Source organism: Neoarius graeffei, chromosome 20 (assembly GCF_027579695.1).
Source record: "Neoarius graeffei isolate fNeoGra1 chromosome 20, fNeoGra1.pri, whole genome shotgun sequence".
In the NCBI taxonomy this organism is placed as follows: domain Eukaryota; kingdom Metazoa; phylum Chordata; class Actinopteri; order Siluriformes; family Ariidae; genus Neoarius; species Neoarius graeffei.
Window position 1 is genome coordinate 62,671,204 of NC_083588.1, and position 288,358 is coordinate 62,959,561.

Below are 288,358 nucleotides of genomic sequence, written 5' to 3' on the forward strand. Positions count from 1 at the left end.
TGCACAATGCGGGAGCGGGCGGGAGAGGTGATAAGCTGCAGTCCCGCTAACTAAAAACGTGTTTAAAATAAAATTTATAAATTATTAATTTATGTCTATCATATATAATTTGTGCTGGATATTTTATTTGGCATTAATAAAAACATTTTAAGATGCCTAAATCTGAACGTGAGCTGTAGATATTTATGCTCAAATCCACTCAAAGTAGGGGGCGGGGCACCATCACGCTGTGTCTTTAAATTATATTAATTTCTTATAGGCCTACTTGTATTTCCTAGAATGTAAATGTGAGGAGTGACATATAAGCTATGTGCAATGTACAATATTCTTAATATCCACTGTAGATTTTGGTAGGTGTGTTGAGTATATCTGTAAAGCCTCAGCTGCGCATGCCGCCTGGCAACGTGCACCCTCGCTACGTGTGCTAGGTGAAGGATCAGTCAGTGGAGAGCTCAGCTAAGCTCAGCATGTTTAATTCCCCAAGCCAATGACAAGAACTTTCGTGAGAAATTTTGCGAACGTCTGCATCATGTGGGATTTGCGGGCGGGAGCGGGACAAAATATGGCAGGCGCGGGCGGGAGTGGGACTGAAAATCATAATTCTTTGCGGGAGCGAGCAGGAGCAGGACTGCAGCGGGAGCGGGTGGGAGCGGGACTGAAAATTCTGAAAATTCACAGACCTCTAGTATCTAACATTCCTGATCCCCCCCCCCCCCCCCCGAAACAAAGGAGACACACTTTAAAATTATGAAGGACATTTATCTTTCTTAAAGAATGACTTAGACTACGTTTTAACATTGATGCTCATTTTGTGCAAATGATATTGAAACTACAGACTATATTTTTCTCATGTGGTGTAATACTTATATACATTTTGGCTTGGCATTAACAATAAATAAATACATAGTCTCATAATTTCCAGATTCTATTTCGAGAGACAATATAACATTTGGTATGATATTGCAAAACAAAAACGATGAACTCTCTAGTAATGTAATTCTATGTCTGGCTAAGTTTTTTATACACAAGAATAGGATCCTAAAATCATCCCCCAAATGTATTTCTTTCATGAATGAATTTAAATTGTACTTAAAATCCTTAAAATTTGTAAAAGGAGCAAAAGCAGAAAGATTGTATGATATTTTAAAACATTTCCCCACTGAATTAGATAACTGAGATAAAACTGTTTCCCCTTGTATGTACAGTATGTGCTTTTTTTTAATTATTCGTTTTCTTGCTTGTTTACTTGCCCCCCCCATCAATGGACATCTTTAACTACAGCATTTCCTACATAATTTATTTTCAATTTTGTATTATAAGTTGTTTTTGTGGGGTGGCACGGTGGTGTCGTGGTTAGCGCTGTTGCCTCACAGCAAGAAGGTCCGGATTCGAGCCCCGTGGCCGGCGAGGGCCTTTCTGTGTGGAGTTTGCATGTTCTCCCCGTGTCCGCGTGGGTTTCCTCCGGGTGCTCCGGTTTCCCCCACAGTCCAAAGACATGCAGGTTAGGTTAACTGGTGACTCTAAATTGACCGTAGGTGTGAATGTGAGTGTGAATGGTTGTCTGTGTCTATGTGTCAGCCCTGTGATGACCTGGCGACTTGTCCAGGGTGTACCCCGCCTTTCGCCCGTAGTCAGCTGGGATAGGCTCCAGCTCGCCTGCGACCCTGTAGAACAGGATAAAGCGGCTACAGATAACGAGATGAGAAGTTGTTTTTGCCAGATTTTTATCATTGTTCCCTTTGATAATTTCTCTGTTCTTCCTTGTATTTAACAGGATGATAACATGATGATGTTGCCATATTGGTTTTGTACATTTGTACTTTTTCAATAAAGTGTTATTTAAAAAAGAGTTGATATGGTTGTGTTAAAATACACAGGCACTTGTAACTATGGCACCCTATGTACAACCCCGATTCCAAAAAAGTTGGGACAAAGTACAAATTGTAAATAAAAACGGAATGCAATGATGTGGAAGTTTCAAAATTCCATATTTTATTCAGAATAGAACATAGATGACATATCAAATGTTTAAACTGAGAAAATGTATCATTTAAAGAGAAAAATTAGGTGATTTTAAATTTCATGACAACAACACATCTCAAAAAAGTTGGGACAAGGCCATGTTTACCACTGTGAGACATCCCCTTTTCTCTTTACAACAGTCTGTAAACGTCTGGGGACTGAGGAGACAAGTTGCTCAAGTTTAGGGATAGGAATGTTAACCCATTCTTGTCTAATGTAGGATTCTAGTTGCTCAACTGTCTTAGGTCTTTTTTGTTGTATCTTCCGTTTTATGATGCGCCAAATGTTTTCTATGGGTGAAAGATCTGGACTGCAGGCTGGCCAGTTCAGTACCCGGACCCTTCTTCTACGCAGCCATGATGCTGTAATTGATGCAGTATGTGGTTTGGCATTGTCATGTTGGAAAATGCAAGGTCTTCCCTGAAAGAGACGTCGTCTGGATGGGAGCATATGTTGCTCTAGAACCTGGATATACCTTTCAGCTTTGATGGTGTCTTTCCAGATGTGTAAGCTGCCCATGCCACACACACTAATGCAACCCCATGCTATCAGAGATGCAGGCTTCTGAATTGAGCGCTGATAACAACTTGGGTCGTCCTTCTCCTCTTTAGTCCGAATGACACGGCGTCCCCGATTTCCATAAAGAACTTCAAATTTTGATTCGTCTGACCACAGAACAGTTTTCCACTTTGCCACAGTCCATTTTAAATGAGCCTTGGCCCAGAGAAGACGTCTGCGCTTCTGGATCACGTTTAGGTACGGCTTCTTCTTTGAACTATAAAGTTTTAGCTGGCAATGGCGGATGGCACTGTGAATTGTGTTCACAGATAATGTTCTCTGGAAATATTCCTGAGCCCATTTTGTGATTTCCAATACAGAAGCATGCCTGTATGTGATGCAGTGCCATCTAAGGGCCCGAAGATCACGGGCACCCGGTATGGTTTTCCGAACTTGACCCTTATGCACAGAGATTCTTCCAGATTCTCTGAATCTTTTGATGATATTATGCACTGTAGATGATGATATGTTCAAACTCTTTGCAATTTTACACTGTTGAACTCCTTTCTGATATTGCTCCACTATTTGTTGGTGCAGAATTAGGGGGATTGGTGATCCTCTTCCCATCTTTACTTCTGAGAGCCGCTGCCACTCCAAGACGCTCTTTTTATACCCAGTCATGTTAATGACCTATTGCCAATTGACCTAATGAGTTGCAATTTGGTCCTCCAGCTGTTCCTTTTTTGTACCTTTAACTTTTCCAGCCCCGCGTGGGTTTCCTCCGGGTGCTCTGGTTTCCCCCACAGTCCAAAGACATGCAGGTTAGGTTAACTGGTGACTCTAAATTGACCGTAGGTGTGAATGTGAGTGTGAATGGTTGTCTGTGTCTATGTGTCGGCCCTGTGATGACCTGGCGACTTGTCCAGGGTGTACCCCGCCTTTCGCCCATAGTCAGCTGGGATAGGCTCCAGCTTGCCTGCGACCCTGTAGAAGGATAAAGCGGCTAGAGATAATGAGATGAGATGAGATGAACTTTTCCAGCCTCTTATTGCCCCGTCCCAACTTTTTTGAGATGTGTTGCTGTCATGAAATTTCAAAATGTCTCACTTTCGACATTTGATATGTTGTCTATGTTCTATTGTGAATACAATATCAGTTTTTGAGATTTGTAAATTATTGCATTATGTTTTTATTTACAATTTGTACTTTGTCCCAACTTTTTTGGAATCGGGGTTGTAGCATTCAAGTGTATGGCTGCTTACTGTGTTATCATGTTGTTTAGGATAGCAGTAAAGTATATTTTCTTATAAGCTTTATCCTTAAAGCTGACCAAAGTGTCCAAGTAAACATTTTATTCAAGACTTATTCAAAAACTGACTATTCAATAAAGTTAGACTATTCAAATACAGTACTGTGCAAAAATCTTATGCACATGTAAAGAAATGTTGTCGACCAAAAATGGCTTAAAAAATAATGAAATGAAATGTTTCAACATTAAAAAAATACGATAAACAGTAATCAGTAAGCCATAATAAATGAAACAAAGTCAATATTTGGTGTGAGACGACCCTTTGCTTTAGTCTCAGGTCCAGTGAGTGCAGTTTTATGCGGAAATGAGCTGTAGGTTTTACTGAGCATCTTGCAGAACCAGCCACAGTTCTTCTGGACACTTTGTCACACTCGCTTCTTCATTTTACACCAAAACCCAGCAGCCTTCATTATGTTTTCTTTTTTAATCTGAAAAGTGCTCTCTTATGGAATATGCTGCTCAGAGACAAACTTTTTTTTGTGTGTGTAACATTTAATTTTGTGCTGGAACGTTTGGAATTCTAAAATGTTTTTGTAATGTTTTAACTTGATAATGTAGGTCATAAAATAGGAATCTGTAACAAAGTTTGTAGAAGACTTTTGCACAGTAGTGTATAGATTGTTGTACCGGGGTCTATGAAACAGAGTAAAGGACAAAAGGTTGAGTAATAAAGTGTTATTTGATTTATACTTTTTGGCAAATTAATTTCCAAGTTATCAAAGTCATCAAAACGTAAGGGGCTCTTTGTAATGTAGGGTCCATTTCTGTCTCGCACAGTATAACGTCTGAATAACTGGTGATATTTGTGTGCGCATGTTCTTCACTATAATTGCTAATCTTTTAATGTAAAGTGGGCGGAGCTAATCTTCATCCACTCCAATCACATGAACAGAACAGTCACTTCAAGTCTGATAGACCTAGCGAGTGAAAGCTAACTAGCGAGTGATTATAGCGAGTATATTAGGTCACACACCACACTTGGACATCTCATAAGGGTCAGTGAGTTCATCTGGCATTCATGTGACTTTTATCACATATTTTATTTAAACTTTTCTGATTGTTTAATACAGTACTCAAGTTTGGTATCTTAGAAACATTTTTAACATGGCACACCATGTTTCCTGGGAGTGTAAATGAATCCCAGAATGTCATCAGTGAAGTGTTTTGGACCGGATGGACGTCTTGGGTCTGGAGGGGGTGGAAGAGGTCAGCGTTGGCACTCGGTACAGTGCAGGTTGTGTTCCTCCAGGCTGTGGATGCGCAAGCCATCATGGGATAGCATCCAACCTGGGCAAGCGCTCTCTTTCTCTCTGCTGCTCTCTCTCCTTCTCTCTCTCCATCTCCTGCTCCTCCATCTGCTTGAACACGTCTTCGTCTGGCCGCTGGCGCTGTTCACAAGTGGCGTGCGGGTGCGTTTGCCAGGTTCCGTCTCTGTAGGTACAGAAACAGACAGTCCATTCGTCCACCTCCACTCGCTCTCCAGCCGGAATGATGCGGTTCCCTGCGAAGCAGTTTGGACCTTCCAGGAAGAGACATGAACATGCTGTTAAAAGAAAAGGAGGACAAAATACACTGCTCCTCAGCAGACATCTGGAGGATTCAAAGAGAACATGTTTACCATCATATCTCATCTCATTATCTCTAGCAGCTTTATCCTGTTCTACAGGGTCGCAGGCAAGCTGGAGCCTATCCCAGCTGACTACGGGCGAAAGGCGGGGTACACCCTGGACAAGTCACCAGGTCATCACAGGGCTGACACATAGACACAGACAACCATTCACACTACATGTTTACCAGTTTATTGAATTGAAGATGATGCATATGAAGAGTTCAGGGGCAAAAGCAGACAACTCCATTTTTCCTGTTTTCTGTAAATATTTTTTTAAAATGAGTTTCCTGATAGAACTGACCATTTCATATCAGTGCAACCGGAATTGAAATGCAATAAGTAATTCATTGACATGATCTGTAAAGGCAAACTTTATGAAAAAAGAAATGAATAAAAAGAGGTTTTTGATCACTTTTGACAGCAAAAATAGACAATTTGACAATTTCTTTCTAAAAACAGACAAACTGGAATTTACTACAAGTTTCTTTTTATGCCTAACCTGCGATACAGTCACCTGTTTATTGATATCAGCATGGACGTTTTCCATGTTTTAATGAGATATTTGGTGAAATAAACACCAACTGAGCAAGCAAACAGAAAAGTTAACAAATCATGAGTTAAGAATTGTTACAGGTGATTTTTGAAATCAGATGAATTAGGATTTAGGGTTAGGATTAGGTGATCTTGTGGAATGTTTAAAGGTAGACTGCCTTTCAGATTTTTCAAGTGTAGGTCATAAAAAGAATTTTCCCTGACCCCCAATTATTTTTGTTTAGTGGACTGAAAGCTACTGAATTCGAATCACAGACTTCCAATTTTATTAATTTTTTAAAAATAGAACAATTAATGAATTCAGGGCCATGTGGCCCTAAATTCTCTGCTATTTTTTCCTGCTTCACCATGACCCAATTCAAGATACTACATCATGCATCACGTGGTGGGCTTTCCTTGTTCACGCAAGGCATTGTGGGATACAAATTTGAAACAGGAGAGAAAAATGGAGGATGTGAGTGTGTGAATGAAACAGTAAGGACTGACTACAATAACAGAAAGCGAGAAGAAAAGACATTATGTTATATACGAAGGAAAGGAAATTTATTAGCAGGACCAAACTAATAAATGTCGGCGGCCAGCGAGCACCTCGGTGTGATCAGCTGTTAGTTTAGCGACAGAATGATGGAACTGTCAGTGCACGCTCAAAGGTAAACCTGTAGATGGCAGTAATGCAACACTGTGGATGCCAGCTGCCGTAAAACCCAAAAGAAGAAGAAGAAGGTAAACCTGCACATGCGCACACGGACTTCCTCTGTCTGCTTGACTGCGCCAAGCGAGTGATTTCATGCACATTATTTGTTTTAATCCCCTCAAATTAAATAACTTCCCAGCCACAGGATGGCCTGATATTTTGTGAGATATTACAGAAATAAACATATATCACAATCACCAAATTTCAGATGGAACTAAATTTCACCGATTTTATGAAATTGAAAGGCCGTCTAGCTTTAATTTCTTTTCCGTGCTGTAGTGGTAAAGTGGTGGACTTCAAAGCAGAAGGTCCTGAATTTGATTCCTAGCAAGGACAGTAAAAAAAAAGGGGGGGGGACAAATAAAATTAGACTGACAAGTGGCGGCGGCACGGTGGTGTAGTGGTTAGTGCTGTCGCCTCACAGCAAGAAGGTCCGGGTTCGAGCCCCATGGCCGGTGAGGGCCTTTCTGTGCAGAGTTTGCATGTTCTCCCCGTGTCCGCGTGGGTTTCCTCCAGGTGCTCCGGTTTCCCCCACAGTCCAAAGACATGCAGGTTAGGTTAACTGGTGACTCTAAATTGACCGTAGGTGTGAATGTGAGTGTGAATGGTTGTCTGTGTCTATGTGTCAGCCCTGTGATGACCTGGCGACTTGTCCAGAGTGTACCCCGCCTTTCGCCCGTAGTCAGCTGGGATAGGCTCCAGCTTGCCTGCGACCCTGTAGAACAGGATAAAGTGGCTAGAGATAATGAGATGAGATGAGGTATATAAGTGTAATTCTGGGTTAAGAGGTATTAGAAGATATAAAGGGGGTGGGGTGAGTGAGAAATGAGGAGGGAAAGGTGAATAGAGAGTGGTTGTTGAAGTGTTCTCATTTGTTTATGAACCCCATAAAAAATCCAAAATCCCTTTTAAGAATGTCGACCTAATTCAGTTCGGTAAGTCTAGAATCACCTAATTCAAAAAATGACCTGCAACACAGTTATGATAGATGACGTCACTAGCTTTGGAGCGCTGATTTGCTGAAATCGAGGTGTTGGCATCTGCGAAAAATGGGACGTGTTGAATGTTGAATTCTGAAAAAAAAACCCACAAATATGGATATGGTGGGATTTTACAAAGATGTCTGGTTTTGTGAAAAAAATACCCCCTGCTGAACAGAAAGATGGCACCACCATGGATCTGCTGATGGGCTTGGTTCCATTGGTGCTTCATCAACTTTTGCACTCAAACTCTTCGTTTACAAATACATCCAACAGTTAGTGTTTATAAAGTGTAGAAAGGCTGCACTTCTCACCTGCTCTGTCATCGAAGGCTACGACTTTTTAATGGACGCTTTCAGTACAATCGAGACATGCAAAGTGAAAGCACTGACACTGGAGACTCCTTCCATAAATTTTCCATGAATAAACGTCTTCTTAGAGAAAATTTCACCACATCTGTGATGTTTGAATCCCTTTATGTGGAGCGTCCACTGTACTATATTACGGCTGTGAAGTATGGACCCTTACATCATAGACCAAGAGTAGGGTGCAGGTGGTGGAGATGAGAATTCTCAGAATGATCAAGGGTGTAACCAAACTGGACAAAATCAGGAATTTAAAAAATGAGACAAGAACTGGGTGTGGAGAGTGTTCTCACATTTGTGGAGTGGTCTGGTGGTTTGGTCATATGATGAGAATGGAGGACCGATGAATACCAAAGAAATGGTTCACCTGGAAACCTGCAACTAAAAGACCTGTAGGACGGCCAAGAAAGCGGTGGATCCAAAATATTAGAGTCGCTCAAAGTAAGGTTGATATCTTTGGACTCTGTAATGGAAACTGAATTATTTAAAGATTGGGATAAATGGAAAAAGCTGATCTGCTGAGAGGTGAGATGTCCACTCGACAAATCTGTATGTAAGTTGTTACTATGGAAATTATAACGTAATAGAATGAGTGTGTTAATATAAACCTGCAGGACTGTCAGAGCTGCTGTTAAAGAAAACAAATCAACAACTTCTGACCAATCAGAGTCCAGGATTCTGCATCACGCTGTGGTATAAATGTGAAGAGCCTGGAGCAAAGGCGAGCAATTCTGACTTTATTGATCAGAGTTCACTGTAAAAAAAAAAACACACACACACACACACACACACACACACACACACACACACACACACACACACATACTCAATCTGTTCCTCTCGTGCCTTCTGTTGTGATCAGCGCTGCCCCCTCAGCCCTCCGCTCTCCCAGCAGGCCGTGCTCCAGTTTCTATTTCCGGAGAGGAAGGCTGCTAGTGAGCGGTTCATTGAATGGCAGCGTTGCATCACCGTTTTTCCACTGTGACTCTCAGCATGTAAACAACAATCACAGCGTCAAACGCATGAATGAAAGTCACAGAGGAAGAGACAAATTCACAGGCTCACAGAGAGTCAGACAGACTGACAGGGAGAAAGACAGTATGATAGAGAGACAGACTGATAAACAGGAAGACAGAGAAATGAAAAGAAAGACAGAAGGGAAGAGAGCCAAACAGACAGACTGAGAGAGGGAGAGAGAGAGAGAGAGAGAGATACAGACAGACAGACAGGGACAGACTGAGAGAGACAGAGACAGATTGGGAGAGCGAGAGACAGGGACAAACAGAGAGAGATAGAGAGAGAGGGACAGACTAAGAAAGAGAGAGAGAGAGGGACAGACTGAGAGAGAGAGAGAGAGAGAGAGAGATGTCTGATCTCAAATGACTCACTTTAGTGCAGCTTCTACAGGAGGATGATTTGTGTGTGTGTGTGTGTGTTTCTCACCGCTCCTACACACAGGGCAGCAGTGTTTGGGTTCGTACGTAGGGTTTACACAGTGCAGAGCCGGACAGTCCGAGATGCTGCAGTACACTTCACCACTGGGCTCACAGCGACACTTCTCACACCGAGATAACTACACACACACACACACACACACACACACACACACACACACACACACACACACACACTAGGATAATCTGAACACTTGAAATGTCCCCACACTGTCCCACTTTAACCATAACATTAACCAGACTCATGTAGCTATCAGTCCAGAAGATACTTTAGTTTTTTGTTTTTAAATCTCTTATAGAACATCAAAAATAAACACATTTATAAAAAAAAATACAATGAAGGAAATAAAGTTCTTAAAAGAAGTTAAAGAGTCAGAGAAAGTTAGAGAAGGTTCTAGAGAAGACTGAGCACTATTTTTAATGTTGGTGTATAGGCTAGTTGTTGTTGTTGTTGTTGCATGCCGCTCTCACCCGGAACTCCTGGAACAGCCGGTATGTTTTGCCTCTGTACACACACACCTTGCTGATGGCCTCACACACCGGACAGCACGACTTGTACTTGATGCGCGTGCAGCGCGGGTGGATGCGCGGGCACTTGGGTCGCACGCACACCGGTCCGTCCACGGTGCAGGTGCACGGGCACGCGGAGCGCCCCGGGTAATAGAGCTCCCCGATGTTATACACGAAGCCGTGATCGTCGATGCACCATTTTCCCCGGTAATCTCCGAACTCGTACTCCAGGTCGGATTTGGAGGAGGAAGAGGAGGAGGAGGAGGAGGAGGAGGAGAACTCGGAGGCGGTGCAGCGGAGAAACGCGCTCAAGAGCGCGAGCGACAGACCGAGCGCGAGAGAGCGCATGGTTTCAGCACTCACACTCACTGACCGGGCGCTTTACAGAACTCAGGGGCGCGAGGTGTGTGTGTGTGTGTGTGTGTGCTCCATGTGACCACATGCGCAGGACCACATAGGAAACTGTCAGCTTTGTTCTGCTCTCATTTGATATTGCAATATTTACACTAAAAATATCTATCTATCTATCTATCTATCTATCTATCTATCTATCTATCTATCTATCTATCTATCTATCTATCTATCTATCTACAACCCCGATTCCAAAAAAGTTGGGACAAAGTACAAATTGTAAATAAAAACGGAATGCAATAATTTACAAATCTCAAAAACTGATATTGGTGGCACGGTGGTGTAGTGGTTAGCGCTGTCACCTCACAGCAAGAAGGTCCTGGGTTCGAGCCCCGGGGCCGGCGAGGGCCTTTCTGTGTGGAGTTTGCATGTTCTCCCCGTGTCCGTGTGGGTTTCCTCCGGGTGCTCCGGTTTCCCCCACAGTCCAAAGACATGCAGGTTAGGTTAACTGGTGACTCTAAATTGAGCGTAGGTGTGAATGTGAGTGTGAATGGTTGTCTGTGTCTATGTGTCGGCCCTGTGATGACCTGGCGACTTGTCCAGGGTGAACCCCGCCTTTCGCCCGTAGTCAGCTGGGATAGGCTCCAGCTTGCCTGCGACCCTGTAGAAGGATAAAGCGGCTAGAGATAATGAGATGAGATGAGAAAAACTGATATTGTATTCACAATAGAACATAGACAACATATCGAATGTTGAAAGTGAGACATTTTGAAATTTCATGCCAAATATTGGCTCATTTGAAATTTCATGACAGCAACAGATCTCAAAAAAGTTGGGACAGGGGCAATAAGAGGCTGGAAAAGTTAAAGGTACAAAAAAGGAACAGCTGGAGGACCAAATTGCAACTCATTGGGTCAATTGGCAATAGGTCATTAACATGACTGGGTATAAAAAGAGCATCTTGGAGTGGCAGCAGCACTCAGAAGTAAAGATGGGAAGAGGATCACCAATCCCCCTAATTCTGCACTGACAAATAGTGGAGCAATATCAGAAAGGAGTTCGACAGTGTAGAATTGCAAAGAGTTTGAACACATCATCATCTACAGTGCATAATATCATCAAAAGATTCAGAGAATCTGGAAGAATCTCTGTGCATAAGGGACAAGGCTGGAAAACTATACTGGGTGCCCATGATCTTCGGGACCTTAGACGGCACTGCATCACATACAGGCATGCTTCTGTATTGGAAATCACAAAATGGGCTCAGGAATATTTCCAGAGAACATTATCTGTGAACACAATTCACCGTGCCATCCGCCGTTGCCAGCTAAAACTCTATAGTTCAAAGAAGAAGCCGTATCTAAACATGATCCAGAAGCGCAGACGTCTTCTCTGAGCCAAGGCTCATTTAAAATGGACTGTGGCAAAGTGGAAAACTGTTCTGTGGTCAGACGAATCAAAATTTGAAGTTCTTTATGGAAATCAGGGACGCCGTGTTATTCGGACTAAAGAGGAGAAGGACGACCCAAGTTGTTATCAGCGCTCAGTTCAGAAGCCTGCATCTCTGATGGTATGGGGTTGCATTAGTGCGTGTGGCATGGGCAGCTTACACATCTGGAAAGACACCATCAATGCTGAAAGGTATATCCAGGTTCTAGAGCAAGATATGCTCCCATCCAGACAACGTCTCTTTCAGGGAAGACCTTGCATTTTCCAACATGACAATGCCAAACCACACACTGCATCAATTACAGCATCAGGGCTGCGTAGAAGAAGGGTCCGGGTACTGAACTGGCCAACCGGCAGTCCAGATCTTTCACCCATAGAAAACATTTGGCGCATCATAAAACGGAAGATACGACAAAAAAGACCTAAGACAGCTGAGCAACTAGAATCCTACATTAGACAAGAATGGGTTAACATTCCTATCCCTAAACTTGAGCAACTTGTCTCCTCAGTCCCCAGACGTTTACAGACTGTTGTAAAGAGAAAAGGGGATGTCTCACAGTGGTAAACATGGCTTTGTCCCAACTTTTTTGAGATGTGTTGTTGTCATGAAATTTAAAATCACCTAATATTTCTCTTTAAATGATACATTTTCTCAGTTTAAACATTTGATATGTCATCTATGTTCTATTCTGAATAAAATATGGAATTTTGAAACTTCCACATTATTGCATTCCGTTTTTATTTACAATTTGCACTTTGTCACAACTTTTTTGGAATCAGGGTTCTATCTATCTATCTATCTATCTATCTATCTATCTATCTATCTATCTATCTATCTATCTATCTATCTATCTATCTATCTATCTATCTATCTATCTATCTATCTATCTATCTATGTCTTTCTGTCTGTCTGTCTATTGATCTATCCATCATCATTATCATCATCATCATTATTATTATTATTATTATTATTATCCACTTCTATTTTTTCTCATTTTATTTTTAAATACTTTAATTTTTTTTATATTTTACAGTACTTTATATTTCTTCCTGAAATCAAATGACAGAAATCATTGTGCCTGTAAATACACAGAGTGACTCCAGATCTGACTCCCACCTGATGCAGGTTTGTCTGTGGCCCCAGCTCAGGACCCCTGCACGTTTCCTCTCACTCACATATGGAGCTGTAGGATGCTGTGATCTACCTGTCACACAAGGAGTGTCCTCACCTGGAGCTGATGGCGAGCACTGTGAGAATCGGGTTATTTCAGGGTTTAAGTGCCTTCGATACCATCAGCCCTCTCTGCTGGGGAGAAACATGCTTTTATTCCTGCACTACTCTGAGGAGGATAAGCATCATGCTTTCACAAGTTTCCTCAGTCCAACGCTGCACCACAGTGTTTTTGCACACTATTACATTAATAATAACATTATTATTACACTATTACATTAAGTGTTACATTATTATTACATTAACAATGAATAGTCTAATTTTTCATACATGATTTCATTACATTACGTTACAAACAAAATATTTTGACTTAAAGCTGGATCCTAATAAACTGTTCTCCAGTTTGTGACCTAAATGGAGACAGATGATTTAAGTTTGGGAAGTTAGTACGCTCCAGTAAGGACAGAGGAGAAATTGAGACAAAGCCTGTGAGGAGGATTGTGTCTATAATTCCACCTGCTGGCCAGGTTGTGATATAACACACTGGTCTGATGAAGAGGCTCAGCAGGACATCATCACATTCCTCACTCACTCAAGTAATGCAGGTGTAAAGTGTCTTTTATCACCTTAAGCCAATCTATCTATCTATCTATCTATCTATCTATCTATCTATCTATCTATCTATCTATCTATCTATCTATCTATCTATCTATCTATCTATCTATCTATCTACACCACCTGGCCAAGAAAAAGTTGCACACTAATATTTTAATGGACCACCTTAGCTTTGATTATGGTGTGCATTCACTATGGCATTGTTTCTACACCCTTCTGCAGCGTCACAACATTTATTTCTATTCAGTGTTGCATTAATTTTCCACAGAGATCTTGCATTGTCAACAGGGGGGTCAAACCTCTCCATAAAATCTTCTCCAGCATCCAAAAGACTTTCAATAAGGTTAAGATCAGGACTCTGTGGTGGTTAACTCATGTGTAAAATGAGTCCTCCTGCTTCCTGAATCACTCTTTCACAATCTGAGCTCGATGAATCCTGGCAGTTTCATCCTGGAATATGTCTGTGATATCAGGGAAGAAAAAATCTATTGATGTAGTGATAACCTGGTCATTCAGTACATTCAGGTCATCAGCTGACTTCATTTTATCGCTCCATAACGTTGCTGAGTCTTGACCTGACCAACTGAATCAATCCCAGATCATAACACTGCCTCCGGAGGCTTGTACAGTGGACACTACGCTTCCCTTCTTACTCTGACACGCCCATCACTCAGGAATAGGGTCAATCTGGACTCATCAGATCACATGACCTTTCTCAATCGCTCCAGAATCCAATCTTTATGCTTCCTAGCAAATTGAAGTCTTTTCTTCTGATTAGTCTCACTAACAAGTGCTTTTCTTATGGACACACAGCTGTTTAGTCCCAATCCTGTGAGTTCTCATTGCATTGTGAGTGTGGAAATGATCTTACTTTCAATATTAAACATAGCCATGAGATCTACTGTCTATTTTTATGATTCAGCTTCACAGAGTGTTTCAGTGATCTCTGATCATAGTCAGTCAGGAGTTTTTTCTGATCACATTTCTTTTGTGAAATTGATGGTTCATTACTGTCCTTCCAGGTTTTAATAATGCATTGGACTTAACCCAATTCCAGTCAATTCAGTAATCTCCTTTAGTTGTTTTCTTTGCTTGACACAGGCCAATAATGTGACCTTCTGAAACAGCAACATCTTGTTCTTTGAGCACAGGATACGTCTTCTGTCGTGATTGGTTGAAATGAGAAGCTACTCACTGCTCCAGTTGGAGTTAAAAAAAAATTGTTGCAGTTGAATCATTAATCACTGCGGTAATTATCCAATCAAAGGCTCTTAAGCTCCCAAGTATTTACTTATTTAAATCCAAACAATGACTTTATTTTGGCCAGGCAGTGTGTCTATCTGTCTGTCTGTGTTAATTTTGATATGAAATTTAAATTAAAAATATTGTTCAATGGCCTTCAGTATCCAGGAATTTCACTGTGTATTGATATAATCTTTTGCACATGTAAAAGCACTTAAGATACTGATTTCCATAAATCATGGGGAAGTCATGGTTAAAGAAGCAGCTTTGGGACCAAAAGATCACCGGTTCGATTCCCTGGACCAGCAGGAATGGCTGAAGTGCCCTTGATCAAGGCACCGAACCCCCAACTGCTCCCCAGGCTGCTTTGGATACGTTGAACATCGCTCTGGATAAGATTGTCTGCTAAATACTTGGAATGTAATATAAAGTCAAGTAATGGATATAAAAATACATAATTCAGTGCAATATGTATACTGTTCCTAACAACCTGTGTTTTCTCTCCCTCCCTTCCCCCCCAAATCTGTCCCTCTGAGTTACATGTTGGTCCTGGGATCGAGATGCTGACCTCTTCCGCTCCTCGGACCTGCTTGATCCATCCTGGTACCCTGTGTCTGGTTGGAGTCTCATTGCATTGCTCCTGTGGAGGACAGCCCCACGAGGACAGTTGAAAGTCACACCTGGAGGACGCTCTGGACTCTTAGAGTAATGCTTTTATGGCTGAGGACTACAGTTGACTTGCTAACTTTAGGACTGCAGTTGTCATGAACAGTTTTGCACTCAAGTTTCCAACAATGAAGAGTTTATAACATCAACGAAACTGACTTCATGTTAAAACTGTTAATGTTATAGTCATGCTGTCTGTTGTTGCCCAAATGAGGATGGGTTCCCTTTTGAGTCTGGTTCCTCTCGAGGTTTCTTCCTCATGTCGTCTGAGGGAGTTTTTCCTTGCCACCGTCGCCACAGGCTTGCTCATTGGGGATAGATTAGGGATAAAATTAGCTCATGTTTTAAGTCGTTCAAATTCTGTAAAGCTGCTTTGCAACAATGTTTATTGTTAAAAGCGCTATACAAATAAACTTGACTTGACTTGACATAAGCAGTTAAAAAAATATAGAGAGAGGGACAGCAGTAAAGGAGAGCTTCAGCTGGAAGTAACTAGACTGAGGACCTGCAAGAGTTAGAGGCAAGACACAGGCAGAGCAAATTAGGAAAGGAATATTAACACTTAAACATCCTTCATCGTCTCTTATCTACACACTGTTTCTATTTGTTTAACTGTAGTTATTAATAATTTGCTTATGGATGAATGAGTGAATACAGACAGAGAGTCAGTGAAGAAAGGCTTCAAACGGAGGTAGTTTGGGATGGTGATCAGTCTAGCAGCATAAATACCTGTTAACACTTCACTCCGAGAAGTCATGAGATCTTGTACACATCCTGTATTACAGAGTCTCTACATTTTTCTGTAGCCAGAGATATTTTACCTTTCAAAAATAATCTCCACTAACTTCCTCATACATCACTGTAAAAAAAATACCCTGTTAAAAAACAGGAATGACCTGGCAGCAGAGTTTCCAGGAGATTCCTGTTATTTAACGGTGCTCTAGTTTAACACTAAGTTCATGTAAAATAACAACATGAACTCACTGTAAACTAACAGGAATCACCCGTTATGATTTTCAGTATCTTCCTGTTATTAAACGGTGTAAAAACAATAATACTGTTAAACAACAGGAATGACCTGCAGCAGAGTTTCAAGGAGATTCCTGTTTTTTTAACAGTGCTTTGTTTAAATACGAAGCATGACAATAATAGTACAAAACAGTATTATGTAAACACAAAATAATTTTATTTCATATATTAAGATATAAATTCATACATGTCATTAAAATCACAATTACTCAAGTCATTTTCAACAACTACCAATTCATGGAGGCTCTTCCATTGAGGAAAGGGAGGATCATCCTCCTTTACATTTCAAATAAAATTATAATTAGAAAATTATAATTTTCATATTTCATCGATTCAGTAATAAAAAAAAAAACACCTCATGTTATATTGATTCCTTACATACAAAACGAATTATTGAAAGCCTAACTGTGATTACAGAAACTATAAAGCAGTGGAAACCAAAATAAATATTACATCAGACCAACACTCTTCCCTTACATATTTGTTATTTGTTTACACTCCTACAGTAAAATCAACTTTTGCAGTGTATTTTCAACTTAAAATTTTACACTTACACTCTGAAATTAACAATTACACTCTGAAATTAACAATTTTTTCTTCTATTGGTCAGGACAATTCAGCCTGTTGGATAGTTGATGGGTCAATTCAGCCTGTAGAAAAGAGAAACAAGCAGGGATCGGGAGAGAATTACAGCCTGATTAACAGGAAAATGGTGCCAAAATTATCCATGTGTTGTGTGCCACACATTATCAATTACCAATGATTTACTGTACATTCACACCAGAGGGTACAAATTTTACAAAGCACACAGAAGTAATCTTCTTTCCATTTAACGTGGATGGAAAGTTCATGCACCTATGCACCTAAGTAATACAGGCTAAAAAGCACATTCGCTGATAATGCTATGTTAGTCAAAACTGATTACTTGTAACTGTAGTAACTGTACTTCTGAAGACGTTTCACTTACCATTTTCACACCAGGGCGTAGCGGTAATCCATCACCTTCCTCAGCAAGGATGAAACCTTGGAGGGGGAGTTTCTCCTCCTCTTCCCACTGGCCTTCGTCCCCCTTTCGGGATAGATGCGATGTGAATGTGGATACTACAGTAAAAGTACTATCACAACCCATAAAAGGGCATACAATACTGCGTCCCTCTTTGATGTGACCCCTAAGATGAGCATAAAATGCACTGAGGGAGTCACATTTATCAGTGCACAAATCAATATGGCATGACAGATCCACTAAACCCAATCTGTTATCAAAGCCACACTCTTTATGGTGTCTGTAGACATGCGTCTTGAGACCAGAGTGTCTTTTGAAATTGAGTTGACAGTCTGGAGCACAGCATGGAAGCTGTATGTTGGGTATGTTGGCATGGATTTTTGTATGGTTGACATAACGAATGGCTGTGGTGGACTGATGCCCACATATTTTACAAGAAAACATGCTGTACCATGCAGCAAGCTCGTATGAGCTCAAGGAAGCATCGAAGTCAAGTGTCCTGACCTACGAAGTGAACTGCTCTAAATAACACCACTGCTCTGAATAACACCACCAAATAACACAAATTGAATCGATTTCATACATACACATCAACATTCACAGAACTGATTTTAAAAGATTACCGTATAACAAATATTAGAAATGAGCGGCTAGAGATAATGAGATGAGATAAATCAAAACCTTCACTAGCTAGTCAGTACGGGGCAGCCCGTGCTTGCTAGCAAGTAGCCTACTTCACTAACAAGAAAAAGTTAGCTAGCAGCTACAGGTTCTGGGCAATGCGACCTTTCGCCGGAACCAGGCTTAACTGTGAATTAATTGTGAGTACGAAATGATAGCTTCAAACTTTGAGAGACTGAAAAACAGACAGAAAATTCACCTTCTCACTCCAATTGACACACTCCAACTGCAGGCAGGTTTCCAGGAGGCGGGAACAAAGATCTTGGTAGGGTTACTCTCTTTGGCGGTAAACTCTGTTCCACTCCACCTCTCCCCGACTCGCCCAAGCGTGGATTAACAGGAAGAACGTGTATTTCGAAAAAACATTATGGGCGTGGTAATTAACAGCGCTGGACCGTCATTTAACCCATTCATCTCACCGATAACACGAAATCCCAGTTTATTCAAAATAACCCGTGGTTAATGTTGGAATCTTGGTGTAAATCTACAGAAACTTTTTACAGTGATGCATGAATATTATTCAAATGCAGTTGACTTTCTTTCTTTCTTTCTTTCTTTCTTTCTTTCTTTCTTTCTTTCTTTCTTTCCGATAATAACCTTGATAATCATGGCCTGTGTGTGATTCCCTCCACTATAACCAAATAACTAAAATTATTCTATTCCCATTCACTGGATATGAGTAATCGTGCGCTCTGATTGGCTACTCTACTACTAGGCTATCAGCTCATGTACCGTGAGTAGAGAAAAACAAAATGGTGGTGCGCATCAAGTCAGATATATCACTTTATCAAGTAACAAGAAGACAGAGTCATCTATATCCCCTGCCCTATATACTGACTATATACCAAGTTTCAAGATATAATTTGTCACATTTTTCAAGTTCTGCTGCAGGAAACCAGCCCTATCTCTATACACTGACCTCAGCAGCCCATGGCATAAACCCACCGGACCTTTGGTCCAGGTGAGCTAAAAATTAAAATGTCTCACATTTCTTAGTATCAAAAGGCACATATACATTACTTAATCAACACATATACCAACTTTCAAAACCATACCACTCATAGTTTTCAAGTTCTGCTCTGGAAACAAAACCTACCCTGAAGACTAACCTGAGAGATTAAGTCTGAAATTGTTTCCATGGAAACATGAAAAATTAAAATTTCTCAAATTTCTTAGTATGAAACGTCACATCTACATCACCTTGTGAACATGTATACCAAGTTTCAAATCCGTATCATGAATAGTTTTGGATATATGCTCCGGAAATGAGCATTGCTCTTAGAAACTAAGTCAAAATATATTTTTTATGAAAAAAATTGAAAAATACTTTTTTCAAAAATCCAAAATAGCAAAAGGCACCAGTTCACATGTTGCTTGATACGTATACAAAGTTTCATGAAGATATCTTCAGTAGTTTTAAAGATATGGCCTGGAAATGAAAACGTGACCGGATGGATAGCCGGATGGACGGAACCCGGTTCTATATCCCCTGCCAAACTTCATTTGGGCTGGGGATAAAAAGAAACAGAAATCGCTAACAGAATATAGTCCCCAGGCAGCATGGTGGTGTAGTGATTAGCACTGTCGCCTCATAGCAAGAAGGTTCTGGGTTTGAGCCTAGCAGCCAATGGTACCTTTCATGTTCTCCCCGTGTCTGTGTAGGTTTCCTCCGGGTGCTCCGGTTTCCCCCACAGTCCAAAGACATGCAGGTTAGGTTAACTGGTGGCTCTAAATTGACCGTAGGTGTGAACGTGAGTGTGAATGGTTGTTTGTCTCTATGTGTCCGCACTGTGATGATCTGGCGACTTGTCCACGGTGAACCCTGCCTTTCACCCATACATACATGTCAACCTTTGGTCAATCAAACCTGTATAACCAACCTCCAAAATCCGTATTTCCCTTATAAAATCCTTATAAGATGCAAATTAAAGGAACAGTCCACCGTACTTCCATAATGAAATATGCTCTTATCTGAATTGAGACGAGTTGCTCCGTACCTCTCCGAGCTTTGCGCGACCTCCCAGTCAGTCAGACGCAGTCAGACACGCTGTCACTCCTGTTAGCAATGTAGCTAGGCTCAGCATGGCCAATGGTATTTTTTGGGGCTGTAGTTAGATGCGACCAAACTCTTCCGCGTTTTTCCTGTTTACATAGGTTTATATGACCAGTGACATGAAACAAGTTCAGTTACACAAATTGAAACGTAGCGATTTCCTATGCTATGGAAAGTCCGCACTATAATGACAGGCGTACTAACACCTTCTGCGCGCTTCAGCAGCGCATTGATATCTGAGCTCCGTATCAATGCGCTGCCGAAGCGCGCAGAAGGTGTTAGTACGCCTGTCATTATAATGTGGACTTTCCATAGCATAGAAAATCGCTACGTTTCAATTTGTGTAACTGAACTTGTTTCATATCACTGGTCATATAAACCTATGTAAACAGGAAAAACGCGGAAGAGTTTGGTCGCATCTAACTACAGCCCCAAAAAATACCATTGGCCATGCTGAGCCTAGCTACATTGCTAACAGGAGTGACAGCGCGTCTGACTGCGTCTGACTGACTGGGAGGTTGCGCAAAGCTCGGAGAGGTACGGAGCAGCTCGTCTCAATTCAGATAAGAGCATATTTCATTATGGAAGTACGGTGAACTGTTCCTTTAAAATAATTTACCTAAAATTTGAATGATAATTAACAATGATATATCCAAGTTATTTTTTATTCAATATTAATAACAATAAACCTTCAGAATGAATACAAAGCTCCAATGTTTGACAAAAACACAAAGTGTCACTCTAATGTTCTGAATTGTACTCCTTGACAGCTTTTTTAGCAGTCTGCACCAATACCTCACTAGGCTGCATGTCACAGCAAGTGTCTGTGTTGATCTTGCCGGAGTGCCCATTCAGAATCTTTTCAGTCGCTAGTGAAAGTCGCTCAGGTGGAAATACGCTTTTCAAACAAAATGTTACTTCCCGGTTGGCGGGATTCTTGCAATGCGGTGTGCGCATGATCAAAAGTGGAACGAAGTCTCGCTACCACAAGATAACGCGCGATTTCATAAGACTCTTTACTGGCTGTTTGTGCTTTCTGTGGTGTACAGTACGTTTGTAAATGTTATGCGCTCTTTTATCATCGTGGGAATTGATTATAGCTTTAAATAAATATTGAAGTTTTTTTTAAAGAATCCGTATAACTTTATTTGTACGCCCATATACTATGTTTATTGAATCAAATCCGTATAAAATACGGACATTCCGTATAGGTTGACATGTATGCCCATAGTCAGCTGGTATAGGCTCTGGCTTGCCTGTGACCCTGTACAGGATAAACGGTTATGGATAATGGATGGATGGAATATAGTCCCCACCAGTATTTCCTGTTCCACACTCCAGCCCAGTTGGTGGCGGTAATGCACCTTTAAGTTGGTTTGCGAACTGCCTAAAAACCCTAAAGAAGAAGAAAAACAAAATGGCAGAGCGTGTTTCTGAAACAATCGAGACTGAAATGAAAACTCTACTTGAAAACAAAACCCCAACAAATACAAAAAAGCAACAAAATATGGAATAAAAGTATTTAATGGTGAGAATGTATCTTTTTTATTTTTCAAGAATTGTTATTATGATTATCGCATTTTTCACGAATTGCTTCTGCCATTTCGCCGGTTTGTTTACATTCTAAGCAGAAATGATTTTGTCGGACATTTTGTATAAAGTTTTTATTTATCAAATTTGCAAAAAATAAAAATAAAGATGCTCTGTTTCTCAAAATCCAGTGAACGTGCATAGAATAAAACAGTTATTCCACTCAATCTCGGTGCTACGCACCTTGTCGGCTATCAGCTCGTGTACGACTCGATTTTGTGGAATAACTGTTAAATACCCCAGATACCAGGTTGAGAACCTGCTAACGTTTAACATTACTGTTAACCATAAGTTCATAAAATGTACAAATACTATCAATATTCATTCATTCATTCATTCATTATCTCTAGCCGCTTTATCCTTCTACAGGGTCGCAGGCAAGCTGGAGCCTATCCCAGCTGACTACGGGCGAAAGGCGGGGTACACCCTGGACAAGTCGCCAGGTCATCACAGGGCTGACACATAGACACAGACAACCATTCACACCCACATTCACACCTACGGTCAATTTAGAGTCACCAGTTAACCTAACCTGCATGTCTTTGGACTGTGGGGGAAACCGGAGCACCCGGAGGAAACCCACGCGGACACGGGGAGAACATGCAAACTCCGCACAGAAAGGCCCTCGCCGGCCCCGGGGCTCGAACCCAGGACCTTCTTGCTGTGAGGCGACAGCGCTAACCACTACACCACCGTGCCGCCGGAGCGTTAATGTAATTGCTTACAAACTACCAGTCATAGAAGAATGTCTACATGTAGGGAGTGTAAGCGAAAGATGAAGAGGGTTAACATTTCTGGCAAGAAACCCAGAGGAAAAACCATTAACCCTATTTTTCTTTAGTCAAACAGGAGCAGGATTTTGTACTGAGTCCAGTTTCAGTGTAGGATAAAGGGTAATCAATATGAACAGACTGGGCAGAGGAGGCTTAGGTGATGTTTCTATGCGTCCAGAAGAGGGCGCTAGATATTATTAAATCCATTCACAATCATTATAATACCACTAATCCCAGGAACAATGAGGGATTAATATTTTGTTACTTAACAAGGTGTAAACAAGGCAAATATACAAGATCACAACACATTAAGAATAAAAACTCCTTCAGGAAGGCAAGTATAGATTTCTTTGGTGCTTGGCACACACAAACATTACTTTAACTCGTAGTAGTGTTTGAGTAGACGAGGGTTTGATGCATCTTTACTGCACATTAAGGAAATTAGAGATCATAATAAGTTACTTGCCTGTGATGACCTGACGACTTGTCCAGGGTGTACCCCGCCTTTCGCCCGTAGTCAGCTGGGATAGGCTCCAGCTTGCCTGCGACCCTGTAGAACAGGATAAAGCGGCTACAGATAATGAGATGAGATGAGATTTATGCAATTCAATACAGTTGCTCTTTAAGTGAGCACTAAATCTAGATAGAATGTTTATAATTTTCAGCACATCAGTAAATAGATCAGGATAGTGTTTGGATCTACCAAAGATAAAGAAAAAGAAAGAAAGAAAGAAAGAAAGAAAGAAAATGTACATAGATACAACTTCTATTGTAAGCTTTTCATTCATTCATTCATTCATTCATTCATTCATTCATTCATGTATCTTCAGGAAAGACTTTATCTTGATCACGTTCATGATGGATCTTAGAAACACTGGGCATGAGGCGGGAATACAATCTGGACATTCAGACACTTGTTCACTTCATTATTTCAATTATTCACTGAGTTATTTACCTTTAACTCTTGCAGTTGAAGTCAGTTGTGTTGATCTTGTGAGTATGTCACAACTATAATTAGTATCAATACAGAGATGATGATAGGAAATTGTGTGTGCTGATTGGTCGAGAGATTCAAACTATTTCTCGATAATCACCTTGAGCGACTTGGCAAAATGGCGGCCGATCGCGTCATCACCGTACGTGAGGAAGAATTACAAATGATGAAAGAAAAATGCTGTTCCTAAAAGCACTATAGATGCAACGAAGTTTGGTCTAAAACTATTCAAAGGTAAGGTGGAGTTGTGATTTATTTTATCGATTACAAAACAGCATTTTATGGGAGTCGGTGTAGATAAGTGACACAAGTCTGCGCTGCAAAATTAGTACATTTACATGAAGCTTTTGAAGTTTTAAGTAAATTTTTTTTAAATACGATTCTTAATTTTTTTTAAATAATCACCTGTGTATTTATAGTAAAAGAATTATCCACCTCAGGCTCAGGTGAATATCGGTGAATAATAATCTCGATTTTGTCTCGATCATTATTCACTGATATTCACTTCACCTTCAGCGAATGATTGTTAATTGTTCATGCTGGTGTGCGTGGTCTATCCATATTTTTTGCTTATTTTTTTAGTTGTGATGAGAAACGGGATACTAATGTTGTAGTCAAGACGACCTAAACGGAGACCAAGTCATGACCAAGACCAGAGTGTAGCGAGACTGAGACAAGACCAAGACTTTGAGGGGTTGAAAACAAGTCAAGACCCAGACAAAGGCAGGGCAAGACTGAGTCAAGACCAAGACAAAGTCAGGGTGAGTCTGAGTCAAGACCCAGACAAAGGCAGGGTGAGACAGAGTGAAAATGAAGACAAAGGCAGGGTGAGTCCGAGTCAAGACCAAGACAAAGGCAGGGTGAGATGGAGTCAAGACTAAGACAAAGGCAGAGCGAGACCGAGTCAAGACCAAGACAAAGGCAGGGTGAGACGGAGTCCAGACCAAGACAAAGGCAGGGTGAGACCGAGTCAAGATGAAGACAAAGGCAGGGCGAGACCAAATCAAGATGAAGACAAAGGCAGGGAGAGTCCGAGTCAAGACCAAGACAAAGGCAGAGCAAGACCGAGTCAAGACCAAGACAAAGGCAGGGCAAGACAGAGTCAAGACCATGACAAAGGCAGGGCAAGTCCGAGTCAAGATGAAGACAAAGGCAGGGCGAGTCTGAGTCAAAACCAAGACAAAGTCAGGGTGAGTCTGAGTCAAGACCCAGACAAAGGCAGGATGACAAAGTGAAAATGAAGACAAAGGCAGGGTGAGATGGAGTCAAGACCAAGACAAAGGCAGGGCGAGACCAAGTCAAGACCAAGACAAAGGCAGGGTGAGACAGAGTCAAGATGAAGACAAAGACAGGGTGAGACCGAGTCAAGACCCAGACAAAGGCAGGGCGAGACAGAGTCAAGATGAAGACAAAGGCAGGGTGAGTCCGAGTCAAGACCAAGACAAAGGCAGGGCGAGACTGAGTCAAGACCAAGACAAAGGCAGGGTGAGTCCGAGTCAAGACCAAGACAAAGCCAGGGTGAGACCGAGTCAAGACCAAGAGAAAGGCAGGGCAAGACTGAGTCAAGACCAAGACAAAGGCAGGGTGAAACGGAGTCAAGACCAAGACAAAGGCAAGGCGAGACCGTGTCAAGACCAAGACAAAGGCAGGGTGAGTCCAAGTCAAGACCAATACAAAGCCAGGGTGAGACCGAGTCAAGACCAAGACAAAGGCAGGGTGAGTCCGAGTCAAGACCCAGACAAAGGCAGGGTGAGACCAAGTCAAGACCAAGACAAAGGCAGGGCGAGACCATGTCAAGACCAATACAAAGGCAGGGTGAGTCCAAGTCAAGACCAAGACAAAGCCAGGGTAAGACCGAGTCAAGACCAAGAGAAAGGCAGGGTGAGACCGAGTCAAGACCAGGACACAGGCAGGTTGAGTCCGAGTCAAGACCCAGACAAAGGCAGGGCAAGACCAAGTCAAGATGAAGACAAAGGCAGGGTGAGTCCGAGTCAAGACCAAGACAAAGGCAGGGTGAGACAGAGTCAAGACCAAGAAAAAGGCAGGGTGAGACAGAGTCAAGACCAAGAAAAAGGCAGAGCGAGACCGAGTCAAAACCAAGACAAAGGCAGGGCGAGTCCGAGTCAAGACCACAACCAAGGCAGGGCGAGACCAAGTCAAGACCAAGGCAGGGTGACACCGAGTCAAGACCAAGGCCGGGTAAGACCGAATCAAGACCAAGGCAGGGTGAGACTGAGTCAAGACCAGGACCAGACCAGTGTATGTGAAGGAGGTGTGGGAGGGGTGACAGCCGTTAACAGGAACAAAAGTGTAAAATCAGCGATGAGTCACGTTATTGGTCGCATTTGAAGCAGGAAGTTTTACATCCAATCACAGTAACGATGTTAAGAACAAATCAGACAATGCACAAGCAATTTAGTGAAATCCCCACAATTGTGGTCTTGACTGGTCTTGAAATAAAATTCCAAGTTCTCTATGTCCAAGACCGAGACGAGACCAAGTAAAAATGCGGTCGATTCTGAGACGAGACTGAGACCTTCAAAAAGTGATCTTGAGAGCCGTTTCAAGTTCTACAACACTACCATATAGCTACTTCCTTCCACACTTTATTTTTCTTCATAATGTCTCTATACATATTTAATAACAGAGTGTATATAACAGAAGATGAATTCACCACAATAAGTTGTTCTTCCATTTTTGTCCATCAGACAGTGAATGGGAACTGACTGCAGGTGAGAAATAAAGTTGTGAGGGTGGAGCTGAAGGAATGCTGGACCACACATTGGTGTCATAGGATTGGTCCAGTGTATCGTCTGAGATAAATGTCACTTTGTTGCTGTCAGTGAAATCACAGCTTCACTGTAAAACCCGATAAGGTCACTGAGCTCAAAAATTTTATTGAAACCGATTACGTAAAAATTTTTGAGGTAAGTAACTTAAATTTTTTAAGGTAAGATTTCTTAAAAATTACAATTAAGTGTAACTATAGTGTAATTTTTAAGAAATCTTACCTTAAAAAATTTAAGTTACTTACCTCAAAAATTTTTACGTAATCGGTTTCAATAAAATTTTTGAGCTCAGTGACCTTATCGGGCTTTACAGTGTTGGTGTCAGATGGGCACGTGAAAACAGCCGTCTTTGGGTTTTTGGGGTGCGATTGAAAGGGAGATTTGCAAATTAGGCCCAAGTATCTCATTTGTGGAAAAGGGCTACATGGTGGTGGTACACATGGCGGCTGTCACAGTCTCTCTCTCTCTCTCTCTCTCTCTCTCTCCAGCAGTGAGCGTGAGACAGAGGCTGTGATTAGAATGCAAGAGAGCGAGTCATTGCTGCAAATTGAAAATATATTGATTCTCTTTTAGTGATGTTCTTTCATGGCCAAGCAGTCAGGGCTGAGGACAGGCCAGAGACACACAAACATACAGAGAGCCAGGCTGGTGGAAAACAGATGAGAACCCTCAAGACTGATGGAGAAGGTGGAGGAGGAGCATCCATCTCCTTTCTTACATCACATACACAAATCTATGGATCTGTTCATATCATATGGTTAATAATTCCATCCTTTACAGGTGAGAAGTTACGAGACCAATGCCAAACTCTGTGCTGAGGAAGAAAGCGATTCAGCTTGAAAATGGCGCCATGAGTAGGCTCCAGCGTCAGAAATACATCAGCGAGTCTGTCTGAGACATGAAGAGACAACTCCACAAAGCTGATTAAGGAGATGACACCAAGTTAAACTCTGCGTTATTTGTTAGCTACATTCACAGGAGGAAAATTAGAGAAACTTCAGACAGTAAACATGTCTTCACTAATTGATTACATCAGCCAAAATTGTTATAGACATTTAATTTTGGAATTATTATTATTATTATTTTTATTTAAAGGTAGACTGCCTTTCAGATTTTTCAAGTGTAGGTCATAAAAAGAATTTTCCCGACACCCAATTATTTTTGTTTAGTGGACCGAAAGTTACTAAATTCAAATCACAGACTTCCAATTTTATTAGGTTTTTTAAAATAGAACAATTAATGACTTTAGCGCCACGTGGCCCTAAATTCTCTGCTACTTTTTCCTGCTTCACCATGACTCAATTCAAGATACAACATCATGCATCACGTGGTGGGCTTTCCCTGTTTACACAAGGCATTGTGGGGTACAAATTTGAAACAGGAGAGAAAAATGGAGGACGTGAGTGTGCGAATGAAACGTGAAAGACTGACTCCAGTAAAGGAAAGCGAGAAGAAAAGACGTTATGTTATATATGAAGGAAAGGAAACGCAGGACCAAACTAATAAATATCGGCAGTCAGCGAGCACCTCGGTGTGATCAGCTGTTCGTTTAGCGACAGAAAGATGGAACTGTCAGTGCACGCTCAAAGGGAAACCTGTAGATGGCAGTAATGCAACACTGTGGATGCCAGCTGCCGTAAAACCCAAAAGAAGAAGAAGAAGGTAAACCTGCGCATGCACACACAGACTTCCTCTGTCTTCTTGACTGCGCGAAGCAAACGATTTCATTTCAGGCACATTATTTGCTTTACTCCCCTCAAATTAAATAACTTCCCAGCCACAGAATGGCCTGATATTTTGTGAGATATTACAGAAATAAACAGATATCACAATCACCACATTTCAGAGGGAACTAAATTTCACCGATTTTATGAAATCGAAAGGCTGTCTCGCTTTAACAATGAAAACTAGTGATACCATAAACTGACATTTTGACGTCACTGACATCATCATCAAAGCTTGAACTGACTCTTAATCACTTGCTCAAACATTGTTTATTTTGCTCTGATAATGATGTCAGTGACATCGAAATGTCAATTTATGGTATCACTAGTTTTTATTAATAAATGTATAACAAAAGTTGTTTTAATCAAGATTTTTTAAAGTAAAATAATTAGGAATGGCACCCTTGTTGTTAGCAAGGTTTTGTGCAGCACTAATCCGGTTAGCAGTGCTAACAGGATCTATACTGTGATGTAATCTGTTACTGGGGTATTGGTGACAAAGATCACACTGACGGCTCTCAAACTAAACTTCGCTAAGACTTTATGCCCACTCATTAAATCTCAGTAAATCCGTTTTGTGTTGATTTACAGTGGATTTCATGCTCTCTCTCTCTCTCTCTCTCTCTCTCTCTCTCACACACACACACACACACACACACACACACACACACACACACACACACACACACACACACACAGCATGGCCAACGCTAACAGTGCTGTTTGCTCACTGTTCATCACACTGATTGTCACACAGCTAATGGAGGCCAGATTAGCATGCAGGAATGAGTGAGTGAGCAAACACAAGCTCCAATGGTGGACAGGAACCTGCCAGTATCGTCTACAGCATGTGTTCGACTAAAACAGAACTCTGAATTGCATTCCAGCTCCAAATTGGGTGAAAAAAAAACATGGACGCCTCAATACTCATCCTTAGCTAGCAACAAGTTAGCTAGCTATCACCGGTGATATGAGTAATCTTCATGATATGTTGACCTCAAAACCTTCTCTTTTATAGATGTGTTAGAGATCTCATCTCATTATCTCTAGACGCTTTATCCTGTTCTACAGGGTCGCAGGCAAGCTGGAGCCTATCCCAGCTGACTACGGGCAAAAGGCGGGGTACACCCTAGACAAGTCGCCAGGTCATCACAGGGCGACACAGAGACAAACAACCATTCACATTCACACCTACGGTCAATTTAGAGTCACCAGTTAACCGAACCTGCATGCCTTTGGACTGTGGGGGAAACCGGAGCACCCAGAGCAAACCCACGCGGACACGGGGAGAACATGCAAACTCCACACAGAAAGGCCCTCGCAGGCCACGGGGCTCGAACCCGAACCTTCTTGCTGTGAGGCGACAGCGCTAACCACTAGACCACCGTGCCGCCCGTGTTAGAGATCTAACCATCTAAAATATCTACCTATATCTCTGAGATCGAAAACAAATAGTAATATTTATATATTGATGCTTTATTTACTGCTTACAGTCTGAAGCCATGACAGAAACCTTCCTGAAAATTCTGAGTAGGAATTCCAATTTGAGGTTCTTTGTTTCCTCCCAGTTAAAGGTTGGAAATTCCGAGTTACAATCTGTAGTTAAACACTACACACCTTCATTAGTCATCACACACTCAATGTCACCTGTCAGTCAAATCATTTGTGTTAGCAGTTTCCTGGAAATGACCTCAGATCACTTCGTTTTAGTGGAGATGTTCAACATTTGGTGGTCAAAGCCAAAATAATGCAAAGAAACAGCAGGGAAAAAACTACTTCTGCTAGCATAAAGTGGTCAAATACGAGCATGAAATTGTAGTTAGAAGACCAAATAGTGATATAGCTGTTGCTAATTGTTGTTGGTTAAAATTAGCATCTTCACCTTGACAATAAAGAAACTAAGGTAGATTTTGTGAGTTGCCTGGAAAACATTTCCATGAAAAATATCTTTATTTAACAAAAGGAAGTGACAGTGTTGCGTTATGAGATGTAGTTGTACTTTTGCAGTAGTAAGTGAAGTTTGTTAGCCCTTTAGATGCCATGCACATTTTCTGAAGCAATGTTTACACTGATTTGATGAAATGTGAACGTGTGTAAGTGTGTAAATGGAACAGAGAAATATCTCGCAGTGTTGAATTAATACCTGGCGGAAACCCAGTGAACCTCTATCACTTTACGTCCATTTCATTAAATTAGCCAGCTATTGCCCAGAGATACTTGTTCCAACAAGATCTGGCTTATGAAAGCTTAGATTTTGTGGAACAGCTAATGGTTTATTCATGGCTAGCTAGCTAACATTATTTATCCAGCAAGAATGGAGTAGCTGCATGCAGTGATCTACGGGGTCCAAGCATCTTCAGAAATATCTCTTACAGTGATCAGTTCTTGTTATGTTCTACAAAACAAAACAAAAAAGAGAGACCAGAGATGAACATATTTATGAAGTTTTGTGACGTGAAGTGCTGGCTGAAAGCCGAGTAGCAGAGTGCGGCCATGTTTTTGATATAGTTGTTATTCCATTCCATTCCATTCCATTCCATTCCAATTACATCACATGCCATTTAGCAGACACACTTTTCCAGAGTGATGTACAACAAGTGCAAAAGTCAGGTACATGAAGTGCTGAACTTCTAAACAAGAAAGTTCTAGTGCCAAGTGAACAAATAACAGAATAACACTGAGTGTAATATTCTGTTGAAGGACCAACACTCAGCAAACAGCCAAGGAAACAAACCAACCATACAAACCAATGTGCAACTAAACAGAGAAAAATAAAACTCCAAAAGCTAACCCCAGACTAGACAGTACACAGCCTGGGTTGGTCTCGACTGATACACAGTTACATAGTGGGCAGAGAAGCAGGGGAGAGGTGCAGCCTGAAGAGGTGGGGTTTCAGTCTCTTAACTTATTAACATGAGTAAATCACCAATCCATTTACAGATTAGCACAATGATGCAGTACACCAAAATTCAGAATGGTCAGACTTGCAGTTCCTGAGAAATGGCTATTTAATAATTATTCCACGAAATTGAGTCGTACATGAGCTATAATCCATGTACGACGAGCTTGAGTGGAATAACTGTTTTATTCTATCCACATTCACTGGATTTTGACAAACAGAGCATTTTTTTTTTGCAAATTCAAAAAATAAAAACTTTATAGAAAACATCTGACAAAATTATTTCCAATTTGGCGGACTTCTTAAAAACCTAGTGTTGTTTTTTGTAGAAAGTGCCGTCTCGCTGTCATGCCGAGGTATAGAATAAGAAGAAACCTTTATTTGTCACATGCACACTTCAAGCACAGTGAAATTCATCCTCTGCATTTAACCCACCTGAAGCAGTGAACACACGCACACACACCCAGAGCAGTGGGCAGCCACACTAGAGCGCCCGGGGAGCAGTCAGGGGTTCAGTACCTTGCTCAAGGGCACTTCAGCCCAAGGCCGCCTAACTGCATGTCTTTGGGGGAAACCGGAGCACCTGGAAGAAACCCACGCAGAAAGGCCCCTGCTGGGTTCGAACCCAGGACCTTCTTGCTCCTTACACCACCATGCCACCCAAGAATAGAACAGAATAGCTGTAGACGTTTATTTAATTATTTCTTGGACATTTCAGTTCTGTAATTTTCAAACTTCTTTGAAGTTTTCAACTGATCTAAAAAAATTCAACAAATTTTAATGCTTAAAGATGAAGAATGTAAACAAACCGGCGAAATGACAGAAGCAATTTGTGAAAAATGCGATAATAATAATCTCATCTCATCTCATTATCTCAAGCCGCTTTATCCTTCTACAGGGTCGCAGGCAAGCCGGAGCCCATCCCAGCTGACCACGGGCGAAAGGCGGGGTACACCCTGGACAAGTCGCCAGGTCATCACAGGGCTGACACATAGACACAGACAACCATTCACACTCACATTCACACCTACGGTCAATTTAGAGTCACCAGTTAACCTAACCTGCATGTCTTTGGACTGTGGGGGAAACCGGAGCACCCGGAGGAAACCCATGCGGACACGGGGAGAACATGCAAACTCCACACAGAAAGGCCCTCGCCGGCCCTGGGGCTCGAACCCAGGACCTTCTTGCTGTGAGGCGACAGCGCTAACCACTACACCACCGTGCCGCCCGATAATAATAATAATAATAATAATTCTTGAAAAATAAAAAAAGGTACGTTCTTACCATCAAATACTTCCATTCCATATTTTGTTGCTCATCTCATCTCATTATCTCTAGCCGCTTTATCCTTCTACAGGGTCGCAAGCAAGCTGGAGCCTATCCCAGCTGACTACGGGCGAAAGGCGGGGTACACCCTGGACAAGTCGCCAGGTAATCACAGGGCTGACACATAGACACAGACAACCATTCACACTCACATTCACACCTACGGTCAGTTTAGAGTCACCAGTTAACCTAACCTGCATGTCTTTGGACTGTGGGGGAAACCGGAGCACCCGGAGGAAACCCACGCGGACACGGGGAGAACATGGAAACTCCACACAGAAAGGCCCTCGCCGGCCCCGGGGCTCGAACCCAGGACCTTCTTGCTGTGAGGCGACAGCGCTAACCACTACACCACCGTGCCACCTATTTTGTTGCTTTTTAAAATTTTTTTTTGGGTTTTGTTTTCGAGTCGAGTTTTTATTTCGTCCTCGGTTGGTTCAGCAACACACTCCACCATTTTGTTCTTCTCTCCTCACAGTATATGAGCTGATATCCTAGTAGTAGAGTAGCCAATCAGAGCGCGTGGTTGCTCATCCAGTGAAGTGCACAGCAAAATCTCCAGTGTTGAATTAACACCCAGGGTGTTGATTTAACGTCCTACTGTGTTTATATGTGTCCAATTGGACACAAATTAACTCTGAAAGTGTTAATTCAACACTGGGGGATTTGCTGTGTGGATAGAATAACTGAAGTTAGCCCCACCTCTTATTAATGACCCAAAATGTATTAATGGTGCAAACTTTCCAGATGTGTCTGAGAAAGAGTGACTACAATGTCTGAGTCACAAATCCCGGAGAAACTCCGGCAACATTTCTATTCATTTGCATTGCATTACGTTCCACTGCATTGCTCTGCCTACTTCTGAGAAACTCATGCGGTCTGAATAAGGCTTAGTTATGTTCACTCGAACCCTTCACCTGTTTGCGCGAAAACATAAAACACTGAATGCTGCCTTGAGTGAAAAATATAATCCTGTGGCTCATTGTGTAATGTTTACTGATTTACGAGCTTTTTATTTTAATTATGATGATCTAATGCTGATAATTACTGTAATGCACGCGCTAAGTGTACGAGCATGCAGGAGTGGCGCGCGCCAATGGGAACGGAGGGCCGGTCTCCGGTGTGCTCCCGCCTCCTCTGCGCTCCGGTTCCTCTTCTTCTTCTTGCTTTCCGCAACACGTCGCGTTTTGTTTTTCATCTCTCTCTCTCTCTCTCTCTCACTCTCTCTCTCCACCCCCTCCTCCTTCTCCTCCCCTTTTCTTTTAATCGGTACATGGCGCAGAGGAGGCGCGCGAGCCGGTCGCCTCGTGTCCGTCCATCACCGGTTGTCGGGGATTTGGATGTAACCGCGCGTGAGGGGAAAAATCGGCGGTAAGACCGGCAGCCTACTGGGCGGGCAGGCGCGCGCCACCGAGCCTCCGATCTGTCAATCCAGCCATCCATCTATCCATCCGATCCATCTTTCCACCCACCGTATCTCTCTCTCTCTCTCTCTCTCTCTCTCTCTCTCTCTCTCTCCGTCCATGTCGCGCGATGCCGCACGCGGATGCCGTTCCCGTTTCCGGAGGACATTTTCGCAGCGCTAGGAGCCACCTATGGAAACTGGGGATCAAAATTTTAGGAAGAAAAGAAAGAGGCTATCAGCCGGGTCTTCTTTTTATTTTATTTTATTTCCCTTTTCATCTGTCTGTCTATTGATTGATTGATTGATTGATTCTGATTGGTCGGTTTCTTCCCTCGTGCTTTTGCTCCCTTCTCTCATTTGTCACCCACACATCTGCACCTCACATCCATTTAGTCCTCTTCTGGATTCATTTCAAACCAGCCACCAGTTTCTCCTGCCATCCCTTTCTTCATGCTTTTTTCCTCCTCATTCAAGCAGGGTGCTTAGTTATAGCTTATTAAAGGGGCAATCTGTGTGTGTGTGTGTGTGTGTGTGTGTGTGTGTGTGAGTGAGAGAGCGTGTTAAACAATTTTGCTGCTCTTTAGCTCCACACTTGTTGTGATACATTGCATATATACATAGCTATAGAAACAGTGAGGGCAGAGCATCCCTCCGTTACTCTCGCATCCCTCCTCCACCCCCATTCCATCCTTGCATTCCACCGGAGTGCTGTATTTAACACCTTTAACACATCACGGAGAACGAGACGAGCTGCAAAAGGATTTCATTTAACACACGTATTAGTCAGTGCGCTTGTCACATGCAGGTCTCAGATCATCATCGCGCCCTTAAAGGCCCTGTAAGCAATTTTGATTATAGGTTAGGACATGTATAGTGTTTGATTAAAGGTACAGGCTGCTTCTTTAGCTGGTCTTGTCGTATTAAAGGAGCAGGAGAAAAGAAGCACAGCACCAGCCGAAGAGGCTTTTCCAAATTTCTTCCTTGATCAGTAATCGTACAAACGCAACCATAAGGTTCCCGGCGCGCCCGCCTACTTCCCCCTCCTTCCGCTCCAACCTGTCCCGTTTTTTCCATTCGGTCCGCTCCCCTCCGTTCTCCAATATTTATTTCCTGTACGTGAAGAGGAAAGGGGGTCCCCCCGTCGTGCAATGCAGCAGCATGGGCACGTTTGACCGCGGCGTGCAGATGCTGCTGAGCACGGTGGGCGCGTTCGCCGCGTTCAGCCTCATGACCATCGCCGTGGGCACAGACTACTGGCTGTACTCACGCGGCGTCTGCAAGATCAAGACAACCAACGAGAATGAGACCAGCAAGAAGAACGAAGAGGTCATGACCCACTCAGGCCTGTGGAGGACGTGCTGCTTGGAGGGTAAGGAGCCTGACATGTCTCTTTTTTGGTCTCTTTCATGTCTGGTGGTTCTGTATTGCAGGGTTATCCATCACATTTCAGGGCTTTTTACAGTCAAACACACCAGATTCAACTCATCAGTTCACTTTCATGGTGACCAACTGACCAGAGATCTCCATTTTGGGCCAACATGCTGTGAACTAACTGAACTGGACATATCTGTCCATTTTTTGTCCATTTATATCCAAGTTTAATGCCTTTACACATGACCACATGCATTTTCTACCCCCACCAAAGATGGAGTTTGAAATAGCAGCTGGCGAGAGAAACACCATACCTGGAAATTCCACCATGTTTCTCACTATTTACTCTATCAGCAAACATCAGAAACCAAACTCCAGCCAAGTTCTCAGAGTTGTTCCCATCTTACAAACTTTAATACAGATCAAAACTGGATTTGTGTCTCCAGGCCAGAACAAACCAATGACATAACACCACCTTGGGGGTGTGCTGTGATAGGAAAATAATCAACAGAGGTTTAGTATGATGAAGCAGAGCTATTGGTACCACCCTGAAGTTGATTATTTGTCTATAACAGCATGTCCTGATGTGTGTTTTTCTTTTTATACCACAGCAGTTTGCCAGTGATTATCATTATTTACTAATTAAACAACAAGACGTCCTAAGATTTATCCCTTTATACTGTAGTTTCATCAGTGCTGTGGGTTGTGCATAAAACAGGTTGCTTCCTGTTCTCACTCACTTTATAGCAGCTATAAACAGTCATTCCTTAACCAGCCTCGCGTTTCTTCTCTTTCTTGAGAAATGCCATGTTACTGAGAGAAACGGCAAAGTGTATAAAGATGGATCTCCAAGATCCGATTGGTTGGAGCTCCAACTAATACACTGGGACAGAAATAAAAAGGTGTGTGAGTGATATGTGTTCCTGGTTGGTGGTAAAGTGTTTGACCCATCATCAGAAGATCACAATCACAGTCCTAATCTGCTCGCTCACCTGCCAGTCGAAGAGATGCGAGCCAATGGTGGTCTTCCATGAGCTCATCTGTGACGTCTGCAAACTGTGAGTTGGAAATACACAGTGGAAATACACATCCATTTTAATTATAGAAACACCCGCTCATCAATTGGCAGCAGCGTAATAAACAAAACCATGCAGATACAAATCAAGAGCTTCAGTTAATGTTCACATCAAACATCAGAATGAGGGAAAAGTGTGAGCTCTGTGACTAACGGTGGCATGGATGTTGGTGCCACATCATGCTCCACTTCTGTCAGCCAAGAACACGAATCTGAGACAATCACAGGCACAAATTCACTGAAACTGGACAGCTGAAGACTTAAAAAAAAAACACCAGGTGATTTTTTTTCCCTAATCTTCAGCTGTCTAATTAAGGATGAGTCTGTGCCGAGTGTTTTAATGTTTAATGTTTTGTGCATACTGAGGTGGTTTTCTGCTCAGCACGGATGTAAAAAGTGATTATATGAGTTACTATATCCTTCCTGGCAGCTCAAACCAACCTGGCCAACTGTCCCTCACACAATGTTTTTTTGTTTTTTGCACCATTCTGTTGCTGTGTGAACTCTAAAGACTGTTGTGTGTGAAAATTCCAGGAGATCAGCAGTTTGTGAAATAGTGAAACCAGTCCATCTGATATCAACATCACAGAGATGACACTTTTTCCCCATTCTGACGTTTGACGTGAACGTTACCAGTGAATTATATCTACATGATTTTATGCGCTGCGCTGCTGCCACATGATTGGCTGATTAGATAACTGCATGAAACTGCAGGTGTCCAGTTGTTTCTATTAAAGTGGATGGTGAGTGTATATTATAAACACTGTTAATTACACAGGAACTCTGGAAACAAAAACATTTTGTGATCAGTAAAAACTTAAGAATTTAAAGGTTCTGACTGCAAAGTTGAATTCTGGGTAAATTGTTCTATTGCTGTTGGAGTTTTGAGATGTTTCTCTTCTGCACACACCATGTGTCTTGTGTGTAAATGTTTGGCTGAGATAAAAAGCATTCCGCATTTTACGATTCCAGAGATCGCCGAAGCAAGCAAGCAACAATATAAAAAAAACGTGACCACCGTGGGGCGTGTCTGAGCTACTTTTAACCAAAACCAGTCGGTGTGGGCGAACATGGCGGACTCGACTCTCCCTCCAGCAGAAAAGAAAAGGAAAGCCTGCCTAGTGAGTGCAACTGCAAGATAGAGCAAGGTTAGAGGGATGACGTGTTATTTTTCTAGACAGATAACTGAATCGTTCTAGCTAGCACTTAGCTATCTTAGCCTTAGAATGCATGGGCTCGAGTCCACGGTAGCGATATGGTATGGAGTTCTACACCTAATGTTTTGATCTTACAGAGAAAGAAATGAGAACACAAAAGCAGGAACAGAGAAAAGATATATTCGTCGTCTTTTGTTTCACGGATCTATTCGCGAACGTCAACCACAAATTACACAAATCCCTGCGACTCAAAACTCTCAGAGGTCGATGCAGAGTCACGATGTTTTCTTGGTGGCATTGCCAGCTTGGTGTGATGCAGTTCCATAGTTATTCTAATTAGTTAAAGCTCCTCCCTCACGTTCGGCTGTTTCCTGTTTCCTTACGGCCGCACTGTTTACCTCAAGAGGGAGGAAACGATCCCAAAACGGAGGAAATCATCAAAACGATCACATCTCGTCCATATGATAATTGTTCATGCGAGACAGAGGAAAATGCCATGCTCAATAAAAAAATAACAAATTTTAGATGACTTTGCAGTCAGCACATTTAAGTAAAATGTGAAAATGTGTGTGCCTTTGAAGGTCCATATGTACCTTCAAACTGATTACTCTCACATACAAGGTCATCATAGTTAGGATTAAAGCAGAGCATTTAGGAAAAGAGTTGTGCGCTTGGAGCATCACGATCACCAAACAGTCCTGAACTGCTCTCATCCATGACCAGAGCTGACAAACCCAAGCAATCGCACATGTTACTTCCTGTCAGGCTTTACAAGCCTTTAGCGTTGAATGAACTCTTATTTTGTCTGATTTTGTTCAGACTGAAATGATATAAGATCTTCAACATACACATGGAGACTCTGTGGTTCTAAAAAGGTCTAGAAAGTTCTAAAAAGTTCTTTAGACTAATAATAACTATTTTTTGGTTTCCTAAAGCAGGAGTTGAAGGTCATCTCCAGCACCATCACGTGATCTTAAAATGCAGTACAGTCAGGGACCTGCTGGATCAACATCCCAGACCCCACTTTGAGAACCATGGGTCCTACAGAACCTTCAGATTTATAGACCTTCAGCTTCCTGAGATAAAGACCTCTATATTGACTTAAATAACCAAAAATGGAGTTAGCATGATGTGGAGGAATCTTTGAGGTGGAAAATGATTCTTCAGTTTATTGCAACAAAATGGTAAAGAATCAGGAACTGAAAGTTTCTTGAAGGAACTGAATCACTGAATGCACTTTTGGACCAGAGGAACTTTTTCTTTTTCTAGTTCTTCGAACTGTTGGAGGAAGTTCTGCCTTTTTTGTGTGTCCTGGGCCTGTTGTAAGAAAATATCATAAATACAATAATAAAAAAGAAAAAACAAGTAAGCAGTCATGGGGTTCGAACCAGCATCTCAGAGCAACAAGCAACTTTTTCTTTTTTACCTCCAACTGTGTTGGAGGAGGTTATGAGTTCACCTTGTTTGTCTGTTCCCAACATAACTCAAAAAGTAGTGAACGGATTTTGATGAAATTTGGTGGAAAGGTGAGCCATGAGCCAAGGAACAATTGATCTGATTTTGATGCAAATCCGGATGTGTATGTGGATCCAGGATTTGTTTGTTCCAAACATAACTCAAAAAATAGTGAACGGATTTGGATGAAATTTGGTGGACAACTTTAGTATTCTCCTCAGTTCAAGTGATTTGATTTTGATGTTGATAATGCAGTATGTGGCTTGGCGGAGGTATGAACTCTACCCAGTGTCTTTCTAGTTCTTATTATTTTCATGATGTTTTCAGACAACAGGCCCTGTAGCCAGGCTAATGTGTAATGCTAACATTTGTGTGTACAAACACAAGTTTGACATTTAAATATGCTCCGCAGTTTTGTCTTTGATCATCCCCGGGTTATATCAGGAAATGACAAATCTGTGAACAGGTGAAACAAGCTTAAAAACATCAGCAATCAGCGCCAGTTAACACCGAAGCTTGTTGAACTGTAAGACCGGCAACCGACATTTTTAAAAATCCGTCTAAAACTTAAGCCGTGTAAACAACAGCTCTTCACATTATCATAAAAAAACCCACAGACTCAGACAAATGGACTGGCAATGAAGTCCAGGCTTTATTGAGTGGATATTCGATGGAGGAAATACAGCGTCATTTTGACGAAATATATGATCTTTGCTAGCATTTCTTGCTAGCATCACGCTAGCAAGCCGACTTACATCACTTCACGAACAGAAAAAAAGCCCTTGAAGGTATGAACTGGAAATAATTATTTGTTTTTTAACTTTAAAAAGTTATTAACCGGGCTGCCTTTACATTTTAAGTTCAGTGAAACTCATATAGTAAGTTAGCACAATGAGGTGGTCAATTAGCATTATGCTAACTTACTATATGAGTTTTAGCGAACTCAAAATTGCTTCAATATTGTTTTCCACAGTTAAATATTTGAATACAGTGCAAAAAGTGTCTTAGTGAGAACAAATATCTTGAATATAGTCCAATTTATCGAATATTTAAATAATATTGGCTGGCTTTTTTTGTGGTATATCAGATATATTCCATTCAGATAGCATGATACTGAATGAGTCAAAGATGAGTAGCTGAATGGAATATATCTGATATACCACGAAAAAAAGCCAACCAATATTATTATTATTATTATTATTATTATTATTATTATACATACACATTCTTTTCAGGTGTTCAACGCGTCTTTTTCTTTCAAAATTCTCCCAAAATCTTCCGTATTTAACGAAGCAAACCTGGCGGCCATGTTTGTTTATAAATTGTCCCAGTCGCTCGCTAGCGTGGAAGTTTTACGTCGCCGACGTGTGACGTAATGTTATCTTGACAACCATGCAATATCGTAAACCATATTCAACACTCATTCTCTACTGGCGCCCCCTGGGAACTTCTGTATGCCGACGATTTGGTGATTGTTGCTGAGACACTTGAGGAGCTTTCAGGCAAGTTTCTGTTGTAGAAAAACGGCCTGGAGTTAAGAGGGTTGAGGGTTAATATGGCGAAAACGAAGGTCATGATATCTGGCCCAGACCTTAATTCTCTAAGGGACTCTGGTAAACATCCTTGTGGTGTTTGCAGAAAAGGTGTTGGCTGCAACTCCATCTTCTGCAATGAATGCCAACATTGGGTACATAAGAAGTGTACGAGAACCCGTGGCAGGCTCTCTGCAGATCCCTCCTTCAGATGTGACCGTTGTCTTGGCTTGGCTTGCCCTATTGTCGACAAGCAATTTGACCAGGTGGCTCTTGGTCCACATGAGCTGGAGACAGTTGACTTGTTTTGTTACCTGGGAGATCATCTTTGTGCTGGTGGTGGATGCGAGATTGCATCAATAACTAGAACAAGGTCGGCATGGAAGAAATTTAAAGAGTTGATACCCCTCCTTTCGTCCAGGGCGCTTTCGTGTGACACTCGTGATCAGGTGTACAGTACGTACGTGAGAAGTGCTATGCTGTATACAAGTGAATGCTGGCCAATTAAGAAAGAAGACATGAAACGCCTTGAGCGTAACGAAAGATCAATGCTCAGATGGATGTGCCACATTAACCCGTCGGCCAACATCAGCACAGAAGCCCTTCGCCAGAGTTTAGGTCTTACTGACCTTGATACTGTACTCAGATTAAGGCGTTTGAGATGGTTTGGCCATGTCAAACGCAGTCCACATGCCATCAACACCATCCGGTGCTATCAGGTTGTGGGCACGAGAAAGAGGGGTTGGCCCAGGAAGACATGGGAGGAGTTAGTGGCTAACGATTTGCGAGCCTGGGGTTTGCAGGTGGAAGACGCACTTGATAGAAAATGTTGGAAGCGTGCGCTGCATAATTTCCATGCACCGTCTGACACACCATAGGTGTCTCACAGACATTAACGGGTGAAGAAGAAGAAGATTCTCCATTGGGTAGAGTGGCGTAATACATGTAGGATAAGCGATATGCTAACAATATTGCATGCTATCAAACCAAATGAATGAAACCCGCTAGAAGGGAATAGAACACGTTTTTATTCCATCGAAAAAGTGTCCTGTATGTATAATAATTCTATTATAAGATTACACTAAACTAAATATAAGATTATTAAATGTTATTAACTTAAATTATTTAAATGGTCTTTTGCCAATAAAACAAGTCAAATTGAAGACAAACTTGAAATTATTAATTTGTGCTAGTAGCACTGGTACAAATTGTTATTCTCACTCAGGATCTTTCTACTTTCTTCCTCTTCTTCTTCTTCTAACATTTTTAGGACGCTATTGCTCCCTCAATTTTCAACCAATCATCACCAAATTTCACATGAAGAATCCCTCTGGGCTGAATTACATTGCTATGACTTTTGGTGCTGATCTGGATCACTGATCCGGAATGAGCCATGAAAAACGGGCTTTTTTTCAATCACTTATAATTCTGTTAATTTTCATGATTTTTTTCAATCATTTTTTAAATTTTGTTCATGGCGGCAGGGCACAACTTTTCCTCACTAAGTGTCATTCTCTATCTCTTACTGTCTATAGGGTATGGTGACCAGACGTCCCGGTTTGTAACAGCTAGCACAAATCACTGTGAATTTAGTCACACTCTGTATCTAGTTAGAGATTCCTAGATTTAATAATCTGACATTTAGCTTATGCTAATAATAATAATAATAATAATAATACAATTTAGGCAGCAATTCAATGTTCAATCAAACCGAGAAGAAAGACAGTTATTACCCACTGTCACAGCTAAAATGTTGAAAAAATGTGCTAAAGTAGCAGGATTGAATTCCCTCTGAGAGAAACGGGAGCAGAAATGACTTCATGGTAAATAACCCCAGAAATTACGGGAAGCGGATGGATGTTGATGCATGTTTTACTCATCAGTGGCTTTGTGGATACAGTATGAAAGGCAAAACTTTGAAGACCAAAGCCCATCAACTAATATATACAAAGCTAAAATAGTGAACGATCGAACAGATCCCCTTTGTCGTGTATGTAAACAATCAGATGACACAATCGATCATATTATAGCATGCTGTGCTGGGCCAGCCCAGAACAAATACAAATACGTTATGATTGTATAGGCCAGTACTTACACCGGAAGGTGTGCAAACATTATAACGTAAACGTCTCGGACTATTGGAACAAACACCAACCTGCTGACATCATGACTAATAACAATGTTACATTACTCTGGGATTTCCAATCCACACCAACAGAACAGGTCAGATAGTGTAATTAAAGACCATCATGCTAGGACATGCCCAATTATCGATGTAGCTGTAGCGACTGATGGTAATATTTGTTAAAGAATGTGAAAATGTTGGAAAGTATAAAGATCTTGAAGTAGAAATTGCAAGGATGTGGAATCGTAGGACAACAACGGTCCCAGTTATTGTTGGGGTAATTGGGATGATCAGGAAAGGTTTGGAAAAGAATAACTACTTATTAACTGAGCGTGAGGTCTTTATGGGAAAATATCATACTTTCAAGACCTCAGTCTGATATTTTCCCGTAAAGACCAAGCCAGTAAGGTTAATAAGGAGTTTATTATATGACTTGTTTATTTCTAAGATTAAAATAGACAGTCATTATAATGAGGCGTGACGCTGCTTTCAATCATGTCATATTTGTAATGTAGTTGAGTCATGCATGCAAAATAAACGGCTAGCGGTTTCAAAACTGAATTTCTGTTAGCAGTTAGCAGTTTCTGAATGCTCTTTGTTGCTCATTTCTTGAATAACTTGGTGACTTGTTTGTCTTTTGTGTTTTAGCTGTTTTTGATTCCCAATTAATCTTTTGTTGTCATTTTGTTTGTTTTTTGCAACATTGAAAGCCGGCGCCTTGGGAAGAAAGTCTGTAATTGCCCACGGGCATTACAGGAAAATTCTGCCCGCCAAGGAACCAATCAGAGTGCACGATTTTACCAGAAGGCGCTTGTGCCATATAATAATATTAAGAAAATTCCTGTAAACAACGTCATCCAGATAATATAGGAGATTGTACTAATTAGCAGCATGCATAGACTAAGGAAAATCCTCACCATAGTATTGTGATACTTTTCGTAAAATAACTTCAGTCTTTCTGCTCTTGGACTCCGGTGGAGATATGGTGATGGACTTTTATATTGAACCTGATAAGAAAAAAAAATACACCAGTTTGGATTATACTCATAACACACATCTGCTCAGTGGCTCAGTGTATTTTTTTTACACTCAAAGTCATCCGTGGCTACAAAAAAGTTTGAGTTTTTTTAATCAGCTTTCTTGCTATAAATAAAAATTCTGAATTATTTTATGTCCCTGAAGCTGTATACTGACATCACTGTTGATGTTGTCGTTGACTTTGGCCACATCTGTGAGCTTGTCCTTAACATCTGCTCAAGTTTTGCTGTCCGTCTGTCAGACGCAACCTTCAAGGACAAAATGTTCATGTGGACATGACGTCTGGTTGAGTGGCGTGGCAACAGGAAGTGTTTCATTCTTAAAGTTGATGAAAGACATCGGAATTTAGTTCGAGCATCAGGATTCGGGATTCGCCGAGTTGTCAAATGATGGATTGATATTTCCTGACACGGTGTGTGTGTGTGTAAGTGTGTGCCTTTAACCCAGATTGGACATTGGAGTCTGTTTTTTTACCTTTCGTCTATTCGCTTTGACACTTGAAAAAGTCAATGTCATGATCCATATTGTCTGTGCTGTAGTTGTCTTAAAGTATCACAGTGTTTGTTTGTTTGTTTTGTTGTATCGTCTCCCTCCCCCCTCCGTAATCGGATGCTCCTGCACCACATCAGTCATGTGCGAGTTCCTCAGACCTCCCTGAAGCGAGCGGGTTGTAAATCAGCGAGCTCGGTTCAGACGGTGAGCCGCTGGAGGTGGAGCAGATTTACAGCGAGTGTGTTAGTGTAATCTTCCACTGGAGCTCTTTGAACCGATCGGAAAGGGGAAAGAGCACGGTGAAATTACCAGCGCTTCAGATATTTACATCAGATCGGCTCCTGCATCAACGTGTGTGTGTGTGTGTGTGTGTGTGTGTTTTTGATGTTTTTGATGAAAAGACCACCCAATAACCTATGTTCTACATTAAAATACATTCATTTGATTAGCATCAGTGTGTATACAGTATGTGTGTGTGTGATAAATCTCTTGACAGATACACACTGTATGGTAGCTAATACCTTAACGAGACATGATGAATGTTCATTAAACTATCATTACTACAGTTCATTATAATCTGAAGATTATTATAATACTATCTTTTAGAATGAAGTCACACGTCCACCTGAAGCACAGGATTTCACTCCTCAGACGGCACACGCAATCACAAGACACGCCTTGTCATTTTAATATGAATGATTGCTGGCTTGCAGCTCAGAAACTGTTGAAAGTGCAGATTCTACTCTCTCAATCAAGCTGACGTTTCTCTTCGTAAGCAGGAGAGGATGTTCATGCTGAAAGACAAACACATCCCGTACGTTCTGCAATATATATATATATATATATATCACATCAAAACAACTGGAAGAAAAATGCAGGCTCAAGGCGTTGGCTTCCCGAATGGTCTCAAAGTCTCAAGGATAGCAAGAAGAAAGGGGGCGGGGCTATGTCTGAAGGAAAATATCATGAAAATAATTCTCGATTATAAAGTGAGATTTTACCAAAGTGATGAAACTCTTTCAAACTTTGCACTTATAATGTCGAGTCTTTCAATAGAGCCTGTGTGTCATTTGTTTTTCTCTCACAGATCCAGATGCGGGCGGCACGGTGGTGTAGTGGTTAGCGCTGTCGCCTCACAGCAAGAAGGTCCGGGTTCGAGCCCCGTGGCCGGCGAGGGCCTTTCTGTGCAGAGTTTGCATGTTCTCCCCGTGTCCGCGTGGGTTTCCTCCGGGTGCTCCGGTTTCCCCCACAGTCCAAAGACATGCAGGTTAGGTTAACTGGTGACTCTAAATTGAGCGTAGGTGTGAATGTGAGTGTGAATGGTTGTCTGTGTCTATATGTCAGCCCTGTGATGACCTGGCGACTTGTCCAGGGTGTACCCCGCCTTTCGCCCGTAGTCAGCTGGGATAGGCTCCAGCTTGCCTGCGACCCTGAAGAAGGATAAAGCGGCTACAGATAATGAGATGAGATGAGATCCAGATGCCTTCTCTAAGACGAATTTTCATGACTACGATTTCAGCCGTTGCATTTTCTTGAACTCATCAGGGAATATTAAAATCCAGATTTCTCTCCACCTGTTTTAGCTGTCTCAAAAATTTAAACCAATTTACTTTCCAAGATATTCTATTTTTCTTTGAGTCGGAGGAATGTGCTGATGTTTCTTGTTTAAATTTCGTAAAATCTCATCAAAGTAGTATTTTAAGCTTAGAACTGAAAGACGTTCTTTTCTATGTCTTTTGTAAAAAACTCATCTCATCTCATTATCTCTAGCGGCTTTATCCTGTTCTACAGGGTCGCAGGCAAGCTGGAGCCTATCCCAGCTGACTACGGGCAAAAGGCGGGGTACACCCTGGACAAGTCGCCAGGTCATCACAGGGCTGACACATAGACACAGACAACCATTCACACTCACATTCACACCTACGCTCAATTTAGAGTCACCAGTTAACCTAACCTGCATGTCTTTGGACTGTGGGGGAAACCGGAGCACCCGGAGGAAACCCACGCGGACACGGGGAGAACATGCAAACTCCACACAGAAAGGCCCTCGCCGGCCACGGGGCTCGAACCCTGAACTTCTTGCTGTGAGGCGACAGCGCTGACCACTACACCACCGTGCCACCCTTGTAAAAAACTGATAAATAATTTTAAAAAACCCTCCAGAAATACTTTTACTGAATATCTCCATTGTCATATTTTCTACTTCATAATGCACCACACTTTTTCAATAGGAAGCAGGCCGGCCAGTCTAGGACCTGCACTCTTTTATTATGAAGCCACGCTGTTGTAACACATACAGAATGTGTTTTGGCATTATCTTACTGGAATAAGCAGGACATCCCTGAAAAAGACATCGTCTGGATGGCAGCATATGTTGCTCCAAAACCTGTATGTACCTTTGAACATTAATGGAGCCTTCACAGACACACCCCCATACCATAACAGATGCTGGGCTTTGATTTGGATGGTCCTTTTCCTTTTTAGCCCAGAGGACACGACATCCATAATTTCCAAAAACAATTTGAAATACGGACTCGTCAGACCACAGCACACTTTTCCACTTTGTGTCAATCCATCTCAGATGAGGTCATGTCCTCAGAATTCACCAGTGTTTCTGGATGTTGTTGATATACGGCTTTTGCTTTTCAGATTAACCGTGTTTACCGACAATGGTTTTCCGAAGTGTTCCCGAGCCCAGGTAGTATTGTCCTTTATACAATCATGTCAGTTTTTAACACAGTGCCATTTTAGGGGTTGAAGGTCATGGGCGTCCATTGTTGGTTTTTGGCCTTGTACCTCACATGCAGAGATTTCTCCGGATTCTCGAAAACTTTTGATTGTCGATGGTGAAATCCCTAATTTTCTTACTGTTGTACATTCATAAACATTGTTTTTAAACTGTTCGACTATTTGCCCATGCAGTTTTTCATAAAGTGGTGAGCCTCGCCCCATCCTTGCTTGTAAACGCCTGAATCTTTCTAATGACCAGTTAACCCGTTTACCTGCAAAATGTTCCAAACAGGTGTGTTGTTGTTGTTGTTTGTTTAATCTCTTACAAGAGTTTATAATTTGGTGGCCATGAGCCATCCGATGGTATCGGGGTCAAGTTCAATAAGGCCATCTAGTCCATGAGGAGGCCAGAGGTGGGGGCAATCTTCGATTATGTGCTGCAATGTCTGTTGAAGGCCACAGTCACATATGTCGTCATCACGTGCGCCGAAAGATTTTAGGAATGCTCGGGTCTTGCAGCATCCAGTACGCACTCTGCTTAGTTGCACCCAGGCGTTGCGGTCCAACTGGTGGCCGCTGGGTTTGTCTGATGGAATTCTAATGAATGTGTGAAGTCTAGTGTCACGGGCACTCCATTCTTTCTCCCATCTGCTTTCCACCCATGTTGTCGACAAGGGCGGATGTTCTTTTTGGAGTTTGGCAGCTCTAGTGGCAAAGTGATCTCTTTTAATACGCTGAGGTGCTGTTAAGAGAGGGGATCAGGCTTCCAACCTCTTTAGCCTTTTCAGCCAGTTTCAGCACCTGGTAGTCACGTCGGAGAGAGGGAGGTGGAATGCCAGAGATCACCGGCAGCATAACTGTAGGTGTGGGCTTTAGGGCTCCTGAGACCACTCGCATCGCATCGTTAAGTACTGTATCGATTGCTTTGGTGTGTGAACTATGCGACCATGTGGGAGAAGCATATTTGGCTGTAGAGTACACCAGCGCAAGGGTTGACATGCGCAGGGTGGTGAACTTGGCTCCCCAGTTGGCCCCAGCAAGCTTTCTGATGATGTTTACTCTCTTGGAGGCCTTTTCAGCCGCGTTCTTTAGATGTTGGCCGTAGGTCAAGCTTCGGTCAAGGGATACACCCAGGTAGGTCGGCACAGGGTCAAACCTGATTCTCTTGCCATGTAGGTTTATCTTCAGCTCCTGCTTGGCAAGTCTATTGGCCAGGTGGTATATTGTGCATACCGTCTTGGTCTCACTGAGTTTCAGGTGCCATAGATCAAGGTATTTGCAGAGTTGGTTCAGGTCAGATTCCAGAGTGGTCTGTATCTCCTCATAGGTTTTTGACGAGTAGCCGATAGCGCTATCATCTGCATAGAGGTACTTGCTTGATCTAGTCGGGGGATAATCCGCTGTATAGATCTTGAAAAGTATAGGGGCAAGAACAGACCCTTGCGGTAGACCGTTGCGATTCGTCCGTTTCCTGCTGCATTCCCCACTCGAGGTCACGACATAGAAGGTATGGTTTTGAAGCAAGATCATGATGAATCTTACAAGCTTCACGTCGGGGATGAGTTGGAGCAGCTTCAGGTACAGACCGCGGTGCCAGACGGTGTCATAAGCAGCTGTAAGATCAATGTACAAGGCACCAAACTTCTCCTTACGTTGGAATGCTGCCTCGATGTCGTGGGTCAGGCGGACAATTTGATCGGTGGTAGATCTTCCTCTCCGAAAGCCAGCTTGCTCATAGGGCAAGTGGGTCTCAACAATGTCATTAATACGGGCGAGGATAATCCGTTCCATTAGCTTGTATGCTATACAGAGAAGGGAGATCGGTCGGTAGCTGCGGGGGTCATCAGCGGGCTTCTTTGGTTTCAAGATGGCAACCACCTTGGCCCGTCGCCAGACAGCAGGGATAGTTAGGGTCTCCAGGCAGTTACTGAGGAAAACACAGAGCCATTTGAGTGCACGGATACCCAGATGGGAAAGGAACTCAGCATGAATAAGATCCACACCAGGGGCTTTTCCTCCTCGTAGGCAGAGTATGGCGTCCATCACCTGCTCCAGTGTTATTGGTCCCGAGAGATCGCTTGTAGCTGGGAGGTTGTTGGTGAGCTCCTTAATACCGGCATTCACTTTGTAGGTGTGGGCTTTGGTTTCCTCGTTGTTAGACTTCCATTTGCTGTTTTCAACCAGCACTGATGCGATGGAATTCGCGGTAACCAGACATGGCTTTGGCTTGCTGCTACGACCAGTGAGGTGGTTTATCAAGGTCCAAGCTTGGCGGCTGGAGTGGGTAAAGTCGATGGAATTTACGGTTTCTTCCCATCTGGTGTGTCTTTTTTCACCAAGGATCTCCATTAGCTTCTCACTTTTTGATGGCTTCTCTTCCAGGCTGGCTGTGTTGTAGTTGTTTAGCGCTGTCTCACACTCCGCGTCCCAGCAGGGTATATAGTTCTTCCGGTGTCCCCTAGGAATTGAGGCTTTGGCAGCCGAAGAGAGCATGCTGGTAAATGCGTTGTAGGTCTCCGAGGTTTTCCCTGTAGGGTCGGGTAGGTCAGCGCTCATGGAGTTGGTGAGGTCTGTGAATTTCGGCCAGTCAGCTTTGCGGAAGTTCCAACGTTTTTTCTCGAGGCTACTGATCTTTAAGCCAGCCTTGGAGGCGATTATTATGCGGCAGTGGCCAGATCGGGGAACTTTTCCAGGACAGTCCGTTCGCAGGAGGATGACAGTCTGCTTGAGACGAAGCACAAGTCTGGATTGGTCCAAGTTTTATGGCGTCCCGAGAAAAACGACTTATTGTCCTTGGCATCGTATAAAAGATGGAGATCATTAAGGTCGGCCCATTGCTCAATAGTTTCACCATTTTGATTGGTATCAGGGTAGCCCCACATAGTGTTCCTGCTATTAAAGTCGCCACACACAATGTTGGTTGTTCCTCCGCGGGGCAGGCATTGGGAAGTTATTGTGCTGGGCGGGGGCTTATAGACGTTAATTATTGACGTGTCGCCTAGCGTAGTTGTGATCCACTCAATCACAACTATGATCAAGCTGGGAACCTCTACGTGGTGATCCTAGAAACGCACTTGTGCGGCTAATTTCAGCAACTCAATCTCTACTAAGAGTCTACTAAGAGTCTACCAAGAGTAAAGAAAAAAAACCCAGGTGTGTTTTGAACTTCCACAACTTTCCCAGTCTTTTGTTGCCCCTGTCCCAACTTTTTTGGAACATGTTGTGGGTACCAAATTCAGAATGAGTGTATATTTACAAAAAAAAAAGTTTATTGGTTTGAACATGTAATATCTTGTACTCAATTGACGATAGGTTGAAAAGGATTTGCAAAATCATTACATTCTGTTTTTATTTATGGTTGTATTTGGACCATAAAACTAGGCGAAATATTCACTCAGCATATACCAATGTATTAATAATTCCATTAAATAATATAAAAAAGCTAAAACATTATTGCTATTAGAAAGTATTTTGCGAAATGTTTTGTGAACTGTGTGCTATCGCAGTCAGTTTCATTTGAACATAATGGTAAACATGAGGTATCTGACCTGAGGCCATTTTTTTGTGACTGTGTGATCTAAACGGGTGTAACATGAGATTATTATACCTCTACACAAAAACAGGAAGCACACACACTTTCATACACACCCAACCTGGCATGATAGATGTGTCATTTCCGGTCTATGGCTCATCTGAGCGACTCGGATGCAGGTGTAGTGACTGCAGCTAATCTGCTTTATTAATCTTCATTATTCTCACAACGGAGATGTGAGGCTAAAGCCGAGAAAGCGGCTCGCTTATGTACCTAATTTCCTTTTCTCCTCTGGACAAGTTCCCTATTTATTCCCTATTTATCCACTGATGCCCCAAGCCAAGCAAATCACTCTCACACACCACACTGTTCACAATTGGACAGATTTTCAGTGCCGTGTGCATCCATATGTTGGCAGGTGCAATACGTAGCTGTGAACTGAGGTGTGAAAATGTTAATTTCTGACTAATTGTGCATTGTTTCCCACCCAGTAGGTTTAAATTCACACACCTTTTGAGTAGCAGGCTAGGATATGTATGCATAATTGCTGTGCACTTCTACTGGAATCACTTCGTTTTCACATTCACTCATATGTGTGTTGTGTGTTGCCTACACACGTGTGTTGTATGTGTTAAGTGTGTGCAAGTGACACTAAAGGAGTGTATAATGTGCAGCTATAACAAATGTAGGTTTATTAGATAAAGAAAGTCAGCATATGGGCGGCACGGTGGTGTAGTGGTTAGCGCTGTCGCCTCACAGCAAGAAGGTTCTGGGTTCGAGCCCTGTGGCCGGCGAGGGCCTTTCTGTGCGGAGTTTGCATGTTCTCCCCGTGTCCACGTGGGTTTCCTCCGGGTGCTCCGGTTTCCCCCACAGTCCAAAGACATGCAGGTTAGGTTAACTGGTGACTCTAAATTGAGCGTAGGTGTGAATGTGAGTGTGAATGGTTGTCTGTGTCTATGTGTCAGCCCTGTGATGACCTGGCGACTTGTCCAGGGTGTACCCCGCCTTTCGCCCGTAGTCAGCTGGGATAGGCTCCAGCTTGCCTGCGACCCTGTAGAACAGGATAAAGCGGCTAGAGATAATGAGATGAGATGAGATGAGATGAGAAGTCAGAATATCAGTCCTCTGCCTTCTAAACAAACCTTTTTAGAAGAGCTGAAAAGCGTATGTGCTTGGATGTGTGTGTGTGTGTTGCAGATGAATAATCATGCCCATATGTTGCTTGGCGATGGAGGATTATGTACATAGACAGATTAGATAAGGATTAGCACATTGGTGTTTCTCCAGCTAATGTCTTGAGTGCACATTGAGCATTACTTGCTATTATAGCACTGTTTCAACAACAGGGGTTACAGCAAATAGAGCTGAACACAATGTAGCCCAACACAGCGAGGCTGAATACATTAGACACAAAACAAGCAACTGTTCAAAAAACAGAACTTCACAGTTCAACACAGCAAAGCAAAACACAGCAATGCCCCCCAAAAAAGGCAAACACAGCAAAGGCAAAGCCTACAAAGTGTGACACTCCCAAGCCAAGTACAGGAAAGCCAAACACAGTGAAGCTCAAAGAATTACAGACTTACACAGCCCAACATGGCAAAGTCAAACACAGTAAAGTCAAACACAGTAAAATGAAACCCAGTAAAACCAAGCATAGTAATACCAAACACAGTAATGTCCATCCATCCATTATCTGTAGCCACTTACCCTGTACAGGGTCGCAGGCAAGCTGGAGCCTATCCCAGCTGACTATGGGCGAGAGGCGGGGTACACCCTGGACAAGTCGCCAGGTCATCGCAGGGCTGACACAGAGACAAACAACCATTCACACTCACATTCACACCTACGGTCAATTTAGAGACACCAATTAACCTAACCAACAGTACATGTCTTTGGACTGTGGGGGAAACCGGAGGAAACCCATGCAGACACGGGGAGAACATGCAAACTCCACACAGAAAGGCCCTCATCGGTCGCTGGGCTCAAACCCAGGACCTTCTTGCTGTGAAGCGACAGTGCTAACCACTACACCACCGTGCTACCACACAGTAAAGTCAAACACAGTAAAGCCAAGCACAGTTAAACCAAACACAGAAAAACCAAACACAATAAAGCCAAACACAGAAAAACCAAACACAGTAAAGTCAAACACAGTGAAGTCAAATACAGTAAAGCCAAACACAGAAAAACCAAACACAGTGAAGTCAAATACAGTAAAGCCAAACACATAAAAACCAAACACAATAAAGCCAAACACAGAAAAACCAAACACAGTACAGCCAAACACAATAAAGTCAAACACAGTGAAGTCAAACACAGAAAAACCAAACACAGTGAAGTCAAATACAGTAAAGCCAAACACATAAAAACCAAACACAATAAAGCCAAACACAGTAAAACCAAACACAGTTCTACCAAACAGAGTAAAGCCAAACACAGTAAAGTCAAACAGAGTAAAGCCAAACACAGAAAAACCAAAGACAGTTAAACCAAGCAGAGTAAAGCCAAACACAGTAAAACCAAACACGGTTAAGTCTAACACAGTAAAACCAAACACAGTTAAACCAAACAAAGCCAAACACAGTAAAGTCATCTCATCTCATTATCTCTAGCCGCTTTATCCTTCTACAGGGTCGCAGGCAAGCTGGAGCCTATCCCAGCTGACTACGGGCGAAAGGCGGGGTACACCCTGGACAAGTCGCCAGGTCATCACAGGGCTGACACATAGACACAGACAACCATTCACACTCACATTCACACCTACGCTCAATTTAGAGTCACCAGTTAACCTAACCTGCATGTCTTTGGACTGTGGGGGAAACCGGAGCACCCGGAGGAAACCCACGCGGACACGGGGAGAACATGCAAACTCCACACAGAAGGGCCCTCGCCGGCCCCGGGGCTCGAACCCAGGACCTTCTTGCTGTGAGGCGACAGCGCTAACCACTACACCACCGTGCCGCCCCACAGTAAAGTCAAATACAGTAAAATCAAACAGAGTAAAGCCAAACACAGAAAAACCAAACACAATAAAGACAAACACAGTAAGGCCCCCATCACACTTATTTGGAATTAGCAGGAATCAAGCAGAACCAGCCGGAATGAAAAATTTTTCAAAATTTGTGCCACATTCGGGTGGGAATTTCAAACTGACCAACATTCTTACAGCTTTGTAAGAATGCCGTTCGAATACTTAGAATGCGTTTCGAACCTGCCTCGAATGATTCTTGCACATTCCAGGTGTATTAGCTTTCGAATGCAGTTCAAATGTAGTTGGAACACAGTAGGAATACCTAGAATGGCGTTAGAATGCAGTAAGAATATTAAGACTGCACTTCAAATGCCATACGAGTGCGGTTCGATTGCTGCCCGAATACCACCTGAAGTCTGGTTGGAAGGTGCCTTGAATGTTGTACGAATTCACCTCAAATGCAGTCAGAATGCTCCCGGAATAGCTGCTGAATATGTTTTGTACATCTAAGAATTCAAAGAGAATGTAGCTCGAATACTTAGAATATACTTCGAATATCCCGGAATATACAAAGAATTTTAATTCCCACGGCATTCCGGCTCATTCGAGGCACATTCGGGACATTCTGGCAGGATTTGAAGTGGCTTGCCATTTCGATTTTTCCCTCGAACGTGATCAGAATGTTTCGAATGCTGCTGGAATGCCGTAAGAATATTTAGAGTACAGTCAGAATGCAGTTAGAATACACTTCGAATGCCGTTCGATATTTCTCCTCTTCAAATGCACCTCGAATGTTTTGAGCATGAGCAAAACATTCGGGCCGGCCACAAGAATGGGCCCAAATGTTTGGAATGCACTCAGAATACAGTCAGAATTTTTAGAATGCACTTCGAATATCCCGGAATATATGAAGAAATTTCATTCCGACGGCATTCTGGCTCATTCCGCCTCTAGTGTGACCACCCTATAAAGCCAAACACAGTGAAGTCAAACATTGTAAAGTCAAACACAGGAAAACCAAACACAGTAAAATCTCATCTCATTATCTCTAGCCGCTTTATCCTGTTCTACAAGGCAAGCTGGAGCCTATCCCAGCTGACTACGGGCGAAAGGCGGGGTACACCCTGGACAAGTCGCCAGGTCATCACAGGGCTGACACAGAGACACAGACAACCATTCACACCTACGGTCAATTTAGAGTCACCAGTTAACCTAACCTGCATGTCTTTGGACTGTGGGGGAAACCGGAGCACCCGGAGGAAACCCACGCGGACACGGGGAGAACATGCAAACTCTGCACAGAAAGGCCCTCGCCGGCCACGGGGCTCGAACCCAGACCTTCTTGCTGTGAGGCGACAGTGCTAACCACTACACCACCGTGCCGCCTCACAGTAAAATCAAAACACATAAAATCAAAACACAGCAAAGTAAAAAAAAAAAAGAACAAAACAAAATACGGTAAAGCCAAACACAGGTCATACAGAAAAAATGCACAGCTCAACAGAAAAAAGCCCGACCCAGCCCGGTCCAGAGTGGCGCAGTTGTCCTTTATCACATTAACCAGCAAATGTAGGACTCATCACATAATCATGTGGTCAGATTTGGGAAGATTTGTAAAGACAGTGCTCTTTGGCACAGGCCCTCATCCAGATTGGATTAGCAGGCTAAATCACCTCTTGACTCAGAACGGAGTTGTTGTAAGCCATAAAGAGGCACGGCGTTAACTCACTTACCCATAATGCACTACAGTACAGTGACCAAGTGAGGAAAAAGCACTCCATATCCACCAATAGCATCTTCATGGCCTTTAGCGCAGACATAATACTCTGTGAGACGATCATAAAGAGCACAAGGAAAATGACTTAGCGATATTGCATCACTCACTCACCGGTGTTGTCACAGTGAGGAGACAGATTTTGTTCATTTGCTGTTAATGCCAGATTATTGTTACTGTTTTATTGGTCTCTGGTCCTTCATGTACACCATCTCGAGCTGTGTAAATATGTGACTTGGTCGTTGATACGAATGAAACAGAGTGCAAAAGCAACGACATCAGCAAAGAAAAAAGAGCACAAATCTTAACGAAATCCAATGCACCATCTGGAAAAAAAGTGTCTGTGAAGGATTTTAGTTATTTTGTAAATATATGTCAATGTAACTAGACTGGCCTGAGTTTCCTAAAAACATCATAGCACAAAGATCATCATTAAATGGTAGAGCGAGCAGCACAATCAATGCTCTCTTTCCTAGTTAAGCTGCTCTTAGTGTTAAGAGGCTTTTGGGAAACCCACCCCTGTTTAATCATTAATTTTCTCCTTATTTGCACAACAGCTACTAGTAATACTAGGACTAGTATTGTCAGAAATTGCTGTAAATAGTGTAACTGTTAAAGCGCTTCTGATGAGTGGAAATTTGACTTGCTATCATGAGACGTTTCTCCAACAATTAATTCATTTCCATAGTGATAGTTTACAATCCATTAAGTCAAGTTTATTTGTATAGTGCTTTTAACAACAGACATTGTTGAAAAGCAGCTTTCCAGAAAATTAAAGACTTTAAATATGAGCTAATTTATCCCTAATAAATGTATTTATCCCCAATGAGCAAGCCTGTGGCGACGGCGGTGAGGAAAAACTCCCTCAAATGACACGAGGAAGAAACCTCGAGAGGAACCAGACTCGAAAGGGAACCCATCCTCATCTGGGTGATAACAGATAGCATGATTATAAAAAACTCGCTTCTATAACTGTGTCCTATAGAGTCACAAAATATAACTTTGTAACCAGGAAATTCATTATAGTTTTAACAAGAAGTCTATTTTGATGAAGTTATCAACTGTTTATTGATGGAGACTTGAGTACGAAACTGTTCATGACAACTGCAGTCCGAAAGTTGTCATGATGATTGTAGTCCTCAGCCATCATAACAGAACTGTAAGTGTCCAGAGCCGTCTTCTAAGTGTGACTTTTGTCCATATGGGGCCGTCCTCCACAGGAGCGATGTGGTGAGACTAGCCAAAAGTAGGGCATCAGGATGGATCAGGCAAGTCCGAGGAGCAGAAGAGGTCAGCAACAATGGTGTCTCAGGATCAACATGGAATGAGAGACAGAGAGAGAGAGAGAGAGAGAGAAAACACAGGTTGTTAGGTATGCCCAATGTCACCTAATGAGTAAGAACAGTATCCATTTTGTGCTAAGTAGGCAAAATGGGCCTTGCAGTTATGGTCGGGTTCACTGTGGTCGCAAAAGCCATCAAAAATCAGGTCGAAGCTTTACCATATTCTCTTAAGTATGGAGATTCGCTATAAATGTTGACTAGCATGGGGATACAAATTAGCTGAATGATAATAGCTAGTATACAGAATACAAACCATCGTCATATATATTGGGTGGCACAGTGGTCTAGTGGTTAGCACTGTTGCCTCACAGCAAGAAGGTTCTAGGTTTGAGCGCAGCCAGCGTGTGTGGAGTTTGCATGTTCTCCTGCGTGGGTTTCCTCCAGGTGCTCTGGTTTCCCCCACAGTCCAAAGACATGCGGTTAGGTTAAGGTGGGGTGGTCTTGGGCTGAGATGCCCTTGAGGGAGGCACCTACCCCCCAACTGCTCCCTGGGCACTGTAGCATAGCTGCCCACTGCTCTGGGTATGTGTGTGTGTGCTCATTGCTCACGTGTGTGTTCACTGCTTCAGATGGGTTAAATGCAGAGAGGCATTTCACAAGTGCATGTGTGATGAATAAAGTTATTCTTATTCTTTTTCTTCATATATTTTTCTTTTTCTTCTTTTTCTTTTTCTTCATACACTATATTGCCAAAAGTATTCGCTCACCTGCCTTGACTCACATATGAGCTTAAGTGACATCCCATTCCTAATCCATAGGGTTCAATATGACGTCGGTCCACCCTTTGCAGCTAGAACAGCTTCACCTCTTCTGGGAAGGCTGTCCACAAGGTTTAGGAGTGTGTTTATGGAATTTTTGACCATTCTTCCAGAAGCGCATTTGTGAGGTCACACACTGATGTTGGACGAGAAGACCTGGCTCTCAGTCTCTGCTCTACTTCATCCCAAAGGTGTTCTATCAGGTTGAGGTCAGGACTCTGTGCAGGCCAGTCAAGTTCATCCACACCAGACTCTGTCATCCATGTCTTTATGGACCTTGCTTTGTGCACTGGTGCCCAGTCATGTTGGAAGAGGAAGGGGCCAGCTCCAAACTGTAAAAACAGTCTGCATGCCTAGGTGCTTAATTTTATACACCTGTGGCCATGGAAGTGATTGGAACACCTGATTCCGATAATTTGGATGGGTGAGCAAATACTTTTGGCAATAGAATGTATATTTTTTCTCCGTGCTCTCACGGAAGGCGGTTGCATTTCTCTGCTCTCCTCTCCCTTATTTTCCCTGCTTGTGCTCCTCTGTCTCGTCTCATCTGTCTATACTTTTGAGAGACTCTCTCCGCACTGCTCTCCAAACTAAAAAATCATGGAATTGATAAACTGGTCTCTTAACGAAATTGACACAGTTTTCTCGACGAGAAGCCTGGGTTCGGGGGAACCCACCTGTCCTGCCGGAACGTTCGCGGCTGGCTACACGATGGATGCGTGGGAGCGGGTCGTGTGCCTGGCGATTCTTTCTGTGGAGGACATTGAAGACATCTACCTATTCGGAACCATGATTACAGGACTTTTGCTGATTGGATTAGGCATTGCCCTGGTTTATCGAGGAAATCAGGAAACGGTGACAGCTGTTCAAAGCCCCATAAAGCTGCCCAACATGATTGAAGCGGTGGGCAGAGCTGTCGGCACTCAGACTGTGGCTATTCAGAACTTGAACCGCAACATGGATAACATCATGGAGAAGCTTTCGGCTTTGCAAAGGAAATGGATTGATTTGGAGACCAGAATGGACAATCAGAGTGGTCGTGTAAAAGAATGCGTCTAGTTGCCCCAAGACCAAACAATCCCAATCTTATCTGCTTTCGGCTCACTCAGACAGCACTGGCCTCGGCCAAGGCCGTTGCTGGAACAACATCTCCCCCTGAAGGCCACTGCTGTGAGACACTCTCGCATTCCTTCCCCCATTTCCCACGGTCACCACTTTTACCCCCAGTGTGACAAGCGGGTGCGTGACCAGCGCCTTCATGGCTGCAGGAACGGACGGCTGCTTGCTTGCGCTGGGTTACCTCTTGTTGATTTCTTCACACCAAGCTGCTTACCTATTGCAGATTCAGTCTTCCCAGCCTGGTGCAGGTCTACAATTTTGTTTCTGGTGTCCTTTGACAGCTCTTTGGTCTTGGCCATAGTGGAGTTTGGAGTGTGACTGTTTGAGGTTGTGGACAGGTGTCTTTTATACTGATAACCAGTTCAAACAGGTGCCATTAATACAGGTGGAGGACAGAGAAGCCTCTTAAAGAAGAAGTTACAGGTCTCTGAGAGCCAGAAATCTTGCTTGTTTGTAGGTGACCAAATACTTATTTTACCGAGGAATTTACCAATTAATTCATTAAAAATCCTACAATGTGATTTCCTGGATTCTTTCCCCCCATTCTGTCTCTCGTAGTTGAAGTGTACCTATGATGAAAATTACAGGCCTCTCTCATCTTTTTAAGTGGGAGAACTTGCACAATTGGTGGCTAACTAAATACTTTTTTGCCCCACTATATATGGAAGTGTCATGATGGAGAAAGTAGAGATTATTCTTTAGTAAGTAAAATTATAAACATAGTGGGTGATGTTTGAAATAATCGACTTTCAAACTTCAGACACAAATACAGCTTGGTTGATTGAGTGTGTTTGGGGTAAAGGGCATGTTGTGTACAGACTTTTTTTTCCAAAACTTGTTTTTTGTTATGTAATAATTACTTCATAAATATTTGATCTCGGTTTAACATCATTTTGGGCTCAGTTTCAGGAAGAGCAGATTAAAAAAATTTTTTTTAAAGTATTCATTAAAATTTTTTTTAAATTAATTTATTTTTTAAAATAAACTCACCACCGGGGCGGCACGGTGGTGTAGTGGTTAGCGCTGTCGCCTCACAGCAAGAAGGTCCGGGTTCGAGCACCGTGGCCGGCGAGGGCCTTTCTGTGCAGAGTTTGCATGTTCTCCCCATGTCCGCGTGGGTTTCCTCCGGGTGCTCCGGTTTCCCCCACAGTCCAAAGACATGCAGGTTAGGTTAACTGGTGACTCTAAATTGAGCGTAGGTGTGAATGTGAGTGTGAATGGTTGTCTGTGTCTCTGTGTCAGCCCTGTGATGACCTGGCGACTTGTCCAGGGTGTACCCCGCCTTTTGCCCGTAGTCAGCTGGGATAGGCTCCAGCTTGCCTGCGACCCTGTAGAACAGGATAAAGCGGCTAGAGATAATGAGATGAGATGAAACTCACCACCACATTCATCTTCAGAGAACAACTATATAAACTCACTGGCCACTTTATTAGGAACACCCACCCATCCACCTGTACAACTGTTTGATGCAGTTCTCTAATCAGCCGATCCCTCGACAGCAGCACGGTGCATCAAATCATGCAGATACAAATCAAGAGGTTCAGTTAATGTTCACAATGTTCAAACATCAGAATGGGAAAAATTGTCGTTTCAAAGTCACTGTGGCATGGGTGTTGGTTTGAGCCAGATGGACTGCTGGTTTGAGTATTTCAGAAGCTGCTGATCTCCTGGGGTTTTCACACACGACAGTCTCTCGAGTTTACACAGAATGGTGCAAAAAACAAACATCGAGTGAGTGAGTGACAGTTCTGTGGGTGGAAACAAACACCTTATTGATAAGAGAGGTTAGAAGAAAATGGACAGATTGAGCAGTTTGAGCTGCCAGGAAGGATATAGCAACTCATATAATCACTCTTTACAACTGTGGTGAACAGAAAAGCATCTCAGCATGCAACAGAAAATGGAAGAGCACATTGGGTTCCACTCCTGCAGTCAAGAACAGGAGTCTTGACTCAAGTTCCTGTTAAAGTGGCCGGTGAGTGTATATATGTATACATGCAAGCAAATTATCAGGCTAAATTTGTATTAACTATTAAGGCCATTTTTAAGGGAAGGATGGAGGGAAGAAATGAGACAGAAAGTAAAGGAATAGAAAAAAATATAGTTTTCAAAAAAGAGAAAGAGAAAAAAATGACATGTGCATCAGCAAATGAAAAAATGTGACATCAGACTTTTTTGGATAAGAGGAGAGCATTTTTCTCTCACCTTGACACTCTTGCGAGTGAAGGTGAGAAGTGTCCCGAGAGAGTGATTAATAGCGGATTGGGACAGGACTCGAGTGGAACGGTGTTTGAGTCATGTGCATTTCTGCTTCAGTGCTGGAACTGGGTTGGATTTGATCACCAGTGATCAGAGGAAAGTACAACTCTATTCCTTGTCTCGTCTCTGGTGAAAGCCAGGCGTGTGTGTGTGTGTGTGTGTGTGCACACGAGCATGTTTTTATACTACTGAGGACCAGGCTTGTAGTACTTGAGTACAGGACTCGGACTTGAGTCTGACTCGTGTCCTAATTTTAAGGACTCGTGATTTGACTTGGACTCGAGCACTGATGACTCGGACTTAGACTTGGACTCGTGCATTAACTGCATTCAGACTCGTAAATTGGAGATGAGGACTCAGATTTTTTCTTTATTTTTTTGTAACATGCCATAATAATTTGCATAAGATATTTAAATCTACATTAATTTTTGTACTAATTTCGTGCAAGAGTGTCACACCTACATGTCTTGGCGCGTGCATTAGATAGACTCTCGGGCGCGCTCCAGACAGCTCACGCGCCAAGCGGACTCTCTCTCGCGCATGCCATAAACGACTCGCACCTGCACAGGATTAAGGTGCAATCAGCACTCCTAGATAAAAACTGTGAAAACACACTTACTTTGCGAAGTATTGAGTTGCGTTGCTAACACATTACTGAGCCTTATTTCCTTGTTTGGTTTCCTGATCCCTGATTTCCTGTTTCTTGTCTATGATTCTGCCGAGTCTACGATCGCCTGTTTGTATCTCGCTTGACCTGTTGTCTGTTTCACCGTTTTACGATTTTGCCTGCCATTCTGGATTGTTTACCGTCTTCACTTGTTTTAATAAACACACCTTCTGCACTTCCATCTGTCTCCCAACCATCTCTGACAGAATACTTCACACTCCCTGATAAAGAGAAGCACATTCACCTGTTCATACGGCATGTTCAGGAACAAACTCATGTTAATGGCGCTGAAACAGCCACCATCAAATGATGCAGTTGAAGTGTTGGACTTGACTCGGACTCGACTCGGATCAATAGTGGACTCGACTCGAAAATTTTTTTTAATGACTTGGACTGGACTCAGACTTGAACACTGGGGACTCAAGACTGGACTTGGACTCAGGGTTTAGTGACTCGACTACAACACTTCTGAGGACCAAATGTCCCCACAAGGACAGTAAAATCTGACAATTTTGACCTTGTTGGGACATTCAGATGGTCCCCATAAGGAAATTGCTGTTGTGTTTGTTTTTTTTAATTGAAAAAAAAAAGAGCCAGAAAGTTTCCTTTTCATTACTGAGGTTAAGGTTAGGGCTTGGTTTAGGTATAGGCACAGCATTAATTAACTGCAATAATAATTATGTCAATGGAAGGTCCTTACAACAAGGATAGTGAGACAAACGTGTGTGTGTGTTTTGCGCTTGCTCTCACCTGATCCAGCACATCTGCATGAGGAAATAAAAGACCTGCTCATCATCATCATCATCATCTCTCTCTCAAACACACTTACACACCTTTGCGTCGTTTTCTTTCGCATCTTTTCTTTTACTCTGAATGAAAGCGAGCCTGAATTGGAATCGGTACTTTATTAACACAATCTGTCTGATTTACTTTGAGCACCATTAAGACTGGCTCATTTGCTTGAGCACAGAAAATAAATTGCACTTGTAATTCGTTTCCTGTCTGCCGGCGATCCTGCTAACAATGATGGCTGTTTAAAATAGCAGCGCCGCCAAAGCAGCAGCTCATTTGCATACGCAATCACCGCTTTAGGCCACGAGGAGCAAGGCGGATTGTGCTTTTTTTTTAAATGTTTTTTTTCTTCACAAAAGTGACTGATAGAAAGAGATTTTTTTTCATTTCTTTTTTTTTTTTTTACCCAGCGAGATTAAGGTTACAGTTAGGCCAGGTAGCACATTTTTTGATGTCATGCTTGATTACAACACCTGCCTCCTGAATATATACAGTGGGGCAAAAAAGTATTTAGTCAGTCACCAACTGTGCAAGTTCTCCCACTTAAAAAGATGAGAGAGACCTGTAATTTTCATCATAGGTACACTTCAACTATGAGAAACAAAATGAGGAAAAAAAAATCCAGAAAATCACATTGTCTGATTTTTAAAGAATTTATTTGCAAATTATGGTGGAAAATAAGTATTTGGTCAATAACAAAAGTTCATCTCAATACTTTGTTATATACCCTTTGTTGGCAATGACAGAGGTCAAACGTTTTCTGTAAGTCTTCACAAGTTTTTCACACACTGTTGCTGGTATTTTGGCCCATTCCTCCATGCAGATCTCCTCTAGAGCAGTGATGTTTTGGGGCTGTCGCTGGGCAACACGGACTTTCAACTCCCTCCAAAGATTTTCTATGGGGTTGAGATCTGGAGACTGGCTAGGCCACTCCAGGACCTTGAAATGCTTCTTACGAAGCCACTCCTTCGTTGCCCGGGCAGTGTGTTTGGGATCATTGTCATGCTAAAAGACCCAGCCACGTTTCATCTTCAATGCCCTTGCTGATGGAAGGAGGTTTTCACTCAAAATCTCACGATGCATGGCCCCATTCATTCTTTCCTTTACACGGATCAGTCGTCCTGGTCCCTTTGCAGAAAAACAGCTCCAAAGCATGATGTTTCCACCCCCATGCTTCCAAGTAGGTATGGTGTTCTTTGGATGCAACTCAGCATTCTTTCTCCTCCAAACACGACAAGTTGAGTTTTTACCAAAAAAGTTCTATTTTGGTTTCATCTGACCATATGACATTCTCCCAATCCTCTTCTGGATCATCCAAATGCTCTCTAGCAAACTTCAGACGGGCCTGGACATGTACTGGCTTAAGCAGGGGGACACGTCTGGCACTGCAGGATTTGAGTCCCTGGCGGCGTAGTGTGTTACTGATGGTAGCCTTTGTTACTTTGGTCCCAGCTCTCTGCAGGTCATTCACTAGGTCCCCCCGTGTGGTTCTGGGATTTTGCTCACCATGCTTGTGATCATTTTGACCCCATGGGGTGAGATCTTGCGTGCAGCCCCAGATCGAGGGAGATTATCAGTGGTCTTGTATGTCTTCCATTTTCTAATAATTGCTCCCACAGTTGATTTCTTCACACCAAGCTGCTTACCTATTGCAGATTCAGTCTTCCCAGCCTGGTGCAGGTCTACAATTTTGTTTCTGGTGTCCTTTGACAGCTCTTTGGTCTTGGCCATAGTGGAGTTTGGAGTGTGACTGTTTGAGGTTGTGGACAGGTGTCTTTTATACTGATAACCAGTTCAAACAGGTGCCATTAATACAGGTAACGAGTGGAGGACAGAGGAGCCTCTTAAAGAAGAAGTTACAGGTCTCTGAGAGCCAGAAATCTTGCTTGTTTGTAGGTGACCAAATACTTATTTTACCAAGGAATTTACCAATTAATTCATTAAAAATCCTACAATGTGATTTCCTGGATTCTTTCCCCCCATTCTGTCTCTCATAGTTGAAGTGTACCTATGATGAAAATTACAGGCCTCTCTCATCTTTTTAAGTGGGAGAACTTGCACAATTGGTGGCTGACTAAATACTTTTTTGCCCCACTGTATATCTATATATATACACACACACAGAGTACTGTGCAAAAGTCTTGGCCCCTTATTTTTTTCATACAAACTTTGTAATAGACTTCTATTTTATGACTTTTACATTATCGAGTCAAAACATTACAAAAACACATTTTAGAGTTCCAAACATTCGCTTTTTTCCAGCACATTACAGAAGAAAAATGTTTGCATCTGAGCAGCATATTCCATAAAAGAGCACTTTTCAGATTAAAAAAGAAAACATAATGAAGCCTACTGGGTTTTGGTGCAAAATGAAGACGTGAGTGTGACAGTCAAAGTGTCCAAAAGAACTGTGGCTGGTTCTGTAAGATGCTCAGTAAAACCTACAGATCATTTCCACATAAAACTGCACTCACTGGACCTGAGACTACTATTTTTTTTTAAAGCAAAGGGAATTTAGTTTCAAACCAAATATTGACTTTGTGATATTGATTTATTATGGCTTATTAATTACTGTTTACAGTATTTTTTAACATTTAAACTTTAATTTCATTATTTTTTAAGCCATTTTTGGTTGACAGCATTTCTTTACACGTGCCTAAGACTTTTGCACAGAACTGTATATATTTATTAAATGCATTTTTCCACTTTCTTTCAACCTGGAGAGAATTGTATAAGATGTGCACGTTGAGGAGTCACTGAAGCGTAAATTGGATTTGGGGGCGGGATCAGTGTGCCGGTGTTCATCATAGCTCCAGTCATCTGTCCTCATCAGCATGCGGCGTTTTTCATCTCAGATGCAGACTGTACCAACACTTCTGAATCACACGCTAACCCTAACAACCGCTCTCGAACGCCATCAACACGGACCATCCCCATCCCGTTATTACCTCGACTGAAATAAAACTCACCAGATGACCTTGTTTACCCAGTTCACACCTGGACACAGCTCTAATCACAAAGCCTGTCCTGTTGCACATCTCAGAGCTCATATTGAAATCGCATTACAAGTCATTCAGTAGCCAAGTGTTGGTTTTTACTCTTCTGCACCTTTATACCTGAATGATCTACGCTCACACTCCAGATGATTCTCAGTGTTTGTTCCAAGGATCTAAATCTGTATCCTTATTTCTGTAAAGTTGCTTTGCGACAACATTGTTAAAATCGTGATACACATCGATTCAAACTTGAGAGCGTTTGAGTGATTCGACTCAGGGAGTGTAGGAAATCAATCAATCAATCAATCAATCAATCAATCAATCAATCAATCAAACATGCCATGTGTGTTGACATGAGCTGCTGAAACTAAGCCAAAGAACAGAGCTGTAGAGCTGCAGAAATACCATGCGTTCTGGAGATTTAGACCAAAAATTAAAGGTAGACTGCCTTTCAGATTGGGCGGCACGGTGGTGTAGTGGTTAGCACTGTTGCCTCACAGCAAGAAGGTCCTGGGTTTGAGCCCAGCAGCTGACAAGGGCCTTTCTTTGCGGAGTTTGCATGCTTTCCCCATGTTTGCGTGGGTTTCCTCCAGGTGCTCCGTTTTCCCCCCAAAGGCTTGCAGGTTAGGCTAATTGGTGGCTCTAAATTGACCATAGGTGTGAATATGCTTGGAGAGGAGATGGGCGCCACCAAGCAATCCAAGCCCAGAGAAAAGACATGTGAGATGAGTGGCTATGTCAGCATCTCTCATGCCTCCCTACGACCGCAATACGGTTACGGGAATGAACGGAACAGCCTTTCAGATTTTTCAAGTGTAGGTCATAAAAAGAATTTTCCCCGACACACAATTGTTCAGTGGGCCGAAAGCTACTGAATTTGAATCACAGATTTCTAATTTTATTATTTTTTAAAAAATAGAACAATTAATTAATTAATCTCCACATGTCCCTAAATTCTCCGCTATTTTTTCCTGCTTCACCATGACCCAATTCAAGATACTACATCATGCATCACGTGGTGGGCTTTCCCTGTTCACACAAGGCATTGTGGGATACAAATTTGAAACAGGAGAGAAAAATGGAGGACATGAGTGTGCGAATGAAACGTGAAACGGAAAGCGAGAAGAAAAAATGTTATGTTATATACGAAGGAAAGGAAACGCAGGACCAAACTAATAAATCTCGGCGGTCAGCGAGCACCTCGGTGTGATCAGCTGTTCGTTTAGTGACAGAATGATGGAACTGTCAGTGCACGCTCAAAGGGAAACCTGTAGATGGCAGTAATGCAACACTGTGGATGCCAGCTGCTGTAAAACCCAAAAGTAGAAGAAGGTAAACCTGTCTGCTTGACTGCACGAAGCGAGTGATTTCATGCACATTATTTGCTTTAATCCCCTCAAATTAAATAACTTCCCAGCCACAGAACGGCCTGATATTTTGTGAGATATTACAGAAATAAACATACATCACAATGACCACATCTCAGAGGGAACTAAATTTCACCGATTTTATGAAATTGAAAGGCCGTCTAGCTTTAAACATTTTTTTAAACTACTTTTTAATCGAATTAACAAATTGTTTATTTCACAGACTCCATGTTATCCAGGCTTGGGTGATTATTGCAATTATATCATCAACACAAACCTGGTAAAGATTTCTTTAACTTTTTCCATATCTGTATTTCTGACCTGTGATGGAAGTGAGGATGTTTAAAGTTAAAGTTCATGTTTTTAGCCTTACATATGTTTTTTGCTTTCTGGTTCACATGTGGAAATGAATCAAAAGTATTAATTTACTCAAATTTAAACTATTAGGTATGAAATCACTTTTAAATGCTTTAAAAACGTAACATACAGAGATGTCCACAAGTGCCAGTGACCGGTGGTTTTCTCCGCCTACACAGATGGTCTGCATCAGCTACTCGACCCCAGAAAAAATAAAAACTTGCCTTTCAATGTTCGAGTGATTTGTATCGTCTCCACTCACCAGAATTTGCTGCAAATCCAATTATTTCACCATAAAATTGTCTTCGATTTGGGTCTAGTATGACTAGATGCGGCACCATATTTGTTGATTGATTCTCGCGCTCTGATTGGCTGAGCCAGACCACGTGACCACTCCATAGCATATGTAGTTATGTTACAGAGCCAGGCAGCATACTACAGAAGGGAACTGAGAAAGCACACAAACATCTGGAGAGAAATTTCAGACATATTTTGGAAGTATTTTACAGGGAAATGGTTAATAATTTGTTAGCTGAGAATGCACCAGAAGGAATGTAAATTTAAAAAGAAAAAAATTGGGAGGGCATGCCTCCAGACCCCCCCACAACAATAGCGCGCCTTTGGCTTCGCTGCCGCAATTTCCAGAGCCACCTACTACTTTTTTTTTTGCCAGCTACTTCAGATTTCCTGGAGAACTCTAAGCATAATATTAAAATTAATTTAAGTTTAAAACCAAAAGCATGAGAAGTTGATGGGAAACTATGGGACGTTTCTTGTTGTGTCAGGTTCCGTCGTTTCAGTTCCACGCCATTGTCTTTGGATGTTCGCTGTGGAAAGACATAACACTGAATGATATTAAATCAAATCTGTTTGTTTGATTTCTTTGTCATAATGACAACGTATCAAACCCGAGTCTTTTTAATAAACCTGAATTTACTTGTGTAGCAGCTCATTATGCAAAGGGATTTCGTTGTAACCAAAGCCAATTTGTTAGAAATGAAACGCAAACATTTTTACTGCATATTATTGATTGATTTCTGTGCATAAAATCGAGCTGTAGATGTCTTTACATTGCTGTATGCATGAAACCAAACCACTTGATTTCATTGCCATGCTCCGAAACCACTCCGTAAGACGGCTGCAGAATTAAACCGGCGGTCATTTCTGAAACCCTTCCCCTGTACAGACCACACTTGTCCACTAAGTGCTAAAATTGATGTGAAGCCATTACAGCGAGTGAGAGCAATTATAAAGGATTGATCTCAGTCGGATCGTAATGCCGCACCGTTAACATTAGGCCAATTTTCTGATAGCATTTAAAGGAACTCGTTCTTCTAACTCTCTCCAAGTCCGATGGCTGGTTTTTGCCAGAGATCCCACCATAAATACTGATTAAGGCCACATCCAGTGGCTTTGCTCCTTTCGCCTGCCGTCGGAGGTGGAATCCGCAGCATCTGGGCGCCGTGATAAATCGCTGGTGTCCTTGGCGCAGTTCATTTGCAATCCATTATGGCGCATTAGCTTGGTGTCAAAGAGGAACCCAAACACAATGCATCACTACTGAGCTGAGACAGAACCCGTCCGATTCCTCGACTCACCCCTGCACTGTACACGTGAGCTGGGAGAGTCCTCACGCTAACTCTTTTCTTAGCTCACATGACCGGGGTGCGACAGGAATTTGGCATGTGTGTGTTTTATTAGGAAGTACATACAGTGTGTGTGTATTATATATATTTTTTTTTCTGTGCAAAAGTCTTAGGCACATGTAAAGAAATGCTGTTGACCAAAAATGGCTTAAAAATAAATGAAATGTTTCAGCATTAAAAAATACGATAAACAGTAATCAGTAAGCCATAATAAATAAAACAAAGTCAATATTTGCTGTGAGACGACCCTTTGCTTAAAAAAAAAGTAGTCTCAGGTCGTGAGTGCAGTTTTATGCGGAAATGAGCTGTAGGTTTTACTGAGCATCTTGCAGAACCAGCCACAGTTCTTCTGGACACTTTGAATGTCACACTTGCTTCTTGATTTTGCACCAAAACCCAGCAGCCTTTATTATTTCATCTCATTATCTCTAGCCGCTTTATCCTTCTACAGGGTCGCAGGCAAGCTGGAGCCTATCCCAGCTGTCTACGGGCGAAAGGCGGGGTACACCCTGGACAAGTCGCCAGGTCATCGCAGGGCTGACACATAGACACAGACAACCATTCACACTCACATTCACACCTACGGTCAATTTAGAGTCACCAGTTAACCTAACCTGCATGTCTTTGGACTGTGGGGGAAACCGGAGCACCTGGAGGAAACCCACGATTTCATAAAATCGGTGAAATTTAGTTCCCTCTGAAATGTGGTCATTGTGAGATGTTTATTTCTGTAATATCTCACAAAATATCAGGCCATTCTGTGGCTGGGAAGTTATTTAATTTGAGGGGCAAATAATTTAAAAGCAAATAATTTAAAAATAATTTAATAATTTTAAATTTAAAGCAAATAATGTGCATGAAATGAAATCGTTTGCTTCGCGCAATCAAGCAGGCAGAGGAAGTCTGTGTGCGCATGCGCAGGTTTACCTTCTTTTTTTGGGTTTTACAGCAGCTGGCATCCACAGTGTCGCAATACTGCCATCTACAGGTTTACCTTTGAGTGTGCACTGACAGTTCCATCATTCTGTCGCTAAACGAACAGCTGATCACACTGAGGTGCTCGCTGACCACCGATATTTATTAAAATAATAATAATAATAATAATAATAATAATAATAATAAGTTACATTTATATAGCGCCTTTCAAGAAACCCAAGGACGCTTTACAATAGTAGACAAAGAAAGAAAAATAAATAAATAAATAATATAATAAGAAAAAAAAATAAATAAAAAGTAAAAAGTCCACCAAGTAGGGGTCAGGATGTAATTCCCGTGGTGTAGCAGCCACAGTCCCACCAAAAGGCGCACGAAAACGAGTCCCACATCTCCAGCACCGCCGCCGTGACGCCGTCAACAACATCGCTCAGAACACCACGCCATGGATCCACAAAGCGAGCAGAGAAGCTCCGCCACACAAAGCGCTGGTGTGTCCCAAACCGCCTGCACAGCCGCCGCGACACCACCAAGCAACATCGCTCGGAACATCACGCCAAGCGTTAAAGCGCAGAGCGCTGGACAACCATGATGTAAAATGAGCAACGAGCTCACTGCAGTCCACAGCTTGGATCACAGGCATCACCCACGGCGAACCAAGGCCTGGAGGGAACCGACGCCCAAAACTAGGTCTGGAGCAACACCATCACCGGTGGAGAAAACACTCAAACAAACATCAAACTACACAAACACACAGAAAAAAAAAATAGAAAAAGAAATAAAATAAAGCAAAAAAAGCTTGGTCCTGCGTTTCCTTTCCTTCGTATATAACATAACGTCTTTTCTTCTCGCTTTCTGTTACTGTAGTCAGTCTTTCACGTTTCATTCGCACACTCATATCCTCCATTTTTCTCTCCTGTTTCAAATTTGTATCCCACAATGCCTTGCGCGAACGAGGAAAGCCCACCATGGGTTATAATAACTAATAATAACCCAAGGGTGCTCAATGAGATGAGCACCCTTGTTGTTAGCAAGGTTTTGTGCAGCGCTAATCTGGTTAGCAGTGCTAACAGGATCTATACTGTGATGTAATCTGTTACTGGTGTATTGGTGACAATGATCACACTGACGTCTCTCAAACTAAACTTCGCTAAGACTTTATGCCCACTCGTTAAATCCCACATTTCAGAGGGAACTAAATCTCACCAATTTTATGAACTTGAAAGGCCATCTATTTTTAAGAAGAGTTCCTATATTATTATTTCTCTATGAGAAATTGTGACTATGACTATTTTTGTAAATTTTTTGGCTCAAAAATTAGTTTCTGACATGTGATGTCAGATTTTCACAGTTTTCAGTGTGGTCTCCTGCACAGTACAGTGGGAGAATTATCTGCCCCTTCTGATGTATATACCAGGGTACTATAACTATTATAACCCATATTTAAAGCTGTCCTTGCAGTTTTAAATTTTGAGTGGCATGTCACAAAGTAGTAACCCCTTATCATAGAAAGAGCCATGAAATGAGTTAAAACAATTATTAATCCACTAGCTTGTTGGACAGTTGACAGTTTTGTCATGTAAGGGTGACAGACGGATGTAATTGCAGGAAGAGTTTTATTGAAAGCACGCTAGCAAACAGATCCAAAATGTCACAAGTTGAAAAACAGGCAATGGTGGAGTGAGGCACAGACAGGATATCAGAGGGAATACAATATTCACAGTCCAAAAACACAAACAGGGTCAAAACCAGAAAAGTGACACAAAATACAAGGCTTTTGCAAAGTCTGTGTGTTACTCAGAGTCCTTATATAAATGTCTGCGCTGTGATTGAGCTCTAATCAGGAACAGGTGCATGGGGATTATTCCTAATGATTCTGTGAATGCGTGGACGTGAGAGATGAAGCCAGATGACTGTTTGATGTATCGAGTGTGATATTGGATAGTAACTCTACAGTAGTGCTGTAAAGTGAAAGTGCTGGTTCACTGCTGTCCCCCAGGCACCCAGCAGAGTCACACCATAATAAATGCGGTGGTGGTGTTTCTGGCACATGGCATGCGGCGACAGAGAAAGGAATAAATATATATCGTAATTGCGATGCGTATCTCATTTGTCACAAGACAATGCAGTGATTTATTGAGGTGAAAAACACGGCACAACACAATTCGATGGTTAATTCATGGTGCTGTAATATTATTATTCTATTCAGGGGGATTTTGTTTTGTGCCCTTGCAAATATTTTGCTCATAAACTCATCAGGAGCTCCGCTTTTAGGCATGGACTATATAAATATATATCTATATTACACTGGATATATTTATATAATGTATAAAACGTAAAAACATAGAGAGTAAATCCTGTGTTATAACTATTGCATTAAAAGATATCCGTTAAATGCATTTTAATTCACTGCTTAATACAAAATGGTCCTGACTTCCACTGTTTGAATCTGTATTATTATTATTATTATTATTAAAGAATGATAACATTTTGAAATAAAATCACACAACTGGAGCTTGAACCTGCTGAGCTTTAACAAAATGGTCATGCTCATATCTCAAGTAAATCCACAAAATTACATCTTTTCACGCCAGCATGGTTTTTTCCCCGCTTACTCCCAGTCATCGAGCAGCAACCTTTAATGAAATAAACATCAGAAATACAGTGAAGCGAGACGGAAACTCGAGACGCTTTAGAGAGGGGAAGAAAACACACAGAATGACTGTCCATGACTTCACACATCACAGCTGCAACATGACGTCCTGCAGCTCCACGACTCTACCATAGGAACACCAAGCAGGTCAAAACCATCAGCTTGTAAACTTTTTATTGCTAATGTATCCTGTTAAAAACACAACTAAAGAAATGACATTTAAAAAAAGAAGAAGAAGAAGAAGACAGCATCAATCCACCACCAGAGCGCTGGATACTGAGGTCTCGGTTCTGAAACCTTCTTGGTCAGAAGGTTTTCGTGATTGTCGTTTCTATGGTAACAGCTCATTCTGAACAGACTAAAACGCGTGTTTGTTATATAGCAAAGAAAATCTGTCAGTGTTGTTACATTTTCTGTTTATTAAATATATTTATGGAAGGAGTCTCCAGTGTCAGCACTTTGTAGCAATCAGAGGTAACAATTTCATACACAGGTCTAAAAGTCTAACGTTTTTCATCTTATTTCGACAGGAAAAATTGAGGCTGGTGACTGAATGACAGCTTTATATGTAGAAAGTATGCTGACAAATTGCTGTGATATGAGATAATTTTTACTTCATTATTTTCCATTTGTACATGAGCTTCATTCATGAACTCCGACATCTTCATTCCTGTCACTAATTCCAAGCATAAATGTAAAAGAGCGCATTTTTTTCTTGATTAAACGATAAATCAATCTCTCTTCTGCTGAAGTTTTTCACTGAATATTGTCTTCACAGTGAATTAATATTTTAATTCTAAACATCAACCGCAGACTCGATTTTTGGTTTGTGAATTTTTGCATATTTAATCAGATGATGCTTCATTTGCATAAATTAGTGCAGAAGTACTGAGACTAAAAATATCTGTAAGAAATTCAGCAGTTCACTGGCTTACATGGTGATATCTGTTATTTAAAATATAATAATAAATAATACATTTAGATCGTAAAGAGAGGTGAGGAAGGGATAAATGATACATGTGTCACGGTGATGGTGTGGTTGGGAATCTGTTCCCATATTGAGGTTGGGAATGTCGAGACTTCCGAGTGGAAGCTGCTGGTGGCAGCGTGAGTGTGTTTAGCCAACAGCACCATTTGCTGCGAGAGCAAGCGATAAACATGACCATATGGGTGGTGGTTATCCCTGACCACACACACACAGTATACACACACACACACACACAGTGTACACATACTGTACACACACACATTTTAGACACACAGTACACACTGTACACATACTGTACACACACACTGTACACATACTGTACACATTTTACACAGACTGTACATGTATTGTACACACACACACACTGTACACGTAATGTACACACACTGTACACACACAAACTGTACACGTAATGTACACATACACTGTACACACACTGTCAAGTGTATGTGAGCATCAGGGTTTCCCACACTTGAAAGGGAAGGACTCGGACACGGGATTCCACTCGTCTTGTATTTTATTGGTTTTCAGTGGAACTGACGTTAGAATCAGAAGTAGAATCAGAGGTAGAATCAGAAGTAGAAGCTAGAAGCTTGGAGCTTGAAGCCGAAGTTAGAAGGTGAAAAACCTTTAAACATACAAATAAAATAAATGTATGAATAAATGCCTGTTTTTCTACAACTAAGCCCAAGTTAATTAGGCGACAATATATAAATATTTATGTATAAGGTAAATTAAGTATATTTTAACCATTTTTAAATCATTCAGGTAATATGTTGCTGAACGAAATAAATGAACAGAAAACCAGTTTTAAACTAAGAACCGTTTTAACCATTAGCCCTTTCACAGGCAGTTTAACTGAAGATATTTTACTACACGCCACTGATAAAGAAAGTTTAAATCATTTAACCAAACACAGGTAAGGAACAAACATTTCTCATGCCCATGGATTACTGCGAGCGCAGCGTTTGCATATAAAAAAGTTCAGTGGGTTTACCGGTAGCCTTTTTTGTCCTTTTTCCCTGATGTGCTGTAAAGTTTGTGTTAGTAGCGAATTCTCTTTGCAGCTGCTGCGCTGCTGCTTCGTTACAAACTGAATGTTAATTCTGCCTAGCGTTCTAGAACGACCGCTGCCCTGCTAACTAGCGTTGTGATTGGCTGCCCTGCTAACTAGCGTTGTGATTGGCTGCCTGTTCAGCACAGCGTGCGTGCGCTGGTAGCGCAGCGATTCAGTGTAGCAGGAAGTGGCGGAGGCAGCTGTCAATCATGTGAGCCTGCGTTCAGGCACTCCTTGTGGCAGGTCGCCGTAACACCTCCCACTCGATCTTGGTGTGGCGCGACACGGGAAGATCGCACCCATCAGGCGAGCTGGTCTCTGCTGACTTGTTCCTCCACTGGGAGGAGGACAATGAGGCGTCGCACATCCCGATGCAGTGTGGTACCCTGTGGGTCCCAGGACTTCTCGGTTGGCTTTGGAGTCTTCACTTGAGCACGTCCACCTAGGGGGACTTTCACATGGACATCCCGGACAATGCCTTTGGAGTCTGCATTCACGCTGACCACTCTTGCAAGCTTGAATTGCCCCCTCAGTGCGTTTTGATCGCAGAGCCACACTATGTCTCCGACGGCAACATTTCTTTTTGCAGTGTGCCACTTGCTGTGGATGAACAGGTTCGGACCTGCAAGTTGGCTCCAGGACCTCCAGAAGTGGCTAACTTGTGTTTGCATTTCTTGCAGTCTCTTGAAGGGGTAGGTGGTGTAGTCTACTGTTTTGAAGTCTCCAGTTTGTGTGGCTCGGCCAAGCAACAGTGTGTTTGGGGTTACGTAGTTGATGCGGTCCTCACGGCTCTGAACTCTGGCATCGATTGGCCTTTCGTTGGCAAGGTTAGCAGCTAGCTTAAGCACTTTCAGGAACTCACTGAAGGTAAGGCCTCCTCCACCACCAAGGCTTTGCAGAGCTCTTTCCTTCTTGCAGATGATGCAGTTGTCGACAACTTTTTGGGCCAGAATTCTTCCTCTGATCACCCAGGCTCTCTTTCGCATCCGCAGCAGAGTTCCTGCCACTCCGTCATGTCCCTCACTGTGTGCTTCACGGGCCAGGAGAGTGGAGACCCAGGCTTGGTATGGTAGCAGGGGAACAGCATTATGGTCCTCTTTGAAGGCCTGTATCCGCTCTCCACACATCAGGATCCCAGTTACTTGGTCTTTGTATACGACAAGCCTGTCACTAGTTGTATTTGGGAAGTTCACACCTTCTTGCACTGCCAGACATAGTTTCAGGAACACGTTTTTCCTTTCGCTGACAGTGATGACGCCAGATGAAGGTATTGCCTCCCACTTTGCTTCATCTCCCCTCTTGGCACGCAAGAGCTTCTTAGCCGCCCTACAAATCCATGCAACCGTCCCGACCAGCCGTCTTAGACTGCTGAAGCACCTTTCGTCCAATAGATTTTGGACTGCTGCTACTGTTGGTGGCGGGTTTCTGGACTTGGATTGTGCTTCGTCCTGGACTGCAATTGGGCTTTGTGTCTTCAGCTGACTTCGGGTGAGTACAGCAGTGAATGTTTTCTTCTGCATTTTTGTGACGTTGTCTCTTGCCTGTGCAGCAACATCTTTCACTGACTTTTTTGGCCACTCACTCTCAGGAAGCTGAAGGAACTGCGGACCTGACTGCCACTTGGATTTCTCGATTAGGTCATCAGGACTGGCCCCTCGGGTGATAATATCTGCAATGTTCTCGGCACCTGGAATCCACCACCAATCTCGGATGTCAGTGCTGCTCTGGATCTCACCAACTCTGTTTGCGTAGAAGGTTTGGTATCCATAACTTTCACGCTGTATGGCACCCAAGATGGTCTGGCTGTCGACTAGATGATACCACCTCTTGACCTCGATTCGGCAGTGCTTTTGGAAGTAATTCTTCAGCCATGCTGCAAAGACTGCTCCGCACATTTCTGCTTTCACAGGGTCACCTTTATGGTCAAGGGGGATTTGTTCTCTCACTTGTTCTTTCAACAAGTCCTGGCTGAGGCGCATTTTCTTCCTCTTCTTGGAGAAGTTCACTGCAACCATGACATGTAACTTGTCATTGTCAACGGTGTAGCCGAGGCCCAGGGCTTTGTTATCCTCTTCGGTGAGTTGGTTTGGCAGGATCATGGTGTTTGACTCAATCTTCTCACCTCTCGACTCGCTCCTCCCACTTTGATCCGAGTAGATCCAGGGCTTCATGAAGAACCCTCCTGCTTGAAGGATCTGCTCAATGTTGGATGTGAGGCATTTCAGGTGGTCGAGGTTGTTGTGGGAAGTCAATATGTCATCGACATAGGCATCCTCTTCGAGGACACATCTCTCCTCTTTGAAGTGGTTGAATGAAGGCAGGCTGGCGGTCTCTCGCATGGCAACTTGGGCTATGCAACCAGCAGGCTTGTCTCCAATGACAGCTGCAGTGCGCATGGATCTTGCAAAATGAGTCTTGGAGTTGTGGGCCATTAAGGTGACTTCTTCAAAGAGGTCCGGGTGTGTGCCTCCAATGGTTTTGCCAAGCGGGCCATCCCAGAGCACCAAGTCACCGATGGAACGAACCTTCTGGGGTACCAGCTGCCCTTCTTTGTGGCTGATGAGGAGTTGGATCTCCTTTGGTCTTGCGAGATCTTCCAGGGAGATGTCTGAGAAGATTTTCTGCAGTTTTTTCGCCGGGACATGTCTGTGGACTTCTGCTATTTTGTCAAGTCCATAGCAGATGAGTTGGTGTGCTTTGAGTGTCCCTCTTGGGGTGCTGACTCGTATCTTCAGCAAATAGCGCTTGGTTGCAACAGACACCTTCATCCCTCCAACGCCATGAACCTCCAGCGTAACGTCTTCACTTCTCAGGTTCAACTTGCTTGCAGCTTTGTGCGTTATGTAGTTTGTGTCTGATGCCAGGTCGATGAGGGTCCCGACACTCTGTCCGTCATTAGCAGTGACATTGAGGAGCATTAGGATGACTGGGTACTCGGTGAGGCAGTGTTCATCTAGAAGACCTCTCTCAGCAGCACTGGAGTTGAATGCCCTGGACGCTATGTTGCAGAAGGCATCTCGACACTGTTGTGCCAGCTCTGGTGTGAGTTTGGAGAGGAACTGCTCCTGGGTTTCAGTGAGTCTTCTGCCCTCAGCCCTCACTGGACTGAACTTGGGTGTTCTTTGGGACTGGGGTCTGGTAACTGGACAGAGGAGGAAGTGGTGTTGGTCTTTGCATTCTGGATTCCCGCACAGGTAAGTGGTTTTCTTGCAGCTTTCACCAGTGTGGACTTCGAGGCATCTTTTGCAGGCACCGAGTTGTTGTGCTGCATCCCTCTTCTCCGATGGCTTTAGGTCGGTTCTAAACTTTCTGCAGAAGTACAGTTTTCTTCTGTGCTTTGGGTCACCACAGACGATGCAGCCTGCTGCGTCACTGTTGGATGACACTGCCGGACTGTTGGTTGCTTTTGTTCTGGCTTGCTTCAGGAACTTGGTCTTGTCCTTGGCAGGTTCAACGCCATCTTTCAGCTGGTCAAGTTGCTCATATATGGCTTCCTGTGACTTTAGGTAAGCCAGCAGCTTGTCAAAGCGGTTATGACGGTCCACAGCGTTACTCACGTCAGCAGCATAGGTGAGCCAGTCTTTCTTTAAAGTTTCTGGAAGCTTGCCCTCAATGGATTTGGTCACAATGGGGTTCTTTATGGCCTCGGCATTGTCCAGTTCATTTAAGTCGTAGAGAGCTTTTTCCACTGTTTGGATGAGCTCGATGACTCTTCTTGGCTGGCCGGCTTTGACTGCAGGAGTTGCTTGTAGATCTTCAATGATCTCGAGAGCAATTTTGGCTTGGTTCCCAAACCGGTTATCCAGGACTCTGAAGATTTCGTTTGAGGAGCTGTAGGTCGACAGGTGTAGGTTTCCGGCCACCTTTTCATCGATGCTGTCGAGCAGCTGGAATTTCTTGACCTCTCTAGACCCTGTCGGTTCACCCTGCTTCTGTAGAGCTTCCCACTCCTTCTTCCACCTGTAGTAACTTCGCTGGTTGCCAGCAAACTTTGGAAGGGCTGTGGCTTTCAGCTTTATTGCTGGCACTGGAGTTGTACGGTGGACAGTGGGCTCTTCAGATTCTGTCTTGATTTTTGCAGCTTTGATGAAGGCAGCCTTGCGTGACACCAGCTGGGGAAGTTGCACTTCGAGCTCTGTCATGCGGTGATCAAAGTCTCTTTGCTCTGCAGCGGGAGCCCAGCGGTTCCAGTCACGGTGCGCTTCTTTTGCCTTCAGCACCAACATCTCAAAGTGCTTCAGCATGAACTCATATGCCTCCAGAGTCACGTCGAGCTGGGCAGAGGAGACATTCTTGCAGTCAGCTTCAGCGATGTATAGAGCAAGGGGCAGCTCTTTCTCCCCATACGATTCCCAGAGTGTTTGTTGAATTAGGAGCTTTGCTTCTTTAGTCCTCTGCTTACAGTATGCCTCTATCTTCTCCAGGTCGGCTTTCTTCTCGGCGCCCAGGTCCTCTACAGCGGCTGCTTCTGCCATGTAGGCGGCCTCAATCTCTTCGTTCGCCTCCATGAGTCTCGAGCTTTCTGCTGTAAGCTTGTTGAAGTTTTGCTTTAGCTCCTCCACGGTCATCTCTGAGTGTGTTCTTGCAATGCAGTTAGCAAGACGGGAGAAACGTCTTTTGGCTGTGGTTCGCTCTGTTTTCAGTTCTTCTAATGACTTCGCCATTTCGTTTCTTTTTTCCAGATGACTTCTAGCTTTATCCTCCAGGCCCCCAGGTGAAGTGTCTTCCCTCTCTGTTGGGTTGTGGCACGAGTGGAGTCTTGCTTCTTGGTCACTGGTTTCAGTTTGATGCACTGGTGCAGTGGTGATTCACTGGCAGTTGTCTGGCAGTCGTCAGTTTCCACTGGTGCATCGGTTTTTCACTGTCAAGTGTATGTGAGCATCAGGGTTTCCCACACTTGAAAGGGAAGGACTCGGACACGGGATTCCACTCGTCTTGTATTTTATTGGTTTTCAGTGGAACTGACGTTAGAATCAGAAGTAGAATCAGAGGTAGAATCAGAAGTAGAAGCTAGAAGCTTGGAGCTTGAAGCCGAAGTTAGAAGGTGAAAAACCTTTAAACATACAAATAAAATAAATGTATGAATAAATGCCTGTTTTTCTACAACTAAGCCCAAGTTAATTAGGCGACAATATATAAATATTTATGTATAAGGTAAATTAAGTATATTTTAACCATTTTTAAATCATTCAGGTAATATGTTGCTGAACGAAATAAATGAACAGAAAACCAGTTTTAAACTAAGAACCGTTTTAACCATTAGCCCTTTCACAGGCAGTTTAACTGAAGATATTTTACTACACGCCACTGATAAAGAAAGTTTAAATCATTTAACCAAACACAGGTAAGGAACAAACATTTCTCATGCCCATGGATTACTGCGAGCGCAGCGTTTGCATATAAAAAAGTTCAGTGGGTTTACCGGTAGCCTTTTTTGTCCTTTTTCCCTGATGTGCTGTAAAGTTTGTGTTAGTAGCGAATTCTCTTTGCAGCTGCTGCGCTGCTGCTTCGTTACAAACTGAATGTTAATTCTGCCTAGCGTTCTAGAACGACCGCTGCCCTGCTAACTAGCGTTGTGATTGGCTGCCCTGCTAACTAGCGTTGTGATTGGCTGCCTGTTCAGCACAGCGTGCGTGCGCTGGTAGCGCAGCGATTCAGTGTAGCAGGAAGTGGCGGAGGCAGCTGTCAATCATGTGAGCCTGCGTTCAGGCACTCCTTGTGGCAGGTCGCCGTAACACACACACTGTATACACACTGTACACCTACTGTACACATACACTATACACACACACAGTACAGAGACACTGTGTGCACACATACTGTACACACACTGCATACAAACACACTGTACACACACACACAGTACACACACACACACACACACACACACACACAGACACACAGTACACATACTGTACACATACACTACATACAAACACACTGTATACACACACACACACACACACACACACACACACTGTACCTGACTGTATGGTCTCCAGGACCCTGAAGCTTCACACCCGAAGCTCCTCTTTTCCACAGTAAGAGCTCAATCACAGTATGATCTGGAACATTATTTTTTCATGTGTAAAAGTTTCCTGCAACATATTTTAAAATATATATTTTAGAATAGATGCAAAAGTTTGATATTGGCCCCTTTTTTCTTTTTTTTTAGAAAACACATCTTGACCTATTTTTAAGAATATATTGAAGTATAAATAATATATTTGGTTGTGATAGTGAGTATATTTACTTTAAGTATATGTCAGTATACAGGGCGAAATGTGTACCATCATAACCAAATACACCAGCTGGCAGCGTGCGTGTGTGCATGCGTGCCTGCGTGTTCCTTGGCTTTGGGGCTTTCTGACTTCTGACTAGCCACATACACATGCTGCACTGCTCCTTCAGATGGTACAGCGTCACACTGTGCTCCCTGCACCCCTGCGTGAGCCTAATTAAAGCAATTAATCAGCTGAATTAAGCAGATTTCACTCCCCCCTCCCCCCCAGGAGCCTTCAGAGTGACCACTGCTAGCAGAAATGCTAACTCCAGTCATGCTAATTCAAATCACGATTTGACGTCAGGAGTGTAAATGTGCATTAGGGTATTTTATTTCCTGTCAAAAGTCAAAATTCGTTATATGTGAACGCAGCACTAAAATTGTAAACATATAATGTTTGTGAATCTCGAACTCGTACCATGAATTCTGTTCCTAATATTCTGTGTGAGCTTTTGTCCAAGTGATCAATTTGTATTTTACATCCATCAGATGCACATTCTCGTTTTATATCCAGAGCTTTGACAGCTTGTAGCCACAACCTGTAGAACATTTTTAGCCCCGCCCCTAAAATGTTACAATAAAATCCTTGAACTATAATCAGTGATTCATTAAATTCACGTCAGAGTAAGCTCCATGTGGGATCACTGAAAATACGCAGTGTTCTTTTTTCTTTAATATAAACATCAGATTGATTAACTTTGATATTAACCAACAGCCCTGAAAGCCTCACCCCTTCCCTCAATCTTACATTACTAATCTCTCATCTCCTCCTGATTTTCCCACTTTCTGTCAAAGTAAGTGTAAAATGCAAAACAAAATCTATCAGTATACACAAGCTAACATGAAACAAGTATATATTTAACATCAGTTCACTATTTTTATTATTTAGAGGATTCCATGAAAACAAACCAAAAAAAAAAAACCTCAGTGGAAAAGTGAACCTCTTTCTTGAAGTTTATCCAACAATGTTATCACGGAGGTTTGAAAACTTTTGACTGCCAGTGTACATTTGTTTCCGGAGAGTGATTTAGACTCCTGTACTATATGCAAGAAGGATAATTTCGCAACTTGTACGTGATAGCCATCTTGCCTTTATATCGCTTTCTCTCAAACACGTGCAACAGAGTTGTAATCAGAGCTGTGGTACAGACCCGAGCTCGCTGTGGCGCCGTGGCCGATATTAAACCACAGCACTGCTGGGCTTATCTCACCGCACGCCTGTTTGTACTCTAAAGGGAGCAGCGGCTTGGGGAGGCGCAAGCAACAGGAACACGGAGGAAGGGAAAAGAGAAGAGGGTGAAGAAGATGGTGTGAGAATGAATTAACACTTAAAACAGCAGCAGCCTATTAAGTCTGCAGAAAAGCAGAGAGAGAGAGAGAGAGAAGGATAAAAAAGGAGATGCAGGATGGTAAAGAAACCTTAAAGGAGTTTAGCATGACAGAATCCAGCATATCGAGAACGTGGGATGAAAGTGCAGCGAAACAGAAACGACAGAATACCCAGCCATGTTGGCCCACCATGGCCCTTCTTCTTTCTTCTCCTCCTCTGCTCTATCTCTCTTTCTCTTTCTAGCTGCTGCAGGACAAGAGATGACGTGGACACTCAGTGAATTACTAATCGTTGAAAGCAAGGAAGACTGGGGGAGACAAGTGTGTGGGGGTGAAAGAGAGATGATGAGGAAGAAAGAAAGCGAGAGAAAGAGAGAGAGAGAGAGAGAGAGAGAGAGAGGGAGGTGGTTTGACGCATCTCGACTGCAACCATTGGCTTTTTTTCTACATTAGGGATCAGAAAAAGAGCTGCAGAGAGGCACTACACTGAATACAGGATGCATTCATCCTCCTCCACCCCTCCTTCTCTCCACCTCACTCTCTCTCTCTTTCTTTATGCATCCATCCATAGATCCATCTCCAAGCTCACAAAGACTAACATCTCATTCATGTTCTCTCAAACACAGAGATAGATCCATGTAATGTAGGGCCCTGGGAATAGAGATCCTTGTAACATGGAGCCCTGGGAATAGAGATCTTTGCAACATAAGGCCCAGAAATGGTGGCTCAGTGGTTAATGTTCTGGGTTACTGATCAGAATGTCAGAGGTTCAAGCCCCAACAACCCCAAGCTAAGCTGTCCTGTAACACTCTCAGCTCCAGGGGAGCAGTATAATGGCTCACCCTGTGGTGTGACCCCAAATTCCTAACAAGCTGGGGTATGTGAAGAGAAGAATTGCACTATACTGAATGTATATGTGACAAATAAAGGCTTTTTTTCTTTCTAACAAATACAGAGCCTTGGAACATAGAGCCTTGAAACATAAGGCCCAAGTACTGTATACTTCCATGGGTGTTTCCAAAGTATACTCAATTTTCTGCTGAATGTGTTCATGTCTCTGAATGTATGTATACTATACCTTTATTGAACACCCACCTCACCTACTGGGAGTGGCATAGAGTGTGATCTGTAAGACAGTCCCCTGAAAAAGATAAAAACAAGAACACAAAAGGCATATGCAGCAGTTTGCAACTTGAGAGAAGAAGAGCTTCTTTAATGTTTAATGTTGATGTTGGAAGAAGAAGAAGAGTGATATAAGAGGAAGAAAAATGTTCTAAAATAATTTTAAATGTTCTTCTGAATTATGCACTTTGACTACTGTTACATACTGGATGGCGTATAAACGCTCTGTCACATGTGCAGTCAACATACACAGTAAGCATGGATAGAAAATCTGGACTGTTTTTGGAACACAGGGATGTGGTAAAATAGAGCAAAGGTACCTGGGAATATAGAACCTTGGAACAGAGGGACCTGGGAATATAGAGTCCAGGAATATAGGGGCCTAAAATATAGAGACTTTGAACATAGGTACCTGGGAAAATAGAACCTTGGAACATAGGGTCAATATATAAAGAGAGCTTTTGGAACATAGGGCCCTTGGAAGATAGAGCACTGGAACATAGGGTCTATATATAAAGAGAGATTTTGGAACATAGGAGCCTCAGAAGATAGAGCCTTGGAACATAGGGATGTAGGAATATAGCATATTGGAACATAGGGACCTGGGAATATAGAGCGTTGGAAAATAGGGACCTGGAAATATAGAGTTTTGGAACACAGGAATCTGGGAATATAGAGTGTTGGAACACAGGGACCTGGGAATATAGAGCCTTGGAACATAGGGACCTGGGAATATAGCATATTGGAACATAGGGACCTGGGAATATAGAGCCTTGAAACCTAGGAACTTAGGAATATAGAACATTGGAATAAGGGGATCTGGAAATATAGAGCCTTGGAACATAGGGACCTGGAAATATAGAGCCTTGGAACATAGGGACCTAGAAATATAGAGCCTTGGAACATTGGGATCTGGGAATATAGAGCCTTGGAATATAGGGGCCTGAGAATATGGAGCCTTGGAAAATAAGGACCTAGGAATATACAGCATTGGAACATAAGGACCTAGGAATATAGAGCAGTGGAACATAGGGACCTGGAAATATAGAGCCTTGGAACACAGGGACCTGGGAATATAGAACACTGGAACATAGGGTCTATAGAGAGATTTTGGAACATAGGGCCCTCAGAAGATAGAGCCTTGGAAAATAAGGACCTGGGAATATAGAATGTTAGAACTTGGGGACCTGGGAATATAGAACTTTGGAACATAGGGTCTATATATAAAGAGAGATTTTGGAACATAGGTTTCTGGGAATATAGAGCCTTGGAACATAGGGTCCTGGGAATATAGAGTGTTAAAACATAGGGACCTGGGAATATAGAGTCTTGAAACATAGGCACGTAGGAATATAGAGCCTTGGACCATAGGGACCTGGGAATATAGAGCATTGGAACATAGGGTCTATATATAAAGATACCTTTGGAACATAGGGGCCTCAGAAGATAGAGCTTTGGAACATACAATCCTCTGAATACAGTGTCTTGAAACATACAGTAGGCACTTTAGAACATAAGGCAAAAAGGTCCATGAAAATGAAGAACCCAAGGAACATAGAGGCTTGGAAACATAAAGCCATAGGAATGAGGGGCTTTGGGAAAATTGTAATGTTTGGGACACTGGGCACTGGAAACAATGGGTACCCTGAAACATAAAGCCTGGGAACATACAATGGTTGGAGCATAAGTCACTGGGAATGTAAATACATGGGAATATAGGACCCTTGGGAATACAGAGTTTTGTAACAGTTTTTTTGGCAAAATTTTTGGACTGGAAGATGTGGAAGCTGTTCACACAGTGATATTCACCCAAAATAGTGTTTGCAGCTAAGCCAGTGTTATATACCACACTAAAGTACAGTTACTACTCATGGCCCTTTCTCTGCAGAGGGTTTGGTTAGCCGTAGCTCTGTGAAAACTGTGCTCACGCGTACACACACACGCGCCCATTCCCCTCCCCCCCACACACATACCACAGGACTGTAAGGAGAATACCTTAAGCAAACTCTCTGCATCAATAGTGAGCACACATACATCATTATTCTGCCTTCAGAAGTTCAGCACAATTGCATGAGGTGTGTAAATATTGTTAGAAAATAGACATGAATATCGGGACAGTGTTTCCAGGAATAAACTTGAGTAGGAATTCAAATTGAGGGGGAGATTTCTTTGGTGGAGAGTGAGAGGGAGGCTCCCTGAGTAGGAATTCTGAATTGAGGGGATGTTTTCTTTGGTAGAGAGCAAGAGGGAGGCTCCGTGAGTAGGAATTCCGAATTGAGGAGGCGTTTTCTTTGGTAGAGAGAGAGAGAGAGAGAGAGAGAGAGAGAGAGGTAGGTTCCTTGATTAGGAATTCTGAATTGAGAGGGTTTTTTTCTTTGATGGGGGGGGAGGCTCCTTGATTAGGAATTCTGAATTGAGAAGGTGTTTTCTTTGGTAGAGAGGTAGGTTCCTTGATTAGGAATTCTGAATTGAGAGGGTTTTTTTCTTTGATGGGGGGGGGGGAGGCTCCTTGATTAGGAATTCTGAATTGAGAAGGTGTTTTCTTTGGTAGAGAGGGAGGCTTCCTGAGCAGGAATTCTGAATTGAGAGGGTTTTTTTCTTTGATAGAGAGAGGGAGGCTCCCTGAGTAGGAATTCTGAATTGAGAAGGTGTTTTCTTTGGTAGAGAGAGGGAGGCTCCCTGAGCAGGAATTCCGAATTGAGAGGGTGTTTTTCTTTGATAGAGAATGAGAGGGAGGCTCCTTGAGTAGGAATTCTGAATTGAGAGGGTATTTTCTTTGGTAGAGAGAGAAAGGGATGCTCCCTGAGTAGGGATCTCAAATTGAGGGAGCTTTTCTTTGGTAGAGAAAGGGAGGCTCCCTGAGTAGGAATTCCAAATTGAGGAAGCGTTTTCTTTGGTAGAGAAGGAGAGGGAGGCTCCCTGAGTAGGAATTCTGAATTGAGGGGGCATTTTCTTTGGTAAAGAGAGAGGGGGAGGCTCCTTGAGTAGGAATTCCATATTGAGGGGGTGTTTTCTTTGATAGAGAGGGAGGGTCTCTGAGTAGGAATTCTGAATTGAGGGGACATTTTCTTTGGTAGAGAGAGAAAGGGAGGCTCCCTGAGTAGGAATTCCAAATTGAGCGGGTTTTTTTTTGGTAGAGAGAGAGAGTCCCTGAGTAGGAATTTTGAATTGAGGGGACATTTTCTTTGGTAGAGAGCAAGAGGGAGGCTCCTTGAGTAGGAGTTCTGAATTGAGGGGGCGTTTTCTTTGGTAAAGAGAGATGGAGGCTCCCTGAGTAGGAATTCTGAATTGAGGGGACTTTTCTTTGGTAGAGAGCGAGAGGGAGGCTCCCTGAGCAGGAATTCCATAATTGAGGGGTTCTTCTTTGGTAGAGAGAGAGAGAGAGAGGATTCCTGAGTAGGAATCCCAAATTGAGGGGGCATTTTCTTTGGTAGAAAGAGAGAGGGAGGATCCCTGAGTAGGAATTCCGAATTGAGGAAAAGTTTTCTTTGTTAGAGAGAGGGAGGTTCTCTGAGTAGGAATTCTGAATTGAGGGGGCGTTCTTTGCTTTTTCCTGGTTGGAGGTTGGGAATTACGAGTTACAACCTTCAGCCAAATGCAGTGTTAGATGGGTAAGGGGGTAAATTGGGCATGTCATATGCATAGGAGTGGGAGGGAACTTGATTCGACAGAGCACAAACTGATTCATCAGGGCTCTCATTATTTTAGTGTCATACTAAAATAATGTGGGCGGCACGGTGGTGTAGTGGTTAGCGCTGTCGCCTCACAGCAAGAAGGTCCTGGGTTCGAGCCCCGGGGCCGGCGAGGGCCTTTCTGTGTGGAGTTTGCATGTTCTCCCCGTGTCCGCGTGGGTTTCCTCCGGGTGCTCCGGTTTCCCCCACAGTCCAAAGACATGCAGGTTAGGTTAACTGGTGACTCTAAATTGACCGTAGGTGTGAATGGTTGTCTCTGTCTATGTGTCAGCCCTGTGATGACCTGGCGACTTGTCCAGGGTGTACCCCGCCTTTCGCCCGTAGTCAGCTGGGATAGGCTCCAGCTTGCCTGCGACCCTGTAGAAGGATAAAGCGGCTAGAGATACTGAGATGAGATGAGACTAAAATAATGTCATTTTAGTTTCATGAATTCGATGCATCTTTGTTTGATGTCATTGAAAACATCATGCTCCAAATGATGAGTTTAAGGGCTAAATATGTGACTGATTTCAGCACTGGACCTGGCTGATAGAACCTTGTTGAAGGAATATGAGCTGAAAATGTTGTATCAGGTTTTAATACTAAGTAGCCTCCATTTTCTTTCCCAACCAGACACCAGAGACCACCTTCCTGCCCACTTGTTTTCTATTGGCTCATGAGACAGAGGTTCATGAACTTTCGGGTTAAAATTCGAAGCAAATGTAATGGCCCCTGGAAGTAAGTGCATCTTTAACATACCGTCACGTCCTTTCCCCTTCAGTGAATCAGCTTTTCTATCAGGTTGGTCTGACTGCTGCTTTAACTGAATAAATTAGAAAGGTGTAGTTTTCAGGTGGATCAGAAATAAGCCATAAATATTGGCACCTCTGTATATTGCGCACAGGCACCAGAATTACATACATATAGCTCAGCAACAGTCTATGTGTGTGTGTGTGTGTGTGTATTGAGCACTGTGTGCTAAATTGTAACGCAGCACGAGAAGTGCCAGCACTGTGGACGAAATCAAATTAGCGTCTTCTCGGTGTGTTGGCATGGCTGACCAGTGTGTGTGTTAATGAGTGCTGCCACGCTGCAGAGTGAAGTACAAAGCGTACGCCGCAGTGAACCCACACACACACACACCACCACTGAGGAGTGTGAACACACCCCCTGTGAACCATGTGCTGTCTGAGCAACCTGGGTGAGAGTGTGACTTGTGTGTGTGTGTGTGTGTGTGTGCGTGTGTGTGTGTGCGCGCGTGTGCACGTGCATTTACAGTGGTGCTTGAAAGTTTGTGAACCCTTTAGAATTTTCTATATTTCTGCATAAATATGACCTAAAACGTAATCAGATTTTCACACAAGTCCTAAAAGTAGATAAAGAGAACCCAGTTAAACAAATGAGACAAAAATATTATACTTGGTATATATATTTATTGAGGAAAATGATCCAATATTACGTTTCTGTGAGTGGCAAAAGTATGTGAACCTCTAGGATTAGCAGTTAATTTGAAGGTGAAATTAGAGTCAGGTGTTTTCAATCAGTGGGATGACAATCAGGTGTGAGTGGGCACCCTGTTTTACTTAAAGAACAGGGATCTATCAAAGTCTGATCTTCACAACACATGTTTGTGGAAGTGTATCATGGCATGAACAAAGGAGATTTCTGAGGACCTCAGAAAAAGTGTTGTTGATGCTCATCAGGCTGGAAAAGGTTACAGAACCATCTCTAAAGAGTTTGGACTCCACCAATCCACAGTCAGACAGATTGTGTACAAATGGAGGAAATGGACCATACAAATGGACCATTGTTACCCTCCCCAGGAGTGGTCGACCAACAAAGATCACTCCAAGAGCAAGGCGTGTAATAGTCGGCGAGGTCACAAAGGACCCCATGGTAACTTCTAAGCAACTGAAGGCCTCTCTCACATTGGCTAATGTTAATGTTCATGAGTCCACCATCAGGAGAACACTGAACAACAATGGTGTGCATGGCAGGGTTGCAAGGAGAAAGCCACTGCTCTCCAAAATGAACATTGCTGCTTATCTGCAGTTTGCTAAAGATCATGTGGACAAGCCAGAAGGCTATTGTAAAAATGTTTTGTGAACGGATGAGACCAAAATAGAACTTTTTGGTTTAAATGATAAGCGTTATGTTTGGAGAAAGGAAAGCACTGCATTCCAGCATAAGAACCTTATCCCATCTGTGAAACATGGTGGTGGTAGTATCATGGTTTGGGCCTGTTTTGCTGCATCTGGGCCAGAACAGCTTGCCATCATTGATGGAACAATGAATTCTGAATTATACCAGCGAATTCTAAAGGAAAATGTCAGGACATCTGTCCATGAATTGAATCTCAAGAGAAGATGGGTCATGCAGCAAGACAACGACCCTAAGCACACAAGTCGTTCTATCAAAGAATGGTTAAAGAAGAATAAAGTTAATGTTTTGGAATGGCCAAGTCAAAGTCCTGACCTTAATCCAATCGAAATGTTGTGGAAGGACCTGAAGCGAATAGTTCATATGAGGAAGCCCACTAACATCCCAGAGTTGAAGCTGTTCTGTACGGAGGAACGGGCTAAAATTCTTCCAACCCAATGTGCAGGACTGATCAACAGTTACCGCAAATGTTTAGTTGCAGTTATTGCTGCACAAGAGAGTCACACCAGATACTGAAAGCAAAGGTTCACATACTTTTGCCACTCACAGATATGTAATATTGGATCATTTTCCTCAATAAATAAATGACCAAGTATAATATTTTTGTCTCATCTGTTTAACTAGGTTCTCTTTATCTACTTTTAGGACTTGTGTGAAAATCTGATGTTGTTTTAGGTCATATTTATGCAGAAATATAGAAAATTCTAAAGGGTTCACAAACTTTCAAGCACCACTGTATACAAATGTAATTTTTTTTCTATTTAAGAAGATTTTAAACACTGCTTTCTTTCCCCCAAGTGGTCACAAAACTGTTTATTTTATCCAAAAATTTCATATCTCAGCCTTTGGCGGAATCCATCATTTTGTATGGATGTTCTTTATTTTTATTTCTCCATGTGATGGACATCCTAGCTGTTTACATTTAACCCCAAATATTCATACAATAAAATAAACCTATTTAGGCTAGCTTTAAGCTAGCCAGTTTTATTGAGCAAATTGTAATCATTAAAATATTTTTTTAATGAGTATTACAGCCTCGTGATACTAAATCAAGTCACTAAAATAAAAGATCCTCTCAAGATGAAAATATTTAACCTTATGGCAAGGATGAGAGTTGGGTGTAAACTGTTTTTAGCGAAAACGTACATAAATCTTACGTCTTGTAGCTTCAAGTAAGAAGCATAAATCACAAATCTTGTGATCGAGTGACAGACTTATTCTTGATCGTTCTAATCTTTTCACATGTTTGATGTTTGTGCTTTAAAAGTGATCTCCAGTGCTTACGGACTTGAGAACACTGCAGCTTGCACTGACACAGATACAGACACAGCGAGAACATGGCATATCTTTGACCAGCTGTTTTTAGAACGTCCTCTCGTCCCTGCTGTCCAAAACCCTTATGCCTCTCGTTATTTTATCCCTCGTTCCTTTCACGTCATCTGTTATCCTTTACTCTGATGTTTGCGCCGTAATGTCTCTCTGTCCATCTCTGCATCTCTATACAGCTTTGGCAAGGAGCCATGAAAATTATTTAATTTCTTTCCCCTTGTCTTTCTCTCGTCCTATGTTAAACAGCTGTTTTGTTTATCCTGTGATATTCCATCATCTGCAGTGATACGCTAATTGAGGGCAACCCCCCCCCCCCCCCCCCAAAAAAAAAAAAGAGTTTGTTTGGAAACTAGGGTAGAGATGATTGTTGTCCTCTTCATGTCACTGTTTACAGTAAACACAACAGAAGCTTTTACACCAGGGTTTAATCTCAAACCATTCTGGTTTTCAGTCAACACTCGAGAACGCAGGGGATGTGGAACTAAGAGATGGACTTGCAGGTCACCACTGATGATCAGTAGGGAACTTAATGGGTCCTGAAATGTATTTCAAAATCATGATGATGAATCATTGTAGCACATCTACCACAGTAAAGGTGCTTCAGTTTGTCCGACTTGGTCAGCACGTACCCAACCCAGCCCTATGTTCACACTAGCAAGTGACAACACTATTTTAAAAAAGATACAACCAATAGATCCTCTAATCATCTGAAAGACCATCTGGCTTTAAAGACCATGTTTTCAAGGCTTCTTTCTTCTTTTTCTTTTGGCTGTTCCCATTAGGCGTTGCCACAGCGGATAATGTCCCTCCATCTCCTCCTGCCGTCCGTATCTTATTCTGTCACACCAACCCTCCTCATTCATAAATCTCATCTTTGGTCTTCCTCATTCATTTCCTTCTACCTGGCAACTCCATCTCCAGCATTCTTTTCCCAATATACCCTGGCTCTCTCCTCTGTACGTGTCCAAACCATCGCAGTCTCACCTCTCTCACTTTGTCTCCAAGCCATCCTACATGTCCTGTCCCTCTAATATAGTCATTTCTAATCCTGTCCAATTTTGTCACTCCCAATGAGAATCTCAGAATCTTCAGCTCTGCTACCTCCAGTTCAGGTTCCTGTCTTTTTGTCTCCAAACTGTACACCATCGCTGCTCTGACTGCTGTCTTGTACACGTTCCCTTTCACTCTTGCTGGCAGCCTTCTGTCACAAATCACTCCTGACATCCTCCTCTCCTCCATCCATTCCAACCTGCTTGCACTCGCTTCACTCGCCATTACTTTGTACAGTTGACCCCAGATATTTGAACTCAACCGCGTTTTCAAGACTGTGTTTGGAAGCACTAACAACCAGTGATGGAGAAAATACAAAGAATCCTGTGCTTGCATGAAAGTTGAAGTCTTTTATTTACATTTTCACTCAAGTTAAAGTACCTGCTCTTAACTGTAGTCTCAGAAGTGCTGACTTGTTTTAGCTATATTATTATATTTAATGATCAGTTTCCAGAGAGCTTTCTGACTGCAGACCAAAACAAGAGTGTTCAGAAAAATGGGCAGATATTCGTTTTTATTAAACATGTCAGAAACGGTTTCCTTAAATTAGATGGTAAATTTTTGAACACAGATTTTTTTTCTCTGTACCTCAGGGAGATGCGGAACACATTTGAAAATAAAAGTCATTCTTCTGGTCCAATATTACAAACATAACTCATGTCAATTGTTGCATTATCCCAGGCCATTTTATATGGTATGTACGGCTTAGAGCTAGCATCCTCGGGCAGTTAAAAGGTGCGCTGCAGGGGCTCCCTATTGGTGTAACAGAAGGGGGTTCACATTTTTGTCATCCAGAGATCGTGAGTTTGAATCACGGCGATGCCACAGCCATCTCAAGACAGGAAAATTGGCCGTGCTCTCAGTGAAGGAGGAAGGGAGGGAGGTGTGGCATGCTGCCTCTTTTACAGGGAGTGATGATAGTGATGCTAACCAATCACTGGCTGATGTGCGCAGATAGCGTGTGTAATGCTGCCCCGATGTTGCACGAGCAGCAGTTTGAAAAGATGCCGTCGCCTGGTATCACATGCCTTGGAGGAGGTGATGGCTTTCGCTTTCCCTGGTTGGGTGTTGTGTGATAGAGGAGAAAAATTAGGGGAAAAAGTTGACTGCATAATGCTTGGTTTGCTTCAATTTAAATTTAAAAGTGAATTTATTTGAGATATTTCAGCCAATCCATTTTTCTTCAACTTCAACTTCAGAACTGACTTTTTGGCAGAAATGAATGGAGACAAAGAAGGAGAAATCTTATGCTTTGAAATGTTGTGAAGTAAAAGTATAAAGTCTAAGAAAATGGATACACTTATTAAATTAAAGGTAGACTGACTTTCAGATTTTTCAAGTGTACATCATAAAAATAAGTTTCTCCGACACCCAATTATTTTTGTTTAGTGGACTGAAAGCTACTGAATTCGAATCACAGACTTCCAATTTTATTATTATTATTATTTATTTATTTATTTATTTATTTATTTTTAATAGAACACGTGGCTCTAAATTCTCTGCTATTTTTTCCTGCTTCACCATGACCCAATTCAAGATACTACATCATGCATCACATGGTGGGCTTTCCCTGTTCACGCAAGGCATTGTGGGATACAAATTTGAAGCAGGAGAGAAAAATGGAGGACGTGAGTGTGCGAATGAAATGTGAAAGACCGACTATAGTAACGGAAAGCGAGAAGAAAAGACATCATGTTATATGCGAAGGAAAGGAAATGCAGGACCAAACTAATAAATATGGGCGCTCAGCGAGCACCTCGGTGTGATCAGCTGTTTGTTTAGCGACAGAATGATGAAACTGTCAGTGCATGCTCAAAGGTAAACCTGTAGATGGCAGTAATGCAACACTGTGGATGCCAGCTGCTGTAAAACCCAAAAGAAGAAGAAGAAGGTAAACCTGCGCATGTGCACACGGACTTCCTCTGTCTGCTTGACTGCGTAAAGTGAGTGATTTCATGCACATTATTTGCTTTAATCCCCTCAAATTAAATAACTTCCCAGCCACAGAATGGCCTGATATTTTGTGAGATATTACAGAAATAAACATATATCACAATGACCACATTTCAGACGGAACTAAATTTCACCGATTTTATGAAATCGAAAGGCTGACTAGCTTTAAATTAGAGATATTTGAAAATGTAACGGATTACACGTACGTACTTACTGTCCATCACTGCAGTGAGTTACTGTATATTTTTCCTCAAGACTCCAGAACTTTCTGAAGTCCACAGTTTCTGAACAGGTTTCTCTTCTGCTATGTTAAACCAACATCAATTACACCAACAACACAAACGATACAACATTTCAGTACACTGTGATTGTCAAGGAAACAGTTGAGCATTAAAGCTGTTTATGTTTTTTGATATTGTATGGTTCAATCTGCAAAACAGGAAGTAAAGAATATGGCAGGATGATATGATGATATCTCATCTCATCTCATTATCTCTAGCCGCTTTATCCTTCTACAGGGTCGCAGGCAAGCTGGAGCCTATCCCAGCTGACTACGGGCGAAAGGCGGGGTACACCCTGGACAAGTCGCCAGGTCATCACAGGGCTGACACATAGACACAGACAACCATTCACACTCACATTCACACCTACAGTCAATTTAGAGTCACCAGTTAACCTAACCTGCATGTCTTTGGACTGTGGGGGAAACCGGAGCACCCGGAGGAAACCCACGCGGACACGGGGAGAACATGCAAACTCCACACAGAAAGGCCCTCGCCGGACCCGGGGTTCGAACCCAGGACCTTCTTGCTGTGAGGCGACAGCGCTAACCACTACACCACCGTGCCGCCCCGATATGATGATATGATGACATGATATCAATATCAATACTGGGATATAATAAGATGAGGATGCACTTTTCTATATTGTATCATCATTTCCATCTGAATCCTTTAGTGAAAACACTTTAAGCCGAGTCTATCATCATCATCATCAGCTCCCTTGTCCAACACTGCTGCCAGGTGGGGGTCCATGCCTTTCCTGCCACAACCCTCCAATTTCTGGGCTTGGGAAACAACCATTCACACTTATGGGCAATTTAGAGTAGCCAGTTAGCCTACCTGCATGTCTTTGCACTGTGGGGGAAAGCGGGGCACCCGGAGGAAACCCACGCAGACACGGGGAGAACATACAAATCCACACAGAAAAGCCCCCACTGGCTGCAAACCCAGAACCTTCTGGCTTTGAGGCAACAGTGCTAACCACTACACCACCATGCCACCCTTTAAGCCGAGTCTATAATGAGCCCTTTTGCGTCTTTGTTAGCGAAACTTCAGGAAGGTAATACTGTATATTGTAGGTGCTAGAAGAAGGCAACTGAATTTGCTTGAAATCCTTGAAGATGTTTCACCTCTCATCCGAAAGGCTTCTTCAGTTTTGTCTGACTAGTGGGGAGTTCCAGGTATTTATCCTCTAGTGGACCAAAAGCAACCCTCAGGAGAGTCATTGAGGTGATGTGGGCTGTTGACCCTCTCAGTCACCCTGTAGGTTTTTAGGGTCACTGGTGACTGGGTGTACTGCTAACACCATTGCCAGTTGCCACTGACCCTAACAACCTACAGCATGACTGAGAGGGTCAACGATCCATGTGACCTCAACGACTCCTTAGGGTTGCTTTTGGTCCACTAGAGGATAAATACCTGGAACTCCCCACTAGTCAGACAGAACTGAAGAAGCCTTTCGGATGAGAGGTGAAACATCTTCAAGAATTTCAAGCAAGTCCAGTTGCCTTCTTCTAGCACCTACAGTTTACAATGACCTGGATGACTGAGAACCTTCACAGACAATATTATATATCGTACTATGACATTTTTGCCTATCTCTGATTGGCCAAATTCTATAACAGACTGTGTGCTAATGTGTATTCCCTATAACAGATTATATGATGAAGATCCTCTAATGATAGACTTGCAGTTACGACATTCTGCTTACGTCAAACAATGTTCAAAGAAAGCTTGAAGTAATAAGGTGGGTTTTTTGTCCAGTAACATTTACATTTTTTCCAACAGTTTGGTGTAATCCTATGCTGTGATCGTATTGGTGGATTTTGGATGAGCATCAAAGCACTGCTCACATGTTTTTAAGATCCTCGATCTCAGATCGAATCACCGCCAAAGAATTCGATCGATCCTTTTGGTTTCTGAGATCCTGAAAAGGTTCTTCTATCTGAGCAAATAAAGATGAGTGTGAGTGTTTGTTCTGTTTGAACAGTAAACTTTGCTTCTTGAAGAAGAAGTTCGGCTTGTAAGACTCTCCACGGTCCTCGTTATTTTCACACCCTCGTTATTAATAAACTCACACAGACGATGATGTAATGGTTTGGCTGTTAAACTAGTGGAACCGTAGGCCTTGGTTTGCAATCCAGCTGGTGCTGAGACGCCCTGAACCTCAGCTGGGAAATTGCTCTGTAATCCTCTCATTTTGTGTCTCTGCCTTCTCCGCCTCCTCTCTTTGGCTCTGCCGTGGCGCTCCGTTCTTTCCTTCGTCACGTTCTCGCTCGGCTGAGTTGACCTCGTTCCTCAGAGCTGCCAGAGAGCCTCAGTGAGAGAGATTTAAGAGAGCACAATCTCTGCTACTCCCACTGCAGGAGCTGTGGCTGTGTGTCGAGCCATTTTTGTATTTCCGACGTCGACCTGATGCGCATGTTAGGAAAGCTTGAATAAGGGCAAGAAAGAAGGAACAAGGCAGCACGGATGAAAAAGTAATGATAGAGCAATTGAAGGATGAGCGCGGGGTGCGACCCCTTTTAGCGACAGCATCAAAGCCAACGCCTGGGGAATCTGTGATCTTCACAGAGTCAACAGGGGAAAAGTGTGTATGTGGAAGTGTGTGAGAGAGCCACAGCAGAACCACAAGAGAACACGCAAAGCAAAGCTGCTTTTAAATATGCAACACATCATTTATCCATGACACGCTGACTAGCAAGGGCGGCACGGTGGTGTAGTGGTTAGCGCTGTCGCCTCACAGCAAGAAGGTCCAGGTTCGAGCCCAGTGGCCGGCGAGGGCCTTTCTGTGCGGAGTTTGCATGTTGTCCGTGTGGGTTTCCTCCGGGTGCTCCGGTTTCCCCCACAGTCCAAAGACATGCAGGTTAGGTTAACTGGTGACTCTAAATTGACCGTAGGTGTGAGTGTGAATGGTTGTCTGTGTCTATGTGTCAGCCCTGTGATGACCTGGCGACTTGTCCAGGGTGTACCCCGCCTTTCGCCCGTAGGCTCCAGCTTGCCTGCGACCCTGTAGAACAGGATAAAGCAGCTACAGATAATGAGATGAGACGCTGACTAGCATTATAAACATGAAGAAACAATATGAAATTTTTAAATCCTAAATTATCTTTAAAATGCTGAGGTGAACATGCAACGATATAGTGATAATAACATGTTAGGAGAGGATGACGATTATGATGATGATGTGTACGAAGTAAAACACTCCATGATGTGCTGTTATAGAAAAATAATCAACAATGTTATGATGTGATGAAGCAGTTTTTCTTCTTCTTCTTCTTCTCTTAGTATTATTATTATTATCCTAAAACAGGAAGTGATGTATTCCGCCTTGTTTTGACACGGTTTTGTTTGGTGTCCATAATTCTGTGTAATATAACAAGAAGTGATGCCCTCTAGTGTTCAACACAAGGAAATGTATTTTTTTTCACAAATTAATCGAAACGCCATTGCATCATACGTAGCCATAGGTCAGAAGCTAATGTTGTCCGTCGTAGAAGGTTTCCTGATTATACAAATTCTCTCTTCAGGATATATTTCATGAACTTTCCTACTTTTATCTAACTTCAGTCTAGGTGGTAGTCGATAGGCTAGCTAAATAAAATTACTCAGATTCATAAGGTGTTAAACTACCTAAAATATTTTCTTTTTAATTAAATAATTACACAATTTTCAACAGAGTCAAGCAACTGAATTGAAAGAACTATCCTGTTGCTATTCATTTTTCCAATGCTAAATTCGTTTTGTTTGTTTTTTTCCCGATGCTAACTTCTGGTGAATATGGTCTCTCAGAAATCCGGTGCAAAAGTTCGCGTTTTTTACCGTACTCAAGGCAGATTCTGGACCTAAAAAAAAAACGGAAGGAGTTTCGCAAACACAAAATGTCGAAAATCTAGGCGTTCTTCTTACACCACAGGAACAACACTTACAGAACGACACTTCATACTTTTTATCTGTTTTTAGCTACTTTTAATGGTGTGGAATGTCTTTGTTCAGGAAGTTACTTCCTGTTCTCACTCGCCCTCACCTGCTTCAAGTAATCAAATCCGCAGTCAAGTTAACAATACGTGTTAACGCCATAAAACAAAGGCTTAACGAGCCTTGCTTAGGTCTCGATCACTAACAATTATCAAGAACAGTCATCACTGACTTTCAGAAATCTTTAAAAGGACTTTATTTTATGAGCTAAAAGCAGTTTTACTCGAGTCTTTACTCTGTAAGCACTGTTGTCATGGCTACTCGTAAACGTAAGACACTCTCCGTCTGTCAGAAAATGTAGGTGATAGATGGATATAATCGCTGGAAGAGTTTTATTTAAAAACACGCTGGCAAACGGATCCAAATCAGTGATCAAAAATCAAGTGAGGCTCAGACCGGATATCAAATGCGGAGACAAAGGGAAAAATACAAAATACAAAAGAGAGTCAGAAACCAGAATATCAACACAGTGTTATAAAAAGGCTTGGTAATGTGAGACACCAAGATACAGCATGCAAACTTTGCAAAGTCCGTGTGCAGTGAGAGTCTTTATAAGCGTGCACTGGGATTGCAATCTAATCCAGAACAGGTGCATGGTAATTAGTCCTAATGGTGCGGATGTGACCCCTTGAGGACAAACTTTATATTCTGGAGCATCTAAAGTGCAGTGAGAAAGCAATGAATTTGTCTGAAGAATACAGTATCCCAAAAATGTCAATTTCAACTTTTAAAGAAAAAGAAACAAGCTCAGAGATTTCATCCATTACTACAATTAACATGACGGGCTGAAAAGAAAGAAGATGCAGCAAGCAAATGATGGCAAGTGTGACTTATTTCCTTTACTTCATAAATATATAAGTGAATTAAGCGTAAATACAAATTAATCACAGTTGGTCATGTTTTAAATAAGAGTGAATGTTTGGTGTGATGAGTGGCTCCATTCCAGTATTACGATCTTTTCAGTATAATGAACTATTTGGACGCAACCCCCCCCAAGGAGTTTGTTATAGCAGGGTTGCAGTGTACATAAGGGAAAAAAACCCACAGTTTTGTTCCCAAGAAACTTGAAAGATTACCTTAAGACTTTTCCTGTCATTGAAAATTAATCAACATCTTCTGATCAATCAGAATCAAGCGTGTAACACAGGGGTTCTTAACCTTTTCTGCTTTAAGGCCTACCTATTCGTACTTGTAACAAGTCGGGGCCCATTAAGAAAGGTCTCCAATTATTTTGGCTCACCTATTCTATTAGAATCTAATAATCTATTATAAAGTGTATTAATGAAGAAGAAGAAACCTTTATTTGTCACATGCACACTTCAAGCACAGTGAAATTCATCCTCTGGATTTAACCCATCTGAAGCAGTGAACACACGCACACACTCACCCAGAGCAGTGGGCAGCCACACTAGAGCGCCCGGGGAGCAGTCAGAGGTTCAGTACCTTGCTCAAGGGCACTTCAGCCCAAGGCCACCCCATGTTAACCTAACTGCATGTCTTTGGACTGTGGGGGAAACCGGAGCAAACCCACGCAGACACAGGGTTTCCTCCACACAGAAAGGCCCTCGCCAGCTGCTGGTTCGAACCCAGAACCTTCTTGCTGTGAGGCGACCGTGCTAACCACTACACCACTGTGCCGCCCCCTGGGATGGGATGCAACATCACTTCCTGTTACAGATGGGAGCCCAGGAATTAGATAAATGCAATAAAAACTAACTGTTTTTAATTGTATGTATTGTATTTAAAACTGTATGGATGTGCCAAAAGCCAACATAAAACCATGCATGCAGGTCATTCTCAGTCAAAAGGGATTAATAATCCAAAAATGGAGTCTGGTGCATTAACACAAGAACTTATTGCCATGTTTGTGTACAGCAAACAAGCAAGTTATTAAAACCAAGAAGTACACTCAAAATAAGTGGATATAGAAACCACTCAATGGGATTAGATCCTTACACGCTAACAAAGATTTTTCCTACGAGTTTCCTACGTGCTGATTGCGCTCTAATCAGTATCAGGTGTTTCCCATAACAACTAGGTCCTAAGACTGCGCACAACGCGATCTGTGAGCGAGCACAGCTGCTCGAGCTGCGCCAGACTCAAGCGTGCGAAGATGTGACAGTCAAGTGTTCACCTGCTGTGTGATCACAACTTTTAGCTCATGTGTATATCGCCAAACATTGCCGCCAAAATGCCTCATTTTTATCAATAACCCATTGCAAAGCACCGCAAGCTGTAGTGTGACCGTAGCTTAATATGGCGGACGTGACGTTGGAAGCAACCCAGCAATTATACCCTACTACGAGTAAAAATTAGCTTCAACTTGAAAAAAAAAAATTTGTGGCCCACTAATGGGTCGCAGCCCAGTGGTTGAGAAACACTGGTTTAACATATAAGTACGTGCTTCACACATATACAGTGTTGTATAAACGTCTGGTTGTGGGTAGGTGTGGACCGGGGTGTTGTGCCAATGCTTCATACTTTATCAAGACTATTTAGAGAGATTAATAATGGGTGATTATTAAGATGAATGCAGCAATTACAGCTGTTGTCCCTGCTGCTGCTGCTGATATTAATGCCGGCTTACTGGAAACCGTGGCTTAGTCGTCAGGGACACTCCAGAAATAATGGAAGATGGTGGAAATTAGGCAGAAATAATTTTTTTATGAATATTTGATTCTCTAAGATTAAAGCAGTGCTGACAAACAGCGAGTTTCATCATTCATGAATCATCACCATGGATGGTGAAGTGAAGGGTTTTGGACTTTGCGGTGGCACAGTCATCGATCAATGCCAGAGTTATGCGAGAAAACATAATCAGTTCTGCTTTGTTATTATTATTATTATTATTTTATGGGAAAGGATCACTTTCGATGCAAACCAGTTACAAGAATCCACCTCACATTTCTAGCTTTCACAAAACAGTGGGTGTTAATCGTCTCTAATCAATCTGGTCGAAAAATCAGGAGGAGGATCTGTCAAAAAAATTCCAAAAAAGTTCCATCATTTCATCATTTAAAATGTCGCGTATTAATGACTTCTCTAAGATGTTTCCTCACTAATCTGAGCAGCTTCAGCAGTTCTACTTTTAATACCAGGTGATTATTAAGATGAATACAGCCATCACAGCGATTTGCTCCAGCGATATTTCAATAACAGCCCCATTAACCATGGTGTAGTCAGCAGGCGTGTATATTTTAGGATTAATTAGCTCTCAGAGGCTCGCTCTCTTTCCCGTCTCAGCCCAAAGGGATCGGAGAGTTGACTGAATTCACCGATCTTCCGATATCTTTAGGATGTTAATAAGGGTTAGAGTGGTGGATTCGTTCAACATTATTTATATAGTAGTAATAATAACAAGACCGTCAGTGACGGTGTTGCTCACTCCGGCCCTGTCTAGTCCAGAAGGAATGATCTAAAGTGGGCCAATAAATGTTGCAAGCTATATACACTATATACATGTTAGGGTTTTGCACCTCGTTCGCTGGTGTGATAATCCAGCAAACCCCCACTAGGCCACCAAGGGGATGACTCAAGTGCAGAAGCGTGAGGCGGAAGTAGAAAAGTGTCAAAAAGTTTATTTACAAAATGTACAATCCACGGCAAAAAAACAAAAGTAATCCAAAAGCTCAGAAGATAAAGGGAAAATAAAAAATATCCAAAAGTTCAAAGTCTAAAAATAAGAAAAGAAAAGGCAAAAAATGCAAACGCTCAGAAGATCTCAAAAATGGTGAAAACAAAATTCAAAAAGGTCCAAAAAGAAAGCAAAGTACAAAACCACAAAGACACAGGCAAGGAACATAGAACAGAGGGAACTAGCACTAACAGGCATAGCATAGGAAAAAGACTCCGTGACAAGGGAAAAAACAGAGGGGTATTTATACACACACTAATTAAGGAACAGGGCGGGGCAGGAAACAGGCAATGAAGACAAACACAAAAACACAGTGGTGGCCTCTAGAGGCCAAAACAAACATGACAAGATGGAAATAACAGCGGCCTCTAGAGGCCAAAACAGTCCCAGTCCTAACAGGACCCCCCCCCAGGAGCATCTCCTGACGTTCCCAGGGCGATCCGGATGGGCCGAATGGAAGTCCCGGCATAGTCCTTTATCTAGAATGTCCCGGGCGGGGACCCAACAGCGTTCCTCATGGCCATAGCCCTCCCAATCTACTAGATATTGAAGCCCGCCGCAGACTCGGTGGGAGTCAAGCAGGCGATGCACGGTGAACACAGTCTGACCCTGGAAGATGCGGGGGGGTGGGGGGTTCCTAGGGGCAGGGGCATACATGGACGTCAGTACAGGCCGCAACAGGGAAACATGGAATGTGGGGTTGATCCTCAGAGTCCGGGGCAACTGGAGCCGGTAGGCGACAGGGTTCACCCTGCGCACCACCTTGAAGGGGCCAATGTAGTGAGGAGCAAGCTTGCGGTTCTCCACCCACAGCGGAAGGTCCTTAGTGGACAGCCAAACCCGCTGCCCAGGGCGGAAAGCATGGGCAGGTCTTCTATGGCGGTTGGCCTGAGTCTGGTTGGTTCTGGAGGTCTGGATGAGGGTCTTCCTGACCTTGCTCCAGGTCTTGCGACACCGTCTCACATATTGGTTGACCGAGGGCACCCCCGCGTCCTCCTCCTGGTCCGGGAACAGAGGTGGCTGGAACCCGAATTGGCACTGGAATGGCGACAGCTTGGTGGCCAATGACTGCAGGGTGTTGTGGGCGTACTCTGCCCATGGCAGCCAGGTGCTCCACGATGTCGGGTTATCCATAGCCAGGCCTCGCAGGGTGGTTTCCAGGTCCTGGTTGAACCTCTCCGTCTGGCCATTGGACTGTGGGTGAAACCCAGAGGAGAGGCTGGCAGTGGCTCCGATGACCTTGCAGAACCCGTGCCACACTCGGGAGGAGAACTGGGGCCCTCGGTCTGAGACGATGTCCTGCAGGAGACCAAAGACTCGGAAGACATGAGTGAATAATAGTTTAGCAGTTTCAAGAGCAGAAGGGAGCTTGCACAGTGGTAAAAAGCGGCAGGCCTTGGAGAATCTGTCAACTATGACCAATATGACAGTGTTACCTTGTGACTCAGGGAGACCCGTGATGAAGTTGACTGCCACGTGGGACCAGGGACGCCGGGGAATGGTCAGAGGATGCAGGAGACCCTGGGGCTGCTGTCGCAGGTTCTTGCTAGGCCACCAGAAGCGCCCTCTCAAAAAGTCCAGGGTCCTTCGAGCTCCCGGGTGGGCGGTGAGAGGGGACAAGTGACCCCACTGGAGAACCTTGGCCCGGGCTTGATGTGGGACGTACAAGAGGCCCGGTGGCCCCGTCCCAGGACCGGGGTCCTGGTGTTGGGCTCGTCGGACGGCCTCCTCAATAGCCCAGCGGACAGGAGCCACAATCCGGGATACAGGGATAATAGGCCCGACTTCACTCTCTCTGTTAGTGGCAGAGAACAGCCTGGACAGTGCGTTAGATTTGGTGTTCTTGGAGCCGGGGCGGTACGATAGGGTGAAGTCAAACCGACTGAAAAACAGGGCCCACCTAGCCTGTCGTGGGTTCAGTCTCTTGGCTTGCTGGAGGTACTCCAGGTTCTTGTGGTCTGTCCAAACCAGCAATGGATGTTGTGCTCCCTCCAGCCAGTGCCTCCACTCCTCAAGGGCCAGTTTGACCGCTAGCAGTTCTCAATCCCCCACATCGTACCGGGACTCCGCAGGACTCAGGCGGTGGGAGAAGTATGTGCAGGGGTGCAGCTTTCCTTCCGAACGTTGAGAGAGCACCGCGCCGACACCACTGTCCGAGGTGTCCACCTCCACGATGAATGGTTGGGAGGTGTCCGGGAGGGCCAGAATGGGTGCCGTGCAGAAGCGGTGCTTGAGGTCTTTGAATGCCTTTTCCACCTGAGGAGACTAGACATAAGATCCACCTGTCCCTTTGGTGAGGTCCGACATGGGTGCTGCTACAGAAATAAAGTTCCTGATAAACTTGCGGTAGAAGTTAGCAAATCCTAAGAACTGCTGAACCTCTTTGACGGACTTGGGAGTGGGCCAGTCCCGGACGGCCAGGGTCTTGGCTGGGTCCATTTGGAGTTGGCCTGTCCGTACAATAAAACCCAGAAAGGAGACCTTGGGAACATGAAATTCGCATTTCTGGGCCTTGGCGAACAGATTGTTCTGTAGCAGCCTCTGGAGAACCTGGCGGACATGGTGGCGGTGCTCCTGCACGGTCTTGGAAAAGATAAGGATGTTGTCGAGGTAGACAAAAACATACAGGTTAATCATGTCCCTCAAGACGTCGTTGATTAGGGCCTGAAAAACAGCTGGTGCATTGGTGAGTCCGAAGTGCATCACCTGGTATTCGTAGTGCCCAGACGGGGTGTTAAAGGCAGTCTTCCACTCGTCTCCCTGTCAGATACGGATGAGGTGGTATGTGTTCCGTAGGTCCAACTTGGTGAAGACGGTGGCGCCTTGGAGCAGGTCGAATGCTGTGGACATCAGCGGAAGGGGATATCGGTTGCGCACAGTGATCTTGTTCAGGCCCCTGTAGTCAATACATGGTCGGAGCCCCCCATCCTTCTTGCCGACAAAGAAGAAGCCGGCACCAGCAGGTGAGGTGGAGGGTCGAATGAACCCAGAGACCAGGGCATCTTTGAGGTATTCCTCCATGGCCTTGCATTCTGGCTGAGAGAGGGAGAACAGTCTGCCCCAAGGAGGGGTAGTCCCAGGGAGCAAGTCGATGGCACAGTCGTAGGCATGATGCGGAGGAAGAACGGCGGCTCTGCTTTTGCTAAATACCTCCTTCAAATCCCAGTACTCTGTGGGAACTTGAGATAGCTCGGTGAGATCAGGGGGCTCGGCAGGAGACACAGGAGAGCTAGAGAGCAGACAAGAGGCATGGCACGCAGGGCCCCATTCCACAACCTGGCTTGTTACCCAGTCTATGCGAGGGTTGTGGCGGGTAAGCCAAGGAAGGCCTAGAATCACTGGGAACTCTGGTGAAGAAATCAGGTGCAGGGATATTTCTTCCTTGTGACCTTGAGACTGGAGGAAGACTGGAGAAGTTACTTGGGTGACTCTTCCATCACCTAAGGCTTGGCCATCCAGGGCAGACACAGACAGTGGGACTTCAAGAGGTGCAGTCGGGACATTGATACTTTGGGCGAAGTGAACATCCATAAAGTTTCCAGCCGCCCCGGAGTCTAACAAGGCTTGACAAGAGTGGACGGACTCACCCCAGGAGATGGAGACTGGGATGTAAACTCCTTGGCCAGGAAGTTCAGGAGAGAGGGTAGGCCCCATCACAACCCTCCCTCGGCTGGACGGGGCGGTTCTTTTCCCGAGAGTTCGGGACATGATGCTCGGAAGTGACCAGGCTTGCCACAGTAGATGCAGCACTTGTCCCTCCTTCTGTGCTCCCTCTCAGATGCGGAGAGGCGAGTATGACCCACTTGCATGGGTTCTGGACAGTCACTGGAGGAGGTAGACGGGCTCCAGGTAGAGGCAGGGAGGCCGGGGAGGCTCAGGACTTGGCAGCATTCTCTCATCCTGTTGTCCAGACGAGTAGAATGTGAGATCAGTGTTTTGAGGTCACTAGGGCATCCGATAGAAGCCAGACCGTCTTTGATGGGGTCAGACAGACCATGGTGGAAGGCTGACACCAGGGCAGTCTCGTTCCATCCACTTACTGCTGCGAGCGTCCAGAACGAGATGCCATAGTCTGCGACGCTTCCCCCTTGCCGGATGGACATGAGCTTTCTGGCTGCATCTTTACTGATGTCTGCTTGATCGAAGACACGAAGCATCTCCTCAGTAAACAGCTGGAAATCAGAGCACTCAGGTCCCTGTCTCTGCCAGATAGCAGTGGCCCAGGCCCGCGCCTTACCAGCTAACAAGGTTATCACAAAGGCAATCTTGCGGCGATCCGTAGTGTAGGTGGTAGGCTGAAGCTCAAAGGTGAGTTGGCTCTGGGTAAGGAACTCTCGACACTCACTGTGCTTGCCGTCATACCTCTGTGGTGCAGGAAGGCTGGGTTCGCGAGGTGAAGAAGGCAGCATGGCAGGAGGCACTGGAGCAGGAGCAGAATCAGGCGGAGGAGATGGGGCAGAGAAGTCAGCTGTGCCAGGGTTTTCCCAATCTGCTGAAGCAGTACCTCGTGGCGAGCAAGGGTCTCACGTTGGCTTGCGAGAGTCCGTCCATGAGTGTCCATGGTGGATCCAAGGCGTGTTAACGCAGCCATCATTCCCTGAAGGTTAGCCGGGTAGACAGATGAAGAAGCCTCTGCTGAGTCGGTCATGACAGAGTCTTTCTGTTAGGGTTTTGCTGGGATTCGAACCTGGTTCGCTGGTGTGATAATCCAGCAAATCCCCACTAGGCCACCAGGGGGATGACTCAAGTGCAGAGGCGTGAGGCAGAAGTAGAAAAGTATCAAAAAGTTTATTTACAAAATGTACAATCCACGGCAAAAAAACAAAAGTAATCCAAAAGCTCAGAAAATAAAGGGAAAATAAAAAATATCCAAAAGTTCAAAGTCCAAAAATAAGAAAAGAAAAGGCAAAAAATACAAACGCTCAGAAGATCTCAAAAATGGTGAAAACAAAATTCAAAAAGGTCCAAAAAGAAAGCAAAGTACAAAACCACAAAGACACAGGCAAGGAACATAGAACAGAGGGAACTAGCACTAACAGGCATAGCATAGGAAAAAGACTCCGTGACAAGGGAACAAACAGAGGGGTATTTATACACACACTAATTAAGGAACAGGGCGGGGCAGGAAACAGGCAATGAAGACAAACACAAAAACACAGTGGCGGCCTCTAGAGGCCAAAACAAACATGACAAGATGGAAATAACAGCGGCCTCTAGAGGCCAAAACAGTCCCAGTCCTAACAATACAAGCTATATATAAAAGTGATATCCACCCTAGGAATACCGACCTATTTGCCAGAAAGAATCCAAAACGGCGAGGAATTGACCAAGAAGAAGCAATTTTTGTTGAACTGCTCATTAAGGCCATAAGTCCATAACTTCGTTAATAATTGTAATGAAGCAAATCTGGGTAGAAGTTATATAAACCCAAGGTACCCCTACCTTCATGCCAGAAAGAATCAAAATCAGTGCAGAACTGAGGGAGAAGAAGCGATTTGTGTGGAAACTGCTCGTTAAGCCTTAATTATCTTATATCTTCATTATTAATTGCAATTATGCAAATTTGGGTAGAAGCTATATGCACCCCAGGCAGACCCACCTTCCTGCCAAAAAGAGTAAAAATTGCTGAACAATTGAGAGAGAAGAAGTGATTTTTGTGAAAGGTGGATGATGCCAGACGGACAACACATGATGGCATAAACTCATCACTTGTCGGCCGGATTAAATACTACTACTACTACTAATAATAATAATAAGTGTGTTATTGTTTCTATAGCAACAGATCATTCTTGTTGAAGATGAACTGTATAACATTTAAAAATAAATGTATTTGAAAAAATGTGTTATTTAAACGTGTAATCTTTGATATAGTGAAGTTTTCTGTAAGGAGAAATGTGTTTATGTAACGTTTATGGAAGGAGTCTCCAGTGTCAGCGCTTCGCAACAATCAGACGCCAAGCTGTTACTTTATGTTTTCTGACATCTTCAGGACAGACGAGTTTACAATTTACCGTTTCTCTGTAACATCATGATTTTTTTTTGTCTTATTAACCTAAAAGAAAAGCAGAATAAAGAGCAGTTGGTGGCTGGTGAGGTGACGACCATTTGTAGCTGCTGTAACGTAAGTGAGAACAGGAACTAACTTGTTTTGTGGATGTTTCACAACATTAAACATAATTATCAATGGAAAATTATATTTTCATGCTTTAATAAATACAAATTTGTAATTATTGGCAAATTGTTGTGGTATAAGAGGAATAAAACATACTGTGGGTGTGCTGTTATAGAAAAATAATCCGCTTTAACTCCATTTTACTGATTATTTAAGGAGTTGACGTACAGTAAATGTAAAAGTTCTCTTGGAAAAAAAATGAGACTGTACCACAATTCAAGAAAGTATTTTAAAAGACGACACTCACTACGTTCACATGCACAGAATATTCCAGTTTTGTTCCCTCACTCCGAAAAAGGCATTATTCCTAAGCTGTTTACATGGCTAATGAAAATGAATATTCCACTAATATTCCTGTTTATATGCAGCTGTGAAAACTCTTGTCTTGTTGGTTTGTGTATAACACACAGAGCTGACTGTAAACAGATAAAAGGCCGTCGTGTTGCAAACCGCCGTAAAAACCCCAATCGAGACCCGTATTCCGAATGCGCTGTATACACCTTCCAAAGAATCCTAAAATCTGAATAATATCAGCACATCCTACACGTCATGATCCCAATTTGGCCAAATTCGGAATATCCAAACAGAACATGCAGTTTAGATGATCCGGACCAAATTAAGAAAATTGTTATATTTGGAATAACGGTGGAATAATATATTGTAGATATTTATTTGAAAAATATGCTTTAAAATTTTTTTAAGCTCCAAGCATTTTTTTAAAATCCATTTTTTGTTTATCTTGCTGGCTTTTTGTCTTTTTTGTCTTTGCTCTTTTATTTCTATTGTCTCTGTTCTAATTTTTTTATATCCCTTTATTTCTTGTCCTGTCTTTCATTCCTGTAGCCTCTGAGCAAAGGGGGGTGGGAGGGAAAAGGGAGAAAGGAGCAGAAAGAAAAGAAAAAGGGGAGGACAGGAAGGAAAAAGAGAGGGTAAATTAAGAGGGAAGGAAAAGAGAGAAAGAAGGGAAAGAAAAAAGGGCTAAACGGTGGCAAGTTTGAAGAATCTAAAATATGAAACTTTTTTTAAAGTTTTTTGTTTATCATATAATTCCATATGTGTTCCAGATGTTGTTTCATGGTTTTGATGTCTTCAGTATTGTTCTGGAGAAAATGGTCAAAATACAGAAAAACCGATGAATGAGTAGAGAAGGGGTGTACAAACTTTTGACTGGTACTGTATAAATCACTTAAGGATTTACAGGATTTTGCCCTTTAAAAAATCTACCTCTTCCCTTTGTTCATTACACACATCTTATTCACTGTCTATGCACTACTGTCTTTTGTTTTATTTTGTTTTACTGTACAGCCCTTGTGTTGATAAAAAAAAGAAGATATTTAGTCCGTGCCTAAAAGCGGAGCTCCTGATGAGTTTATGAGCAAAATATTTGCAAGGGCACAAAACAAGATCCCTCTAAATAGAATAATAATATTACAGCACCATGAATTAACCATCGAATTGTGTCATGTCATGTTTTTCACCTCAATAAATCGCTGCATTGTCTTGTGACATTATTGTGAGACCAATAATGAGATACACATCGCAGTTACGATATATATTTATTCCTTTCTTTGACACCGCATGCCATGCGCCAGAAACAACACCAGCACATTTATTATGGTGTGACTCTGCTGGGTGCCTGGGGGACAGTAGTGAACCAGTGCTTTCACTTTATAGCACTACTGTAGAGTTACTATCCAATATCACACTCCATATGTCAAACAGTCATCTGGTTACATCTCTCACGTCCACACACTTGCAGCACCATTAGGACTAATGACCATGCACCTGTTCCTGATTAGAGCTCAATCACAGCGCAGCCATTTATATAAGGACTCTGAGTAACACAGAGACTTTGCAAAAGCCTTGTATTTTGTTTTGCTTTTCTGGTTTTGACCCTGTTTGTGTTTTTGGACTGTGAGTATTGTATTCCCTCTGATATCCTGTCTGTGCCTCAGTCAGTCACTGCCTGATTTTCGACTCTGCCTCCGTTTGTCTCCGTTTTGGATCTGTTTGCGAGCGTGTTTTCAAGAAAACTCTTGCTGCAAAACGCTTACATCCGTCTATCGCCCTTACACGACACAAACTATCAACTGTCCAACAAGCTAGTGGACTAATAACTGTTTTAATTTGTTTTATATAAAACTGTCGTGAATATTTTCCGTAAAATGTGTGAGTAAATAATCCAATGTTATTTTTTTTTAAAAGCAAATTAAAAATAAGTGCCGGATAAAAACCCATCTATCTTATGGCAATAAAGATACAGATTTCGTTGGCTGGTGGAAAAGTGTTTATGAGATACATTGCCTTGTACTTACAGTCAGGTTCCCTGTAGTCGTACACGTATGTCTTTTGTTCAAGTCATCAAAAATCAGGTTGATGCATTACCATATTCTCTTAAGTATGGAGCTCTGCTATGAGTGTGAACATAAACGTCCTGGATGTTAACATGGTCCACAGTGAGGACACATGGAGAATTCCTGAACCACTGTACTGATGCAACAGAGAACCTCCAAGATGCAAATTCTACTTCCTCAACTTCTTTCTCCGCCCCAAACTCCTTCATTACTCCATGGTTAACGAAGCCGTTATTAATATCAGCGACAACAGCAGGGACAACAGCTGTAATTGCTACATTCATCTCAATAATCACCTGTTATTAATAGTGGAACTGACGAAGTGCCTCAGATTAGTGAGGAAACGTCTTTAATAAGTCATTTATTTATTACATATTTCCCTGGAACGTGATGGAGTGAAAATCTATGAAGCTGGATAAAGGATAAAGCTGCTCCAATCTTTTCAACTTCAGTCCACTTCAGTCATTTACTGTTTGACACAGTGGTTAACTTTCGACACAACATTTTAAAGACAAAACAATTCTCTTTTCTAAAATCTCACAAGTCTGACTTCCTTCTCGTTAGACAGGCCACACCCATAATCACACTTCTGCTTGTTATATATGCAGTGATTTGTTGCTTGTGATATAAACACAGGATGAATTAAATCAAAAATAACTCTTTGTCCTGTGTAATAAGTTGAAAAGGCGTCCAACAGGCATTAATTATCTCATTAAGGAATAAAACACTCGGTGTCATGCTGTTACTGGAAAGGCATCAAGGATGACCTGGTGTGATGAAGTGGAGTTAGGTTTACGAATCTAACATTGATTATTTTCCTCTAACATCGTATCCTGAAATGTTTTATTCCTCTAAAAAAAACACATACTTTTTATCCATTTATAGTTACCTTGTTGGCATGGTGGTGTACACTGTAAAACCCGATAAGGTCACTGAGCTAAAAAATTTTATTGAAACCGATTACGTAAAAATTTTTGAGGTAAGTAATGGCCCTTTTCCACTACCCTTTTTCAGCTCACTTCAGCTCGCTTCAGCTCACTTCAGCCCGACACGGCTCGCGTTTCGACTACCAAAGAACAGCACGACTCGGCTCGCTTCAGCCCTGCTTAGCCCCGAAAACTCGCACGGTTTTGGAGTGGGGCTGAAGCGAGCCAAAGCGAGCCGAGTGAGGCTGGGGGCGTGAGCAGACACTCCCCTGTGCACTGATTGGTGAGGAGGAGTGTCCTCACATGCCCACACACGCCCCGCGAGCACGCTGGGATCTGTAAACCTGGAAGAAGAATAATTACGAATTACGAGAATTTCTGAAGCCTTATGCGCCTCGCCTCATCTATACGCTCTTGCCAGTATCTGTTGGCGTTGTCGGTGACAACAAGCCACAGCACCAAGACCAGCAACACTAACGACTCCATGTTTATTGTTTACTATCCGGGTCGTGAGACTACCGCTTAAAAGCTCATTGATGTCACTGTTTGCGCTGCTTAACGACATCACGTGACGTCCACCCACTTTCGCTAACTCCACCCAATGTGTCCACCCACTTCCAGCCAGCACGGTTCAGCGCGGTTGTAGTCGAAATGCAACTTCAATAGCCCCGCTCAGCTCGACTCAGCACGGCACGGCTCAGCCCGACTCAGCCGCGTTTGTAGTGGAAAAGCGGCATAACTTAAATTTTTTAAGGTAAGATTTCTTAAAAATTACAATTAAGTGTAACTATAGTGTAATTTTTAAGAAATCTTACCTTAAAAAATTTTTACGTAATCGGTTTCAATAAAATTTTTTAGCTCAGTGACCTTATCGGGTTTTACAGTGTAGTGGTTAGCACTGTCGCCTCACAGCAAGAAGGTCCGGGTTCGAGCCCAGTGGCCGGCAAGGGCCTTTCTGTGTGGAGTTTGCATGTTCTCCCCGTGTCTGCGTGGGTTTCCTCCGGGTGCTCCGGTTTCCCCCACAGTCCAAAGACATGCAGGTTAGGTTAACTGGTGACTCTAAATTGACTGTAGGTGTGAATGTGAGTGTGAATGGTTGTCTGTGTCTATGTGTCAGCCCTGTGATGACCTGGCGACTTGTTCAGGGTGTACCCCGCCTTTCGCCCGTAGTCAGCTGGGATTTGGATCCAGCTTGCCTGTGACCCTGCACAGGATAAGCGGCTACAGATAATGGATGGATGGATGGATAGTTACCTTGTAGAAACAAGTTACTTCCTGTTCTCACTTACATTATAGCACTGACTCAGCTCTGTCCCTTACAGAAAAACCACATGAACTTCACATGTGATTTCTCACATGTGAAATATGTGGAAAATGTGTTTTGCACATGGGAAACATGTGGTTTTGGCCCAATTTTATGTGAATCACATGTGGGAATGTTTTACACATGTTACAAAATCTGATACCATGTATTCCACATGTGGTAACATGTGATCACATGGGAAATACATGGGAAATTCATGTGTTTTTTCTGTAAGGGGTCACTCATCTGTCTTTATTCTCTCAAATTTATAACCGAAAACTTTACAACAAAGTTTACAGCTTTACCTTGGAGCTTTACCTCCTTACAGAAAAAGTCAATATGTCGATTCTTGTGTCTGCTGTACACGCGTCGCTGTGAAGGAGCTGTTACTATAGAACCGGCAGCGTATTAGAGGATTAGAACGAGCACATTCATATAAACCTGCGAGTTGCAGCTGTGCTTCTGTCAGGGCTGCTGTTGGAGGAAATGAATCAACACTTTCTGACCAATCAGAGTTGAGAATTCAGCAGCGCTGGATAGAAAGTGTGGATGTGTTTGAAACATATCAGGTGTTCATCTCACAGGGTCAGTGAACATCTCTTCCTCATCCTCATTCTCTCAGGTGTCTCTCTCTCTCTCTCTCTCTCTCTCTCTCACACACACACACACACACACACACACACACACACACACTGATCGTCCTAAATGGTAGCCATGGAAACCCATCCCCCGCTGCTGTTTGGCTGGTGAACTTCTTCCTTTCGCCCACCTGCTGCAGAAAGAGACAGAGTCCAGCGTTCGGAGAAAGAGAGAGAGAAAGAGAAACAGACACGCGTGCAATTAAACACACGCGCGCATGCGTATACATAAGCAGGAGGTTCCGGTTCAGGAGGTTCTCCCCATGTCTGTGTGGGTTTCCTCCGGGTGCTCCGGTTTCGCCCACAGTCCAAAGACATGCGGTTAGGTTAACATGAGGCAGCCTTGGACTGAAGTGTCCTTGAGCAAGGAACCTAACCCGCAACTGCTCCTCAGGTGCTGTAGCATGGCTGCCCACTGCTCTGAGTATGTGTGTGTGCTCATTGCTCACTTGTGTGTGTGCATGCGTGTGTTCATTGCTTCAGATGGGTTAAATGAAGAGGATTAATTTCACTGTGCTTGAGTGGGCATGTGACAAATAAAGGCTTCTTCTTCTATATTAATAGCTCATTTTCAGGGAACTGTAGTTTGGATGGTCCATATCATTTAAAAGGAAAATGTGTAAGGTATTTAACAGTTATTCCACGAAATCGAGTCGTACATGAGCTGATAGCTGATAGCTGAGAAACAGAGCATTTTTATTTTTATTTTTTGAAAATTCGATAGGAGGCCCCGGGGAAGACCCAGGACACGCTGGAGGGACTATGTCTCTCGGCTGGCCTGGGAACGCCTCGATGTTCTTCCCGAGGAGCTGGCCGAGGTGTCTGGGGAAAGGGAAGTTTGGGCTTCCATGCTTAGACTGCTGCCTCCGCGACCCGGTCCTGGATAAGCAGAAGAAGACGAGACGAGACGAGACGAGACGAAAATTCGATAAATAAAAACTTTATACAAAATGTCCGACAAATTCATTTCTGCTTAGAATGTAAACAAACCGGCGAAATGACAGGAGCAATTTGTGAAAAATGCGATAATAATAATTCTTGAAAAAATAAATTTAAAAAAATGTTCTTGCCATTAAATACTTTCATTCCATATTTTGTTGCTTTTTTATTTTTTGGGGGTTTTGTTTTTGAGGAGAGTTTTTATTTCGTCCTCGGTTGGTTCAGCAACACGCTCCGCCATTTCGTTCTTCTTCTTTAGAGTTTTTTGGTGGTTGGCAGACCAACTTAAAGGTGCATTACTGCCACCGACTGGGCTGGAGTGTGGAACAGGAGATATTGGGGGGAAAACTATATTCTTTTAGCAATTTCTGTTTCTTTTAAATACTTGATAACAAAGTGATATATCTGACTTGATGTGCTCCACCATTTTGTTTTTCTCTACTCACGGTATATGAGCTGATAGCCTAGTCATAGAGTAGCCAATCATTGCTCATATCCAGTGAATGTGGATAGAATAATAAGATATACACGGTGCACTGGGGAAATTTGGTGTATGAAGTCGGTCAACGTTTATGAAGGAAGCTTTGTTTTCTGATATTGGGAAAGTCTTTCGGAAAGACATGTTTATGATTTATTTAGTTGTTTCATCAGAATTTTGTGTTAAGTGTTGTTACTGTTTATAGCTGCTATAATGTAAGTGAGAACTGGAACTAACTTGTTTCTTGGACGTTCCACAACATGAATTGTAACTATAAGTGTATCATTCTTTAATAAATAAAACTTGCTTATTAAACTTTGACAAATTGCTGTGGTATAAGAGGAATAAAACACTTTGAGAATTTGATTGGGTTATGAAAAATGGTGTAGTTGTTGGCACTGTCGCCTCACAGCAAAAAGGTTCTGGGTTTGGACCTCTCGGCCAACAGGGGTCTTTCTGTGTGGAGTTTGTATGTTCTTCCTGTGTCTGTGTGGGTTTCCTCCGGGTGCCCGGTTTCCTCCACAGTTCAAATGCATGCAGATCAGGTAAAATACCCACCCACTAATTAGTGCCAGTCCCAAGCCCGGATAGATTGGGGAGGATTGCGTCAGGAAGGGCCTTTGGTGTAAAACCTGTACCAAATCAAATATGTGGAACAGATCTGCTGTGGCGACCCCTAATGAACGAGAGCAGCCAAGAGAAGAGGAGGAAGATAAAAAGTGGGCATTCACATCTATGGTTAGTGGGCGGAGGCAGACAGAATCCTGTGATTACAAGAAAATCAAAAATTGATTCCCAGGATTGAAGCTATATTTATTCAGTGCTTTACACACTGAGGTCAAAGTTTGTGCATTATGTCTTCGCTGATTGATTTTTTCCTTGCCTGACAGTCAAATACAAAAACAGCAGCCTTTAAAACTGTTTTTTTTTCACGTATGCTTTTTCAATAGGCATGTAGTGATATATCGTGATGGTAAATCATGATACAAATTTACGATGATTTGAATCGATATAATCGAAATAAAAATGAATTGAAATTGTAATTATTATCAGGTTGAATGATCTTTTAGTTTTTTCTGAGCTGTAATTGTGCTGTAATGCACAATAGCAATAGGGAATACACATTACTTCACTGTAGGCAGAAGTAACACAGCTCTAATGCTGCGAAAACACACACTAAAAAGATCCAAAATGTGAAAGAGCTGTCGTGCAATTGTGTACAAATAGATTTAACAGGATATCAGAGCTCAATTTTTACAGGTTGCTGGAAGACAAAGAAAAGAGAAGAAAATGGAGGAAGTACAAATGTTTATAAAAGTTTATTAAGAAAAGGAATATTTGTTGTTAACTTTTTTATTTTATAATAAAAGGAATATTTTAGGTAATAGGTGATTATAGTTTACTCCAACCTTTACACATGTGAGTAAATAATTATTGGTGGCTAAGAAAATGAAACAAAAGGGGTTTTTTTATTTAACAAAAGGAATATTTAAGTTGATACAGAATAGGAAAATAAATGTTGCATTTTTTGGTAATAAATATTTCTTCATTTAATATTTTTTTTCAAAAATATTGTGAATCAGTGAAACGTGTGCGAATGAAACGTGAAAGAGCGACTTCAGTAACGGAAAGCAAGAAGAAAAGACGTTATGTTATATACGAAGGAAAGGAAACGCAGGACCAAACTAATAAATATGGGCGCTCAGCGAGCACCTCGGTGTGATCAGCTGTTCATTTAGCGACAGAATGATGGAACTGTCAGTGCACGCTCAAAGGTAAACCTGTAGATGGCAGTAATGCAACACTGTGGATGCCAGCTGCTGTAAAACCCAAAAGAAGAAGAAGGTAAACCTGCGCATGCGCACACGGACTTCCTCTGTCTGCTTGACTGCACGATGCGAGCGATTTCATTTCATGCACATTATTTGCTTTAATCCCCTCAAATTAAATAACTTCCCAGCCACAGAATGGCCTGATATTTTGTGAGATATTACAGAAATAAACAGATATCACAATGATCACATTTCAGAGGGAACTAAATTTCACCGATTTAATGAAATCAAAAGGCTGTATAGCTTTAATACAGCGAAATCAGGTTGTCTTTAACACAGTAATACACTGTTCATTGTAGCATACTGGGAAAAAAAGTCAAATGTGAAAGTAGTTCATGGGGTTTTGTTCGAACAGCATTGTCATTTTTCATTCTACAGCACATCTACGTTCACTTTCCTGTCCAGTAAACTCTTGTGTTTGATTGGGAATATGGTTTTTTTTTTAAATAAAAGAAATGTTATCATATAATGAATAGTCATCTTTCCTCCTAAAAACACATTTCCTTTCTCTTTTGAAAGCGAGACATGTTTGTTGAGCATCGTTTTCATTCAAATGAATAATTTTACGAGTGGGCGGCACGGTGGTGTAGTGGTTAGCACGGTCGCTTCACAGCAAAAAGAAGGTTCTGGGTTCGAACCCAGCGGCCGGCAAGGGCCTTTCTGTGTGGCGTTTGCATGTTCTCCCCGTGTCTGTGTGGGTTTCCCCCACAATCCAAAGACATGCGGTTAGGTTAATATGGGACGGCCTTGGACTGAGGTGCCCTTGAATTCCCGACTGCTCCCCGGGCGCTGTTAGCATGGCTGCCCACTGCTCTGGGTATGTGTGTGTGCTCATTGCTCACGTGTGTGTGCGCATGTGTTCACTGCTTCAGATGGGTTCAATGCAGAGAGGAAATTTCACAAGTAGGTGATGAATAAAGTTGTGCTTTCTTTCTTTACCTGCTGTGACAGGGCTAAACCATTATCATTTTTACATAGGGGGGATACGTGTGTATCGACAGAACACAGGATGTAATGTTGATGCTGCTGTTTCTAAAACTAGTCGATACACTATTACCATAGTGATGAACTGATTTCATTAAGAATCTTTCTATAGGTTTGGATAAAGTAAACAGTACAGTCCGTGCAGGTCCCTGTGTGTTTCAGGGGTCTTGGAATCTTCTTAATCTTCTGTTTCATTCTGGCATAGAGGAAAGGACTAACATACACATCACATATTCAGCAAGTGAGAGCGAACCACACACACACACACACACACACACACACACACACACACACACACAGCTCGATCTCATCTGAGTGGGCTTCAGCATTGATTTGTTCTTGAGCCCAAGGGATGGATGACATCACTGTGTGTAGCCATGCGTGGGCGGGCTCCTCTTCCCTGTCCGTCTCTGATTACACATGCCGTGATTGGTTGATTTAGCACATCCCAGCGCAGTGGGGTCCTGGAGGATTCTGGGATTTTTTATTTACTTATTTATTTTACTCCCTACAGCTGCAGCAGTTATCAAAGAAATGGATAAGAGAAAGGAGGGGTTGAGGAAGAGTGTGTGTTACTGCAATGTACACACACACACACACACACACACACACACACACACACACACACACACACACATTAGGATTGCATATATTTAAGCTGCACAGAGGCCCAGTTCAGTAATAAAAGCAGTGACGGAAACACAGCAGGGATTTTTGTGTGTGAAATATCTGAAAATGAAAAGCATTTTAATTAACAACAATTTCATCACAATTTAAGGGAACTGTTCATCTAAAATGAAATGGATGCCGTGTATACACCCCCTTGCCCTAGCTGAAGATTTCATCTTGAGCTACAAGGCTAATGTATCTAACAAGCTAACAGGAAGCTGATAGCCACCAGTTTAGCCTCATGTACACTCTGAGCTAACAGCGGAGCAGGGCTCCATACATACGAGAATACGATAAAGCATCGACCTGGTAATTGATGGCTTTTGCAACCGTTCAACAGCTGTACATACGAACTGTATATGTATACATATACATATAATATGGGATTATTTACTAACACTGTAGCAGCCCTTGGCATTAAAGGGGAACTCAAGTCATTTTTAAACTTGCTTTATTTCTTAATTAACATGTTATTCAATTACGTTTTCGGTTTTAGTAACCTTATATCGTGACTTGTATTGGCAACTAATTGCAATTAAATATTATACTTATCGGCCTATTCGGTTTTTAGCCGTGTTGAATTTAGTTCGTTTGGTCCACGGCAGGCGTCGCTTATCCGCGCGATCTTCACGAGACTTGTGTGAGACTTCGAAACATGAAGTGTCAGCCAGGTGCCAGTGCCACCATTTTGAAAACTGTTTTCCAAACTAAATTTTGCACAAAAACGAGTTTAAATGACGATTACTGCCTACTTTTTTCAAACTTTCCTGATTGCTATCAAAACAAACAAAACTTCCGGCTTGATTACATCAGCATTCGAAAGAGGGCGCGCGCGTCTTTTGACAACGTTGGCAGATGTTGGTCACTTTCCCTGTGTCCAAAATCGCTCCCTACTCACTATATAGGGCACTATATAGTGAGGACGCCATTTTGTAGTGCTATCCGAAACCTTAGTGAGGATTATTTACACCCTATCTAGACCCTTTTCAGTCACGTGACCTTCGTAAACGCGACCGCCATTTTGGACATGTAGTGGACTTCGGCTCGAATCAGTTTGAATGCGAGGAAGGCGACAAATGAAAAACATAAAAGAAAAAGGAGCGAGATGCAGAAAACACCTTCACTATCCAGCGACGTAGGGCATTTACAGGGTGAGCAGAGGGAGAGGTATTTGCAAAAATTGAGGTTAGCAGGCTTAGAGAACGACGTTTACCTGCTTCCACCAGGATTGTTCACTGACGTACGGAAGTACACGAAGCCCTTGTCTTTACCTGACTTCGGCCCACATGATCTGTATACCTATGTCATTAAAAACCCATCGCCATACACGCCAACGTCCGAGGTTCCGGAGCGCGCTCCGGCTTGCTCCAGGAGTGCTCCGGCCGAGGTTCCGGAGCGCGCTCCGGCTTGCTCCAGGAGTGCTCCGGCCGAGGTTACGGAGCACGCTCCGGCTTGCTCCGGAGCAAGCCGGAGCGCGCTGCTTAATTTGAGGGCAACCTCGGCCGGAGTGTGCTCCGGAACCTCGGCCGGAGCACTCCGGGAGCAAGCCGGCGCGCACTGCTTAATTTGAGGGGAACCTCGGCCGGAGCACTCCGGGAGCAAGCCGGCGCGTGCTGCTTAATTTGAGGGGAACCTCGGCCGGAGCACTCCGGGAGCAAGCCGGCGCGCGCTGCTTAATTTGAGGGAGAGCAAGCCGGAGCGCGCTCCGGAACCTCGGACGTTGGCTCCGGCAGCTATCTATACTGGATCCGGTGTAAATAGCTGCCGGATCATAATTACAGTAAACTAGTAAATACAGTAAAGGAAAAACTTGAGACTGAAAGGTTTTAACAGTCATCCAAATGACTGAACGTAAACATTGCTACAGTAACATACTAGCTACTTGTTGACATTAGCTAGTCAACAATAGCTACTACAGAAGAACAAAGAGGTTACAATGGGTTATTTTAGCCTATTTGGTTACACACTCGCCGCCACAGAATGTTAACAGCAATGTAATGCCTTTTCTGGCTAATTTTATTCGTCTTACCTCCAACAAAGTGGTCACTGCACAAGCGTTGGTATGCCGAGGGCTGCCAATCTGTTAATGGCCGCTATCCATCTTCTCCGTCGGGATCCGATAAAATGATAAACCTTGCCTTGTTTGTTGATGGTTACTACATCCAGGTGCACAACAATATAGTGGCATGATGGAAGTCTTGCTGAAAGTAAAAACTTTCTTTGCTGCCGTTCCTCAATGTTGGCTGTGGTAAACTACTGGTAGTACACGTCCAAAATGGCGGCCGCGTTTGCCGTGACGTCACGTGAAAAGGGTCCATAGTGCACTCAAAGTATCCCACAGTGCATCACGAAAAGTAGTGTACAACCGATGGTCACTAACCAAAGCAATATATCCCATCATGCATTACAGTTGTGCTGAAAGAAATCAAATTAAAAGTCTCAATTTTGATTTAATAAAAGGCAGTGGCAAAGAAGAAAGTATTCAGCCTTGATTTAAAAAAAAGAACTGAAAGATACACATATTTTGTATTGATTAATGTGGGAAATGTGCTCAGTATAATATGGATTTATCACAAAACACACACATTTATTTATTATTTTGAAAACCCACCAGCCGACTGATCTGGCACGTTTTAATTGTGCGACAGTAATGACGTAAATACCAGCGCGACGGACTAGTGTCCGAAAGTGTTTTTTCATTTTACCAATGAGCTCACTATATAGTCCTCTATATAATAATTCCCTATATAGGGAGTAGGAAGTAGTGAACGAGTGAGCGATTTCGGACACAGGGTTTGATTCCTGCTGTACGTTTTACTTCCATCCTACGATGTCTCGCACAGGTCTCAACGAATCTCATTTATGGCCATTGCTTTGACATATGGACTGATATATTACAGAGCATATTTCAAACACTCATAACTTGCTATAGCAGTGACAAAATAGCGATCAAAAATGCATTCCGATATTTAATAAAATGAGATAAAAAGAATTTTGATAATAAAACATTTGCCTTCAGTTCCCCTTTAAGAACAACAGCAGAGAGTCTCTGACGGATGCAGATGAGTTTTGTTTTATAAATCTTGAACACGAGTATAACATGGAACACCAGACACCAAGCACTGTGACAACTAAAGAAAACAAAACAAAAATAATTCATGTAACATGGTTGTAAACAAATACACAATTTTGCAGAGTGATGTTTACAGACTATGCTCTGAATCGTACACACTTCGCGCTGCTCAACCAAGGACCAGCATTCATCAAACATGTACCACTAGCCTCAACGCCCAGTATCGTACTAGACCACAGTTCAACCAAAACACACTCAATAAACAGCACACACACTTTACATTGTGTATGAATGACATATCAGAATGACAGACATCCATCCATTCATCCATCCATTATCCGTAACCACTTACCCTGTGCAGGGTCGCGGGCAAGCTGGAGCCTATCTCAGCTGATTATGGGCGAGAGGCGGGGTACACCCTGGACAAGTCGCCAGATCATCACAGGGCTGACATATAGAGACAAACAACCATTCACACTCACATTCACTTTAGAGCCACCAGTTATCCTAACCTGCGTGTCTTTGGACTGTAGGGGAAACCGGAGCACCCAGAGGAAACCCACGCAGACACGGGGAGAACATGCAAACTCCACACAGAAAGGCCCTCGTTGGCCACTGGGCTCAAACCCAGAACCTTCTTGCTGTGAGGCGACAGTGCTAACCACTACACCACCGTGCCGCCCAGAATGACAGACAGCAACGCGTTATAACATACCGTGTTAAACCTCTGACGGAGGCACATGGGGAATATAAACACAGCAGTGAGGATCTGTGCTGTAGCATAAAAAAATATAGCTTCCTGGGCTGACAGCTCCACCCAGAACATGAATAATTAATGAGTGACATCTTTGGCAGCCACTTACAAACATGTTTTATATTCATCGGGAGCTCGGCTTTTAGGCAGCACCTGAGAGGTGACATGATAACATTAATTATCTCATTACAGTGGCACCTGTCAAGGGGTGGGATAGATTAGACAGTAAGAGAACAGTCAGTTCTTAAAGGATATGGGACATGGATTTTTTTCTGGGTATAATTATGTATAAAGGACATAAGAAATGCCATCTAAATCACTGCAGGGCATCAAAAATGTGAAAATCATCACATTATTCAACTTTTTTATACATCAGCGTAAAACAATGATTCGTTAATTAGCTAAGCGGTCACGTGACCCGTGACGTCACAAAAACTTTTCAAGGAGCCAGCGCTTGGGTATCTAATGTAAACAGGTTACCGAAATGGACACCATCGACAGTGATATTCCCGATGTTTCACAGAGATGTGAAGTTAGACCCTATCAGTTCGAACCGATAGCTGGAAATTCACATGAACATGGATCTTGTCTTTACTCTGACGGGTCAGATGATTCTGAGAGTGAGAGTTCATTCAATCCCCATGAAACTGAAAGCGGTCGGCTCGATAACACATCCTGGTAAGTTAAAAACAATTCTGCTCAAAGGCTAATGATCTGTTGAAAGAAGTATTATTTTTGTATCATATATTGAAAGTTCATCATAGATCTAGCTAAAGTCCGTTGCAAGCTAGTTTTTTTTTGCTGATATTTTTCGAGATTGATTGAGATACAATGCTTCCAGAGTCCGGGATGAAAACATTCAAAATGGCGAAACGAGTCAGAATTATGATAATCAATAATTGATACACCCAAAATTATAATACTAATCCTTACCGCATGAGGCCCATGGTAAAACCACACTTCCAGGAGGGGCTGCCGTCTGCCTCCCAAGCCGGCCGAGAACGCTCCTCGTCGGGCACAGCCAGGCGGGCGAATGCCCTGGTCCGTCCGCCCTGTCTAAAAAATAATGGTACAACTCCGAGTGAAGGTATCAATGCGCTGTCGAAGCGCGCAGAAGGTGTTAGTACGCCTGTCATTATAGTGCGGACTTTCCATAGCATAGAAAATCGCCACGTTTCAATTTGTGTAACTGAACTTTGTTTCATATCACTGGTCATATAAACCTATGTAAACAGGAAAAACGCGGAAGAGTTTGGTCGCATCTAACTACAGCCCCAAAAAATACCATTGGCCATACTGAGCCTAGCTACATTGCTAACAGGAGTGACAGCGCGTCTGACTGCGTCTGACTGACTGGGAGGTCGCAATACACCATGATGTTCAATGTATGTTAAACACTCTAAAAAGGAAACAATTTTCTTGTCATCCAAGACACAAAAACTATTTTGTCACATTCGTCATCATCACGATTCACACTTCTCCATATTCATCTACCCGCTTGTGCTGTACCCGAAAGTTTTTGTGACATATGATCACGTGACGGCGGCTCTTCCGGTTGTAAAATATGCATATCGGAGCTCGAGCAGAAATGCCATATAATCATCACGAATATAACGATTTTGCTGAATTTAATAGATAATTTTGTATTTGTTGATGCAATTATTTCATATTTTTAATGGAAAGAAACTGATATAGCATGCATTTATGTTTCATGTCCCATGTCCTTTATAGTTGATGCGCGGGAAGCAGGAAAAATGGGCAAGCTTAAGGACCTGAGCGACTTTGACAAATTGTGATGGCTAGATGACTGGGTCTGAGCATCTCTAAAAAAAAATGGCACTTTTTTTTTTTTAGAGATGCAGTGTACCTAGTATCTAGGTACTAACTGGTATGCAGTGGTTAGTACCTACCAAAAGTGGTCCAAGGATCCAAAGGACAACCGGCGAACTGGCGACAGGGTCATGGGTGTCGAAGGCTCATTGATTCACATGGGGCACGAAGGCTAGGCCATATGGTCCAATCCCACAGAAGAGCTCCTGAATTATTATGACTGAATTTACTTTAGTGAATTTACTGTAGTTACTTCCTGTATCTTCAGTCGTGTTGTTATAACTGCTGTTATAACTGTTATAAATGTTGTTATAACTGCAGTTTCTCTCTAACAGGAACCTTCAAAGGACTGTGCAAGCAGATCGATCACTTCCCGGAAGACGCTGATTACAAAGCAGACGCCTCCGAGTACTTCTTACGTGAGTGCCGTTTCTATTACTTTGAGCTCTGACACAAGTGATGCGAGATGCAAACAGCCGTGGCAAAGCAAGCTGTTAAGTGGCGTACACACAGGAAGCGATTCACTCGTCACTCAACACTTTGTCGCTAGGGCTGTCCACATATAGCATGATTCGCTTGTCGATTGAATTGCCATTCCAGGAACTAGTTCCCAAGGTAACCATTTTGTACATGTCCCACGTAAGATGTTTCAGAGTGATACAAGAAGTAACTGGCGAGTTCACTACATGGCCAAAAATATATGGCGAGTGTATGTATATGAACAGAGCTACACTTCACTCATGATTCATTTCTTTTCATTCAGAGATACAGAATGTTTTCTAGTTTCTGTAAAGCTTTGTTAAAGCTAGACTGGGTTTTAATTTCATAAAATCGGTGAAATTTAGTTCCGTCTGAAATGTGGTGATTGTGATATCTGTTTATTTCTGTAATATCTCACAAAATATCAGGCCATTCTGTGGCTGGGAAGTTATTTAATCTGATGGGATTAAAGCAAATAATGTGCATGAAATCGCTCGCTTTGCGCAGTCAAGCAGACAGAGGAAGTCCGTGTGCGCATGCGCAGGTTTACCTTCTTCTTCTTTTGGGTTTTACGGCAGCTGGCATCCACAGTGTTGCATTACTGCCATCTACAGGTTTCCCTTTGAGCGTGCACTGACAGTTCCATCATTCTGTCGCTAAACGAACAGCTGATCACACCGAGGTGCTCGCTGAGCGCCCATATTTATTAGTTTGGTCCTGCGTTTCCTTTCCTTCGTATATAACATAACGTCTTTTTTTCTTTCTTTCCGTTACTGTAGTCGGTCTTTCATGTTTCATTCGCAGACTCATGTCCTCCATTTTTCTCTCCTGTTTCAAATTTGTATCCCACAATGCCTTGCGTGGACGGGGAAAGCCCACCATGTGATGCGTGATGTAGTATCTTGAATTGGGTCATGGTGAAGCAGGAAAAAATAGCAGAGAATTTAGGGCCACGTGGAGATAAATTCATTAATTGTTCTATTTTAAAAAACTAATAAAATTGGAAGTCTGTGATTCAAATTCAGGAACTTTCAGTCCACGAAACAAAAATAATTGGGTGTCAGGGAAAATTCTTTTTATGACCTACACTTGAAAAATCTGAAAGGCAGTCTAGCTTTAAAATACAACTTGTACCAACTAAACTAAGTAAGCTCCACCCACTAGCTGTTTGAAGCAGTGAATTTGTTGTAACTGTTTTGATTAGCAAGTTTGAAGATGATCTTGAGAGCACATTTACATTTACATGATTTATGAGCGAGATTTACAACGATTGCATCTTTCACATGTGTAAAACTGCATTAAAGGAAATGACCACTGAAAACTAACCGAATTCCAGTCACCATATCAGTTCTAGGACAGTGTTTCTGTAATGTTTTTTATGTGTCAAAAGTGGAATAAACGTAGAGAAAATGCGTAATTTATAAGGAGCTCTTTTATTCAACCACACAGCCATCATGACATCAAAGTTTCTTCCTGTGCGAATGTGCTTGTATATGTTTATCGTGAAAGTGCGTGAGTGAGTGAGTGAGTGAGTGAGTGAGTGAGTGAGTGAGTGAGTGATACGCCGTAGTCCATATAGACTATAAAAACAAACATCTTCACGCTATTCAAAGCTATAAATGTGTTTTAGAGAGTGTGTGTGTGTGTGTGTGTGTGTGTGTGACAGCTGTGTCATTTGTCTTGGACTCGAATCGGACTTGACTCGAAACTTTCTTTAATGACTTGGAATTGACTCGGTTTTGAACACTGGGGACTTGAGGCTGGACTCGGACTCGAGGTTTAGTGACTCGACTACAACACTGATGAGATGATGAGCGACGGCGATGGTGTTGATTTGGATGAAATTTGGAAGCTGATCTGTTTACAGATGAGGAGGTGAGAGAGCGGGACAGGCTGACGGACTAAAGCGCCGCTGCATCGCTCCCTTCAGAAATAGATGAAACATGAGTTAAATCCTACTCCACCGCTCTCAGCAGGCAGACGCACAGGATTGTGGGTAATACAGGACCCTGCTAACCATCATTCTTATTTGATCTTGGCGGTCATGTTAAATCTAAAGATTAACATGCAGCTTGTTCGGTTAAATCGTTTATATTTTCATCGTTATTCTTTATAAAAATCACCCACAACTCTTTGGGATCTTCGGATTTGTTTTCAGACTTTCATGACATATCTTATCTTATGATTTCTCCATGACGTTGTGGCTTTAGAGAAGCCCTGAATATTTGGGTCACATCCTCTCTCTGATTCTGTCCCCGTTTCACTCAGTATAAAATCCGTCCTGTTTTTATTCCTCACGTCCCTTATATGGTCACTGCTTCCTGTTCTTATTATTCTCACCTGTTGCTTGTTATCCCTGATTTGGACTTGCTCTATCTATTCTTAGATCACGAACCCAGCAGCATCCACACTCACAGTGCCTAAATACAAATACCTACTTTTTTCACGCAGACAGCAGCTTAATTAAGTTCTTTTAAAAAATTCGTTTATTCTTGCAGCACAGCTCTACAATGTGAAACGTCTCCGCCATGACGCAGTCGCACATTTCTTTCTGACAATATGCCGTTCTTGCTTTCTGCTCTTGCTGCAGTAATGATGCAATTATTGAAAACAAGCCGAGACTTACTTTCTTTCTTTCTTTCTTTCATTCTTTTTTAAACATAAAAATAACCTCTGCTGATTAAAGCTTTCGAAAGCAAAATGTTGCAAAAGGTCCCACTGAGCATCTAAATTTAATGTGAATGGTTATTACAGTCTCATTTTAAAATAGCATGACTAATAACAACCTGACCTGAGTGTTTCGGTTAGATGATTTCATGACTATTAGACCGAGCCGATTATCCAGTCTCTTATCTTTTCGCTGCTCATGATATTATATTGATGAAAAATCTAAAAAAAACAAGTATCTATCAGTGGCTTGAAAATATGCATTATAATGATTGGACGTGGTTGGATTTGGTTGAACAATGCATGCTTAGCTTAGTATATTTACTTTTATTCTATCCACAGTTACTGGATATGAGCAATCGTGCGCTCTGATTGGCTACTCTACTACTAGGATATCAGCTCATATACCGTGAGTAGAGAAAAACAAAATGGCGGCGCGTTTTGCTGAACCAACCAAGGACGAAATAAAAACTCTACTTGAAAACAAAACCCCAAAAAATACACAAAAAAGCAACAAAATATGGAATAAAAGTATTTGATGGTAAGAACATAACTTTTTATATTTTTCAAAAACTATTATTATTATTATTATTATTGTCGCATTTTTCACAAATTGCTTCTGTCATTTCGCCGGTTTGTTTACATTCTACGAGGAAATGATTTTGTCGGATGTTTTGGATAAGGTTTTTATTTATTTAATTTGCAAAAAATAAAAATAAAAATGCTCTGTTTCTCAAAATCCAGTGAATGTGGAAAGAATAAAACAGTTATTCCACTCAATCTTGTTGTACATGGATTATAGCACCATCAACTCATGTACGACTTGATTTTGTGGAATAACTATTAAATATTGACCTTGTGGGGACATTTCTCACACACCCCTGAGGAAAACTTGTTTTGTACAAAAATTGCAGCCATTACAGTATGTAGTAGAAAAAGAAAGAAAGAAAGAAAGAAAGAAAGAAAGAAAGAAAGAAAGAAAGAAAGAAAGAAGAGCCGACCAAAAGGTTTTTTTTTGCTCACCGAGTAAACTTAAACTTAGGGTTTGATTGCAGTGTAGCAAAGCACTACTAGCTGCATCAATAATTACAGTCCTGTGCAAAAGTCTTAGCCCCCCTATTTTTTCCTCATGCAAACTTCGTTATAAATTTCTATTTTATGACTTCTACATCATCGAGTCAAAACATTACAGAAACATTTTAGAGTTCCAAACGTTCGGGGTTTTTTTTTTCCAGCACAAAATTAAATGTGACAGAAAAAATGTTTGTATCTGAGCAGCATATTCCATAAGAGAGCACTTTTCAGATTAAAAAAGAAAACATAATGAAGGCTGCTGGGTTTTGGTGCAAAATGAAGAAGTGAGTGTGACAGTGTCCAGAAGAACTGTGGCTGGTTCTGTAAGATGCTCAGTAAAACCTACAGATCATTTCCGCATAAAACTGCACTCACTGGACCTGAGATTAAAGCAAAGGGTCGTCTCACACCAAATACTGACTTTGTTTCATTTATTATAGCTTACTGTTTATGGTATTTTTTATGTTGAAACATTTCATTTCATTGTTTTTTAAGCTGTTTTTGCCCTACAGCATTTTTTATATGTGAATAAGACTTTTGCACAGGACTGCAAATCAATGGAAGGTCCTCACAATGATAGGAAAACAAAGTGTGTGCATATGTATGGGATGGTGTGTGTGTGTGCGTCGTCTTCCTTTTCTGCAATTGGACGAACAGGCTGTGATGCCCCAATGGCACGTGAATTAGGACACTTACATCCATAAATATTTCAGCCTCCTTCCTATATAGGTCAGGTCTCTCTCTCTCTCTCTCTCTCTCCCTCTCTCTCTCTCTCTTTATGTCTTTCTGTCTGTGTCTTGTCCTCTTTTGCACCCTATGCAGCACACTATTTGTCCAATCTAGGGTTCAGCTCCCTGCAGCCTATCAGCCTATACATACATATATATATATATATATATATATATATATATATATATATATATATATATATAAAAGGGTTTATTACATAGGAAATTACTTTACTCTATAAGATGCATGTTTATTATTTTCCAAAAGTCACACATTCTGAAGTGTTTTATTCCTCTTACACCACAGTGATACAGCAACAATTACAATTATTTTGTAAAGTGCAGGATTCACCGGTCTATCACAGGGCTAACACAGAGACAAACAGCCTTTCACACTCTCGGGAAATTTAGAGTTGCCACTTGACCCAATTTGCATGTCTCTGGACTGTGGGAGGAAACTGGAGCACCCTAAGGAAACCCACACAGGTACGAGGAGAACATGCAAAGTCCACAAAGGAAGACCCCAATAAACTATGAGGTTCGAACCCAGGACCTTCTTGCTGGAGGAGACAGTGCTAACTAACCACTGCACCACCATCCCGTCCTCTCGTGAGGTTAAATAAGACAAAAAACAAAACACAGCTTGCATAACTCCAGTCCTGTGTGGAAGGTTTACAGCTTTACCCCTGACTATTACAAAGTGCCAACACTCTCCTGACTCCATCTACAAATATATCTGAGACTCTGCAGAAGTTTTACATCTCTGACATGTGACGTAATATTGTAAACCATATTCAGCGCTCATTCTCCATTGGGTAGAGTGGCGTAATACATGTAGGATAAGCAATATGCTAACAATATTGCATGCTGTCAAACCAAATGAATGAAGCCCGCTAGAAGGGAATAGAACACATGGAAAAAGTGTCCTGTATGTATAATATTTATTTATACATACAGTTCGGCATGTAATGATATACCGTGTGACAATAAATTGCGAGACAAATTTATGACGATTTGAATTGATCAAATAAAAATTAATCATGATTATTATTAAGCTGTGTAATCTCTCAGCTTTTCATAGCTGTAATTGTGTTGTTTAAAACAGCAGAATGTAACATAATAACGTATAATTGCAGGAATACACATGAATTCACTGCAGGCGGAAGTAACACAGCTCTAATGCTGTGAAGACACACAAAAAAACAGATCTAAAATGTGAAAGAGGTGCTGTGTGATTGTGTACAAACAGATTTAACAAGAAATCAGAGCTCTCTCTCTCTCGTTTTACAGACTGCTGAAAGATAAAGAAAAGAGAAGCAAATGGAGTACAAATGTTTATAAAAGTTAATTAAGAAAAGGAATATTTGCAATTAACTTTTTCATTTTTAATAAAAAGGAATATTTTATTTAATAGGCTGTTATATTTTATTCCAACCTTTGCAAATGTGATAAATAATTATTGTTGGTTATGAAGAAAATAAAACAAAAGTTTTTCTTTTTAAATTTAACAAAATGAATATTTAAGTTGATAAAGAATAATAAATAAAATACATTTATTTTATTTTAAAAATTAATTTAATAAATAATAAAGAAAATAAACGTTTTGATTTTTTTATAATAAAAATTTCTTGATTTAATTTTTACTTTCAAAAACATCATGGGAAATCAGTCCATTACATTTGTGTTGTTTTCTCAAAATGTCAAATTAGAGCATTTTGCAGTAAACAGCTTCACAGATATAAATCACTTCCTTTTCATTTACAGTAAAATCTTCACTAGGAAACAGTTTGTGCAATAGAAGACTTCTTCCTTGTATTATAAGTGTCTAGGCACTGAAATAATGGCACCCTACACCCTATATGCTCTATAGTGAGCTTTGTAGAACATCTGGAAATGTTACTCAGCGAAAAATCAGGCTTCTAGGACACTTGTGTTCAGGATGGGGACATGACGGGGACGCTCCTCATTGCTGTGCTTTATTACAATAAACTGCAGTGGAGGATGTGGATTTATTCTTGTATTTATTTATTTGTCGTTAAGGTCGAGGGAAATAAAAAGGAAGTCACAGGTGATGTCAGTGTAAACGACGCCGGCTGTGGACTCGCTCCTGAAAATGTCCCGTAAGCACTTTATAAAGGGAAAGTAAATCAGGCCAGTGTTGTCCACGAGCGTTTCGACTCAACATGCAGCCTGGAAACTGCAATGCAGCTGTAATGCACTAATTAAAGTCGGATTCACTCACATCCACAATCCAGGGTTTATACCCAATATTCATGGAGATCATCATCATCATCATCATCATCACCATAGAGAATGTTACGTTTTTTTTTAATAAAAATCTTTCTTAATGAAACAATAAAGAAATGATTTTCTGTCCGAGTCTTTCTCTGAACATTGTGTTCACAGTGAAATTAAGATTTTAATTCGAATGTCATCCAAAGGCTCGATTTTTGGTTGGTTTTAAAAAGAGTTTATGGAAATGTACACATTTCATTCGATGAAGCATCTTTTTTTAAACTACAGATGCAACAGATGTTTGTAAAAAATTCAGTAATCGAGTGAGAAAAATTACAATTTTGTTTGTTTGTTTGTCTGTTTGTTTTTAAATGCCCTTGTTCACATGATATGAAGAATCAAATCTCATTGAAATTAAGAAACCTTGAAGTACAGAAAAGACGGCAGAAAGAAGTTGGTAAAACGTGAGAGTGTGCGCATGAGAGAGAGAGAGAGAGAGAGAGAGAGAGAGTGAGTGTGTGTGTGTGTGTGTGTGTGTGTGTGTGTGTGTGTGTGTGAGAGAGAGAGTTGAGTGTGTGTGTGTGTGTGTGTGTGTGTGTGTGTGTGTGTGTGTGTGTGTGTGTGTGTGAGAGAGAGAGAGAGAGAGAGAGTTGAGAGTGTGTGTGTGAGAGAGAGAGAGAGTTGAGAGTGTGTGTCAGAGAGAGTTGAGTGTGTGTGTGTGTGTGTGTGTGTGTGTGTGTGTGTGTGTGTGTGTGTGTGTGTGTGTGAGAGAGAGAGAGAGAGAGAGAGTTGAGAGTGTGTGTGTGTGTGTGTGTGTGTGTGTGAGAGAGAGAGAGAGAGAGAGAGAGAGAGAGTTGAGTGTGTGTGTGTGTGTGTGAGAGAGAGAGAGAGAGAGAGAGAGAGAGAGAGTTGAGAGTGTGTGTGTGTGTGTGTGTGTGTGTGTGTGTGTGTGTGTGTGTGTGTGAGAGAGAGAGAGAGAGAGAGAGAGTTGAGAGTGTGTGTGTGTGTGTGTGTGTGTGTGTGTGTGTGTGTGTGTGTGTGTGTGTGTGTGATGTTTTAGATTCTGAATGCAACTAATGATCAAACTAAATGTGACACACACACACACACACACACACACACACACACACACACTACAAACTGCAGCCTGACAAAATCAATGGTGCTGGAACAAACACATACAGTCCCTGTGTGGTGTGTGTGTGTGTGTGTGTTCGTTCTCCAAATCAATGTCATGAGCATTCACAAGCATGCTCAAGTGGGGTGGACCACACACACACACACACACACACACACAGATTACTTATTGGCTTTTCAGGATTTTCTCTTCCTGCTTGTGACTTTATTTGGCTTTTGATCTATATTTTAATATTTAATTTTTATTCAGTTAATTATCAGCATGAAGTGACGCTGATTCACACCGATTTATGGATTTATTTGATGAAGTGAACTTAATTTACTGCCTGGATATTTCATTATAGGCTCCAGCTTGCCTGCAACCCTGTAGAACAGGATAAAGCGGCTAGAGATAATGAGATGAGATATTTCATTAGCTTCTGAAGAAATGTGTTCCTGTGTTAGCGCTTCTACTGGTGCATTAATGCTGAGTGAACCTTAACATGTAACACACAAACAAAGCCTTGTTTACTCTTATAAAGAGAAATATGAGCTCACTGTGCCTGGATGCGAGTGTTTTCACTTTTAACTGAGCGAACCTGACAGGAGTTCAGTCATTTTCATTAAAATAGAGCTTCTTCATTGCCGGTGCTAGCATAAGCTAACTTACAACATGTAGCTAATATTTGGGTGAATAATAATAATAATCTCATCTCATTATCTCTAGCCGCTTTATCCTTCTACAGGGTCGCAGGCAAGCTGGAGCCTATCCCAGCTGACTACGGGCGAAAGGCGGGGTTCACCCTGGACAAGTCGCCAGGTCATCACAGGGCTGACACATAGACACAGACAACCATTCACACTCACATTCACACCTACGCTCAATTTAGAGTCACCAGTTAACCTAACCTGCATGTCTTTGGACTGTGGGGGAAACCGGAGCACCCGGAGGAAACCCACGCGGACACGGGGAGAACATGCAAACTCCACACAGAAGGGCCCTCGCCGGCCACGGGGCTCGAACCCAGGACCTTCTTGCTGTGAGGCGACAGCGCTAACCACTACACCACCGTGCCGCCAATAATAATAATAATAATAATAATAATAATAATAATATGAATGGGCACCTTGCTAACTATGCACATTTTGTGTGTGTATTAGCTCAAATTAAAATTGTTTCTCAAGTTTAACAGATGATCCTACAAGTCAAAGCACAGGATTAGCATGACATCGGATTAGCATGGCTCCATCCTGCACGTCAGCACATTGAGAGCAGTACAAGGCTGTAGCAGCGATTCCGATCACTCAGAAGGTGTTGATTAGTTCTCTATAACAGCAGCTCTGACACTAATGCAGCTGCAAATCACAGGTTCATCTTAATATGCTCTTTCTGATATGTTATCGTTTCTATAGCAACGACTCCATCATGGCGACTCGTACAGCAAATGCTTCACAGAAATGGATTTAAAAACTGCTGATTTTATGTAAATTTATTGAACATTTATTTATGGAAGGAGTCTCCAGTACCAGCACTTTGTAACAGTCCGGGGTGAAGCTGGAGCTTGAAGTTTTCCAACATCTTTGCTAATTTTTTTTTATCTTCACAAGAGGCTGGTGAGGAAACGACTCTTCATAGCTGCTTTAACAGAAGTGATAACTTGGCTCATGGACGTGACACAACATCGATTGTGACTAAAAATGGACAAAAAGAAAAGACATGTCCTTCTTTAATAAATGAGCATTGGTAATGATTAGCAAGTTGCTGATTAGTAAAGTGGAATAAAACACTTTGGGAAAATAATCAACATTGGTGTTTGGACTGTTACTCTGCACCCCTTCAGTTCAGATCAGATTAATTTACTGTAACAGAATGACACGGCGTCTTTTAGCTCTTACATATTGATAAACATATAGATAAACAGGATTTTGTGTGATGTTATCAACGTCAAGTTAAGTCGTTTGTTTGTATAGCGCTTTTAACAATAGACATTGTCCCAAAGCAGCTTTACAGAATCTGATTGACCCAAGACATGAGCCAATTTTATCCCTAATCTAGCCCCAGTGAGCAAGTCTGTGGCGATGGTGGCAAAGAAAACTCCCTCAGACGACATGAGGAAGAAACCTCGAGAGGAACCAGACTCAAAAGGGAACCCATCCTCATTTGGGCAACAACAGACAGCATGACTATAACATTAACAGTATTAACATGAAGTCAGTTTCGTTGATGTTATAAACTCTTCATTAATGGAAACTTGAGTGCAAAACTGTTCATGACAACTGCAGTCCTAAAGTTAGCAAGTCAACTGTAGTCCTCAGCCATAAAAGCATTACTGTAAGTGTCCAGAGCGTCTTCCAAGTGTGACTTTCAACTGTCCATATGGGTCCGTCCTCCACAGGAGTAATGTGATGAGAATCCAACCAGATGTAGGGCACCAGGATGGATCAGGCAGGTCTGAGGAGCAGAAGAGGTCAGCATCTCGATCTCAGGATTGACGTGTAACTCAGAGGGACAGATTTTTTTTTGGGGGGGGGGAGAAAACACAGGTTGTTAGGTATGTCCAGTGTCACCTGAATAAGTAGGAACAGTATATATTTTATGCTGAGTGCAAGCAGGGACTCCAGCAAAACTAACTATGACAGCATAACTAAAAGGAGAGAGCCAGAAGGTAACACAGGCATGAGGGAGCCCCGGGACATAAAGCAGCAGCCACTACACCGTCAACAAACTCGAGTGAGCAAGCGAGCGGGGGACTGACAGCATCCATACATCCCAGTTTACCAAAACACTGTCTGAGGATCCTCCAGATCTACACCTTTACCTCAGAAACACCATTAACACAAGGCTTGACTAAACAGATCTGTTTTCAGCCTAGACTTAAACGCTGAGACTGTGTCTGATTCCCGAACATTACTTGGAAGGCTGTTCCATAACTGTGGGGCTTTGTAAGAAAAGGCTCTGCCCCCTGATGTAGCCTTCACTATACGAGGTACCAGCAGATAGCCTGCACCTTTTGATCTAAGTAGGCGTGGCGGGTCATAGAGGAGCAGAAGTTCACTCAGGTACTGTGGTGTGAGACCATTCAGTGCTTTAAAGGTCAATAGTAGTATTTTATAATCAATACGAAATTTGATTGGGAGCCAATGCAGTGTGGATAAGACAGGCGTGATGTGGTCATATTTTCTAGTTCTAGTAAGGACTCTTGCTGCTGCATTTTGAACTAACCGGAGCTTGTTTATGCACTTATTGGAACATCCAGACAGTAAGGCATTACAATAATCCAACCTGGAGGTAACGAAAGCATGGACTAGTTTTTCTGCGTTGTGTAGTGACATTAAATTTCTTATCTTAGCAATATTTCTGAGATGAAAGAAAGCTATCCGGGTGATGTTATCAATGTGAGTTTCGAATGAAAGACTGGGGTCAATAATCACTCCGAGGTCTTTTACTGCTGCACGTGAAGAAACAGAAAGGCCATCCAGAGTTACTGTGGAATCAGAAAACTTACTTCTAGCTGCATGTGGTCCGAGTACAAGTACTTCAGTCTTATCAGAGCTAAGCAGAAGGAAGTTAATAAGCATCCAGTGTCTAATGTCCTTAACACATTCCTCAATTCTATTAAGCTGGTGTCTCTCATCAGGTTTTGCAGAAACATGTAATTGTGTGCCATCAGCATAACAGTGGAAACTAATACAACGTTTACAAATAATATCACCTAGAGGGAACATATATAAAGAGAAAAGCAGTGGACCCAAGACAGAACCTTGTGGAACACCAAACTTTACCTCAGTATGTCTAGAAAAATCACCATTTACATCAACATACTGATAGCGATAAGTTAAATAAAACGTGCGCCTTTTACGTCTCTCATTCCTTCCATATGAAAGTCAGCTTTCAGGAAATCGAAGCCAATGTGTTGCTTTGGATCGTGTTCATCAGCAAATGAAAAATAGTTTACTTATTTAAAATGATTCATTATTATGTTTTTGCCTCTGTTTATTTGCCTGTTCTCAACATAACTCAAAAAGTATCGAACAGATTTGGATAAAATTTGGTGGAAAGGTGGTCCATGGGTCAAGGAACAATTGATTACATTTTGATGCAAATCCAAATATGCATGCAGATCCAGGATTCAGATATGTATGCGGATCCAGGATTTTTTATTCATCTGTTCCTAATGTGACTCAAAAAGTAGTGAACGGATTTGGATAAAATTTGGTGGAAAGGTGGTCCATAGGCCAAGGAACAAGTGCTTACATTTTGAAGCAAATCCAAATATGCATGTGGATCCAGGATCCAGATATGTATGCAGATCCAGGATTTTTTTTCATCTGTTCCCAACATAACTCAAAAAGTAGTGAATGGATTTAGATGAAATTTGGAAGCAAGGTGAGCCATGGACCAAGGAACAACTGATTAGATTTTGATGTACGTATGTGGATCCAGGATTTTTTTTTCATCTGTTCCCAACGTAACTCAAAAAGTAGTGAACGGATTTAGTTGCAATTTGGTGGACAGCTTTAGTATGATCCTAGCTTCATGTGATTTGATTCTGATGTTGATCCAGGTACAGGTTAGTAAACATCTGGATATTCTGATATGTGGCTTGGCGGAGGTACGCACCCTACCGAGTGCCGTTCTAGTTCTAGTTACTGACTGTATTGAGCTGCAGCTAACCATTTAACAGCTAGCTAGAAAGCTAAACACAAACTACACAATTAAATTCTATACAGTAGGAGGTTGAGGTGTAATACGTAGGCTATATTTCGTAAATGAAATGAAGTTTAATTCATTTTTACAAACTGAAATGCTTCTTAGCACTTTGGCATAAAATTGAAAAGATGTGATAAGATCAGCTATGCATTCAAATCGCATAAAGGGTTAATACTTTGACCAAATATGGTCAGGGTTTTCCACAGATAAATATTTTGGCTTATATATATATATATATATATATATATATATATATATATATATATATATAAAAGTGCCTTAAGAACTGCAAACAGTTACAGTATAGTACAGCTCGTTTTCCTCACCTCTTCTCCTCTCTTTCCTTTCTCCTTTTCTCATAAAGTTCTACCCTCTTGTCATTGCGACTGCCACAGACAACCAGCTCTCTCCATCTTTGTTCTTTACAGCAGCTTTGCATTGATTTAATCCATGGGCACCCTTCAAGGCATTTTTGCAAGTGTCTTTAAACCCCAATTTCGGTTGGCCGAGGGCCCGAGTTCCCTGAAACAGTCCCTATCCCTGGGATAGCTCCACCTACTCATAGGAACTGTTGCGCGTATATTCTAATGCTCGTGTTCTGAGATCGAATGGGAAGAAGCTTCTGGCTGCTCCAAGGACCAACACCAAAAGTTATGGTGATGGAGCATTTTCATCAGCTGGACCGAGACTGTGGAATCAGCTTCTGTTGTCCCTTCGTAAAGCTGACTCATATCAAACATTCAAGCCTGGTCTAAAGACATTACTTTTTGAGTAATATTATTAATTATGAATATCTTTCTTATGATTTGAATGCTAATCTTTGTTTTGGTTAATTTGTTTTCATAGTTTTTGATATATGTAAACACTAATTTACATATACTTTTATTGTTATAATTTATTATTTGTTCATATCATGATTATTTTTATTGTTAGAACATTGAGACTTTGAGAAATGCTTTGAAATAAATTATTATTATTACATATCTTAATTAAGACAACTTTTGTTATACATTTAATAATAAAAGCTAGCGATATCATAAACGGGGCGGCACGGTGGTGTAGTGGTTAGCGCTGTCGCCTCACAGCAAGAAGGTCCGGGTTCGAGCCCCGTGGCCGGCGAGGGCCCTTCTGTGCGGAGTTTGCATGTTCTCCCCGTGTCCGCGTGGGTTTCCCCCACAGTCCAAAGACATGCAGGTTAGGTTAACTGGTGACTCTAAATTGACCGTAGGTGTGAATGTGAGTGTGAATGGTTGTCTGTGTCTATGTGTCAGCCCTGTGATGACCTGGCGACTTGTCCAGGGTGAACCCCGCCTTTCGCCCGTAGTCAGCTGGGATAGGCTCCAGCTTGCCTGCGACCCTGTAGAAGGATAAAGCGGCTACAGATAATGAGATGAGATGAGATATCATAAACTGACGTTTTGATGTCACTGACATCGTCACCAGAGTAAAATAAAGTGTTTAAGGTGATTAAGAGTCAGATCAAGTTTTTTTTTTTAATGAAATTCCAAGAGTAAAAGTAAAAACTTCATCAAGTAAAAACCTTGGCACGTACAGAATCAGATTGGATGTTTAACTTTGGCTTTTTTGCTTGGATGAGCAACATCTCATAAATCAAACAGTCCTGCTTCCCAGTGCATTTTTGTAGAATAATAAATCGATTGCTCAAATCAGGGGCATCTAGGAAGCCATGCTCAGTCTCAAGGTGTTTACCAATAGTTGAATGGCGATGTTCTTCAGTTCATTGGTACAGATGCCTGCAGGTGTAGCCAATATAGTCTACATCACACAGACCACACTTCAATAAATAAACAACGTCCTGTTGGCTAACCAGCAATGGTTTGGCTTTGTGTAACTTAACTTCCTCTTGAATTTTATGACTCGTATAAACAGAAAGTAAAATTATGTTAAGTCTTGCACTCAAAGATCCGAGTTGTCTTCTCACCATGTCAGACGACTTCTGGTCTTTAAAAGGCAAGGAAAAAAACGAGTGGTCTTCATGCCATCAGAAGCTTGATTGGCAGTAGCTGATAACCCTGACTCCTACACCATCCTGGAGCAGAGCTGATTAATGGTTGAACCAATGAGCTTTTCCGGGTATTTTAGGGCTTGAAAATATTTTTTAAAATGCTATTAGATTGTTCGCCATATAGAAGTGCTTTTACAGGTGTGTCATCATCCGTCCTGCAAACATGGCCGAACCAGCGAAGACGATTTCTAATCAACTTCAGGTCTACATCTTCAGCACCTGCATGTGTTAGGACGTCCTCATTGCTAACATACTGGTCCCATTTGTTATTCTGAATAAGATGAAGGTGACGTTGTTGGATGGTACGTCGTTGTCTGACTTCATGCTGGTATAAGGGCCATGTGTCACTTCCATACAGCAACAGCAGCATCAAACAGTGATTGATGGCAGAAGCTGTGGTCTAATGGTTAGAGAAGCAGCTTTGGGATCAAAAGGTCATCAGTTTGATTCCCTGGACCAGCAGGAATGGCTGAAGTGCCCTTGAGCAAGGTACAGAACCCCCAGGCTGCTCTGGGTGTGTTGTATGCCATTCTGGATAACAGCATCTGCTAAATGCCTTTGTTATTGTAGATTTTGATTGATACAGTGAGGTCATGTGAATCAAATACTCTTTTCCGCAAGCATCCAAAAGCGTGGTGTCACTTGTACACAAGATGCGAGTACCTCTTTCATAGAACAGTCACTGGTAACAAAGCTACCAAGGTACTTGAAACGAGAGACGTTAGCTAAGTTTGTACCATCTCTAAAGAACTCTGCCATAGTTCCAATGCACGTGGTCTTAGAGGAAGGATCGACCATAAAGTTGATCTGTACTGTACACAAATCGCTTTATGGATCCTTGCCGTCATACCTTACGGAACTTCTCCACGAGAGACCAAACAAAGACACAAGAGCAGATGGCGACAACAATCTCGTCATTCATTCCAAGATTCAAATGCAGTACTTTAAGTGGAAGGACATTTAAGTTTGCTGGCCCTAAACTACGGAATGCACTTCCAAAGAACTTAAAGAACATCACCAATCTCAAACAGTTCAGAAAAGAACTCAAAACGGATCTCTTTATAAATAACTTATGATTATACATATATTTTTTAGACATTTATTTTTAAGTGTACACAGTCAATTTCGATTATTATTAGTGTGATAGATATGGCGCTATATAAATTTGCCCATTTATTATTATTATTATTATTATTCTCTTGGCAAGGTCATTGTACGCGGTTAAAAGATCGAAACACAGAACTGCTTAATAGCTTCCTTGTCTAGCCGAGTCAAAAAGATCTGCAGCATCCTAAAAAAAAACATAAATGCGGTAAAATGCGTCTCTGCTGCTTCACTAGTTTCCCCTCAGGGTCTGCGCTAGCACAAGTGACCTTGACCCAAATCAAATCTGTGACCTTCGTGCTAATCAGACGCCTCAAAACCTCTATAAAGCTCCGTCTTTCTGTCTAAGAAGGGGAAAAGGGACTTCAAATCCCCTCCATGTTTCTCAGACAAGGGTATGAGTTCTAATATGACCTCTGCTAAACATGACCAGACCTGCATGAACAACTCCAGATCTTCCACGATTTGCACTGGTGAAAGATGATGTTGAGATGCTCCTGTCTGCCTCCTCGTCTTCCTCCATTTCATTTCTTTATCCTTTCACCGCACGTCTCGTTCTGCTTTCTTTTTTATTCTGCCACACTAACAGCACCCCTGAGTCTCATTTATCACTCCGACTTTCGAAACTCTGCCTCAATCCTCAGACGGGCTGTGGACGAACGGTGCCAAGCACACTTCTGCACTTTTTGTTCCTTTTGGAGAAGAAAGCTGAGAGAGAGGTGAGGAGAAAAAAAAATAAGGCTCAGGCCTCAGGTGTGTCGAGTTCATTAGGTGAGCGGTTCACTCAGGTGTACAGGCATGACCGAGAGGCTGTGTGTGTGTATGTGTGTGTGTGTGTGTGTGTGTGTGTGTGTGTGTGTGTGTGTGTGTGTGTGTGTGTGTGAGAGAGAGAGAGACAGGATCCAAGAGACACTGAGATTTTGGACAGTAAAAGGACATTTTTCTGTGAGTGATGTCTCTATGGAGAAGCAAAAGTATATACACCCCCATTTGGTCACATGATCAACATGTTGCTGTGTTATCGTCCTATCATGTCTTTTATTAGTATTAAAAGGTAACGAGGGCTCCACGGTGGTGCAGATGGGCCCCGAAAAGACATCTTAAACAATATCCAGCAATCCTGTATCTCAGGAGAGGTCAAAAAGTTTTGGCATCTTTCACCCGTACTCATTTTTTCACCGTTGTTTTTTCTCTTTTCTCGCCAAGTCAGTCCTGTCCTTCTGTTCCGAGTCCTGTCCTGCTTCCCCTGTGTGTGTGTGTGTGTGTGTGTGTGTGTGTCTGTAGGATAGTAATAACTGAGATGCAGTTTGTGTGACCTCTGATAGATAATGCTCTGTGACTGGTCGTGTGAATATCCCCCAGGTTAATGTGGAACTGGAGGCAGAACAGACGCAGTGGCTGGTGTTCAGTGGGAATGAACAGTAAGGTGTCTTTAATCAGATGGACAGAATCCTACACCATGAGGGAGAAGGAAGGATGTTCAGATTACACCGAGATCTGTAGTGCTAATTGAATGACCGAAACAGGAAGTGCTCCATTGTGGTTTGCAATTTAGTTATGAATATATTCTGGTTTTCACCGGCTTTGTTTACTCACGTGGAATTCATGGTGGATCCAGAGCACCATCCTGGGAATGCTGGACACAAAACGGGAATGCACACCATTCCATTACAGGGCACAACACACACACACACACACACACACACATTAATTTACACACTCTTTCACACCTAGGGACAAGGAATGTACATCTTCTGATAAACATCTCGATGCATTGCTAACAGTCCGATACTTTAAAAATACATATGAAGCAGGTGCTAATGCGATACAGTGCAATTCAATACAATTTGATTCAACACAATGCTGTAGACCCCTTGCACTGACTTCATGTTTACATTAGCAACCGTCGCTAGCCTAGACCTGGGGGACAAGTGAGCTTTGTTTACAAACTGAAGCCAAGCGAAGATGTCCAACGTCCATTGTTGCTGTTGTCCAAAGAATACTCCAGCTAAAAAAGCTCTACTACTGGATTACTTGGATAATCTTAGTCAGAAAGAAGCAAAGGATAGATATACATGGAAATTAGAGTTTCTGATTCATACAAAATTCCTCGAAATGATTGGAATGATGGTGCAGATTTGTGGCCTAGCGTTAGCATTAGCTACATGTTGGAATATACCCTCTTTTTCCCAAAGAGTCCCGACACAGAAGAACAGTAAAAAAAAAAAAACACACACAAAAGCAAAGAAAACCTTCATGTAAAGACTTTTTCCTGACATCAGCTTTTAGGAACAGAGTGTTGTGAAAGCCAAAGCATTTACTCTCAAAGGGCTCTGACCTGAACTGTGGGCTCAATGGTATTCCCTCCTGGACCTCCATGTCTCAGCAACCCCAAGGACATGGAGTTACAGAGCTGTTTACACACTATCATTTAAGGCCCGGTCACACAGCGCTTTACGGCTTTATCACGGCCAAAACCCGTCAAAAAGTGCTCTCCCGTGAAGCAGACGATGTTGTTCGTGTTGATGTCGAAGTTAAGACGTGTTACAGTCGATATACAGACGTGACAGGATGCAGGGGAAAATCGGAACGGCGTCGGACGCGGCAAAAAGTTTTGGACTGCTCAAAACTTTAGACCGCGGACAACCACGGCCGGCACACGTGGTAAAGACGTGCAACACACGTGAAAAACACGTGATAATCAGTGTCCCGGCCGTTATTAAAACTTGGGGAGACATGGTAAGACGCGAAAGTTTGGCGGTCTATCACGGGCAGAGCACGGTCATCGGACGGGTGTTACGTGTTGGTATCACGGGATATAGCGTGTGTTTAGCGGCTTATCACTGAGAAATGGATTTTTTCGCGTACATAGCACTGTCTAAGCCCGTTAAACGACGTCTCAAACAAGTTCTAAATTCGATTGATCACTGTCTAATCACTTCTGCATCACTTCTGATTTGCGGCATGTATAAATACCGTAATTTTCTGAGACCTCGGCACTTGCAGTCTAGATGTCAAGGGGTGAACATGAACCCTCAACGCTGTGATGCCCTCATCTTAATGCTCCAGCACCAACAGAACCAACTGATACAGGCTCAACATATCCTTGCTGAGAGAAGAAGAAGAAGGAGGAGGAGGAGGAGGAGGAGGAGGAGGGTGGTACGGAACATCTGGGTGCGTGACTGGATTGCGAGGAGACCTCAGCTTGGGCTTTACGACCGTCTCATGGTCGAGCTGCGTAACGAAGATCCAAGAGCCTTTCAGAACTTTATGAGGATGCCTCCTGCGATGTACGATGAAATTGTGCAGAGACTGAAACCAGCCCTGCACACAGCCGTGCGCGACCGCTTTTATATGCGCAGCAAGCCGCTCTTCCAACGACGCTGAGCCGCGGTTACCCGTGATTTGGCAGTGCTATGGCAGTGGAGTGCCCGTTTTACGTCCGCGCTCAACACGTGATCGGCAGTGCTACAGACGCGATGAGGCCGCGGTTATCCGTGGTAACTTGTCGCTTTTTTCCCTGCGTTCGAACACGTGCGAACCTATTTTTAGCCTTACACGTGGCTGGACTTGGTTAGCTGTGCTTAGGCAGTGCTGCAGCAGTGAAACAGCCGCCGACGGCCATACCCCGTACAAAGCACGGCAAAGCCAACATTGACCAAAAATTACCACTTACGACCACGTCCACCAGATTTTTGTATCTTTTTGTACGTGATATAGACGCGGAGTGCTGTGTGACCGGGCGTTTATATAGTGATGCTTATTATTGTTAAAACAATATCAGAAGTGTAATTATTTGTAAAATAACAAAATATCTTGCTCTCGACTTTCAAACAATTAATACTGTAAGATTTTTTAAATTTTATCTAATAGTTGACAGAACAAGCAGCACCAAGTTTCTGGGTGTGCACATCTCTGAAGACCTGTCCTGGAGCAACAACACCGCATCACTGGCCAAAAAAGCCCAACAGCGTCTGTACTTCCTCCGCAAACTGAGGAGAGCAAGAACCCCGGCCTCCATCATGCACACTTTCTACAGAGGCACCATCGAGAACATCCTGACCAGCTGCATCACCGTGTGGTACGGCGCCTGCACCGTGTCCTGCTGCAAGTCTCTGCAGCGCATCATGAGAGCAGCTGAGAGGATCATTGGTGTCTCTCTCCCTTCTTTAATGAATATTTATAACTCCCGCCTCACCCGCAAAGCCATCAGGATTGCAGGTGACCTCACCCACCCACCCATCTCACAGCCTCTTCAGCCTGCTGCCGTCGGGGAGGAGCCTGCGGAGTCTCCGGGCCAAAACCAGCAGGCTCAAAAACAGTTTCTTTCACCAGGCGGTCAGGAGGCTCAACTCCCTCCCTGTTCTGCCCCTCCTCCCCCCTCTGCCCCCTGCCACAGATTCTGCCCGCACACCCCCCTGCCCCCCCTTCAGCATCTGACATGTCATCCTCACAGTTTCCCCCCCAACACACACACACACACACACACACACACACACACACACACACACACACATACATACATCTCATCGTTCATTAACACACTGAACTCAGGGACCGCACATCTCACTTTACCTCGCTCATTTGCACTATTCCGCACTACCTCACCTTAACAGCTGCTAGTTTGTTTATACTGCTATTTCATGTTTACCTGCTATACCTCAAGTGCCCTTGACTGTTTGTTTATTTGAACCAATTTGTGTGTGTGTGTGTGTGTGTGTGTGTGTGTGTGTGTGTGTGTGTGTGTGTGTGTATATATATATGAGTGTTTAGTCTACGTCTAGTTCATATCTAGAGTGTTTATACTGTTTATATTGTCTGAGTGTTTAGTCTGTCTTGTTCTTATCTAGTGTTTATACTGTTTATTTATACTGTTTATATTGTTTGAGAGGGCGGCACGGTGGTGTAGTGGTTAGCGCTGTCGCCTCACAGCAAGAAGGTCCTGGGTTCGAGCCCCGTGGCCGGCGAGGGCCTTTCTGTGCGGAGTTTGCATGTTCTCCCCGTGTCCGCGTGGGTTTCCTCCGGGTGCTCCGGTTTCCCCCACAGTCCAAAGACATGCAGGTTAGGTTAACTGGTGACTCTAAATTGACCGTAGGTGTGAATGTGAGTGTGAATGGTTGTCTGTGTCTATGTGTCAGCCCTGTGATGACCTGGCGACTTGTCCAGGGTGTACCCCGCCTTTCGCCCGTAGTCAGCTGGGATAGGATCCAGCTTGCCTGCGACCCTGTAGAAGGATAAAGCGGCTACAGATAATGAGATGAGATGAGATATTGTTTGAGTGTTTAGTCTATGTCTAGTTCCTATCTAGTGTTTATATTGTTTGTTTTTTTCAATTATTCTATTTTTATTTATCGCATTGCCTGTTTGCACCGTGGGTCAGAGAGGACTGATATTTCATCTGTGCTGTATGTCGAGCATGTATAGCATATTTGACAATAAAGTTGACTTGACTTGACAATAATTACAAACACTAACTGGTGACTCTAAATTGAGCGTAGGTGTGAATGTGAGTGTGAATGGTTGTCTGTGTGTCAGCCCTGTGATGACCTGGCGACTTGTCCAAGGTGTACCCCGCCTTTCACCCGTAGTCAGCTGGGATAGGCTCCAGCTCGCCTGCGACCCTGTAGAACAGGATAAAGCGGCTACAGATAATGAGATGAGACTAACAGAATCAGCACATTCCAGTTGTAGCTGTAGTCATACAGTAACTATAATCACCCTTGTAATAATAATTTCAATAAACGGTTAATATTCAGTTCCCTCTTTATTTATTCTCGATTCAAAAGGCACAACTGAGTCACACAGGTTGATCAGTGTGTAACGGACAGTAACAATTTTATCCAAAATAGTTTTTCCTGCCTTAGTTGATTTATTTCCATTTCACATGCGTGCAGTGTGTGTGTGTAGAACTCTCTCGAACTGTAGGTTCATTTCTACACTCTGGTTCCACGGTGACATTTTGCACAGGACTGTGTTCCTCTGATAACAGGAGCAAAGCTCCAGCTCTCTCTGCTCTTAATCTGTTCTGTTCTTTCAGGATATATTGTTATGCATGTCAATCCTTGTTGGGTGTTTTTTACTGAGTTATGTCCGAGTTGTTTGTTTGGTGCCCAATCTGGGTTTTCCGTGTCGAAAAAGGAAGTTGGTTCACCTGTAAGAAAATCATTTGATTTTGTTTGAACACTTTCACAAAGATGCTAACTCAAATGCGAGCAGAAAAAATAAAATGAGATTCTTAAGCAAACTCTTCCATACTCACTTCTGACTTTCTATTTTTAAAAAATACATTTTAACTACAATCGTGAAGTTCTCAGGCTTAGTTCCTCTCGTTGTGTTCTCTTTAACCACTAATTTCTTCATTGTTCTTGAAGCATTTGCGTCTCTTTAACATTTTTTTTTGATAGCAGGGATAAAAGGGGAATACCTTTTATCTATTTCTTGATTTGAACAATCAAAAACAGCACAAAAACGAACCATATTGAAGACAGATTAAGCCTTGTTTACAGGAAAGTTGATGTGTGTTTGACCCCGAGGTGTAATTATCACGTGATGTGTGATGTCATGCATAAGGAGTATATACAACATGATATGAGGTGGATCTAAAGTGAGAAGGGACTTTTATTTTTGAAATACCGTTGGCGCTATTGTGAGACAGCCACAGGGACTCGAAAAACAGTAGGTGGATTGGTGTACCTAATAAAGTGGCCGGTGGGTATAAGTACCCTCATTGCACAACAAAAAGTCCAGGAGGTGGGGTCCTGATCCAGCTCCTTCTCTAAAAGTCAAGAGGTGGACGTTGTGTCGTATCTTCTTGTAGCATCTACTGGGTTAGGGGTTAGGTGTAGGGTTATAGGAGGATTTGGATCAGATCCATCTCTATTTCTTGGTCTTCTGGTTCTGCAATCTCACTTTAGATGTGCTACTGGTCAACAGAAATGACGGTATGGTTCTTGGATGTTGGACACAGTAATATCCGATACTTACAGGTTCCCTGAGCTGGAAAAATTTTAAAAAGCAGACAAGATCGAGATTGAGAGAGGAGAAAGATAAAACGTTGGAGAATTAAAATGCTGTTCATCACCTTGAGTGAAAGCTCATTTCGTTTTCGCTGTAAGGAGCCTGAGAAGTGTAGAAGAAGCAGCAGGATGCAATCAGGACACGTCCGCATGCTAGCACATCATTTTGGATGCCACATGACGTTATTACTAGTGTGTAGAAATCTGATGGAGTTCCAGTTCTGCAGCCGTGAATTCAGTCCAGGTGCAGAGCTGTCTAATCTAGAGTCGAGTCTAATCTAAGCGTGGTGTTCAGAACACTTGTTTTTATAGATAATACAGTTTAATAAATAGACGTTTATTTACATGCTGACAAGACACTGATTGCCTTGTGCTGTGAAGAGAACAGAACAGATGATGAAATCATAGAACATGACATTTCTTTCTCTCTGTCTTGGATCCGACGTCCTGTTTCGGCATGATCAGCGTGATTGATTGTCTCTCTCTGTCTCGCTCCGTAGGTGCTGTGAGAGCATCTAGCATCTTCCCCATCCTCAGCGTGATCCTGCTCTTCATGGGAGGCCTGTGTATAGCTGCCAGCGAGTTCTACAAGTCCCGCCACAACATCATCCTCAGCGCCGGGATCCTCTTCGTCTCGGCAGGTGATGAGACACAGTGCGAAATCCAATAACTCACCGCTTTCTACCGAGATCGCAGTATTACCGCCGTCCTGTTTGGTGGTGATGGGCAGAATGAATTCAAGAACAGGAACAAAGTAATAGCGGTGGTCGGGATCTGGTTTTGTTCGTTTCAATGAAGTCCAAACATCCAAATAAAACAGATATTTTGACTTGATGAATAATTAATACTTGTTATAGAGTTATAGATATTAACACACATGTGAGTGCAACCTCAGAATATTGAGACACAGCACGTGTGCACTTTAAAAACCCTTAAATTACATTACAATTATAATTACATCATGTTGATATTTAGAGTTAAAAAAACAAAATTTTGATTTCCTGTGTAAAGTTGATTTATATTACAATCATTCTTGCTTTCGAAAGGTGCCAATAATTTTAGAGCTGACTAAGAAAAGTAAATAACAAGCATTTGCTCTCAGTCAGTAAGTTCTCAGGGATAAAACACTCCATGTCATGCTGTAAGAGGAAAATAATCAACCACAGGGTGGTGTGATGAAGTGGAGTCACTGGTACCACCCTGACGTTGATTAGTTTCCAATAACAGCATGTCTGGACATGTTTATTTCTTTTATAATCACACTTAAATTAAATTTTAAACTTAAATTAATTTGTACTTATTAAAAAAATTACTCATAATTTTTTAATTAATTAGTTAATTTTTTAATTAATTAATTTTTTAATTAATTTTACTTATTTAAAAATTTACATTTTATCAGTTTAATGTTGTGGAATAGCAAATAAACAGGATCGTTATAAAAATGCTAAATAATCGTTTCTTTACAGAAAACATCACCATATCAACAATTATACACGTTTTTCTTTGTTAAATATCAGCAGGTTTGTAATTAATTTATCATTAAGCTTAGATTGTGTAGAATTTATCCTGTATCCTTTGAACGAGTGGTTGCTATAGAAACAAGAACGTGCTTGAACAAGTGTGTACTTGCCAACTCAACCGATTCACGCGGTAGTGTACGGATTTTGGCAGGTGAATCCCGCCTAGTTATTTTAGTTCTAAAAAATACTGCAGTACAAAATAATCAGCAAACACTGTTGGGTTTGCTGTTGTGATCTCGCTTCAGCTGATACAAGATACAAGTCTATATACAGCGTCAGCTAGTCACATTGAGTGAAGCTGAGAGAGAGAGAGAGAGAGAGAGAGAGATGGCATTTTTATTGAGAGATAGCACTTGATATCCTATAGATAATATACACGTGGCTCTCAGTTAATGAAAAAGAAATAAATGACAATAGTAATAGGAAGAAAAAAAATCTGTCAAAAAATTGAACAAAAATTATTTACAAATTATTTACACCGATGCATAGTTTTCACGGAAAAACAGTCCTGACAGCGCTTGTCAATGCCGCAAGAGATTTGCATTGTCTTACTTCCAGAGGAAGTGAGTTCCACAGTTTTGAAGCACCGAGAGTCAAAGGAACGGTGCGATAATGATATTGAATCTGAATTGTATCGCTCTATCCTATCACGCCATTCCATTGGTTCTCGTTATGGTTCTAACCAATCAGCAATGAGCTCACATGATGCAATAAATCACGCCAGAATTTGTAAAAACCAAATGCAGTCTGGTGATCGCAAACGATGAAAACTCAAAGAAAAAAGAATCACCATGACAAGTTCAAGGCGACTTGGTCATTTTAATATCCAGCTTCAAAGCATCGAGGCGAGGTGAGAAGCATGGATTTTGTGAAGTACAGTATGTCGGTCCGATTTCTTGGTCAATTTTCTTCAAATATGGCACCCAGAAGGCAGGAGAATGCACCATTTTACACCATTTTTTTTTTTGTGGGGGGGAACAAGCCCTCGGACCCCCGTAGAAGGGCAAAACTGTGTCATGCAATCTGATCTATCACGTTTCATCCTCTGGGGGTTGGCAAGTATGCAAGCGCGTTAATATGAACCTGCTGTTAGATAAAATGAATCAACACCCACCATCAGCACCAATCAGATTACAGCATTCAGCAGCACCGTGATATAATTAAATAATATTGGCTGGCTTTTTTCGTGGCATATCAGATATATTCCATTCAGGTAGCATGATACTGAACGAGTCAAAGACGAGTAGCTGAATGGAATATATATATATATATATATATATATATATATATATATATATATATATATATATATATATATTTTTTTTTTTTTTTTTAACAACTTTATCGGGCTACTTACAAAAAATTACATCAATAAGAAATTAACATTTACAAAAATATAAGCAATAATAAAGAAAAAAAACAAAAACTAAAATTAAAGTTAGCCCAAAAGGGTGAGCACGAACGGGAACAAGTCCCATGCTGGGTGCAACCCTTAGCCTTACAAAAGCAGTAAAATTATATAAAAATTCAATTAATATGTCTAAAACTAGTTACAACCTGTGACAGGAACAAGTTGGCGCAAGCATCCATGTACATGGCCAGTCCGGGTCAAAGAAAGTATCCATATCTGATAGACCACAGAAAAAGCCAGCCAATATTATTATTATTATTATTATTATTATTATTATATATACACACTTTCGACTCTAAATTGACCGTAGGTGTGAATGTGAGTGTGAATGGTTGTCTGTGTCTATGTGTCAGCCCTGTGATGACCTGGCGATTTGTTCAGGGTGTACCCCGCCTTTCGCCCGTAGTCAGCTGGGATAGGCTCCAGCTTGCCTGCGACCCTGTAGAACAGGATAAAGCGGCTAGAGATAATGAGATGAGATGAGATGAGATGAGATGAGATGAGATGAGATACACACTTTCTTCATATCAGCATTCTCGAAGGCCAACGCTAGCTTGGTGCTGTTAGCGCAGCAGTCCAGTTACCTTCCAGCCGGTGTAGTGTTAGCGAAGGCCAATGCTAGTGCAGTCAAGCCAAATATTATTATTATTATTATTTTCCCTGTGTAATTTATTTAGTTACTTTTAAAATCAACATCGACAACTACACGCAACAGAGCGACCTGGCAGCCAACATTCTCTCAAAATCTTCTGTATTTAACGAAGCAAACTTGGCGGCCATGTTTGTTTACAAACTGTCAACAGTCACTTGCTAGCGCGGAAGTTTTACGTCTCCGACGTGTGATGTCGTGTTATCTTGACAACGTGTAATATTGTAACAATATTGCCCGCTCATTCTCCATTGGGTAGAGTGGCGTAATACACGTACCGTAGGATAAGCGATATGCTAACAATATTGCATGCTATCAAACCAAATGAATGAAACCTGCTAGAAGGGAATAGAACACGTTTTTATTCCACTGAAAAAGTGTCCTGTATGTATAATAATATGGAATAACGCGATGCTTTTGCGTGTCATCCGAGTCATATGATGAACGTAGTATCATAACTTCATACAACTTCATTCTTAGTTTAAATCGGACTGCGCTCTTTGTCCAACAAAACAGTCGATAAGAGAAAAACGACACCGCTAACAATCATGAAAAGAAAATATCTGATACTGTACATGCAGAGAAGCAAGAATATTCAGCTCACTCTCTTTTCCTACCTCTGATCCTGTTGCTAGGCTGAAAAGAGGCCGTTTGGGATTCACACTCTAAAAATACGATGTCCCTGACACACTTTCCCAATGATCTATCATTTCGGTTTGACTCTACCACAGACAGGTGTGTGACAGAACGCAGCATTGTGCAGGTCACGATTACCTCAGATCACCCCTGGATCAGACAAAAGGCTAGTTCTACGTGTATGCTAACACAACACACTGTAGCCCACTCTCTCTCTCTCTCTCTCTCTCACACACACAGTTAATGAAGTGATTGATTTTTTTTTTCAGATAAGTGTTCAGTTCAAATTCAAACTAGAAAAGCACTCGGGGAGCGCAGACCTCCGCCAAGAATCCTTTAAAAAATTCCGGGATCCAGAAGGTGATCCAGATCACCGCCAAAATTTAATGGATTGTTACCTGTGCCCAGTCACACCTCTGGAAAAAATTTCAGAGCAATCCGTTCATAACTTTTTCCATAATGTTGCTAACAGACAAACCAACAAACCAACGCTACCGAAAACATAACCTCCTTGGCGGAGGTAATAAATATTTCTCTCAGAAATGCTAGCATGACCCACAGTGAATCAGAGCTAGCATCTATAATCTGATTAGCTTAAAACTAGCTAAAATTTGGCTTTTGCTTGTTATAAGGATTTTAGATTCAGAAACTACTTTAAAATATACTTAAAGGGTTAAAATAGCATTTTTAGGACTCTTTAGTGGGTGGCACAGTGGTGTAGTGGTTAGCGCTGTCGCCTCACAGCAAGAAGGTCCGGGTTCAAGCCCCGTGGCCAGCGAGGGCCTTTCTGTGTGGAGTTTGCATGTTCTCCCCGTGTCCGCGTGGGTTTCCTCCGGGTGCTCCGGTTTCCCCCACAGTCCAAAGACATGCAGGTTAGGTTAACTGGTGACTCTAAATTGAGCGTAGGTGTGAATGTGAGTGTGAATGGTTGTCTGTGTCTATGTGTCAGCCCTGTGATGACCTGGCGACTTGTCCAGGGTGTACCCCGCCTTTCACCCGTAGTCAGCTGGGATAGGCTCCGGCTTGCCTGCGACCCTATAGAACAGGATAAAGCGGCTGCAGATAATGAGATGAGGACTCTTTAGTCTCAGACCTAGTGGTTATCAGGGATCGCTAGCATAACATTATTAGCAAAACTAACCAGTGCTTGCTAGCTTTTGTGATTAGCAAGCTTAGCCTTAAAAAAAATGGATTCTGTATTAAGCCTCAACATTTCTAGAAAAAAAATCACAAATTTATGGATTCTTTCGCAAGAAAAGAGCTGAAACATAAATTATTATATTATAATGAAAAATACTGTGATTTGAGACTCTTGCTAGCTCACAGCTATTAGCAAGGTTCAGGAATATATGAGCTGAGTTAGCCATGCAGTGCTACCTTGTGCTAAGTGTTGTATCTCACTTTGTGTCTCTGACAGGTCTTAGTAACATCATCGGCATGATCGTGTACATATCAGCGAACGCAGGAGACCCCACTAAGAGCGACTCGAAGAAGAACAGCTACTCGTATGGCTGGAGCTTCTACTTCGGAGCGCTGTCCTTCATCATGGCCGAGATGGTGGGAGTCCTGGCTGTGCACATGTTCATTGACCGGCACCGGGAGCTGAGATCGGGCGTGAGGGCTGCTGATTACCTACATGGTTCAGCCATTACACGAATCCCCAGCTATCGCTATCGCTACCGGCGCCGCTCACGCTCCAATTCTCAGTCGCGCTCTTCATCACGCTCGACAGAGCGCTCACAATCACGTGAAGCCTCCCCGGTCGGCCTGAAAGGCTTCGGCACCCTGCCCTCCACCGAGATCTCCATGTACGCACTAAAGGGGGGTCATGGCACCCCTACGGCCACCTACAACTCGGACAGGGACTTCCTCCAGGTCCACAACTGCATCCAGAAGGACCTGAAGGACTCGGCTCACGGAAACTCAGCCAACCGACGCACCACGCCAGTATGAGGAACCCAATCCCCACAGAAATAAACAAACAACACAAGGGGCAGAAAGATCCGAGCCCTAAAGTTTTACCGCTCAAATTTTATGTACCGCGAGTTCTCATGAGTAGGAAGAGCTGGGCGGAGTTCCTGTTCTTTTCCGCAGTCTATCATGTTTGCATGATTGTTTTGTTTTGGGTTGTTTTTTCCCCCCGCCATTTTATCTTAGATAAAACCAGCTTGGGTGTGTGAATTTAGGTGCTTTATTTGACACACTGGTCCTGAATTTTATTACCGTTCCTAACACGCCCTTGTCGACATTCCTTTCAAAGAGTGGCCACTTACAGTGAAGTGTTCAAGAGGAAAACGCTTGACCTTGGTGTTGAAACAACCTTCATGGCAATTCATTCTTTTTGATCTACGAGTCATCATTTTGGCTTGCTAATTCACTAGCAACACGCTAACACAGTTCTATTGTCTGTCAGTACAAGCAAACAATCCCAGTTGGACTAATCCCAGTTTGATATTTCAGATGCTGAATTTTTTAATTAGAACTTTTTGGTCCTTTTTTACACTTAAAAACAGTTTTGTCGCCCCTATTTTTTTTTTCAGAAAGGTTAATGCTCCTGAAGTCACTCTGGTGACAATCGTACATCTAACAATCTTTATTTTAGCGAATAAATTATTGTATTAGCGTTTAAGATGGTGCCAGGATTTAACCGAGGATAAAATGTTAAAGGAAGTCGCTAAGGGTGTGTTAAAGTGTGGTACTGAAACAAGGCCCAGGGTAAAAACAAAAACAAAGGCTTGTACTTTCTTTTACATTTGTACGTATTGATTTGATCATTTACGACTTTGTTTGCTTTATTTATTTATTTATTTATTTATTTATTTTTGCAGAAAAACTGTGAAACACCGCAGTAGGGATTTCAGTAAGGAATAGCCCAGACTGCAAACAAAGCGATACATTATATTCACATATAATGTATTAATTTTTCTAACTTATTTAAAGACTTTTCTGAAGTGCAAAAAAAAATTTAACATAAATGGACGCGAATACACACAAAGTGCAAAACTGGTGGATGATGAGAAACCGAGTGACGTGAACAGCAAGTGAGGAAAAAAAGAAGCCAAGATTTTCCACCACAAAGCTGCTGGAACAAAGAGACACTTTTGACTTTCGATGAAAAAAAAATTTATTCTTTTAAAACGAACCTTCTCATCTTTTGCTCCGTCTCTGTCCACTTCCTGTTTTTTCCTCCTCCTGCCTTCAGCCACCAACAGCGCGAGCCAGAACCGCACAGGCAGGCGCTGAAGGGGAAAGGTCAGAGGTCAACTGATAGACTCCAGGATCCACTGCCAAGATGGAGGATGGGAAAAAAAGCAAAAAAGAGGAGAGGGCGAGGAAAAAGACGAGGATGCTGAACACTTGATAAATCCTTGCGGGAAAAAAAGCAAGCGACAAAATTACCAACGGAAAACATTACAAGATGTGAAGCTAAGTAACTCATGAATAATACAGAATTAAATTTAATTAAATTAAATGCATGCTATAAATTTACAGAAAATCTGCTCTTGAGATGTTTTAAAGGATAACAATAATTACAACGGGGAAAAAGCAATGCTAAAAACATTCATGTGTACTTTTTCCTTTTCTTTTTTTTTCCTTTTCTTTAAAAAAAATCCAACTCATGATACAGCTTTGGTAACAAATCAACCTACAACGATCTCTGACTGCTTTTTCTTTCTTCTTTTTTTTGTTATTCTTTCTATGTAAATGTACATATATCATTTTGTAAACTCACAGCCTTAGCCATGTTTTTTTTTCTTTGTTCTTTAAAAATGATTTCAGTGTGTTGTTTCAAATGAACTCTAAAAGGTGCCAAAAACAGAATGACCCTCAACTTGGATGCATCAAGTTCCGATGAATAAAAGATGAACCCCAGGGGGAACGAAGCCGCTGTCTCTGTGTTTTTCGCACACATCGTGACTTGTCTGTACAGGAGCGCATTACATTCACAAAAGAAAAAAAATAAGCACCTTATCTTGTAATTATGAGAAAATATCCCGTAATTCCAGGACGATTCTGTAGCCTCAGCTGGACTCCTGGAGGATCTAGACACCGGACAGTTCATTGTGACACCAACCAAATAACCTTGGATGTGCTTCAAATGCAGGACTTTATATCCATGAAGCGTTTCGTATTGGTGTAACGGCTCCTGCAGGAAGAGAGCGACTTCCAGCAGGTCAGCCTGAGTGTTCCGAATGAACATTCCCAACAAGCTGGGATTCCTGAACAGTTTTGTGACAAACAGTTCTGTGCAAAAGTCTTAGGCCCATGTAAAGAAATGCTGTAGAGGAAAAATGGCTTAAAAATAATGAAATTAAGTATTTGAAGAGTTTGGCTCCAAAACACTATATATCCAATTCTATTGTTTCGAGAAAAATCACTTTTTCTGAATATGGGAAGTGATAAAAGGAAAACCACTGTATCCTGTTTTAAAATTTATTGACTAACTCCTTAATGATAAACTTCAAACGTGAAATCCAGAACTAATTAACAGCTTTTAACTAAACGAAGTAATTTTTTTTTGTCAAGTCGCTACATATCCACACCACGGCATTTCCCCCCAAAATGCTACATATCCCTTTCTGTTTAAAGTGCATTTAACCGTGTTCTTTCATGACAGATTATTTTATTTTATAGATTATTTTATTTTTTTAGATTATTTTATTGAAATTATTCATAATTCAGCGTGAAATTGTCCAATAAATGTGAGAAGTGCCAAAGCGATTTCCTACTTCATGGGCACAGCCATCTTAGAAGACTTCACGCCAATGGCGGCCTCTGATTGGCCAAATGGATATGTCTGGTTTTGAGAAAAATCGGTGATGGTGCTTGTTGCGTTTTGGAATGAAAGGCGGTAATGCAGTGTGTAAATCAATGGCAGACATCGCATTTTGGTGAAAACTGAATACGGTACGAGTACGATATGATAATTGCTGATGGTTTGGTAGCAGGAGTTTCAATTTTTCAAATTTGGCGTTTATCACGTTTTGGAACCAAACTCTTCATTCCAACATTTAAAAAAAATACTATCAATCAATCAATCAATCAATATCTTTCATTTAACCAGATAAAAAAACTAATTGAGATTAAAGGGATCCTCCAGCAGATTTACTCTTAAACTTATGTAAAGTAAAAGCATTCATAGATTTCAACATTCATTTTCGGAGGCCAAATAGTGTTCTAGAAAAATTAATTTTTATTAAAATCCCAGATGGACCTCCCGCGGAAGTGACGGTTCTGATGACGTGGCATAGTGGAAGCTTGGAGTAACTTGGCTGTTTATATCCTCTGCTTACATCGTCGTTTTGTTAGTAGAGTTTGAACGAATCATCTAATGAGGCGCTTTCATCTCCCAACAAAGAACACTGGATAAACTTGTCTTCGAAGACAACTGTCTCTGTCTGGATTTCATCTGTTTGCACAGCAATATCCCTCTTTCCGGTCAATTCATGTTCCAAGCATATAAATGAAACTACCATGAAATTAAACTTCAGAAATTTCAAAAGAGTGAGTTTCATGAAAAATGTTCTGAGTAATTCTCTTATCTGGAGTGTAGTCGACCTGAAGCTCAATCGGATGCTCCGCCTCTTGATCCGTTGTTGATTGTTCTTTAATGCTGGTGTTTTCTTTGTTACCTGTATTTTCTTCCAGTATACACTGAAGAGCTGAAAACGCATCAGAATACTGATTACAATTCACCAGGTAAGACACTGATAATATCTCATCTCATCTCATCATCTCTAGCCGCTTTATCCCTCTACAGGGTCGCAGGCGAGCTGGAGCCTATCCCAGCTGACTATGGGTGAAAGGCGGGGTACACCCTGGACAAGTCGCCAGGTCATCACAGGGCCGACACATAGACACAGACAACCATTCACACTCACATTCACACCTACGCTCAATTTAGAGTCACCAGTTAACCTAACCTGCATGTCTTTGGACTGTGGGGGAAACCGGAGCACCCGGAGGAAACCCACGCGGACACGGGGAGAACATGCAAACTCCACACAGAAAGGCCCTCGCCGGCCACGGGGCTCGAACCCGGACCTTCTTGCTGTGAGGCGACAGCGCTAACCACTACACCACCGTGCCGCCCCACACTGATAATATACGGTACTGCAGAGAATCAAAGTCGAAATTAACCTCCTGGTGATGTCTCTGTTGCCGTTCAACACTGCATTGGTGGACTTTTGGAACTGAACGATGGGCAAATATTGTTGGCACAGCATCATCTTTTCTTTCTTTTTATACTGGAAGCCTACATTAATCTTGCCTCTAATTCCGTCAATTCATCAAAACAGGATGATTCAAAATGTTTGGAGCAGAAGTTGGGCACTGCAGGCAGATTGTTTTGAGGTCTTCTGATGGCGTGAATCCATTTTTTGCGAATAATCAGACAATTCTGGCCAGATAAACGATGAAAAGATATCTTCTCATCCTTCTTTTTAGCATCATTTTGGCATTTATATGCTGCACAATGAGGCATACTTTACGTATTTAAAAACCTATAAATTCAGTAAAAATACTTGTAAAATGAACAAAACCACGATGTAAGCAGAGGATGTAAACAGCCGAGTTGCTCCAAACTTCCACTACACCACGTCATTGCATACAGTGCTGAGCGTAAATGAGTACACCCCCTTTGAAAAGTAACATTTTAAACAATATCTCAATCAAAACAAACAATTTCCAAAATGTTGACAAGACAAAGTTTAATATAACATCTGTTTAACTTATAATGTGAAAGTAACGTTAATAATATCACTTAGATTACACATTTTCAGTTTTACTCAAATTAGGGTGGTGCAAAAATGAGTACACCCCACAACAAAAACTACTACATCTAGTACTTTGTATGGCCTCCATGATTTTTAATGACAGCACCAAGTCTTCTAGGCATGGAATGAACAAGTTGGCGACATTTTGCAACATCAATCTTTTTCCATTCTTCAACAACGACCTCTTTTAGTGACTGGATGCTGGATGGAGAGTGATGCTCAACTTGTTTCTTCAGAATTCCCCATAGGTGTTCGATTGGGTTCAGATCAGGAGACATACTTGGCCACTGAATCACTTTCACCCTGTTCTTCTTCAGAAATCCAACAGTGGCCTGAGATGTGTGTTTAGTCATGTTGGAAAAGTGCACGACGACCAAGGGCACGGAGTGATGGTAGCATCTTCTCTTTCAGTATAGAGCAATACATCTGTGAATTCATGATGCCATCAATGAAATGCAGCTCCCCGACACCAGCAGCACTCATGCAGCCCCACATAAGGACACTGCCACCACCATGTTTCACTGTAGGCACCAGGCATTTTTCTTTGTATTCCTCACCTTTGTGATGCCATACAGTTTTGAAGCCATCAGTTCCAAAAACATTTCTCTTGGTCGCATCACTCCAGAGTATAGAGTCCCAGTAGTCTTCATCTTTGTCAGCATGGGCCCTGGCAAACTCTAGGTGGGCTTTTTTGTGCCTGGGCTTTAGGAGAGGCTTCTTTCATGGGCGGCATCCATGCATGCCATTCCTCTGCAGTGTACGCCGTATTGTGTCACGGGAAATAGTCACCCCAGTTTGGCTTTCTACTTCTTTAGATAACTGCAGTGAACTCGCATGCTGATTTTCTTCAACCCTTCTCATCAGAAGACGCTCCTGTCGAGGTGTTAACTTCCATGGACAACCTGGACGTCTCTGTGAGATGGTTGCAGTTCCATCTTTCTTAAATTTTTGTACCACTTTTGCTACAGTATTCTGACTGATAAGTAAAGCTTTGCTGATCTTCTTGTAGCCTTCACCTTTGTGGTGTAAAGAAATTATTTTCTTTGGGGAATTCTGAAGAGACAACTTGAGCATCACTCTCCATCCAGCATCCAGTCACTAAAAGAGGTCGTTGTTGAAGAATGGAAAAAGATTGATGTTGCAAAATGTCGCCAACTTGTTCATTCCATGCCTAGAAGATTTGGCGCTGTCATTAAAAATCACGGAGGCCATACAAAGTACTAGATGTAGTAGTTTTTGTTGTGGGGTGTACTCATTTTGCACCACCCTAATTTGAGTAAAACTGAAAATGTGTAATCTAAGTTATATTATTAACCTTACTTTCACGTTACAAGTTAAACAGATCTCATCTCATCATCTGTAGCCACTTTATCCTGTTCTACAGGGTCGCAGGGAAGCTGGAGCCTATCCCAGCTGACTACGGGCGAAAGGCGGGGTACACCTTGGACAAGTCGCCAGGTCATCACAGGGCTGACACATAGACACAGATAACCATTCACACTCACATTCACACCTACGCTCAATTTAGAGTCACCAGTTAACCTAACCTGCATGTCTTTGGGGGAAACCGGAGCACCTGGAGGAAACCCACGCGGACACGGGGGGAACATGCAAACTCCACACAGAAAGGCCCTTGTCGGCCGCGGGGCTCGAACCTGGACCCTCTTGCTGTGAGGCGACAGCGCTAACCACTACACCACCATGCCGCCGTGTTCATTGAGATATTGTTTAAAATGTTACTTTTCAAAGAGGGTGTACTCATTTACGCTCAGCACTGTATGTCACTTCCACAGGAGGCCCATCTGGTACTTTAATAAAAAAAATTCTAGAACACTATTTGGTGTCCAAAAATGAATATTTGACTGTTGAAATCTACGAATATTTCTTACTTAACATAAATTTAAGAGTAAATTCGCTGGAGGATCCCTTTAAAATCTCTTTTCCAAGACTGACCTGGCCGAGAGGGCAACATAAACAATATTACAATAAAAATTATAACCATACAACAGACAAAAATACACCTGGTGTAACATTACAGATGATTATAGATAAAACAGTATTCGGTTAAAATGCCATAAAAGCTGAAGGTTAAAATTTAAATTAAAAGCATAAACAGAAATTTAACAGCAAGTGCACTGTACAAGACAGGTATTTTCTCTATCTTTTAGAATGGATTTAAATTCACGCAGAGTTATCAGCTTTGACAGGTTCAAGTCCCTTTGTAAATTGTTCCAGGATGAGAGAGCAGCATATATAAAAGCCTTTTTTCCTAAATCTGTTCTCACTCCAGGGACTAACATCTGTAACGTGTTATTAGAGCGAGCGCAGGCCATGTCGATTTTGTTTCAGATGCCAGTATAAAGAATGATAAGGAAGCGCTAGCCCAAGAACAGATTTCTAAACAAACATCAACCAGTGTGAAAGTCTGTGAACATAAAAAGATGGACAATTTGCTGTGTTATACAGAGTACAATGATGTACAAGATTGCCACAGACCGTGATAAAACATAAGGCACAGTGATAGTGTCCAATTTCTTTAAGTACTGGCCAGGTGTATTCATAAAGAGTAGAGTAGAGTAGAGTAGAGTAGAGTAGAACTATAAACAGTAATCAGTAAGCCATAATAAATGAATATAACAAAGTCAATATGTGGTGTGAGATAACACTGCTTTAAAAAATATATGTCCATCTCAGGCGGCACGGTGGTGTAGTGGTTAGTGCTGTCGCCTCACAGCAAGAAGGTCCGGGTTCGAGCCCCGTGGCCGGCGAGGGCCTTTCTGTGCGGAGTTTGCATGTTCTCCCCGTGTCCGCGTGGGTTTCCTCCGGATGCTCCGGTTTCCCCCACAGTCCAAAGACATGCAGGTTAGGTTAACTGGTGACTCTAAATTGAGTGTAGGTGTGAATGGTTGTCTGTGTCTATGTGTCAGCCCTGTGATGACCTGGCGACTTGTCCAGGGTGTACCCCGCCTTTCGCCCGTAGTCAGCTGGGATAGGCTCCAGCTTGCCTGCGACCCTGTAGAACAGGATAAAGCAGCTAGAGATAATGAGATGAGATATCCATCTCAGGTCCAGTGAGTGCAGTTTTATGCGGAAATGATCTGTAGGTTTTACTGAGCATCTTACAGAACCAGCCACAGTTCTTCTGGACACTTTGACTGTCACACTCACTTCTTCATTTTACACCAAAACCCAGCAGCCTTCATTATGTTTTCTTTTTTAATCTGAAAAGTGGATTCTTATGGAACATGCTGCTCAGATACAAACTTTTTTTTGTTTCTGTAACATTTAAAGTGAGGCGGCCTTTCGATTTCATAAAATCTGTGAAATTTAGTTCCGTCTGAAATGTGGTCATTGTGAGATGTTTATTTCTGTAATATCTCACAAAATATCAGGTCATTCTGTGGCTGGGAAGTTATTTAATTTGAGGGGATTAAAGCAAATAATGTGCATGAAATCGCTCGCTTCGTGCAGTCAAGCAGACAGAGGAAGTCCGTGTGCGTATGCGCAGGTTTACCTTCTTCTTCTTTTGGGTTTTACGGCAGCTGGCATCCACAGTGTTGCATTACTGCCATCTACAGGTTTCCCTTTGAGCGTGCACTGACAGTTCCATCATTCTGTCGCTAAATGAACAGCTGATCACACCGAGGTGCTTGCTGACCGCCGATATTTATGAGTTTGGTCCTGCGTTTCCTTTCCTTCGTATATAACATAACGTCTTTTCTTCTCGCTTTCCGTTACTGTAATCGCTCTTTCACTTTCATTCGCACTCACGTCCTCCATTTTTTTCTCCTGTTTCAAATTTGTATCCCACAATGCCTTGTGTGAACGGGGAAAGCCCACCACGTGATGCATGACGTAGAATCTTGAATTGGGTCATGGTGAAGCAGGAAAAAATAGCAGAGAATTTAGGGCCACGTGGAGATAAATTCATTAATTGTTCTGTTTTTTAAATTCCTAATAAAATTGGAAGTCTGTGATTCGAATTCAGTGGCTTTCGGTCCACTAAATAAAAATAATTGGGTGTCGGGGAAAATTCTTTTCATGACTTACACTTGAAAAATCTGAAAGGCAGTCTACCTTTAACATTGTGCTGGAAAAACAAACAAACAAACATTTGGAACTCTAAAATATTTTTGACTTGCTAATTTAGAAGTCTCATCTCATCTCATTATCTCTAGCCGCTTTATCCTTCTACAGGGTTGCAGGCAAGCTGGAGCCTATCCCAGCTGACTATGGGTGAAAGGCGGGGTTCACCCTGGACAAGTCACCAGGTCATCGCAGGGCTGACACATAGACACAGACAACCATTCACACTCACATTCACATCTACGGTCAATTTAGAGTCACCAGTTAACCTAACCTGCATGTCTTTGGACTGTGGGGGAAACCGGAGCACCCGGAGGAAACCCACGTGGACACGGGGAGAACATGCAAACTCCGCACAGAAAGGCCCTCGCTGGCCACGGGGCTCGAACCCGGACCTTCTTGCTGTGAGGCAACAGCGCTAACCACTACACCACCGTGCCGCCTAATTTAGAAGTCATAAAATAGAAATCTATAACAAAGTTTGTATGACAAAAATGGGGGGGGGGGCTAAGACTTTTGCACAGTACTGTACTGTACTAATATGACCAGTAATGCCATCCACATGTGTCTCAGACCAAGAAGGAAATAAAAGCAGATTAAATGTGATAGCGGCATCATTGCCCGCTATGTTATCCTGTAGCATGAATTAGCGACGACTGATACACTATATTGGCAAAAGTATTTGCTCACCCATCCAAATTATCGGAATCAGGTGTTCCAATCACTTCCATGGCCACAGGTGTATAAAATCAAGCACTTAGGCATGCAGACTGTTTTTACAGTTTGGAGCTGGCCCCTTCCTCTTCCAACATGACTGGGCACCAGTGCACAAAGCAAGGTCCATAAAGACATGGATGACAGAGTCTGGTGTGGATGAACTTGACTGGCCTGCACAGAGTCCTGACCTCAACCCGATAGAACACCTTTGGGATGAATTAGAACGGAGACTGAGAGCCAGGCCTTCTCGTCCAACATCAGTGTGTGACCTCACAAATGCGCTTCTGGAAGAATGGTCAAAAATTCCCATAAACACACTCCTAAACCTTGTGGACAGCCTTCCCAGAAGAGTTGAAGCTGTTCTAGCTGCAAAGGGTGGACCGACGTCATATTGAACCCTATGGATTAGGAATGGGATGTCACTTAAGCTCATATGTGAGTCAAGGCAGGTGAGCAAATACTTTCGGCAATATAGTGTATATTGAATTAGAATATAGAAAAAAGAGATATTATGAGATAGTATCTCCTAATTATGAGATACGGTGTGTAATATTTTTTTTTCTTTTGTGAATGCGATGCATACCTCAGAGCTTTTCCAGCAGAGTCCAGCAAAATCATGGCAATTGTTTTCCTGAACAAGAAACTATTATATGTTTTGTTTGTTTGCTTGGTTTTTAGCACATTCTGAACCGACCAGACACACAGTCCTTCAATCTTCAGTCAATCGTCCACTCACATCCGTCCATCAATCTCTCATCTTTCCTTCATTTACAGTCGTTTTTCTCCACTTGTCATTTTAAAGCCACACATAAACTTTCTCTCTCTCTCTCTTTCTCTGCCTCATTACAATAAAACCATTAAAAAAGGGACACAATTTCAACAGAGGAAATCAATCACCAGGTAACAGCCACTTGTTTTCCCTTGATCAAGATTACCGACTGATTAATGTCTTGCGTTTTTCGTTGAAATCACTCACTCGCTGTCATTCGGTGTGCGTTCTGCGGATTGAAATTAGAGCCACTACAGTTTCAATTCCCTCTTCCCAGCAGGCAGGTGATTTTTCGACGTCTTTCATTTTCATTATGACAGGCGCTGTGCTTTTAATCTATTACTGGAGATCTATCAAACCTCCGCTACTCATTTTAGCATGAAAATGGATGGAAGTGGGAGCCAGGGAAGAGCAGAGATGTCTGGAATGTTGACAGGAACATCCATAAAACATATAAATAACATTAAAAACAGAATATTAACCATCTAACCACTACTAAAAGCATTTTAACTGTCAGATATGTCCAGAATTGTTGTTTTTCAATATGTATTGCATACTACTTGGATAGTTTGACATTTGTTTGTTTTTTATGATGAGGAAGGTCTTTTGGTTGATCCATGAAGCTTAAATAAGTTCACATAAATTTTGCACATTGAACCTCATTTATTACATAGACATATAAACATAGACGCCGCATTGAGCTGGTGGCTCCATTGCTGGGATACGTCAGCGTGTCCGCCATATTTGATGTGGCAAATCTTCCCCGTAAACCAATGCAAGTAAATAGACTGAACTTCATAAAGCCCCTTTCTACAATAATATTTAACTCGATGCCTTTTATTCACCCATTAAGACACACACGTATATATTTGGGAAACAAACAGGCATCAAAACAACACATATAACTTTTAATGTGATGGTTATAAATAGTGTGCGAAATACCCTGTACACTGCAAACTAGCGACAGATACGCGATAGATAGCTCAGGTAAGCTAATCAGTCAGCATACCGTAGCAAGCTACCAAAACCTGAGGCTAAAATAACCAACCTACAAGACTGAATATGATAAATGATGGAAATAGTGGAAAAACTGGAAATAGTGAATGAAAATAAAAATTTACTGTTTTGTTTATTGAGTCACCACACAGACCTACTCTCGCTGAATAAAGTGAGCTGAATGAGCGCCAAACTGAGTTCAGCCAGGTTCTAACGCCATACCAAAACAAAATACATCACTGATTCCTTCACATTCAGAAAGGTTAAAAACATTCATCATACGTTCAAAAACGTTCATCATAGTGTGGCACTGTATTATCTAATTCTCACTGCTTATAACTCTACACCTCCCCGGTGGAGATGAGCTGGGAAACTGAAGACTGAAGGAACAGCTCCCTCTCTGATCCTGACTGTCTGACCTGTTCTGTCAAAATCCTCCGTTCTGAAGTGTTCACTGCAGAGCATGGATGACGGAGTAGCAGAAAACCCTTCCCGTCGCACAGCTGTCTCCCACTGCTTTTTCATGGCTTTATTTTCGGGAAACCTACATAGTATGTGAAAAGTTAGCTAAGCAACTAACAACGATCAGCGTAGTTACGAAGGAAATACTTCGTTGTTTGGAGACAGGTTTCACCGAGCGGCTATTATGCACGAGACGTCATATTAGCCACAAAGTCAGAAAAATCTGCTCGTAAAATTACGTTATAATGACCAAATACAATGAAAAGCATTTTTCCAGTCTCACCTGTGAAAGGTAATCCCATGTGATCTCGTTTGGACAGTAAACCTGTTGGTACAGTTAAACGCAGCACATGAATGAGGCATCTTTATTCTCGGCTACTGTCTAGACGCTATACCAGAGACGGTTGAAGAATCTCCATTTTGCCACATCCAATATGGCGGCGAGGATGACGTATGATTCTACACAGAAGGTGGCATCTATGTTTATATGTCTATGATTTATTAGCCAGTGAGTAAAGTTGTGAGTATTTTTCTTGGTCAAACTGAACTAAAATTTCCCACCAGATTCACAAAAAAATTCACTGATATTCTTCATACTTATCTGCACACACTGATCACTGATAAGTGACCAATCCCAGTCGAGGCAGAACTGAGTTACAATTAGCCACACCTACAAATCTCCATTTAAAAAAAAAGCAATGACAGCTCAAAATGGTGTTAAAATGGTGAATGTGTGCCTCCGAATCTAATAATGCCAGCTCAGCCACTGCAGTGCTTCAGCTACACACTTCCTCCTTTTACAGGACGCCATTACTTTCATCCTAGTTAAATAGCTACTCTTAAATAGCTACTCTTATTCGTCTTTCAATTTATGGATTTGTTTTGGAATCACTTTTGTCTTTCAAGTCGCTAATTTGAAGCGACTGAGTTTCACAAAACGTTCAGTAAATCTGCGTGCAATTTGAATAAACCACTGGTTTCAACTCGACGCCATAATCCGTACGTAAATCGCAGAAACTCATCAACAATCATTCGATGTGTAGCTGATTGACGGTCACAATACAGTACTGAATCTTTTTATACGTAAATGTACACAAACACAGGTGCTGTTCTGAATATACGAATGATTTACAAATAAATTTGTTCGTATCCTGTGCATTCAACGAGGCCCGTTGTATGCAAAACTAATCCCACATGAAACATTAACATTCTCTGAAGCAAAATGGACAAAATGACAAAGACACAAACTGTTTTGTACAGCTAGCTGACGACTTAAATAAGCTAGCTAATATTACAGTGATTATAGCAGAGGCTAGACATCAAAATAAAAATAGCTAGCTGACAGGATTTGGCTCCGATCACTCTGTAAAATGGTTACACATTTATGCGTTACAATAAGAGGCTGTCAGTGCACTAGCTAATCTTACGCAATATAACTAGCTAGAGCTAGCTAGGTTGTATGAGATTGCTGTGGGATAGCAAGGTGCTGTAGTAAGATATATAATAAAATGAGGTGTTAAATAAGCAACTGGAATACTGTGAAGCTAATACGACAGGAGTTCAATGTTTCCGACAGAACATACATGGTTCAGGACGGACTCGGACGCTGTCCTTGATGTTTTTTTGATAGAGATGATGTCAGGGGGGTCATCATGGTCAGTCGCTACACTGTCTCTCACTTTCAGTTCTGTTGTAGTGATCAAACACTGTGTTTCTCACTGCAGGACTGAGCGAGACAGTGTGTGTGTATTGAACAGCATGTCCCCTTCTGCCTGGAATATTAAAGCCTCGCTTCCACAGCAGCAGTAGCAGTGTGTGTGTGTTTACAGATTACATAACAGCACATCATACACAACATGGCCTTTTCCCCCCGCCACACACACATTAGCAACACGTCTTGAGAAACCGGGACTTCACATCATAAGACACACATTTGATGTCTTTCTAGAAGTCTAACGCATTAAGGGTAAGGTTCAGCAAAGAAAGATCTGAATCAAATCCAAACTACATTGTTACATTGTCATACAACCCCGATTCCAAAAAAGTTGGGACAAAATACAAATTGTAAATAAAAACGGAATGCAATAATTTACAAATCTCAAAAACTGATATTGTATTCACAATAGAACATAGACAACATATCAAATGTCGAAAGTGAGACATTTTGAAATTTCATGCCAAATATTGGCTCATTTGAAATTTCATGACAGCAACACATCTCAAAAAAGTTGGGACAGGGGCAATAAGAGGCTGGAAAAGTTAAAGGTACAAAAAAGGAACAGCTGGAGGACCAAATTACAACTCATTAGGTCAATTGGCAATTGAGGTATTTCACCTGACGTCACAGGGTCACGTGACGCCCCGGTGTCCGCCATTTTGAACGTCAAGCTAGCTAATGTCAACAACAGTAGCTGGTACCGGTATGTTACTGTAGCAATGTTTACGTTCAGTCATTTGGATGACTGCTAAAACCTTTCAGTCTCAAGTTTTTCCTTTACTGGATTTACTAGTTTACTGAGCTAGCGCGCTCGGGCAAGCTGGGAGCTAGCGCGCGCCGGCCGCCAGCAGGCTAGCGCGCGCTAGCTCCCAGCTTGCCCGAGCGCGCTAGCTCAGTAAACTAGTAAATCCAGTAAAGGAAAAACTTGAGACTGAAAGGTTTTAACAGTCATCCAAATAACTGAACGCAAACATTGCTACAGTAACATACCAGCTATGATGTTGTTAACATTAGCTAGTGCTAACAGCTAGTTGCTAATACACTGCTACAACTACACCGAGCCTAATAATACAGTTCTTGGTCATTGCCTGGTAACAGCAAATTTATAACGGGCCATGTCTCAACAGACTAAGAAGTTATTTCAATGACATTTAATAACATTTTGTTTATCCTGAGGACCGAAAGTAAATGAAAATGTGAACAAACCTTAGCTGTAATAAGATGGCGACCACCGGCTCCAGGGACGACCCACTGATGTAGGCATGTTACCCAGCCTGACACAAAATATTTGTAGGCATCCAAACTCTTATACGCTTTCAGATCAATACCTGTGTATGGCGATGGGTTTTTAACGACATAGGTATACAGATCATGTGGGCCGAAGTCAGGTAAAGACGAGGGCTTCGTGTACTTCTGTACGTCAGTGAACAATCCTGGTGGAAGCAGGTAAACGTCGTTCTCTAAGCCTGCTAACCTCAATTTTTGCAAATACCTCTCCCTCTGCTCGCCCTGTAAATGCCCTACGTCGCTGGATAGTGAAGGTGTTTTCTGCATCTCGCTCCTTTTTCTTTTATGTTTTTCGTTTGTCGCCTTCCTCGCATTCAAACTGGTTCAAGCCGCGCCGTCCAAAATGGCAGCATCACATGACTTGGTCACGTGGGTGAAATACCTCAATAGGTCATTAACATACTGGGTATAAAAAGAGCATCTTGGAGTGGCAGCGGCTCTCAGAAGTAAAGATGGGAAGAGGATCACCAATCCCCCTAATTCTGCGCCGACAAATAGTGGAGCAATATCAGAAAGGAGTTCGACAGTGTAAAATTGCAAAGAGTTTGAACATATAATCATCTACAGTGCATAATATCATCAAAATGGAAAGGGTTCCCCCAGCTGGAACGGTCAACTTCTCGAGACCAATGCCCCCATGCCACCTGCAGAATTCTGGGGCGAAAAAACACCGTGAAAAACAGACCAGAAAACCAGAGATTGGCTTTACCACTGTTTATTCACAGTTTTCTCGCCAAAGATGAAATTTTACAAACAACCTTTTATAACAAATTATAATCTCTCTAAACGGCCTATTGTGTCTGTCGAATATGTGTGTGTGTGTGTGTGTGTGTGTGTGTGTATGAAAAGGATGTGTGTAAAATGTGTGTGTGTGACCTCAGAGAGGGGTGGGTGTAAGGTGTGTGTGTGTGTGTGTGTGTGTGTGTGTGTGTGTGTGTTATGTGTGTGTGTGGATATCTTGTGCTAAGTCAGCAAATCACATCTTAATTCCAATTCCTTAATTCCATTAATATGTATGTGTGTAAGTGAAAATATATCCTGTATACATTTCAGATGTTCTAACAGATATCAACATTTACCTCATGTTCTGATAGAATGTTCCAAAACACATCTCGAGCAATGTGTCTAGCTTAGACAGAAGGTCACACAGTAACTTACAAGTTACACAGAATTCAATGCCTTCTAGCTGGCATTCTAACTACAATATTAAGAATAAGTATTAAGTATTAAGAATTACTGCCTTCTTGGTCAAGAATAAATATTTACAATTATTTATCCTTACAAAGGAATAAAACCTTACGATATGCGTGTGTGAATGAAACCTTCAATCATAAGAAAAATAATATTCATATCAGCGATTCAGCAATTTCAGCATTTATGCACGTCAAAGCGTGCGAGATATTTTCACAACAATTTTAAACAAGACACCATGTTTATGTCTAGCAAAGAGGAAGGTCAGGTTAGTCTAAAATAATAAAGGATCTTAAAAGCTCTAAAATATTAAATCATAAAGTCTAACAATCCTAAATCACGTGTAGCTATAAAACTAACTTAAATCATGGCTTTAAATCTAACAATCAGATTCAGAGAATCTGGAAGAATCTCTGTGCGTAAGGGTCAAGGCCGGAAAACCATACCGGGTGCCCGTGATCTTCGGGCCCTTAGATGGCACTGCATCACATACAGGCATGCTTCTGTATTGAAAATCACAAAATGGGCTCAGGAATATTTCCAGAGAACATTATCTGTGAACACAATGCACCGTGCCATCCGCCGTTGCCAGCTAAAACTCTATAGTTCAAAGAAGAAGCCGTATCTAAACATGATCCAGAAGCGCAGACGTCTTCTCTGGGCCAAGGCTCATTTAAAATGGACTGTGGCAAAGTGGAAAACTGTTCTGTGGTCAGACGAATCAAAATGTGAAGTTCTTTATGGAAATCAGGAATGCCGTGTCATTCGGACTAAAGAGGAGAAGGATGACCCAAGTTGTTATCAGCGCTCAGTTCAGAAGCCTACATCTCTGATGGTATGGGGTTGCATTAGTGCGTGTGGCATGGGCAGCTTACACATCTGGAAAGACACCATCAATGCTGAAAGGTATATCCAGGTTCTAGAGCAACATATGCTCCCATCCAGACGACGTCTCTTTCAGGGAAGACCTTGCATTTTCCAACAAGACAATGCCAAACCACATACTGCATCAATTACAGCATCATGGCTGCGTAGAAGAAGGGTCCAGGTACTGAACTGGCCAGCCTGCAGTCCAGATCTTTCACCCATAGAAAACATTTGGCGCATCATAAAACGGAAGATACGACAAAAAAGACCTAAGACAGTTGAGCAACTAGAATCCTACATTAGACAAGAATGGGTTAACATTCCTATCCCTAAACTTGAGCAACTTGTCTCCTCAGTCCCCAGACGTTTACAGACTGTTGTAAAGAGAAAAGGGGATGTCTCACAGTGGGAAACATGGCCTTGTCCCAACTTTTTTGAGATGTGTTGTTGTCATGAAATTTAAAATCACCTAATTTTTCTCTTTAAATGATACATTTTCTCAGTTTAAACATTTGATATGTCATCTATGTTCTATTCTGAATAAAATATGGAATTTTGAAACTTCCACATCATTGCATTCCGTTTTTATTTACAATTTGTACTTTGTCCCAACTTTTTTGGAATCGGGGTTGTACATGTTACTTCTATTGTGCAATTTCACTTTTGAATTTTAAGCCACGCCCCCTCATGTGACTCTGAAACTAGTACAGAGTAACACCAAAAGCATGCTATGATGCAGTCTGGAGTGTATTTTCTAATAACAGCATGTCTGCTACATACATGTTTTATTCCTCAGCTGTTTTCCAGCACTAACTATTTTTTGGTATTAAAAATTCACACATCGTACTTTTTATCCATTTAAAGTTAGGTTTAATGTTGTGCAACGTCTACAAAACTACTTAGTTCCTGTTCTCGCTTATGTTTTAGCAGCTACAAACAGTCACATCCTGCCCACCTTCACTTTTTCTCTTGAAGTTAATAAGACAAAACAACAACAACAACAAGCATGGGTTGTCCTGGAGAAAAAGCGTAAAGACTCCTTCTATAAATGTTAGAAAAAAACAACTTGACGATATCAACGATTCCACACGTTTTTAATCCGTTTATGTGGAGCAACCTCTGATGATGTGCTGTTACTATAGAAACAATAATGTATCAGAATGAGTGCATGTAGTACATTAAAAAGGACATTGTGTACATTTATTAATAAAATGGGATCACGTCTACCAAGCAAGAAAAAAGATGACAGTCACAGATAACGAGTTCCCAGGATGCTCACTTGGTCTCTACACAGTTATTCATGCCCTCTAATGATGAGAAGGAGAAGCGCTCGATCTTCACTGCTAATGCTGCCGGCTTTAAGGGAAGCGTGTCCATGGGAACAAGCTCCAGATCCATTACGGCACCATGCACCAGTTCCTCCAGTACTCATTTAGCCATTCATATCTGTACCACAACACAACATCTTATCTGAGGTTGGGTTGGAGATAAACAGGCGTATCCAAGCGTGACAATGTTCAGTTTTATAACACTAGCACAGACAGCATGAAACTTTTCATAATGAAGAATCAGCTCTTGGAATCGACTGATGTTGTGGATTCCTGGCAATCAGATTAGAGTTAAACAGTTGTGTATCATATCCTCGATCAATCCTTATTAATATTCTTGGCCTATAGTATTCCCAATATGTGCATGTGTGATTGCGTGACCTTGGCCGAGAGAGAGCTCGACCCAGTATCAGGGTTCTTCATTACGCCACTACAAAGGAACCATTAAAGGAAGCAGTTCTGCACAGAGGACAAAGAGGCTTAATTAGTTGAGTTCTTCCCTCATGGATTAAGTCATAAACATAAAGGAAAACCAACAAGATAGCTCTCTTCTCTTCAACAGTTAAAAAAAATCCCATATGATAGTTTTTCCATCAACTTAACCACTTAATGGTTGGAAGTAATAAAACACTAGCCCAAGGTGACCCACCCAGGGTGAGCCCCGCCTCCCTGCCAGAAGTCAGCTGGGATTGGCTTCAGCTTCACCCAAGACCCTGATGGACACGTGGTATAGATGGATAGATAGACAGATCTCCATGTCATGCTGATATAGGAAAATGAGACCGTCGATGACGGCGTAGTTCACTCTGGCCCGTCTAGTTCAGAAGGAACGATCTAAAGTGGGCCACCTTGCGCAATAAATGTTGCAAGCTATATACACCATATACAAGCTATATATAGAAGCGATATCCACCCTAGGAATACCAACCTATTTACCAGAAAGAATCCAAAATGGCAAGGAATTGACTGAGAACAAGCGATTTTTGTTGAACCGCTCATTAAGGTTTAATTAGTCCATAACTTAATTAATAATTGTAATGAAGCAAATCTGGGTAGAAGTTATATGCACCCTAGGTACCCCTACTTTCATGCCAAAAAGAATCAAAATAGGTGAAGAATTAAGGGAGAAGAAGCGATTTGTGTGGAAACTGCTCGTTAGGGATTGATTACTCCATATCTTCATTATTAATCGCAATTATGCAAATTTGGGTAGAAGCCATATGCAACCTAGGGAGACCTACCTTCTTGCCAAAAAGAATAAAAATCAGTGAAGAATTGAGAGAGAAGAAGTGATTTTCCTGAAATGTGGACAACGCCGAATGGACGCCGGATGAAGGATGGACAATGGACAACACATGATGGCATAAATTCATCACCTGTCAACCAGATCAGCTAATAATCAGTGACAGGTTGGTGCGATGAAGCCAAGTTCCTGTTACTACCCCACAGCTATTTTCTGATAAGAGCAAATCTCGATGTGTTTTATTCCTCTTATACCACAGCAATATGCAAATGATTACAATATTTTATTAAAGAATATTGAACATCATATTTTGATCCATTTATAGTTACTGTACATTTTATATCATGGAACGCCATGAACCGAGTTAGTTCCTGTTGTCACTTATGTGACAGCAGCTATAAACAACCCTCACCCACCTCTGGTTTGGGATAACACTCTGGGTTACTGATCAGTAGTGTTGGAGTGAAGACCACCTAAACCAAGACCAGGTCATGACTGAGACCAAAGTGTATCAAGACCAAGACAAGACCAGGACCAAGGCAGGGCAAGACTGAGTCAAGACCAGGACCAGAGCAGTGTGTGTAAAGGAGGGAAGGGCAGGGAGGGGTGACAATCGTTAACAGGAAGAAAGATTCCAGATTAGCAATGAGTTACCTTATTGATCGCATTTGAAGCAGGAAATTTTACATCCAATCACAATAAAGATGTTAACAAATAAATCAGACAATTTAGTGAAATCCCCACAGTTGTAGTCTTGACCGGACTTGAAATAAAATCCAGAGTCCTCTAGGTCCGAGACAAGACCATGTAAAAATGCACTGGATTCCGAGACAAGACCGGTCTCGAGTACTATGCCACTACTGGTCAGAAGGTCGGGGGTTCACGCAGAGCCCAGCGCTGCCAAGCTGTCACTGTTGAGTCCTTGAGCAAGGCCCTTAACCCTATCCATGGGTACTATATCATTGTTGACCCTGTGCTCTGACCCTGCGCTTCCAAGCAAGCTGGGATATGCGAAGAAAAGTATTTCATTGTGCTATAGTGAAGAGAAGATAAACTTTATTGATCCCAGGTAGAAGAAATTCACAAAAGAGGTGGGGACGTGCCACGCTATTGGGGACTATTCACAAGGCATGGGTGCAAAGCAACTCAATCTGTTTCCAGGGAGACCAGTATGAACCACCTCAAGTACCAAATAAAAACAACAACTTCTTCTTTACATCTCCAAGTTAATAAGATATTAAACCCACAGTTGATCACAGCGTAAACTCCTTGGTCATGAAGATGTCAGAAAACAAAGTTATGGTTTATCTCTGACTGTTACAAAGCACTGATACTGGAGACTCCTTCCTTAAATGTGAAACTTTTCCTAACAGAATTCATCACCATCACCGATGACCCATGTACTCCAAGTTGTTTCTATAGAACCTACAGTATCAGTACCAACCTGTGATTTGCAGCTGCTGTTCTAGAGAATGACTCAACACCTTCTGATCAATCAGGACTGAGAGTTCCACAGCACTGTGTACTGAACGCTAGTCTCGTATTCCAGTAAAGGGAATGTTTGATGGCTAGTCATGCTTCTTAGGGATATCCAAGAATAACATTCACTTTTTTTCACTATATGTTTATCTAATATCTGAAAATGTCTTAATTAAACACTCCTCAATTACACCTTATCTTCACCCACAAGTCCATAATCTGAATACAGGCATTATCTTAACTCCTGATTAAACTGAGGGAAGGATTCAGTACTCAGACTAAAAGAGGCATGGCTCCAGAGAGAAGTGCAGACAGCGGGTCGACACTTTCCCAAGGGCAGACAAGTTCACAAAATTGAAGCTAGGCCTTTTTACAATCATCTCTGTCATCCTCTGGAGTTACCTTGTAACAGTACAATGCTAATTAGCATGTGTTCAGTATCGATTGTGCACCCGAGGGCCTCGGCTTGAGCTGAGTCAGAGAGTCCACAAGGTCAGCATTGACCTGCTGCCTGATGTGCATCACAACACTTGTCCAGCCTCAGGCCAGATCACTACTGTGGATGATCACGAACACGTTAAGGGAGTGAACGATGAACATGAATTGTGTTTGTGAAAGGTTCTGTCGTACAGTTCCATATTCAAGTCATGGAAAGATTCAGTGGGGAGCAAATCGCTCCTAAAAATACCCGATAGTGTCCAAAAATTCTAGTGGTTATGGGGGCATGGATTAAAGTTGGCATTTTACTTAATAGATTACAGCTTCTATAAAAATGGTTTTCAAATCTAATCCAAGATGAACACATGGATTTTAAAGAGCTTGTGAGTTCTCAAAGAGAAATTCTCCATCAGATGTGGTGATGTTTTCTGTAAAGTGACCTTTTATGGAAGGAGTCTCCAGTGTCCATACATAACAGCAAGTCAGTATTATGTTTTCCTCCAAAGGAGAGTCTTCAGGAAAGAGCTGGGTTTTTTTTGTAAAAATAATCATCTTCATGATAACGCTGCTTCATCACCTCACCCTGAAAACTGATTGCTTTCCCAGAGCAGCATGACACAGAGCATTTTATTCCTTACATTATATTACAGGCATTTAACAGACATTTTTATCCAGAGCGATGTACAACAGGACCCTGACACACCTCACCCAGGGAGCAATTGGGAGTTAGGTGCCTTACTCAAGGGCACTTCATCCATTCCTGATGGTCCAGGGAGTTGAATCAGCAACCTTTTGGTCTCAAGGCTACTTCTCTAACCCATGGCTTCCCCATTATTCCTTACATGTTATAGATTAAATGTTCACCATGATGTCTGCTACAAAACATTAGCCATTATTAGGGTTGGTATATAATGTCTTAAGTGCGTTCTCTCTCTTTTTTTTACGTACTACTGTATTAAGTAAAGCTCTCCTCACAATCAATCGATCAATCAAATTTTATTTATATAGCCCTTTACAATAACCAAAAGGTACCCAAAGTGCTTTACATCAAAGCCATAAAACAGAACACCAAAATACATAAAAACACAGGTTTTGACTGCGGAAGGTGCCACCATGCTGCAGTTTACAAAAAGCCTTTCAGAAGTACATGAAATAAAACAGATGAAACGAAGCACCCCTCAAAAACAAGACTCCCCTAGTCAGGATTGTATGCCAATCTAAAAAAGTAGGTCTTCAACTTTGATTTAAAAAGGCCAGGATCAATAGTGGTGCGAATGTCGGGGGGCAGATTGTTCCACAGTCTGGGAGCAGCGACAGCAAAAGAACGATCACCCCACTGTTTATATCTCAACCTTGGAACTTCTAACAGAAGCTGACCCGAAGAACGCAGGGCCCTACCATGATCACGAATAGTTAAAATCTCAGACAGGTAAGAGGGAGCCAGGCCATTGATGGCATTAAAAACAAACAGAAGTTTAAAATCAATTCTAAAACGGACTGGAAGCCAATGGAGTGACGACAACACAGGAGTAATGTGTTCACGTCTAGACGTGCTTGTTAAAAATCGGGCCGCAGCGTTCTGTACAAGTTGAAGACGTAAAATTGAAGACTGGCTGAGGCCAACATACAGGGCATTACAATAGTCCAGTCTCGAACTGATAAATGCATGAATTGCCTTCTCGAGATCCTGCTGACTGAGAAACGGCTTTGCTTTGGCCAAGAGACGAAGTTGAAAAAAGCTCGTTCTAACAATAGAACTAATCTGTTTATCAAATTTAAGCCCACTGTCAAACGTTACCCCAAGATTTTGTACAACCCCGATTCCAAAAAAGTTGGGACAAAGTACAAATTGTAAATAAAAATGGAATGCAATAATTTACAAATCTCAAAAACTGATATTGTATTCACAATAGAACATAGACAACATATCAAATGTCGAAAGTGAGACATTTTGAAATTTCATGCCAAATATTGGCTCATTTGAAATTTCATGACAGCAACACATCTCACAAAAGTTGGGACAGGGGCAGTAAGAGGCTGGAAAAGTTAAAGGTACAAAAAAGGAACAGCTGGAGGACCAAATTGCAACTCATTAGGTCAATTGGCAATAGGTCATTAACATGACTGGGTATAAAAAGAGCATCTTGGAGTGGCAGCGGCTCTCAGAAGTAAAGATGGGAAGAGGATCACCAATCCCCCTAATTCTGCGCTGACAAATAGTGGAGCAATATCAAAAGGAGTTCGACAGTGTAAAATTGCAAAGAGTTTGAACATATCATCATCTACAGTGCATAATATCATCAAAAGATTCAGAGAATCTGGAAGAATCTCTGTGCGTAAGGGTCAAGGCCGGAAAACCATACTGGGTGCCCGTGATCTTCGGGCCCTTAGACGGCACTGCATCACATACAGGCATGCTTCTGTATTGGAAATCACAAAATGGGCTCAGGAATATTTCCAGAGAACATTATCTGTGAACATAATTCACCGTGCCATCCGCCGTTGCCAGCTAAAACTCTATAGTTCAAAGAAGAAGTCATATCTAAACATGATCCAGAAGCGCAGACGTCTTCTCTGGGCCAAGGCTCATTTAAAATGGACTGTGGCAAAGTGCAAAACTGTTCTGTGGTCAGACAAATCAAAACTTGAAGTTCTTTATGGAAATCAGGGACGCCGTGTCATTCGGACTAAAGAGGAGAAGGACGACCCAAGTTGTTATCAGCGCTCAGTTCAGAAGCCTGCATCTCTGATGGTACGGGGTTGCATTAATGTGTGTGGCATGGGCAGCTTACACATCTGGAAAGACACCATCAATGCTGAAAGGTATATCCAGGTTCTAGAGCAACATATGCTCCCATCCAGATGGCGTCTCTTTCAGGGAAGACCTTGCATTTTCCAACATGACAATGCCAAACCACATACTGCATCAATTACAGCATCATGGCTGCGTAGAAGAAGGGTCCAGGTACTGAACTGGCCAGCCTGCAGTCCAGATCTTTCACCCATAGAAAACATTTGGCGCATCAAAAAACGGAAGATACGACAAAAAAGACCTAAGACAGTTGAGCAACTAGAATGCTACATTAGACAAGAATGGGTTAACATTCCTATCCCTAAACTTGAGCAACTTGTCTCCTCAGTCCCCAGACGTTTACAGACTGTTGTAAAGAGAAAAGGGGATGTCTCACAGTGGGAAACATGGCCTTGTCCCAACTTTTTTGAGATGTGGTGTTGTCATGAAATTTAAAATCACCTAATTTTTCTCTTTAAATGATACATTTTCTCAGTTTAAACATTTGATATGTCATCTATGTTCTATTCTGAATAAAATATGGAATTTTGAAACTTCCACATCATTGCATTCCGTTTTTATTTACAATTTGTACTTTGTCCCAACTTTTTTGGAATCGGGGTTGTACAAATGGTTTAAAAAAGGGGGCCAGAGTACCAAAATTTGTTGTAAAAACATTTGACGTGGGTGACGTGCCAAATAAAATACATTCTGTTTTGCTGTCGTTCAAATGCAAAAAGTTCCGTGCCAGCCACTGCTTTACATCAGTAATACAATCCAGTAACTTAGTAAGCGCCGTATTTTCAATGGGTCTCATGGGCAAATATATCTCCAAATCATCAGCATAAAAATGAAAAGACAGATTGTGTTTTTTTATAATTGATCCCAGAGATAACATGTACAAAGAAAACAGAATAGGGCCGAGAATAGAGCCCTGTGGCACCCCACAAGAGAGGGATGCATATGAAGAACAGAGGTTGCCAATCATCACAGCGAAGCTCCTATTTGCCAAGTATGACCTAAACCATTGGAGAGCAGTGCCACGAATGCCAACATACTGCTCTAGGCGAGATACAAGGACTACATGATCAACTGTATCAAAGGCCGCTGTAAGGTCAAGCAACACCAGCATGGCAGGATTCCCGGCATCCACAGACAGAGCGATATCATTGTGCACTTTTAACAGTGCTGACTCAGTGCTATGTCTGGTGATGTCTACAACTCCTCTGCTACAGTATTATGTCAAGGTTTTATTCCCTTATACTGTATGAAACAGTACAGTACAACCAAAAACGCCAAGCTCCATGATGATGAACAGACTCAGGATTGAAGTACCATTACAAGCATCGCTGATGACATGCAGTCAGATCTTGGCGTGAAACATCAGTTCTGATGCTTGGGGCGAGACCATGGGCTGTCATGCAAAAAAAGCCTGTAATGGCCTTGCCCAAAGCTCTTTGCTAAACCCATTAAAATCTGTTAGGAAGGCAGTCAGGCATGATCTCATGGAAAAACAGCTACAGGGTTGAGACAGGAGGCAAATACACACCTGAGGGGGACAGAGTCGAAGTCAGAACCTCAGGATGAACGAGAGGAACGCTGGAGCAGCTCAATAAGCTCAGGCTATGGTGAGAAGAAAACCCACAACTGAAAGTTCTCTGCTGTTTCTTCTTCACAATGGAATGCTTGAATTTCTGCTCCCTGAGAGCAAGAGTCTTCAATCTTCTCCACAGAAGGCCAGTGTGGTTGCAGGCTTTCATTCCAGCCAAACAGGAGACACAAACTGAGGTGACTGGAAACCAAGTGGCATCAGATGGGACTCCTGCTTCTTAGTTGGAATGAAAGCCTGCAGTCACACCTTTCTCTGGATAACCAAGCTTACCAAGGTCTTCAGGTGACAATCTTCTCAGAGCATGTAGTTCACAATCCCAAACACGCAAAATCCTATAACCGTCAACAAAAACAGGAGTCGTTAAATTTCTCAATTTCATGTTTTATAAAAGCATCTCAAGTTGCAGTCAGTATCAAGTGCATGTCCTGAGATGACGTGACATCCCATCCAGGACATATTCCCACCCCACACCCAGCATTTCAGGGACACAATGCAATTCTGACCAGGAGTGCCCAAGAAACAAAATCTAAAATTTGGCTTGACAGCATTCAGTTCAAGTTGGCTTAATTACAATCCCAAAGAGGCTGGAAGGAAAGTTTTTCTAATTGGGAGAACAAAAGACTTTGACACCACCTGCTGAAGACTTTCAGAATTGCACAAAATGTCATTCACGTCATATTTTTCACCACTATGCTCCTTAATTGATGACTTTTCAATCAAAACTCGTAGCTTTAAAAAATAAATTAAAAAAGCCTTAAGTGTACAGACATTGCTTAGTCCATGTGCTTCAAAATACAGATTTAAAAATCACCTACTTAAGATTGTACATGGGTGAAGCAAATTAATTTTAAATGACATTACGTGGAATTTCCTAGATGCGCTTAGCCAGAGCGACACACAAGTGCAAAAATCAGGTACAAGTGCTGAGCTTCTGGGCAAGAAAGTTCTAGTACCAACTGAACAAGTGACAGCAATAGCTAGTGTAATGTTCTGTTGAAGTACCAATACTCAAACAAGTGAAGTGTTCCACTCATCTCCACACCATCAGCAGCAACCAGAGTCGTCTGTTCAGTGACAAAATGCTCCTTCCCAAGTGCAGGACTAACAGACTTAAAAACTCCTTTGAGTTTTTAAGTAAAAAAAACCCCTCAAACTAGGGTGGCACAGTGGTGTAGTGGTTAGTGCTGTCGCCTCACAGCAAGAAGGTCCGGGTTCGAGCCCCGTGGCCGGCGAGGGCCTTTCTGTGCGGAGTTTGCATGTTCTCCCCGTGTCCGCATGGGTTTCCTCCGGGTGCTCCGGTTTCCCCCACAGTCCAAAGACATGCAGGTTAGGTTAACTGGTGACTCTAAATTGACCGTAGGTGTGAATGTGAATGGTTGTCTGTGTCTATGTGTCAGCCCTGTGATGACCTAGTGACTTGTCCAGGGTGTACCCTGCCTTTCACCCCTAGTCAGCTGGGATAGGCTCCAGCTTGCCCGCAACCCTGTAGAATAGGATAAAGAGGCTAGAGATAATGAGATGAAAACTAACCACTGGTGGTGGTGTAGCTAACCACTACACCACCATGCCACTTGGGCAGCATGGTGGTTAGCACTGTTGCCTCACAGCGAGAAAGTTCTGGGTTCAAGCCCAGTGGCCAACAGGAGCCTTTCTGTGTGGAGTTTGCATGTTCTCCCCATGTCTGCATGGGTTTCCTCCAGGTGCTCCGGTTTCCCCCACAGTTCAAAGACATGCTATTAGGTTAACATGGGGCAGCCTTGGGCTGAAGTGCCCTTGAGCAAGGTACCTAACCCCTAGCTGCTCCCCAGGTACTGTAGTATGGCTGCCCACTGCTCTGGGTGCATGTGCACTTGTTCACTGCTTCAGATGGGTTAAATGCAGAAGATGAATTTCACTGTGCTTGAGTGTGCATGTGACAAAGGCTTCCTTTTTCCCCTCATGCCAGACTGTACAACTCTCTTGGGGGGGGAGAAGAGAGAAAATAGGATGAGAAGGGGCAGTAGCCTAGCCTGACAAAAAGCAATACCTTTCCTGCTGGACTTTTCGTCTTTGTATATGTAATAACTTAACTTATCTAGACATTCTCCAATTTTTAATTTCCCTGAGGGAACCCTCCCAAAGGGATCAGTAAAGTTCTATCCAATCTAATCTCCATTGGCTAAAACAGCATCAGTTACTCCTACACATTTTATTAGAACCCCATTTGCAAGAAACAAGCCAAAAACTTGTAAAGACCACTTTTTTGGGGGGGGGGCGCTGATCCTCACACACTATGCAAACCAGGGTACCTGGATGGCTCTCTAGACACGTCCAAGGAACCAGGATTCCCAGTTCTCTGTACAAGTTTCCAATAAAGGCTTGGGAAACTGCTGTTCATATGCTCCAAGAAGTCTCCTTAAAAAGGAGAAACACTACAATTACTCCATCCACTGGATGAGCAATCATGCACTGATTGGCCACTATTAGTATCAGCTCATATACCATGAGTAGGGAAAAACAAAATGACCATGCATTGCTGGACCAGTTGAGGATGAAATAACTACTCACCCCCCCCCAATGTTATGAAAATGGCAAGAACACCTTTCAAGAATCACATTTTTCACAAATTGCTAATCATATTGCCAGTTTCTTCACATTACAAACAGAAATGTGATTCTGTACAAGTTTAATTTATTGGATCTGCAAGAAGTTTCCCAAAAGTCCAGTGAATGGCTAGAATAAAACTTATGCCATGCAATCTCGTTGTACATGGCTTAACCACCCACTCATGCACGACTCAATTTCGTGGAATAGCATGAAGTTGGATTCTACACAAATCCAACTTCATGTAGTGCAAGTAAGGAACAGACACGAGGTTTGTCTTTTTTCTTTTTTATTAAAGATCTCTGCAGTGCTACATGATGATTCATGAATCCACACACAGAGCAGGGCAGCATGGTGCTCAGGCTGACTCCTCCTTGGCAAGGCGGTCTTTCTTGAGTGGACCCTGTAGGACAGGAGGAAAAATAACTGGTTAATTTGTGTACAGTCAACTACTTACATCAACTAGAATAAAAGCTACAACTCTTATGTAGATTTCGTAACTGTAGTCAGCGAGTGAACAGGGAGTTATGCACAGACATGCCGCACTCCCCTGCCTTACCGAACATTCCTCTGGCACTGGAATGGAACCCGAATTTCAGACCACACCACTGAAACAGGTTACGAACAGTGCATCGCGTACGCATCAGCACCACTGGCCGTTCGATACTCACCATAAACGCCTTCTTCTCATCCACAGTCTGGAAACGCCCGTGCCCAAACTTGGAGGTGGTGTCGATGAACTTGAGGTCGATCTTCTCCAGAGCACGGCGGCTTGTCTGCACGAGCAGGGACTTGCGCAGAGTCAGCACCCTCTTCTTGGTTCCGACAACACAGCCCTTCAGCATCAGGAAGTCGTTGGTCACCTCACCATAGTGGACAAATCCACCCTGGACAAAGAGATTAAAGTCATAAAAAGGTCTACACAAATGCATTCTGTATATCAAAAGTTAACCATTTTATTTATAAAATCATGTGCTGCCTGTAATGTAAGCAATCTTCATTAATTAATCAGCTCCCCCTAGTGGTGGAGTAGAGTTCAGCATGGATGTTACTCTGCTCCAAAGATGCACTAGATGTTCAATAATAGGCCAACAGTGCACACTACAAGGAGCAGGCTGGGGGTTTCGAGGCATACTACCTCCCTGACAGTCCAATACAAGAGGAGGCTTTTGACATCTACATACTTCCTAGGAATCCCTAACAAGTAGCAATATTACTCCAAATAAGCACTAATGCTCAAAGTGGTAACCCATTTCTCAACTTTCAGCAACCAGCTACACTAATCTGAGGGACGGGGACCTCGAGCATACTCCTGATACTCACCAGTGGGTTGATGCTCTTGTTGGACAGATCATAATCAGTAGAGGCGTTGTTCTTGATCAACTTGCCATCCCTGTTGTAGTAGCCCTGTCCAATCTTGTAGATCTAAAAGCAGAAATGAAACGACTTGTTTACAAGGCTGTATTAGTTAGTGTGATCAGTAGCTGCAGAGTGGTAAAGGTGCTCACCTTCTTGTTGATCTCTGTGCGGTGATGGTAGCCCTTCTGACCAGCACGCGCTACACTGAAGGCCACACGGGCAGGATGCCAGGCTCCAATACATGCTACCTTGCGCAGACCACGATGGGTCTTACGGGGCAGCTTCTTTGTGTGCCAACGGCTCGTCACACCTACAAAAAAGCAGCAACGTTTATACACTGAACATGTAAAACTTGGATTTGATGCTAAGTTCGCCATTGTGTGCTTTAATCAGAAGGAAGGCAACAGTAAAGTTTCCTCATGCTGTTCGGGCGCCATGCTTGACGCTTGAATTCAGGTACTCATCACTACACACACCGGAGTCACATTAGATTTTAACACACAGGAGGAATTAAAGGAGTGCTCAACTCACCCTTGTAGCCGTGACCCTTTGTGACACCGATGATGTCAATCATCTCATCCTGGGAGAACACGTTGTTGATGGGAACAGCCTGCTCCAGTTTTTCCCGAGCCCAGTCCACCTTCTCAGAGATGGTTCCTCCATTCAGCTGGATCTCCATCAGGTGGGCCTTCTTCTGCCTCAGGGGCAGCAAGCGCATCTGAAGAGCAGAAGGGCAAGTTAAGACACAGCTTTCGCTAGCAGGTCAAGCACCTCAAGGACTCCTTTAACAAGATGGCTGACAAGAGCACTCACTTGTGTGTGGGCAATGATGCGAATGACTTTGCAGTACTTCTTCATCGAGTCAAAGTCCTTCTCCAGCTGTTTCTTACCCTCATCATCCTGCCACTTTTTACTGTACTTTGTGAAAGCCTTCTTCTTGGACTTGTACCTGAACGCGCGCCACAAGAACAAGTAGAGAAGCACAAGGTTGGCACGCAGTCCCTTCATAACCCCACAGGGTCAGAGGAAGGAGGCTGGGCAGAACCGTTAACCCGTCCATAGCGGGGCAACTCACGGCTCAATTGGGGTTTTCGGCTCATGGCTCGGCTTCTAAGGAGCTCTTTCCACCGGCCAGAGGAGCCTCAAGCTCATCAGGGCACGAGGCACCTGAGAGGAGCTGTGACACAATGACATGTTAGCCTGACTCACAAAGCTCCAACACAGATCAACAGATCACCTTGTATACCCCCACCCCCCAAATTATTAAAAAAAAAAAACCCTCACCAGTTTTTGTAGAAGCGACGTCTGCACTCATCACTGATGTGCTCAGCGAAAACTGTCTTGAAGGATCGCAGGCCACGAGGAGTCTCAACATATCCCACAATTCCGACTACGATCATAGGAGGAGTCTCGACAATCGTGACCGCCTCGACAACCTCCTTCTTGTTCACCTCTAAAAACATTACAAAAAGATTTTAGAACAGACACCGTAATCAAAGAGTTGGAATTACAATTTCTAAAAGGACTGGACTCAGTACTCGACATTCAGCAAGGGCTCGAGGCCCAGATATGTCCGCCCGTCGAGAGTCTCATCACCGCTGCCACTTATTCAACTGAATAAAAATCAGCCTCCTGAACATGTGTGAGAGGCGGTTGAATGCACACTCACTTGAGCCGGGTCTGTCGACCTCACGGACGATGTGGGTCATGCCGGCTTTGTAGCCCAGGAAAGCGGTGAGGTGGACGGGTTTGCTGGAGTCATCCTTGGGGAAGCTCTTCACCTTACCACGGTGTCTGCGGCTCCTCTTGCGAGGCAAGAAGCCCAGAGATCCGTGGCGGGGAGCTGAAAACTTACGGTGAGACTGAAAAAGGAAAGTGAGAAACACTTAAGCACATCAAATGCAGTACAATGTTGTATTAAGTTACTAATTTGAGTATTCTGTAAGTAGCAGACGCGAGTCCCCCCCAATCATTAACAATGAAACCTGATGACACGTCTATTAACCAAGCACTAAAATCAACACCAACCACATGGGGTTACTCAGCCACCAACATGCTATACGTAAGAGTAATACATACAGTATTACTTATGTATGAGCAAACCACTCGTTTACACACTTATGGCTTTTTCATAATAAAAGTTCAGCAAAGATAGCCACTTGGAAAAAATGCAGCTCAGCAGCAACCATTTTCTCCGCTTTCCCCTGTGCGCAAGGATAGCGGTGCATTATAGGATGCAATTAAAGGTATGTAGGACGTCAAAATATATTCTTGCCTAAAGTTTGTTTAGTTTCATTACAGTCTGAATATTCTAAGGTACATTTTGAAGCCCTGAATGTGACCATAACTACGATCAATAAAATTGAATATTTCTGCCAAGGATGGACCGATTTTGAAAAATGATCATTTTGTTTGTTATCTCCTGCTCCAGCTTGTCATTAAAACAGATTTGTCATTATAATTTTGAAAATATGTATTCAAATCCAGCTAGCATACTCAACCAGGCTTTATACAAATTAAAAAAAAAAAAAAAAAAGTTTCTTACTCTTGTGAATCATTAAGCCACTATTTAGTTAAAAAAAATCCACAAGAATCTATTTTTTAAATGTAAACTCAATTGTCTACAGTAACAAGACATAAGCCTAGCTAAGGCCAAATCTCAAACCGCTCCTTATTAAAGATGAAGTGCACTAGGTATAGTGTAAAGCAACACACTGAATACTAAGTGAAGTGCACCAACATGCCAAGTCAGAAAGTATTTGAAATGCGGCCTACCATACAGGCCAGTTTTATATTTATTTTATGAACAATTAATGCTCACGCGTTGCCTCAGAGTGCTTAGAAATATCACACTTAAAGACAAATTCGTGAAAAATAAAAATCTTTGCTTTATTTTATTAAACACGACGCTTATTTCACCAACTCAGCCGCCATTTTACATCATTACGTAGCTAGACTACAAAGCATGAGCTCCACAATATATAATTAAAATGTTAATCTAACGCTATAACACGCATCTTGTATGAGAATAAATATACAAAAGCGAGGATGGTGATGATTTAGTTAAGATTACCCAAGTCACTGTACAGTATAAAAACCCACCATCTTGTCTCTGGTCCGATTGAAAGAGAACAAGCCAAGCAACCGCGTGCGCTTTTATAGTGAGTGGGACGTAACCGCACGCGAGCGTTTCTGCGCAGCCTCCGTTGAGATGGCGATACGTCACTACCGGGACTTTGGTATCTATATTCCTGAATAATTAGTAAACGAGATGTATTTATTTATTTACTCGAATTCGGGTGTATATTTGAACCAATATTTCTTTTAAAAAATTAATAATGCAGTTTGAGAGAGTTTTTGTGTTGGGCATGTACCCTTGAGAAAGTCGTCTGGACGAATCAAATGTCGTCGTCTCATCCGGGTATCCTGGCTGTGCCGTTGCTGTATGTGGTGTGCTAGTTAGCTAGTTTAGCAATGTAATGCGATATAAAAGCATAGACCATATTTGAAAATATGCTACACAAACTGTAAGAATCTCTGAGAGGAAATTCTGAAAGGACTGTAGCCACAAGAAAAAAAAATCCGTATGAAAATGTCTATCGCGAAGGAGCCGACTCTTAAAGCTGGCTCTTTTGTTAAGTGAACGTTAGGAGCCGATTCGCGCGTCTAAAAAGCCGTAAAACGCCCTTCTGCTGGAAAGTCTCTAACAGGCAGAAAATAAAGTTTGTTAATCGGTGAGTAGAGTGAGGCTGTGTCGAAGCATTGACGCAATCGATAGACATTAGAGTAAATTTGGCAAGCAGCCGAATGAATCGACTCTTTGTCATGAGTCGAGCTAGGTTAAAATGACTCACCGAAAAGAATCGGAAGTCCCTCAGGGTGATGAGAGCGCGCGGCTTTTATAGTGTAATTTCAAACCGGAAGTTGCTTAGCAAAGCGTACACATAGTAACGTAGATAACGTCTCTGAGTCAAATAAAATACAGCTCTTAATGTTGTGTTGGTGTTAAATATTAGGGGTGTAATACACAAGTTTTGAATGTAATATTTTTTTTTGCAGAAAACAAGCTTTGTGCAGCATTATGCCTCGACGAAAGGTGAGTTGTGCAGGCCAGAAAGCAGCGTTTTTAGAGCTAGTGGAGCTAATGTGAATGAAAACACAGCTGTAGTGGTGAGAGATCCATCATCAGAAGGCGACCTGAGAAAACATTTTTATTTAATGGGGTGCCAATAATTATGCCACCTTGTGTAACCTTTAAAAAGATATCTGGGGATGTGAGGAGAAGAAATAAATTAAGTACAACTGTGTTTACTTGCTGCATTAATAAATAAACACTGGTTAAAAAAATTAACACAACTTTAAAAATGTTCATCTTTCTTGTTTAATGTGTTGTAAATATTCTCTAACAATTTCCAGGTCTAATTTCATATTTTAATGATTTTGCAGCACAGAATAACAAATTACAATTATACAAGAAATAATAGAATAATATATAATAAAAGAATAATATAAATAACAGGTGCTGATGGGAGCCTGGAAGCAGGAATAAACTTCCCTGAGATAAAGGCTACCAAAAGAGAAATAGATAAATAAACTATTATTATTATTATTATTATTATTATTATTCTTTTGCTCGTAGTCAGCTGGGATAGGCTCCAGCTTGCCTGCAACCCTGTAGAACAGGACAAAGCGGCTAGAAATAATGAGATGAGATTATTATTAAAATATATATTCTTATGTATATACATACCCTGTAGGGTATTTTTGTATTCTTTTGTTTATTTTCTGTTGATTTTATTATACATTTTTGGTCCATCATCATCTTGTTACATCACATTTCATTTTGTGATGATCTCGGTCAGTTGTTGTGTAAATACAACCTAAAATTAAAATATTTCTTTCATTTTCCATTCAAAAAAAAAACATGGGGGATATAAACTTTTGCAAACTGAACTGTGGTGAGTTTCCCAAAAGCCTCTTGATGCTAACTAGGAGAGTGTTCATTGTACTGCTTGCTCTACCGTTTAATGATGCTCTTTGTGTTACAATGCTTTTGGGGAAATTTGACACTGTTCTGTAAGTTCTGATCTTTTGGAAGGAAAGAGAAGTTTGATTCCTTTTGCTTCACAGCTAGAAATAAAATCTGAATTAAAGCGTCCTGTACAGAAATATTTCATATTAAAAGAACAAGAAGCCCAGAGCTGTCGATAATCAGGTCCTGAACTCGTTTTCAGGTCTGATTGGAGCAGCAGTATTTAATCCACACACTGCAGATGGAACTAACACTCTGTTTTAAGTGATCATTTTGTCACTGGTGTGTTTTTTTTTGTTTTTTTTTCCGCCAGAGAACGGCCTGCAGCAGCTCTGATGGCACGGAGGATTCGGATTTCTCAGCCGAACACACGGACAGCTCGGAGAGCGACACTCACGCAGTGAAGACCACTCGCCTCACACGCTCCTCGCTCCGACTCAGCCAGAGCTCTCAAGGTACTTTACCTGCATGGAGGAGGCTCCGCCCACTCAGTCCTGCTGACAAATATCAGATGCAGTAATCATATATGTACAATCAAACTGTGTGTGTTTTAATTGGAGGCTTTAGAGAGTTTTATTTCAGGGACTACCATAGGACACCACTCAGTGGGATGGAGGGATGCTAGGAAAGAAGGAAGGAAAGAGGGAAACTAAGGTGGGAGGAGAGAAACTAGGAAGGAAGGAAGGAAGGAAGGAGAGAAATCTTGGGAGGAGGGAAACTAGGAAGGAAGATAGGATATTTGATTGATCCTGATGATAGTGATGTTATTTACACGTGTTGATGTTGATCCTGGATGTTCTGGGCTGATGATTAAACCAATAAAAGCTTTAAATCCAGAATAAAATTAAATTTTATTTTAACTTTGGCAGCACAAATGAGTCTAACAGTGCAGTATATCTGAGCTGAAAGTGGATTGCCCCGTCTTTGCTTATTCTTGTTTTTAGTTATTAAAATTTTTTTCTGTATCCTGGAGTTAATGAAAGGGGAGAAAAAAAAATCAGCCATCCAGATTTGGCTGTAAAGAATCACAAATAACGGTGTTTTTTTTTGGGGGGGGGGGTCAGTGTTTCAACACAACTTGCAATTTTCCTTAATTTTTATTTGCATAGGTTTCATTTTGTTTTGTCCCTTGTTTTTGCATTCTTAGCTCAGTTATTGGATGATTGGATTAAAGTTTATCGTTTACAGGGTGAATAAATAACGTGTCGGACGGTATTTTTGAGTAATGATGATTTGCTTTGCAGTATTTCTGTCAAGTCAGCAGCTTGCACTTTCTCTCCCTCCATTTCCTTTCTGTATGCGTTTTTTTCCTGGCCTCAGCCGAGGTGGTGGATTTTTCAGCTCGCCGTGTGACCCGTAGCCAGCGGCAGGAGGAGCCGGTCCCGCCCAAAAAATACCCTCTGCGCCAGAACCAGCCGGAGAGCGAACAGCATGGCGAGGTTTCAGACCGGGGTAGGAGGAGAAACTCGGACCCAAGATCCTTCACTCTGATCCATCCATCTCTCCCTCACGCCATCTGTCTTCATTTGTTCTTTTTCTATCCTTTTTTTCCTTATCATAATTTACATTTCCAGCATTCGTCTAATATTCCTGTCTAAGACTGACTTCAATGTAATTAATATCCAAAGTGACTTTAAAACACAAAACAAATCCTAATCCAGTGGCAGATCAGTTTAAAGATGTGAACAGTTGTTGAATTGTTTTGTCTGGCTCTGAATAAATCCCTTATTTATAGTGAAGGTTTCTGTAAGGACATGTTTGTTTAGTGTTGATGGAAGGAGTCTTCAGTGTCAGAACTAAAGCTATAACTTGCCACAGAGGAGTTTTTACGCTTTGCAGTTTCTTGACCACATACATGACAAACTGCCTGTTTTTTTTTTTTGTCATTAAATTTTCTAGAAAGAGAAAGAAGCTGGCGAAGGAACAACTCTCTTTACAGCTGTTATAACAAGCGATTACAGGAACTAATTTGTTTCACGGGTGTTCCAGACCATTAACCGTAACTATAAAAGGATTTTTAAAAATGACTTCGTTTTTTTAGTCATGAAAAACTTGTAGCTGTTGATGCACTGCTGCTGTATAAGAGCAACAAAGCACTTAAGTGTTGAAGTGCAGTGATACAAACAGCCATGTTTCAAGAAATCTGGTTTGAATTGTTTTTCTTTTTTTTTTTTAAGAAATCGTTTATTGAATTTCAGAGAACAGCTGCTTGGTTCGCATGATGGTAGATTAATTTCCAAAGAGTGCAGAACTTCACTTCAGTGTAATGTTCAGGATTTATCATCAGATGTGGATCTGTTGTTTTAAAATAATGTTAACATGATGAAATGTTGAAACGCGTTTCATTTCACCTTTTTGGAAATCACAAAGTAGATACGTGAGCTCAACTTGCAAGCAGGTATTTTATTTATTTGTTTGTTTATTTATTACCGTAGGAGGGTATTTTATATCACATCATGAATCCTGCTGTTTTCAGTCCTGTTCACAACCCATATAAAGGATCTTGTGTACATCTGGAAAAACATTAAGATTTGAGCTTGATGTCTTTTAAAATATACTTTATTCTCTGCATTAATGCTCACATTTACAGTTTGTTTTTCCCTTTTTCATTATGTATTTATTGATTACGATTAAAACAAATATATTTTACAAATTAAAAAATGAAATTCAACAATAAAGTTTTGGGGGAAAATGTTCAAATTTTTTTCTTTCTGATTCAATAAAAAAAAAATTTATTACATAAAAGCAGTAACTATCCTGCTGTCTCTCAGTGATGTGTGTTTTCTCTCTCTCTCATCAGTGTCAGATGTGAAGCGGGATGAAACTCCTCCCCGCACTCCCACCGGCGTGGCGCGCTCCTCTGAGTCTGATGCTGATGTCTCCAGCCCCAATGCATCCCAAGACGAGAGGCTAGCGAAAGAACTGTCAATCAAAGAGTCAAGCCACGCCCATCGGCCTAAACGCCGCCGCTTTCACGAAAGCTACAATTTCAACATGAAGTGTCCGACGCCGGGCTGTAATTCACTTGGTACGCAATACCTATTCACCTGCAACACCCGTTCACCTGCAACACCCATTCACCTGCAACACCCATTCACCTGCAACACCCGTTCACCTGCAACACCCATTCACCTGCAACACCCATTCACCTGCAACACCTGTTCACCTGCAACACCTGTTCACCTGCAACACCTTCAACATCTGTTCACCTTCAACATTGTTCACGTTCAACACCTGTTCACCTGCAACACCTTCAACACCTGTTCACCTTCAACACCTGTTCACCTTCACAGAGAGACTGTTTGTTTATTTGTCAGTAATATTTGAATACAAGGAAATTGTTATTGAAAAAAAATCATATATTGTAAAGCCACCTGTGTAGGGTGCAATACCTGGATTAGGCAATACCTGGATTTCTCTCTCGCTCTCTTTTCTTTCTCTCTCTTCTCTCTCTTTCTTTCTCTCCCAGCCCACATTACCTCTTGCTTTTCCCCAGTCACTTCCTCTCTGTCATTTCTTTCTTCCTAAAAAAAGATTAAATTTTAAATTTATTGGTGGTTATTTAATTAGATCATGATGTGCATTTGTGAAAATCCAAATATCAGTCCCTCACAGTATTTTCATCTAAAGGTTAACTTTGATTCATCAACTTTTTTTTCCCCCCCCCCCCCCCCCTCAGGCCACTTGACCGGAAAACACGAGAGACACTTTTCCATCTCTGGCTGTCCGCTTTATCACAACCTGTCAGCCGACGAGTGCAAGGTGCCAAGACTTACGCTCAGCCCAGTGGTGTTCAGTGTGCTTGTGTGAGAAGTGAAGTGGGGTAATAATCAGCTGTGCTGCTCCGTCACAGGTGAAGGCAAGCTCTCGTGATAAACCTGTGGAGGAGAGGACGCTGTCTCAGAGCCAGGATGAGAACCGACACTCCACACGCCATCAGGTAACCATGGCTGTAAGGGCCAGTTAAGCAATAATAATTTAAGTTAAAAACAGTTAAAAATATAATTTAAGAACATGGAAAAGAGTTTAGAACATAGGAAAAGAACATAGAAAAGAGTTTAGAACATAGAAAAAGAACATAGAAAAGAGTTTAGAACATAGGAAAGGTTTCATGTTCTAAATCTTATGATGTGACATCACTGACTGTGTATACCTTAGTTTCGAGTCAGAACACAGTGGAAGCAACACAGTGTTTTGACCGTGCGCCAGACTTTGTGATTTACCTTGTTGTTTTTAAGTAAACATTTTAGAAAGACAAGGGAAGTTGTCATGTCTCGTCGCTCGCATGGAAAAAGAGTGTTTTTTGACTGACTCTAGAAATGGTACAGTAACCAAGGAAGAACTAACGGAGTGCCATTACAATGGCAACGAACCAATTAACAACATGTATTCACGTTAAAAGTCGAGGTTAAATGCACACGCTGAGCCACAGGTGAGACGTGATCAGTGCGTGAAGTTTCCTTCACGAGTTTTTCACTGAAGCCAAAAAGCTAATGTAGCTAACAAGTAACATGCTCTTATAGTCAGCAGTTTATAATCCGAGCTGAAGCCTGATTTTACTGAAGGGATTTTATTCCTCAGATCCGCTATAAAGAGAAAGTGACGGAGATGAGGAGGAAAAGAAACTCCGCTGCAATCAAGGAGCAGAAAGATAAAGACGCAGTGAGCTCTCTGTCTGTCCATCTGTCTGGCTTCCTCTCTCTCTCTCTCTCTCTCTCTCTCTCTCTCTCTCTCTCTCTCCTCTGTCTATCTCTCTCTCACTTTGTCTGTCTGTCCTCTCTGTCTGTTTGTCTCTCTTACTTCCTCTGTCTATCTGTCTCTCTCTCCCCTTCTCTGTCTGTCTATCTGTCTCTTTCTCCCCTTCTCTGTCTGTCTGTCTCTCTTGCTTCCTCTGTCTGTCTGTCTGTCTGTCTGTCTGTCTTCCTCTCTGTCTGTCTGTCTGTCTCTCTCACTTCTTCTGTTTGTCTGCCTGTCTGTCTCTTTCTTCCCCTCTGTCTGTCTCTCTCTCACTTCCTCTCTGTCTTTCTGTCTGTCTCTCTCTCTCTCTGTCTGTCTGTCTCTTGGTGTCTGTTTTTCTCTCAACCCATATTCTAGCTTTCCCCTAGTCTCTTCTTTCTTTCTTTCTTTCTTTCTTTCTTTCTTTCTTTCTTTCTTTCTTTCTTTCTTTCTTTCTTTCTCGCTCTGTCTCTCACTTTTTGAATAAATAAATAAATAAATTAATAAATCTGTAAAGACACAAATACACAGAAATTCCAAAAAGATGGAACATTACTCACAAACTGTTTGATTTTGTACGCATTGAGAATAACCCCCTCCCTCCCTTCCCCTCCCCCCCCCCAGGAGGACACGCAGAGCCCCAGCTGTAACCGTGAGCCGCTGCTGGAGAACATTACGAGTGATTATGACCTGGAGCTGTTTAGAAAAGCGCAGGCACGTGCCTCGGAGGATCTTGTAAGAGAGAAAACTCATCACCTTTTATCCCTCGTTTTTTTTGTCCTCCTCCCTTTCTTTCTTGTGAAGCTCACAGCAGCCCGGCATTACGGCATGACCTACTGGAGTCCTTCCTTCTCCTCCTCTTCCTCTTTCTCTCTTTCCTTCTTCTCTTTTTGCTGTTTTTTGCTGTCATATTTTTATTAGTGTTTCTTTTTTATTCACTCTTTTTTTCTCTCTGTTTTAAATCACTGTTTACTCACCTTCCTCTTGCTGTCATATCGTCTCTCTCTCTCTCTCTCTCTAACTCACATTAATTCTTCTCTCTTTTTTCCTTCTTTCTTCTTTTTATACTCCTTCCTCTCCACTTGTTTCTTTCTAATTATAATTTCTTTTTTAATTCACTCTCATTTTCATTTTTTTCCCTGATGTTTTTTTTTTACCATTGTCTGTGTCTTTCCCTCCATTCTTGTCTTTCTCGTCCTTCTTTTCCTTTCAAACTCATTTTAAATTGACCCTTCCCTCTCTGTCAGCAGTCTGAGCATGCTTTTCATTCGTCTCTCTCCAGGAGAAACTGCGTCTCCAGGGTCAGGTGACGGAGGGCAGCAACATGATCAAAACCATCGTGTTCGGTTGTTACGAGCTCGACACGTGGTACCACTCGCCATACCCGGAGGAGTACGCTCGCCTCGGCCGCCTCTACATGTGCGAGTTCTGCCTCAAATACATGAAGAGCCAAACCATCCTCAGGCGACACATGGTACCGTTCTCTGACCTTTATTCATTTTACTATCACCAAGAAAATTCATCTTTTAATCTGATGAGTGTGACGTCACACACGAGACGAGTCCCAAACACTCGGGTTTAACACGAGAGGGCTTATTAAAGTTTTTTTTTTTTCTCTCTTCTCTCATTTTGTTTTTCGAGAGAGAGGGGAAAAAAACGACTCGTGTTGCTGTAACATAAATGATAACAGGAACATCTTTTATGGACAGTGTTTTCCACGACGTTAACTGTAACCATAAATGGATAAAATTAAACATGAAGTATTATTGTTTAATAAATAAAACACTTCAGAATGTACTGCTATAGGAAAATAATCAACTTCAGGATACTCCGCTTCATCACACCTCCCAGACATGGATCCATTTCCTTTAACAGCATGACAGATTGTTTTATTCCTTATATATCTTTACATTGTGTGTCATCACTTGGAGTAAAAACTCAAAATGTTCTGATGTAATAATTATTATAATATCAAATTCTTTACAAGGTTATGAAGTCTCTCTCTCTCTCTCACTCACACACACACACACACACACACACACACACACGTGCACATCTTTGTCTCTCGCAGGTGAAGTGTGTGTGGAAGCATCCACCTGGAGATGAGATCTACAGGAAAGGCGCTATCTCGGTTTTTGAAGTGGACGGCAAGAAAAACAAGGTAAAAAATTAATTTCATTTGTATTGTTGTATTTTAATTATGATTCGCTTCACATTGTGGTAGAACTTTACTGCCCAATAAAGCCCAAAACAAAACCAATTAAATCCAACCATGGAGACCTTGATGATGATTGTTTAAAAAAAGAGAGAGAGAATGAAGATGTACCTGTGAGAATTTTTATTTATTTATTTTAAAGGACCCAAGCACCAAAGGTGCAAGGCCCTATTGTTTTTGTACAGATTCACCCTCCCAAGACTTGGTCATTTTTGAGGTGGTTCCCATGGGTGAAAACTTGTGAAATTTGGCCCCGGGTGTGTCCAGGAGACTCCATAGCACCCCCACATGTCATTGAGACTTCTACCCGGTATACAGTTTCACCTATCCGTGCCAAATTTGGTAGGCGTGTGCAGTGTTTCCCACAGACCAGGTAGCGATTTGTGGTGCTCCACTGTGCTGATGAGGGAATCGTGCGCGGTGGTGTCATGGCGGTCGGTGGAGTCGGTCATTGGGGTGTATGCAAAGTGTTTACAGCGGGCGGTGTTCAAACACACAGTATTTTTCTTCAGAGTCACCTGCTGGGACTATTTTAAAGCTACAAGAAGCATTTGAGATTATTCAGTTCAATCTAAATTCTTTTAAGTTCTTTTAAGAGAAGACAGCTAAAACAATTTTTACCAGAACCCTGCCTGGTTTCATTCCTCGACCCAACTTTACATTACAGGACAGGCCATTAGTTTGCTGGGCTTGACAGGAAAACCTGTCTTTTAAATTTATGAAAATTACTCACCAAAATTGAAGTTAAAGTTTGGTTTTTACCTTAGTTTTTTGCCTTTTTGGTGGCAATCTTTCAATCATTCTTTAGTTGACATTCGAGGAATAAATTGCAAAAAACAAGCTGGAGGTTTTTATTTTAAATATTTAACTCAACACTTACCTCAACCAATACTAAGATGAAATAAATAGTATAATGTAACAACATAATAATAAAATAAAATATCATAATTAGATGTAAGAAACCACTTAAGGTAACACCAAGGCAACTAACAATAATGAAAAAGCATTACCCTAATTGGTGCAAAGCCTGCATGCCCTATCAGAACATTTACTTCTGCGTGGCTTCCTGCGTGGCGAATCAGCTGCCAGTGTGTGTGCGTATCAGTGATGCAGTGATGGTTTATCTACTTCGCCAATAAAGATCTCATCTCATTATCTGTAGCCGCTTTATCCTGTTCTACAGGGTCGCAGGCAAGCTGGAGCCTATCCCAGCTGACTACGGGCGAAAGGCGGGGTACACCCTGGACAAGTCGCCAGGTCATCACAGGGCTGACACATAGACACAGACAACCATTCACACTCACATTCACACCTACGCTCAATTTAGAGTCACCAGTTAACCTAACCTGCATGTCTTTGGACTGTGGGGGAAACCGGAGCACCCGGAGGAAACCCACACGGACATGGGGAGAACATGCAAACTCCGCACAGAAAGGCCCTCGCCGGCCACGGGGCTCGAACCCGGACCTTCTTGCTGTGAGGCGACAGCGCTAACCACTACACCACCGTGCCGCCCATAGCTAATAAAGATGTTTCTTAAAATATTCAGTTTTTATGCTTCAGATAGCATCAACTAGGCATCCCCGCGAGTATAACAACATTTTATTTAGGTTAGTGGGAAATCCTTATTTATTGTGAATGTCAAGCCATTATTAATAACTTGCATGAATGCTGAAGCAGGATAAACGGGATAATGCAATAAGGCCGGTTCCTCGCGTCAAGCTGCTACTGTATGCATCAAAATTGGTTTATAGCCTGACTCAGGGATGTCCGTTTCCTGTAAGCCAAGAAGGCTATGATAAAGCTCATCGCGAGCATGACGTAGGCTACCTTTTAAAATAAGGGGTCGGAAGGCGAATCGGGAAGGCTGTGTTATTTTTAATTAGCCTAACAGGCCTACTTGCAGTCTGGGTATATGCGCAACGGCAGGCCTGTGTACACGCCTCTGTCTGTCTCTCTCTGTGTGTGGGTGCGCGCGCGCGTGAACGAGAAGAAAGAGCAGTATGAATGAATGGAACGATACGCAACGGAATTATTATTTTTTTTTTAAAATCGCGAGTCTGATTGTGTGGCGATAGGAATCCATTGTGTGGCACTGTGCAACACAATGGTCTATGTATGGGAAACCCTGGTGTGGGGGTGCTCCAAGATGAACAAAATTGTAATGTACATTGTATTAGCCAAGTGAACTGCAAAGGGATTTGCGATTATCTTCCAAGATGTTGAAAAGGCGAAACAATAAATTTATATGTTACGCCACGCAAAGAGGAAGTGTATCATAAATTCAATGTGCATTGCCTGATATGGCTCAAACTTCATAGGTTATAGGAGGTGATGGTTCTGATGATCTCCACATGCCCATTGTAACCTTCTGGTATAGCGCCACCATTTGGACCTGGACAGTAGTAACTCCATTGTCTAAAAACTCATCACTGGTGGTGCATACATCAGATACCCAGGCTTTTGTGTCACAACACAGATGCGTGTGCATTGTATGATGAAAACGTGTGACAGGTCTCAGAACCGGAGGTGTGAGGGCGTCTCATCGCCACTTTTTGCGTTCCAGTGATGCACACAGGGTTTTATCGTTTGTCAGATTCATATTAAAAGATAGAATATCATACACAAGAGTGAGAGAAATGTATATTTGTGTGTTGATAGATTTACTGTCAGAACCTGTGTCTCCTCGCCAAGCTCTTCCTGGATCATAAAACTCTGTATTATGATGTGGAGCCGTTTCTCTTCTACGTGATGACCGAGGCAGACAACACGGGGTGTCATCTCGTCGGGTATTTCTCCAAGGTAACCAAATACTTGGATGAAATAAAAAAAAAAAAAAAAGCGCACACACAATGTTATAAACGTGTGTCATGCATTACTGTCACAAAACATAAGAAAAATATATAAAAAGATTAAATAAGGTAGAACTGAGAAAGATGAGAAAAGTGTAATATAAACATAAGCAATAAATGATCATTGAGATGTTCTGACTGCAAAGTTTACCCAGAATTCAAATGTTTTATTTCTATTGCTGTTGGAGTTTCAAGATGTTTCTCTGCCCCACACACACACACACACACACACACACACACACAGTGTATCCTGTGTGTGAATGTTTTGCCGAGATAAAAAGCATCCCGCATTTTACGATTCCGGAGATCGCTGAAGCAAGTGAGAGATGATATCACATCACGTGACCACCGTGGGGCGTGTCTGAGCTACTTTTAACCAAAATAAATAAGTCAGCGTGGGCGAACATGGCGGACTCGACTCTCCCTCCAGCAGAAAAGAAAAGGAAAGCCTGCCTAGTGAGTGCAACTGCAAGATAGAGCAAGGTTAGATGGATGAAGTGTCATTTTTCTGGACAGCTAACTAAATCATTCTAGCTAGCACTTAGCTATCTCAGCCTTAGAATGCATGGGCTCGAGTCCACGGTAGCGATATGGTATGGAGTTCTACACCTAATGTTTTGATCTTGCAGAGAAAGAAATGAGAACACAAAAGCAGGAACAGAGAAAAGATATAAATATTCGTCGTCTTTTGTTTCACGGATCTATTCGCAAACGTCAACCACAAATTACCCAAATCCCTGTGACTCAAAACTCTCCGAGGTCGATGCAGAGTCACGATGTTTTCTTGGTGGCATCGCCAGCTTGGTGTGACACAGTTTCATAGTTATGCTAATTAGTTAAAGCTCCTCCCTCGCGTTCGGCTGTTTCCGTACGGCTGCACCGTTTACCTCAAGAGGGAGGAAAACGATCCCAAAACGGAGGAAATCATCAAAATGATCACATCTCGTCCATATGATATTGTTCATCTGAGACAGAGGAAAATGCCATGCACAGTTTAAAAAAAAAAAAATTCAGATGATTTTGCAGTCAGCGCATTTAATATACTTTCCTGAGTGTTTGAGTTTGAGAAATACTTAAAGGAAGATTTTTTTTTTTTTTTAAATTGCACAAATTATTTGTCAAGTGTCACGTGGTCAAATAAACCATAAAGTGTCTGTCGCTTTTATTTCACCCACAAACTCTAAAGCCTGTTTTTACTGTACGCAGGAGAAGAACTCGTTCCTGAACTACAACGTGTCCTGTATCCTGACGATGCCACAGTTCATGAGGCAGGGCTACGGCAAAATGCTCATCGACTTCAGTGAGTACACACGAGTCAGGGATTCGATTCGTTTTCAGTTTAGAACGATAAATTGTTCTGAAACGTTATTGTTTCTATAGTAACAGCTCAGCTCGTTCACAAGGACGCTCCGCATAATCGGGTTTAAAAAAAAGTCTAATTGTTGATATGGTAACGTTTACTGTAAGGAGACGTTTTTGTAACATTTACGGAAATAAAAGGTATAACTTTTAAGTTTTCAGACGCCTTCAGGACAGAGGAGTTTACGTGTTTCTTTAGGGGTTGTAGTGGGGTTTATTTTATTTTTTTTGTCTTGTTACAAAAATTTAGAATAAAGAGGCCGGTGAGGAACTACTGTTTGTAGGTGCTATAATGTAAGTGAGAACAGATATCAACTTGTTTTATTCTTTGGACAATCCTGTACTTTAAACATGACAATAAATGGATTAAAAGTATGATGTGTCATTTATTTATTAACCTCCTAAGGCCCAAGCTGTTTTTTTACATGCATTTTTTTATTTCTCTTTGCTATTTGGGCTTATTAGAACCTGATTAGAATAAAAACTAAGCATCATCTTTTGATAAGATGTACTTTTAGAGAAAAAGTATGTCCACATATGTGGATTCTTGTTCCGAATTTCCATAAAGTGCTGTCCACGCATGTGACCGCTAAGCCCTAGGAGGTTAAAGAATATTTGTTCGAGTCGGTAACTTGCTGTGGAATAATAGGAATTATTCTCTCCATATTCACTGGATATGAGCAATCATGTGCTCTGATTGGCTACTCTACTACTAGGATATCAGCTCATATACCGTGAGTAGAGTAAAACAAAATGACGGGGCGTGTTGCTGAACCAACCGAGGACGAAATAAAAACTCTGTTCAAAAACAAAACCCAAAAAATTTCAAGAAAAAAACCCCAACAAAATATGGAATAAAATTACCTGATGGTAAGAGCGTGTCCCTTTTTTTTCAATTATTATTATTATTATTATTATTGTTGTTGTTGCATTTTTCACAAATTGCTCCGGTCATTTCGCTTTCTTGTTTACATTCTTCATCTTTAAGCATTAAAATTTGTTGAATTTTTTAAAACTGGTTCAAAAGCTCAAAGAAGTTTTGAAAGTTACAGAACTGAAATGTCCAAGGAAGAATTAAATAAATGTCTAAAGCTGTTCTATACCTCGGCAAGACGGCACTTTCTACAAAAAACAACACTAAAATCAATTCATGCAGCCATCGGTAGGTTTTTAAGAAGTCCGTCTGAGCGGAAATGATTTTGTCGGACGTTTTGTATAAAGTTTTCATTTACCGAATTTGCTAAAAATAAAAATGCTGCTTCTCAAAATCCAGTGAATGTGGATAGAATAAAACAGTTATTCTACTCAATCTCTGTGCTACGCACCTCGTCAGCTATCAGCTCATGTACGACTCGATTTCGTGGAATAACTGTTAATAAAACGCGTAGTGGGTCTGCTCCTGTTGGGAAATATACAGTATAGGAGAAGAATCAACTTCAGGGTGGTAAGTGTAACTCCACTTCATCACACCATCCCGTCGCTGATGATTTTCCTATAACGGCATGACACCACTTGTTTTATTATACAGTACACAAGAAATAAAACCGTTCTTTAAGCTAATGTTCAGCCTTGTGGCTCAGGATGTGATGATGAACTGGAGGGGTGCGTGTGTGTGTGTTTAGGCTACTTGCTGTCAAAAGTGGAGGAGAAAGTGGGTTCTCCTGAGCGACCTCTGTCTGATCTGGGTCTCATTAGCTACAGGAGCTACTGGAAAGAAGTGCTGCTGCGCTACCTGCATAACTTCCAGGGCAAGGAGGTCTCCATTAAAGGTAAACACACACCCTGTTGTGTAAAACCTGTGATGTATAAGTGTGTGTGGATTAAAATAAAATGCAAAATAGTTGCACATTGTTTGAAATAAATAATAGGTTTTATTTCTTTCAAGTTGTGCTCAGTCATTTTTTTTAATTATTATTATTATTATTATTAAACACTTTTTTCCAATATTTATTACTTCCATCACATATCTGACATATCTGTTCAGAGAAGAAACTGTAGCCTTTGTGTTCTGCTGCTATCCACTGTGCTGCTGCAAACAGGAAATTTCCCCATTGTGGGATAATAAAGATCTCCTTATCTTATCTTTAATCATCATACCAGAGGTCAAGATTTTTTTTTTTTTCGCTTCCGAGCAGAGATCAGCCAGGAAACGGCCGTGAATCCCGTCGACATCGTCAGCACGCTGCAGTCACTTCAGATGCTGAAGTACTGGAAAGGAAAGCACCTGGTCTTAAAGAGACAGGTAACCTTTAATCATACCTACTGTTTTTTTTTTTTTTCTTCTTCTTTACACAGGCACTATATGATAGTTAAATCTAACGGTATGCTTACGCTAATCTCTAGGATCTGATAGACGAATGGCGGTCCAAAGAGATGAAGCGTGGCAGCGGCAAGACGATCGACCCTGCAGCACTGAAATGGAGTCCGCCTAAAGGGACCTAATGGACATCGGCACCTAACACTCCCTTCTTCACACTGTAGTGCTCACTGTTAGAGTCTGTATAAGGAACTAGTGCACGCTTAGGTTCAAACGTGTTACAGAAAAAAGTAGCAGATCAGTGTTTTCCGGATCCTGCCTTCCTGCTGAAAAGCACAGATGAATGCGTTTCCTGAGTATCTCTAACACAACGTCCGTGTGTGTGTGTTTACAGCAGGAAATCACAATAAATTGTGCCATTTATAGGAAAAGGTTTGAGAAACACTGATCAACAGATTGTCACTGGATTCTCGCACTCTGTCGTTACTGTCGTATCAGTTACCTGCGTATGAAACTAGTGTTCATGCCGACTTCAGCAGCGACACGTTTTTTTCTCAGCTAACCGGGTTTTTTCACTATTCACTGAACTAAACAATGTAGGTCAGGATTTTAGACGTGCAGTTGTGAAGTGGTAGCTATACACTCCCGTTAGTGTTAGCGACATTAACCTCGTTGCTCCAGTGCAAAGTATATTTGGTATAAAAGTGGAACAATGTGTAAATTTCATTCTCAACAAACACTCATTAGAATCAGAGACCCTGCACTGCACGTAGTACACCTGGTTCACATAATGCATTGTCATTAACAAGACGCCTCCCAATACATTGTCGACACCGAAACCCCTTTCGATATGTTAGGTCAACACCGAAATCCCACATTAGGTCAACACCGAAATCCCACATTAGGTCAACACCGAAACCCCTTTTGATGCGTTAGGTCAACACCAAAACCGCTCCTGCACTATATGGTTTAGAAACAGAGGAGCAGGATTGGGAAACACTGTTCTTGACACACAGACTGAATTCTTACTCTCCAGGCTCTGGTAGTAATGTTTCTAGCATAGGAACCTTTTCCTGTTATTACGGTTTGTCACTGATGTCAATTGTGTTATCAGTCCTGGTTCTGTTGTGCACTTTAGTTGGTCTTCCTGCTCTAACGCACCCTTAGGAGGATAAAATGAGCAAAGATGCACAAAATTGTGCAGTACTGTACAACATTTGAGACATTCCATGCGTGCCAGCTGCTGATATGCTAACGTTAACGCTTAGATGAGTGCGTCCTGAATTGGCCCGATTCATCTCATCAGCTTATTTAAACACCTTTCCTAAGAGTGTTAGTGCAGGAAAACGCTAAAGTGTGCAATACAGCGGGAATCGCAAACATGTCCACACGTAGCTAATGCTTTAACAGGAGCAGTGCTGCCTTTATTCTGACTTTACGACCGAAATAGCAGCTAATCGCCGTAAATGTGAAACGTGGTAGAAAATGTGGGATGACAGCCACCACTCACTGTCTCATCCTGTAACTTAAAGGAGACGTTGAGTCAAAAATAAAACGTCCACGGTGTTCATCTTACCTCAAATACTGTTGATCGTGATCATCTACAAGGAGCGATGCTCAAAGGCTTATTAGCCTGAATGAATGACTGACTGTCACATTCTCACAGTGTTAATTTTATTGATGTAAAGTATTCATCAGTGGCCTTGACTTTGGTTAGAAAACATAATTTGGCTGACTGACTACATCTAGGGTAAGAGGGACAAGGTGTTTGTTTTATTTCTGCTCCAGCTGTCCTTTTAAATTAACTTTTATTTGCTATATTAGATTGTGTGATTGTGTGTGTGAGCGAGAGAGAGAGGGGTCTCTGTGCTCCTGTTCAGTACCTTGGTTTTGTTTTTGGTCATGAAAAGGTACTGAGTCAGTGTTAATAATGGTTAGATCAACTAAGCTACACTAACACGTGGACCTTCTGGATAACTTATAGCTATTTATATTGTAACAGTGGATCAGTATCGTGCTGATACCACGATCATCGACAATAATTATTTAATAAATTTATCTTGCTCAAATTCTGAATTTTGTTACTTGTACAGGAGTTCTACCACATACCCCATATTAATAATTAATTTATTTTATTATCATTGACCCAAATAGTATAATTCTGACTTTTTAAGGACAAAAAAATGCACCTATTTTGTAAGCTAATGAGTTAAGTGGCAGCTTTAGGTACAAGCTCTGACTGATCTCCTGAGCCATTTATGTCCTGTGTCAGGTGTGTGTGTGAAGAGATGTAGAATAAAATCCCTCACTTCCTCTCACCCTTCATGATGCACTATAAGCACCCCTGCATGGTCCTGATGTCAGCGTGCAGTATTTAATCCCACTTCCTTCCAAATAAACTGAACACTTCAAAAACCTGTTCTGTTCATCTGCGTGATCATTTCAGTTACATCAGTCCGCTGTCCTCATTCAGGTCCCTGTGAAGAAACATAGAAACAGTAACCTGTTAGAATAAGTGTATTGATATAAACCTGTGATTTGCACCTGAACTACTGTCACAGCCGAGGTTAAAGAAAATTAATCAACACCTTCCAATGTTGTGTAATTCAGGATGAGCCTCATAGCATGGTTGAGATTTTAGTTTGTACTTCAGATTGGATCTGTCCAGTCAGAGATTATTATTGGATTCTAAAGTTTAGTGCTTTGTCACAAAGTGATTCACAGGGTAGATGTGCTTAATAACTGGCAACCTGGGTAAAATATATACATATAAACTCATTAATAATTCTAAATAGTGGTATTGCATGCTAACAGAAAAACACTGTGAATATTGTTCATACTGTTATAATTAACAGACTTTAATATCTACTTTTCTAATTTACCATTTCCAGTAAGGTTGGGATATTTTCCAAAACACAATTAAAAACAGAAATCTGTGATTTGTTAATTCACATGAACCTTTATTTAACTGACAAAAGTACAAAGAAAAGATTTTCAGTAGTTTAACAGATCAACTTAATTGTATTTTATAAATATAAATGAAGTTAGAATTTGATGCCTGTAACACACTCAAAAAAAAAAAATTGGGACAGAGGCATTATTACCGTTGTATTACATTATACACCGTTCCTTTTAATAACACTTTTTAATTGTATGGGATCTGAGGATACTAATTCTTGCATACAGGCGGGAGGTCGTACGGTTGGTGCTTTGGTGCAGTCAGAATAATTTGGAGCTAAACACACTCAAGACAGTGGAGATGATCATGGACTTCAGGAGACACCCCTCTGCAATGCTCCTCCTCACAATATCCAGCAGCCCTGTGTCAACTGTGGAGACCTTCAAGATCCTGGGAACTACCATCTCACAAGACTCGAAGTGGGACTCCAACATCAACTCCATCCTTAAAAAAGCCCAGCAGAGGATGTCCTTTCTGCAGCAACTCAGGAAATCTGGTCTGTCACAGGAGCTGATGATGGTACAGTTCCACACCGCTGTCATTGAATCCGTCCTCTACACATCCATCACACTCTGGTTCGGAGCAGCCACAAAACAGGACAGGAACAGACTGCAGTGAACAGTAAGGTCAGTAGAAAGGATAATCGGTGCTCCCCTGCCCGGCCTCCAGGATTTGTATGTTTTACGACCCAGGAAGCAGGCAGAGAAAATCGTTAAGGACTCTTCACATCCTGGTCACAACCTTTTCCAACTCCTTCCCTCCAGCAGGCGCTAGAGAGCATTGCAAACCAGAACCACCAGACAGAAGAGCAGCTTCTTTCCCCATGTCATCAACGTCATGAATATCTGACCTGAACCATTACCATTATACTATTGTACCACTTGTACCTCCTGTAACATTTTCCTGTTTGCACGACCTCACGGCACTCTGTGTACACGGTGTCGTGTATATATTTTGTATATTGTGTCTTGTCTGTAAATAGCCTGCATATTGACTGTATGTTGTGTATTTTATCCCTCATCAAAAAATTCCCATGCAAGGATTGGCCAAAGATACCGTAGCTCATGTGACATAAAATAGTTCCATCACTGATTAAGGAATGTATCTTGTGACGTCAAACAAACAAAAAAATGGATATACCATGGTATATCCTGGATATACCATGAACTGACGTCACAATTTCAAGCTGTACAGCCAACTCGAGTCACGGCTGTGGCTCCACAACCATTTCAGTGTGTGTAGAACTACGTATCATGATCATGCCTAGCGAGGCAGGCAATAGCATGGTACATTATGCATGCGCAGGTCGAAGGTCGTGCCAACGTAAACAACAAAAATGGCTGCCTGCAGTGAGGTTATGCCGAGATTCAATCTGAATACTTTTAGCTTAATTTTTTTGACGAGGGATATAAATCAAATGTACCATGCACTGAGGGGCTCCAGGTGAAATTATGGATTCTCTTTGGTGACTGGTGTAGTACTATTTTCTTTTGGGCGGTTCCCCTCACAAAATACTACAATGCCAGTCACCTCAGAGAATCCATCATTTCAACCGGAGCCTATATAATAGATATTTATCTCGCCCGGGACGGAGTCCACCAGGGGGTGAGGTATTGTTTTCGGTGGGATTTCTTTGTTTCTTTTTTTGTTAACGATATTACAGGAAAATGGCTGGACCAATCTTCATGAAACTTTCAGGATAGATGGGCATTGGTCTCAAATAGAACCTCCAACATTTTGAGGGTCATCCGGTCAAGGTCACCAAAAAGGTCAAAATCGGTTTTGTTGTGGCTACTGCCTCATATAGAGGTGCTAACCACTACGTCATCATGCTGTAAAAATGTAAGAGTGTAAGAATCGCACACTGCACATGCACATACACGTGCTCTGATTAAAATGGCCGGTGAGTGTATACAATTCAGTTCACCATTCGAAATAAATGAACTAGACTAAAGAAATCGCTTTTAGACATGTTTATGCTTATTACAGAGGGAAAGTGCGTTCCACTGAGCTCTAGCGCCGGGCCATTTCCAAGAAATAAGAGTTTGGGTCATGGCAACAGTGTGTGTACATCAGCCTCGGTTCAGAGGTTTCAGTTTCGAAAACTGTAAGAGTAGAATAATATAAAATACAGACACTTGGTATATTTTACTTCTGTGATTTTTAAATTGTTAATTTTTGGATTACGCTTCATTTTTGTGGCCACTGCCTCATAGAGTAAATATATATGCTATATTTACTGTATGGACATGGGATCAGAAAACTATTTTATTTATTATAAGCAGTAGCCACATGGACCCATAGGCTACCTAATTTTTTCACAATATCCTTCATATTCATCATAGGTGCTACCGGGTGAGGTTTGTTTTGCCTGGCAACACTTGTTAGATTATAGATAGATATTGTCTCATACAGATATTTTAGATATATTGTATATAATATCGGTATTGTATATTATGTATATTGTATATAATAGTTATTGTAGATTGCATAGGGCAGCACAGTGGTGTAGTGGTTAGCACTATTGCCTCACAGCAAGAAGGTCTGGGTTCGAGCCCTGCGGCCGGTGAGGGCCTTTCTGTGTGGAGTTTGCATGTTCTCCCCGTGTCCGCGTGGGTTTCCTCCGGGTGCTCCGGTTTCCCCCACAGTCCAAAGACATGCAGGTTAGGTTAACTGGTGACACTAAATTGAGCGTAGGTGTGAATGTGAGTGTGAATGGTTGTCTGTGTCTATGTGTCAGCCCTGTGATGACCTGGCGACTTGTCCAGTAGAACAGGATAAAGCGGCTACAGATAATGGATGGATGGATGGATGGATGGAAGCAGTAGCCACATGGACCCATAGGGTACCTAATTTTTTCACGATATCTTCCTTCATATTCATCATAGGTGCTACTGGGTGAGGATTGTTTTGCCTGGCAACACTTGCTAGATTATAGATAGATATTGTATCATACAGATATTTTAGATATTGTATATAATATTGATATTGCATATGTATATTGTATATAATAGTTATTGTAGACTGCATATTTATTTATATTGTGTAATGTCTATATTGTACATTACATATACAAATATTCACCCCAGGTGTCAACACACTTGGCCAATAAATCCGATTCTGATTCTCAAAATGGCGGCTCTGTGTGTTGCCATGGTTACCGGTGTGTTTATAAAGCCTTGCGCGAGCCTGTGGCTAAAAGCTAGTTTACCTGCAACACTCCGACTGCCTTCTAGTTCCGGGTTAAAGTCAATCACATACAATAACGGTGGATTAAAGGCACTCAGACATGGAGAAATGTGATCTTATTGATTTCTCAGCGCTGGAGAAGGAAATGAAACGCGCTGTAGAAGCGGATAAAAAATACCAGAGAGAAAACGACGCCAAATTCCGCGCGATTCACCAAAAAGTCGCCACTTATGAAGAGTTCCGGTAACCGAGATGTTTTCCTCTTGATTTTTATCATATTATAGATTTATTTACACAAATTCCAGCTGTAAGGAAAGAACAGAAACGATCAATGTGGTGCTAATGAACGCCTCAGTGTGGACCTCTGTACCTGCCGCTCTTTATTAGTCTTAAAGGGGCAGCAGATGATTTTTTTTTTCTTGCTTGTACAAATAATCTGGGAGATATTTAGAACATGAAAAACTACAGTGGAGGAAGCTGCTGAGAAAACGCGTTTGGAAAACTGCTTGTCTGTGATTGGATGTGCCTCCTGTCAATCATTGTACAGACACTCTGTAGGTCCTGGGGGCGGAGTTTCGTGAACATCAAACCCACCGAGCTGTTGGAAGCACATTGCATTCACAAAATCAGAAAATAAACCACTTATCTCATAATTATGAGATACTATCTCGAAGAAAAAGATCTCATAATGAGGTGGAAAAGATCAGAATCTCATCATTGTGGAAAAAAATGGAAAAGTGCCAAGCGTTCGGTTTATTTTCAAATAAACTGTTTTTGTGTATGTAAACACTTCCTGACCTGCAAGGATGAGAAATGTTTATTAAAACATTTAACTTATTATTATTATGGGCGGCACTGTGGTGTAGTGGTTAGCATTGTCGCCTCGCAGCAAGAAGGTCCGGGTTCGAGCCCCGTGGCCGGCGAGGGCCTTTCTGTGTGGAGTTTGCATGTTCTCCCCGTGTCCGCGTGGGTTTCCTCCGGGTGCTCCGGTTTCCCCCACAGTCCAAAGACATGCAGGTTAGGTTAACTGGTGACTCTAAATTGACCGTAGGTGTGAATGTGAGTGTGAATGGTTGTCTGTGTCTATGTGGCAGCCCTGTGATGACCTGGCGACTTGTCCAGGGTGAACCCCGCCTTTCGCCCGTAGTCAGCTGGGATAGGCTGATAGATAAAGCAGCTACAGATAATGAATGGATTATTATTATTATTATTATTATGGTTAGGAAAATTGCCCACTTTTGCACACAGCTAAGACGAGCTCGGCAAGCTGTATTTCCTGTTTAATTTCATCTTGACGCAAATATTAATTCCATCCACATCAAGGATCATTAATATTTCCCAGTGTCTCAGGGCAAGAAGGAAATAAAAGCAGATTAAACGCGATAGCGCCATCATTGCCCACTGCCTCACCCTGTAGCATGGATTAGCGACGATTGATGACTAAGCTACTTCAACTTTTCTAATAATTATGAGATCTTTTCTTGTAATTACGAGACAGTAACTCATGACATAAGGTGCCTAATTTTTTTTCTTTTGTGAAAAAAGGCACTTCTGTAGTGAAGAGACCTAATGTTGAAAAATAAAGGCTAATCTTACTTACTGCACCTTTAAGTGTGGAGTTAAAAGAAATCAGTCTCTGTGGTCTTTAGTGAACACTGATTATTGATTAAATGTTTTGCTGTGGTTTGTTCTGTTTCAGGGACATTGTGAAGGCATCTCACCTGAAGCCTTTAGATAAAAAGGACAAAAACGCACCACGGAAACAACCCTGGAACCCAATCAGTACCGGAAACACAGAACTGAAACACACCGGTGCAGACTCCCTGGAGGTCAAACATTTATTATGATATCATTTATCATCATTACAGACGAGACATGACAGCCGACCACTTTATTTTCTGATACTGATACTGAAAGCTCGAGTATCACTAATATTGATACCAGTCCGATATCGATACCAGTCCAATATCGTTCCTTAAAAAACTACTGAGCTTTAAATGTTCTGTTTTTTTTCTTTAGCTGGAACTGAGAGGCTTTTATTGTCCCTCGAGGGGAAACTTGATTTGCAGCAGAGGACACAACACACAAAAACATACAAATGAGACAATAACCTTCAAGTTAAACACAACCAAATAAGAAGAAATATCAGTCCATTTAGATAGTACAGTGGTTTAAAAAAAACACTGCAATGTTCACCATAAAGTACTAATAATGGTGTAAATTGAGTGTGTTAATTTCACTTGGCACAAAATGAAACACTTCACAGTTAAACTGATTCACACTAAACACTGCAAATACTGTAATAAATGTAAGAAAGTGTAAAATAAATCTAATAAACATCAATCTGACTAAAAGAAAAAAACAGTCAAGTCTCTTTATACATAAACATTAGTTATAGGATCCTTTATCTCGGATTTTTTTTGTTTTGTTTGTATTAGGTTTTTTTTTTGTATCACACGGATACCTACACTGTATATCATTTAATATAATTATTGTATTAATACATTCTTATTTTAGTTTTTTTTAAATTAATTTGGATTGTTGTGTATCTAAAATGTGAGTGATTATGTTAAAAACAATTTCAGTCAGATTCTAATTATTAAACAATATAAATATTATAAAAATGCTATATAGAGTATAATAATACAAATTTTACTGTAAAATGCTGAAATGTATTCAATAGCTATTATTATTATTATTATTATTATTATTTTAAAATAATTACAGATTCCTCAGTAAAATTATTTCTGGCTGATTAAAAGTATTATATTATGTCATTTTTAATTAATTATATAAAGTTTTAAAATGTTATTGTGAAGAATATAATAAATAAATAAATAAATAAATAACATTTCAATATAAACCTTTTGGATAATCAAATTTATTATTATTATTATTATTATTATTATTATTATTAAGTAATTGTTTACGGTGGGTTTTTATGGTTTTAATTAATTACTTTATCAAATATAATTTCTAAATGATGAATTATTAATACTGTATGATTAATGTAAAAAAATGTATATTATTATATGATTGTTATCGAATGAAATTACTATAAAACCCTATTATGAAGAAAATAAGAAATTAATATAGTGAAATTAATATGTTTATTTATTAAACCTGTATACAAGCATTTTGAGAGCATTTTTTAATCAATGAAAATAAAGTGGTGTGTTTTTGTTGTTCCAGTGTGTGCTGTGTGAGTTGCAGCCTCGCAGCGCGTCGGAGTTCGTTCGAGACTGGCGCAGGTTTAAGGGCAGCTCGGTGGAGAAGTACACGTTCCTGCTCAGGCTGGGTGGAGAGAAGCTGAGGGAGATGTTCCACATTGAGGTGGACGTCGGCCTCCTCGGCGAGTTCCTGATGGTCCTCTGTCAGTGTTTCAGGTCCGGAGACGAGGCGGCAGTGATCGGAGTGCTGGAGGGACTTTCACTGACCGGCCACTTCGGCCTCGGAGTCTCTATGCTGAGCGAAGAGGAGCGACAAGCGTGTGAGCGTCTCTTCTCCAACCTGCTCGAGACTCATCCCAACCTCGCTGAGGCTCCTGAGAGCCAGAAGGAGCGATGTGCAGAGTGTGAGACACAGACACAGGAAAACACGGCGCAGGATGATGGGACTGAGGCGGCAGGGAAGCTCAGGGGTTTGATGGAGAAGTATGGAGTTTATGGAAATGCAAAATAGACACCCGGTTCCCTGGAAGAAATAAAAAAGCTTTCAAATGAATAAATATTTTTTTAATGTTCATTATGTTCCTGGTGGGGTGGCACGGTGGTGTAGTGGTTAGTGCTGTCGCCTCACAGCAAGAAGGTCCGGGTTCGAGCCCCGGGGCCGGCGAGGGCCTTTCTGTGTGGAGTTTGCATGTTCTCCCCGTGTCCGCGTGGGTTTCCTCCGGGTGCTCCGGTTTCCCCCACAGTCCAAAGACATGCAGGTTAGGTTAACTGGTGACTCTAAATTGAGCGTAGGTGTGAATGTGAGTGTGAATGGTTGTCTGTGTCTATGTGTCAGCCCTGTGATGACCTGGCGACTTGTCCAGGGTGTACCCCGCCTTTCGCCCGTAGTCAGCTGGGATAGGCTCCAGCTTGCCTGCGACCCTGTAGAACAGGATAAAGCGGCTAGAGATAATGAGATGAGATGTGGAATAATCTAATTCTGTTGGCACTGAAATGAATAATATATAGATTTAAGCACAGCTTAAAAGCGGAGCTCCCATATGTTTCTGGGTTGTAGAATTTTCTTATATCCAGCCTCGTTTGTTTTATTTCTTTACCAGCTAACACTGGCCACGAGGCGGCGTGTATGACTGGTAATTACTAACACTGGCCACTAGGCGGCGTGTATGACTGGTAATTACTAACACTGGCCACGAGGCGGCGTGTATGACTGGTAATTACTAACACTGGCCACTAGGCGGCGTGTATGACTGGTAATTACTAACACTGGCCACGAGGCGGCGTGTATGACTGGTAATTACTAACACTGGCCACTAGGCGGCGTGTATGACTGGTAATTACTAACACTGGCCACGAGGCGGCGTGTATGACTGGTAATTACTAACACTGGCCACTAGGCGGCGTGTATGACTGGTAATTACTAACACTGGCCACTAGGCGGCGAGTATGACCGTTAATTACTCACACGGGTATGGTGGCAGGCGCGCACAGGGCCGAAACCACCAGAAAACAACTCGAAGGGTTTCTTTATGGATCCCCACTCTGTGCCTGTGGAGCTCCGCTAAAAATGCCTAGATGTAGGTTTCATCACTGTGTAAATATTTAAATATTTTATTGATATATAAATACAGGGCTCTCAAGTTTTGAATGCAGGCAAGAGTGACCCCCCCCGTTGGGGGGGGGGGGGGGGGGGCGGGCGGGTGGACGGGTCGCAGGAATGGGGATCTTTCATTAATAATATTATTATTAGTGTTGCTGTTATTAATAACTGCTCAGACTTGCAGAAGAAAGGATAACACACGGCACTGACAGCTCAACCAAATACAAAGTCTTTATTCAATTTCCGTGTATTGAATAAGTGTGTATGTGTGTGTGTGAGAGAGAGAGAGAGCAGAGAAAGAGAGAGAGATTATGACTGGTGTTGTTTATTGTAAGTGTTTGTTGCCTTTTTGGAGTCCTTCATCATTTGTGTTGTTGGCTCCCACTTAAAACAGTTCGGCTCAAGTCCAGCCATTTTCAGGGTCATGATAGAGGCCAGTGTCCCGTCCAGAGACCAGCTGTTTCGGGTTGAGGTTTTGTTCAGACTGACCACTGAAAATACCCTCTCGGCATCAGCATTTGAATGAGGAAGCACCAAAACCAAGGTTGTTATCTTTGATAACCTCCCAAATTGGTTCAAGCCAGTCACCTCTGAAAAAGGAACCAAGGGCCTCTATTACTTACATGTTTTCCTTTTATCTTAATAATGAGCAAGTCATGTTGTGTGCAAAAACTTTCTTACTTTGTTCTTTTTTGAGGACATTCTTCCCCTCAACGTCAAAGGATGTTGGGTCCTGAAATCTGTCATAGTTGAACTTTCCTCTTCCCTATATCTTCCCCTGGAGTCACACAGTTTCTATATTATGAACAATAAAAACTTAATCTTTCACAAACGGGTCTTTCATAACTGCTGACAAATAAAAAAAAAAAGTCTTCACTCTTGCTGGTATTCACATGCTGCTTTAAACACGCGTTAGTGTCACTGTTATTATTACTGACCAGCGTCTGTTATTGCCTGTGAACCAGTGGAGCTGCTCGCCAGGGGATCATTTAAACAGGTCAATACAGCTCAGCTCCTGTAAAACCTCACCATGTCCATGCTGATTATCTGGGCAACATTCTGTCACAGCAGGCAAGTTGCCATTTCTTGTGTCAAACAAGTTGTGAATGTGTTGTAACATTAAAACAGGATATGCCTTCCTCTGGCCTCTGTGCTGCCCGGAGCTCATCCTCATGGTGTCCACTGAACAAAACTTTCAGAAGATGGTTGGAGCAGAATCACGTGAACAATTCCCGGGATAACAATGCTTTTTTCATTGGTTGTTGCGTTATCGACCCAGATACAATAGTGCTTCTGATTGGCTATTGTGTAGCCCCGCCCCTTTCCTTTTTTTGATTGGCTGGTAAGTGGCAGGCTCGACTCATGGGAGACGCGCTTGTTTCCTGCCGTTTCCATAGCGATAGCGGCGCGCCAGAGAAGTTTATATTATAATAATTATAATATAAATTTTATATTATACAATGTGTGGCGGGAGTGCGTGACAAAAGACCGAAAAGCGTGACTGTCACGCTCAATGCGTGAGACTTGAGAGCCCTGTAAATACATTTCTATTTCATGAAATTCATCTGAATGATTCCTGAATCAGCTCCAGTTGGATGAGGAGTCGAGCCTGCATGTGATACAAAGCCGTTTCCTTTGAAAATTCAAAACAAAACAAAAGCGGTGATGAATTGAACCAGATGAATTGCTCCGTGACATTACGGGGCGTCGACATCACTACAGTTCCAAACAATCACTTCAAATCAAAACACTCCTCCTTAAGAAGAAGGTTTGACCTGATGATGTCTCCTGAAGTCTTTTTCCTGACCCTGTGTCCTCTGTTACTGAGCGCCTATCAAGCTCCTGAGGACAAGGAGGACATCTTTACCAGCAGGTCGTGTCCTGCGTTCCTGGTCTTCGATAACGCAGCGTACGTGGCTGACATGACCGTCGAGCTGCCCTGTCACTGTAAACCAGCAGACGCTCTCTCAGTGGTGTGGTACTATCAGAAACACCTGGGGACAAAGAACACCAAAGTCCTCACCGACTTTTCAGGCACCGCGATAACGGATTCGTCCAAAGTCGGACGAGAGGCGAACCTGCATGATCGCTTTTCAATCCGTTTATTCAGCCTGATCATCTTCAGAGCTCAGCCGAGCGACTCCGGGCATTACGTCTGCGGCACGGCTTCGGGACAGTTCTTCTACGGCTATGATGTAGATGTTCAGGTCATTCGGAATGTTCTCTTTCCCTGGAACCTCGAACAAACAGCCGAAGCACAAACAAACCTCGAACAAACTGGCATCTTTCTCAAGTCTGATCCCAGTGAGACGTTCAGAGTGTTCACCAGTTACTGGCCTTGGTCTGCGTGCGATCGGTGCGGCGTGCCAGGCGAGCAGGTCCGAGTGGGGCTCTGTTACGTCGTGAGTGAATATCTACACGTGCGCTACATTCGAGAGATCAGAAACGTGACCTCGTGCGGTTCCTCTGCGGTTCCTCTGAGATTCGGGCTGAGCGGTGCTGACTACGGGGCTGAGCTCAGCGTCAGAAGATGCAAATCTTCCTGCCCTCCAAAACCTCCAGTGAATCCACAGCGACAAGCTCTGCTGGAGTTTCTCGGGTACGGCAAAGAAGCTTCTTCAGGGCTTCTGGTCTACTCGCATAACCATCCAGCAAACACCGATCTCGTCCTGTCGTGTCCCAAAGCGAGACCCCAGCACACAGTGGCGTGGGATAAAGGCTCTACGCCACTTTATCGCTCTCAGTATATGGAAGGAGTGGATACAAACCCGCGTGTGTTTATAGATTTAGGTCACCATCTCCACTTCAGACCTGTGACGATGGAGGACAAAGGGACATACTACTGCTGGATCCAAGGCAGAAAGGCTGCTGAGATCAGACTCGGGGTGTATACACGACTCGGACCCCAGCGCAGTCTCAGCGACCCAGAGTCTCTCTTCGGCCTCAGCGTCATCCTTCTGTGTTACGCCGGACTCACTGCCATCTTCCTCTTCATCATCTCCCTGAGATTCATTTGTGACTTGATCACAGAACGAAGAGCCTCGTTTTAGCTTTCAGTAAATATATTCGTACCTTCTTTTGTCCTGGAATGTATTTATTGTTTTAATGATCAATAAAAGACAAAAGCTCATGTTGAAACTGTTTAATACGACATGCAGAACAGCTTTGGAGTTATGAAACATCATTGCAAATGCACCTGAATACTGAATATAATATTAAAAAAAAAAAGACTGCACACAAAAAAAACCTCACACTTCCTGTCGTTAAGAGCCGTGGTCCTCAAAGTGGGATTGGGGATTGTTCATGAAATGAAATGTGTGCTGAGTTCAGAAAGGGCTCCTTGGAAGTTCTTTTACTCTGAAAGAGGTTGCAAAATATTTCACAACTCCTGCTTTAAAGCACGCTTGCACTTAGAAGTATTATTTCTTAAATGATAATGTGGATTATTATCTCATCTCATTATCTCTAGCCGCTTTATCCTGTTCTACAGGGTCGCAGGCAAGCTGGAGCCTATCCCAGCTGACTACGGGCGAAAGGCGGGGTACACCCTGGACAAGTCGCCAGGTCATCACAGGGCTGACACATAGACACAGACAACCATTCACACTCACATTCACACCTACGCTCAATTTAGAGTCACCAGTTAACCTAACCTGCATGTCTTTGGACTGTGGGGGAAACCGGAGCACCCGGAGGAAACCCACGCGGACACGGGGAGAACATGCAAACTCCACACAGAAAGGCCCTCGCCAGCCACGGGGCTCGAACCCAGGACCTTCTTGCTGTGAGGCGACAGCGCTAACCACTACACCACCGTGCCGCCCCGTGGATGATGATTATTATTATTTAAAAAAAAGCCTCTAGTTCCAAAGTTGAAGTTGATCAGGGTGCACCATTTCAAGTTGGTCACATTTTTGTTCAAATCTGCAGCTGAGTGCTCAGTACTTTCTCAGTGTTTCAGTAAAATGCGACCCATGAGCCCAGTTTGGGACGTCAAAAAGTTTATCATGGTCCGATATGCAAACTGTAAGAGGATGACGCCATGGTTACCGAAAACAAGCTGATGTGTTATTTTAAAGTTCTTTCATCCAAAAGCGATTATTTAGTTTGGTTCAAGGGCCCGACTGTGGCTCTGCTCAAATCATGGGATTTGGACTCAGTAGTGCAGTAAAACCCTAAACCACTGAGATTCCCACAGTCAGAGCACTGGACTGAACTAAACCAGTTTACAGTAAATGGAGCCTGATTAATCAAAAACCCTGCAGCAGGTGTGGAAATGGAAAACAAACAAACAAACAAACAAACAAACAAACAAACAAACAAACAAGAAAAAAACTCCGCTAGGGGGCGCTGCTACATCATGTGTGTCTACACACATCGGCTACGAACTTGTTGATTGTAAGATCCCTGTTCTTGGCTGCAGGACTGGAACCCAGTGTGTTCTTCTACTGATGCATGCTGAGATGCTTTTCTGCTCACCACAGTTGTAAAGAGTGATTATATGAGTTATTATATCCTTCCTGGCGCGCACACACACACACACACACACACACACACAAAGCTGGAATTAATCGGTCCATTTCCCTCTGACCCTCTCTTATCAACAAGGCGTTTGTTTCCACCCACAGAACTGTCACTCACTCACTTGATGTTTTTTGTTTTCTGCACCATTCTGTGTAAACTCTAGAGACTGTTGTGTGTGAAAACCCCAGGAGATCAGCAGCTTCTGAAATACTCAAACCAGTCCATCTGGCTCAAACCAACACCCATACCACAGTGAAAGAAAGTCACACAAAAATTGAGATCACAATTTTTCCCATTCTGATGTTTGAACATTGTGGACATTAACTGAAGCTCTTGATTTGTATCTGTGGGATTTGATGTGCTGTGCTGCTGTAGAGGGATTGGATGATTAGAGAACTGCATCAAACAGCAGGTGGATGTAGGGGTGTTCCTAATAAAGTGACCGGCGAGTGTATACGTAATATACATTACTGAATCAATCCCAATATTAATGGTTAATTAAGAAACCTCAATTGCGAAACATGTTTTTTCCTAGTTGTGCATTTAAACTGATTTTACTGATACAATTGATTTGAACAAACTTTTTTAAATGAGTCGAATCACACTGGTTTTGACTCCTTTGAAGCTCGTGAATCGAAGAGTCGTCCCAGAGGAACTCTTTCTTTCTTTCTTTCTTTCTTTCTTTCTTTCTTTCTTTCTTTCTTTCCCTATTTTATCACGTGTTAAACACTGAGCACAGACTTTGATAAAGTCCACAATAAGACACACACCATTTTAAATCCTACTTATATCCATTACTGAATAATCGCATATGAATGCTTATACAACCCCGATTCCAAAAAAGTTGGGACAAAGTACAAATTGTAAATAAAAACGGAATGCAATAATTTACAAATCTCAAAAACTGATATTGTATTCACAATAGAACATAGACAACATATCTCAAATGTCGAAAGTGAGACATTTTGAAATTTCATGCCAAATATTGACTCATTTGAAATTTCATGACAGCAACACATCTCAAAAAAGTTGGGACAGGGGCAATAAGAGGCTGGAAAAGTTAAAGGTACAAAAAAGGAACAGCTGGAGGACCAAATTGCAACTCATTAGGTCAATTGGCAATAGGTCATTAACATGACTGGGTATAAAAAGAGCATCTTGGAGTGGCAGCGGCTCTCAGAAGTAAAGATGGGAAAAGGATCACCAATCCCCCTAATTCTGCACCGACAAATAGTGGAGCAATATCAGAAAGGAGTTCGACAGTGTAAAATTGCAAAGAGTTTGAACATATCATCATCTACAGTGCATAATATCATCAAAAGATTCAGAGAATCTGGAAGAATCTCTGTGCGTAAGGGTCAAGGCTGGAAAACCATACTGGGTGCCCGTGATCTTCGGGCCCTTAGACGGCACTGCATCACATACAGGCATGCTTCTGTATTGGAAATCACAAAATGGGCTCAGGAATATTTCCAGAGAACATTATCTGTGAACACAATTCACCGTGCCATCCGCCGTTGCCAGCTAAAACTCTATAGTTCAAAGAAGAAGCTGTATCTAAACATGATCCAGAAGCGCAGACGTCTTCTCTGGGCCAAGGCTCATTTAAAATGGACTGTGGCAAAGTGGAAAACTGTTCTGTGGTCAGACGAATCAAAATTTGAAGTTCTTTATGGAAATCAGGGACGCCGTGTCATTCGGACTAAAGAGGAGAAGGACGACCCAAGTTGTTATCAGCGCTCAGTTCAGAAGCCTGCATCTCTGATGGTATGGGGTTGCATTAGTGCGTGTGGCATGGGCAGCTTACACATCTGGAAAGACACCATCAATGCTGAAAGGTATATCCAGGTTCTAGAGCAACATATGCTCCCATCCAGACGACGTCTCTTTCAGGGAAGACCTTGCGTTTTCCAACATGACAATGCCAAACCACATACTGCATCAATTACAGCATCATGGCTGCGTAGAAGAAGGGTCCGGGTACTGAACTGGCCAGCCTGTAGTCCAGATCTTTCACCCATAGAAAACATTTGGCGCATCATAAAACGGAAGATACGACAAAAAAGACCTAAGACAGTTGAGCAACTAGAATCCTACATTAAACAAGAATGGGTTAACATTCCTATCCCTAAACTTGAGCAACTTGTCTCCTCAGTCCCCAGACGTTTACAGACTGTTGTAAAGAGAAAAGGGGATGTCTCACAGTGGGAAACATGGCCTTGTCCCAACTTTTTTGAGATGTGTTGTTGTCATGAAATTTAAAATCACCTAATTTTTCTCTTTAAATGATACATTTTCTCAGTTTAAACATTTGATATGTCATCTATATTCTATTCTGAATAAAATATGGAATTTTGAAACTTCCACATCATTGCATTCCGTTTTTATTTACAATTTGTACTTTGTCCCAACTTTTTTGGAATCGGGGTTGTAAATGGTTTATTTAAGAAATGTTCATTACAAAACCTGTGTGTCTTTGTAGCTCCTCATTTGGCGGGTTTTGTGAAGAGGGTGAATTTCACGACACCCACTGATTTAAAACTGACTGCAGACTACTGATTCTGTTGATTCGATTTGTTTTGATTTGATTTGACTTAATTTCAGTGAATCGAATCATGCTTTTCTGACTCACTTCAAATGACTCATCTCAAAAGAACAGACTCTTTACCTTTCACTACATGAGAGAACTTTTGTCAGGTGCTGCACACTGTACTACAACAACAACAACAACAACAACAACAATAATAATAATAATAATAATAATAATAATAATAATAATATGCTCCTAACTAATAACTAGTTTAGGAGTTACTAATAACTCATACTGATTCATTTGCTGTTGTCTCATCATCATCATCATCATCATCATCATCATCATCATCAGGGGCGCCGCCAGAAATTTTGGGCCCCATGAAAGATTAGAATTTTGGGCCCCCCAACTTTGCCCACCCTTGTCACAATTGCACTATTGTCATTATTTGACTTTTGATAGCCCATGGACCTTGAGTTTGTGACTTTGTTATTACATTTTATGTATTAACCTACCAGGGACTAGATGAAAACTGGTCAGTGACTAATTCTGGTGCATTTACAATCACAAATGAAAATTCAAGATTTTGCTACATGCCTTCTTGTGCTAGGACAATTGGTAGTGAAATGTGTGATGTGACTGCTAATAAATCATAGAAAAAGTTTTCTACCCAGCATCAAAATATGGAAATCCCATGGATTGTTATGTGTTAGGTAGAAAGCTGTGTGTACTGTTCTGCAAAAAGGGAATATGTTCAAAGCAAAGTGTGTCTAGACAGAAATTTGAGCATAAGCAGAGTTAGACTATTGGTTGCCCCTCCATGGACCAGTTTGATGCATTCAAGTTTGATGCATTTAAATGAACTCCATACTCAGTAGCCTTACAAATGTTACCCATAAAAGACAGGAAACATCTTATTATAAATTTATTTCAAAGTGACACGGAGTGACATTTCAATTTGATCAATTACGTACGTATTTCTTCATGTTGTAACCTCTATCCCTCTTTTATGTGTGCTGCACTTTCTCCAGCTCCTCAATTTGAAACCAATGGTTTAGAACGTGTGAACATTCCACACACGTAACCATGTCAAACACTTGACTGGTGTCTGTTATTAGCAACACTTTAATCTAGCAAAATGTATATGGCGCTCGCTCATTAAAAACTTCAATCCTAAAGCATTTATGGGTTGTATTGCTGCTTACCTCCTTCTCCAAAGGGGGATTCAGTGGTTTGGTAGGGCGGAGGCCCCCCTGAGGCTGAATCTGTGCATATTTAGGGCACCCCATTAGTTATGAAACTGGTTATTAGCACTAGTTATTAGCACCAGCATAATGTAATATTTCATCTTGTTTATCACACAAGTCAGTCCAGTTATTAAAATGGAAAAAATGTCACTGTACAAACTGTAAAAGTGTTCTCTTGATAGGCTAATCCAACCACGTTCATACTGTTCATTTACCATTCGCTAATATTTTGAACACACATGTGAGCGATAGCTACCTTTCTTTGGGAAAAACTGAGTGACCAGTTGCCTGCCTCTCCGGTCCCTCTCAGCTTTCAGCTGCCTTTCTTTACGTTTTTGACAGCCACTCTTCATATTTAGCGATCATAGACTGTACGCACTCCACTGCTGGCTGGCTGGCTGCTGCACCGCGACACAGCAGCAAGTAGCGTTGCACTGATCAGCACACAGATTTAACGTATCGCGCTTCTACCAGAACTGGACCGTACCATTTCGCAAAAGGGGGAGGGTTAAATGACGATATGTTGAAGAACTCAAGAAATAGACAACCTTGTTCAATTAGCTCATTTTACCAGATGGAATATTGCATTGTTGTTATTTCAAAAGTCTTATTAAAATCATTAAAAGCATATTATCAGCCCCTTAAAGGGCCCCATGGCAGTGCTGGGCCCCTAGAATTGTTCTAACCTTTCCCCCCCGGCGGCGCCCATGATCATGATCATCATCATCATCATCATTAACAATAACAATAATTATAATAATAATAATTATAATCTCATCTCATTTTCTTCCGCTTATCCAGGGCCAGGTCGCGGAGGCAGCAGTCTGAGCATGGAAGCCCAAACTTCCCTCTCCCCAGACACCTCGGCCAGCTCCTTGGGAAGAACACCGAAGCGTTCCCAGGCCAGCCGAGAGACATAGTCCCTCCAGCGTGTCCTGGGTCTTCCCCAGGGCCTCCTCCCGGGGGGGGGGGACATGCCTGGAACACCTCCCCAGGGAGGCGTCCAGGAGGCATCTGAAAGAGATGCCCGAGCCACCTCAGCTGATTCCTCTCGATGTGGAGGAACAGCGGCTCTACTCCGAACTCCTCCCGAGTGACTGTCCTTCTCACCCTATCTCTAAGGGAGCGCCCAGCCACCCTGCGAAGGAAACTCATTTCGGCCGCTTATATCCGCAATTTTGTTCTTTTGGTCATTACCTAAAGCTCATGACTATAGGTGAGAGTTGGAACGTAGATTGACTGGTAAATTGAGAGCTTCGCCTTTTTGCTCAGCTCCTTCTTCACCATGATGGACCGGTAAAGCGACCGCATCACTGTGGAGGCTGCACCTCCACAGTGATATGCCTGTCGATCTCACGCTCCATCCTTCCCTCACTCGTGAACAAGATCCCAAGATACTTAAACTCCTCCACTTGAGGCAGGACTTTTCCACCAACCTGAAGAGGGCAAGCCACCTTTTTCTGGTCGAGAACCATGGCCTCGGACTTGGAGGTGCTGATTCTCATCCCAGCCACTTCACACTCGACTGCAAACCGCCCCAGTGCATGCTGAAGCTCCTGGTTTGAAGAAGCCAACAGGACAACATCATCTGCATAAAGCAGAGATGAAATCCTGTGGTTCCCAAACAGGATTCCCTCCGGCCCCTGGCTGCACCTAGAAATTGTGTCCATAAAAATTATGAACAGAACCAGTGACAAAGGGCAGCCCTGCCAGAGTCCAACATGCACTGGGAACAGGTCTGACTTACTGCCGGCAATGCGAACCAGACTCCTGCTCTGTTCGTACAGGGACCAGACAGCCCTTAGCAAAGAGCCCTGAACCCCATACTCCCGAAACACCCCCCACAGGATACCACGAGGGACGCGGTCGAATGCCTTCTCCAGATCCACAAAGCACATGTGGACTGGTTGGGTAAACTCCCATGAACCCTCGAGCACCCTATGAAGGGTATAGAGCTGGTCCAGTGTTCCGCGACCAGGACGAAAACCGCATTGTTCCTCCTGGATCCGAGGTTCGACTATTGGCCAAATTCTCCTCTCCTTCCCTGGGAGGCTGAGAAGTGTGATTCTCCTATAATTGGAGCACACTCTCCGGTCCCTTTTCTTAAAAAGAGGGACCACCACCCCGGTCTGCCACTCCAGAGGCACTGTCCCCAACCGCCACGCGATGTTGCAGAGGCGTGTCAGCCAAGACAGCCCCACAACATCCAGACACTTGAGATACTCAGGGTGGATTTCATCCACCCCCGGTGCCCTGCCACCAAGGAGCTTGCAAACCACCTCAGTGACTTTGGCTTGTGTAATGGATCAGTCCACCTCTGAGTCATCAGCCTCCGCTTCCTCAATGGAAGACGTGACGTTGGGATTGAGGAGATCCTCGAAGTATTCCTTCCACCGCCCGACAATGTTCCCAGTCGAGGTCAACAGCTCCCCACCCGCACTGTAAACAGTGTTGGCAGAGTACTGCTTCCCCCTCCTGAGGCGCCGGATGGTTTGCCAGAATTTCCTCGAGGCCGACCGATAGTCCTCCTCCATGGCCTCACCGAACTCCTCCCAGTTCCGAACTGTGGCACGCCTGGCCTGCCGATACCCGTCAGCTGCCTCAGGAGTCACTGAATCGATTCACTCTTCTGATTCACTTCAAACGAGTCACTTGAACCGAATCATTTGTTCATCGCTGTTGCATCTAAAGGTTTAAAGGGCCCTTAAACTGCGCACATGATGTGCAAAGTGCAAAGGTGGAAGTGACATTTTAGTTCATGAAGAAGGTGTGGAGAGTAGAGGGGGAAGTTTCAGAAGAAGTTCTCGCGTGTGTGTGTGTGTGTGTGTGTGTGGGCTGTTGCACGTCTCTGTGATGACGCCTCCGCTTCTGCTTTGAAAGCGCGAGCCCACAGGCGCAGTTTTGCAGACAGTTTCCGGTGCTGTAACCTCCTCGCGCACTCGCGCTTCGTCTCACAACCATGAAGGAACAAAGCTGCACGGAAGAGATCTCCAACATCCTGAAAGAGGCCCCGGCGGCCCGCAAAGCACTTCTGGATAACTACAACAACCTGCGCAATGTGGCTGAGTACTGCGAGAACAACTACCTCCAGGTGAGCATCATCATCATCATCATCATCATCAGGCTGAAATAAAACAGGTTCTCCAGTGGTTGCTCATCTCACTGACTTCCAGCTTCTCACACCTGTACTTTTCCCATTTTCTCACTGGGTTTGTAGCTCCATCAAACCTTCTCCTACATATGCATCCATAAGTATCTCCTCCCTGAGAAAGCACACGTGGTGTCCACTGAACTCGAGTCGAGGTCCATCAGTGATCCTTAAGGACCTTCAATAATCTTTAAATCTGTACACACTGTATCCACTTTACCAGCTGTACAACTTTGCCACCAGTATTAAAGCTGTTTCAACCAGATGTTCCACAGATGTTACTTCATTAGTGGGGGGGAGAATCAGTTAGTATAGTAATGAATCCGATCACATGATATATTTCTGAGTCTGACTTTTACTTCACTTCTTGAAGGACTCTCAGGACTTTTCTTTCTTTTTCTTTTTTTGTTGATGTGCTGGTTTGGTTTCGTACAGATCTCTGCTAGTTATATTTCATCTCCGCTTAAGCACCGTCTTTGTGTTTATGCGTCATACATAACAAAGAATATTACAGGAACACCCCTTACATCCACCTGGTGTTCTGTTTGATGCAGTTCTCTACCGGTAATCAGCCGATTGCTTGATGTATAAAATCACGCAGATACAAATCAAGAGCTTCAGTTAATGTTCATGATGTTCAAACATCAGAATGGGAAAAATCGTGATCTCAGAGTGTGACTGATTTTCACTGTGGTGTGGGTGTTGGTTTGAGCCAGATGAGTATATTTGGTTTGGGTATTTCAAAAACTGCTGATCTCCTCCTGGGGTTTTCACACACAACAACAACAGTCTCTGGAGTTTACACAGAAGAAAATGGTGTGAAAAACAAAAAACATCGAGTGAGTGACAGTTCTGTGGGTGGAAAGTAAACAAACACCTTGTTGATACGAGAGGGTCAGAGGAAAATGGACAGATTGGTTTGAGCGTTTTAGCCAGGAAGGATATAGCAACTCATATAATCACTCTTTACAACCGTGGTGAGCAGAAAAGCATCTTAGCATGCAACAGAAAATGGACGACCACATTGGGTTCCACTCCTGCAGCCAAGAACAGGAATCTTAGAATCAACAACAAGTTCCTATTAAAGTGTCCGGCAAGTGTTTTAGTGAAAATAGAATTGCGTTTTGGAGATAAACATGTTTTGCGGTCATGTTTCAGCGGTTTGTTTCATCATGGAGATCTGAATCATTCCAGCCACAATGTTGGAAGCACACAGTGGTATCTGCTATAGCGCTACTGTTCAAGCATGACAATGACGATGACAATGTCCCGGGGCACAAAGCGAGCTCCATGAAGACGTGGTGTGTGAAGGTTGGAGTGGAAGAACTTAACCTTGGTGTCTTCAGAGCCCTGACTGAACTCAACCCCACTGAACACCTTTTGGATGAACTGGATCTGAATCCTCATCGCCTGACATTACCGCCTGACCTCATTAATGTTCTTGTGGCTGAAATGGATGAACATACATCCACACAGCCATGCCCCAAAATCTAGTGCAAAGCCTTCCCAGAAGAGTGGATATATGAGTCAGGTGGGCAGGTGTCCAGAAATTTTTGGTCATGTTGCGTGTATTAATATTGTATATTAATGCATGTTTCTATAGTAACAACTGTACACAGGGATTTGTTCAGTGGACGTCCAGTTTTCTGTAAGGAGACGTTTATTAAGCGTTTATTGAAGGAGTCTCCAGTGTCAGCACTTTGTAACTCTGAGGTAAAGCTGTAACGTTTCCAACATCTTCACAACTGACGAGTTTATGCTTTTTTAAAAAAAATCTCTTTGTCTTATTAACTTCAAGAGAGAGAAAACAAGAACAAAGAGAAGCTCATGAGGGAACGACTAAAGCTGCTGTCAGATAAGTGTAACTAAACGTACAGTACCAGTCAAAAGTTTGTACACCCCTACTCTACTCATTCAGAGGTCTTTCTGTATTCGGACTCTTTTCTACAGTGTAGAACAAAACTGAAGACATCAAAACTATGAAATAACATCTGGAACATGTATGGAATTATGTGGTAAACAAAAATGTGTAAAAAACAAAATAAAATGTTTGATATTTCAGATTCTTCAAAGTATCCAGATGACACTTTGCATACGACTGGCATTCTCTTAACCAGCTTCATGAGGAAGTCACCTGGAATGATTTTCAGTTAACAGGTGTGGCTTCATCAAAAGTTAATTAGTGGATGAGTTTCTTGCCTTCTTAATGCATTTGAGATCAAAATACAGTAAATAGTCAATAATAAACATACAGTTTAACAGTTATTCCACGAAATCGAGTCGTACATGAGCTGATAGTGGCTATAAGTCATGTGTGACAAGATTGAGTGGAATAACTGTTTTATTCTATCCACATTCACTGGATTTTGAGAAATGGAACATTATTTTTTATTTTTTGCAAATTTGATAAATACAACCCCGATTCCAAAAAAGTTGGGACAAAGTAAAAATTGTAAGTAAAAACGGAATGCAATAATTTACAAATCTCAAAAACTGATATTGTATTCACAATAGAACATAGACAACATATCAAATGTCGAAAGTGAGACATTTTGAAATTTCATGCCAAATATTGGCTCATTTGAAATTTCATGACAGCAACACATCTCAAAAAAGTTGGGACAGGGGCAATAAGAGGCTGGAAAAGTTAAAGGTACAAAAAAGGAACAGCTGGAGGACCAAATTGCAACTCATTAGGTCAATTGGCAATAGATCATTAACATGACTGGGTATAAAAAGAGCATCTTGGAGTGGCAGCGGCTCTCAGAAGTAAAGATGGGAAGAGGATCACCAATCCCCCTAATTCTGCGCCGACAAATAGTGGAGCAATATCAGAAAGGAGTTCGACAGTGTAAAATTGCAAAGAGTTTGAACATATCATCATCTACAGTGCATAATATCATCAAAAGATTCAGAGAATCTGGAAGAATCTCTGTGCGTAAGGGTCAAGGCCGGAAAACCATACCGGGTGCCCGTGATCTTCGGGCCCTTAGACGGCACTGCATCACATACAGGCATGCTTCTGTATTGGAAATCACAAAATGGGCTCAGGAATATTTCCAGAGAACATTATCTGTGAACACAATTCACCGTGCCATCCACCGTTGCCAGCTAAAACTCTATAGTTCAAAGAAGAAGCCGTATCTAAACACGATCCAGAAGCACAGATGTCTTCTCTGGGCCAAGGCTCATTTAAAATGGACTGTGGCAAAGTGGAAAACTGTTCTGTGGTGAGACGAATCAAAATGTGAAGTTCTTTATGGAAATCAGGGACGCCGTGTCATTCGGACTAAAGAGGAGAAGGACAACCCAAGTTGTTATCAGCGCTCAGTTCAGAAGCCTGCATCTCTGATGGTATGGGGTTGCATTAGTGCGTGTGGCACGGGCAGCTTACACATCTGGAAAGACACCATCAATGCTGAAAGGTATATCCAGGTTCTAGAGCAACATATGCTCCCATCCAGACGACGTCTCTTTCAGGGAAGACCTTGCATTTTCCAACATGACAATGCCAAACCACATACTGCATCAATTACAGCATCATGGCTGCGTAGAAGAAGGGTCCGGGTACTGAACTGGCCAACCTGCAGTCCAGATCTTTCACCCATAGAAAACTTTTGACGCATCATAAAACGGAAGATACGACAAAAAAGACCTAAGACAGTTGAGCAACTAGAATCCTACATTAGACAAGAATGGGTTAACATTCCTATCCCTAAACTTGAGCAACTTGTCTCCTCAGTCCCCAGACGTTTACAGACTGTTGTAAAGAGAAAAGGGGATGTCTCACAGTGGGAAACATGGCCTTGTCCCAACTTTTTTGAGATGTGTTGTTGTCATGGAATTTAAAATCACCTAATTTTTCTCTTTAAATGATTCATTTTCTCAGTTTAAACATATGACATGTCATCTATGTTCTATTCTAAATAAAATATGGAATTTTGAAACTTCCACATCATTGCATTCCATTTTTATTTACAATTTGTACTTTGTCCCAACTTTTTTGGAATCGGGGTTGTAAAAACTGTATACAAAATGTCAGACAAAATAATTTCTGCTTAGAATGTAAACAAACTGGTGAAATGACAGGAGCAAAATGCTATAATAATAATAATAATAATAATAATAATAATAATAATAATAATTCTTGGAAAATTAAAAAAAGGTACGTTCTTACCACCAAATACTTTCATTCCATATTTTGTTGCTTTTTTGTATTTTTGGGGGTTTTGTTTTTGAGTAGAGTTTTTATTTCATCCTCCGTTGGTTCAGCAACACACGTCGCCATTTTGTTTTTCTCTACTCACGGTATATGAGCTGATAGCCTAGTAGCTAATCAGAGTGCACGATTGCTCATATCCAGTGAATGTGGGTAGAATAAAAGTAAATAGCCCTCTTCAACACCACAACTGTAGTAATCCGTATATCAAGAAGCGCTCAGTAAAGTAAAGAGAAACGACATCCATCGCTGCTTTAAGAAATGAAATGACTTTTAATTCATAAAAATAAAGAATTACAAGGTGTGTCCAAACTCTTGACTGGTACTGTATAAAATGTACAGCGTGTCATTCTTTCATAAATAAAATACTTTAATCAGTGGCAAAGCGCTGTGCATTGTGGTCAAAGAGGAATAAAACACTTCAAACTGTGCTGTTTTAGGAAAATAATAAACTTGGTTGGGTGGTAACAGAAAGGCTGCATTAACACACCATCCTATCATTGATTATTTTCCTCTAACAGCACGACACGGAGTGCAAAAAAAAACTAATCCGAGTCTAATTACTGACAAGAAGATCAAAAAAGGAAGAAAAACAGGATGAATAGACATTAAATATTGATGTGATTGTGCTTCTCAGTGGTGTTCAGGTCACAAAATGTCACTGAAGTCAAACACTGAAAAGACTGGAAAAGAATTGTAGAGTTTCGTCAGGTGGCTCTTTTTAAATGAACTGTGTAGAAAAATAGTCCTCATTTCGGAGCTGTTTCTCGTTCTTTTATTTCATGTTAAAGGTCAAGACTCTCCCTGTGTCCAAAATTGCTCCCTACTCACTATATAGGGCACTATATAGTGAGGACGCCATTTTGTAGTGCTGTCTGAAACCTTAGTGAGGATTATTTACACCCTATAGTATCCCACAATGCATCACAAGGTACTTTGTATTGATTAATGTGGGAGATACGCTCAGTATAATATTTATTTATCACAAAAAATACATGCATTTATTTATTATTTTGAAAACCCACCAGCCGACTGATCTGGCACGTTTTAATTGTGCGACAGTAATAACATTAACCCTTTGATGCAAAACATATGCACACCCCATATGACCCGCATTCATTTTCCAGGTTATTTCATGCTGACTGAGTTTTTCTTTGCTCTATCTTTTGAAATCAATTTATTTTATGATTGAATATTCCAAGTATCCTTTAAATATCTTGTTTTTAATTACCACAAATCATTAATTTAATTTTTTATTTCCTACTTTATGAACAAAAATACTTTTTATATTACTACACATGGGTCATCCAAGTGTGATTTAAAATTAAATGTCTTAATACTATAATAATAATTTGTTTCAAGTAATTACTTTAGCAGTGAATGGGGCCAGTTATTTATTTATTAACTATGTAGTTAGCTAAGCCAACTACAATAAAATTAGCTAACTAAAGTAGAATATGTCAACAGCTCGGTAGCTAATAGTAATTACTTGTAACTTTCTGACAAGTAATCTACTCACTCTCAAGGGAACCTAAACATCATCAATTTTTTTCTAAGAAAATGTTAGAACAATTGAAAAACATTACTTGCATGTATTAGATGGGCAAAGGGCGCTGTGCTGAGCTGTGAAATGTCTGACACAAGCACAATTCACAGTTCCCACCAAACGCTGTAGTAAATGCATGCGGGTCGGTTCTGACCCATGTGTGTAAACTTGATGTAGAATTACAAAAGCTGTGCTTGTTCATAACTTAAGAAAGGAAAAATAAAAATGATGATTTGTGCTAAACAAAAACAAGATATTTACTGCATATTTGGAAAAGTAAATGACAAAATGAATTTATTTCAGAAGTATATCATAGCCGTACATGAAATAACCTGGAAAATGAATGCAGGTCGTTTTTGACCCATGTTGTGCATTAGAAGGGTAGTGATACAAAAAGGGTTTTTATTCAAAAAGTAAGAAAGGAAAAAATAAAATAAGGATGTATGATGATCAAAAACAAGTTAATTGAGGAATACCTTGAATACTAAATGATGGAATTAATTTATTGCAAAGAAAAACTCAGCCGGGTCACTTTTGACCCATGTTTTGCATCAAAGGGTTAATACCAGCGTGACGGACTAGTGTCCGAAAGCCTTTTTTCATTTTACCAATGAGCTCACTATACAGTCCTCTATATAATAATTCCCTATATAGGGAGTAGGGAGTAGTGAACAAGTGAGCAATTTTGGACACAGGGTCAGCGAGGATTATCACAGAGGATTAACTCCAGACAGTATGAAAGAAGAGGAGACATTAAAAGATGGCCATGTTTTGGCGAAACCAGTAGATACTTTAATAGGAACTTGTTCTTGATTTTAAGCTCCCTATTCTTGGCTGCAGGAGTGGAACCCAATGTGTTCTTCTGTTCTGCTGTTGCATGCTGAGATGCTTTTCTGCAAAGAGTGATTATATGAGTTACTATATCCTTCCTGACAAAAAAAAGCTCGAACCACGAATCTGCCCATTTTCCTCTGACCTCTCATGAACAAGGCGTTATTTTTTCTTCTACCCACAGAACTGTTGCCCACTCACTCACTCACTCACTCACTCACTCACTCACTCACTCACTCACTCACTCGATGTTTTTTGTTTTTCGCACCATTCTGTGTAAACTCTAGAGACTGTTGTGTGTGAAAACCCCAGGAGGAAATCAGCAGTTTCTGAAATACTCAAACCAAAAATATTCATCTGGCTCAAACCAACACCCATACCGCAGTGAAAGAAAGTCACACTTCACTGTGAGATCACAATTTTTCCCATTCTGGTGTTTGAACATTGTGAACATTAACTGAAGCTCTTGATTTGTATCTGTGTGATTTGCTGTGTCCTGCTGCTCTCGAGTGATCGGCTGATTAGAGAACTGCATCAAATAAAACAGCAGGTGAATGTAGGGGTGTTCCTAATAAAGTGCCCAGTGAATGTATGTTTTGCATTTAAAGGAATGATCTGGCAAAAAAATTACACGGACACTGTGTTGCATCACAGAATAGCATCGTGGCTTTTAAACTCAAGTAACCTGTTATAAGTTCAACCATTTTATCGACTTGTAGCGGAGTCATGCTGGATACACTTGCTTAGCACTTTATTAGGAACTCCTGTGCACTTAGCCGTTAATGCAATTATCTGATCAACCAATCATTTGGCAGCATGAAATCATGTAGGTACAGACCAGAAGCTTCGGGTAATGTTCACATCAACCGTCAGAATGGAGATAAAACGTGATCTTGTGACTATTTCTGACAGAAACGGAAACGCCTTGTTATTGAGGCATTTCAACGGCGGATGAACGTTACATTACAGACATTTAGCAGACGCTCTTATCCAGAGCGACGTACAACATACCCAGAGCAGTCTGGAGAGCAGTTGGGGGGTTAGGTGCCATGCTTAAGGGCACTTCAGCCATTCCTGCTGGTTCAGGGAATCAAACCAGTGACCATTTGGTCCCAAAACTGCTTCTGTAACCATTTGGCCATGGCTTCCCCAGACTGCTTGGAACTGACAGAAAGGTTACAGTAACTCAGATAACCACTCTGTACAATTGTGGTGAGCAGAAAAACATCTCAGAATGCACACCACGTCAAACCTTGAGGCTGATGGGCTACAATAGCAGAAGGCCATGTCAGGTTCCACTGGAAAAAACGTAGCCTGGTCTGATGAATCTGATTTCCCCTGATGCACACAGATGGTAGGATAAGAATTTGGTGCCAACAGGATGAATCCACGGACCCAATCTGCCTTGTGTCAATAGTCCAGGCTGGTGGGGGTGGTGTGATGATGTGGGGAATGTTTTCTTGGGCCCATTAATACCAATCAATCATGGCTTGAATGCCACATCCTGTGGCATGGTGGTATAGTGGTTAGCACAGTTGCCTCACAGCAAGAAGGTCCTGGGTTCGAACCCAGCGGTCAGCGAGGGCCTTTCTGTGTGGAGTTTGCATGTTCTCCCCGTGTCTGCATGGGTTTCCTCCGGTGCTCCAGTTTCCGCCACAGTCCAAAGACATGCAGTTAGGTTAACGTGGGGCGGCCTTGGGCTGAAGTGCCCTTGAGCAAGGTACTTAACCCCTGACTGCTCCCCGGGCGCTCTAGTGTGGCTGCCCACTGCTCTGGGTGTGTGTGTGTGTGTGTGTGTGTGTTCACTGTTTCAGATGGGTTAAATGAAGAGGATGAATTTCACTGTGCTTGAAGTGTGCATGTGACAAATAAAGGTTTCTTCTTCTTTGAGTAGTGTTGCTGACCATGTGCATATCCACAGTTTACCATCTTCTAATGTCTACTTCCAGCATGATGATGCACCATGTCACAAAGCAAAAGTTGTCTCAAATTGGTTTCACGACGTTTATGAGTTCGGAGAATCTGCAGGAATTTTGTGATACATCTCACGATCATTTCACATGGACCATAATTTCAAAAGAATGCATCATTAATTTTTTACCAAAACGTAAAAATGAACCCAAAATCTGTGAAATGTAAAGAATTTTTTTCTTTGACTTTGTGTTTTACAGGCAGACGGGGATTCGGGTAAAGCGCTGGACGAAACGAAGGCCTTCGCCACTCAGTCTTTAGCAAGCGTGGCGTATCAGATTAGCATGCTAGCCACCAACGTGCTCAAGCTGCTGGACGCTCAGTGCTCCCAGCTCCGTCACATCGAGTCTAACATCAACCTCATCGGACTGGTAAGGATGTGAGACGAACTACGCAGTCCTGATATGTTAAAATGATTATTTAGACAAAAAAAAAAAAAACATGAAGCCATTGATGTTCTTTTCAGCCAAATAAGAAAAAAATAATGAACGGTTTAAATGTCCTCAAAAGACACTGAGATTTACATTTCTGACGATGAAGGTCTTTGTAAATGTTCATTCAACATTTTCAAGTGCCTGAGTTTTCCCACGGGCCTCAGTGCTGGGCTCTGAGCGCTGTTGTATCCTCCTTCCTTCCCCTTTTCTGCCATCTTTTCACTCAGGCACGGACGTAACATTCCAGAAAGCTCCGTGCTCGTCCTGCCTAACCGGGTCACCTGAGTCGATCTCTCTCTCTCTCTCTGTCCCAGAGCTTGAATGAAAGGGCCAGTGTGTTCTCGTGCTCGGAGGCTAAGCGCTAAACCTGATTGATGTTCTCCATTGTATTCAGGGTACCGTGGAAGTGCTCAAACATGCAGCCCTGAAAATGACCGTGAACACACCGAGCCAGATGAATATTGATTTAAATCCATTTGCTAGAAAACTCTAGCATTAATTTTCAAGTTATGGAAAGTTTTTTACGCTAAGCTTTAGCAATTTAAGTGATTAGCTTTATTTACATATAAAAGGTTTTGTAGGTTAGAGCAGTCCTTCTCTTTCTGCTTTTCATGTTGTCTGAAGGCCTGCAGGAGGAAGAGACAGTTTTAAGAGAGAAGAGGAAGAAAGACTTTATGTTTTAGGAAGTGGCTAATCTGTTTGCTAATGTGTTCCAGCAGTGCAGTATGATAATCACACCTTCATTAGTAATTCACTCTGTTCAGTTAAATAAACCGACAGTACCACGCAAAAAAAAAAGTGCTGTATGAACATGCGTTTTATTTTAACACTGTTGTATTACACAGTGAAAGCCTGCTAGAAGCTAGCCTGTATGCTAATGTGATGAAGGAAACCACACGACATGATCAAGATCAATGTCTCATGTCTCTCTCTAGCGGTCTGTGCAACATTTTACTGAAATCACAGTCTAAATTATATGCTCAGCGTCAAAAATATAGGGGAGAGCGGGGTAAGATGAGCCACTTTTTACATTTTTCATCATAACTACATGTTAAAGCCATTTTTGCTTCCAGTCTACACACCATACCAAATTTCAAAGTGTACTGTTACTATATGAGCAAAAAATAATTGATAAGCTCTTATGGTTAGAGTGATATTACCTCTTGAAAAAAAAATGTCAAGTGGCTCAACTTACCCCATGCATGGGGTAAGATGAGCCACTGTGTGGGGTAAATTGAGCCAACACAAAACATGTTAGGTTAACAAAGTAAACAACTTTTATTATTAGAAATGCAATCAATGAATCAAGTCAAGTCAATCAAGTGGGGGATAGGGCCGTTGCATAGAGAAGGGGAGATGAAGAGAGAGGTGATAGAACGAGATGGGATAGGGAGGGATAGATAGATGGATAGAGAGAGAGAGATGCGTAGATCATGCACATCATGCGCATCATGCACACCTGTAATAACAGAGGGCATTATTTTATTTATTAAAAACCTTTTAAACATATTATTTATATTAACATGTTATTTATTTGTTTGTTTATTTGTTGTTGTTGTTGTTGTCATACCGGTATATGACCAGTAAATGTGAAAACTTAAGTGTCATCCATATTGGGTAAGCTCAGCCACCAATGGGGTAAGTTGAGCCAGTGGCTCAACTTGCCCCACATCTAATGGCTCATCTTACCCCGTGGCCACCATTTTGTAGAAAAATGCTAATAAAGGGGATTAGGCTAATCAAAATTATTTTTATTAGCATTCATATCATAGCTTAGAAAGCCACTAACTTAACCCTAATGTCTCTAAATATTATTCTACTTTTGTCTTCTCTAAATCATCTTCACTGTGGACAAACATGGAATTGACTTAGAAAGCACAAAAACACATTTTTATAAATATCTCCCTCACCTAGTTTGACATGTGGTGCTCCTCTCCACAAGTGTAAGTAAATGGTCCCGCCCCCCTTTGAATGTGGTCACATTTGTTTACTGTTTCTTAGAAACAGGGGGTGGCTCATCTTACCCCCTGGCTCATCTTACCCCGCTCTCCCCTACATACACCAACTTAGATTATTACAGTTTCACAATTGTTAAAACACATTTTTTGAATCCTCCTGTCCTTTTCTCAGAATTCTAAACACAAAACTCTTTTCTCAAACTACATTCACAAAACCTCGGACTCTTTTTGCAAAACCATACCATCGCCTCAAAATAGTTTTACATGTGCTCAAAACCGAACAGTGTTGCCAGATCTTGCACGAATCGGTCAAAATAGAAAAACTGCTGAGCAGTCATTAAACACTACACCAAAAAATTGAAAACACAGTGGTCAAGGCATGTTGCTCATGGAGAAATGTTTATTGGTCACAATAAAGTATAGCATATGCATTTTGCATCTCCAAAAGTAAAGAAAAAAAAAAGATTTCACAACTCCGTGGATTTAGCATTTACTCTGCATTCAAACAAACTATAGTAATAGGTACTGTGAAAAAAAAATCCTGAAATTGACAAATACAAATGAAAGTGTACAGCCTACAATATACTGTAAAAGGTAAAAAAAAAAAAACCCAAAAAACTCAAACGACTTTACACAGTTGATCACTGAGCTTCATTGAGCGTCATCCTGTCTTTGGGCTGGTCCGGCCACAGCACTTCATCCACATCACACGCTATATTTGCCCTTGCCAGGCAATGGGAAAAAAAACCCTAGTGTGCTGTATCCAGCCCTGACATCTCCTCGCCAAGGTCATCACAGGCTAGCTCCATGGCCTCAAGAAGATTAAGCCTGGTGTAGGGCTGTCGCTCGTACACCTTCCATCTCCAAGTGGAGAAAAACTCCTCTATTGCATTGAGGAAGGGAGAGTACGGTGGCAAGTATAGGTTAATGAAATTCTGATTCATATTGAACCATTCTCTGACTTGGACAGCGCAGTGAAAACTAACATTGTCCCAAATTATAACATAAATACAATAGGCCGCTCAATCATCTCATGTTCCTGCTGTTCATTTGCAGACAACACATCTCTAAGACCACCAAGACGGGTGAGAAGGTGCTGGGTGTTCTATGGCCCCAGAGTGGCATGATGGCGAAGAACACCCCGGTTGCTTCTAGCAGCACACAGTGTTATATTACCACCACGCTGGCCAGGGACTTCAACAATGGCTCGCTGGCCAATTATGTTCCTGCCTCTCCTTCTCTTGGTGAGATTGAAGCCAGCTTCATCAACAAAAATGAATTCATGGGGTCTCTCCATGGCGTCCAGTTCAAACATTCTCTGCAGTTAGATGGATATAGTTTTGAAAGTGCTTCAAAGAGACAGGCCTATGCTGTGGAGTACAATGTATGCGTTCTTCACTACAGTTTCTCGATTGCCAAGACACATTTCTTGAAAGCTGCTCTCCTTTTCTCTAAACTGTGAACACAAAACCCAATTTTCAAGCTACATTCACAAAACCTCAGACTCTTCTTGCAAAACCAAACTTTCACCTCAAAACAGTTCAATCTATGCTCAAAACTGAACTATGTTGTCAAATTGTGCCCCGAGTCAATCAAAATTAAAAACACTACTGAGCAGTCACTAAACACTACATAGAAAAATAGAAAACACAATGCTCAGGACATGAAGCTGGAGAAATAAATGTTTATTGTTCACTGTAGGCTAAATGCATGTTGCAAAAAAACAAAACAAAACTGTGCATTTAGCACTTGTACAAAAAGACAAAAAACAGAAATCTTGTTTTTACAAGTGCTACATGTAAATGCACAAGCAGAAATCTTGTGCATTTGCCACTTGTGTACAGTAAGCCCATGTAAAAATAAAGTACAAAAATATACAAATAAGTGCATTACTCAGCCACAGCATCATGTCTCTGTACTGGGTCAGGCCACAGAACTTCATCCACATTACAGACCACGTTTTGTCTGGCCAGGCAACGGGGAAAAAAACCCTGGCATGCCGCATCCAGGCTTGGCATGCCTCCACACCTATGTCACCACAGGCAAGTTCCATGGCTTGCAGGAGATTTACCCTGGTGTAAGGTTGGCGTTCATATACCTTCCACCACCATGAGGAGAAGAATTCCTCAATGGGGTTTAGTAAAGGGGAGTACAGTGGAAGGCAAAGATTGATAAAACCTTGGTTCATATTGAACCACTCTCTAACCTGGAGGGCTCTGTGAAAACTCACATTGTCCCAAACAACAACATAGATGGGATGCTCATCCTGCTGCCCTAAGAGAGCATCTCACATGTGATTGAGGAAAATGAGGAGCTGGTGAGTGTTGTAGGGCCCCAGGTTGGCATGATGGTGGACAACCCCATGATTGCTGATGGCAGCACATAATGTGACATTGCCACCACGCTGCCCAGGGACACCAACAATGGCCCGATGGCCAATCACATTACGGCCTCTCCTTCTCCTTTTGGGGACATTAAACCCAGCTTCATCCATGTAGATGTATTCATGGGGTCTTTCCATTGCATCCAGTTGAAAAACCCTCTGTAGAAATAGATATAGTTTTGTAAGTGATACAGAAAAAGTGAGTTAGGCCACTACAGTAAATCACTACTTGGAGTAATCAACATTGAATGTGTCTGGATATATACCAACCTGTACATACTGGAATCTTTGCTCTTTGACTCTGTCTGAGTTGTGATCAAAGGGCACTCTGTACAGCTGTTTCATGCGCAGTCTGTTGCGCTTGAGGACACGATCAACGGTAGAGAGGCTGACACTGTTGATACCCTCAAAATTTATATGGTCCTCAATGATCTTCTGCTCAATTTCACTCAATTTAATGGTGTTATTCTTACGGACCATATCAACAATTAGGGTCTCTTGGTGTGGGGAGAACATACCTGTCCTCCCACCCCCATGTGGCAGTCTTTCAATTCTACAAAAAGAGAACATGCAGTTACAAAAAATATACATGGAATACTAGGCCTACAAACAGTTAGACCAACCCTCCATTACAATACTACAGTACATTGGTACAGTGATGTACTGAAACATATTTACTTAAAGTATACTGTGGTACAGTATATAGTATGTCATACAGTAATTGCTGTCAACATTTACATACTGTACTATAATGTCAAAAAAGGTAATTACCTGTTCTCTTCTCTAAATCTTCGGATTATGGTGGGCACAGTGAATCTACTGATGTTTGGTTGTACCCTTTCTCCAGCCTCCCTCATGCTCATACCATGGACAAGAACATGGTCAATCACAGTAGCTCTGATTTCATCAGATATTACTGTTCTTTGTCTTCGCTGACCACCTCAACTTCCTCTCACACGACCTCTTCCTTTCAGATTTCTATCCATTGTAGGGCCTCACAAACCAGTGCTCTCTGAACTGGCTTATATGTTCCCTCACATCATTAGCCAAATGCGTGATCAATTTTGAGTTGCTGTGTTCAAGTGGTGACACCTGTGCTTTAATTGTGTTTGACTTTTGTCACCTGTGCTCACCATTATGCAGCACGGGTGCATCACAATGAAAATGTGTTGGCAAGTTGTGTCTAAACAGGTGAAAAGTGCTTATGGTTTTGCCAAAAGAGTGATTGATTCAATCAGTGGGTTCAGGCAACTGAGCATTTGGTTCAGACAATAGGGTTTAGTGTTTTAGCAATTGCGAAAAACTGTAATATGTATATAGTACAGTACCATAACTAACTGTACACTTACCTGTACATACTGAAATCGCAGCTCCTTCCCCCTTTCAGAGTTATGTTCAAAGGGCACTATGTACACTTGTTTCACTCGTATCCTGTTGCGATGGAGGATACGGTCTATGGTGGAAAGGCTCACACTCTTGATTCCCTCGAAGTCTGTGTGGTTTTCAATAATTTGTTGTTGTATTTCCCATAGTGTAATGGCATTGTTTTGACGGACAATGTCAACTACAATGGCCTCCTGCCGGGGTGTGAACATGGGTGTCCTCCCACCCCCGTATGGCAGTCTTGCAATTCTGCAAACAGAGAATGTGCAAAATATATGTAATGTAATGTTCTGAGATATGTTTGAATCTCCAGATTATGGTGGACACAGAGAATTGACTGATGTTTGGCTGGACTCTTTGGCCTCCCTCATGGTCATGCCATGCACCAGTACATGGTCTATGACGGTAGCCAGAATTTCATCAGAAATTGCCACTCTTCGTCTTCCTCTCCCTCCTCTTCCTCTGCCTCCTTCTTGTCCTCCACCTCTACACTCGTCCTCTGTGTCTCTGATCCGTTGTTGTCATGAGCTTGCAGGACCAACCTGCTTGCACTCTAAACTGGCTTATATTGGTTGTCATGTTGTCATGACATGATGAGAAACAAGTGTGATCAATTTTGAATCGTTGTGTTCAGTGAATGACACGTGTTTCATTTGTGTTCATATTTTGCCACTTGTTGTTACCATTATGCATCACAAGTGCATCACAGTGACAACTGTGTTTTATTGCATGAGAATGTGTTTAGAGTTTTGCAAAAGGAAGGACTGAGATCTGCAAATAGTGTTTTACTAGGTGAAGATAGTTTATGGTTTTGTCAAAATGATGCTCAATTCAATGAATGAGTTTAGACAACTGAGCAATTGATTCACACAACAGGAATTAGTGTTTTAGCAATTCAGAAAAACTGTAAGAAAAAAAGAAAGCAAAGTACACCAACCACCACATACTGTATGGTGATACAGCAACCAAAAAATAGACATGTATGAAAAAGTGTGTGTTTGTTGATGGGGAGAGCAAGTTGGGTGTGTATTTAGGATCAATCTCTCCTCCGGGCTGGGTCTGGCCACAATATTTCATCAACATCGCATGCTATATTTTCTCTTGCCAAACATCAAGGAAAGAATCGTCTTGTGTGGTGTATCCAACCTTGGATAGAAGCAGCATCAGTGTCACCACATGCTTCCTCCATTGCCTGGAGAAGTGTAAGGCGGGCATAGGGACGATGATCATACACTTTCCAACGCCATGTTGAGAAGAATTCTTCGATCAGGTTAAGAAATGGTGAATATGGAGGCAGGTTGACAACAGAAAAATGGGGATGGTTGACAAACCAATTTTGGACCAGCTGGGAGCAATGAAAACTGACATTATCCCATATAACCACAAATCTTGCCTGTTCTGGATTCTCTTCCTTTGGAGCAAGAATACCATGAATATTGTCCAGAAATGTTAGGATATGACCAGTGTTATAGGGGCCAAGTGTTGCATGGTGGTGCAGGACACTAGTCTGGCTAACGCGACTTCAAAGCTCTGCAAGCATTTGGTCTGGCAAAGATATTAAGCCCAACCGTTTCCCAAAGGCGTGGTTGACCCGCCTCCCTGAAATGCCTCAGTTTGCTACTGGTCGAAGCCAGAAAAGGCTGTGACGAAGCTTAAACCAATCACATCACTCTTTCCTCTGACGTATGTGACGCGACGGAAACTGCTTGAGTAACAGGAAGAAGATAAATACCTCCAGGGCTGCTCTTTGCTCCGTTTTCAATGAGAACTTCCCGTTGAATGCTTTCAATACAGCATCTACCGCTGTGTCAAAGGCTTGCCGCTGCTCCATGTTCGTAATGTTTCTAGTGAATGAAGCGCTTCCGGCATAGATTCTGTAAACAATCTATGGCTTCCGGTCGCAGTTCTACCACATCACTGCCTTGAACACGCCTCTACCCAGGGCCGTTGGAGATGCTCAAAGTTGATTGGCTCCCGATTTTTCGGGAGCTTGGAAGAGCTGGAGATAGCTTGCCTTGCCAGACTAAGCTCGCAACAGGCCCTCGTGTTGCGTCACACTTAGGATGGGCGGGCCCAGGCTAGCAGGACACCATTCTGCGTTATGGCAGCACACATGGTGACATTTCCTCCACGTTGGCCTGGGACATTGACAATTGCCCTCTGTCCAATGATGTTTCTCCCCCTCCGTCTTGACTTTGTGAGGTTGAATCCCACCTCATCCACATAAATGTATTCATGGAGGATGGGGTGGGCATCCATCTCCAAAATTCTCTGTATTGGACAAAAGAATAGATTAGGATACGCACAATACAATAGTCTGTCTCAGCAAGTGAAAGTCTGATGTACTGGCAGTGCTATGTACATACCTCCACATAGTCATGCCGCAGGTTCTTGACTCTGTCACAGTTCCTTTCAAATGGGACCCTGTACAGCTGCTTCATCCGTAGCTGATTCCTCTGGAGGACCCGATGTATCGTAGCTAGACTAACAGCATCAATATTGTTGAATATGGTGATATCTTCCAAAATATGATTTTGAATCTCACGGATTCTAATGGCATTATTTGCCAAAACCATATTCACAATTGCGGTCTCCTGCTCTTGTGAAAATATACGACCTCGTCCTCCATGATGCTGTTGTCTTTCCACTCTAGAAAATTCAGAAATACAGTAGTACTGTAAGAGTGCTGTATAAAGTCAAGGTTGTACTGCCCTGTGACCATTCATACAGCGTAGTGCAGTAAAATGGATGCTTGGAGCTACAATAGTATACATGTATTTTACAGCTTTTTAGGAATGGCTATTACATGTACATGTACATTACAGTACTGTTGATTGTTGCATACCTGTTCTCATTTTGAAAAGTTCGAATTATGGCCGCCACTGTAAATCGACTCAAGTTGGGCTGGACTCTGAGTCCAGCCTCTCTCATGGTCAACCCATGATTGATCACGTGATCAATCAGAGTAGCCCTAATCTCATCAGAGACTATTCTTCTTGATTCTTTGTCCCTTCCTCCTTCAACTCATCCTCGTCCTCTTCCTCTTCCTGCTCCCCTTCCAAAGCGTCCTCCACAAACCCGAACTCCTCATCATCCTCTGTGCCTTCCTCTGACTCCCCTGGGTCTCTCTGCATTGTTGTTATCCATTTTTCAAGACTGATAACTTGACCTTTACCCTGTTTATAGGCCTATGACAGGCAGTGATTGGTTAGTGTTCATTAAAGCAATTATTGTTTACATATATGAGGACATAGTCTGAGGCACTGATGAATAAGTGTGGCATTTTGATTGGTTGTGTTTGAAATAGGAAATCAAGTTACTGCCTGTTAGATTTTCATGTGTTAGATAGAGAATTGTATGTATTGATTTGCAGAAAGTGAATAGCTAAATTGAAAACTGTGTCAAGGCTGAGAATTAGTTTATGGTTTTGCTGATTTGAGGCGGAGTTGTGAAGTTTGAGTGACAGAGTTTAGAAATAGTGTAATATATAAAGGTTTTGTGTGTAAGCAATTGAAAAAAACCCTGTAACTTCCTGTTAGCTAAAGCTGGGAGCTTCTCTGTCACAACATTAAAAAAAAGAGTTTGGATTGACCAGCACAAAGTACAATGGGAAAGTCCCAGGAGCTCAGTGCAGGTCTGAGAAAGAGAATCATAGATTTACACAACTCAGGAATATCTTCTGGATCCGTTTCTAAACATCTGCAGATTCCAAGATCATCAGTTCAAATAACTGTATGTAAATACAAGTTATTAGGAGGTGTAGCCACTTTGCCAAGCCACTTTGCTGGAAAAAGATCTAAACTGCCCCCCTCAGCTGAGAGGAAATTGGTTCTGATGGTCAGGAACAACCCAGGAACCACCAAGGCACAGGCCTACCATGAACTGGAACCTGATAGAACCCCATGGCACTCTCTACTGTCAAGAGAGTTTTACATCACCATGGACTGAGAGGCTGAGAAGCTCCTGCTCCAAAATCAATGCCTTCAGGCTTGACTAAAATTTGCAGCTGATCATATGGACAAAGAAAAGCCTTCTGGAGGAAAGTTTTATGGTCAAATGAGACTGAGATCAAGTTCAAGTTCAAGTAACTTTATTTGTACCCGAAGGTAAACTTGTTTTGCAGTGAAGTGAGTCAGCTTTCTCTTCCACACATGCCAAACAACACCTAAAGCATCTAACATAAAACTCATAAAACACAGCGTGATAAACATATTTAAAAAAAAAAAGTGATAAAAAACATGTAACATAAAACACAACATTAAAACATAAAAACAAACACATAAAACCCCACATGAAGCTAAGACTTATTAAAAAGGCTTATGGCAGCAGGAACAAAACTGTTTTTATAATGCTTGGTTTTACATTGTGGTACTTTATGTCTACGTCCTGACGGGAGAGGCTGGAACTCACAATGTAGTGGGTGAGAAGTGTCCTTTAAAATTGATCCAGATATCCTCTGTACCTGTCTGGAGTCCAGTGATTCTGGATTTAACTGCATCTCTCCCGTCAGCTTACTGGACCACTTCACTATTTGGTTCAGGCACCTCTTATTTTTAGACGACAGATTACCAAACCAAGACACCAAGCAGAAAGCTAAAACCGATTCCATAAAAGCACGATAAAACAGGGTCAGCAGTGTTTTGTCAATGTGAAACGATGACAGTTTCCTGAGGCAAAGCAGACACTGGTTCCCCTTTTTATATACAGCTTCACAGTTTGCCTCAAAAGTCAGTTTACTATCAATGACTGTGCCAAGATACTTGTATTGAGTTTGAGTTGTTTGTGCACAATGACCAGAGATAGAGAAGCACGGTGGTGGTAGCATCAGCTCTGGGGCTGTTTTGCGGCCAGTGGAACTGGATGGAATAATAAAGAACCTCAGAATTCTTGAACATCACCTCAAACTATCAGAAACTTGGACACATTTGTGAGTGACCCCAACCAGAGCTGGTTGTGGAGGAAAAAGTCGACTAACATTAAGCTTAAAGCAAGTCCTAACCTCAACCCTGTTGAAAATATGTGCACTGTGATTAAAAGTTGGGTCTGTTCCCAGAAACTTGCAAATTTAATTGAACTCTACAAATTCTGCCAAGAAGGATGGGCAAATATCCAACCAGTATTCTGCCAGAAGCTTGTTGACGGCGAACAAAAGCATCTGGTCAAGGTGAAACCTGCTAAGGCACATTTAAACAAGTATTAGGTGAGCTGTATGTATAAATTTGACCCTGTGCACAAAATAAATTAAAACTTATGCTCCATATTCTTTGGGTTTTTCTATTAAAGATGTGTGCTGTACATCATTCTGCCAGAAAAAAGAACAGTTCAGAGAAATCATTGAAAACTCAATATTGCCATGACATTCGTGTCCATGTTAACATCTATCTATCTATCTATCTATCTATCTATCTATCTATCTATCTATCTATCTATCTATCTATCTATCTATCTATCTATCTATAAGAAAATATACTATTATGCTAAACATAACACAGTACATAGCCATCTTCTTTCTTTCTTTCTTTCTTTCTTTCTTTCTTTCTTTCTTTCTTTCTTTCTTTCTTTCTTTCTTTCTTTCCTTTCTGACCTTAACTATTAAAGAGAGAAAAAGAAAGAAAGAAGTCTCACTCACTCAGGGTCAAAAAGGTGCATATATGTTCCCAATCAGTATATAAGGGTACAAATAGAGGGTACCGATCCAGTGACAAGCCGGTGTACCCTTAAAGGTACGGTGATGTAGTTTGTTTTCTGAGCGTGCATTTATGTGTGTGTGTAGACTGTGGATATGCACCGAGAGAAGGTGGCACGTCGAGAGATCGGTGCTTTCACTGTGGCTAAGAGATACACGCGGAGCAGCAAAGTCATCCCACCTGCAACCAGCAAAGATCCCAAACCCAAATACAGCCGTACACCCATCTCCTACAGCAGCCTGGACACAGTGGGGCACGGCATGAAGGTACGCACACACTACATTACATTACAGGCATTTAGAGCAACGTACAACATACCCAGAGGGGTTAGGTGCCTTGCTCAAGGGCACTTCAGCCATTCCTGCTGGTCTAGGGAATTGAACCAGCAACCTTTTGGTCCCAAAGCTGCTTCACTAATGGTTATTAGTGTGTTGGATTAGCACTAATCCCATGTTTTGGAAAAGCAAAAATGTTGTCTTGGGGCCCTTCTGGGGTGTCACCAATCCATGTGCAAAGTATGGAGTATGTGCGTCCAGCTGTGTCGATTTGTGTAGGTGAACAGACAGACAGACAAACAGACAGACAGACAGCCTTCCTTTAGTGGTATAGACGTCTTCATTGGTTTTGATGACATGTAGAGTGATGGGAATGTCATTTCCATTTCACTGATTGCTAAACTTTTGATTAAATTTGCTCTTGTTGATAAGTCGCCTCTCATCTTCAGTACATCTTTAATATTTGAGTAGTTTTAAGAAACACTTTAAAGATTTAAAGATAACGTGACCAGACATCCCGGTTTGGCCGGGACAGTCCCGATTTTGAGTTGCATGTCCCCAGTCCCGACAAAGGTCTGTCGGGATGCTGAAATGTCCCGGTTTACACCAAACACTAACAAACTGTCCCGGTTACAGCGATCATACATAGCCAACGAGATGTCAATAAAGCTTCTAGCAATTCAGCATCAATGTGCGTGTGTACGCAGTCAACCTTACAATGTATTTATTTGTACAATGTTGCAATATAGAGGCCGCGTTATAACGTTTTTTTTCGCTAGCGGCTGTCAACTACTATGCGACAATGCCGAACGGATGAGCGCTGGGCGGAGATGTTCGCGCACTTCAAGAGTAGGGAGATTCCTTACAGCAATGTCAGCCAGCTTTGCCAGTTTGCCATGTGCCTACCTGGCATCAATACTCCAGTTGAGCGAATATTTTCACTCATGAGCAACACCTGGACTGACGAGAGGAATCGCATGACCGTGCCTACTCTCGAAGCCTTGCTCATTACCCGGGCCAATTTCGACGATACTTGCTCGCAGTTTCACAGCAGGCTCTCGGGCAATAAAGCGCTACTGGAACAAATTCACTCATCATGTAAATATATGCAATAAAATGGCATCTTCTTTAGGGTGGGTGGCTGTGTTTCTGAAACATTTTTTGTTGTCTTTCATCTGTCTTTAATCTGTATCACAGATTGTCTTGACTTGTTTGATGCTGTTGTCAACTCAGGGTTCACGTTTTCAAAAGAGTTAATAGCCGACACTGGTTAAGATTAAACAGAGGCATTTTGGGTAAAGGTTCGGAGGTGACAACGATTAGGCTCATGCGCTCGTTCCTGTTACAATGCATAGCCTATTGTTTAAAAAAAAAAAAGTTCATCACATAAAATGTTGATGTTAATAAACAAGCAATGCATTTTCTTGCCGTTTTCACAAAGGTGAAATAAATCAGTTGAAATTTAGGCTATTGGCCTATTCCCTATCATCACATCTGTTGTCTGATTTTCTTACTTTAACTGAGTTGTGATAGAAGTACATGTAGATAACAAGAAAATACTTGATTATTCTCTGAAATGTTGATAAAAGTGAGCTTCGACAAAATGATAAAAGCACCTGTCTGAGCCATGGTTTGAGCCGGCGCATGTTTACATTAAAACACGTGTGCGTGCACGAGTATCGCGGTCACATGCAAAGTGTCCCGGTTTTAGACTCGGGAAATCTGGTCACCCTATTTAAAAAGTCCTGGAAAATTCGGTCTGCTCGGCAGCCATCTTTACAGACTGCTATGTAAAGAATAACAGATGACACTATAATGTGCGTTTATAGGAAATTATTATCCATACAGGACACTTTTTCGATGGAATAAAAACGTGTTCTATTCCCTTCTAGCAGGTTTCATTCATTTGGTTTGATAGCATGCAATATTGTTAGCATATCGCTTATCCTACGTGTATTACGTCACTCTACCCAATGGAGAATGAGCGTTGAATATGGTTTACGATATTGCATGGTTGTCAAGACAACATGACGTTACAAACTTCTGCGCTAGCGAATGCGCGACGGGGACAATTTGTAAACAAACATGGCCACCAGGATTGCTTCGTTAAATACGGAAGATTTTGAGAGAATTTTGAAAGAGAAAGACACGTTGAACACTAAAAGGAATGTGTATGTGTAATAATAATAATAATAATAATAATAATATTGCAGTGTTTCCCACAGACCAGGTAGCGATTTGTGGTGCTCCACTGTGCCGATGAGGGAATCGTGCGCAGTGGTGTCGTGGCGGTCGGTGGAGTCAGTCATTGGGGTGTATGCAAAGTGTTTACAGCGGGCGGTGTTCAAACACACAGTATTTTTCTTCAGAGTCACCTGCTGGGACTATTTTAAAGCTACAAGAAGCATTTGAGATTATTCAGTTCAATCTAAATTCTTTTAAGTTCTTTTAAGAGAAGACAGCTAAAACAATTTTTACCAGAACCCTGCCTGGTTTCATTCCTCGACCCAACTTTACATTACAGGGCAGGCCATTAGTTTGCTGGGCTTGATGTTGGTGGAAAACATGTCTTTTAAATTTATGAAAATTACTCATCAAAATTGAAGTTTTTTTACCTTAGTTTTTTGCCTTTTTGGTGGCGATCTTTCAATCATTCTTTAGTTGACATTCAAGGAATAAATTGCAAAAAACAAGCTGGAGGTTTTTATTTTAAATATTGAACTCAACACTTACCTCAACCAATACTAAGATGAAATAAATAGTATAATGTAACAACAAAATAATAAAATATGATAATTAGATGTAAGAAACCACTTAAGGTAACACCAAGGCAACTAACAGTAATGAAAAAGCATTACCCTAATTGGTGCAAAGCCTGCATGCCCTATCAGAACATTTACTTCTGCGTGGCTTCCTGAAAAAAAGCTCAAGTGCCCTATCGTAAGGGAAGTCATTGGGTTCGGGACCATTTATGGAGATTCGTAAGCAGGCTGCCAGGTGTTCCCCGTGGAGCCTATTCCTGAGGTCTGTTTTAATCTATGGATAAAAAAGTACATTTTCTTCATCATCAAAGCACCCAGAATTTCCATTACATCAAAAAAATATACAAAGGAATACTGAATTTCTATGTGCTTACTCTATTCATAGCTGAGAAATCCTGCTCGCAATTCAGAAAAAACTTTTCAATACTCATCTGAGTTAAAGCAGCAAACATTGAGAGTCAATGAAATTATAATAGTCAAATAAATACAAAGTTATTATTAGCCTATGGGCATCCTACAGTAGCCTCTCTCAACTACCGCATTGTTTCTTAAAATATTCAGATTTTATGCTTCAGATAGCATCAACTAGGCATCCCCGCGAGTATAAGATTTTTATTTAGGCTAGTGGGAAATCCTTATTTATTGTGAATGTCAAGCCATTATTAATAACTTGCATGAATGCTGAAGCGGGATAAACGGGATAATGCAATAAGGCCGGTGTCACGGTCTGAATTTACCACCAGTCTAGACTTCCCGGAAGTTGACCGGGAAAAAAAAATCGGTCTGCGCATGGTAAATTTATACCAGCGCCCAATCAGACCGTGACACCGGGTTATATGTGCAACGGCAGACTTGTGTACACGCCTCTCCATCTCTCTGTGTGTGTGCGCGTGAACGAGAAGTAAGAGCACTATGAATGAACGGAACGATACGCAACGGAATTTTTTTTTTTCAAAATCGCGAGTCGGGCGGCACGGTGGTGTAGTGGTTAGCGCTGTCGCCTCACAGCAAGAAGGTCCGGGTTCGAGCCCCGTGGCCGGCGAGGGCCTTTCTGTGTGGAGTTTGCATGTTCTTCCCGTGTCCGCGTGGGTTTCCTCCGGGTGCTCCACAGTCCAAAGACATGCAGGTTAGGTTAACTGGTGACTCTAAATTGAGTGTAGGTGTGAATGTGAGTGTGAATGGTTGTCTGTGTCTATGTGTCAGCCCTGTGATGACCTGGCGACTTGTCCAGGGTGTACCCCGCCTTTCGCCCGTAGTCAGCTGGGATAGGCTCCAGCTTGCCTGCGACCCTGTAGAAGGATAAAGCGGCTAGAGATAATGAGATGAGATGAAATCGCGAGTCTGATTGTGTGGCGATAGGAATCCATTGTGTGGCGCTGCGCAACACAATGGTCTATGTATGGGAAACCCTGTATTGGCTGGCTGTTTTTCGTGGTCTATCAGATATTTAAAAAAAAAAGCCAGCCAATATTATTTAAATAATCCACGCCCGGTGGTGTGAAGCAGATCATTTTTGTCTAACCACATGTTTTGGAGTGTGCTTAATATATTAAAGGGGCCGTCTCAGCCTTCCCAGAATCCACTGTGTTGTTTTTGTTTACATACGAGCCACTGCATGTGTGCTGCAGCAAAACCTCCACAAATTCGCTGTTCATGATGTGTCAGAAACCCATCTTGAAATTTTCTTCATCTGTGTGTTGTACGTGGACGTTTTGAACACAATAATGTGAATAATACGCCTGAAGTTTTCTTTCCTTCGCCAGTTCTGCTCTGTTATAATGGAGTAACCAAGAGGAAAACAAAATGGAACGGTTGAAATAATTAAAAATATAACTACTTGAACGAAATATTGTTTCATTTCACGTTACAATTTATGATCTGTGGCCTAAGATGTCGCCGCATTGTTGTGGATTGTTTGCACAAGGTCATAGAATATTGATGGCATCAAAAATGGCGATTCGTTACTTAGCGCAGAGGCGCAGAGGGATGGGTGAACAGCCCCTTTAATTAATGACGTCATGCATTTTAACAGTTTATAGTTAATATTTAAAGATTTACGTCTCTTTTTCTGTCTTTCTGTCAGAAAAACGCAGCTTATCATGTGACGGTGAACCTGCGAAGAGTAAGATTGCTGGGAAACGTTGTAAAGCTCTGGAACTGTTCCAAAGCGCTCACTCCTTCCATAAACAACAGAAAACATTGCCATAGCTACGATTTTTCTTTGTTAATGAAACAACAGCGCATTTTTAAAAACCTGAGCTACAAGTTCCTGTGTATGATGGGCTGTTACTATAGCAACGATAATGAGCACATTAATATAAACCTGAGGGTCATGTTTCAGCCGAGTCGTCCGATTATACAAAAATAAATAAAAACATTTCCGACCAATCAGATCTCAGAATTCGAGCGTCATGTGCGGCTCCAAAATGTTTCCTCAGTTGCTACGGCAACAGCACATTGCGCTTGTCTATAACTTAAGAAGTTATAAAGTATATACAGTGTATCTGCACATGAGTTTCAGAGGCCAGGTGTTTTCTGCTAAACAGCAATGTGATTGGCTGTTTTTACTTTTTAAGGGGCGGGGCTTCAGCTACCATGCTGAGGGTTACACACTCCCTCGTTCGTGTTTTGATCAGCAGCCAAATCGTCTCTGAGTTTACTTCTGTTTCAGAAGACACAAGAGCAAGAACAAATGAGTGCACATCCTGAGAAACACACAGACACTCAGTTACACTGTGTACAGGAAGAAGTAAGGTGTTCACTTCCTGGAAACCTCATCACCGCCCACTTAATTACTCAGATGTGTGTTGTTAATGTTATCAGTCTTTAAATTTCTGCATGTTCCTGTACGACGTGATGTTTATTTCTCACTCTGCGTGACATATATGTAAAGTGTATGTGTGCACGTATGGAGAGTGCGATTTCCTCGCACCATTTCACCATTTCAGCCCTAAGACTTTTCACCACATCCTGCATTAAAAGCAGCAGGGATTGACAGCAATTAGCAGCACACACACACACACACACACACACACACACACACACACACACACACACACACATGCGTGCATTCAAATTACGCTTTTCATTCTCTTGATCTCTCATCCTGGTCTGTTCTCAAATGCGTGCACACACACACACACACACACACACACACACACACACACACACACACACACACACACAGACAGGCTGGCTGATGACCACCAAAGCACCGTGGGAAAACGGTCAGAGGAATGAATTGGTGCTGTGCAAACTCATTAGGTTCACAGATGCCTTTGCCAGTCTGTTTTAAATCTAGGACACACACACACACACACACACACACACACACACACACACACACACACACACACACACACACAGAGAGTTGTTTCTGTGCACCTAAATGAAACAGCAGCTGGAGTTAAATACGAGGACCAGTGTAAAGTTAAAAAACATTTCTAGATAAAATATTTAAATAATATTGGCTGACTTTTTTTCGTGGTAGATCAGATATATTCCATTCAGCGAGCATGATACTGACCGAGTCGAAGACGAGTAGCTGAATGGGATATATCTGATATACCACGAAAAAAAGTCAGCCAATATTATTATTATTATTATTATTATTATTATACATTCTCTTTTCCAGTTTTTCAATGTCCGTTAGTATGTTTTTCTCTTGTAATCACAGGTGAACCATCAGGGCCTTCTAGTCCTTCAGAGAAGCCCAAACACATCAGCATTTCAAATGTTATATTTAATTTCTTTCATTCTTTCATAATTTCATTATAATTATTCTCTTCTTATTCTAATTTGGCCTCATTTTCTATCAAATTTGCTTCAGAAATGAAAGGGTTACTGTCCTGAAAACATTAAAATCGAGTTATCAAATGAGATTGTTTTGTTTGTTGTCTCTAGGCTGAGAAGAGTTTAGAGCTGCTCACTCATTGGTTAGGACTTCACTGCCGGGACAGAAGGCCATGGCAGTGCATGTTTATGTAGGAAGTCTCATCTCATTATCTGTAGCCGCTTTATCCTGTTCAACAGGGTCGCAGGCGAGCTGGATCCTATCCCAGCTGACTACGGGCGAAAGGCGGGGTACACCCCGGACAAGTCGCCAGGTCATCACAGGGCTGACACATAGACACAGACAACCATTCACACTCACATTCACACCTACGCTCAATTTAGAGTCACCAGTTAACCTAACCTGCATGTCTTTGGACTGTGGGGGAAACCGGAGCACCCGGAGGAAACCCACGCAGACACGGGGAGAACATGCAAACTCCGCACAGAAAGGCCCTCGCCGGCCACGGGGCTCGAACCCAGGACCTTCTTGCTGTGAGGCGACAGCGCTAACCACTACACCACCGTGCCGCCTATGTAGGAAGTGATAGACTAATTAAGTAACCAATCAGATTTTGATTTATAGTGGGAGGGACCAAAAATTTATCGCTGTCAGCCTTCTCGAAGGCCAACGCGAGCTTAACCGTGAGTCGGTGCCATCAGTACAGCAGTGAAGTCACCTTCCAGCCAGTGTAGCGTTCATCAGTAGGGTTAGCGAATGCTAATAAAACGGTCAAGCCAGTGCTATCTATTGAGAGCAAGTAGCACAGGCTAATGACAGAGAAACTAAGATTTCTGTCTCCAGACTCTTCTTCCATGCTGCACACTCGATACAGGATTTTTCACTCAGACTTAAGGATTCATTTCCCTGTGTAATTTACTGAGTTACTTTTAAAATCAACATCGACAGCTACGCACAACGGAGCGACCTGGCAGCCTGCTGCTGATCCCTTACAAAATCCTTTGTCCTGTTGCTTTTTTGGTGTCTGGCTAAGAGTAACGGTTCACCACTGCTTGTAAATATGCGTGAAGAATATCCAATGAAGTTTTGGGAGCCTTTCGGGTGTTCAGCGCATCTTTCTGTTTCCTGGCGAACAAAGAAATGCTTCTGCACATGCACAGCAAAAAACTTTCTCATTGGATATTCGTATCAGCTCCGATGTGTGACGTCATGTTGTCTTGACAGCTATGCAATATCGTAAACCATATTCAACGCTCATTCTCCACTGGGTAGAGTGATGTAATACACATAGGATAAGCGATATGCTAACAGTATTGCATGCTATTGAACCAAATGAATGAAACCTGCAAGAAGGGAATAGAACACATTTTTATTCCATTGAAAAAGTGTCCTGGATGTATTCAAATCATTTCAGAGCACAGATTTATTTGTCTGGACTAGTTGAGGTTGTGTGTTGAGGAGAGGTCGGAGTGGGATGTGGTCAAAACACACCCTGAGAGAATGTATTTAACAAAAAAAAAAAAAGCCTTCTATCTGAGCCAGTGTCTCAGACCAGTATCAATCCAGAGTTGGTTTTTATTATTATTATTATTATTATTATTATTATATGTGTCACATTCCTTTGAAACAAGCTAAAGCCAGTTCTGATGATCTGTTTTTCTTCACAGGATTCGAAGCCACAGGAAAGAAAAGCAACCATAAACCGCAAGCATGGCGGTACGCTCAGGTACCTCACACACCACCTTCACCGTCACCTTCTGTACATCATAACAAATCAGATCTTCAACATAAATCGTTTTTCATAAATCAGCCACACTCTCCTACGATACAGCAGATTTTCATACCTCATACCACTTTCAGAATATCATCCATAACCAGGCTCAAGTGTTTCTCTGCGTCTTGGATCAGAAAACAATTCAAAGTTAATTTCAGAGATCGAGTGGAATAGAATCAAGAAGCAGAGATATTGCTTTTCAAGCTACACTGCCTTTCAGATTTTTCAAGTGTAGGTCATAAAAAGAATTTTCCCCGACACCCATTTATTTTTAGAGCAACTAATGAATTTATCTCCACGTGGCCTGAAATTCTCCGCTATTTTTTCCTGCTTCACCATGACCCAATTCAAGATACTACATCATGCATCACGTGGTGGGCTTTCCCTGTTCACGCAAGACATTGTGGGGTACAAATTTGAAACAGGAGAGAAAAATGGAGGATATGAGTGTGCGAATGAAACGTGAAAGACCGACTACAGTAACGGAAAGAAAGTCAGAAGAAAAGACGCTATGTTATATACGAAGGAAAGGAAACGCAGGACCAAACTAATAAATATGGGCGCTCAGCGAGCACCTCGGTGTGATCAGCTGTTCGTTTAGCGACAGAATGATGGAACTGTCAGTGCACGCTCAAAGGGAAACCTGTAGATGGCAGTAATGCAACACTGTGGATGCCAACTACCGTAAAACCCAAAAGAAGAAGAAGAAGAAGGTAAACCTGCGCATGCGCACACGGACTTCCTCTGTCTGCTCGACTGCACGAAGCGAGTGATTTCATTTCATGCAGATTATTTGCTTTAATCCCCTCAAATTAAATAACTTCCCAGCCACAGAATGGCCTGATATTTTGTGAGATATTACAGAAATAAACATATATCACAATCACCACATTTCAGAGGGAACTAAATTTCACCGATTTTATGAACTCGAAAGGCCGTCTCGCTTTAATGTGGATTATTTTCCGATAACAGCATCATGATCTTACTATATCTCTTGTACTACAGGAGTGTGTACTGTATATAATATATATAAAACTGTGTTTACAAGAATACCATCACACTTTTTATCCATTTATAGTTACATTTAATGTTGTGGAACTTCCACGAGACAAATTAGTTCCCACTTTTTTCTTGCTCACGTTGTAGCAGCTAGAAACCATCGCTCTCTCCTCAGCTTCTCGTTTTCTGTCTCTCAAATGTCTCTGATTGGTACAAAGCATAAATATTCTCCCAAAGAAGTGAAATAAACATCTCCTTATAGAAAAGTTTACCACGTGAGTGATGGCACGTGTTTTTAATCTGTTTATCTGTGAAACCTTCATTATACGAATCCCTGTGGGAGAGATTTTACTCTACATGTGTATAAACATTCACTACTGTCAGGGCTGCTCATATAGGAAATTAATCACCGTCTGATTAATCCAGAAGGAGTTATAAGGTTTAATATAATGTAATCTTCACCTTTCTTATTGCCTGACACTCTGACTTTTCTCGTGCTGAGCCTGCACCACTTTCATCAGTTCCTCTTCTCGAGCTCTGAGAGTTGTTCTTAATCAGGAAGCTGATTGTGGGTTTTTTTTTTTCCACTTCCTCTGGACGCCACCACTGAATGAAACCTTTAGTCACAGGTTCATTGTTCAGTTTCACTTGTCATCAACCCACAGAAAACAGACAAGTGTTTTTATATATACCGTGTATATATATATATATATATATATATATATATATATATATATATATATACACACACACACACACACTGTGTAAAAGTCTTAGCCCCCTATAGATTTCTATTTTATGACTTCTGCATTATCAAGTCAAAACATTACAAAAACATTTTTGGTGTTTTGGTGTAAAATGAAGACGTGAGTGAGACAGTCAAAGTGTCCAGAAGAACTGTGGCTGGTTCTGTAAGATGCTCAGTGAAACCTACAGATCATTTCCGCATAAAACTGCACTCGCTGGACCGGAGACTACTATTTTTTTTTTAAACCAAAGGGCCGTCTCACACCAAATACTGACTTTGTTATATTAATTTATTATGGCTTCCTGATTACTGTTTATAGTATGTTTTAATGTTGAAAGATTTAATTTCATTTTTTTAAGCCATTTTTGATCGACAGCATTTCTTTACATGTACCTAAGGCTTTTGCACAGGACTGTGTACGGTACATATAGCCATGAGTGTTTTTCTGGGAAATAGGCCACTTGTATTTTTCATATGAACTACATCCAGGACATTGAGTAATATATTTTCCAGTGTCGTCACTCATGGGGATATCAGTGAATTGTTTTGCTATATAGAGGATATTACACGGTCACGTAAAGATATGAAGTTTATCTTCGAGTGGTGAATGATATATCACGAGTGAGTGAAATGAACGAGTGAAAATATTTTTCAACACGAGAAGATAAACTTCATATCTTTGCACCACCGTGTAATGTTCTTTATATTATATGGACACATCCACACACAGAAAAAATGCAAGTTAATCAAAAGAATTTTAATTTTGAACCAGTTCACCATTTTGACAACGCACATCCAGTCAACAGGAGAACACTGGGAGTGACGACATCGGAGTGAAATATCGGGAATTATTTTTTTCGCGGTCCAAATCCTGCGCTCTGATTGGCTGGCGAGCGAGTCCGTATCCTACGATACGGACCCTAGTTACGGACCCCGGTTACGGACCTCTGGCGACTCACTCGTTCACAACAACAACAAACATAGTAGCAATTTTTGTCAACATTTATTTTCGCATTTCTCAGGAGAATAGCATTAATTTTACAGCATGGATAGCGATAACGACAGTGTTCACAGTGAAAGCGAGTTTTACTTCCCTGAGGAAGAAGAAATAAAAGAAAACATTTCAGGAGAAAGCTAAAAACCTCTAACTTGCTAACGTTGAGCAAAAACATGGCTGAATCCTGAATGACTCAATTTTGTATAAATAGGGGACTACATAGGCAGCAAAATGTAGTTTTCTTCTTGCCATGGAAGTGCACTTGTATACCGAGGAGGAAGCCATTTGCATTACAGCCGTGAATGAGGATTCAAAATGGCGGCTCGGCTCGGTTTTCCCTTTCGGCGCTCTCGTTTTATGTTAGAATTTGGTAAAGAAAAAATAAATATATTATTTACCAGCTGGGAGGTCCGTATGGTGAAATACAGTGACCTCGGCCTTGAATACTGACCTCGGCCCAGAGGGCCTCGCTCAGTACTTTCAAGACCTCGGTCACGATATTTCACCATACGGACCTCCCAGCTGGTAAATAACATATATATGTATTTCGCATGAAAAATGTGAGGTTTTCAACATGGGATGATAAACTTCATATCTTCAAGCCATGTGATTTTTCTTTTTATTATATCGACACATTCACAAACAAAAAGTCCCCAAATTTATCAAAACAGCTCACTCATCGATTTCTTCATGAGTCACATATAGAGATTTATGTCATGGTCAGTGTTGGGCACGTTACTTTCAAAAAGTAATTAGTTATAGTTACTAGTTACTTTTCCCAAAAAGTAACTGAGTTAGTAACGGAGTTACTTTGTCATAAAAGTAACTAATTACCAGGGAAAGTAATTATTCCGTTACATTTTGTTCAGCCTCAAAAAAAAATCAAATTCAATTAGTGTAATCATAATAAAAGTGAATGTTAAATGTGTTTAATGACTGAAATGGACACTTAACAGAACCAATTAGTAACGTTATCTACACTATATTAATATTTTTGTGGGACAATGTGAGATAAGACATCTATCAAATGTAATATATTTTTGTAGTTATTAAAATTATGTTACTAATTACTGGCCACTGACGAGGACAAACGCTTTGTTCCGCGACATAATGTGCATTGCACGTAGACATTTTTGCCTTTTATTTCAAGTAATGAAAAGTAATGGCTGTATTTCCAGTGTGGAAGCGCAGTGCTGGGCTGACCGCTCGCCATCGCTGGCTCTTCCGATTGAAAGAGTGCGCAGTAGGCGTGGCCTACCTACGTATGTTGTCCAAATCTACTCTGATTGGCTTACTGTGCCGTTGTCTCGTGTCTCCCCGCCCCACATGAAAGCAGAGTAAAGAAAGGCTGAACGAGCAGCGTGCCAGATGAGAACAGCTTTAATAAAGTAACGCAGAGTATTTTATTGTAAGTAACGGGAACGGCGTTATAACGATGTAAAAAGTAATTAGTTAGATTACTCGTTACTAAAAAAAGTAACGCCGTTAGTAACGCCGTTTATTTCTAACGCCGTTATTCCCATCACTGGTCATGGTTTTGGTTCTCCATGTCCCGGATGGAGCGCGGATGAAAAATACCAGTAGTGTATTTCACACTAAAACACTCATGTCTATATAATAAATTTGGGGACTTTTTGTTTGTGAATGTGTCAGTATAATAAAAAGAAAATCACACGTTGGCTTGAAGATATGAAGTTTATCTTCTCATGTTGAAAAACTCGCATTTTTCATATGAAATACATCGTGGATATGAGTGACTTATTTAAATAATATTGTCTGGCTTTTTTTCATGGTTTATCAGACATATTCCATTCAGCGAGCATGATACTGAATGAGTCGAAGATGAGTAGCTGAATGGAATATATCTGATAGACCATGAAAAAAAGCCATTCTTCTCCTCTTATTATTATTATTACACATTCCTTTCGGGTGTTCAACACGTCTTTCTCTTTCAAAATTCTCTCAAAATCTTCCATATTTAACAAAGCAAACCTGGTGGCCATGTTTGTTTACAAATTGTCACAGTCGCTCACTGGCGCGGAAGTTTTACGTCTCTGACGTGTGACGTCATGTTGTCTTGACAACCATGTAATATCGTAAACCATATTCAACGCTCATTCTCCATTGGGTAGAGTGACGTAATACACATAGGATAAGCGATATGCTAACAATATTGCATGCTATCAAACCAAATGAATGAAACCCGCGAGAATGGAATAGAACACGTTTTTATTTCATGGAAAAAGTGTCCTGTATGGATAATAATTCCCGATATTTCACTCCGATGACGTCACTCCCAGTGTTTTCCCGCTGACTGGATGCACATTGTCAAAATGGTGAACTGGTTCAAAATTAAAATTCTTTTGACGAACTTGCGTATTTGCATGTATTTTGTAGCTGTGTCCATATAAAGTTTGACAGGAAGTTAGTATGAAGCTGAGCACATGGAATAGAACTTATATACGTTTTAAATGACGGTGCTTTGTACAAATCGTAAAGTGGGTTTTTTGGCTGGACATTTTGTCTCCTGTAATTTCTTTTCTGAACTTATCTGGAAAGGCCACGCCCACATAGCGGCTGCTACATTGGTTGAAACAGATGAGTAATATTTTCTCTCCTTTAATGTTTATGCGGCGGCATGGTGGTGTAGTGGTTAGCGCTGTCGCCTCACAGCAAGAAGGTCCGGGTTCGAGCCCCGTGGCCGGCGAGGGCCTTTCTGTGTGGAGTTTGCATGTTCTCCCCGTGTCCGCGTGGGTTTCCTCCGGGTGCTCCGGTTTCCCCCACAGTCCAGAGACATGCAGGTTAGGTTAATTGGTGACTCTAAATTGACCGTAGGTGTGAATGTGAGTGTGAATGGTTGTCTGTGTCTATGTGTCAGCCCTGTGATGACCTGGCGACTTGTCCGGGGTGTACCCCGCCTTTCGCCCGTAGTCAGCTGGGATAGGCTCCAGCTTGCCTGCGACCCTGTAGAAGGATAAAGCGGCTAGAGATAATGAGATGAGATGAGTAATGTTTATGCCCCCGCTCCGAAAGGGGGGGTGTATACTGTTTTACCTCTGTCTGTCCATCCGTCCGTCCGTCAGAAACACCCTTTATCTCAGCAGCCACAAATCATAGCCACTTGGTACCAAACTTCAGCTTGGGGTTCTATACCGTGTATACCATTTTCAGGTCTGTTGCACATCGACTTCCTGTTTACCGAATGAATGTGTTTTACGAAACATATAGGGTGGATTTTGACGCTATTTCAAGAAGCAAAATGCTGTTTCAAAGTGATAGTTTACCAGGATGCTATCTGAAATCCCTGGGGAGAGACGCTGCTCTTTACTTACTTGTTTCAGAGTTCATTATTTGTTGAAGTCAACATTCATAATAAGTGTCCTATTCCTTCGATTGCTTGCATTCTGATATAAGCGAGAGCACGGGGATACGTAAGTGAGCAGTAGCTCACAGTTGATCTTGTTTTCGTTTGTTTTATTTATGTACCTTGTCATTTTTTTCTCTTTTTTCCATTTTATTATTGTCATTAAATAATTAATCAATTAGTTTGAAAAATTCTCAGTCAGTGCTGTCATTCAGTTATAAAGAAGCAAAATAAACACTAAAGGCCAATTTATACTGACAACCCAGTCCTCGCAGATGGCGTCACAGATGGCGTCTGCAAAGCCCCCCCCCCCCCCTTCGCAGACGCTCTGCACGCACCTCCCAAAAATTGTGACCACCGCAGACAGTGTCGCAGACAAGAGGGCTCTGATTGGTCCACTCTACATCCGCTGTACACGTACTTCCGCTTCCATACTTTCCCGGTTTGTTTTGTTTTCACGACCGCCATTTTTAAAAACACGAGCGAAGATGGAGCAGCACGAAGAGCGGTTGATTGAGGAAGTACGTACATCTATACGACTCCAGTTCTAGTCATTATAAGTAACCGGAGGATAAACACTCCACTAACCACACCCACCAACTACTCCTAGCAATTTCGCGACTTCATGCCCCCTTGCGTTGTGGCAGTGAATAACATCGCGCACGCCTATTACTCCCCGCTCAACGATAAATTACAACTGTCTGCGAAAAGCTATCTGCGAAAGCCTTGTCGCAAGAGCATGCAGAGGCCCTAACCCTTGATTTGTTTAAAACTTAGTGAGTGGGCGGGTTTTAGGTAAAAGAACCTTCTAGAAATCAAAAATGTAACGTTTGTGTATTTTTGCAGTAGGAACCGTCCGACGGAGTGTCCCGTGGCTCCCACTTTGTCACGTGGAGCATCTGTAACCTCTCTCAGTGACAAATCTGTGACGTAAGAGTCTTTAACTCCACTCAGAACTGTTTCTACATCGCTATGTCATAATAAACATTTGTCCATTCATTGCTAATGTCAGCCATTTTGTCGAATCTCCGTGCAGCTCTAGTTTTGGTAAAGCTGTTCCTCCTCCAGTTGTGCCCAGCTGGCCAATGACCTCCGAGCCCGACATCGTCAGCACGCTGCTGGAGGACATACCTACACTTCCGCCCCCACCGATGGACGAAGAAGAAGGGGCAGCGCCTGAGATTGGTGTAGCGCCACCCCCTGCTCCTCCCCTCAACACGTGTGATTTCCTCCCTCCTCCACCTGTGAATCCGATGGAGGAGAACCATGAGCTAGAACCCGCGCCGCCGCTGGAGACAGGTGAGTCTCAGTCTGCGCTAAAGCAGGTATCACATGATAAGAGATAGATGGAGATGAGTACCACGTTTTTGGTGAACTTTAGGTCTTGAAATAATGTTTAAGGTGATGTTTGGTTCCACAGTGCCTGAAGAGAACAGCTTTCCTCCTCCAGAGCCTGATGGACTCCATCTTACTGCTCCTCCTCCTCCTCCTCCTCCTCCTCCACCACCTCCACACTCCCTGGAGAACGGAGAAGGTACAGAACCCCTGCTCAAACTCAGAACCCAGAAACACCCAGCCTCCGAGTGTGAACACGCAGCAGTGCAATGAGTGTGTGAGGCTTTGCAATGTGTGTTCTGTGTATTGCCTCCTCAAATCTGTCTGCCTGAGTTCATCTTAATGATTGTTTCCTTCCAGCTGTGTGTGTGTGTGTCCATATGCTGACATGTTTCTCTGTTCAGCTCGTCGCTCTCGCCGTTCTCGGGGGCGTCGCCCTCCCAGCACACGCTCTTTCTCCCTACGGTTCCGCCCAGGCTCCGCCCCCCGTCCACTGCACACACGCTCGCTCTTCCTGCCCAACAGCCAATCACGTAAGAGCCTGAGTCACCATGGCACACAGCATTAAACCCTTGAGTTAGCGAACACCATAGAGCAGAGCGGTGTAAACTCCGAGCCCTGGGTCAGATTCAGCATCGAGGCTTTCAGGTCAGCTCTGTACTCTTCACTGCAGCAGAGTGTGTATGATTTCAGAGTGGAGCTTGTGTTCGAGCTGCACGAACACCACCATGTTTCGTCTTTTACACGCAACAAATCAGAGTGCAGTGCTGAGGACTTGTTTATTCCATCAGTGATCAGACTCGAGCACGAGTTCCTCAGGTGATCTTCTGTGGAAGTCCTGAAGAAGTCCTGCACCTGTAGGGAGAGGAAATTGTTTCAAGAAATTTTATGAATTGATTTTTATGGATAGTGTTATGAATTTTATGACATGTTTAAATAATTTAAAGAATGTTTATGAAGTTAGGGAGGAAAGTCAAAAAGAAAGATGGAGACAAAAGATTTAAAAGGATAGAGAGGAAAAGGGTGAAGAGAGAAAGAAAGAAAGAGTAGTTATATTGTTTCAAACTCAGCATTTTAAGCACTCTGTCATAAATAAATACTGAATACGATTGGCCTGTTTCTCTGCGCTCGCCTGTCAGTCATTATCCCCCCACCCCCTCCATATCCGCCTCCTCTGGCTCCGCCCACTTTGAGCTCTCTGTGCCGGATTCCTGCTCGGCTGCAGCACCTGGGTGAGTCTGAGTGCCTGCTTTCTCTCGCTCTCTCTCTGGTTCTGGTCTCAGGTTCAGTACTGTTTCTAACACATTTCCTCGTCCACTTTCCCAGGCGATGTCTTCCGAATACACACTCCAGCGTAAGAACTGTATACATCAATACCTTACGTTTATAGTGTAAGTTTATTCAGTGACACTTGTTCCTGGGTGAACAAAGCCTGATCTCAAGTTAAATTTGATTGGAAGCTTGATCACGTGACATCATCTATAGTTTACTAAACATTAAATAGATAACTAGCAAAATGACTCATGGTTTTACGTACACAATAAAATATTTGGTTATTTTACACTTGACCGTACCGCTGGAACTAGGGTTAATCCTAACCCTATCCCCTAACCTTAATCCTAACCCTATCCCCTTAGCCTAACCCTTAGCCCTAAACCCTAACTTTTACCCCAACATTCAACCCTTAACCCCAACCTTTAAACCCAATCCCAACCCTAGACCCTTAACCCTAATCCTTACCCCAACCTTAAATCCCAACCCTTAACCCTAACCCTTACCCCAACCCCAACCTTTAACACCAACCTTTAACCCCAAACCTAAACCCTTAACCCTAAGAGGGAAAGAGTATTTTATGCTGAGACATGTCGAGTCAAGACAAAAAAACAGCAGATCTGGTGGTGAAAATCATTATGTGCCTTCAGAAGCAGAACTTACCCAGAATGCATTGCAGTCCAGTCCAGTTTTCTTTTCAGAATTGCATAACACACAATATTTAATATAAATATCAATGTAAATGGGAGAAATAAAGCGGTTCATGTTTTCAATGTGTCAGGTTTACTGTTTGGGAATGAATTAGATCTTATTATTCTGGCCTTCAGCATTTTACGTGACAGTTGATGGAATCGACAGCTGTTTATCTCCACCTTTGTGATGTGAGTTCACGGTCATGTGATGTAGCTGATTCTCGCTTCTGAATCGAGGGAAAGTCAACGAGGGCATGTTAAAGGCAGCACTGAAATGCAGTGATTTTCTTCCTCCTCTTCCTCTTCTCTAATGCAAGCCTAACTAACATATCTTGCATGTGTTCTTTATCACTTGTACTAATGCTAAATAAATAAACATCATCTATCATAGTATTTTTTTAGAGATCCTGTAGGTCTACATGCCATGCTGAGAACATTATAGTACATTTATTTTATTTCACTGTGTTTATTTAAACTTTAGCCTGAATGATTAGCCATGACTTTGGTATAAGAAGCCCTAGTTTTGGGAAGGAAGCCCCAGATTAGGCAGAAGAAGCCCCTGCTTGGCCAAAAGAAGCCCCAGTATTGTTGGGAGAAGGTTCAGCTTGGGAATAAAAAGTTTTAGGTGAGGTAGCAGGAGCCCAGGCTTGGCTGGAAGAAGCCTCAGCATGGGTGTGTGAAGCACCAACTTGGACAAGAGAAACCTTGATTTGGGCAGAAGAAGCCACATGCTATTAAGAAAAAGTCCCAGCCTGGGCAAAAAAAGCCTTAGGTAGGCTGGACAAAACCTTAGTTGGGTGGAAAATGCTCCAGTTTGAGCCGATAAAGGATTGGCTTGAATCCACAACTCTGACAAAAAAGCTTCAATCAGAACAGGAGAAGACCCAGTTTAAAGCCCCAGGTTGGGCAGAAGAAGCCATTGTTTGCATAGAAGAGAGCCCAGCTTAGTCAGAAGAGACCCATACATTAATGGTATTTAGCAGAGGCTCTTATCCAGAGTGACGTACAACATACCAGAACAACATACAGGGGAGCAGTTGGGGGTTAGGTGCCTTGCTCAAGGGTACTTCAGCCATTCTTGCTGGTCTAGGGAATCAAACTGGCAACCTTTTGGTCCCAAAGCTGCTGCTCTAACCATTAGGCCATGGCTTCCCCATTGCCTAGACCTCAGGAGAATAAGTCCCAGGTTGGGCAGAAGAAGCCCTTGTTTGGGTAGAAGAGACCCCAGAAGAAGAAGCCCCAGGTTGGGTAAAAGAGGACCCAAATTGAGCACAAGATATCTCTGCATGTGGAGATAAAGCCCCAGTAGAGGTAAAAGAAGCCCAAGCTTGGTCACAAGAAGCCCTGTTTCATGTAGAAGAAGCCCTAGTTTTGGTAGAGCAATCCCCAGAATGGGCAGAAGTCTCAGGCTGAAGAGAAAAATGCTTGGCTTGAAGTCTCTAAAGGAAAAAATCTCTTGTTCGAGTGGAAGAAGCCCCAGCTTGGACAGAAGAAGCCTTGTACAGGTTGGGCAAAAGAAGCCTCTCTGTAGTCAGAAGAATCCCCAGCATGGGCAGAAGAATCCTCACTATTGGTAGAAAAAGCGTGTTGCTCCAGGTTGTAGCCTAGTGACTTAAACTTAACTTATCCTGTCAAACACAGTGTCTGTACAACTCACATATTGTTACTTTAATAGTTCATTCTTAAATATTGTATGTGATTTAGAGTTGTCTATGCCCAGTATTTTCTGCCACATTTGATCCAACCTGACCAAACATAGTTTGTTAGATCAAGGTACAGTTTGGGGGTGTGGCCAAAAGTATGTGGACACCTGACCATCACACCCATCCGTGGTTCTTCACCAAACTGTTACCACAAAGTTTGAAGCACACAATGGTATAGAATGTCTCTGTCAGCTGTAGCATTGCAGTTTCCCTTCACTGGAACTAAGAGTCCAAACCTGTTCCAGAATGACAATGCCCCTGTTCACAAAGTGAGCTCCATGGTGTGTTAAGGTTGGAGTGGAAGAACTTGAGTGTCCTGCACAGAGCCCTGACTGAACTCAACAGCATTAAATGAACACCTTTGGGATGAACTGGAACCCCAACTGCACCCCAGATCTCCTTATCCAATATCAGTATCTAACCTCACTATTAGTTGAATGATCACAAATCCCCATAGCCACGCCCCAAAATCTACAACAAAGTGGGAATGAATCTGGAATGAGATGTTCAACAAGGACATATAGATGTGATGATGAGGTGTCCACAAACTTTTGGCGATGGGGAGAGTGTTGTGAATAGATAACGTAAATACTGTATTACAGACCACCTCACCAGATTGCAATCTTGATATTCACCATTTTAGACCTGGAGATTCCGGCTCCTCCTTTGCCTCCACCCATAGACTGCATGGATGGTTTTGAGGATATTCCTCCTTTACCTCCACCTGTGGACTACGACACATCTGCTCCTGCAGATTACTTGGAGAAAGGTACATTATAATACCACACTGAATATGTAAACATAAAACACTCGACAAATCTGTAGAAGTCATGGATCCACAGGTTTTGGAGAAGCTCATTGTGATTTTTTTTTTCCCCACCAAGTGGTGGCTATCTATAGCTATGAAGCGGGAAAGCCGGGGGACTTGACCTTTCAGGAAGGGAATGTGATCTACCTGACCAAGAAGAACAATGACGGCTGGTGTGAGGGCGTCCTGAATGGAGTGGAGGGGTTCTTCCCTTTAAACTACGTCGAGACCATGAGCACTGACTGAAACACTGTTTAGGTCAAAACATCATGAAGATATTTTATTTTTTATTTAGAAAAAGAATGAAGTGATATTCAGAGATATGCAAACTAGACATTTGATTATTGTGTACGTGAAAAAGTCATTTTATAAAATTATAGTATAAATGCTTTATCTGCATATCTTTTTAAATTTTCAATACTATCCTTATTTTTTAAAATTAATCCTGAAATAATTTAAGTATTTATTAACACCAGCTAACAGACGGATGAACTTGGATCAATCAAGTTTTCATGACAACACACTTTCCTTTCTCTGTTTCAATTTCATTAATAATTTTATTACTTTATCAAATCAATAGAAGTTTATTATATAAGGGATCGAGTTCACACGGCAGCACGACTTTCCCAGAATGCACTGCCGTGGTGTTTACTTTTCAAAAATAGTGGATGATGTGTAAACAAGATCAGTTATTTTTCTCTTCGTAAATAAAATCTCTACACATGGAACCTTTTATGTGGCTTTTTATTTAGCTCATCGGGCCGTAGGCCAGGCTGGATGAGTTTATGTCATTGTCCGTCCACAATTTACAAAAATCGCTACTCCTCCTACAGGATTTTGATTGGATTTCGATCAAACTCACATACAATGTTCCCCAGGTGGATGTGCATAAAAGTTGTTAAGATGGTGGCGCCACCTGTCATATTTATGATTTTATGGGTGTCTGAAATTTTTGGGTGACTCGTCACATTAAACGCTACTGTTTATAAACTGCTCAGATGTTTTCACTGAAACTCACCCAGAAGACTCTAAAGACATATTCCAACAAGAATTATTCACCAGGTGGCGCCACCTGCCATGGATGAGGCTACACAGGGGTCATATGCAATTTCATGAAAATCGCTACTCCTCCTACAGGGTTGATTGGATTTCAAACTCACACACAACAACAGTGGCTGGTATGAGCTACAGCCTCATTGAGGCTATTTTTAGAAATTTCACACATTATGCTTCAAATATTTTTCAAAAATAGTGCAATATTTAACAATCATTTGCTGAAGTTAATCTCATCTCATTATCTCTAGCCGCTTTATCCTTCTACAGGGTCGCAGGCAAGCTGGAGCCTATCCCAGCTGACTACGGGTGAAAGGCGGGGTACACCCTGGACAAGTCGCCAGGTCATCACAGGGCTGACACATAGACACAGACAACCATTCACACTCACATTCACACCTACGCTCAATTTAGAGTCACCAGTTAACCTAACCTGCATGTCTTTGGACTGTGGGGGAAACCGGAGCACCCGGAGGAAACCCACGCGGACACGGGGAGAACATGCAAACTCCACACAGAAAGGCCCTCGCCGGCCCTGGGGCTCGAACCCAGGACCTTCTTGCTGTGAGGCGACAGCGCTAACCACTACACCACCATGCCGCCGGTGAAGTTAATATCAGTGAATAATAACCGGGATGAAGTTGAGGCAGATAATTGTTTTAGCATAAATACACAGGTGATTATTTTAAAAAATCAATTATTTCAAACTTCAAAATCTTCATGTAAATGTAATAACTTTGCGGCGCAGATTTGTGTCACTTATCTATGCCAAGTCACAGAAAATATTTTGTTTTGAAATCAGTAAAATAAATCACAATTCCACCTTACCTTTGAATAGTTTTAGACCAAACTTCATCGCATCTTTAGTGCGTTTAGAAACAGCATTTTCTTTCATCATTTGTAATTCTTCCTCACTTACAATGATGAAGCAATTGTATGCCATTTTGCCGAGTCACTTGAGATGATTATTGATAAATAGTATAAATACGCTGGTGATTATAGAAAATTGCGCGTGCTGATTGGTCGAGAAAGTCAGACTATTTTTCAATAATCACCTCGAGCAACTTGGCAAAATGGCGGCCAATCGTTTCGTTACCGTAAGTGAGGAAGAATTACAAATGATGAAAGAAAATTCTGTTCCTAAAAGCACTATAGATGCGACGAAGTTTGGTCTAAAATTATTCAAAGGTAAGATGGAATTGTGATTTATTTTATTGATTTCTAAACAAAGGATTTTATGTGACTTGGCGTAGATCAGTGACACAAATCGTCACCACACTGTTATTACATTTGCATGCTGCTTTTGAAATTTGAAATAAATTAATTTTTTAATCTAATTTTTGTTATAAATAATCACCTGTATATTTATACTAAAACAGTTATCTGCCTCAGGCTCAGTGAATATTGGCTCAACTCCATCTCGGTTATTATTCACTGATATTCACGTCACTTTCATGGAATAATTGTTAAATAGTCTGAATTTCTCAACCAATCAGTGCGCGTGATTTTCTATAATCACCTGCATATTTATACTAATTATTTTTATTCCTTAAACAGCGCCTCTTGAGGTGTTTGTAGTGAATGTTTGTACAAAGTTGTAGGCGTCTGCGGAAAAGGAAAGCTTTTTCAACGTTTTACTGGAATTGCAGTTCACCTTACATGCAGCAGAGGGCGTGAGAAAAGATCCATTGCTCCTTTAAAGCTCAGAGTGTGTGAAATGTAAAGGAAATACAACACACTCATTTTCAGGCTGGATATCCTAACTGAGCAAACACTCTGACTGCTCCTAGAAAATAGAAAATAAACTATATTGAGAGTGTGACTAAAGTCACAGTAATTTGCACTAGCTGTTACAAACCGGAACGTCTGGTCACCAAACCCTATAGATCCGGAACAGTAAGAGATAGAGATGGATGCTTAGTGAGGAAAAGTTGTGCCCTGCCGCCCTGAACAAAATTTTTTAAAAATGATTGAAAAAATCATGAACATTGACAGAGTTATAAGTGATTGAAAAGAATCCTGTTTTTCATGGATCATTCTGGATCAGTGATCCAGATCAGCACCAAAAGTCAAGAGTGTGTTCTGAGGAAGAGTGTGTCTGCACTGTGACTTTAACCAGCACAACATGGTCATAAACACTAAAGTGTGTGTAGCCAAGAGTGCCCTTTTTTATGATAAGACTCACTCGACTCCTGAGTCCCAGGCCAGACGAGATCACCTGCTTACCTGCAGCCCTTCAGGTAAGACATGTCCTTACAGTTTTTTGGGATGGAAAATTCTAGAAATATATTTTTGAATATTTGATGCACTTTTCAGTTGGAGCTTTATGTTACTGAAAGCGTTGCATTACTTAAACGTTCAAATAAAAGTGTTTAAATCACATGATTATCTTTGGATCGTAGGTTTTAAGATAAAAAAATATGAAAGATCTTTCAGTTCTGTTATTGATTTTTTCCTTTAAAAAAGTAACATCCACTTATCAATGTATCAATAACCCATTAGTAAGATTTTCACAATTTTTTTAATTTTATATATATTTTTTAAATCTTAGGACCTGAGCTATGATTTTGCATGTCCAGTATTTAGCAACTACAAATGTCTTAGTTTGAACAGGAAGCAGTTTGGTGTGAAATGGAGTCTCATGAGTTAAAAGTGTATTTTTAATCAAATACTGACCAGTTAAATGAATTACTTTTGACTTCCATGTCTTGTAAGCTGTCATAATGGCTGGGATTTCTTGTAATGGCGGTCAAATATCACAATAAATGTCCTGTGATTGGCTCATTTAGAGTTTGGCCTGCGTTTATGAGCCAGTTACAGGCCGTTTATTCTCACCCTGCATGTTCCCTGGCTGATTAACTCAGACTGACGGCATCAAAACAGAAAAAATAAGCATCAGTACCATCTGACTTAACACACAATGTTCAGGTGAGATTCAGGAAGTTTAGCTCTGAATAAAGAGGCACGGAGCTTAATTTAGAAACGTAAACACAAGCCTTTCCATTACGTCACCATCTTTAATTAATACAAGACAGGTCAAGTGTTATGGTAGAAATGAATACGGTCTCAATGAAGCGTTGTGTGCTTTGAAATGTTTCAGTCAGATGAAAGTAAAATGTCTGGACCTGAATAGTTAAGAAATTAGACAAGAAACAAACAAACAAAAAAACCAGCAACAACAACCAGAGCTGCTGCTGTAGGAAATTAATCAACATGAATTCGACAGTGCTGTTTTATTAATCTCTATAAAAACATGATTTTAAATTCCTTAGCAGATCCACGGAAACACTTTGGCTGTATCTTCAATAAGATGTATGGCGAGACACCCACGATCTTTAAGCTATTCCAGTAAGTGTGTTTTCATCTTCTTTTCTTAAAATCGCAGTGATACGCTATTAAGAGCATAAAAAAGTCCGGTGGCAGGAAATGTGAAACAAAAAGGAGTTCAGTTTCTGGGGTTCAGGTTCCATCAGTATTGTTTATATTCATCGTCGTTATAATGAACAGCAAATATAGTGGATTTTAAAAGAAAAGCCTGGTTTCATGTGATACAACGTAAATCATTAAAACAAAAAGTTGAAAAAAATAAAATTTACTCAATAGTCCCTTTACAGGTGACGTATTACCCCGTTTCCACAAGTTAACAGTTCTCTGAGGCGTTAAAGGTAGACTGCTTTTCAGATTTTTCAAGTGTAGATCATAAAAAGAATTTTCCCCGACATCCAGTTAGTGGGCGGCACGGTGGTGTAGTGGTTAGCGCTGTCGCCTCACAGCAAGAAGGTCCTGGGTTCGAGCCCCGTGGCCGGCGAGGGCCTTTCTGTGCGGAGTTTGCATGTTCTCCCCGTGTCCGCGTGGGTTTCCTCCGGGTGCTCCGGTTTCCCCCACAGTCCAAAGACATGCAGGTTAGGTTAACTGGTGACTCTAAATTGAGCGTAGGTGTGAATGTGAGTGTGAATGGTTGTCTGTGTCTATGTGTCAGCCCTGTGATGACCTGGCGACTTGTCCAGGGTGTACCCTGCCTTTCACCCGTAGTCAGCTGGGATAGGCTCCAGCTTGCCTGCGACCCTGTAGAAGGATAAAGCGGCTAGAGATAATGAGATGAGATCCAGTTAGTTTTGTTTAGTGGACTGAAAGCTACTGAATTCAAATCACAGACTTCCAATTGTATTAGTTAAAAAAAAGAACGATTAATGAATTTATCTCCACGTGGCCCTAAATTCTCCGCTATGTTTTCCTGCTTCACCATGACCCAATTCAAGACATAGACATCCTAATACATAGACGGAGCATCCAATGTAAATTCTAAAAGCGCTGACGAGACGCGGGGCCGCCATCTTGGAGTGGTGATCCGCTGCACTCAGTGTAATACTAAATACATTAGATATAAACAGCTTAACGTTTTTCTATCGGCTACAACCACCAATCTGTTGCAAATAAAATGCGGTTTTAACAATCTAAATCCATTATAATGATTCAAGTGTGTGTATGTTTTCTTTAAATAGATTGTTAAGAACATATCAAAGGGGAAATTAATCTAGTCAGTGAATTTATAAGAGCCTTTTACATCCTTCAACACAATCTGACCCCCCTTCAGCAAAGCTGATGTATTCAGGTTGAGTGGGGCACTTTGTTTGGTATGTAGGACAATGTGTGATGACCATATATTGACCACAAACATTTTTTTTTTGTTTTAAAGCATATCAAAACATTTATTTATAACAAATTAATGTCAAACATAAAAAATATAACAATGTAGTAAATAAATAAACTAGTAAATAAATAAAAAAGGTAGTATATGAATAAACATTTAATAACAATATATATAATATTAGCATACAACATTAAAACATCACTCGTGAAACCACTACCTGATGATGATTTAAGTCTCTTAGCTCCTTCTCAGCTCTGGTAATATACTATTTAAAAAAAACAACAAATAGTACGGTAATGTTAAATCTTACTTGTGAAAAGTAATCCCCCTGCTTCTGTTTGAAACGGTTCGCTCGTTTGAGCAGGAGTACGCTGAGCACCAGCCTGGCAGCTTGTCTCTTGTCTTCTTCTTCAGTCGTGCAGTAATAGATGGTACTTTTTTTTTTATTATTTCCCAAAACATTCAAAATACAAACAAATAGAGCACCATATATATACAGATCCAAAAACATCAAAATAGTAAAACACACACATAGCAATAAAGTAAAAAAATATGAACAAGAAAGGGGTTACTTAACTATCTTTACATATGTTAATCGAGTAAATCAAAGTCATCCAAAAAAGATATAAAATAACCAACATCCTTATTTTCAACTAACTTTAGAGATTTGGCAAAAAGCTTGAGGTCATTCTTCCAGTGTGTAACATAAGGTTTAGTTTTTAAAAAAACGACATTTGTGAATAAAATGTTTACCTAAAAGTAGTAAATTATTAATACCATATTCAATTTTTTTATTATTTAAAAACACTCCAAATTTAATTTCTTTAATGGATTAAGGGGCAAACTGAATCCCCCTAGACTAATAGACGGTACCTTGATATCTCGCGCTTTCTCACCACTCCAAGATGGCGACCGTATTTCTCGCGTCAGAACAGCCAACTCTCCGTCTATGTATTAGGATGTCTATGATTCAAGATACTACATCATGCATCAGGTGGTGGGCTTTCCCCATTCATGCAAGGCATTGTGGGATACAAATTTGAAACAGGAGAGAAAAATGGAGGATGTGAGTGTGCGAATGAAACGTGAAAGAGCGACTACAGTAACGGAAAGAAAGTCAGAAGAAAAGACGTTATGTTATATATGAAGGAAAGGAAACGCAGGACCAAACTAATAAATATGGGCGCTCAGCGAGCACCTCGGTGTGATCAGCTGTTCGTTTAGCGACAGAATGATGGAACTGTCAGTGCACGCTCAAAGGGAAACCTGTAGATGGCAGTAATGCAACACTGTGGATGCCAGCTGCTGTAAAACCCAAAAGTAGAAGAAGAAGAAGAAGAAGAAGAAGGTAAACCTGCGCATGCGCACACGGACTTCCTCTGTCTGCTTGACTGCGCGAAGCGAGCAATTTCATTTCATGCACATTATTTGCTTTAATCCCCTCAAATTAAATAACTTCCCAGCCACAGGATGGCCTGATATTTTTTGAGATATTACAGAAATAAACATATATCACAATGATCATATTTCAGAGGGAACTAAATTTCACCGATTTTATGAAATCGAAAGGCCGTCTCGCTTTAATGAAATGTCAGTGACATGCTTTGGTTGAAATACTACAAAGATAAAACCTCACAGCTCCCTCATCACGCTGCCTAAACAGCTCTGTTCAAAATGTCCGAATTTGAGTTTCTGTTCCTTTAAAGGTGCCCTTCCACCAAAAACGTTTAATACTGGCTCTTTTTGAAATACCATAGTTCACTCCGAGTTGCATATGCATGCTGCATGTGAAAATGTAATTCTACTCCCATTCCCTGTATTAGCTTATGAAAGAAAATAGTCGGAAAAACGAGCAAATCTGAAAAAGCCCTACGAACTTATGCCACTTTGAAAATTAGCATTCATGGCCTCGCCCACCTTGGCTTGCGACCACCCACGGGAAGAAAGTTCAGATTTAAGCGCGAGGAGAGATAGCAGAGCCCATCTCGTCAGTAGCTAACGAAGAGGACCTAACAGCAAGTTGAAAACATGGCTGAACAAGTTTGTGCCTGTGTTATTTGTGGCAGTAACACATCAACATTGCATGTTTGGGGAGGCTGGGACGCGAGTTACGAGCGTTCAAAGTTGGGCTGGAGTCGCCGATAGAAACGAAACCTAAGTGGAGCGCCGCGGCTCGCCTCGGGGCGAATTATGTCCGGAGGCGCAGGGCTAGCAGCGCTGAACCGCAGTACTGGTTCGTTGGGGAGAGGGCAGAGGTCTCTGGCTGCCAAGTTTGGGGAGGCTGGGACCTCCCCTGCCCGAGTTACGAGCGTCCAAAGTCAGGCTGGAGCCGCCGACAGAAACAAAACCTAAAGCCTAGGTCACAACCGGATGTACGATTTTTTGGCCGTGCGACTTTTGGCATTTCCCAAATCGCTGCGTTTTTTTTTTGTTCATGGAGAAAGACGCATGTTGGCTGTAAGTTTGTCTTGCAACCTGAAAAAAACATAAGCGCCTGTAGAGTTTGTTTGACATGACAAAGAACCTCTGCGGCCGGTCTGCGGCCAGTCTACGGCTCGAAAATCAGCATGTCACACGCGCGCCCTCCGTGCATTTCACGTGCGCCCTCCGTGCATTTCTTGCGTTTTTTTGCACATAGACCGGCCGTAGGAGCACGTACGGCCGGTTGTGACCGAGGCATAAGCGGAGCAACGTTGCAAGATAGAAGAGGTGAAGAAGAAATGATTGGAATTTATCTTTGGAACACCACCAGCGAAGTATAATGCAACGTTAGTACTGTGTTCTGATCATTTCAACCACAGCGACTTTTCAAACTTCGGTGCTTTCAGTAGTGGTTTTGCTTTGAGGTTGTTTTTAATACCTGGATCTGTATCGTCAAGACGAACGACCACCAGCTCACAAGCTGTAAGTAAAACATGAACTTTTTGTTCGAAGGTTTTTGTTACAAAATAGCATGTTCATATTCTCCACGTTAGCATGCATGACATGGTCACAAGCTCGGCAGGGATGAGAGTTTTCCGCTTTTTGGCGGATTTCCGCTTTTTCTGAGTAAAAAACGACCTTTTTATATTATGCCAAATCCGTTGAGAATTTATTTTTTATTAATTTCGGGGGGTTGAGGTATGTTCCTTCATGCTGTTCAAACTTTATTAACTCCAACGATGTTTACACATCATTTGTAAGTCGCCATCTTTAATCTCGTTTAAAGCTCGTTGAATGTGATGTAAAATTCGTGTTATCTACATTGTTATTGGTCAAAACATCGATGTCGAGACCATAATAGCCAATCAAAACAGTTTTTACAAAGACACCCACATCCGCTTGTTCTGACCCACTGGAGGTAGCGTCACAGTGCTGTTAGCCAATCAGAGGTAACATGTTTACCGATTGCTGTTAGCCAATCAGAGGTAACACTTTCACATGTCATGAATATTAATGAGTAAGAGCTGAAATCCTGTCGTTCCCCCGCCACCCACTCCTCCACCAAACTAGAACAGCCTGAAACAGGAGAACCACAGCATTTTTTTTCACCAAAACCGGCTCACAGGGCATTCATTCATACTAGAGACCACCGCACAATTAATGAAAAAACGACACAATGAGACCTTTAAATCATGGGCGATTGCTCTAAGACAACGAGGGAGGCTCAGCCTCCTCTAAAAATGACGAACATCGTGTAGGATGAATTGCGCTAGGCTTATGTTATAGCCGACCTTATAACATTGCTATTTCAGATCCAGAATCATAGAAATATATGTGCTCAACCCACTACAGTTCAAAATCATTCCCTTATAACTTTAATGTGTGCGTGAGTTTTTCCTCCTCGTGACAGCGCGATGCAGCCCAGCCTCAGTGGACTTCAACGGCATTTGGGAGCTCTGCGCTTTCACTATCAAAATGCAAGACGATTATTGGACAAATACTGCGAAAACGCCCGCCCACAGACTCCGAGCCTCACAGTGGGAGGGACATGGCAGTTTCCGCGAGGAGACTGGTGATTGGTGAAAGCGGCCGGATATTTTCTTTGATTGACAGCTCGTTTCAAATATAGACAGGCAGCAGTGAATTTCAGTTCAGTCCCATGCAGATTCGCAAGTGCTGTGGTGTATTGTAAGAGATCAGCTTACATTTCGATTTCATTCATTACATACGGTTTCTACCAGCTTTTTTAGTTTGTATATATTTTCATTGTAAATAAAGTGTAAATATAGTGTTGTCAAGTTTGCTATCTTAGTTCCAGAAATTTCATTTATTTGAGTGACCGAACTTGAACTTGAGGGGGCTAGTCAGCTAGCAAGAAAGCTGCGCACGGAGGCCAAGCATTGCTGATTTAATTTTGGCGAAGCCATTTGCCAGTCTTCCTTTCAAGGAAAAAATTAAAATTAAAGCGCAGGGTAGACCAACGCCTCAAATTGACTTGGTGAAAAAGGTAGGGAATAATACTCGTTCCTTTCAGCTCTCCTGGTACGAGAAAGTGAATTGGCTAACAGCAAGTGACCCACATCAACAACAGTAAATAGGCTACTTTAGTAATACGTCATGGATGGGCCAAAAATATAGAATCTATTTAAAATGTTTATGCTGAGTATATTATATTGGAATATATATTTTTCTGGATATGAATTAAACACAGCTACAATTTGGAAAACATTTTTAAACAAAAACACAGCCGAGAACATTTCACACTACAGACCTGGATTAAAAGTGAAGGGTTATCAAAATTGTCAATAAAACATTTCTCAGTCAAAATAAGTAAAATATAGGGAAAGTGTCATTGAATGAAATGTGTGGCACCCAGCTCTACTGCTGAGGTTCCTGACAAAGAGCTGCTTTCAATAATGATCAATTTTTAAACAACATGCCACAATTTTAAAATATAAAATGTTAAAATATACCCCCCCCACCAACACCACCATCATGTATATTGGACAGTAGGCTAATGGGCCAAAAGAACCTGTTATTTCACAGTTTGTGACGCTGCCAACAATCAGCCAGATCAGAGGCAAGAGTATGGGCAAAATTGATGTGTTTTTTCTTTTAAAATCTGGAAATATCGTAACCGACCAGCCTCCCCTGTTTGAAAGACTACCAGCCGCCACTGATCATGAGCCACTGTTTACCCCACCCTAACTTATGCCAGCCAATCAGCTGAGGTGTGATCAATATTCAGATGAGGGGGCGGGATAATTTTAACAAGCTCCAAATCTGAAAGTCTTGGGGGCGTTGTGGCTCAGGTGGATAAGGCGCCATACCATAAATCCGGGGACCCGGGTTCAATTCCGACCCAAGGTCATTTCCCGATCCCTCCCCGTCTCTTTCTCCCGCTCATTTCCTGTCTCTACACTGTCCTATCCAATAAAGGTGAAAAAAGCCCAAAAAAATCTTTAAAAAAAAAAAATCTGAACGTCTTGTTGACACGTTTTCTGCAACAGGTGGGTTGCATCTGACGTCACATCTGCCTCATTAGGCATGCAAGACCTGAAGTGGTGGTCAGCTCAGCTCACAAAGTGTTCACAAAATGTTACTATCGCTGGGGTGTTAAAATTCCGTACACTTGCGTTGTTTTGCGCTGTTTGACTCGAACAAACCGTGAAACTGATAAAAGTTTCTTCTGAGTTCTCTGTGAAGTGATAAAAAAAGCGTGAAAGAGCAAAGGATTTTAATAAAAGATAACAAGAAAGGTGAACCTCAAACAGAGACGAGTCAAAAAGCATTCAATTTTGCAGTGATCACGTCGTGAAAGGTTTGTAAATATCTCTGATTTATTTCATTTGGATTCGCAAATCACGTTTCTGTTATTTCATGATGTTTTGAAGTTCAGTCCTCAGATCAGTCCTCAGATGTGCTTTTGTTTACTGTTTGATCGCGGCCGAAATATTGTAAACTAACGCATTTGTTTTCACTTTATTGATCAGAATGTCCTAGCAATCTTTACAAGTACCATGATGATAATGATGATGATGTAGATTGTACACTGAACTAGACTGATAAGATGATCGAGACAATCCATGGAAACACAAACGCAGAGCTCACGAGTTAACAACACAAAACTGCTTCCCCGGCCGTGCAGGTACAGTGAGCCGTGATCACGTCTCCCTCCTGTTTCACCAATCTCCAGGTCTTTAAAGAGGTTTCTGTGGATCTTTGTGAATGATTTACCCAGAAGAGAAGAACAGGGAGGATTGAGAATCGAGCGGCTGTGGTTTGTTTACACCCGATACTAAAACTTGTAGCGTTTTAGCAAACATCTGCGAGCAAAAAGCCCAAAAGTTCCTCCTTTATTGCAAAAATGATACAGGATTTATTTTGTAGTGTCCTGATCCGCAGATCTTTAACCCAGCCACATATAAAAAGTTGTACACCTCCATGCTCTGCCACATTTTCATCTGTGTGTCCATGTAGAACATTTCTAGGCACAGCCAAGGGGCAGAGGGTGTCCGGTTTGGTGGCATCAAGATCACGTCTCTGCTTTTTGCGGATGATGTGGTCCTGTTGGCTTCATCAATCTGTGACCTATAGCATGTACTGGGACGGTTTGCAGCCAAGTGTGAAGCAGCTGGGGTGAGGATCAGCACCTCCAAATCCGTGGCCATGGGGTTCAGCTGGAAACAAGTGGAGTGCCTACTTTGGGTCAGGGGGGAGTTGCCACCTCAAGTGGAGGAGTTTAAGTATCTTGGGGTCTTGTTCACGAGTGAGGGTAGGGGGGAGCGGGAATTAGACAGACGGATCGGAGCAGCGTCAGCCGTGTTGTGGACACTAAGCCAGTATGTTGTGGTAAAGAGAGAGCTGAGCCAAAAGGCAAAGCTCTCAATTTACTGGTCAATGTTCCCACTCTCACCTATGGTCACAAGTTATGGGTAGTGACCAAAAGAATGAGATTGCAGATACAAGCGGTCGAAATGAGTTTTCTCCGCAGGATGGCTGGGCTCTCCCTTAGAGACAGGATGAGAAGCTTGGTCATTCAGGAGAGACTCAGAGTAGAACCGCTGCTCCTCCACATCGAAAAGAGTCAGTTGAGGTGGTTCGGGTACCTTGTTAGGATGCCCCCTGGACACCTCCCAAGGGAGGTTCTCTGGGCGTGCCCCACTGGAAGGAGACCCCGGGGCAGATCCAGGACACGCTGGACAGATTACATCTCTCGGCTGGCCTGGGAACGCCTCGAAGAGCTCGAAGAGCTGGTGGAGGTGGCCAGGGAGAGGGAAGTCTGGGCTGCTCTGCTTAGGCTGTTACCCCCACAACCCTGACCCGGATAAACAGCAGAAAATGGATTGATGGATGGATGGATGTCCATTTAGAACAATGTCTGCAGCACCAGGTAGTTTGAGATGTCGGGGAACTCAACGGATGAATAATTTTCCAACTTATAGGAAAAATCTTTTTTTGTTAGCGTGTAAGGATCTAATCCCATTGCAACGTGCAACTTTCTGAAGGAATTTTTATTGTGCATTGGCTTCGAAACTGCAAAAATAGTCGGAAACGGTTTCACTAGCGGTTTGCCTGACCACCACTTCATTCATTCATGGGAAGTAACCTCGCTAGCAAAAGTGTCACGTGACTGAATACAACCTATCAGCAGCACAAAAGAAACTGACTGTGTGTCTTATTTTAGAGTTTGTCAATTGATAGTCACTCTAGATAACCAAATGTGCACAGGCACTGAAAAAAAAATGAGCTTTTCATAATACGCAAGCTTTGAATCAAATATAATAGATTTGATTTTCAGTTAGATTAGATTTGATTAGACAGATTTGATTTACAATTAGTGTTTCCATTCCTGCTGTTATCTCTTAGCAACATTACCCTCATAGCTACATTACAAAACAAAAGAAGCAAACTTTCAGTTATTTGTGTACATTTAATTTTTTAGGTGTCAAACTCCAGCATATACAGTCCTGTGCAAAAGTCTTAGCCCCCCCCCCCCCCCCCCGTTTTTTTCATACAGACTTCGTTATTGATTTCTATTTTATGACTTCTACATTCTCGAGTCAAAAACATTACAAAAACATTTTAGAGTTCCAAACGTTTTTTTTTTCCAGCATGAAATTAAATGTTACAGAAAAAAAAATGTGTTTGTATCTGAGCAGCATATTCCATAAGAAAGCACTTTTCAGATTAAAAAAGAAAACATAATGAAGGCTGCTGGGTTTTGGTGTAAAATGAAGAAGTGAGTGTGACAGTCAAAGTGTCCAGAAGAACTGTGTCTGGTTCTGTAAGATGCTCAGTAAAACCTACAGATCATTTCCACATAAAACTGCACTCATTGGACCTCAGACTACTATTTTTTTTAAAAACCAAATGGTCGTCTTACACCAAATACTGACTTTGTCATATTGATTTATTACGGCTTACTGATTACTGTTTATAGTATTTTTTAATGTTGAAACATTTCATTTCATTTCATTATATTTTAAGCCATTTTTGGTCAACAGCATTTCTTTACATGTGCCGAAGACTTTTGCACAGGACTGTTGATGTAATTGGTGTATGTAGGATTTTCCATAAACACACCCTTGGCGAAAAACATTTTTTATATCTCACCCAAGATACTATAATTAAATTTTTATACCTACTCTGGCCACTTGAATATCAAACTGCTCTTTATTGCTCTTTTGCATGATATACATTTGGACACTGTTTCCATTTCCCCCCCCCAAGTTTGTTTATTGCTCACTATCATGATCTCTTCGCACTACAGCTACAATGAGATCAAACATTTGCTCATTTGATGTCCATCAACTTAATTATACATTATTGTATATATATATATATATATATATATATATATATATATATATATATATATATATCCACATTCACTGGATATGAGCAATCGTGCGCTCTGATTGGCTACTCTACTACTAGGATATCAGTTCATATACCATGAGTAGAGAAAAACAAAATGGAAGCACGTGTTGCTGAACCAACTGAGGACAAAATAAAAACTCTTCTCAAAAACAAAACTCCCAAAAATACAGAAAAAAGCAACAAAATATGGAATGAAAGTATTTGATAGTAAGAATGTATCTTTTTTATTTTTCAAAAATTATTATTATCGCATTTTTCACAAATTGAAACTGTCATTTTGCCGGTTTGTTTACGTTCTTCATCTTTAAGCATTAAAATCTGTTGAATTTTTTTAGACTGGTTCAAAAGCTCAAAGAAGTTTGAAAATTACAGAACTGAAATGTCCAAGGAAGAATTAAATAAATGTATAAAGCTATTTATCATGGAGTTCCACAGGGATCAGTACTGGGGCCACTCCTGTTCATTGTCTACCTCCTTCCCTATGGAATACAGTTTCACTCATACGCTGATGACACCCAGCTTTATGTGTCCACTCGGCCCACTGCCAGCGTCCCACCCAGTGCCCTCACTGCCTGTCTCCATGACATACAGGCATGGATGACAAGAAATGACCTAAAACTCAATAGCAGTAAAACTGAGCTTCTACTCATTGGAACCACAACAACACTTCAAAAAAGCAATATCAAATCACTCTCTATAGGTGAGGACATTATACCAGTCTCTAAACAGGTAAAGAGCCTTGGAGTTATCCTGGACAGTACCCTCTCATTCTCCAACCACATCAATAATGTCTGTCGAACTGCGTTCTTCCATCTCAGGAACATCTCCAGACTGCGTCCTGTACTTACCCAGCACTCTGCTGAAGTGCTTGTTAACACCCTGGTAACGTCCTGCATAGACTACTGCAATGCAATTCTGACAGGCATCCCAAACAAACACACCCATCGTCTACAGCTCATCCAAAATTCTGCGGCATGCATTATTACCTGTTCAAAGTCCTTCCACCGTGTTCCACCCCTGTTGATCCAACTACACTGGCTTCCAATATCCCAACGTATTGACTTTAAAATCCTGCTAATCACTTTCAAAGCCTTCCACAATCTTGCCCCTCCATATATTAAAGAACTCCTACAGACCTACACACCCTCCCGTTCACTACGGTCATCTAACACGGGATTATTGGCTGAACCAAACGTCAGACTCACTACAATGGGAGAAAGGGCTTTCTCATATGCTGCTCCTAAACTATGGAATTCCCTTCCCTGACATATTCGTACCCTGGACTCTGTTTCACAATTCAAAAGTGCACTTAAAACTCACCTTTTTAAATTAGCATCTGGGCTCTAAGCCACCCACTTGCTGTTATGGTTTTGATGTTTTTGTCATTGATTTTTCTTTTTAACGTTGACTTTTTATCTGTAAGGTGGCCTTGGGTGCTTTGAAAGTCGCCGTGAAACAAATTAAATGTATTATTATTATTATTATTATTATTATTATTATTATTATTATTATATTCCTCAGTACAACAGCAAGATAGATAGATATATAACACCTTTATTTAAAAATAAAAAATAAATCACCCAGGGTAGTCCAATCAGGTAGCCACAAGAGCAAACCTGCTATCAATAGGAGCCCTGGGTAAAAATAAAAAATTGATTAAAAAATTATTTACATTAAAACTTCATAATAATAATACTAAGAATATTTAAACAATGATAAAAAAAAAGTTTAGTTAAAAGTATATATATATATATATATATATATATATATATATATATATATATATATATATATATATATATATATATTCCACTACAAACTAGTATGATCATTAAAAACAGTACAACCATGATAATAATAGATGGCACTTTCTACAAAAAAAACAACACTAAAGTCATCCATTGATATCGTGCAGCCATCGATAGGTTTTTAAGAAGTCCGTCTGAGCGGAAATGATTTTGTCAGACATTTTGTATAAAGTTTTTATTTATCGAATTTGCAAAAAGTAAAAATAAAAATGCTCTGTTTCTCAAAATCCAGTGAATGTGGATAGAATAAAACAGTTATTCCACTCAATCTCATAGTACATGGATTATAGCCGACTATCAGCTCATATACGACTCGATTTTGTGGAATAACTGTTAATTATTCATTCATCTTTCTGTTGCTATTAACATCCAAATTCACCCTGAGGATCAGTAAAGTGCTCTTATGTTCTCTTATCTTCATACATTTACATAGAATTTTTTTTAAGACTCAAACTTCAGACATTTATATGTACATTATTTTGTTTCACTTAAATGCTCTTCTCCTCTTCCTCTGCAGAATCTTCATCCCGACATTCGCTGGGTTTGTATTATGCACAGCTTTGTGTAAATGTTGCCTGCAGAATCGGAAGAGGAGGCAGGAACGGAGGCAGCTGGCAGCAGCAGCAGCACGTGCTCAGGAATCCCCACCGAATGTCTACATCGTCCCCCTTTCGCCGTCTGAAGAACAACGAGGCGGACCACTACAAGACAGTGTGGCACAGCGCTACTCCCCTCCTCCAGCTTATACTGAGGTATATCCCATCACACACACCTCAGCTGATCAGTGATACTGAAATGGAACCGATATGGAATTGTTTTTTTTCCTATTCTGATTTGGCAGTAGGTGTGAGAACATCTGAAGTGTGAGAACTTTGACGTTAACGTCTTTGGTAGTTTTTATGGCACTAAATTGCTCACCCGTGAGCAGGTCACAGTCACATTATGCGTTTATAAAACTGTCGATCTCAACTTATGACCAAAGAATTCCTTTATCATGGGTGATTTTCCTCAACTGTACAATCATGTGAAAAAATAAGTACATCCTATGGAAATTGTAGATGTTTCTTAACTTATTTAAACAAGCAAACATTTCACCCTTTTGATACAGTGCCTACGGATAAAGGTGAGGAACAAAACAACAAGGAAAATTTGCCCGTTCAATCAATTACTCAACCTAAATACCAATAGATGTAGTATTCTTCTGTGGAGAAAGTAAGTACACCCCTGGCTTCATTACATTAATGGCATTTAGCAGTTGCTTTTATCCAGAGCGACGTACAACATACCCAGGGCAGCCTGGGGACCAGTAGGGAGGAAAGTCACTTCAGTCATTTTTGCTGGTCCAGGGAATTAAACCTTCAGAAGCTAGTATAGTATTGCCCCCTTTAACAGAAATAACTTCTTGTTGGCATTTTGCGTAATTGTCCACCAGTCTCTAATATCGGCTTGTTGAACTTTTTGACCACTCACTCATCCATGCACAGTTTCTTCAGTTGCAAGATATTTGAGGGCATGCTCCACCCTTTTCAAATTTCCCCACAACATTTTAATGGGATTCAAATCTGGGCCAATTCTTCTTTTTGAGTCATTCCTTGGTGGATTTGCTTGTGTGCTGAGGATCTTTATCTTGTTAAAAGGTCCACCTCTGGTTCAACTTCAACTTTTGAACAGATGGCCTCACGTTATTTTCAAGCACTCTCTGATTCTTTCTTCTTCTTTCAGCTGCTCCCGTTAGGGATCACCTCAGCAGCTCTGTTCCACATATTTGATTTGGCATAGGTTTTACACCAGATGCCCTTCCTGACACAACCCTCCCTGACCTATCCAGGCTTGGGACTGGCACTAAGCATGCACCGGCTTGTGTAACCCCAGTGGCTGGGTATTTTACCTAACCTTTGAACTGTGAAGGAAACTGGCACGCCTGGAGGAAACAGACATGGGGAAACGTGCAAACTCAACACAGAAAGGCCCCCGTCGGTTGTGAGGTTCGAACCTGAAACCTTCTTGCTGTGAAGCGACAGTGCTAACCACTGCACCACCATGCTGCCCTTCAAGCACTCTCTGATATGATTCAGAATTCATAGTTGAATCTATCAATGAATGCAGGCTTCCTAGTCCCTGAGGCAGTGAAGCAACCCCAAACCATACCAGTTCCACCACCATGCCTAACAGGTGGTATTAGGCGCTTGTCCTGAGAAGCTGTCTTTGGGCTGTGCCACATGTGTACTTTTACTGTAGCTGAACAACTCTACCTTTGATTCGTCCTTCCAGAGCCTGTTATTCCAAAAGGCCTGGTCTTTGCCTACATGTTCATTGTCAAACTGTAGTCTTGCTTTAACGTTCCTTTTGGACAGCAAAGACTTTTTCCTGGCACATTTCCCATGCAGGTCAAATTTGTCCAATCTCTTTCTGATTGTAGATGTATTATCCACTTTCACACCAAGAGTTGCAAGAGTTACCTGCAGAGCCAGGGATTAAATTTTGGGGTTCTTGGAGACTTCTTTTAGCATCAAATGGTCTGCTCTTGGGCTGAATTTGCTGCCAGTCCTGGACAAATTGGCAGTTGTTTGAAATCTACACCACTTGCTCATGGGCAGACATGGTCTGAAGGTTAGAGAAGGTTGTAGAAGCATGGTTTGATTCCCTGGACCAGCAGGAATGGCTTGAAGTGCCATTGAGCAAGGCACCTAATCCCCAACTGTTCCCCAGGCTGCTCTGGGTGTGTTGTACGTTGCTCTGAATAAGAGTGTCTGCTAAATACTTGTCATGTCATATTTATTTGTAATAATGTAGAGATCTTTTTAAATCCCTTGCCAGATTCCTAGGCATCCACAACTTTTTTTTTTGAGGTCCTTAGAGAGCTCTTCAGAACTTGATATGATGACACCACACACCATCCATCCATCCATCCATCCATCCATCCATCCATCCATTATCTATAGCCACTTATCCTGTGCAGGGTCGCAGGCAAGCTGGAGCCTATCCCAGCTGACTATGGGCGAGAGGCGGGGTACACCCTGGACAAGTCGCCAGGTCATCACAGGGCTGACACATAGAGACAAACAACCATTCACACTCACATTCACACCTACGGTCAATTTAGAGTCACCAGTTAACCTAACCTGCATGTCTTTGGACTGTGGGGGAAACCGGAGCACCTGGAGGAAACCCACGCAGATACGGGGAGAACATGCAAACTCCACACAGAAAGGCCTCCGTCGGCCACTGGGCTTGAACCTAGAACCTTCTTGCTGTGAGGTGACAGTGCGAACCCCTACACCACTGTGCTGCCCCAACACCACACACTTCAATAGCAAAGAGAACACCAGACTGTCAGTAATAGCACTGAAAACCTGAGTTCAGAGCAGCCTCCAAACATGGCCGCTCTGGACTACACTTCCCAAGCACCACAGCACCTCTCATCTCCCAAATTCTAGGAAGTGCACCTGTTTCCTATTTCCCCAGTAATCACCTCCCTATACAAGCCCAGAAAACACAAATGCTCACTGCGCAGTATTGATCTGTGTCCGCATACCTGATCATACTAAGCCTTGCATTCCAGTTCTGACTTACCGTGACTTTAACCTTGAATTCTTGCCTAATCTCTGACACAATGTTTGTTCATCGACCGACCCTAGCCTGTCCCCGACTACATCTTCAGATCGCTGTTTTGGATTTGGTTGCCAGTTTGCGATGCACCCACTCTCCCCTGCGTTTGCATCCGTAAGTGCCTGCACCCTAACACTAGATGTGAGGTTTAAATAAGACGGGTTCCACCTGCACCCCAACCTGCAGGAGGTTTGAAGGTTCAAATCAGTGGCACCTAATCTGGAACAGGTGATTTCTAATGTTATGGACTTGAAAGTGTCATAAATGTAAGGGTGTACTTACTTTTTCCAGGGTATCCTTAATTTTTTTTGACTGATTATCTTTTTTTTTTCATTTACATGATGAAAATGGCTACAAAATGTAAATTTTATGTGGTTTTTTGGAGCATATCACCTTTACCTGTAGGCATTGTATCACAGAGTGAAATGTTTGCTTATTTAAATATATAGAGAAAAGTCTACAATTTCCATGGGATGTACTTATGGACTTATTTTTTCACATGACTGTATTTGTGAGCGGGGAACTAAAAAGAAACATCGGACCATATATGGTCAAAGGAATCGTCCGAGCCAATTGTTTGGATTTTTCACCGTACAGCGTCACACCTAATTTGATAATCTCAATTCCGATGTCGGGCGGCACGGTGGTGTAGTGGTTAGCGCTGTCGCCTCACAGCAAGAAGGTCCGGGTTCGAGCCCCGGGGCCAGCGAGGGCCTTTCTGTGTGGAGTTTGCATGTTCTCCCCGTGTCCGCGTGGGTTTCCTCCGGGTGCTCCGGTTTCCCCCACAGTCCAAAGACATGCAGGTTAGGTTAACTGGTGACTCTAAATTGACCATAGGTGTGAATGTGAGTGTGAATGGTTGTCTGTGTCTATGTGTCAGCCCTGTGATGGCCTGGCGACTTGTCCAGGGTGTACCCCGCCTTTCGCCCGTAGTCAGCTGGGATAGGCTCCAGCTTGCCTGCGACCCTGTAGAACAGGATAAAGCGGCTACAGATAATGAGATGAGATGAGATGAATTCCGATGTCGCTTTGTTTGCTGTTGTGCCGTGTCTTAAATGTACGGAGAAAATGAGCGGTCATGTGACACGGTGTTGCTTGCGAGTGTGTACGCAGATTTAACCCATGCTACGATACAACCAACGAACATCGCATGTTCATGTCTCTGTGTCTCCGTGTCTGTGCTTTGCAGTTGGAGATAAAGCCTGACTTCCCTTATGGTCCTCCTCCGTCGTATCAGGAATCCATCAGGACTTCCAACCCAGGCCCAATCTCTCCATCCTGTCCAACACTGCCACAGTAACAGTGTGAGAACAGTGCCAAGTGAAGAAGAACTATAACTGTGCAATTGAAAACTGAATGAAATCATCCTTCCTTCCAACACAATGATGAACAAATCATGAAGATTAAAAGCCATAGCTGCTATTTTTCTACCTGGGAATTGAAATGATGTACATGTGTGTGTGTAAATATACTGGAGTTTCTCAGTTTTGTTGAGCAGAAAACGTGTAAATAATGCTTAAAGTGTGAGGTTTTATCATTTAAGTTATTCAACAAGTATAGGACGGAGAAATGAAACAAATCTCAACCCAAGTATTTAAAGTTATGTGATAAGTTAATAATTAAAGGAAATGTTTAAAACCAAATTTATTCAATCACCTGAAACGGTCTGTGTGTAATCTACGAGGTTACTTTAGTAACAAAAACCTCAACCAAATTCTTTTCCATGAATACACACGAATCTTCCTACTGCATATTTGTTTCAAACAACAATTCTCTTTTTTTTTACTTTAAGACTCCTGTAAGAGCAGCCGTAGTGCGAGTTCACACATTTTTCAATGTAGAGTTATATTATGGGGCGGCACGGTGGTGTAGTGGTTAGCGCTGTCGCCTCACAGCAAGAAGGTCCTGGGTTCGAGCCCCGGGGCCGGCGAGGGCCTTTCTGTGTGGAGTTTGCATGTTCTCCCCGTGTCCGCGTGGGTTTCCTCCGGGTGCTCCGGTTTCCCCCACAGTCCAAAGACATGCAGGTTAGGTTAACTGGTGACTCTAAATTGACCGTAGGTGTGAATGTGAGTGTGAATGGTTGTCTGTGTCTATGTGTCAGCCCTGTGATGACCTGGCGACTTGTCCAGGGTGTACCCCGCCTTTCGCCCGTAGTCAGCTGGGATAGGCTCCAGCTCGCCTGCGACCCTGTAGAAGGATAAAGCGGCTAGAGATAATGAGATGAGATGAGTTATATTATCACCTGCATCACTTCCAGCTTCCTGGGAGGCGGGGTCTAGGGGGTGGGGCAAATATGTTTGATTCTGGTTGTACAAGATGGTGGCTACCATAATATTTTCTTTATGTTTATAGATGTCTTCTACACCAACCAAACGGTGTGGGGCAGATATTTATGGAACATATTTTGTTGGAGATAAAGTTCAGAGCTGCTGAGGGACATGGTGATTATTTTTTTAATAAGGCATCTGGTGAATGAATATGGTGAGGAGACAAGTTAATATTTCAAGACCAAGGACTAAGTATCAAAGAAACTAAGGTGACAAATTACATTGTGACCACGAGATAGCAAAGTATAAGTTTTGAGAAAATGAACTCATGGATTTAACATATTAGCTTGTCAGCGTAAAAAGCTTAAATTTTAGTCTAAATATATTCTCCTGTATCTACAATATGTCATCTCATGGCCTCTTGTGTCTTAACTACATTATCTTGTGGTGTCAATATATTATCTCATGTTCTCACTACATTATCTTGTAACGTCAATATGGTATCTCGCATCCTCACTACATCATCTTGTGGTGTCAGTAGGTTATCTCATGGCCTCAAGATGTTATCTCGTGTCCTCACTACATTATCTCATGGAGTCGATTTTATCATCTTGTGGCCCCAAGATGTTATCTCATCTTCTCACTACATTTATTTTGTAACCTTAATATAGTATCTCGTGTCCTCACTACATTATCTCATGGTGTCAGTAGATTATCTCGGCCTCGATATACTGTCTTGTGGCCTCAATATGATATCTCGCATCTTCACTACATTATCTCATGACCTCAAGATGTTGTCTCAGTTATTATTTTGTATCCTAATTACATTATCTCATTCTCTCACTACATTATCTTGCAACCTCAATATGCTCTCTTGTGCCCTTACTATGTTATCTCATGGCATCAATGTTATTTCATGATCTCAGTTTATTATCTCATGGACCGAATATACCATCTTGTAGCCTCAGTATGTTCTTGTATGTCCACACGGCATTATCTCCTGGCCTCAATATATTCACTTGTGGTCAAACCTCATGGAAAATAACCACCATGTCACTTCACTGGCTCTTAAGGAGGAAATTGCTCAACTGTGATTTTTTTTTTTTTCACCAATGATTTATTTTATAAAGCATTAAAATAAGTAAGCTTATATGACTCGATAAAGAAATAAAGCATGGCATTGTGTTTGAACTCAGCTGGAGAACGTGTGTTTTTGTCTCGTTAAAGTCTGTGCAAAACTTTCCATACAACAATCAGGAACGTGTTAAACATTGACTGACTAATATTCAGCAAGCGGGAATTGTCCCAAGGTCATATGATGTGAGTCACACCCTTGAGTACATCTTGTGCTGCTATCTAATCATCACATAATAAAGTTGGCTTCATATCAACTTAACTATGTCTGGTATAAAAGTCTGGAGAGACTGGAGGCAAAGTTCAGGATTAGGTTTCACAGCTTTCTAGAGATAAAACAATGAAATGTATGGAGGTGTTTCATCCTTCCTGCAGCAGAACGTAAACGCTCCTCATGGTGATGTCACTTCCTCTATAAATATCAGCAAACTCATGTCTGGTGAAAGTTTCACGCCCAGAATAACTTTGTGTCTTTGGTTCAGATTCAGGTTTAGAGAATTTTAACAGGTGTATTGTTGAAAAGTAGCACAACTGCTTTATTTATGTTGCATTTGTGTCTTACAGTTAGGTCCATATATATTTGGACACTGACACAAATTTAGTTTTTTTACCTGTTTACTGAAACATATTCAAGTTATAGTTATATAATGGACATGGACATAAAGTCCAGACTTTCAGCTTTCATTTGAGGGTATCCACATTAAAACTGGATGAAGGGTTTAGGAGTTTCAGCTCCTTAACATGTGCCACCCTGTTTTTAAAGGGACCAAAAGTAATTGGACAATTGACTCAAAGGCTATTTCATGGGCAGGTGTGGGCAATTCCTTCGTTATGTCATTCTCAATTAAGCAGATTAAAGACCTGGAGTTGATTTGAGGTGTGGTGCTTGCATTTGGAAGATTTTGCTGTGAAGAAAACATGTGGTCAAAGGAGCTCTCCATGCAGGTGAAACAAGCCATCCTTAAGCTGTGAAAACAGAAAAAACCCATCCGAGAAATTGCTACAATATTAGGAGCGGCAAAATCTACAGTTTGGTACATCCTGAGAAAGAAAGAAAGCACTGGTGAACTCATCAATGCAAAAAGACCTGGACGCCCACAGAAGACAACAGTGGTGGATGATCGCAGAATAATTTCCATGGTGAAGAGAAACCCCTTCACAACAGCCAACCAAGTGAACAACACTCTCCAGGAGGTAGGCGTATCAATATCCAAATCTACCATAAAGAGAAGACTGCATGAAAGTAAATACAGAGGGTTCACTGCACGGTGCAAGCCACTCATAAGCCTCAAGAATAAAAAGGCTAGATTGGACTTTGCTAAAAAAAATCTAAAAAAGCCAGCACAGTTCTGGAAGAACATTCTTTGGACAGATGAAACCAAGATCAACCTCTACCAGAATGATGGAAAGAAAAAAGTATGGCAAAGGCGTGGTACAGCTCATGATCCAAAGCATACCACATCATCTGTAAAACACGGTGGAGGCAGTGTGATGGCTTGGACATGCATGGCTGCCAGTGGCACTGGGTCACTAGTGT

The 288,358-nt window shown here is 41.9% G+C and overlaps 7 protein-coding genes, 1 long non-coding RNA gene and 2 other non-coding genes across 15 annotated transcripts in view; 5 read left to right on the forward strand and 5 right to left on the reverse strand.

Moving 5' to 3' along the window:
- Positions 1 to 4,903: 4,903 nt before the first annotated feature.
- On the reverse strand, positions 4,904 to 10,356 carry si:dkey-283b1.7 (von Willebrand factor C domain-containing protein 2-like). The gene is made up of 3 exons (XM_060902683.1): positions 9,955 to 10,356; positions 9,473 to 9,602; positions 4,904 to 5,348 (listed from the first exon to the last, which is right to left on the reverse strand). The coding sequence occupies exons 1-3, from the start codon at positions 10,339 to 10,341 to the stop codon at positions 5,098 to 5,100; spliced, it is 768 nt and encodes a 255-aa protein (XP_060758666.1). The 5' UTR covers positions 10,342 to 10,356; the 3' UTR covers positions 4,904 to 5,097.
- A 6,349-nt stretch (positions 10,357 to 16,705) lies between these two features.
- On the reverse strand, positions 16,706 to 18,518 carry LOC132869341 (uncharacterized). Its single transcript, XR_009650935.1, has 3 exons — positions 18,400 to 18,518; positions 17,484 to 17,585; positions 16,706 to 17,166 (listed from the first exon to the last, which is right to left on the reverse strand). It is a non-coding gene; the product is annotated as an uncharacterized LOC132869341 (long non-coding RNA).
- A 16,387-nt stretch (positions 18,519 to 34,905) lies between these two features.
- On the forward strand, positions 34,906 to 152,014 carry LOC132869342 (voltage-dependent calcium channel gamma-2 subunit-like). Its single transcript, XM_060902684.1, has 4 exons — positions 34,906 to 35,125; positions 123,024 to 123,107; positions 146,346 to 146,486; positions 151,479 to 152,014. The coding sequence occupies exons 1-4, from the start codon at positions 34,915 to 34,917 to the stop codon at positions 152,012 to 152,014; spliced, it is 972 nt and encodes a 323-aa protein (XP_060758667.1). The 5' UTR covers positions 34,906 to 34,914.
- A 28,661-nt stretch (positions 152,015 to 180,675) lies between these two features.
- The window catches only part of LOC132868909 (large ribosomal subunit protein uL3), a 477,874-nt gene continuing 370,191 nt past the window's right edge, over positions 180,676 to 288,358 (reverse strand). For 2 of the 3 annotated variants that reach the window (XM_060902202.1, XM_060902201.1), the window contains exons 2-9: positions 183,432 to 183,624; positions 183,047 to 183,215; positions 182,576 to 182,711; positions 182,294 to 182,480; positions 181,912 to 182,072; positions 181,727 to 181,828; positions 181,075 to 181,290; positions 180,676 to 180,806 (exon numbers count right to left, since the gene is read on the reverse strand). In XM_060902202.1, the coding sequence (XP_060758185.1) occupies positions 180,762 to 180,806; positions 181,075 to 181,290; positions 181,727 to 181,828; positions 181,912 to 182,072; positions 182,294 to 182,480; positions 182,576 to 182,711; positions 183,047 to 183,215; positions 183,432 to 183,624 (1,209 nt within the window). In that variant the 3' untranslated portion in view covers positions 180,676 to 180,761. Of the gene's footprint in view, positions 180,807 to 181,074; positions 181,291 to 181,726; positions 181,829 to 181,911; positions 182,073 to 182,293; positions 182,481 to 182,575; positions 182,712 to 183,046; positions 183,216 to 183,431; positions 183,625 to 184,864; positions 184,955 to 288,358 lie in introns of those variants that run through there. The other variant, XM_060902200.1, reaches the window with a different exon arrangement.
- LOC132869485 (small nucleolar RNA SNORA54) lies at positions 180,902 to 181,036 on the reverse strand. Its single transcript, XR_009650950.1, has one exon. It is a non-coding gene; the product is annotated as a small nucleolar RNA SNORA54 (small nucleolar RNA).
- LOC132869489 (small nucleolar RNA U83B) lies at positions 182,142 to 182,237 on the reverse strand. The gene has a single exon (XR_009650954.1). It is a non-coding gene; the product is annotated as a small nucleolar RNA U83B (small nucleolar RNA).
- kat7a (K(lysine) acetyltransferase 7a) lies at positions 185,185 to 202,610 on the forward strand. Of its 4 annotated transcripts, XM_060902196.1 has the most exons (16): positions 185,185 to 185,496; positions 185,822 to 185,858; positions 187,108 to 187,249; positions 188,115 to 188,246; positions 189,595 to 189,822; positions 190,474 to 190,556; positions 190,648 to 190,734; positions 191,376 to 191,456; positions 192,135 to 192,245; positions 192,793 to 192,984; positions 193,582 to 193,671; positions 196,387 to 196,527; positions 197,784 to 197,877; positions 199,559 to 199,705; positions 200,072 to 200,178; positions 200,280 to 202,610. In XM_060902196.1, the coding sequence occupies exons 2-16, from the start codon at positions 185,844 to 185,846 to the stop codon at positions 200,376 to 200,378; spliced, it is 1,749 nt and encodes a 582-aa protein (XP_060758179.1). In that variant the 5' UTR covers positions 185,185 to 185,496; positions 185,822 to 185,843; the 3' UTR covers positions 200,379 to 202,610. The 4 variants fall into 4 exon arrangements, with proteins under 4 accessions (XP_060758179.1, XP_060758180.1, XP_060758182.1 ...); XM_060902197.1 differs by lacking the exon at positions 185,185 to 185,496 and having other exon boundaries at positions 185,523 to 185,858; positions 192,135 to 192,224; XM_060902199.1 differs by lacking the exons at positions 185,185 to 185,496; positions 200,280 to 202,610 and having other exon boundaries at positions 185,523 to 185,858; positions 200,037 to 200,173.
- On the forward strand, positions 206,342 to 210,144 carry LOC132868910 (coiled-coil domain-containing protein 103-like). The gene is made up of 3 exons (XM_060902203.1): positions 206,342 to 206,584; positions 208,041 to 208,170; positions 209,534 to 210,144. Exons 1-3 carry the CDS (start codon positions 206,442 to 206,444, stop codon positions 210,020 to 210,022), a joined length of 762 nt encoding a protein of 253 aa, XP_060758186.1. The 5' UTR covers positions 206,342 to 206,441; the 3' UTR covers positions 210,023 to 210,144.
- Positions 212,791 to 214,174, forward strand: LOC132869375 (Ig-like V-type domain-containing protein FAM187A). The gene has a single exon (XM_060902713.1). It carries the CDS (start codon positions 212,791 to 212,793, stop codon positions 214,159 to 214,161), a length of 1,371 nt encoding a protein of 456 aa, XP_060758696.1. The 3' UTR covers positions 214,162 to 214,174.
- Positions 222,240 to 264,222, forward strand: abi3a (ABI family, member 3a). Its single transcript, XM_060902187.1, has 9 exons — positions 222,240 to 222,503; positions 231,328 to 231,498; positions 243,059 to 243,238; positions 251,470 to 251,528; positions 258,531 to 258,614; positions 258,721 to 258,983; positions 259,105 to 259,218; positions 263,330 to 263,455; positions 263,571 to 264,222. Exons 1-9 carry the CDS (start codon positions 222,372 to 222,374, stop codon positions 263,738 to 263,740), a joined length of 1,299 nt encoding a protein of 432 aa, XP_060758170.1. The 5' UTR covers positions 222,240 to 222,371; the 3' UTR covers positions 263,741 to 264,222.

What these genes read in the sequence shown, in the direction of transcription:
- kat7a (XM_060902196.1), top strand. An exon ending in ACTCAGCCAGAGCTCTCAAG is followed by an intron (nt 187,250 to 188,114) that starts GTACTTTACCTG and finishes TCCTGGCCTCAG; the next exon opens with CCGAGGTGGTGGATTTTTCA. An exon ending in TGGACGGCAAGAAAAACAAG is followed by an intron (nt 193,672 to 196,386) that starts GTAAAAAATTAA and finishes GTGTGTTGATAG; the next exon opens with ATTTACTGTCAGAACCTGTG.
- abi3a (XM_060902187.1), top strand. Translation starts at nt 222,372, where the DNA reads ATGAAGGAACAAAGCTGCACGGAAGAGATCTCCAACATCCTGAAAGAG. An exon ending in ACATCAACCTCATCGGACTG is followed by an intron (nt 231,499 to 243,058) that starts GTAAGGATGTGA and finishes GTGTGTGTGTAG; the next exon opens with ACTGTGGATATGCACCGAGA. An exon ending in AAGCATGGCGGTACGCTCAG is followed by an intron (nt 251,529 to 258,530) that starts GTACCTCACACA and finishes GTATTTTTGCAG; the next exon opens with TAGGAACCGTCCGACGGAGT.
- LOC132869342 (XM_060902684.1), top strand. Translation starts at nt 34,915, where the DNA reads ATGGGCACGTTTGACCGCGGCGTGCAGATGCTGCTGAGCACGGTGGGC. An exon ending in CGCCTCCGAGTACTTCTTAC is followed by an intron (nt 123,108 to 146,345) that starts GTGAGTGCCGTT and finishes CTCGCTCCGTAG; the next exon opens with GTGCTGTGAGAGCATCTAGC. An exon ending in GATCCTCTTCGTCTCGGCAG is followed by an intron (nt 146,487 to 151,478) that starts GTGATGAGACAC and finishes TGTCTCTGACAG; the next exon opens with GTCTTAGTAACATCATCGGC.
- LOC132869375 (XM_060902713.1), top strand. Translation starts at nt 212,791, where the DNA reads ATGAATTGCTCCGTGACATTACGGGGCGTCGACATCACTACAGTTCCA.
- LOC132868910 (XM_060902203.1), top strand. Translation starts at nt 206,442, where the DNA reads ATGGAGAAATGTGATCTTATTGATTTCTCAGCGCTGGAGAAGGAAATG. An exon ending in GCCACTTATGAAGAGTTCCG is followed by an intron (nt 206,585 to 208,040) that starts GTAACCGAGATG and finishes GTTCTGTTTCAG; the next exon opens with GGACATTGTGAAGGCATCTC. An exon ending in CCGGTGCAGACTCCCTGGAG is followed by an intron (nt 208,171 to 209,533) that starts GTCAAACATTTA and finishes TTGTTGTTCCAG; the next exon opens with TGTGTGCTGTGTGAGTTGCA.
- si:dkey-283b1.7 (XM_060902683.1), bottom strand. Translation starts at nt 10,341, where the DNA reads ATGCGCTCTCTCGCGCTCGGTCTGTCGCTCGCGCTCTTGAGCGCGTTT. An exon ending in GGCTGTTCCAGGAGTTCCGG is followed by an intron (nt 9,603 to 9,954) that starts GTGAGAGCGGCA and finishes GTGTGTGTGTAG; the next exon opens with TTATCTCGGTGTGAGAAGTG. An exon ending in CTGCCCTGTGTGTAGGAGCG is followed by an intron (nt 5,349 to 9,472) that starts GTGAGAAACACA and finishes TCTTCCTGGAAG; the next exon opens with GTCCAAACTGCTTCGCAGGG.